This window comes from Coloeus monedula (genome assembly GCF_965178545.1).
Source record: "Coloeus monedula genome assembly, chromosome: 2".
In the NCBI taxonomy this organism is placed as follows: Eukaryota; Metazoa; Chordata; class Aves; order Passeriformes; family Corvidae; genus Coloeus; species Coloeus monedula.
The window spans coordinates 65,902,542-66,190,899 of NC_138782.1; the positions used below are offsets into that span (position 1 = coordinate 65,902,542).

At 41.5% G+C, this 288,358-nt stretch overlaps 3 protein-coding genes across 12 annotated transcripts; 1 reads left to right on the forward strand and 2 right to left on the reverse strand.

Annotated features, from left to right (window-relative positions):
• The first annotated feature begins 48,577 nt into the window (after window positions 1–48,577).
• Window positions 48,578–90,062, forward strand: ECHDC1 (ethylmalonyl-CoA decarboxylase 1). 9 transcript variants are annotated; one of them, XM_082302910.1, is made up of 7 exons: window positions 50,044–50,079; window positions 50,131–50,165; window positions 57,327–57,548; window positions 62,374–62,516; window positions 67,251–67,303; window positions 69,228–69,308; window positions 89,389–90,062. In XM_082302910.1, the coding sequence occupies exons 3-7, from the start codon at window positions 57,329–57,331 to the stop codon at window positions 89,792–89,794; spliced, it is 903 nt and encodes a 300-aa protein (XP_082159036.1). In that variant the 5' UTR covers window positions 50,044–50,079; window positions 50,131–50,165; window positions 57,327–57,328; the 3' UTR covers window positions 89,795–90,062. The 9 variants fall into 9 exon arrangements, with proteins under 9 accessions (XP_082159041.1, XP_082159042.1, XP_082159040.1 ...); XM_082302915.1 differs by lacking the exons at window positions 50,044–50,079; window positions 50,131–50,165 and adding an exon at window positions 48,578–48,652; XM_082302916.1 differs by lacking the exons at window positions 50,044–50,079; window positions 50,131–50,165 and adding an exon at window positions 49,844–49,865.
• Window positions 90,063–94,675: 4,613 nt separating this feature from the next.
• On the reverse strand, window positions 94,676–105,829 carry RNF146 (ring finger protein 146). 2 transcript variants are annotated; one of them, XM_082302906.1, is made up of 3 exons: window positions 105,673–105,829; window positions 99,965–100,121; window positions 94,676–96,449 (listed from the first exon to the last, which is right to left on the reverse strand). In XM_082302906.1, exon 3 carries the CDS (start codon window positions 96,446–96,448, stop codon window positions 95,390–95,392), a length of 1,059 nt encoding a protein of 352 aa, XP_082159032.1. In that variant the 5' UTR covers window position 96,449; window positions 99,965–100,121; window positions 105,673–105,829; the 3' UTR covers window positions 94,676–95,389. The 2 variants fall into 2 exon arrangements, with proteins under 2 accessions (XP_082159032.1, XP_082159033.1); XM_082302907.1 differs by lacking the exon at window positions 99,965–100,121.
• Window positions 105,830–128,331: 22,502 nt separating this feature from the next.
• RSPO3 (R-spondin 3) lies at window positions 128,332–188,777 on the reverse strand (the record flags this gene model as incomplete). Its single annotated transcript, XM_082303053.1, has 5 exons — window positions 128,332–128,662; window positions 150,875–151,072; window positions 153,379–153,525; window positions 155,022–155,213; window positions 188,681–188,777. 5 exons carry the CDS (start codon window positions 188,775–188,777, stop codon window positions 128,469–128,471), a joined length of 828 nt encoding a protein of 275 aa, XP_082159179.1. The 3' UTR covers window positions 128,332–128,468.
• Between the last annotated feature and the right edge of the window lie 99,581 nt (window positions 188,778–288,358).

The following is a 288,358-nucleotide window of genomic DNA, read 5'->3' on the forward strand; positions in this document are numbered from 1 at the left end:
GGGATCCATTAATGTGCACATCTTCTTTTGTGAATGTAAAAAGGATTTCAGAGAGAGTGTAGGCTTTTGTCCTAGTGAATTGTATATGTGGCAATATAGGGAAAATTTAATGTGCTTAATTTGGTAGTGATCTGTTGTTCTACTCCAGTCATGTTGAGAATTCACACCTTTTTCCTACCTTTTAGGACCTTTTATTCTTCTTTCTTCTGCACAACTTTGATTTTGAAGAGAAAGAAAACAGGAGGCCATGTGTTCTGAGCAATAGCCTGTATGGTAGTATTGGTAACAGTTCAGGCTTGCCAATATTGGAGTAGGCAGGCATTAGAGCCATAAAACCCAATTTATCATGCAATTATGGCTGTCTGCTTGGCAAAAAACACACTCAGAGTAATTTGCTCTGTCTAGATTTCTGGTCCTTTCTAGGTCTATCCCACAACACATGAAGACTTCAAGCAAATCAACAATTCATCAGAACTTACTCAGATATTATTGCAAAATTATTGCTGGAAAAGATACAAGGACAGAAAATCTTGAAGAAAATTTATACATTTCAGATAGAGACAAAAATCTGTGTGCTCAAGTGAAAAATCAAGAGTTCTATAAATTTGACTGCTTGCCCTAATTTAGAGATTGTACTCCATTAGCTTCCTCAGAACTAGAAAATTAGACATGATTCATGGTAAATTTGGAACATGGCTTAATATTCTATCTAACTGTAGAAATTAGCAAACCAAAATACCTTGCAAATTGACCTTTTAAATGCCTAAGTAGCTGACCAGCTTTGAATGCCTAATGCTGAGGGAAGGGTAATAGGTGAGAATTGTAAAAAATATGGTTCTTAACTTCAGTCACTGTTGACTTCAAAAACACTTCTTTAAATTACCTTTATGGTGAAGTTAAGCAGTTTTGTTCTGAAAAATTGTGGTGCACTTTTGTTTGAAGTATGTAACTACAAAAGCATTTCCCTTGATTAGTCAGTGAAGGTGTTTCTTTAGTTCCCTTCAGTTTCTTTGGTTGCCTTTAACATAGACCACATTGTTGAATCACAGAGAAAGGATCAAATACCAACAACATTCCCTGATGTATGTAAGTCAAATGAACAGAAGGTTTTTGAAATAAACTAATAGGTCAAGGATGAGTCCATTTTGTCAAGATTTTCTGTGTCCGTCTAATTACAGACATTGGTTCTGATGCCAGTATCAAAAAGTATCAAAACTGGTGACTTTGGTCTGCAGGTGGCTAGTTGGAAATACTAACTTTAGAAAATTGCCACTATCACTGTTTACATATTCTCTTCAACTGCACTTGTAACAGGGCCAGTGGACTGTGGTGATTTTTCTAGTTCCCATAACTGTGGTTATTGAACCATAAATAATGGCTTTATTCACTTATCTGCTGTACAGAAAAAATCTCTGTTGGGCTTTCAGGTTCCCCTGTGTTGTTTCTGACAAGGAAATCTATACATATACACACACCTGTGCAAGAAGCACAAATGATCTAAGCATAATTTGACCTTCCTATTAATCCTAATGTCACTTATGGAAGCAGTAAATTTTGTAAACCTGTTTCTAAAATAGGTTTTAATAATTTTACTCCTCCATAGTCTGTCTCAAGTCTTAATGCACATACACGTTGTTCTTACTTGCACTCTGAATTAGTCTCTATTGCATGTTTATGGTTCTTAGTAATTCCCTGGAGAGACAGAGCCAGCTGCCCATTGAAATGGGGATGCCACTAGGAATCAGCTGGCTGGTAGTTGACAGAAAGCATCATTCTCCCTCATGCTGGGAGATGGAGCCATAATCTTACCACACCCTTTTAAGGAGGAGTGGGGCAGGGTAGACACATATAGAAAAGAATCACTTAGATCTTACCTGCCTATGCAACAGAGCTGGCCACCTGGAGACTAGAAAACTGGCCAGACTCAGACCCTCTGCTGGAGGCAGGAGTAGAGGAAATAAATTCCCTTTAAAACCTCTGGGCGTCATTCCTCAGACTGAGAGTACATTTTTGTTAGGTCTTTTGCCTTTACAGTGTAAGTGACAGACTTAGGAGTCTTTAAAATGTTGCTGAAGGAATGAATTTTTTGTTCTCCAGCAACAACACAATTGCCTTTCACTATTACACACACTGTAAGAGAGTTGGCTGTTATATATAGGAAAGGATTGGCAATCAGCATAATAGGATTCTCCAGAGCATTCAGAATACCAACTTATTTCTCCAGACGTCTATTTAAAAAAATGTGGTTTTAAATAGGGATTTTGTATCCAAATGTCTTCAACAGCATTTTAGCAAAGATCTACAGCAATCCAGAAGGCAGGCCCAAGAACTTATGTAATTCTCACAGTGCTGCTATGCAAAGAATTTAATTGGCTTTGAAATCTGTAATATACAACTCTAGCCATTATACTGCTGATATTCTCTACTGGACTCATTTGTAATGATGTCTTTAGTTGTGTACCTGCTCTTTAAACTGGGATGTGCTCTAAATGCACTAAAAGCCCCTTGTTGCCTCTGGCCTTTCCACCCCTCTTTGATTTGCAGTGTGTACTTTTATGCAGTTTACTGCTGTTGGTCTGTATGTATATGTCATACCATAGGACTTTCTCTCTGTACTGCAGCCAAAATATTTTTTGGACAGGCTGTTCTAAAATGTACTGGTATTACTATTGCCATTCACAAATATATTAGATCTTGATCTATTGTTTTGCATCACTGAAAATGCACTTTCTTCATCCATTGTTAATGGCATACATTACACAAAACTTGTGCTTTTTTTTTTTTGAAATGACAATTCATCTGCTTTTGCAGTTTGGGTCTACCCCTCTCCTTTGGACCTTTTCTGTTGGCAAAGTTCTTGCATCAGCAGAGACGAGTTTCTGATGTGTCCAGTTGATCCAGTTGCTGTGTGGCCATGGTAGCTCATACCTAAGGGTGCCTTGCTAACTGTTACTGTACAAAGAATTGTACCAGAATTTCCATGGGATAAGAGAGATTGAACCGTCAACATGATCAAAGTGAACATGTTGTTAATGCCTTTTCTCTAGTACCTGCTGTCAGCTCTGTTTCTGTTAAAGGGTCTGGAGTTTGATTCCTCCTAGTGGTGCATGTTTGTATGTGTGTATGGCCAAGATTCACTGAAAAATGACACTGTAGGGGAGTCTATATATGTTATATTTTAAAATCAGATTATCTGTGAGCCCAAAATATACTGCTCTATTGCATGAGATAATTTTCCCCTTTACTACAGAGTAGATGCAATCTCAAAATGAATGGTGGGAAGAGAGCAAGCCCTGCACAAGTGTGTCTAATGTATGTAATACGAGTAAGCAAGCTGTGCTGGCTGATATTACTGGGTAAATTAAATCCCTTGACTAGTCAACTCATTAAAGCCAGAGGTTCTTTACTATTAGGTCTCAGTGGATGCATAGACTTCTACTAACCTGCTAATGTGTCACAGGGATTGTAATGCTGAGGAGTCTGATTTTGGTTGCTCCTCCACCTGGAGGGGGGCCACTGCCTGCGGCAGATGTGCCTGCATAATCTTTTGCCAGTGCCCTGAAATTTCCCTAAATGAGTTTACTGCAGCTAGAATAATTTCTAAATCATATTCACAGTAGGAAAGGACTGTCATTGAAGGAAATTGCACTCATATGTGAACTCTGCAAACATGACACTGCCAGCTGGCATGGTGACACAGAAAATCATACTGAATTTTACTTCTGTATCACAAGATATCTGCAGCAGGTCAGCTGTTCTGTACCATATATGATGTAGAGCTGCTTAAGATGTTGTTGGAAGCACACCACAGCCAGATATGTGTGTACCTATGTCCTGCTTGTTTCTTTGCAGGATCTTTCTAGTTTCCACAAAGATATTCTGATTGTTTTGGGAGTTTGGGATTTTTTTCTTCCAAATTCAGCTGAGGACTGTTGACCTACCCATGCTGTTGCTGGTAAGAAGTCTCATAGGAGTTCCTCTGAAGCCAAAATATCTACTTAGAGAAGTAGCTGGCTACCAAAGGAGGTAAGATGGTGAGATGTGAGTTGAACAAGCCAGTTCACAAACTGGTTCATACACTCTTACATCTTTGTGTACACACACACACACACACACACACATCTCTTAGGAACTTTTCCTCCAGGAAGTCTCACAGTGTCCAGTGCAGCTGGTTTTTGCTGTAAGACACTATTTACTGCATATATGAACTCCACAGTCAGACACATGGTACATACAGAAAAATGATGTCTAATATTGTATATAAACAGACTCCTTCCAAAGAATGGTACTGAGTTTTTTTACATAAAAATAGCATGGGACTTAATGGGATCCAGCAGTTTCTGAAAGCCCAATTTCATGTAAGTAAATGCAATCAAATCTTTTAATGAAAGAAATGTGCTTATGCATGTCATCTTTTCCTTCAAACTATTACAAGCCTACCTTACAGCTCTGATCCTGATTTTGCCTCTTGTACTGAGGGGGGAAAAAAGAAAGAAAAGAAGTGAAAATAGCCATAATAAGAAAAATTCTCAAGCTTAGGCACTGAAAAATAGCTGTACTGGTCTCCCTGTACATGGATGAGACTTTGACACCTTAAGATTAAACAGTATTTTCCATACAAAGATCTTCCATTTCTCCTCTCTGTAGTTTTACTCTTTCCTTCCCTCTCCTTCCATCAGAAGGTGACCATTCAACCACCTAAAGAGAAGAGAAATAGGCCTGGTAAAAATAGCTGTGTGGAGGCTTCTTTTCTCTTTCCAGCTTCTCTTCTGCAGCCCTCCAGACCTGCAAAACACATGATGTTTCTACAGATCAGATGTGAGGAAACAGAGAAAGATGCCTTTTGTCATCTTTCTGCAACAGGAACTGCATCAGCCACTTTGGGGCTGAATAATTTTGTGGGTCTTTTTTCCTACTGTAGTGTGGAAAAAGCTTTTTCCTTTGCTGTGCAGAAGTCTGTATTCCTTTTAACCACCTCTTGGATGGATTCTGCAATTTTAATTCATTTTACAGCAAAATTTCACAGCAGTTGGGACAGAAAGTGAAGAATTCCTCATTTACTATTGGAAGTTGGCCAAAAGCTGAACTAGATGTACAGAGGGCCAAGACAAATTTAAAACTGTTTAAAAATCTCCTGCCAAAGTGATCTGCAGTCAGCCCACCAAGGTTTTTAGAAGTGAACTGTCACCTTAAGCTTGGCTCCAACTTCTTTCTCCTGTAGTGAGTGGAAAGTGGATGATGAAAGTAATTTGCAACATTCAGAAATGAAGATAGCAGTGGTCTGGTGATTTAAGTAGCATTACGCTGCTTGCACAGCCTCCTATGAGTTATGAGTTAGATCCTCTGTTTTTCCTAGAATGCCATTTAGTGCCAGCCTGCATATATTGTGGTGTAGACTGCTGTCTCATAGGATGTATACATTTAGATATGTCTAGGAGAACCAGGCTCATGTAATGCTGGAATCATCATCTCTGTCATCATGCATGAAACATTAGAGAAAATCAAAGCTCACTAATTGAGAGTGCCTGCTTTCCTTTTATGTCTCTATACACACAGATATGTACACATCACATGGATATATGCACTGATCAATTTTTTTTTTATGCCTCCTTTTTGTTTTTGCTCTGTATGGAAACAAGATTGGGGCCTATACTTGGTTACAGTCAGTCTTATCTAAAATGGAACAAGCAGGGGTGTTATGCTGGGCTTGGGATCCCAACCAAAATCTGAATGAAAGGAGGTGTTGAGGCATTTTAGGGTAGGAACTTGAACCAAGTAATTTATCATTCCTTTCAGCTAAAGCAGTCCTAATCCTTTCTCATGCTATTTTGCTCAAACATTGTAGGTTTGCATCTGTCTTTACAGGACCAGTGTGAGTATATTCAAATTTTTCCCTACCTGCATTGATTTGGAGAGAGGCTGTAGAAAAAAGGACTTTGATTAACAGTGAAGATTCCCCCCAGTTCGGGAAGACTGGATTCAGTTCATTCACTTGACACACAGGGTTCAAATATAAACTGTGTCTTACAGGAATCTGTTGAAAGTCAGAGAGGAACTGAGTCTTCAAATTCAGACTTTTGGTTTAGTTTAGTTGCTATTTGGACCTCTCTAAAATCCAAAATCAAATCTCAGATTAATCTGCCAGTCCCAATGCTTCCCCCAGAGTCTGACATTGAAATGCCTGAAAAGAGGAACTTCAAATTTTACATGCATGTATAAGTATTATCAGAGTACAGAGACTGTAATGATTCTCACAGCACTTCATGCAACTCAAAATTTCCTGCTAATATTTCACACTGGTGATCATTAGCCTGTAAGACCAACTGTGTAAAAGCTATGAACCCACAGGGGAAACAAAAACACAAAAAATAAAACCCACAGAAAAAAGTCCAAGCTCCAGCCACATGTGGGAGACCTCTACTAAAACAAGGAATCAGATACCAGCTTTGCTGCATAGGCTTCAACGCTGATGACTTATTGCCCTAGATGGATATAAAAAAGGAGTGGTCTCTTCTTCCCGTACAGATGAACTTCTCTGTGTTCATAGCTGGATTCCCAGGTTTGCACTGACTTTCCTGTAAGAGCAACAAGTGTCAGAGTTGAATTGAAATAAGCTCTTGTGCCATAAGTGGATACTGATGTCATTAACTATCATCTTTGCTCCAGAACTGCTTGCTGCTGCTACTAACCAAGAAAGGTAGGAGGAAGAAAGGTCTTTTTGGCACCCACAGCAAGTTTAGGGTCGTTGAAGGGGGACGTTCACAACGTTTCTTGTCCTAAACACTGTGAAAAGCCCAACAGCCACACTTCTCTTTCTGAAATCCTTTGTGTACACACCCACTCACTGCTGACTAAAACTGGTTTTTATGACAATGATATTATCCACCACTGACTTTCCATATTACAGGAAAGGCCAGCTGCCGCAGGCCCGGAGTAAGGAAATGCCACTCTTGGTTTTCTTATTTCTTTGGCAGAGACACAGACAATTTGGTTTTCATTACACACACAGCTTTTATTTTTGAGTTGGATCTAGAGGAGGGGCTATTCACCATCTCCATCACTTCAGACAGGCTTTGATCTGCAACATTCTTTAATGCTATCACATTAGTACTGATCATTACACTTTGTTGGGAGGTAGAATAAGCAGTTGTGATCCAGCTCAGTAATAAATCTGGGGGCTGGGAAGACCACTCTTCTCTCCACAAGCAGCTTACAGCATGAGAGCATGCTAGATAGGAGGTGTTTAAGCATTGCACTGGTACTTGTTTATCTTCTAGTGTTTTCTGCAGTCCTGTGGAGCAAGCATTAACAATCCCGGTTTTGAAGTGCAGGAAAATGAAGCAGAAAAAGAAATAGCAGGGAACTCTTGACTTTCTGGGGGTAAGTGGGAGGAAGGAAGTGAAGCACAAGATTGGAGCAGACACAGCTGTAGCAATGTAAGATGTGCCATGCTCTTTTCTACTGCCCTTTGAAGAAGGAAAGGGTGAAACTTGCACTAACCTTACAAGCCAAACAATCAGACTGATGTCAACCCCCCACAGTGCTCCAGTCCAAAGATGTTACTGTGCCATTAATGTGCCCTTGTTGTGGTGTAGAAGACTTTCTGTTGCCACTGCCCAAGCAAAGTTGGTCAAAACTGATAATGCATCAGTCTGGCCTGACACAGCATATGCAGTGTTCCTGGGCGCCCACTGCAACAGGTTGGTTTGTAACAGCCAAGTGAGGTCAGAAACCAGTCCCCAGTGATCTGTACCAGGCTACCCAAGGGCCAGTGGCAGGTCTTTGGCTCAGGTGCTGAGAAGAAAAGACCTGAGCTTAGCATCCTGCTTCTCCATGTGGGACCTCAGATTCTTAGGCCTCTCTTCTCCCTCCCCAACATGAAATGTTAGGACTACATTGTATTAACCACAGATGTCATTGAAGACTGGGGAGGTACCTTTTGTTCTGCCTAGGCTCATTTCACAGGGAGTAACTTATTGGTTGGGAACAGTCGGTATTTGCTTTCATAGATTAGCGAGGAAAGAATTTTTTTGAGATTTGGTCATTATATCAAGTACTTTGATAACTCTGTCAAGCTTATTCTACATTTCAAACTGTGTAGCAATTGGGCAAATAGTTCTATAAATCTGTATTTGCAATCTTAAGAGGTTTATTTCAAAATGGATGTATTCTCTCCTGAGGTACATCCTTGTACATATATGTCTGGTCTAACCACTGCATGTTACAGTAAGTTTTCTGGCTTAATCCAGAGAACAGAAACAGTATCAAGATGGATCATGGGACTGTGGCTCTGGGGACCTGTGGTCAGTTTCTTGATCTACCAGGACCTGCCTTAGCTGATCTTCCTCAAACCACTGGGTGAGATTCTCAAATAAGGACCTCAAATAAGTCCTTGCTTATTTCTGCTGGAGTGAGTGAGGCGCTTGCATGGTTCTGCAGCCCTCAGCTTGTGTTCCTCTTGTGCAAAATAATGGTTATAAAAATGCCTTCTTTGGCTGACTGTTCTTTTTAGGTTATGTTAGTCACTCTGCAGACACAGCAGAGAGACAACAGCAACTTCTTTTCGTCCCAGAAGGAATAGTAACAAATCCAAAATCCACTGAGATCATTAGAAGCCTTTTCTCTCTTGGATCATGCCCTGTGTGTTTAAGATCAATTTTTTAGCTAGCATCACTAAATTTGTGAGAGTCGAGCCATGAAAGAAGGACCTGAACAAATGCAAAGAGAATTCTTTTCTTTGATTAACAAATATCACCCAATTACATTTTGGCAAAATTTCCTGAGTGTTAGTCCTAGTTCTGGGAAAAAGGAGAGTGTCCCAAAGGCCGGCTGTAACAGCACATGAAAAGAACTGCACTTGCACTGTCATGAAAGGAACTTACTATCAAGCTAGTGCATAGTTATTAAAATATTGCTGAATTTACCATATAAGGCCTATTGGATTCCAAGCTGGACCAGTCTGTGACTGTCAGTATGATTTAACAGATTCCATGCATCAGGTTCCAAATCTGCAATACTTTATTCTCCTGCCCCTGATTAAGGTCTTGGATCCATACAACTCTCACATTTAATTGCACTGTTCTTGGTTAAGAACACATCTTTAATCAAGTGCTGGGCAGCCCCTGTTAGCACAATCAGATGTTCTAATGAAAGAAAGGAATTGTAGGTGTTGCCAGCAGAGCTCACACAGAGAACAGTTAGAAAGGCAGGCAAGCAGAGGGCTGGAAAATTTTCTGTCTCTTCTCTTTAATCAACCCCCCCTCTCCTGCTGACATTTTCTGACTCAGTAGAAGCTGCCAAATTGCAGATGGTTGTGGGGCCTGCATGAATCAGAATAAAACAAGGAAGCTAGTATTTGTAGAAGAGATTGGAACAGTAACAAATAAGACTGACCTGATTATTCGAGCATGGTCGGACATAGTGCCAAACTGCATCTTCTGATATTTGTTGTGTGATTTATATATCAGTACATACTGCAGGACACAGTCAAAAAGTGCTGCATCCCTTTTGTGTCTCCTCTGCTGTGAATCTAGTAGTTTTTTGTGCTCTGAACCTCTTGACTTCTGAATCTTTCTGTACTGGTTATATCAAACACTATTTAGAGTGGGCAGCAATACCAGATCAGATAATGTTTGCTTCTATAGCCATAAGTATAGATATTTTGTTGCTAATGTTTTTAATTGCTAGGCAACCAATACTGCATTTTGATAAAGTTGTGCTATTGCACACTGGGACTTGTCATTTCAGCACTGTATCAGTGTATGGAAGTAAAAGAATCACACATTGTTGACAATAGCTGGTTCTTATATTCACTCTGAGGTCACTTTTGCTACTCTGTCTGATGCTTTGCCAGTGAAGGCCCGTGTTGGAGAAAAAGAACACGTTTGATTACTGAAGTTTAAAGAATACAGGCAAAAGAGAAGAAAGCTGAGCTGCAGGCAAAAGTCATCAAGCAAGCACTGCTTCTGCCCTCCTGACACTCTGGCATCTGACTAAACTCCTCCAGGAGTAGGGCTACAGCTGCAGTACAAGCCCAGCTAGACCTTGGCAGCACTCAGCAACTTCATGTACTTTGTGGGAGGGAGGGGAAAAAACCAAAGGAAAACAACACAACTGAAAAACAAAAATAACCCCTAGAAGTAGGAACATGAGATAATTCATTCTGGAGATAACATTTCCCTGATTCTCAGTCACACGAGTATGTACCTGTGCACATTGATGGGTTGTCTCTTTCACGTGCTCTGTTTGGAGTGCAGTGACATTGTTCCCACTTTGTAGCTGGAGAGCAGAGGCACAGAGAGACCGACATTTTAAAGGCATTGAACTGTGTAATTCCAGAGAATTTGTGTGGGATTCTGGTCTCCAAACCAAGTTTCAGCATCTGAAACTATGCCCAGCTATTGTCTTTCATCCCTCCCTGGCCAAACTCAGATTACATGGTAGAGAAGGAAATTGAACCTACACCTCTCACACCCTCCATTATAGCTACATCCCCAAGACTGGGGTTTGAGCCCTGCACACTTGTTCTGTTACAACTCTGGACAGGACTCTGCTTTAAGCTGTAAATACATTTAACTTGCCTTTCTGCATTAAGGGGAGTCAGCTTTAATGGCAAAATAGGTTAGCCGTGTATGTGGTGAAAATATACATTTTTTTAACCAGCTTTTCTTTCATTTGGGAAAAAAAAAAACAGGTTAAAAACTTCCTTTCAGGAAGCTGCCTTCATTGTCTTCCTGATAGACTTCTCTCTGCATAATTTTATATGTTTTTTGTCTTGTTTCTTTTTATTCAAAATTTTTTATTCCCAAACATTTTATATCCCAGACTTTTCAAGTATCCATTAAGGGGAATTTTGCTTTGCCTCTAACTATGCTTTGGATTTGTCTCCAATTCTGTTCTCTCAAAATCGGATTAAAAATGTGTTTTGCATAAGAAATTCTCCCTGAATTATCAAAATGACACAGAGCATATTTCATACTGTTCTCCATCACCTTCTTTTTGTAATCTGACATAAATCAGCTGTTTTCATCACTGCTGCAGATTGGGCAGAGGGTTTTTTTGTGGTACCCTATGCCAACACCAAGTTAATTCCTAACATGGATTACAGATGCCCTGGGGCACATCCACACAACGAAGTGGAACTGGGGCACTCGCTGACCTGAGAGATGGTAAGACATCCAATGTCACTTTGCAGTTGTCTTTGCGTCACTTTGACACAGCTTAGTAATGGAATTAACACCTGGGTCTCAGTGAGCCCTGCAGGCTAACGTGGTCCCTCTGAAAGATGATTTTCAAGAAGCTCCAGACATTCATTTGTAGGCAGTGAAATTACCATGTTTGCTTGTTACTTATGTGGTTAGAAAACACACATGCAAAAGAATAAACTTTCCTTTTAGAAACTTGTTATTTTGTTTTGCATAGCAGTGGCCAGCACATGCTAATATGAGACCAAACCACAGACTAAATGACATGTTTCTTTCTGCAGACAAATTTAACTTGCATTGAAGTCTATGGGAGTTTTGCCAATGACTAGTGGAAATACTAGCAGTTCCTTAGGGTCAAACAAAGAGCACAACACTATCAGGAAAAAAATAGCTGAAAGCTGCACTTGAAACATATATGTAAAAGTCCTGCTTGTAAGAACTTCACTGGCTGGACTTGCAGAGCTGCTCAGGAGCAGTCTCCAAACTGTTAGGAAATTAGTATGATACAGTTCCATCAAGGTTTCCAGCTTTTCTAGTAAAATATGACCCTCTCTCCCTTTAAAGACAATGATAATTAAAGAATGCAAATGCAGTACACGGAATCTGATTGCTTAGACCTTTATCCTGTTTAGTGCTCCTGATCCCTGGATTTATTTAAGAAGTGTTTAAGTGGATAAAATTGTTTTGGGAAGTGAACTGTTCTCTTAGATTACCAGAGTGTATTTCATATTCTGCCAAGGTAGGGTTCCAAAAAAGATGCCCTCTAAAATAGGGTAGATGAAATAAAGTAGGAGTGTAATCATATGCTGGGTAATTGTTTAAAAACATCAAAATATTAAGAGACATGCATTTTAATGTGAGAAATAAATGTAGTTGAGTACTTTTTGGAGGCATCAGGGGAGATTTGGACTGCATTGTGTCAGACACATATAAACATACATTAATCAGAACTTGTGGTCATGAAAAGTATGCAGCATTAAAGCAATGAGATAGAGCCTATCCATAAGAATGGGTGAGAAAGGGTTTATCCTTGTGCTGAAAGTTTCTATTGCAGTCCGAGTCAGATAGAAACTATCATTGGGATTGTTATAATCAAAATAAGTGTAACTACTGAAGATTCAAATGCTCTAGTGCAATTTATCACACCAAGAGGCATCCTACACCTTACATTTCTTGTGACTGTGCAAATATTAAGAAACTTTTTACTGCTACCTGTGAGCTCATAGGTTCACCAAGTTCAAGGTCAGCAATGACTCATTTCTGCATGCCTAGGTCATAGCAGAGGTACTAAGTATGGTCTGGTATTGGAAGTATCAGGTCTGACCACCTCCTAACATTGCATGTTTACATATTTACCCTGGTGATTCTATTTCCACAGCAGCAGTCATTCTGTCTCTGAGGGTCTCAGTATGGCCTGTGAAACTGGATAGCTTTGTCAGAAATGGAGGAGGAAGATGTGATCAACTGAGCATGAGAATCAAGTACACCTGATGCTATGTAAAATGTTACATCTGCAAAGCTTTGGGCAAGCAGTGATTTGGTAATGTGAATTCACATTTTGTGTCAGAATAATCACTGGGCAATCCACACACAAGTGTAACTTGGTACCTCGTGCTTGCTTGGACTACTTGAGTAATACAAAGCCATTACAAAAGGGAAAAAAACCCAACTTTTGGCAAAATGTACATCCCCATAATGCACAGTTTCCATGGAAATCAGATTTCAGACATTAACAACTTCCCAGCACACAGTCAGAATCCATAATCTCAACAGCCAAGAGGCACAGACAAGAGCAAGCCAAACTCACCTTTCTCAAAGGCAAAGCTATTTTGGGATCCACCCTGACTGGGTCAGGCTGATGGGTATTTCCAGATCCTGTTTTCTGATGTCTGTAACTCACTAAGTGCAGTGTGTTTTCTCCCACCAAAGAATAACTGTGTCCAAGAGATAAATGGGGCTACCTTATATTTTGCTATTGACTGCTACCTATTTCTCTCACTGAATCTCAGTCTATCTCTTGTCATGTTTCTCTGGCAGTTTTTTTAAAAAAAGCAAGCAAGCACAAGCAAGTTTCTTAAAATTTTTGCTTTTGTGAGACAAAAGGAACTTGATACTATTAGTTGCTGTAGGCAACCTCCACATAGATGTGAATGCTCTCCTGGAGCACCAAAGGTGTTCTGCCTCCTGGCTTTTCACCTTTCAAGAAGTTATCCTCACTGGCTGTCAGAAAGCATTAAGTGCTCTGGAGAAACCAGGGATGTAAATGCACTATGAAAAATAGATACATCAAATTATAATAATTACCATTGTACTTACCATATTGCAGCACAAAATTGAATATTTTTGGTTTGGTTTGGTTTTTTGTAAAGCTTTAGTTATGTTTTTTATATCTATTAGGAAACAGAGCTAAAACATCTTTTCTCAGTGTTTCTCATTCCTGAAGAGGAAAAATGGCTGAAAGTTGAAAATATGTGCTTCTCCCAGGTCCAGTTCTCATTAAGTACACGGTATTTGGATTTTATTTCTTCATGTTCTGAGTATCTGAAGTCTGCTGATTGATTTGTGAAGGTTTTCCTCAAGCTCACATGGACATGAGATCTCTGCCACACTACTGAATTGCTGGCTAATTCCCATGTGTCACAAAAGACCTGGGTGTCTCTAGTAATTCTCTATGTACCAGTTGCTAGTATCCTATAGACACAAAGTAATGCAAAACAGCTCAGACCATGGAGAAAACAAAAAATGAAATCCAAGGCCTACAGCCAGACCTAACAATACAGGGCTTAGGGATTTTGGGTTGTTCTCCCCTCTCCACCATTCATCTGCTCTGCAACTTTGGACAGGTCACTTTGTCATCTTTCTTTCTTTCTTCACTTTTATTCTCTCTCTCATTTACTTAGGTTAAAAGAACTTGAAGGATCATATGTACTTGGGATCTTTACACTTTCTCCATACAAAGAATTCATAAGCTTGTTGGGGTTTGCATCCAGCTAGGATATGAACCTTTTTGTTCCTACCGCCTTAGAGAGCACTCTTGTGAAGGACACTTACAGGTAAGTGGTGCAAGTTCAGTGAAGGGATTAAATATTAACCGAAGCAAGAGCAGTCAATGGTGCAGTGCCTGAGGGCAGAAAACAATAGCCATTAGCCTCAAATATTTCTAAGTGAATCTGACTCCTAACAAAACCACTGCTGTGACTCACAGCTGTTATGCCATGTAAATACTTTTCTCAGAGACAATAAAATATAATTGGAGTCAGCTTGTTGTTATTGATTAGAACATAATGCATTAGAGAGCATCCTTTTGCTTGCACTCTATTTATAGGCCCTGCATCATGGAACAGTCATTACAGCTTTTCCATCCTCACTGCATAACCGTGAACAAAGCATTAAACATGTATTCCAAGCCCCCTAACTTGAGCCTGTCAAAAGTGACAGGGGGTAAAGTCAGCCAGACAATATAATATTTAGCATTCCTGTAAGAATCTACACAGATAGAGTGAAATCCGGGGGGAAATGGGTGTAATTTAGCAAGGGATGTTAGCTTTCTCTCTATGGGGTGTGCTACACGTTGAAGACGTGGTATGTATGTTTACACTGCCAAAAACTTTACAGGGCAGATGGCACTATGTCAATATTTTATCCCTGCAAAAGTGGCTCTGTGCCCAGCTCTGCAGCTTTTCTTCCACTCCCTCCAGGAATCTGCAGTCCCAGGAGAGCCTTTCTTAAAGAGGCTTGCAGTGGAAAGCAAGGCTTGTGCTCTGCCAGACCCAATTCACTTTAAATTGTAGCCAACTGAATGAGGTGCAAGCTAACAGGCACATAAGCAGGAAAGTACCTTTAGGCTAACACAATGCAGCTGCACGCACAGCTAGAGAGAAACTACTGTGCTAGCAAAATACTCTTCCTACCCCTTGCTTTGAGTGTCATGGAGGGTTCAACTTTGAGACTGCTGCCTTCAGAGCTGTTTCTGCAGGGTGGTAATAGTGCAGGACCACAGGAAGCCTCTAATTTAAAGTCTGCTTTCTGCAGGGGTGCAGAAAGTGGCCATCTGAAGAACGAGGTTTATACAGGCCAAGACTGATACTGTGACAGCATGAAGCATTCCCTGGAAAAATAGCAGTTGTAGTGCTCTTGAACAAGTCTCTTTGGTCTAAAGTTTGGAGTAACTTCCCACAGCCCCAAGGGTGAGGTTACTGTCATACAAAGCCCTCCTTCCTGACAGGAAGCAGGTAGTTAACAACAAAGGTCCCACCTGGGCAAAGCACATGAGCATATGATTAACTGCGTGAAGTTAAATTCCTGCCCAACTAGTTCACTGAACTGGAGCCAAAGGATGGAAAAGGTGATAGCAAAGGCAACGTTCCACAGAAAATGCGGAAAACAAAAAAAAGAAGCAAGTTACTGGAAACACGACAATCTTTAGGAATTCCTATACTCCAATGGAGTCCTTCTTTTGTCCCTGGTTGCAGCCTAGCACATCCATGGTGTGTTGGAGCAATTCACCCTGGAGGGGTCTCTATTTCAGTGGAAATTATTTTAGGAGTGTCACTTATTCTGATTGCTAGTAGTGATTGCTGGTAGTAATTGTGTAGTTTTCTGGCAGAGAAAGTGAGTAGTACTTAAAAGTGGGTAGCAAACAGCAGTGGAAGACCTACAATAAATGCTGCTGTTTACTAGCTATGAACAAATACAGTTTGCTCCAGACTGTGCATCCTTCTGCTAGAGCAGACCCCAGACCTCTGGGCACCACAAAGCAATGAGGACCTGCTGTGAATAGACACTGAAGGCTGTTTTGAGAGTCTTCTGAAGGTACTAAATGTTTTTTTCAAGACTAGATCTTTCATTTGTCCTTCACAGTATGACACAACAGGAAATTCTATTGCTATAATATATTAACTTGGATATTTTAGTCCTGGCTGTCATTTTGAGCAAAACAGACAGTAAAAGCACCAATCAAGTTGAAACAGAATTTATGTCTACTTCAAGGTGTTTCACATTTGCTGCTGTGGGTAAAAGGTGCCAAAGGCAGATGCATTTCTCAGTGACATGTTTGTCTGCCTGAGTCCCCTGCAGCCTCAATGGTGTCTGGGAGCAGACCATGGAGCAGTGCAGCAGTGCTCCTGCCTCTTCCCTGCAAAACTTTCATCCCACACTTTCAGTGGCAGTGGTCCCCCATGAGCTTCTAGTTGTTAAGGTGTCTCACGTATCTCCAGAGTGTAAGTAAGCAAATTGAATATCTAGAGGAAAGAATGCATATTGTTCCCAATGTACAGGGTAAAGTGCAGGAGGGGGTGAAGGAATGGGCAAAGAATGGTGGATTATCTCATATCAGATTCCTGTGGGCCTCAGGAGAATATGTGGATCCCACTCCTCACCACTACATGTGGTCCTTGAAGTTAAGTTGAGCAGCCAGAAGACCCATCTGAAAGATTAGCATAATCTGTGTCTGCAGGGAATGGTTTGATGCTAGAAGTATCTTGTGAAAATGTAGGCACTGTCCTTTGGACCATGTGGTGTGCGATATGAGTTTGATCTTAAACACTATATTGTATCCATAGGGGGTCTATAGCAGCACAAGATCGTGATGGATAGCACACCCAAATTGCTGTACAGCAAGGGCAGGATCTGTGCAAACCCACAAGCTTTGACAGGGCCACTGGCCAAAGGACATACATTATCTCCAAGGCATGATGAGAGATGCCATTGAGTTTTTATGGGCCAGGGCTGGGTTGTCTTCATGGCTGTTACCTCAGACCAACCAAAGCTGTCAAACCCAGTAGAACCTGCTGCCCCAGTGCTTGGCACAGAGGACATTGTCCAACAAAAGCTGAATTGTTCATAAGGTGCTCCCCAAGAACCTCCTTGTTGTGCCTGAATTCATGTGGAAAGGGAGAACAAAAATCCCTGAGGGATTTCTGTCCTGCTGCTGCTTCCCTGGCACAAGACAGGCTGATGGGCATCAGAGCACGCAGGCATTGAACGAAAGAGGAGATCACCACAAAAGGAAGCCAAAAGATCAGGCGCTGCTCCAGGCATGGCTGCTGATATATAAAATATAATCCAGCTGGCATGCAAAACCTGGTAGCTGCCAAACATATCCCATGAAGAGCTCAGGGTGGTCTCCAGGGCTGGACCATTGAAAGGAAAAAAATGCACTAAAGGCAGCAAGATGGGGAAATGTTGCCAAGTCAGGACAAAAGTCATGTGTGTGCCAGTTTCCATGCTTGTGAGGACAGCTCTGCTGTGCCTGTGAGAAAGGACCTACCCATGGGCATGGGCACACATACACAGGCACATGCTCAGCTCAGGCACACACATCCCAAGGTGCCTCGGACTCACATTGCCCTGCGATGCCACCAGTATCAGATGGTGCTGCTGACTCAGAGTGCAGCCTGTGCTGCTGCCAAAGGGGACTTTACTCCCAGCCGTGCATTCCTAGGGCTAGTGCTTGTGTTCCCTCCTGGCAGGCAGGATCCAGGAAAAGGTGCAGCTGAAAACTGACCCAGAGGAAAAAAAATGACTCATGTTCAGCCTGACTCAGTTTGCCATGGTCTCTACTTCTGCTGGTGACAGTGCAAGGGACGCTTTGGACAAGTGCAGCAGGGCCAGTCTTGTCCCTTTTGGTGACAGTGTGAAATCAGATCTGTGCACATGAAATCCCAGACTGGTTCATACAGGTCAGACTTAGACCAGCATTCAAGGGTTTGTTTCAAGGAGACTGTTTTTCTGGACTGTTCTTTTAGACTGAAATAGAAAGAAGCATTAGTCTTGTGGCCTGCCACGCCAGCGAGCTCTTTGCCCGGTTTCTGTGCCTCCCAGGAAGACCCATGATCCTTTCTCTTTTGTTTTTGCTATCAACATACATTTGTCTTTAGCTCATATGCTCATCCAAAACTTGTAACTCGGCAGACTTCAGCACCACAACATGCTGTGCAGCCTTCACTGGTTGCTCCTCTTGTTTTCATGAGGTTTTGCTAATGGCAGCTGGTGTCTGCTCCCGTTGAGTCAGGAGAAGTGCCCACCACATCTCTGTTTTGCAGTCGTGTCTCTCAAGCAGTCTTGTAGAGACAGTCAAAACTGTCAGGACTTGTGCACTCTTGAAGACAGATCTTCCAGAGGTTGATTTCCTGATGTTTAACCCCTGCATCAGAACCTTGTGGTGGGAGGGGGAGCAGACCTCTCTCCCTCTCATCTAAAAGGCCGCAATTCGTTCTGACACAACAAGCATGTTCGTGATCTACACGAGGCTCAATCCTGCAAGTCTGCTCTGGGCATCCCTGTGGTTAATACTTGTATTTGTATTTGTGTATTTTTCTGCTCTTCAAGTTTTTATATTCTGGTTTTCTTTTTCATTTGTACATGCCTGGTCAAATAATTTTCTCTTTATGCTATGCTTTCTTTCTTTCCATTCTGCTTTTGTCTACCAGGGATGTGTCATTTCATGTTGTTCCCCTCACTATTTCCATGTGCAGCCCTGCATACCCCTCTCCCTGCATGCCCATTCATTTGCTACTGCCTTGGCCCTGACTGGTTGCCCAGTCTCTTGAAACTGTTTTGAACCGGAGCAAAACTGTGTGCACACTTGGAATGTCAGTACGTGCACAGACTTGAGATTGCCAGTAATGGTCAGTCAGAGGCCAGAGAATTTCCCAGAAATTCAAACCAGCTAGAGCCAATAGTTTTTGATAATAAACTATGTCAATAAAGAAAATAATATCGGAAATTTAGAAGCATGTATGTTTACTCTTCCAATATTTTCCATTTACTTTCAATTTTTCCTACTCTCCTCTAGAAAGACATAAATGTATGAATTAATGATCAGCTCTGGCCCTCCAAATACTAGAAATTAACTTCATGGAGTGCATTATCTGAGCAGAGCACTCTGACAGTGTGTGTACACGTGGCTACTCATGTGACAGCCATGTGACAGTGTGGTTTCACCAAAGGTGATAGATACAAGCCTTGCATTTTATCAGATCAGATTTCCTGTAAAAAATGGTTGAGTTCTTGAACACAGAAATATCCTAAATGCAGACATTTGCATTTTCAGGATTTTTCAGTCTTCATGCATCCAAAAATAATAATTAAAAAAGTAATCCCCAAATCGCTGAACCAAAAATACTGCTACAAAAAATGCATTTTTATTTTCTGTGTTTTCCAGTGCCTGCCCAGTGTTCCCCTCTCCTACACTATCAAGCCTCACACCAACCTGCTAGACTATCTTTCTTGTAAAAAAAGTGATATGGGAATGAAGGTGGTGAGTGGCACTGGAAAAACATATTATGCCTGATTGGAATCCTTGTGTGTGACAGAATAATGAAAACATACATCTGTCCTCAGTGTTCTGATAACTCATCAGTTATTTGCATTGCACTCCAAAATTCTGTGGTAGCAGGCAGGGCTCTGTGGTTACCCCTAGCAGTAGTAGCAGGAGTGGTTTTAGCCATGCAAGAGGGACTGCTTTGGTGGCTGAATGCAACACCGTGCCCACTGCCATTGGGCCAAAACCTCAAAAGTTCAAAGGTATTTTGTGGGTCGTGTTACTTTGGCCACTTCTCCCCATATAATATCGAAATCTTGTGTGTTTTTTGGAAGAGGCAGCTTCCCTTAATCCATCAGGATTATTTCCATTACAAACAAACCTCTCATGGTAGATCTGGAGCCTGTGCTGCCTTGTGCCTGTTGGCTCTGACAGCAATTGCCCATGTCAGGGTGGGGGTGGAAAGTGAGTGTCAACACTCCAGCACAGCGACAGCCTCCCTGGAAGCCACTCAGATCTCACAGATCTCACATCCTGTGCCACATTGGTGCCAGCCCCATCAAAGCCTGAGCTAATGCAGGGGGAGAGTGATGGAGCACTGCTGGGTGGGGACCCCAGCTCTGGCAGCAACCAAAGAAGGGACAAGAGAGGGCTGAAGGTGGTGGATGGAGGCAATGGGGAGTGAGAGGGGGAGCTCCACAAGGAAAGGACCCAGGAAGATAAAAGGCCATAGAGTGGGATGTTGGAGGGCAGCTGAGCAGAGGGATGGAGAGCTGGAGGACACGGTAAGGAAGAGGGTAGGAAGGGGAAAAGATGGTTACATGGGAAACCATGGAAAGGGGGACAGAAGAGGGGAAATAAAGAAAGAGGACTATTTCAGACACCCAGAAGGGAAATCAGGTGCTGGGAAAGGTAAGGAATTGTCCGAGGTGACAGAGGTACCTGGGGAGAAGACCAGCAGGAGGGACAGCATGAGGACTGGCAGGAAAGTTGTGGGCAAAAGAGAAAAGGTAATGGGGAGAAGGTAGAGGGAGGCTGGACTTTGCGTAAGAACAATCAGAAGAGGAAAAAGGGAAAGGATACATGCAGGACATTAGAGTAACAGGATAAATAAAGAAGGAAAGTGAAGAAGCAAGGAACTGCCCAGAACTTCTAAAAACTTTGGTTTATGTAGAGCTGTTCCAGCCCAGCTTTTGAGGGTGACTCTCAGGACAGACTCAGGAACCTGTGTTAAACAAACTGATTTTTGGAAACTTCCTTCCAATAGTAATGAAGCAGAATGCTTGAAAACTGGCACATTTCCTATTTCACAGAGATGGAAGGAAAGAAAAAGAATAGTCTTGTCCATAAAGGCAGTAATTACAACCACATGCTCTTAAAGCAGAACTATTTTTAAAAGATCATTCTAATATTTTTTGTTTATTAACTGTCTCTGGGGAGGATAAGTGTAGTAAGTGTAATATGGAATTAAGCAAGCTGTGTTTGTAGTACTGCCTGCTGATGGATGGAGTAGTGCTTGGATGCTGTACATACATGCCTGTGCTGTGCATCACTGGGTAGCAGGTAGGGAGCCAAGATGCAGTTTCTCCAGTGGATTTAGCCAGCCTGGTATTGCAGTGCTGCTGGATGGGCTGCACTCCCAGAGTGAGAGCTAAGGGGAGGAGGAGACTCTCCTGGAACGGGAGCAATGTCTCCCCACCCTGCCTGGGTGACCAGAGGCCCCTGCCAGGCACGGGCCAGCTGGAAAGGAGCTGGTTTCCAGCCACTTCCAGCTGGCTTGGCTTCTCCTGCCTCACAGGCTGAACCAAGGCAAGGGAATTCAGCCCCTAAAGCATCCAATTCTGCGTCCACCAATACTGCCAAATTCACGGAGCAGAGGCTTTATTGCATGCAAGCAGTGCTGTGACAGCAAGGCTGAGACCGGGGCGGGGGGAAGTTTTTCCATCAGCTGTGTTGCTGTCGTGTGTTACCTGACAGTGTGATGCTGCTTTTAATCTCTCATATGCTCCTTAATCTGAGTGTTTGAATTCCATCTATTCAGTTCACAGCTTGCCCCATTCCTCACACAGGGAAGGAAAGGCTGCACACAAAAAGAGATGCACGTGGCAATGCTGGTGGGTTTTTTTGGCTCATTCCTGCAGCTGCTGTCCCTGCAGGCTCTCAGCTGAAGCCCAGAGGGGAGAAGGAGGGTGGCAGGAGGGTGCAGCCATGGTTGCAGTGCAGACGCAAGTCAGCCTGATGGACTGTAGGAGCTCTGCCACTGGCATCAGTCCGTGCCACGTGTGCTTCCCCCCCATACCCTGCAACCCGCCCTCTCCGTGCCCCCACCTCACCGCTGGGGTGTACCAAGGACAGACAGTGAGTGCGGCTGATCACAGGCTGGACAAACCCTTCCCTGTCTGGTCCTGCCGCCTGCGTGGAAAGCCACGCGCCAGCTGTGCCAGTGCCTTTCTGCAACTGCCCATGGGGATGTACATCCCTGACAAAAGCTGCTGTGTTTTAGCACCCCAGAGCAGAGGCTGCTGCTGAACGAGTTCAGCAGATGGCACAGGCTGACACCAGGCGCTGGAGCTCTCCTCCTAAGGAATTTCTCTGTGCTAAAGTGTGTTTAAAGCTTTAAAAATCATTAGCAACCACAGCAGCTAAGTACACTCCCCCTGCATTTTAAATATCCTGTTTACTGCATGCGGCATTGAAAAGCCACATTTTGATGTCATGTTCAAAGAGGTGTGTATGTCGGTGTGCAGCGAGGGTGCGGCCGCCCTGCCGACATACTAGAGGGCTGGTGAAAACCTGCCTGTGGTGCTGCATGAGGAGGCATTTGCCCACAGCAGCGACTCCTTTAAAGACAGCAGGAAAGTAAAATTCTGTAAAAATCAGATGACCCAAGCAGCAAGCTCCTTTGGATATCCATTGGGAAGAAATGGCATTTGTTCCATGAAAATGTCATGAAAATCACTGAACAATGTTTAAACAGAGCATGGATCTAATGAGCTCTATGGAATAAGAGAAAAATTAGTATGAATACCAAGAATAAAAATTCTCAGCATATTTAGCTCTTGAAAATCTCTGCTTACAGATGTGAAAACAGCTTTGTTCATAACTGTCAAGGTTATAATGTCATAAAACAAACTTCTGAGATATTAATCTGGTTTTATAGGTCTTTCCTTACTGATATAAGTGTTCTTGGAAAATGGTCTGGGCTCTGGCATCTCATTAGAAATGGAGATATAGTGACTGAAACAGACTGTAAACAACCCTGTGTACGACCAGGCTGTGTCTTTGCTACGGCCCATGTTGTGATACTCTGATCATGCACATGCTTGTTAGGACCTTGTTTTTCAGAGATGCTGATAACAAGCAATTCCTGCTCACGTCAGGAATGCTTCTGGATGAAGAAAGATTTTAAGAATTAAAAATCAGGTTAAATGCAGTTTTCTGTTTTGCTGTTTCCATTTCAGTATCTCAAGAACACCACGTTGGTATAATGTGGACCAGCATGAACCCGCTCCCTGCTTCCCTGCTCTGTGCTAACATGTTGCTACTCGTTACTATAGTTATATTGATTATTTTTAATAGACTAGGGAATTGCCGTGGAAACTGCCAGTCCATTTCTTCTCCTTCTGCATCCCGGTATCTCCAATTAGCTCATAAATGTAGTCTGAACTAGGTGTCTCTCATGGCAGCATCTGGGGTCAGCTGTGTGCATCATGCTTGAGGGGTTCACAGAAGGAAAAGCAAGCTAAGGAAAGAGAGAAAAAAAGGTCTTCTACCAGTGGGAAATGCCTGGTGCTCTGAACACAAAGTAAGTTGGAAAGCACTGGGCTAGCTCTGCTTCTCTTCAGCAAGGAGTACCTGTGAGTTTACATGCTTCAGCTTTGCCAGAGTGTGCTATAGAGCTGTCATTGTTTCTCTTATTAGCTTGATAGCTTGTATGAGCTATATGGCCATATACAGCTGACATGGACCTTAGCTGTACTTTCTGTGGACTTTTGCTTGTTGGTTAATGCATGACTACCTGCCAAGCCAGGAACTCCCTGGGAACTACAGGCATAAGCAAATGACAACAGAACTATTTGCACATGGAACAGCCTGGGAAATTCCCAGATATTCAGAGGTTTAATAAAAGTAAAATACTATTTGTATGGCACAAGGCCTGAAGCAGAGGACAGCTTCACTCTTCAGGCTAGTTTAATACCAGGAAAAGCTATCTGCATTCCGCAATAGATCATAAAATGATAGGAAATAGAGATGGAAGCAGCTTCAGGAATAATCTCAAATATCAAGGCAAGATCAGCCAGACTTGAACTGCCTCAGGAACCTCCCTTCCCATGCTTCCTTATCACTGATATTGGGAGACTTTTCTCCAAAAGCTAAACAGGACATCTGACATCACATTTGTTTTAAAACACTCCCTTCTTGTCTTACCTGTTATTTCCCTGGAGAATTGTTTTTTCCTTTCTCCCCACAGCTTTTGCTTTCATGTCTCCCTGGCCTTTGCACCAAAGATCCCACTCCAGGGCAGTCCTGTCCATATTGGTTATGCAGAAAATGATGGTCAGAAGGGTCCCTGCTGTAGAAAGGTCCTGCACAAACTTCAGACAAGACCTTTGTTCAGACTTATTTATTGCATTTACGCCATCAATGCTGTCAGAGCCAGAAGGACATAAAAAACTGCCTGCTCAGGATATTCTCTGTGCAAGCACACACACCCCCACACACTGCAGAGCCTCTACCAAGACAACCCATATTTTTGCTGGCTTTTGGATTCTTTGCATAAAAATTGCAAAGTAACTTTCAAGGTCAGGGAAATGGGGAGAGAGCATACAGGACCGGGTAAAGTGGTGGCTTGTTCTCTTGGATTATCATAGAAGGGTGATCTGCAGTATTTTCACTGTGGTAAGTGTATCAGAACATTCAAAACACATGGGAATAGCTAAAAAATTAATTTGATCTCAGCCAGACCAGCTTGCAACACAAATATTTTTTCCTACTGTCAAAATGTGATTGGATGCTTTATTTTATTTGTGAGAAAGGACTGAGTGGGCATCTTGAATGGATTAATTTCCCTTCTTACATAAACTTAAAAAATTGCCCACAGAGATAATCTATATGAAAATTTTCATGTGGTAACAACTTTTTCCCTTAAATTTTATCTTTTTTTTTTTTTTTTAAATTCTAAAAATCCATCTTTACAATAAATCAGAGCTATGGGATTGTGTAATTTTGGTTTTCCTTCTAATTACAAAAGCAGTGTCCCAGGGTTGGCAAAGACTTTTATGCACTCACCTCCATGAACTAGTACAGCACCTGCTTTGACCAGTGCCATTGTATTCAATGTCCTGATCTTTTTTATTTATTTCTTATAGAGGGCACAACAGCTAAATAAAATTTCAGATGTTGCATTGCCAGTGAAAGCCTTTCCATCTCTCTCTGTCCTGCACTGCTTTTCTTCATCACCCATTCTCACCCCCACACCGGCATTGCCAGGCAGGGATGTGGGAAAGTGTGCAGCCCACCAGTGGAGAGAGGCAAGAAGAGAAGGAAGGAGCTGGTGTGTTTTCATGGATAAGGCTGCAAAAAACATGTAAGACTAGGAAAGTCTGGGATTCTAGTACTGGATCAAAAGCTTTCCAGCTTCCTGAAACCAATCTGACAGTAATAAACTCTCCATTTCACATTTATTCAAAGGACATTGACAGGTTCAGCTTTTATCAGTGTTTTAACTTCACACCACATCAGGTACTTCCTGTTCTCCCTCATATGAAGCTCATGTGAAAGCTTCAGGCTGCCAGAAACCACTGCAATGGGCTTGGGCTAATTTGGCAGGAAGGTGATTGTTTGATCTCATTTGTCCTCTTTGGACAGGTTGTCCTCAGGTCTGGTACTAACTATCATGAAACCACAGTCTTGAGAGAAGGCACATGCTGTGACTGGAGAGTTAGAGCACAAGATCAGTGAAAGGGAGAATGAAGGAATGGAAAAAAAGGAGAAGAACAGAAGAGGTAAAGATGCTCAACATTCCCAGGGAATAAGTAAAGCAGTGGACCACTAAATTCTAGATAAAATTCTTTGGGGATAAGTACCCAAAACAGGCATGGGGAGGGGAAAGAATAAGGCCTGATATTTGGATGAACCCTTAAGCTAAAGTACTTCCTACACAAGGATGACTTCAAAAGAGGCAGCATATGAGGTGGGTAAACACTCCTTACCCCATTTTATGGGTGAGGAGGTGAAGATTGGCATAGGTGGGTGGTGGGGTTGTCCAGCACCTTGCAGGAAACCTTGGAAAATTCTAGGCAGCTCTCTCAAGCCCTTGCAGGTGTCCCCTTTCCAGATGGAAGATGAGGAGCCATGGTGACCAGTTTCTGCTTCCTGCAAGATGATGTCCAGCTTGCTGGCATGGCCAGAGGTGGCACAGCTGAGGGCAAAGGGCTGAGGAACCAAAGAATCCACATTTCCATCTCCCTCATGAGCACGACTCCTAGCAAGTCTTCCCAGCTTTCAATATATGCTAGCAAAGACAAAAACTGTGTCAAAGGGTAAACAAGCCATGAACTTTCCAAGATATGATAACCTCATCCAAAATGTGTTCTGACAGGTGGTCTTTTGTCTTTCTTCACATACTTCTGCTCCTGAGGACCTCCTACGGCAGAATCAGAAACAGAAGTGAAAACAAGCTCTTCAATCTCCAAGTACATCACATTGTTCCTTAAAGGAGTTTGTCCCATAGCAACACTTGGCTTAAATTCACATGAAACTACTTTTCAATTTAGCACATCTCTGTCTCAGTGTTTTCTGTCTGAGTTTTGTAGGCAGGACCCAGAAGCTGAGATCCCAGCATGGTATGGGCTAAAGGGAAAAAGAACAGCTGAGCACACCAATACATTAAAAATAGACATGTTAGCTATGCCTGAAAGGGACAGGGCTCTGCAACCATGCTGTCTGGCTCAGCATTCCCCTCAGATCAAAAAACCAGAAGCAGAAGGGAGGAACTCACTCTTTCTACATGGTTTCACTCATATCCTGCTGGGGACAGATCCCATTTCTTTAACAATGCGGATCTGGCTAAAGAGGAGCCAGAACAGTAAATACTGATGGGTACAGAGATCATAAAGCACTGCTCATTTTTGTTTTCTTGAAGTATTATATAGAAGCAATAGTAAATGGGTCGCTTGTCTCTTTTAAATGTCTCCAGGGAAATGTGAGGGTTCCCTGATTTTTTGTTTTAATTGGGTGAAGATGAAGAATGGAAGATGGAATTATTAGTCTGGAACTCAGCATGCTCGAAAAAGAGCATTTCTGGGCTGGGATGTTCTTGAGAGAGTACTTATGGATACCTAGGAGATTTTCATGGCATTCATCTGGAATTTGCCTTTCCTCCCTTAATCTTATCCCCTTTGGGGAGATTTTCACAGAACTGCATGAGCAATTCTTATAGGAGAGCTAAAGTAATTTCTTCCTGCTTCTTTTATGTAACTGGCAGAACATTTAACTGTTTGATTGCTATTGATATCCTTGACTTCGGAATTTAACACACAAGTATTTTTGGGATTTGAGCCAAACCTTTGTGAAGAGATCTCCTTTTTGCATTTATAAAGTTTGTGGTCAGTCTCTGTACAGGTAGGTGCCAAAATCTGCCTTGAATCTGAGTGTTCTCAGTCATACACCCCATATTCCTTTGCCAAGCTTGCAAGGACAAAATCTACCACTCACTGTTAAAGCTGTAGGCTGTACATCCTGATCTTCCTCTGCTCCCATCCAGGTCATAGGGTGAGAGCCACTCCATGTCCTGGCAGCTTAGGCAGGATGTGAAATGGGGATATGTGGGGATGTTCATCAGAGGAAGAAATTTGCTCAGATGTAAGTTAGGTCAAACAGAAGCCTAAGAAATGCAATCCCCAAAGCAAACAAAATGCAGCTGGATGCAATTACTGGAGTGAGCTCTGTCCATTCTCTGGCTGCCTTGGGTTCTTGCACCACCAGTAGTCACTAATGGAGCTTTTTGACATCAGAAAAAGAAACCAGTCACTTCAGCCCTACTTTGGCTGGCTTTAAAGCATGTGCTTTCTTGCACTGTTTCTACAGAATGGATCTTGAAAGATGTTTTGGCTTTGACAGCCCTTTTTGAAAAGCTCAGCTGACCTTTCCTGAGAGCTAAGACAGAAGTGAGCTGCCTGCATCATTTCCCCCTCACTCCTTGACTGCTCCATAAAAATAATAATACTTACAACTGGCATCTGACATTTACATTGCCTGAATAAAATGACCTCAAAGGAGAGAAGCTTTCTGACATACAAAGTTTGTAAAATGACAGTGAACTTGTGTATTCTGCAAAATAAAATATAAAAATAAGTGGGACACAGTGAAGGGGGGATAGCTCAAGTGAAGTTTGACAGTTTTACTCTGTACCTGTGCTGCATCACAACCCAAATTCCTCTTTTCTGCCTTGAATGTCTGGATCAGTTTCCTCACTAGCATTTCTATTATAGCCAGCAGTCAGGATAACAGGGGCACGTTTAAACAGGCTCTGAACTTGCCCCATCTCCTGGCTGCTGGGTTTTACTATCTGCCTGTGAAATCCAGCTTCAGACCCTGGGCTTTCATTAACTTCCTACCCTGTGAAAGTCTTCTTTAAAAAAATGATATCATACTCTGGGTACTCCCATCAAACCAGAGCCAAACCCCTCTAGCACTGCCAAACTTAAAGCAGTGCTGAGACAATAATTGAAGACACAAGCTGGTATCAGAGTGCATGGTAGCCTGTGTTTCTAGAGAATGCCAGCTGCTGCACTGGCAATCATGTTGCCTACATGAAGAAAGACTCTGGTCTCCTTCTGCACCTGTGATTTCCTAGTACTTACATTTCAGCCTTTTTGGGTCCATCATCTCTGTCAGCCCTTTAGTATATATAACAAGGATTTATATTCTTAAGGATTACTATTGCTATTGCAAGATACTAAGGTAATAGGGAGAAAGAACCCTGACAAGATTGTTTAGTAACACACTGAGGATAATGCAGTTTATAGGCTATCTCCCTTATTTTTTTATCTTTTACCTTTCTCCACATGTCTCTTCTCCTTGGCCGTTTAAATGGAAAACCTGTTTAGATTCAACAAATTGCATTTGTGACTTTCACATGGAACATTTTTTTATTGAATCAATATGTGCAAATAAAATCTATAAAAAACTAACTGTTGTGCAGCCTTCTGCCATGCAGAAGTCCCTGACTCACTCAGTCCACAGTGCCTATCTAAGCTATTTCATCAGCCACAGGGAAAAAGACACACCAACAAAAAAAGAATGGTAGATCCATGAGCTAGTCTGTCACAGGGCACAGAGGAACTGAGGGTCTCTAAACATGTGACCACAATGTCCGATATCATGGTGTTTCCAGAGTATAATTTTGGGGCATTGTTGGAAAACACAGGCATTTATGCTGACTGAATATTGAGATTGGGATGGGCTTTTTGAATAATGGTTACTGATACTCCTGCTTACAGGGCTTATTTGTTACTTCAGTGATTCAAAGGAACAATTAGATCTTCAAATCTGCCTTCCTGTAAAACAATAGGCCATTATGCCTCATCCACTATTCCTGTCCTGAGTGCAATCATTCACTTCTGATGCAAAAGTAATGTGTTTACGTCAGGCTTATGGAAGAAAGTAAAGAACGCATAGATGGAGAATTTGTCTTATCATTCAGCGTCTTCTTGATTGTTGGGTTTATATAAGTGTAGGCACATACACACACACATGCACATACATGAAGGCAGGTTATGGGAATATATCTGATTTCTCACATTAATTAGTTTGGCTTCATTTTCCAGCCACTGTTACTGTAGCACTATATCTACATGATTAGAGATAATTCAAACCTTATGTATTTTCTCATGAAGTGTCACCATGAAACCATGCCAACTTTTTTGTCATAGTTGAACTCCTCAGGTAATTTTGTTTGCTTGCTTTTTTGTTTGTTTGTTACCTAGCATAGTACCTAGCTTGTATCTCTTCTTCCTTAATGAGGAACTTTGCAGGTTTGTGTTGAAGCTATTTTCAGTGAATAGTTCCAGTTTACCAAGAGGTCAAGATCATTATGGTCACCAGTCTCAGCCTGTGTTGTAAAGTATTTGAACCTTGATAGTGTGCCCCAGCCAAACCATTTTTAGTTATTTTTACCAGACCCCTCAGACTGGGACCAGGCTGGAATTACCCTCACCAGCTTCACCTGGCCTTTCCACCTTCAGCTACAGCACATCAGCCCCAAGAGGGTGTTTAAGCTCCAGGCTGAAGGTTTGAGGGGGGAGAAGGGGTGGGATAGGTTTATATCTGCTCTCTGTCCTTTGCTGTCTTGTTGTTTGGATTTCCTGGACTAACTTGGCTGCTGATCACTGGATGGGTTTTGTTGCTGTCATCATCTTGATGCTGCTTGCTTGGATCAGGAGCCCCACCTGTTAGAGCCCTCAGGAGTTCATCAAGGACTGAAAGGTAAACTGTGCTAAATTGGGAAAGAAGAAGCTGAAAACCTAAATACCAAGACAGCAAGGAATAGATGGAAAGGGACCGTGCTGCACTAGATTAAAACCAATTATATTATCAGAAAAGTGTGTGTGGAGCTCATGGACAAAATAGAGAGACCAGTCAAGCAATGTGTGATCTCCTGCACAGCAGTTGCAAAATGTATATGTACTGTATTATGGATAAGTTGTAAAATGTATTGGTAGAGTAGTATGTACAAGTAAGTAAAATGTATAAGTACTGTGTTATGTAGAAATTGTAAAAAGTGTAAGTAAGAAAATGTATAAGTAGAGTGATATGTATATGCATAAGTAGTATAAGATAAGCAAGTGAAATGTGCAAGTAGGTAGAATGTATAAGTAAGTAAAGTGTATAAGTAAGGTATTATGTCAAAGTTGTGAGATGTGTGAACACAGGGGTATTTTAAACAATAAGATGCTTCTGCATAATCATATTGATTCATAGATCAGAAGGCATGAATTCCTGCAAGCCTGATCTTCTGTATTTCTTTCATCTTGTCTCATCAAAAGCAGTGTGGCCAGCAGGTCGAGGGAGGTGATTCTCTCCCTCTGCTCTACCCTTGTGAGACTCCACCTGGATTACTGCATGCAGTTCTGGGGCCTCCAACATAAGAAGGAGGCAGACCTGTTGGAACAAGCCCAGAAGAGGGCCACAAAAATAATCAGAGGGCTGGAGCAGTTTGGGTTATTCAGCTTGGAGAAGAGAAGGCTCTGGGGAGACCTTATAGCAGCCTTCCAGTACCTAAAGAGGGCCTACAAGAGAGGTGGAGAGAGACTATTTACGAGGATTATCGCCTGGTGATAGGACAAGAGGGGATGGCTTCAAACTGAGACTAGAGTTAAATTAGATATTAGGAAGAAATTCTTTACTTGGAGGGTAGTGAGGCACTGGCACAGGTTGCCCAGAGAAGTTGTGGATGCCTGATCCTTGGAGGTGTTCAATGCCAGGTTGGATGGAGCTTGGAGCAACCTTGTCTAGCAGGTGGCATCCCTGCTTGTGGGAGGGGGATTGGAACTAGATGATCTTTAAGGTCCCCTCCAAACCATTCCATCATTCTATGTGACACTTAGGGACATAGTTTTGTGGTGGACTAGGCAGTGCTGGGTTAACAGCTGGACTTGATAAACTTAAAGGCTGTTTCTGACCTAATGAGTCCATGGTTCTAGGATTTTGTACGTGCAAGATACTTTTAGTAACTAAACGCTTCAGTGGGTGAAATCAGGGCTGTCTTACAGCAAATATTTTTCATGACTTGGCACCACATGATCTTGACACCAGCCACACATACCACACTGAATATGATATCAGGGTAGATGGCCTATGGTTATTTGCATCTTCTTCTGTGTTCTGTCTAAATACTTCTGGGCTCGAGATTTTCTCAAGTATACCAGGACTTATCAGAGATACTGTCAGAAGGCCATTGGTCTTTTGTGGCTTATTTTTTTCTATGACTCCTGGAGGAAAACCAACAAGATCCAGGCTGTAATACATATTTGGATGTTTTAAAATCCTAGTTGAACCTTTTTAAGAAAAATACATTATGCAGAAAATGATCCAGAAAATAATAAAAATATGTTGATTGCAAAATTGTTGTGCTTTATTTACAGAGCACTGGTTGCAGTATAAAAATAGTCCTTTTAATTAGTTTCCTAAATTGAATTCCGTTATAGTAGCATATTCCAAAGCAGGATTACTAAATCCAAGTCCATGACATCAGAAAAATGTATTTGTGGGCAAATGCTGCTTATTACTGCAACTTGTGACAAGGATTAGCTTTACAAGAAAGCTGCAGCCTAAGGAAACTGTGGGGAAAAGACCCTCTCCCATTTTTAATAGCTTTGCCATGCACATCAATGCACTTAAGTTACACTTACCCTTTAATACAGATAATGCAGTACCTAAATTCAGTACTGTAGGTGAAAACATGTAATCCTTTGGTTGCACTGCCATTAGAAGATGATAAGACTTGTGAAACATTGCATTCTAATTTGTTACAAGGCTTGCACTGCTGGGAAGTCATGGCTCAAATTTGCAGTTGTGCGTTCTTTGAATAAATGCTAGATAGAGGGAAATCTCAGGAATATTTCAGCAATATTCCTTAAGAAATTATTCTGGTTTTATATTTCTTAAAAGAAGAATGTGAAAATGAGATTTAACTGTAACTTCCCTTGTCTTCTTTCTTCTTGACACAATTATTTACTCACAATGTGTGAATAACAGCTAGTGACCAAACTGCCCTGCAAATTTGATTTTTATTTGCTGCAGTACAGGTGAGTTTCTATGACTGTGTTTATTTGCTAAATTTACCCTTGTGCTGGCATTATTAGAGCTAGGTACAGAAGCCATTCTGCCTCACACTTCTTGCTGTGCTTGCTCTCAGGAATGACATGATTGTTTCTGATGGCTGGCTGGCTCCAACTTCATCCTAAAAATCCCACTAGAATTTTGATTATTTTTTTTTCTTGGGAGACATTGACATAAATAGGAATGAAGAACTCCAGAAACTATGAAATCTTTTTATTTTCACTTAAGCAGGCTGTATGTGGGACATTTTTCCAACAGTAAATAGAGCTCTGTCAGATTGATTGGGTGTACAGTTTGTATTTAATTTCCTGTCTTCACCATCACACAGATTTATTGCAATGTCCATATGGAATAAAGAGCAGAACTGAAGATCCAGATCCCTAACATGCCTTCTACTGATAAGGCAACTTCTCCTGTTCAAAGGGGACTCAAGGCATCTTTAATGCCTGTGTGGAGACAAGACACTTAACCAGAAGACTTTCTTGAATGATAAAGAGGAAGGAGATCCAGACTGGAAGATGGAGAAGCCAAATTCTGTAATGTTCCATCTGTTCTGGTTAGTGAGATACTTTCTTGGTTAGATAAGTAAAAATTTTACTCGATAGACACCCTAACGCTAGTCTGGTTCGTGCCAGAGGTTGGTTTGTCTTCTGCATATTTCAGTATGATGCATTGAAGAGAAAGTGCTCCTTGGCAAACCAGAAGACAGCTTCTGAAAAAAAGGCTAAACCTCTGTTGAAAAGGAGAGGAAAGTCTCATCTGCTAATTTTCTAATTGCAAAAATTAGGCTAAATTGTCATTTAGCAATTTATTTTAAGGGCTCATCAGAAAGCCTGTCTACTAGCTTGGAAAGTTAGGCTCCACCAATTTGACTTTCCACAACTGCCACTGAGGGTGAAGTCTGTTTTCTGGAATGTTCCTGTAAGAAAAAATATTTCTTCCTTGAAAAATGAAGCTTCCAGGACCAGGGGAACAGCTGGAGTTCGTTGATTTTTAACTTATGACAAACACCCTTCGTTATGTTTTGCAGTATGAAGTCAGCTTTCGTTACTTCCTGAGGAGAGAAAATGTTATGTTTGCCTTCCTGATTGGGCTGCAACAGTTTATTCATTTCCTAGGAATGCTAGTTCAGTGCTTCCTTTTTTTTCAAACCACTCAGGCAGAAGTTTGGGAACATCCAAGGTTATTTTAAAGCAATTTGCACTCTGTATTTCATTATGCTGTCTCCCTGAACTGCTCAGATATCCAAGAGCATCCAAATGACACTGTCACAGAAGCATGTCTTCATTCTGGCAGCCCATAAGCACAACAGTGCTCACATACCCACACATACATTACTCGCACTTATGGCTTTGTGGGTGTAAAGCCAATGTGCTAATCTGAAGCAGGTTAGCCTCTGCTTCTTTTCTGTAAAAACCTAGCACCACATTGTGATATGGATGTACTCTGGAGCACAGTGTTAGCACAAGGCACAGCTCTGCTGGCAAAGCAAGTGCTGCTGCCTTGAAGTGAACCTGTTATGGGTGACTGGCATTTCCATTTTCCACCAAGGTGCTTAGATGCCATTAGAGTGATGAGGAAAAAAACTTTTTAAACAAGAATTAAACCCAGTGAACCTGAAGGCACTTCAACTAGCTGTGCTGCCATGGCACAATCTTACTGTGGTTGGTTTCAGTGATTTATTATTAAAGCCACAGGAAGTACTGTCAGGTGTAGAGCTGGGCAGTCTGTTAAACCTATTGCTGAACAGATTAGTGGAAAGCTTAGGGAAAAAGAGTTTGCTTAAGAGCCCCTTTTGAAAGGGATTGATTTGGCATGGGCCAGATTTTTTTTTTTTTTTAACCAATACAGTGCAAAACTTCAGTATGCCCCATCTAGATACAAAACTAGAGTTGCTTGACTGAGTTTGCCTCGGATTTTAGGGATTACTTTCACCCTATCCTTTCTCCTCTTTCTTTCCCTGCCTCTCCCAACAAAGGATTTGAAGAGCAATCTCAGTCTTAATTGGACTGAACAAACCAAATGTTTTAAGTAAATGCTGCCCTGCAAATAACCCAATTCTTCCCCCTTGTGGTATTTCTAGCAAGATTCACAATTTGAGTTGTTTATGGTAAACGTTTCACAAAGCTGACAGGCGCAAGTCCTTGTGCTACATTTGTAGCTACAGGCAGGGAGAGAGAGGAGAACAGCAGAGGAATGAAGCAGAATTTGAAGATGGCTTGTGTCACTTTTGACATGAGCTCAGGGCACAGCGGTGCTGCACCTCCAGGTACGGTGGTGCCTGGTGTGTGCCAGCTGCCCTGCAGGGCACGGCCTGGTGGACAGTGTCTGGCTCTGCTGAGAGGCTATTCTGTTTCCAAGGGACTCGTGCTCTGCCAGAGACACCATTTAACTCCATGCTACCCCAGTGATCCCTGAGTCAGCTGAGGGAGCATGTCCCTGCAGAGAAGAGTCACTCCCCAGCAGTGCCTGATAAACAACCTGCTCTTCTTACCCTTGTCCCTCGACATTCATTTAAACAGAACCCACTGAGGACTTCTGGCATTTGATGTGCTGTCAATGCAATGAAGGTTTTTTTCCTCACAGGAGATCATTCATTCCTGTGACTTGGGGCAGCAACAGCAGAGGATGATGCTTTTGATGTGCCATTACAGAGCAGAGAGCAAGTTTCAGAGAAACTGCAAGTGAATTTCAGGATATAATACCATTCATTCATTTTATGAAGTTATCAAAATATAACTTAGGGAAGGGTTTTGCTTGCCACTGCTTTTCCTGTAGGGACTTGGAGCAATAAATCTGTATAGCAAATAGCTCTGCTTCTCCACATTTATCCTCATTGTTTAATGCCAGATCCCTGCCTCAATATACATTTAAGCTTTTTTAGGTGTGTAATGAAAAAGAAACCAGACTTCCTGGAAAGGAGGGAATGCTCTTGGTTCATGTCACAGAAATTCCTGTTTGAAGCTCTGGTTCTTCAGCCCCAGGACATCTTTGAGCCTTGAGAACTGCTGTAAGCTTCTCTTGGAGACTTCACTGTATCAGTGTGTAGCTGTCAGAGTACCTACCAGGTGTTACAAGTGGGGCATCGAGTAGTTTAACAGCAGAAAAGTACTCCTGTCATTAAACTGTCTTTAACTAAGGCAGAGCTCGGTAGCATCTGCACATTTTTTTCTTTTACTACATACTGCAGACAAGGTAGGGGGGCACACATTTCCACTACAATTTTTCCTCCTCAGAAAATCAGAGCCTAAGTCTACTTTTGACATGAAAAATAAAAAAAAAAAAAAAAACAAACCAAAAAACCACACTTTTCAGTCTGTTTCAAAAGCCTGGCCTGGAGAGACCCTACAAATTTGTGCTGCAGTAAACCAGCACTTTTATTTTTCATTCTGAGTCTTGAAATAGCAACAACCTCCTCTTTAATTTCCCTGGTAACTGTATGGAAGAGAGTAGAGTATTCACTGGCATAGATCTGCAGAGCAATAACTGAATTTCATGATGAGCAATTTCAAAACATCCTGTGTCTAGGCCCCTGCAGGATATTTTTTTTTCTGAATTCTCCCAAAAAACCTGCCCATAATCAACTCTTTTTACACTATCCTGTTTGTTCCCACACAGGTTCCCATGTACTTGATTACCACATTGGTCAGATCCATCAGTCTGCTGTTCTGCAGCATCACAGATACACAGTGTCCATAACCCTGAAATGCATTTTGTAGCTGCTGTGAGCTGGTGGAAGTCTCAGGTCATCAACTGAATACAGCTGAGGACACAAAGGAACTGGGAACTAGCCCCAGCATTGCATCTTAAAATGGCAGATACATGTGTTCTGCACAAAAATGTTAGAAAATTGGTTTTCTCTGGTTGAATCACTTAGACAAAATGAGGAGGTGGGTCACTAAGGGGAGAGCCAAGGCTGGGCTGAGGTAGTGCAGTTCAGGGTGGTGGAAGCAGCTGCTCAAACCATGGTCATTTTGGAGATCCTTCATAAAAGTCAACTTTGTCAGCTTTATACACCACCAGTTTCCCTGTGCTACTGATTAAAGTTGGTCACTTTGTCTACATCTTACCTTGCAAAAGCAGTTCACGGACAGCAGACAGCTGATTTCTTCCCACAACTAGAGTGGGAAACAGTCTCCTGTGAGAGAGCTGAAAACACACTTTCTGGAACATGTGTTGGAATATCTCCAGTAAGATGGACACATACCTGCTTTTGTCTGATGACTGTACCCAGTCCTTTTCACAATTATGGTGATATAGCTTCTGTTGCCTTTCTGTGATGGTATGAGCGGAGGCAGGCCAGTCGTAGGGGTGATACTGGATTATTGGATTACAGAGATACAGTTGTCAAGTCCTGTTCTGGCAGCTATGTGTCTACATAGGCTTTGTAGGGCAGTCACAGCTTGCAGTTTGGGACAGCATTAACTGAAGTTTAGGATATAAAAATCACACATCCCTTGCCCACAGTGATATGCTTTAAAATGCTTGGTTTTATCCTTCTCTAACACAGCATACTAAAGAAGGTACTTGGTATTGGATACTGATTTATAAACTCTGAGCTCAGGATAGAGGGAACTACCTCATCTGATCACCTGAAAAAACAGGGCATTGTATTTCACTCACTTATCCCTACACTGTGTAGTTATTTGAGAACTTGATTGGAAGATGTTTGAGTTGAATGTACGTGAAGAGATAAAAGCCCCACTGGTTCTCTTGGCATTTATTCCCATGGTTTATTCCCCACTCCACCCCTGTGCTTAAAAAACAGGTGTCTATATTCTCACCTAAAAACATGAAGGATTTCTCACACGGTATTAACTGGTTCATATTAGCTCACATCATGACTTTTTCTCTGCTGGTACAAAGGGCCATGTAGGAGCTGGTACCTCCTCCTGGTGCAGGCAGGAGGATGACGGAACTGAGCCAAGGCATAGGTGATGCACAAGCCTCAGCCTGGCTTCTGTGTGACTCCCCTGGTGCAGACAACTGCTACTGGCATGGGCTGCCTGCCTCACCTGCTCAGCATCACCTCTCTCTCGGGACCTGCCTGTCAGTGCAACTGCTCCGGCACCTCTGTTGCAGAAAGGATAGCTGCCCCTCACAGGGAGGTGAAGGCAGCAGTAAATGAGGAGCTGAGGTCTCTTCCTATCAAGAAGCTGCAACTCCAGAATCTCCACTCTGAGGCAAGCCTCGGGCACAAAGCTTCATGTTATTTGCTTCTTGAAGTAAAGCCTGTCCTGGGAATACCAAGCCAAACTAAAATCTATATTGATTGATGTGTTGTCTTCCCTGAAGCTGTACCACAAACATCAACACAGTGGCAGCTATGATGTTCTATTGTTGTAAAGTATTTGAACCTTGATAGTGTGCCCCAGCCAAACCATTTTTAGTTATTTTTACCAGACCCCTCAGACTGGGACCAGGCTGGAATTACCCTCACCAGCTTCACCTGGCCTTTCCACCTTCAGCTACAGCACATCAGCCCCAAGAGGGTGTTTAAGCTCCAGGCTGAAGGTTTGAGGGGGGAGAAGGGGTGGGGTAGGTTTTTTATCTGCTCTCTGTCCTTTGCTGTCTTGTTTGGATTTCCTGGACTAACTTGGCTGCTGATCACTGGATGGGTTTTGTTGCTGTCATCATCTTGATGCTGCTTGCTTGGATCAGGAGCCCCACCTGTTAGAGCCCTCAGGAGTTCATCAAGGACTGAAAGGTAAACTGTGCTAAATTGGGAAAGAAGAAGCTGAAAACCTAAATACCAAGACAGCAAGGAATAGATGGAAAGGGACTGTGTTGCACTGGATTAAAATCAATCATATTATCAGAAAAGTGTGTGTGGAGCTCATGGACAAAATAGAGAGACCAGTCAAGCAATGTGTGATCTCCTGCACAGTAGTTGCAAACTGTATATGTACTGTATTATGGATAAGTTGTAAAATGTATTGGTAGAGTAGCATGTGTAAGTAAGATGTATAAGTAGTGTGGTATGTGGAAGTTGTAAGTTATAAAATGTATAAGTGAGCTGTGTAAGTTGTGTATGAGTAGAGTATGTCGAAGTTGTGAGATGTGTGAGTGGAGTGTATTTTAAACAATAAGAAGCCTCTGTGTAATCATACTGATTTGCTGATCAGAAGGCATGAGTTCCTGCATCCTCTGTTCCTCTGCCCTACTGCAAAAATTTGTTTTCCCCATTCATCTGACTCTACAGGGAATTTGAATTGGCTTATTATTAGTAGAAACACTGTTTTTACACTTTGTTTTTCTGATGTATTTATTGCTCAGTTACCTTGCGACTGTATAGAACTACTACTAATGACTAATAACTTTGTTTAATCTGAAAGAAATTTTGAGATGACCAGAAGCTCCTCCATTATTTCTTTGAAAGCAAAAAATTGTCCCAGACCCTTGTCATGGTAGTCCTAGACAACAGCAGGAGCACCAGAGCTTGCAGCTTCTGTTTCTGGCCCTCATGAGCTGTGGGTAGTCAGGCTGGAAGCTCACACCCTGTCTGCCATGGTTGCAGTGGCTCCTGCTGGGAAAGAAATGGGGCAAATGTAGGATGAGCTACGTGTGCTGGGGCAAATAAATGTGCTGGGGCAAATGTAGGATGAGCTACATGGTACACGTTCCTGCGAATCACACTGTTTCTATGACTTTCAAATTCCCGGGACTAAGAACAGCCCCTCATTGCATTTTCTTGTAGAAAATCAGTGCGGCACCTGAATGTGAGGCTAAAGGATGTGCCCGAACAGTAATTCTGTGTCTACTCTCAGCACCCACCCTCAACTCAAGAGAGTCTCAAGCTAAGGTGGTCCTGCTGCTAAATATATCATTCTTGTTTTATGCTGAGGCAAGGCTATGTAGAGTAGATACCTCAAGGTTATGAAATATGCCAACATTTCAAACCATGGTGAGGTCAAACTGGGCCAATATAATTTGTTGGCACACACATTCTCTCTCTCTCTCTATCTATTTATCTATCTATGTTTCTTCTCCAGCTGGGTCACCATGAAGTGTTACATGCTAGAGAAATTAATCTTGGTTTTCTCACCCAAGCTTCAGTAAATGGATTACGACCTCTGTCATACAGCTGTCACAGACAGAATGACACTTGGGCATTGATATATGACACAGACAGCGTTTACCTATCAGCACAAGTCCTGTAGCTGAGAGCACAAAAAGCATGGCTGCAGCAAGGGATCCTTCTGTTTTGTGCCAAAAGTGTTGACCAGACAATATCATCTTTGCAAATAGATGTGATTATCTCCAGTCTTGGTGAGACCAAGGAAGCAATCTGTGCACAACACCTCACCCATCCTCTTCCCCTCATCTTTTTTTTTTTTGTTTCTCTCCTGACACTTCCCTTCTGCCTTTACTGTATAAACTTGCCATTGTTATTAATGCCTTGCTCCTGGTTCCTTCCTGCTTTGACTTAATAAGGCAAGAAGAGAGGAGCAGCCCCCATGAAAGAAATAAATATTATTACTACAAGGGGATGAAAACTACATGGTTCCTGGGTTGTAGGCTACCACATTGTGTTTCTGGGAGAGCCAGAAAAGGCAGGTAAAGTCCTTAAACTACCCATATCACATAAGTTATAATATCCTGGAAAGTGTGCCAAGGAGTCCTGAATATCTTGGCCAGATGAACCTGTTTCAGCATAAATTTCTTTTGTGAGCTCATCCTGCTTGCAAGGTGACAGGGATGCGTGCAGTCCTTTGATGCAGCACAGGCCTTATGTGTGTAAGTATGGTGTCAGAGGACAGCTATATTTACCACAAATGCTGCCTGTGTAGGAAAAAGTGGAGGCTTTCCCTGATGTGAACTGCTGTGAGCTACAAGTCTCTATGTATCAGACTGAGTGCACCTGGAAAGGGATCTCAGAGCACACAGTGCAAATAAAATGTCAAAAAGACTTTGATACACTGGAGAACAGTGAAAGCAGGAAATTATTTTATATACCAGAAACTTTGTCAGTTTAAATTTCCAAACATGAGTCAAATAATTGTGTGAGATTATCCATTTTTAATTTTAAAGTTCAGTTTACTTCTTCAGCACTCTTAAAAATGTGATCCAAATTCTTTGGATTTGAAGAATCCAAATAAAGAAGTACAATCTATGTGTGAACATCCCATTTTTTACTATGATTTTTATCCTGAAAATTATGCTGTCTGCACACCAGTCACTTCCCTGACAGTTTCTGAAACTTTTGTTTTATGTCAGCCAAGTCTGACAGGGGTCTCCAGGTCTCAAAGGTATTCAGATTCCTGATAGTTTCAGAAAAATCAGCTGAGTCGACTCAAATGAATGCCCCTTCCAGGGAAATTTAAGCAAAATAACTACTGCTCTGTCTTTCCAGAAGTGGTCACCCACTGCACCAGGAGCCAGCCAGCATGTATGTTGGGGTTTGCTGCCTCTGCCTTGGGGTGCCCTATGGGGAATGTTGTATTGTTACAAAGGAGTTAGATGAGCCACCAGGCAGGCACAGATCCAGAGGAAATTACTTCTCCTTGCTTTTCTTGCTCACAGGAAAAAACGCCCAGTCAGTCCCAGCAGCGAGTCTCCTGGGCTTGGAGGGGGTAATGAATGTTGGTCTTGCTCTAGTCCATCATCCTCTCCCTCCATACAGCTCTAAATATACACTATGATTTAGTAAATAATGGAATTTTTTGTGCTCTTTGAACTAGTATTGATTCCACTCCAAATGCAATATGAGGCACGGTAGTATGTCAGGGACCTGAAAAGTCCAAGGTTGTTATGTGTTGGCAGGGCACAGTAGGAAGAGGAATAAGCTCACATGGCAGTTAATACAGAAAAAATTTTGGAGAATCACTTCTAGTGTTTTCTACTTCTTATTTTTCATGTTTGACAAAAGAAGAGTCCTGAAAAAAGTCTCTTGAAATAAATGTTCCGAGGCTATTCTATTTTCTAGTGTGGAGGAACTTATTCACATTACCTTGTATTGACAAAGGCTTTACGAGTTACAACAGGACAGATTTTTAGTCACAGCATGGAAAAAGCCTTTATCTCTTCTGAGAAACCTTTGTGAGAAGCAGTGGCTCAGCCAGAAATTAGTCCTGGTTCTGACTGAGTCAGGGCAGTAGCTGGAGCCAGGGGCTACTGCAGGGACCCACGAGTCAGCTGCACTGGAGTCCACCAAGAGATGAGATCAGCCAGCCACCCCTGCATTTTTGGTGGAATTTTTTTTCCACCTTCCTCTCAAAAACCTGTACCACATGCATTTCCGTGGTATTTCAGCCTCTCTTCTACTTGGTAAGGATTTTTTGTTGTAGCTGTTTGACAAGCAGCTGAGGTGCACCAAGAGAGCAATACAGAAAGAGAGTGGAGTGGCATAAATACATGAGTGCTAATGCTACTTATGGGGTACTCTGACCTTGCTGTGATCCAGCAGGTGACAGACAGAGCATGTCTTGTGCACTGTATTCAGACAAATCTCTGGGTTCACATTGCAGTTGAGACGGACGCAACACTCACGAATCACACACACCAACTCTGTTCAGAAGGCAGAAAACTTATCTTTAACCCCACACGGTGTCTTTTATAGTTTCTTAGCTGTTTACACAGTTTTAAAGCACAACAAGCTTAATTCAACCAATCACCAAACACCACTGGGTGAACGCACGATAATCACGCAGCATGCTTTTCTACCTCTAATTCAGCTACGCCTCTTTCCCATGGTCCTTCTCCAGCAGAAGTAACAGGCCCGAGCCATGATTTTACAAAGGCAACAGGGCCTTCATTTTATAAAGTTCTACCTGTATGCAACAGGTTCACTTTTACTCTAGTTGCCTAATCCTTCCTTAATGACACTTGCAGCATGGTAGCTGTTCTGAGACTCCCAAACAGTTGCAGACAGATTGGGTGCCAGGGCCCCAGGCAGGATTTTAACCACCTAGGGCTTGAAGTGAGGCTAATACACCATGCAACACCTTTGCGTCAAGTCTGTAGAAAGATTAATTTCTTCTATTTTTGCTTGCAGTGCTTTTTTTTGTTTGTTTTGGGTTTTGTTTGTTTTGTTTGTTGGTTTGTTGTTGTTTTTTTTTAATATGTGATCATGCTGCTACCGATCTCTTCCTGCTTGGATGAGAAACAGCAAATGGAATACTACACAGCACACCATATGGCCACAAATGTCTGATGACTTTTGACGAACAATAATACCAGTACCTACTGTTAGAAAACACACTATAGAGAATGTCTGTCTAGTCATCCATCCCTCATTCTGCAAAGGGGAAGGGCAGGTAAAAGGAAAGGCAGGAGACTCCCCTTTAACACACACACACACGGGCCAGCTTCCCTCTGAGCTGATTGATGCATCCTGGCTAACAAATGTAAAGAGAAGACGAACAGAAATCCTAAGCACCTCTGGAAATGATGACATGGTACCTCATCACCAGCTTTATAGGAATAGAAAAATAAATTTGTGTGCATTAAATAAATTATTAACTGTGATTCATTCACTTGATTCAGCAGTTAAAAGCTTGTACCCTTTGTTTTCTTGTGTATTGCTGGGAAGTACATGTTGAAGCACCAGAAAGCAGAAAGGAATTCTGCAGGAATTCTGTAGAGATTCAGGCTTTTTTATTCACATGTATCTGAGAGGTGGTAAGAGATATGATAAAACTGGCAAAGTGTTCATTTCTTTATGCTACTCCTTGTCAGAGTAGGCTGGCCATATTTTCAGATGTGCTCCGCAGCAGTCCTGAAATAAAGCTGTCTGACTGTACAACCAGATTATGCACAGCCAATGCAAGCAGGAGCAGCCCTGCTTCAGGGACACAGATCCTATAAATTTACACTTATGCTGACTCCAGACTGCCGTCCCCTGGTTACCTTTGATAGTCCAGGGATTTTGCACCCCTGTTTCTTCAGGCCAGCTGGCAACATACACCTATCTAGATCAAGTTAAATAAAATAAGATTTGACTGCACTGCTAATGAAAACATAGCGTGACCAATAAGGTAACTCAGAGACATCAATAGTCCAGTGTTATTTATGTTAGGTGTTACTTCAGGCTGGATTTATTTATTTTAAAAAACCCCAAACACTTAACTGAGGGGTTTTGTATGCTGTTTGTCCTGTTGCCTTCTGTTGACAGAGGTAAATGGGGCAGGACAGGAAGCATCAGTACATAACAAAAATCCCTAGAGGTTTATTTTGCTTCCAAACTTCTCTGCATTTGCTTTTAGCTTTGAACTAAACCACAAAAGCAGTAAATTTTGAAACTGTTAAAAAGAGAAGTGAGTTAGAACATTACATCTGTACAGGATTATGTTTTCAATGAGGAAAAGCGCAGGGCCTCATTAATGTTTAAAGGTCTTAAGAATAGTAGATATTTTTTTTTTTCTGTAAAAGCAAAGAAATATACAAACCCAGCTTTTTGCAATAGTTAAAAACCACTAACGTAGCTATAAATTAATTTAGTCTAAATTAACTATTTCAGAGACATTATCAGAGCCATCAAACCTTCTTTAATATTATCAAAATATCCAGATTTAATACCACGAAATCTCCAGTGACAGTCATAAGCTTCTCTTTTTAATTACCCCTTTTACCATTACAGTATTTTCACATGCTTTGTGCTTCTATTTAATGTTGGCTACTACATGATAAGCTCTAAGCTGGTCAACTTTCCCATATAAAGTCCAGTAGCTGTGGTGAACCTGGAGTCACAGGATTCAGCAGGCAGCTCTCCCCGACCCAGCTGACAACCTCATTATCCATCTTCTGAAATATTTCAGCTGTGCAAGTGATACACTTATGTAACATGTACTTGAGAAAAATAAAACCATCTCTGCTTTTAAAAAGGAATGATCTGCACTTCCTTCCACCACTTAATTCTCACAATTTCTTCTTTCTCTATAAAGTGCGAACTAGAAAAATATCATGAGTGAAAAGTAGTGATGACCAGGAAAGATCAAATAGGAACAAAATGGCAGATGAGAGCAGGGGATAGTTCTACCTTAAAAAGGAGGTACCTGAAAATATTCCAGTTCTTCTCATTTAGCAACAATCATCACAGCACAGCATTTTCCATTTTACCTGGAACCACTCTCTTCAGGTGAAAAGGGGAACTAGAACAATGTGTTAAACAAAAACAACGTTAATTTAGTGTTTCTGTGACCAGCAACCATAGGAACTGGAGCTGGGAATCTGGTGGTCAGTGTGTCACTCACCCATGCCCCAGTGCCCAAAATGGCTGCAGGACTTGTGCCCCCACCGCCTCATGGTCTCCATGTACAACAGTTGCTTCTCTGGCATGGCAGATACAGGGGTTTCTTTGCAATGGCCAGACTTCAAGAGGTCACTCCTGTATCAAGGGTTTGTCTCCTGGCTGGCTGTCCCCTCAAAACAGGGGGACCCAGTCATGCACCTCTCAGCTTTGCCCTGGGCCGTGTATTTCTAACCCACTTCCTCTCCCCAAATTGGCAAAGCCCTGAGTGCCATTGGGAGAGTCAGAACTAATAACACAACTGAGTCCATTTGATAACTCAGTGCTGCTAAAACAGGATGGTCTTCCTCCTCTAGTTTCCTCCATCTTCTTTCCCCTGCTTTGTGTCCCTCAGGCTCCACCAGCAACTCTGCTATAGCTGCAGAGATGTAGCTGCTGTGATGATGAAGATCTTTCAATGGATGGTGTCTGCAGCAGTGTGCTCAACCACATGTTTTGTGGAAGTGTGGCAGTGCTGCCACGAAAGACTGAAATCTTCAGCCAGATCTCTGCACAGTTTCTCATACATGGACCTCCTGCAGAAGTATCTAGGCACAGAAATGCCAGTGTAGACCATGATTTCATGTTACAGCTACTGATAATAACTGGAACTGCTCTTCCAAAATCTCTAATACACTGGGAGGCAAGAAGGAATGCGCTTTGGCAGGCAGAGTGGGCCTGATTCAACCAACTGCTTATGTGTCACAGAAATCAATGGTGCTATTTAGGGGCTTAATTGCTTTGCTGAATCCAGGCCAAAGTGACAAAAAGCAAGATGGTTAAGCTGCAAGGCTTGGATATATATCTTAACTCTTGAACACTTAGATCCTTGATCAAGACTATGATTCTCCTCAATAATTCCCAGTTGTTCAGAAAAGTTTCAAAGGAAACACATGCCTTACTTTTTGGCCCTGACTTAGCAAACATTTTGGTGTACCATTATTCATGCAGATGGTGCCATTTTCTTAAGAACAGAAAGACACAAGTGAAGTGCCACAAGAAGCTGTTTTTGCAGGTCAGAGCTGTATTTAATATCTACAGCATTTAAGCATTCCTACCAAGGTTATACAACTGCTAGAGACATCTGGACCTAATACTGAAATGTTCCTATTGCAATCTGTGTATGCGTGAATATTCTTGTGCCAAAATATTTATGTAAAACTGTCTTTAAAAGAAAGAACAATAAGTTCAAGGAGTTATAATTTTTTTCACTTGTTTTTCTTTCAATAACAAACACACCTCAGACAAATAAAAATTAACAATTTCAATACCGGTGTTGAAATAATGCTTTTACTCACAGATTAGTTAGAATCCATAAAGAATGGCTGCATTTGCCCTAATTAATGACCCATTTTCAGGAAAGGCTTTAATTAACATCTGACATTTAAGCAGCACTACAATGCGGTGTGCAATTATCACCTGGCCTACTTTGGTGTGATTCAAATGCTCTTGGAGAAAAGGATGCATTTTTTTCCTGAAAGTTTTATGGAACAGAGTAGCAAAAGAGACCTAAGGAAGTGAAGGAAAGAAAGGCAGATCTTCAAAGAGATTTAGGGTGGAGTTTTCCAGTACAATTAGCCTGTCCCAGTGGCTGGCTGTCCCCTCAAAACAGGGGGACCCAGTCATGCACCTCTCAGCTTTGCCCCGGGCCATGTATTTCTAACCCACTTCCTCCCCTCAAATCGGCAAAGCCCTGAGTGCCATTGGGAGAGTCAGAACTGATAATACAACTGAGCCCATTTGATAACTCAGTGCTGCTAAAACAGGATGGTCTTCCTCCTTTGGTTTCCTCCATCTTCTTTCCCCTGCTTTGTGTCCCTCAGGCTCCACCAGCAGCAAGCCAAGCTGGTCCTTAGCCCTGGAATCAAAAGAGAAACTAAAAGTTTCCTGCCAGTTTGTGAGCTCCGCTGGCTCACCCTTGGTTCTCACACCCAGGAAGGAGAAGGAAGAAGTGTGGGACCACCACCTCCCAGCAGAAGTGGGCTGGTATTTTGTCCTGTGAAACTAGATCTTATCCTGTGTAGGATGGTACACCACACACAAGCATATTTTTGTACTGTATATATTTTCTATCAGAAAGTTAGTATCTAATCAAATTACAGTGTTGGTGAAGTGAAAGGTGAGAGCACATGGCAGGGGCCTGATGGCCCTTTTTGGTTGGACTGAGCCCACTCTTCCCATGGTGAGCTGCAACCAGACGGGACTTTGCAGAGCAAGAACACACTTCATCCTACCTGTTCAAGTTGCCCTATATAGCACAGAAACATGGAACAGTGTAGGTTGGAAAAGACCTTCGAGACCATAGAGTCATACACTAACTTAAGTAGCTATTAATGTTTAAATACCTCAGTATTTGCTGAGTCACTGGGAGTGTGAGCAAGCACCAAGCTGTGGCCATGCTGAACCTCTCTCCTGCTCTCTGGCCTGATAAATATTTCATTATGCTATATCAAGAGAAACAGCTTTTGGCACAGGGGCCAGGGCTCCTTTCCCTCAGCTTCCCAAGAATACACCACAGCCTCCTGATCAGAGCACCTCCCCCAGAGAAATGAGCTGGTTTGCTTTGGCAGAAGAGGGCATGGGTGACACTTCCCATGCTGTGCTACAGAGGCAGGTGTTTCTTTTACCTCGTCTTCCAGACATGCCTTGCTGGAGCTCGGATTCAGCTCTGCAGGAGGAGATTCTTAAATAACATGGACAGAGAACATAAAATCACACATGGCGATAGGATGGGTATGGAGGTACCTGGGAAGAGCTGAGCCCTTTGCAGACACATCCAGTGATCGAATATTGTGTGAGAAATAACCCCAGTCTTGCACACTGGCTTTGGTGCATGAACTGGAGGACGAGCTGACATACAAGTACTGATAAGGCTACAGTTCTGAGATACTCACGGTGACTGCCCTGTCTCCAGCCAGCCCCTGCCTAACAAATTCAAACCAAATGTAACGTGGCATGCAGGGCTGCATTTAGAAAGCTGCGGCAGCTCTGGGGTATTTCAGATATCTGCAGTGAGGACAGGAGAGACAGCTGGGGTGGTGGTCTTGTTAGCTAACCTGATATAAATTGTCTCTTCCCATGAATCACAGCTGTCAGGCACCCATGGGATTTGGGAGCCTCTAGGGTTAGGTTGTAAGGAGAAACTAAATACCACTGATTTTGGATCCAGAAATCTAAATTTTAGAAAGATTTCAGAAATTTAGGAATAGAATGCATGTGTCTGCATTTTTCTGTGGGTCTAGTCTTTGGAGTATATGTTACACCATCCTTTAGCCTGCCACACTTCCATACAGAGTTGATGATATTTGCCTCCTAAAAATTACAGTCAAGAGACCCTTTATGAACTGACTGTGGGGTTATGTGTTGGTTAGTATCCAATAATTCCTGAGATCTAAGCCCAGATCTGTCATCTATTTGTTCCATTGCTCTGAAAGGAATTTGTAAAAATAGCACCCAGAAGCTCTGTATCTATTGGAATTCAATATTTCAGTCTGGCAGCCTTGAATTTGAAAGTGAAGCATTGCTCTTTTAGCCAGTACATTGTTGCCAGCTTCTGGGTCAGCGACAGGGAAGGGGCACATTCTCTATAATTCAGGTGGTGACCTGACTCTCCTAGGTCAGTACTGCTTCAGCAATGCAAGGAGGAAGTGTTGTTGAAATCAGTGGAATTATTTGCAAGAATAAGAATAAGCAACTTTTCAGGATTGTACATTTTTTCTCTCTTCTTTCTTTTTCTCTCTTATTGTTTAGTCAAATATGCAGGGACAAGTCACCGTCCTGCTGAAAGTTACAGCCTGTCTGGTCTTTAGTGTTTTCGATGATGATCCCATTCACCTGTTCATTTTCCTACAGTCCTCATTCTTCACTCTGAGTGCATCCTAGTCTTATCATCATGTCCTATATGGCACAAGGCAATTAAACCAAAAATGAGGCAAACTGGTTTATGGATCTGCCGGTCCGGTTTGTGCTACTTCCACCAAGCGCTGCTAGGTGGCAATATGTTACCTGGAAAACCACGAGCTTCCAGCCGCCGTCGCCCTCTGCTTCTGACCCAGCTGGGACGTGCCTGGGCATCGCTCCGCTCCGAAAGAGGACAAGGCCTTGCAGCAGGACCTGGTGAGAGCTGCTTCACTCGTTACTGAGGTTTTTTTTTTTTGAGACACAAATGCAGGGCTGAATCCTACTGGAAAAATTCTTTGTGAACCCAAGAGGAAAATAAGAGGCAAGCCTGCCTGCTGCAATATTTCTGCTTACACTGGAAGTGCTGTAATAAGGAAATGTATCCTTCTATTGTATAAAGATAGCACTGCCTGGGACCTGAATATTTCATATTCTCGATTTTCTGAACAACACAAAGTTGAAAGTATCTATCCAGCTTGCAAAACTTTCGTTTTTCCAAATATATGATTCATTGAAATCCTCTACATATTCAATCATAATTTTTAATCAACTAAGCCAACTTTGGAACATCTGTATTGATAGGTGGGTTGAAAAACAGCTTTAACAGAGGTGGAGAAGATGTATTTCCAGCTACATTTTTCAGCCATGGTACAAATACTTAAAACAGACTCATCTTATGTATGTGTACTAACAAGGACACAGAGAGAAAGACTGGCTCATAGCATATCGCTTGAATATGCAAAGCACTGAGCGATCTTCATTGAAACCATTTATTTCCCTTGATCTGGATGCTGGCATTTGTTTTTCCAAGGAAAGAAACCGAGGGCAGGGCTGTGTGTGACAATGCCACGTTATGCCAGCCTCAAGTTTACACAATTACAGTTTGATGCAAGGGTAGTTCGCTCAGCAAGCACTTTGGCCCAGCTGCCAGAGCTGGGTACAGGTGAGGGGCACCTGGAGCCGGGGAGGCACAGCGGCCAGGAACAGGACAGCGGGAAAGAGTTCCCACTTAGGCTGACAGGTAAAATAGATGGATGTGAAAATGGGGAACCCAAGTCTCTGCTTGTGGGGACGTGGACAGGGAGCTAACATCTCTTCTGCCTGCTGCGCAACACCAGCCAGAGCAAGTGGGGGCCCCGCCGCTGCAGGCTGGATCCTCCCGGCAGCGATTCGGATCCCAACTGAGCGACCTGAGGCGAGACCGTGTCCTGAGACACCCGAGAAACAAGGATCTTTAATTACACTGACTTGGATAGAAACACAGGGCTTGGTTTTTCAGAGATGGAGGCGATCGGTGCAGGAAACAACAATAATGACAACCTGCTTATGTAGCGTTTAGCAACATAGGAGATAACAATCATCGTCTGCGGCAAACGACGCAAATTTAGGCAGAGCTCTCGGTGCTTGGGGTCACCCCTCTATGGATGTGGTATGGAGACCTTTCCTGCCAGCCCCAAGTCAGCTCCCAGGGCTCAATAAGCTTTAAATTCCCTTAGCTCGGCACGGGACTGCCCCGATACCGCTGAGCCCAGGGCGCGGGCAGGCGGCTGCGGGCCCGGCCCGGAGGCCGCAGCAGCGGTTCCCGGCGGGGCCCTTTCCCCGCCGCACCGCCCGCCTCCGCTGCTCCGCCGGCGCCGGGGCCAGGTCAGTGCCGGGGCCCGGTCAGCGCCCGGGCCCGGTCAGCGCCGGGGCCCGGTCAGCGCCCGGGCCCGGTCAGTGCCGGGGCCAGGTCAGTGCCGGGGCCAGGTCAGCGCCCGGCCGCCCGCGGCTCTCTGGGGGAAAGGGGGCCTCTGCGGGGGAACGGGGCTGACGAGGGGTCCGGCGGCGGGGCGCCCTGGTCCCCGCCAGGCCTCGGGGTGCCCGGGGCAGAGGCGAGGTGGTTTCGTCCAGATGGTGCTGGAGAGGTCGCCGGTGCTTCTGCTTAGCCCTGACACCTCGGGTCTCGCTTTGGGAACAGCCGGTCACTGCCCACTTCTGCCTTGCTCGGCGCTGAGCCATGCCTCGACGGTTGAGCTAACATAAGTCATTTTGTTTAATTAAAAAAAAAAAAAAGGTGTTAGAAAAGCTTCCTTAGGTCAGACCAGGTGCAACAGCGCACTGGTCGGGATTTTGGCATCGCACAAGGTCAGCAGCAAGAAGTGTATGCTGGGGATGGGGAAGTAGCTTCCACCCCTCGGTCCCTTGAGTCTTCACATTTTTCCCAGGGTGATACCGTGCAGGGAGGTTGCCACTGCTTTCCGAAATTCAGTGTGTAGAGCCAAGGAAGCAGGTGACAGGCAGTCCTGGTGTAGTGCTGCTAATTCCCAGTGCTGTTACAGGGGGACAGGAGAATCGTGGACAATTCAGGATATGGTTTTGCTGATGTCGGCAGGAGCGTTTGTGGGTGATGGTGGTGGTGGTAAGGAGAGCAATAGCAAAGAACAGTGTATTAAGTGGAATTCAGAACACTTCTTGATTACAAAACTTACCCTTTTCAAGGCAATCATTGGGAAAGCATCAGTATTTGTGGTTACAGCTAGAATTGAATTCATGCTTTTATGATTTAGGATTTGGTGACCAAAAGGCAAATGGTGGGTTGGTTGTGGTTGTTTCCGTTCCTGTGAAGTTGTGCATCTGCTCATCTTATAGGTCTCTAAAACATACCTAGTGGGCAATGTACTTAAAAGAGTTTTCTGTCACTGCTGTAAAAGGTCCTTTGATGACAGGTGTGAAGAGAACCTCTTCAGATCAAAGCATTGAAAAATAAAGGGCCTGAGTGTGTTTTGCAGAAGATAATGTATTCTTGCCCTCTGCTGTGAAACTCAAGATCTTTTACTCACCGTGGGACCAAAATCAAATGTTTCTAGGTAGTGTCATCTGTATTTATGGAAAAGCTTCCTTTGTCAGCTGTTTTGCATCCTTAAATGCCATTATTTTTCTGTGGACTTCAGTACGTTTCTTTACGATTTGTTTACTATTCTTCAAAATAATTAAAATGTGATTAAAAGAGAATGTAATTGTTTAGGGACAGAGAGACAATTCACATCTAAACTAGCCTGCAGGGATCATTAAAAAATACAAAACTAAACAAAGAACAAGTAATTTGGAAAACCATAGCTTGCTATCCCCAGAATTTGGCTGCTCAGAAACAATGAAAATAACAAGAAAAAAAAGAGTGATAAAAGCAGAAATGAGGTGTAAATGGTCAGCCAGCTTAAAACTGAAACCACAGACAAGAGGGGCTTTTACTTACAGTGTTAAAAGATTTTTCTTTCTCTTCGTTTATTTTTATTTCACAGATACATTATTTGATGCATCTCAGTTAGTTAATTTGGACATGTTCTCACTTCTTGTTCTCTCTGCTTCTGGATGGATAAACATTGTTTCTAGTGCTATCATCTAGAAACTAGGAGGCCCAAATAATTTGCTCTCTCAACAGTAATACAGATACTGAAAACTTGTCTTTTATAATACCAGCTACTTTTAAAGCCTGTTTTTAAAGGAGTCAGAGGGCTTTTAAAGTAAATTCTTGCTGAACTGGAGGGAGTGTTGATCCCATCTAATTTGTCTACAGTGCAGGTACCAGTGGCAATACACTAACAATTTGAACAGGGCTCAGCAAGTTTGAGAGCCACAACATTTTGAGAAAGGCATAAGGGATCAGTCCCCTAGTTGGGGAGGCAGAATTTCCTCACCTTCTCAGCTTTGTTTAGTTTCTGTATTTGTAAATCATGTTTCGTCAGTAAGTTTTCTGCTGCTGATCCCTTAGCATGCTTAAGATCTGCTCACTGTTTGCTTTCAGCAGTGGGAAAGCCAGCTAGAGAGGTGATTGCCCTCAGCTTGTTTCATCTGGTAATTATGAGAGTGGGAGAACCTGTTGGACAAGGTGTTTAAGTTAACCTAACCCACGCATTGTGGAAGGAAAGTAGAGAGAGATAGATAAGTGGGTGAGGTAGATGGAGGGCTCTGTAACCTTCAGGTGAGGGGTGGTGACAAGCAAGAGAGTAATCCTGTGTGTGAGTCCTCCCTACTACATGTTTCTTGTGTCTGAAGGCCGGGTCTAGTGACTCCTCTTCACTGTGAGACCAAGCTGGCCTCTTTTTGTTTTTGAATCTCTTCTCTTTGTCCAACGCTAGAATTTTTTTTCCCCCCCATAATCACCACCAGCCCACTGTCCCCAGTTACAGTCAGTTGCTGTTATTTTCACTTATTTTCAACCTACTTTTTTTTTTGTTTTGTTTTTTATACGGATGGACTATTTTTGTGCTTTGTTTCTCCATCACTGTGCTTTTTCATCTGCTTTCATGCTATAGGGTCAGTTGTGCCAGCCCTCAGTAGCAGGGAACCACTTGCTTTCCATTCATTGGCCGCTGCAGGAACATCTGCCAGTCATGGTCACTGCTCCCTAGTACACATGAATGCCTTCTACAGTGACTGGTAAGACACCCACACAGGGTTGTCTTGTGAATCATATCATTATCATCAGTTCACATTTTCTAACCCTGCTTCCCTGTCTTTGCACTTCGGTGCTTGTCGCTGAAATTGCAGCTGCCAAAGGTCTTCATCAAGTCAGGTTTTCTTGTTCTTCCAAGACCAAGTGACCTTGATGCCTTTGGCAGTGTCACAAAAGTGCCTTTCTAATAGTTTTTTTAATGCCATTTAAATATTTTCTCATCCCTGAGATTTCTTTTGTGGATTTTGTCTGTTGAATGCCTTTATTTCTGTTATGCTTAATCTCAGTATGCCTTCATCCAAACCCAGAAATTCAGCTGATGGGGTTTTTTTCCAGTCTCTATATCTGCACATCACACCTGTCACATCCTGCCCCAGATGAAAGGGCATGCTTATTTCCCTGATGTATTGAAAACACATCTCTGCATCTTTTTTCCCCATTTTCTTTTTCCCTGACTTGTGTCAATAATTCAGACACCATTTTTGAACTGGAATTTTCCCTGCTCATGTATTTTAACTTGCTGTTTTAACTTGCTGTGTAGTACAGTGCTTCTTGTTTGAGCATACAGCTCCCAAGATTCAGTTCTCTGGTTTGTCTCAGTTCTTCTACCCATCTAGAAGGTTGCTATCTACAGCCCTTACCCTTTGGTTTGGCAAGATATCTTTATGTTCTGTGACAATTGCAACTGGCAGCATTGCTGGAGGTTGCTGTTTGATGCATCATGTGTTACGAGAAAAATTTGGGTTGCAACAGAGTGGTGGTAAATGGCCAGGGCAAATACCCTTGTTCAAGATTCAGCAATTTCCCAATGAATCTGCTCAGTTAGGGAGTACTGATGTTGGTATTATCCCTATTATTACTATGTTTTATTAACATTGTGAGGTCTGAATTTTAACTAGGCAGTTACCAGAGGCTGTCGGAAGGCCTCTGATACATCTGCATGCATAAAAATACACAGATTGTGAGTGTCTGCATGTAGATACATGTACTGCTCTTGCATAAGGTGTGTCATTAAATCCTTTGTACTGAAATGCTGGCATTAGATGTGTTCATATTAACCCAGTCTGCTACCCCACAGGCAAGGGTGTTACAAAACCACTTGAGTGCCAAATGGGATTTAAACTGTTGTTTGATATAAGAGGTGCAATAACTGTGGAATGAACAACTATTGATGTCCACACTGTTGGCTTCTCTCTTAGGTGACACCAGTGATATGTAAAGCTATAGCACTTAAAACATTTAAAAGATGCTAATTGACCACTGTTATTCCTGTACTGTCAGGTTTTTCTTTTTTTTTTCATTGTAGGAACTGTGCATAAACTATATTTGCTCAGATGTTAATGGGTATAGCATGTTGCCTTTTTAAAATTTGACTAAGACTCCATTTCTGTAAGTATGTATAAATAGATGTGATTATGTTAAACTGAAAATCTGAAAATTTTAGTGTTAATAAATACCTCTTGGCTGGTCCTACAACATTGTAAGTGTTACTGCAACATCTCTTTCTGACTGCTTTCATGCAAAATGCAAAAATAATCAATCTCAGTCATGCAATGGATTGTGGGTGTTCTGTACTGATTGAAATTTTGGATGTTGTTTGTCAGATGTCAGCAGAAATCCCTTTAGACTGAGAGAACTCTAGCTTAAATATCATGCTTTTCCTCAGTGGTTAGCTCAGTCAGACTGAGCTGTTAAAATAATCTTATTTTTATTTTAAAAAAGTACTGGGCACTGACTGGTACTGTAGGAGATGGTTATAAAGAAAATAATTCAAAGATTATACCTTGCATGAGTCATTAATCATGAGTCATGATCAGCAGGCAGTGGTGTCCAATTTGTTTTCTAATCCCGCACTTGCTGCTGTTCTTTATTACCATAGTGATAATATTAAAGAGCTGTTAATGCATATAACCACGCAGTTGAAAATGACAGACTCCTTTTTCATTGGAATAAAATTTCCATATCTTAAGTTTGTTTTGCTCAGTATATTTCTTGTCATGAGAAATTCAGTAGTTATAAAAGTCATGAAAAAAATTTAAGTCAGCAAGGGGTTAAGTTAGCAGAACAGCCTTTTTTTCCCCCCTCCTCTTTGCTTTCAAGCCAGTTGTCAGGGCTTCCTAGAGAATTCCAGCTTGTCTGTTTTCTTATGAGAATTGGGGACACTTTGTATTAATTAAAAATTGGGAGCTGATTGTTCAAGGTGCACTTTGCAAGGAAAGCCTGCACTGTCCATGTATTTAATGTTTGTTCTCTTCTGAGCAAAAACTAGTAGTTGGATGGAAAGTTTTATTGCATTAATATATGCTGAGGAATGACTACTGAGGTTTCAGAGAAAAGGGAAGGCTGTCTCTCTTTTGAGAGCCTGAATATAAAAAGAATCAATTAGTGGAGAAATGAGCTTTAGAAACCCATTTTCACTCTTTAAATAAAAATTTAAAGCTCTGAAAGGTGGTGGCTGAAGTGTTGCAGAATATTAGAATGTGCATAGATGGAGTGTTTGGGTGCAGCAGCAGTTGGGGAATGTTTTTTATGTAGTAATGAATTTTGTGTTCAATGAGATTTTAAACTTGATTAAATTTTGTAATTAGTTTTATTAGTTTTGCACTTCGGAAAAGTTCATCGTGACAGATCAAAGCCTTGTATGTCAATAGATATTAAAAAATCATCTCTCTATGTTTTCCAGTGTAGATGACCTTATAATGCATAGATTTGTGTAGGCCTTACTAGTTTCTTTGTGTTGAGCTTGTGATGAGATCCTGTTGTATTGGTGGGTGCAATTTGGCAGGACGGGTATGAATCTACTGGCATAGATGGCTCTTCACAGTTGCCTGGTATTGCTGCCTATTCCTTCACATCCCATAGTGTGATTGCTCTGCAAACTCCTCCTCCCTTTGAATGAAGACTATACCTGCACCAACAGAGGCATTTTCAAGTTTAGTGTAGGATGGTACGGCCAGTGACAAAATAAGTGTTCACCTGACAGGGCTGCTCACTTTTTTCATTAGGAGCTAATGGTGTGTGGTTTTTAATATGCATTTACTTGATCATGTGTATATAATAAATGTTTTCAAAAATGTTGAGTCTGTAAACTGTAAGATGCCCTGAACAGAGCATACAATATAGCTGTCACCAAATTCTGTCTCAGTGAATGTGTTTGTGTTCTGAGTTCACCTTGGAAAAACTTTCCAACAGCTGCTTGCCAGTTTTGAAGGTATCTTGTTTCTGCCAAATATGATTCAGAAACAAAGAAGGTCTTTTCCCAGTTACCAAAAAAATGATCATATACCTTGTCTTCTGAATGGCCAAGCCCATTAAAAAGGAGGTTGGGGCAAAGGTAGGACTACTGTATCAAATTGCAAAATAACAAGCCTTTTTCCATGTTGTGTGGGGGTTCTTTTGATTCCCACTCTGATTGGTTTCTAAGATGATTTTATTTCCGGATCAGCTGTTTCCAGTTCAGGCTTTACCCAGTTTCTTTTAAGTCACTTGTAAACCACTTTCTCCTGCAGACCCTTTTCCAAAGTCAATAAATTAAGGCAGAGATGCAGATGAAGAGTAATATATGATAAGTACTTTCTTGTTATTTCCTGATCTACAGTCATACACTGCAGAGTGGAAATAGCAGAGGAATAAGCCATGGCTATACTGGTACACAGAAATAATTTACAAGTATTATTACCTGTATAAAAGGCAAGTATGGTGCTTAATGCATAATACTGTTTCAGACTTCTCATTCTTTGGAGTACTACGCAGATTCTGTGCCCAAAACAGATCAACTCAAAGTGCTACTGGGATGACTGGGAAAAGCAGATAGCAATCAGGGGCTAGGCAGACTAATTAGTTTTAAGATGGAGTGTGACAACTGTGTTAATGGAATTAGGTGACGGGGAACAGACTTCAATGTAAGAATGATCTTCAGTTCCTAATTTTTATGTTTCTTAAGTATTTCTCGTGGGAAGGTCTTGCTCTAATACCTGCTTACAGAAAAGCAGGATATCCAGATACTGAAGGCTGTGGGATTTGATAGGATTTTTTCTCCGTTACAGGTGTGGTGTTTGGGGGTCTTGGTATTTTTTTAGAGGGAAGGGAGAAGGAGGGTTTGGAAGGTTAATACAGAGTAAATTGGTCTAGTGGAATACATAAGTGTCTTCCTATAGTTCTTGACCCTTCTGTTTTCTGCACACAAATACTTCTTTGGTAAATTTTACAAGCAAATATTTTAAAAGGTGCTCATATCTGGCTTATCTACTAAAATCACTTCATAAAACTCCTGTTAACTTTGTGGGGGTAGATTGAAACTGAGATTTTTGCAAATATAGTTTGGAGTGATTTTTGTCAACAGTTATGATTGTATCACCTTTATATTAGTTTCTGCTGTCATACTTCCCTCTTTCTCAGAGGACTGGATTACAAAGGAAATTTCCTGATTTTTTTTCTCCTCACCCCCTGTATTTCCAGAAATGGCCCTTCCTCTGTGGAAGAACTTACTTCAGACTACAAAGAAAAGGATACTACAACAGAGATGGTTGTCACTGTATAATGGTGCTCATGGCTATGAGGAAGAATTGGTAAAGAGGAAACTTCAACAGTTTTCTGGTGGATCCGTCAACCTTTCCAAAGAAGACAATGGCGTTGGAATACTTACTTTGAGTAACCCAAAGCTAATGAATGCCTTTACAGGTATTAATTAGTTGATGGGATTGCTGGTTCGTTTCATTTTTTCTCTTGTTCAGTTACCCATTTTGACATGTTGCCTAAAGAAAGTGAAACACTCTGCCTTTCCATGCCTTAGTTAAAAGAATAAATGTGTAAGTTTTATTCAGATATGCAGCAAATGTCCACTGTTCTGTGTAGTAACTTTGCTATAAATGTTGTAAGAATCCATGAAATTCTCAATGACTCAGGGACTGTCTTGCAGAATGTGCTTCTCTCCGTGTTGTTTAAGTGTTAGCACAATTCTGTCGCTGTGCTCTTTCTTGCATCTCCTCTCATTTTGTCGTCTGGAAACATGGATGGCATTTTTGTGGGGATGAGAAGATGCCACCTCTCTTTCATAGGTGATGTAGAAAGAAAGACTGAGTTTACTTCTTGGTTCTTTAGATAAAGCCTTCCCTGTGCCTTAAACTTCCGTAGTTTGGTCTTTTCCACTCACTCAGACTGTGGCTTCCATTTCTTCTTAATTTGCCTTATGTCTTAAATATCAGTGATTGGTTAACTAAAGATCAGATGAGCTGGGTATTCTCAGCTGTTGCAGGTCAGTGATCTATTTAATGTGCTTTTACACTGGAGAATACTGAGCTATCAAAACCAAGTGCCCTATTTCATTAATCTTGTATTATGAGAGGTTTTTGTTCTTCAAGTTGAGTATATTTGCTGTCTTTTAATTTTCTAGATTATTTCAATTTATGTCATTCTCTTCAGATGTGAGTGGCACAGGTTCAGGGTGTGAATCTGCCTGAGCTGGAGCTGTGCATAAGCCTTTACTGTAAGAATGTCTTTATCTGTTAACATTTTGAAGTGGATACATTTGTGTCATCTTGCTAATTTCTTTGTTGCTGTTCTGTCTTCCTGCCCAGTTCTCACTGTTCCTTTGCTGTGAGCAAACATTTTGCAACACACTAGCAAAGTGTGCCCTTTGCATGAAGAATGTCAATCTACACTTCCCGCTAGTGATTGTTAGCTGAAAGGAACCTAAGAGAGCAGCAGAACTGGTGGTAATGCACCTAGATGTGTCTGCATTCTCTTGTTTCCCTTAAAAAACTCAGGTATAAAATCATTACCTAACTTAGGAAGTTGTAGCTAAAAGATGTTAGGGTAGAGATTGTCCTTCTGCATGCCTCCCTGTCAGTGTACTTGCTGTTATACAATCATAGTTACATTGTTGTTTCTCCTTTTTCTACAGATTAGTTTCTGGTTTTGGCTCAAAACAGAACTGTGCAATGTACACCTTGTAGACTGCGTACTCTTGGCTTATTTGTTGTGAAAGTTGAAAGGGGCATGAGAAAGGAGATGTAACAGCAAAAGGAGAGAGCAGACTGGGGTTTTCTGCTCTATGGAGATCAGGAATAATAAAAGTCAAATTGCTTAAACCAAACTTTCATAGAAACTTGCAAGTATGTTTTCTGTTTTCTATGTGCTTGGCAGGAGGGGCTCAGAAGTGATTGGTGGCAGTGCTGAGCAGGTGCAGCTGCCATTTAGGCAACTGATAGCTGTTCTTTGCCTATACAATGTTCTATATAATGTTAATGTGCTGCAATCATATCACACATCTCGAGTTGAGCACCCAAAATTAGCAGGCATTTTCTCTGTGGCTCAGTTAGTTGTCTGTAAAATAATCTCTTCTTGCCTTACAGGACTGCTATGAAAATAACTTATTAGTGTATGTGAATTAGATGCTCTAGTAGAAAAGAGGGGCTACAAAAACCACAGAGGAAATCAATAGCTCTGTCTTTGTTGCAGATCTTCATTAGCATATAATAAATGAGCCATGGGATTAGACAGTTCTGGTTTTACAGCAGTGTATAGAGCCCTGTAGAGAGCTGTACTCCATTTTGCTAGGCAATAGCCACAAAAAATTGCTCTGGAAAATCCTACTCTGTCAGTTCAAGAGATACTGCTTCTTTGTGCTGTACACCTCTGCCAGAGACTTTTGTTTTTTGGGAGGGAGAATAGAAGCAAAATCAGGCTGGCCTCTTTGCCACTGCAGTGAATGGTATGGCATCTTAATTTATACTGATCTTAATTTAATTTTTAGCATTACTTCTGTAAAATGCAGTTGCTGAGAAACTACCAGGAACTTAATCCTTTGCCTTCAGTTGTGTATTAAATAATGCTCTTCAAGGGGCAGGATGGGATGCTTTACCCCTGAATTGCCTCAGCAGAACCTGGTTAATTTCATCAGCCAGAGCCTATAGATACAGCCACCTCCCCATCAAATTCTGTTGATTCTGTGTCTCAGAGCTTCTGAACAGTGGCAGATGTGAATTTATATATCCATGCATGCTCCGTCTAGAAAGCTGCAAAAAATCATTAAACTGTTGAGGGGAATTCTATTTTCCAGGCATTTACTTTACACAGCAGTTTTTTATCTCAAAGGAATTGTGTTTGTTCTAAGCTTGAGCAACTCATGAAACCAAAAACAGAACAAAATTGTTGGCAAATTGCTAAGGGGATATATGGAGATCGTTATGCCTTTTCTTCTACTCTTAATTGGAATCTGATAGCCACCTGTTTGAAATGGTCTCTTTGGACACAAATGCTAATAATGTCAGTTTAAGCCTGGTAGAACCAATTTCAGCAGCCCAACCTTTCACTGAACTAAACTTAAATGTAATTTGAAAGAAAAGAAAGCCAGCCTGTAGGAATTAGAAAATATTGATAATAATTTTTATTTTCTAGAATTTACTTGAAAGCATTTATTCTCAGATTATAATTAAGATGCAAACAAATTATTATTCCAAGCAGATTTAATTTGGTAAAGAGCATGAGCTCAGTGGTACCAAATACTGAAAGTCCAAGACTGGCAGAATGAAGATTTGCTTTAGTGTTGTGCCTTCATCATTATATCAAACATTAGGAGCTATATCTGTTGGTAAAATAATAGTTCAGTGCTGTCAGGAATGGAAAAGATCCTCTTGCAGGAGGATAGGACAGGCTCTGGCCAGTGTCTCTTGTCCCCTGCTATTGCATGTAACAGGCTCATATGGATCCTGCATTTTTTCAGTTAGCTGGATTTTTGGCTTGGAATACTCTGTGGAAAGACTCTTCAATACCTCAGTGCTTTGCTTATTGAAAGAACCACAAACAGTGGTTGTGCCACATTTGACTCTAGCATAGCTTGGATGCCAGCCCAAATACCTTTCTGTTAAGAAGACTTAAGAAGGCAAATACGCAATAAGTGAAATCCACAGGGTTAATACACACCTGTTTGAACAGCAGCACTTGCAGAAAAGTTGTTGAGTGTGCCATCAGGCTGGAAAAGCATTTCAAGTGAAGACCCACAAAAATCTCATGCAGGCCTAGTTCTGCTCAGTATTTTCATTCCTAGCTTGGATGATGAAATAGAAGGTGAACTGCTGAAATTGTCAGATGACCCCGTATTAGGAGAGCTTGCAAGATTGTTTTTTGGAGTAGAGGAGAGGCATTCAAGGTGATCTTGATTAGCTGCTACAAAGAGCTCAAGATCAACAGGGTGAAATTCAGTGAAAGCAAATGTAATGTGCCGCATACAAAAAGCATAACCAGATTATAAATATGGAAGGGAAAGCAACTGGCAAAACTGCTGGGATTTTTGAGAGGATCACAGTATGGACTTGACAGTGGGTAAAAAAACACCCAACCCAGTGTTATTCTGGTATATAATATGTAATGTCCACTTAATAATTGGCCTCCTCAGAAATGTTGTCAAAATGTGCTATTTCAGTGACTGAGACCAAGCCTAAGGGGGACTTAGTGTTCACTCTTGATGTGGTACTAGGAAGCTTACTTTATAACGAACTGTAAGAAGAAAAAAAAGGAAGAAAACATAAATCTCCCATGGACTGGCAGCTAATGGGAAATTTCAGAAGAGGATGAGTCCTGTGCATGGAGGCGTAGAGTTAGAAAAGCAACACTGTTGGCAGAGGAGAGCCCTTGAAAGTATTAACCTAAAGCACATTTCTATCTGCAGAATGTAGGCCTGTCCATCTAAATTCTTGTCAAAGGGTAAAGCTGAGAGTGTCATCAAACTGTATATGCTTTCTGAAATTAGTTTCTGTAAATGTTTTCTCTTAAGTATATAATTGGATAGAGTCATAGGTATTCAGAGAGGAAGAGCTTTAAATTAATGCACGAGGTACACTCCATTGCTGTGGAAGATGCTGCTGTCTAGGATGAGCCCTAGAAACAAGAGTTTGTATTCCATGTCAGGAAGGATACGTAAGCAAATATGATGTTCTGTTCATTATGTTTTATAATGAATATGATATTTAAACAAGAAATAAAAAGCTAGTACTGTATGATGATATACGTAAAGAGAGTCTTTTTAGCAAGGAACCTTTGTTAAAGTTGGCTGGTTGTGCCTTGAGCCTGCCTTGGACGTGACTCTTTTCTGTTCTCTGCCAGTTGTTTGGGTAGGGAGAAATCTCAGTAACTTCAAAATGACTAGTTGGACAGATGTGGATGGGTACGTATAAATTCATGTGTCCTGAATGTATGCAGTTGCAAGCAGAAATAAATTGGTTAGATTTTTTTTGTGTTTGTTTGTTTGTTTTATTTTGGGAGTTTTTTGAGTGTAACACAAATATCCTTCATACAGAGTATCCTTCAGAATTTTGGGAAGTGCACCCTTGAAGAAAAAATGTATGTCAGTGATTATGTGCAGGATTTAAGATGATACTTTCCCTTGTGATTTTAAGCCCATCACTTATTAACTCTAACTTGGTTTTGCTGGTGGAAAATGTAGCAAAAACCATGATGGTGATAATAATTTCCTGTTAAAAATTTTGTTTCCACCCTCTTGTGGCAGGTACTATGATGGTAGAACTCCAGGAGAGGGTAACTGAACTGGAAAACTGGAAGGATGGCAAAGGCCTTATTATCCATGGTGCAGGAAACACCTTTTCCTCAGGATCTGATTTGAATGCTGTCAAAGAAATGTCCAACTCCCAGGCAAGTGTTAATACACATGAAGGTTTTGGAGAAAAATTAGTTTTCTGAGATTATTTTTGAAGGAGGTGTTGCACCACACTTTTGCTGCACTTTTACATTCAAGTCACAGAATGGAGCTTTAATGGTCAAAAAAAAATATGCTGTCAGCCCCTTTAAGCCATGATTTAAGTGTTATTGTAAGTGATTCATAACTCTAAATTCCTACACTACATGTTCTTTTTAGCCTTTTCTTTTAAAAATGTCATTTCAGTTTCTCACAGTGGTATATGGCGAATTTGCACATCAAATAAGCTGTGCTTCTATAGTTTGACCTTTAGAAGCAGATACAAGTAATAATTTCTCATATTCTGAACTAAAAAAAAAGAAATTTAAGTAACATGGCTGCTACTACAGAAGGGTTTCTGTTTTATCAAAACTGTGCTTGGACCTGCAAAAATGGAAGAACAGATGCAATTCTTGTGCTGTACTTGAGTCAGGTGAGTCTTGTGTGTAACTATGAAGTTGAAGAGGTTGGCGTTTGATGGCAATTTTTTGCTTGTGCTACCCATTTGGACAACTTTCACATGTGCTACAGTTCTTTCTGTGGATTAATATGTGGACTTGGCAATGTCTGAAATAGGATTTAGCTGCCAGGGAAGAGGGTCTTCCTGTGCTGCTCTTACGCCTGGTTTGCAGTTGCGGTGAGTGACATCCTGGTGCTTTTTTGTGGCCACTGCAAATTTCAGGGTTTAACCACACAAGCGAACCATTTAATTGGCCCTTCCAGTATGAACATCAACACAAAAACTGGTTGATCTGATATTTGTCTGTAGTGATGATTTTTTTTTCTGTTGATGATACTAAATATCATAAACCCCACAAAGGTTTTATTTCTGGCCTGATAAAGTAAATAGAACAGTCCAGTTTTCAAAGGGTATAGGACGCTTTGTTTCCATTCTGGAACACCATGAGAGAGATGCTTTTCTTAATACAGAAATGTCATGCTTTATAGATATAAATGGATTTGGGGGAAGCTTTCATTTGGATATTTTATAAGCACTGGTAATTTTAAAAATACAGATGCATATGTGATTTTTTCTAAATTGATTTAATCTGCAATTCTCAACTTCTTTGAGCATTATACCAACAAAAAAGGAGCTGAAACCAAGAAAGGCCAGTTCTTTTCTTATCTGCAGTCTAGGCTTTCCTTCAGAGTTCTGCATTCAGTAAATCTCAGTGATTCTGCTTCCATACATTTAGTATTCTCTCTCTATGCTTATACAAATTACTTGGAGCCACTGCAGTGGCAGAGAGGGCTCTTGCAAGGATTAGGTTCGATATACTGGGCAAAATGAAATGTATACGTGTTAGTTATACCTTTTTGAGAATTCTCTGCACAGAATCTAGTTCTCATGCTAGTATTGAAATGAAAGCCTAAGAGTCACCAGTAGTGCTCCAAGAATAGTTCAACATAGTTGCTTTTCTATTTCCTTTGGGGAGTCCAAGCTATTTATCTTTTACTGAGAGTTTCTTTGTAATAGCTCCTAAACCATCTGTTTGATGGGATTTAATAGTCCTTATTAAATAAAGTTTTAATAGAATGTGGAATAGTATTTGCTGTTCTTTAGTCTTACAGAACTCTTCTCTCTAACTTGATGCAGGTGGGAGAGTTTTGTCTGGTTTCAGGTTAAGTTTTCTGTCCACAGGCATCTCTAAGGCAAAAAAAAAAAAAGTGAATATGCCTGACCTGGTATGTCTTTCACAGTATCAGAGAATATTCTGAGTTGGAAGGGACCCACAGGGATGATCGAGTCCAACTTTTAAGTGAATAGATTGAACCCATAGCCTTGTCATCATTAGCACCATGCTCAAACAACTGAGCTTTCCTTTATATTATTTTTTTAAGGCTGATTTAGCCCATACCTTTTAGTAATTGCAGGAAACACTTTTATTTTATCCAACCAGTTGGTCGAGGGAAGACTGTATTTTTCATAATTTTCAGTACAGTTTGCTTTTCCCTGTGGTGCAGAATAGGCAGAATAACGGCCAAGAATGCTGAAGGATTTTCGTGCCCCCTAGTGGCTCTTTGTCCTCCTCTTCCACTTCATTCTTTTCTTCTTTCTTTGTCCTCCTTCTCCCATGTTCAGTTGTTCCTAACTCTGAAGGAAACCTAGGTCCCCTGCCTGTTTTTCTTTTCTGAGTGCTAACATTACATACCCAAATCACAGAAGCCAAATGAATGGTGCAATTTAAGTAAAAAAAAAATTGTTTTCTTTCTATCTTTGTAAGCCTGGTTCCCAGAGCAAGAACTTCATTCTGGAGTAAGACTTGAAAAGCTGGCTAGCTGAAAAGCAAGAATGGCTCTTGAAACAACAGCTCAGAGGAAGAAGCATAAAGGAGAATTTTGCTTCCCTTGGTCCCTGTCTAGCTAGGACAGAGGTTCCCAAGCATAAACGGTGAAGGGAGGACTTTGGAGCAGTTGGAGATGATCTGGAAATATTGTTCTATCTGTAGTGAAAATGGATTTGAAACTCTTGCAGCAATAAGAGCCAGTGTTACAGTTTTCTACTTTATGAAGGTGACTTTCTTCTTCCCTGCCTCTCCTAGGCCCACTGCAAGCTATTAATCCTTTTTTTCCATATGTAGTGCTTTTAACTGCATTTTACCTCCCTTTCTGCTTTTGGGATGTCTTCTTACGTCAAGAACAGTATTAGAGCTGAAAATATAATTATTCCACTAGACTGCAGTGAACACCTCTTAGTCAGAGTATTTAATCTGAATAGTAGCCATATTTTTCTTATCAGGAGGTTTTGAAGGGTTTATTTGCCAGAACCCAAGCAATTGTGATTTTTTGTTTGTTTGTTTTCTGTGCAGGCATTTTTTTCCCTGGGATACACAGTAATCTCTCTACCACCTGAGAGAAGGAAGACTTTTCTTTTTGTCTGCTCAGACATAAATGTGTTTTTCCAATTGGTCTGTTCTGGAATGAATCTTTAATTACCATTTTGGATTTTGTCATGCATTGAGAAGGCCAGTTTGAATGCAAGGATTCTGCTGTGAGGAAGCGAAAAGTTATGTTCTTTGAAGAACTTTTGTGCAGCTTCATCCTGAAAGTTGTAATATGGGAATTGTGCAAGTCTGTGTCTGAGAACTGGTACCTTGTATGTTTGTGTGGGTTTTGAACTTAGCTACTAAGGCAGCTGTCATGAAGGATTTGAATGGTCTTTAATTTGGAATGGAAATATTGCTACTGTTCCTAGGGGATGTAGGAGATGGCTACAGTGATAACTCAAAGCCTCTTTATAAATCAACATGTGCTAAAATTTTCAAGCAGGCCTTTAGTGTAGTAAAACTAAATACACTGGTTCTAGTGTAGCAATTGTCATAGCATTTGCATCTGCCAGAGATCTGTGCCTAAACATCATAATGCTGCTTGGCTTTGGGCAGAGTACCTCTTAGGAATACATGACTAAATGGACAATAAGTCACCTGAAATAGGTCTACTATTATTTCAAGGTCCTATTCCAAAGATGTACTGTAGACTTAATACATATCTTTTCTTTCCCTGAGGTATGAGTCAGAGGCTTTTAATTCAGGCAGATTCTCTAACTTGCCAAGCTCTGTAAAGTTGTGCTTTAGAAATTAGTAAATTCCAGTAAAGAGATGTTGGGTTTGGTCTGCTTGGATTTTTTTTCTTCATTTATTATTTGAAAGATGTGTTGAAATTGTTACCTACTGTTTTTTTATTTCTACAGTGTCCAAACATAATTCTTTTATTTAATCTGGGATAAATAGTGTGTGGTTCAGTTCAGTATGCATATGAACGTGGTTCCTGATTAATGCTAGATGTCTGAGAAAGAGTATAATAACAGGGAAGGCAGATAGATAATGATTTTGCCTCAAAATACTTTCTTAGCCCGCAGCAACTTGTGACTAAGACTTCTAGAGCTAGAGGTGTTGCCTTCTATGTAATAACCTTTTGTTGCTGTTCCTGTTGTGATTTTATGTAGTTGTTCTTGGATTTGTGTAGAGGGTGTAATGCCCTGCTGCCAAGTGTTCCACATTTTAACTACATGTTGTAGGAAGAAATATTTGTTTTGAACATATTTTATTTGGAACCCTTTAGTTCTTGTACTGGATTAGAAGGAAATGATTGTGTCTTTTTCACTATTGATTGCAAAGAGATGTAAAACAGGATGAGAGAGATAAGAAGGATCTTATTTCTGGTTTGGTTTTTTATTTATTTCGGTGTTTTGTGGTTTGGTTTGTTGATTTTTGTAGCTGAAATGCTTTTGGCCCAAACAATAAAAGATTAAATTGGTAAATTGTATCTTGTCTAAAACTTTATGGATTTGGAACAGTAAAAAGTATGCAGCACACTATGACTTTGTACAGAGTTTAAAAACTCAGATTTATGAGTGTTCAACTTGAAGTGAGAAGAGGAAATTAAGAAGAAAGGCTAAAATTTCACAACACAGAAATTCAGTATTGCAATTACTTTAGCAGTGGCTTAATTATAACTGAAATTTATATAAATCAATTGAGTTCTGCTTTTATTTATTTTAACCCGATTTGTGCTAGATTTTCTATTAGTGCATAGTAGGGTTGGGCTAGAATTTGGGCAACATGAACCAAATAGAAAAAAACCCAGCTGAAGTAAATATAAAATATATTTATTCCTGTCTACTCCATCTATGTGTTTAATTGCTTCACATCAGGATCACTTAACGTTTTTTAATTTCCTATTCTTTGTAGGATGGGATGAATATGTGCATGTTTATGCAAAACACCTTAACCAGACTTATGAGGTAATATATTTTATTTACCCTTTTTTATGAAGTAATTATAAGTATCAGAATGTATTTTGGCTAACTTTTTAATGAGATGTTTAAAGTTAAATACATAGTTTTAAGTATGTAATTTTGAATCCCGGACTTTGTATTCACACATGTTAATCAGGTAGGTATTTATGGATTTAAATGAGACCTGAACATTTTGCAACTATTAGACTTTCCAGAGATTGGAACAGGAAAAAAACCCTAGGCTTATATGTGTAGAGCTAGGAGATACCCAGAGTTAAGGAAATCTTGGCCTTCAAATTGTCTGAAACTTGACCTCTCTAACTCAGTGGAAATCGGTAGCTCTTAAATAACAAGCAACAACAGGTTATGCAGCCTACGTAGGTAACATTTATTTGATATATTTATTTAATCTTCCCACTTCACAAGAGGAGTGTAGTCAGTTCTACCATCTGGTACTTCTGAAAAAGACACCCTTTCCTTTAGACTTTGCTTCCCTTAAGAAATCACGTTTCTATTAAATCCATTTGTGGTAGAGTCTGTCTTTTTCTGCTCAGAGCTCTTTGAAGATGAATACTCTTTGTTTTCAAATATTTTTTTTCAAATAATCTATATGAGAAAGTATTATGAATTAACATTTTTTCTGTAAAATTACCCAGAAGATTGGAGACATATTAGTAGTACTGTAAGGAATCCTCAGGATTGGAAGCCATTTGCATAAGCTAGTCTCCATATAATCATATGATAAAAAATGATGGGGCAAAGCTAAGAGGAGGAAGATGTGTGAAGATTAAGTCCCCAACCTCAGGTGTGTTGACTTAGTGTATCTTTAAGCCGTGGTTCAGGGGGAGCACTGAACTGCTGTCTGGGGACATCTGCTGTAGATGGGATTAGTCTCCCTTAGAGCTGAGGCTGACTGTGCTCCTGAAAGAGGTACCTCAAATGGATTAGAGTGTGGATGTAGCCATCTTGGACCCCTATCTTCTGGTTTCTCATAAACAACAGGAAAAATGAGATTGCCCTCTTCCAGTGGGTTCACTTGTGCTAAGTATTGTATGAACTGTGCTGCAGCTTGTAAGTGAACCTGGGCCATAAGAAAGTGTTGGTGCTTCTGTTAAAATAGAACTAAAACCGGACGTGTGGTTATGATTAGGAAGCTGATTTCTGAATGAGGTTTGTAAACTGCTCAAAAAGCTAAATGTCTCTTCATAGTAAAAGATGCAAATTCTGTGACTAACCAGCTGTCTTCATCTCTTAGGGAACTTGCCTTATCCTAAGTCACTGTTCGTTAGTATTCATTTCACATCAGCAGTGGGGAAACATACTCTTCCTTCCCTCTGTCCTTTGAATTACCTTGAACATGATTAAATACCTTGAACATGATTAAATACAACACCAACAAAGGTAACAGATTGCTGCTTTCCTCAAAAGGTTTTGTCTGCAAAAAAAAGTTTTGTTGATGACTGAGATAGTAGCACTCTGTTTGAAGAAGCTGCTGAAGCTGTCATGGTAAATCTCATTAATTTTAGATAAGCCGGCCCTTCAGTTCTTTGTGTCTCTTTCTGGGGTGTGCTGGCTTAGAGTAGAATCTTGTGTTGCTATCCTGTCACTCCTTGCAGGTAGTCTTTTTAGGCATAATCTATAGCAGGTATTTTTCATAGTATGTGTTTTTCAGTATATGATACTTATTTTGATTTTATTTGATATATCTGTCTTGCTGTTTCATTTGGGATTCTGTATCAATTATGCAATAGTAATTTTGAAATAAGTGGAATTGGTATTGTGCTGCTTGCCCACAAAGATGTAGTTATTTGAATAAATTGAAACAGTACATTTTTCTCAACTTTTACTGTAGAGATGGTTTGGTTGAATTGTTTTGTACTTTCTGAAAGGCTAAAAGCATGAATTTTGCTTACTAAAGTCTCTTGTGTAGGTTGCCTTTGATCAGTGTTGCACTAGTTCAAGGAAAAGCTTTTGGAGGAGGAGCAGAACTTACCACAGCCTGTGATTTCAGGTAAGGCTAACAAGTTGTGTAGCTGTTATGTTGGGTCAGCGATTTAATGATTGTCCAAGTGAAATGTGAGAAGCTTGAGGTACCACTTCTACCAGGAGTCATGTTCCTGGGTTCCAAGGAACTAGATTGCAACTAGATTTTGTCATCAGACTTCACAGGAAAAAAAAAAGTTGTGGTTTCTGCCAGGTTGTGTGGTTTGGATCACCATGTGAACCAAGAGCAGTAAGGAACTTTAGCAACTGACTGTGTTACACACCAAGCAGGTTCAACTCACCCGAGTGAGAGGTAGGAGGGCTGTAAAATTGTATATCTCCCTGTGTCTCTTTATGTGAATGTCACAAGTAAAAATAAATAAATAAATATCTTCATTACTCTGGTATTTCTTGTTCTGAGTTTCTTATTTGTAACATCATTTTGTGCTGCACAGTTGTTGAAACAAGAGTTTGAGGTGCAGAGGAAAACAAATGAGGTTTTGTCCCTGGTTGTTTTTTTCTCCATTCAGGTGCATGGATTTGCTAGCATGAAACAACTGGCAAAAAAAAAGGGCTTTAATTAAACTGGCAGAACAGGAATGGGAAGAAACGAAAGTAATAAAATGTCACTTTATATAAACCACTACTAATGTGCAAACAGCCTACAGATGTAACAGGATAAGCACAGTGGACAGCATCTCTGTAAATGAGGAGCTTTTAGTGAAGTTTTTATCTAAGAAAAGGAAATGTGCTCTTGAGGAGGCCTTAATGCCTGAAGTGGGAAAGGAATTGCCCCGCCCAAGCTGAAGGAAGGTACACTCAAAAGTAAAAAAACTAGAATATTACAGTGCTGTTCCAGGTATCAGGAACAGGCTTTGGCTAGAGGAGATGGTATCTGCATTGTCTAAGCCACTTGGAAGCAATCTTTCTTTGCTTTGAAGGTAGATGTGGTTGGATCTTTCTTTATATCTGCTCAGCACACAGTGAGCTGAAACCCCAGCTGTGATGTGAGTCCAGGCTGTGTTACAAATGCCTGGGAAACAGCAGAGAGGCTCCGTGTTTGACAGCTGCAGTGCTGGCAGGAGAATGCACCTGGGAGACTCAGCAGACCTTTCTCTATCTGTGAGCCTGTCGGCAGAAAGTGTTTCTTGTTATCTCTAAATAGGAGTTTAGGGAATGGGAATGTAATGAAATGGAAATCTTTTGGCTTTCTAAAATATGTAGTCTCTACTTACACTCCAGCTATGCTGTTTTGACATGCTGTGTAATTATAGGCATTGTCAAGTAACTCTTATTTGCATGAATTAAGCAGCTGCAGTTCCTTTTATGCATTGCCATAATTTTCATAATAACTACAGCTGTTGATCCATCTTCCATTACTTTCTACACACCCATCCAGTGCAACTAAATAACAGCAATTCAGGAGCAGCAAATGGGACTTAATTAATAACAGCAACAAGACAGAGAAACATACTCTGTGCTGTTATTGCTCTTGAATTTGAGAATTTTAGTACTGTTGGACAAAATCCTGGGGGTTTTTTGAGAACTATAAATAGGTATTAGTGGAACAGGTATTTTGTCCTCAGTCACTAGATGACAAAAGATGAGCTTGAGACAGAAATCAGAGATTTGTTTTCTTCCTTGAATAAACTGTTTGGGCATTTTATTTTTTAAAACAAAATGAGTTTGTTGTGGCTGCTTTTAATTCTAGATTTTCAAATAGAGTTCTGTTAAACAGTCTCTGTTTAAACTACCAAACTGCTTGGTTTTGGCCTGTCCTGGGGTGACTGTATGACTATCATCTGCCCTATGCCAAACATGAATCCTGTGCCTTCCTGCATCTTTAAGCTGTTTCTCAGGAGAGGGGGGAGAGAAGCCAGGCGAATTTTTCAGAGCAGTTTGTGCTCAAGGGCACACACACCCCCCTGCATTGCTGCTGCTGCAGAGCCAAGGAAAGCACCTTCCTGCTTTTTCCCAGCTCTCGGCTCCTTTTCTCGGGAGAGACAGAGAGTTAAAACTCTTTGCTTTGTAGCTAGCCTGCTAGCTGAGGCAAGAACTTTTCTTGGGACTGTTCTGCTCCGGTCTGGAACAGCATCACTGGGAGGCCCCACACCATGGCCCGGAGGTGCCCATGCTGAACCCCAGCTCTGGAGAGGGCAGAGCCACACCCACAGAAAGGACTCTGAAATCTCCCCAGGTTTCTTCTCCAAAGCAAGAGGTTTTATTATTTAACATTATTCATTCCCTTTTCTGTGCCTGCGTGCACTCGGGGTTTTTTCACTTTCCTCCGAGGAATTTCTTTCTGAACCTGCTGGGGGCGGGGCTGCTGAAATCTGCCTTCTAACAGAGGGACGTTAATTTCAGACATTTTCCTCCAAATTTGTCTCAAACCAAGGCATGGCCTGAAATATTTTCATATTTTTATCTCTGCCACTGTGTACTACATTAACTATACTGATATTGTTGAAGCAACTCACTTGAACCAAAATGACCCAGGTACCTCCTCTGAAATGTGCTCTGGCAGCATGATGCACATCTCTACTAAAGTAGAGGTGTGGACAAATCCAATTTTAAAATAGCTGAGGTGGTTTAAGATATTACTGATACATTCTTCCTGTAGCAGTTCTTGTGGCTAATTGTCTCACTCTGTTTTAAGCTGGCTCATTTTAAATTGGATTAGGGAGGGCTTTTGTGAACTTTGGCACACTTATTGCTGACATAAGGACAGTGATGAAAAGTGAAAGCATCTTAGGTCAGTCCACCTTTAATCTGGAGGAAGAGGTCTTCTCAAAACACCTTCTTCAATCTTAGCTGATTTATGTCTTGTTGGAGTATGACTCTCCAGAAGAGCAGCATCCTTATAAAGATCATAAGCATGTTACTGGGGGGAAAAAAAAATCAGTCCAGACAAGAGCAAGGTAATTAATTTCCTTTCAGACTTTTTCTGATTTGAAAATTGGAAAGATAAAGCTTCTGACACTATAATTATTTACTCAATTATTACTGCAAAACTGAGTAATGTACAAGTGTGCAAGTATGAAACTTGTTTAGACAGCTGAGCATTTTAGTACCATTTTCAAGAAATGCTGACTTTTTTCAGTGTGCCACAGGTGAGCCTGTGAAGGTGGCTTGTGGTGTCTGCTGCCAAATGTTAATGTATTTTACAGCTCTGCATGACACTGCAGCCATTTCAGTGAGGTGCAGAAGTGAATGTGATGTTGGATTTAGTGATGCAGTTTTACAATAATTGAAGTACCTGCATTGGGTTCCTATATGCAGAAACTTGAAGTGTGTCTTGTGCTTACACAATGTGTGAAGGTAAGGAGAACAGATTTGGCAGGATTGGTTGAGGAATTTGGACAGGAAAACAGTAATGGTAGTGGATTGTTGGGCAATAAGCTGACAGATATGGGGAAAAGACAGTTGGTAATGAATCCATTTGTGCAATTAGCATGTCACAATAATCTCTGAGTGCAGTCACTGCAGTGCACTACCAACAAATAGCCAGAATAACTAACTTTGAATTCTGAGCTGTTTTGTCTTCTATTTCATGTTGGTGCCTTTGAGAAATCTCTCTGGGGCAATGTCTGCGTAGATCTTTTACATGCATCTACAACTTTGAAAATTTGGTCCTACATCGCTTGGCAAAATTACTTCCATTGTATCTGAGTGCTTCTGAGACACAGAGTCTCTTCCCTGTTACCCTGTTTTTCCTCTCTAATGCTTCTGCAGTCCAAGTAGAGGTGTGTCCCTGCTGTGTCAATCAAATTTAAAAGGTAGTGTTTTGAGGCAGAGGACAAGAGTGCTGAAATACAAAACTGCCTATTTCTCATACCGTTGATCTCAGAATGGGCTCGTATGTAGAGACAGCAGTAATTTCCTTTTCTTCTTTAGAAAATAAATTAATGAACTATAATTTCTTCAGCTGTAGTTGATGTTGCACAGTTAAATTGCAAAGGACCAGTTTCATTACTGTTGTAAGTGCTGAGCTAACTATTAGCTTATGCTAATAATACTGCATTTATCAAATTGGCCTTCCTTCATTTTAGCAGTGTGTTTTCTATATTTTTGTGAAATGTGTAGGCATGCTTAGTATTACATTTTAAGGTGTTAAACATGTTCCACAAAACACTTAATAAGAGATACAATGAAATGAAATGCTATTTAATAACTTCAGGTGTTTGTGTTCCTGTGATAATTTATGTTTATTTCCTTTTACAAGATGTATTTAGCAGTTTATAGGAAATCAAAGGAGCAGAGGATAATCTAACCACTGCACAGATGTAGGTCCACTATGACCAACTTTTCAGTTGTTTCACCTTTCAAAAAGGAGAAGTGGAGGAAGCCATAAAGACTTTAGTATTCTACAGTAAACTTTTTCAAAAATAGATTTCAGAACATCAGAGCATAGCACATGAGCTTCTTTGGAAATATTTCACTCTAAACAAGGATTTTGGCTTTTAATTTTATCAGGAGGAGCATTTAGGTGCACAAGATACAACTGTTTGAAATAAGGGTGCCTCAGTACATAGTAACATTTTTCATTGGACAGAGCCTGATGTGAATTTAGCAGGATGGGGTTCACATTCTCATGAGTTCTTGCAGAGTCCAGGCTCAGAAAGCACTTTTCATTCATGTGACTGTAAAACTGCTACACATCATCACAGAAGAATCAGTAGCCAAATCTGAGAGTGGGTTCTCTGTAGAAGCCTAAAAGATAAAGGACTAAAATGTGTATGTTTCAAACACTGATAGCTGGATAGCCATGGAGCCAGCCAAGGATTGTTGGTAATAACACACTGTGAGAAAGAACAGGATGTGGGTGGAGAAGAGGGCCATATGGAGGTGGAGCAGCACTTTTCTGGGACAAATGTCCTTGTTCTGCTGCCTGGAGATAAGCACAACACAGTACAGGGCAAGTGCAGGAATGAATTTGAGAAGCGGGCATGCGAATTAAGACCATCAAAGACCTGTGAAGCCTCCAACCCACTTCCAGAAAGGTCTAGAAGAAAGGACTGTACGTGATAACTAATTTTCATAGAAAGTGAGAAGCTTACCTCCAGGACAGGATAAACATATGTATAAAAAAGTATCCCCACAAAGGCTGGGCGTGTGTGCACCCCAGGACCCTGGATACTCCAGCTGGATCAATGCTTCAGCCAGGAGTGATCTCCCTTTTATTCTCTTTCTTCCTTTCTTTGTCTCTCTTTAATTCATCTCTCTCTCTCTCTTCCCTTTCACCCTACCGCTTATCCAAAACCCACTGCTGTGTGCTTATACTGGGGGGTCAGGGACTAGAATAACAATGGCCATGCCAAGTGTGTAAATTAGTAATAAAACTCTATAAGCTTTTGTGGATCCTCTGACTTTTGCCATTCCTTTTGACCACGAGCATCTATGAGTCTTGGGTTCTCCCTTTTCCTTAAGGGTGGGACACCACGTTCTCACAGCTTCAAGTGCTTGCTATGTGGCGTAGATCACTTTTTAAAACTATATAGAATTTTAATCTCTTATATATATATGTGTGTGTGTATGTGTGTGTATTTAAAATCTGCAAATCAGTTGGCAGTTTTAGAATTCCAATGCAATCCTACGTCACTTGGCATTTTTAGAGCCCTGAGGGGTTTGTTACTACAGGTTTCTGGTTATGATTTTAAAAATCTCACATTGCCTGCCTTTAAAAAGGCTGTTCTTATTTTTGACATGGTACATTTGACATCTGGTTAAGTAAGCACTGCTAGAAATGGGCTCAAGAGCTTCTGTTATTTGCCTTCTATTTATGGACTGGTGTTGAGGGTTTTTTACCAGTTTTCATTTGGGATTGAATTTTGTGTGTTTACAGTCTTTCAGGCAGAGCATTTTTAGATGTAGTCTACAATTCAAATTACCACTGTTTGATTGTAGTGGAAATTTAAATAATATCAACAAAGCATTAATTTGAGTAGATGTTTTCTTTCCGAAGTTGTCTTCTTGCAGGGATTTACTTCATTCTAGGTTGTTTAGTTTGTTTTGGTTTTCTTTTTTTTCCTTTGGGAGGCCAAACCATCTTATCCTGGGTAAATGAAATTTTTCTTATCAGCATGTGTCTATATTTTAGACCACTTGTACCATGCAATTGTACATCCTTTCTGTTGAACAATCCTGTCTGCAGCTGATAAAATGTGCTGCGTGATAATAATAAACAGAGATAGTCCAGATAATAGAAAACTTAGATAAGGCAAATTTTAGAGGATGCAGGTCTGGGCCCATTCTGATACTTGCTGATACACTGAGCTGTTGGTCCAGTGTAGAGAAGCATTTAAGATTCAAAGAGAATATGAGAAAAGAGTACAAATGCACTGGAATTGTCCACTATGCTGGCATCTGTGAAGTGACTAATTGCAAGTTTACATAAACTGATATTTGAGGTATTTGAGTTTGATGCATCATTGCTGATCTTCACTACTAATTTTTTTTAATATATGTATGTCTTTATTATCAGATAGCTCCACAAATTGGTTAATACGAAGTGTAAGAAACACGTATATATTCCAGTCTGCTGATTTTGAGGTGAGGTTACACTGAGCTGTGGCCTTGTGAGGACAGACTGCCTGAATAGCTTCCTTGGCTATGGGAGGAGGGTGTCCCTGTTGCATAATCCCAGCTCGCTTCTTACCTCTGATTTGCCAAGCAGCAATGAAAATGCCTGTATGAGTCAATTATCTCACTAAAAAGCAACAGAAAACCTGGGTTTTTCCTGTTTTTACAGTTAACTAGAGTGGATTGTAAGGGAATATAATATTGTCTATAGCCAGTGTAAAGAAGGAGCTAAGTCTCTAGGAGATGGCAAAGAACTGTAAGGGGTGAGAATACAATCTACTCCTTTTGGCTCTAGGGAGATGTTACATACCCTTGGTTTCCCCTGAAGCCACAGCTTTCAACTGCTTTACTTTTCACTGGATCAGCTTCCAGGGAATGTCTTCCTGAGTCCCTGTTAGCTGTTTCATTTTTCAGAGCTGTCGTGTGCTATTGAAGGACTATGAAAAGAGCTCTTCCTTCTCTTTATCACTCCAAGTAGCAATATAGTTAACATTGTAGGTGTCTGAAGGGTAATCGTCCGTATCAGGGTTACTGTTCGTTGAAATGACCAGATGTTCCCAAAATGACTCAATTTCCCTGGCTGTAAGCAAGCATTGTGTGGATCTCAGCCTACTTCCACTGTAAGCATTGCCTTCAAAATTGCAACTTCCAGTCTTCCTCTTCAGCCCCCAGTTTTATTTTTGTCTTTGATCCAAAGCAATCCAAGGTCTTAGTGAAGATTTGGAGCCCAGCAGGCTGAACCTGTGTTCCTCTTCCTTCCAGATTTATGCAAAATTGTGTGAAACAAGATGGCAAACTGTTTAATCTTGTTAACCTTGGTGGCTTCAGCTTCCTACTTCCTGGATTCTGTAGTCAGTAAGAAATTAATTACTATGCTGTGACTCAGCAGTCTCAGCAAGAATACATCAAATTGTAAATTCTTATGTTAGATTCCTATTGTGCTTAAACTGTTTTGTGTATAAGGACTTCTGCTGTATCCATGGTCTGTTACTAGGTGTTATCTTCCAGTCCTATTTTGTGTGCTGATGATTCATATTTGTAAACAAAAAGCAAATACATAGACTGAGAAAAGCCCTATAATTTAAATTAGCATGGATTTGTGTGTGTGTGAAAGAGACAAAGATTGTAAATAAAAAGATAGCAGGGGAAATCATACTTTTGGTGATAATTGGTCACACTCCTAGGGATATTTATGGGGCATCTGTTACAGTTGGCTGAAAATGTGCCTGCTTCTTGTCCAGGTAGACTGAACATGACATCAGTGATCTGAAGTTGGTTTGAAATTCCCATCAGTATATAATATTCTATATTAAAAAGTAAAGAGGAGAAGCAGCAGGTTACTACTTCAATGTAGAGTTTTAATGTTAAATTATCTATCCTATTTACACCTTTTTGAGTTATATCATTGTGTTCTTCCCCTCCCCCCCCAAAAAAAAATCTCTGAAGTCGTATATCATATCTGGAAAACTTAGGTCACAGCCACCGTGATGATTTTAAAAAAGCCAAACCACGACTGTCAGTATTTTTTGTTTGAAATTAACATGGTATCCTGACAAAGTGGCAACATTCCATTATAATTGAATCACCAGTGATTTCAACTAAGTATATTATCTCTCTTTGCTTTAGTCAGAAACTGTGTAGGATGTGCAAATGCAGCATTGGTAGCTCCATGTGCAGAGACAGCTGAATTTCAAAGCGTGTCTTGTTACCCTGTGTCTTGTGAAGGGTTGTTAGTGTGACGTTATGTTGTATTTTAAGTTCTTTAGTGCAGTGAGTTGCAGAAACCTGATACATCAAATCTATCATAAAGTATTAGAACAGCTTGAACCTTGCATCTCTCAGGGCTGATGTCAAGAAATGCTGTTCCTTTCCAGTCGGCTGAGTTCAGGCGAGTGAGGTGATCTTTGCGGTTTTGACATTTTAGATGCCAAGCTCTGAGCCACTGTTGGGAAGCCCCTCCTCCCCTTTGTGTATCATCAGTAGAGACGAGCAGAAAATGTGATTGAAATGTTCCTGCCTTAAGAGACTCTTGAATTTGATCTGGGAGAATTTTGTTCTGTTTTCTATGGTTTTGATAAACATACATAATGAAAATAAAGATGTGGGAAGCCAAAGTTATAGACATGGTTTGCATATGCTGCATGAAAGTGTGCACATAATTTAAAAGATACAATATTTCCTCTTTGAAAACAAGCTCCACTGTACTTTTTTTTTATTTCTAGATGAATACTGTCATTTAAATTTGACAAAAAAATTTAATTATCAAGCACCTTTACCTCCAGGTGGTCTTTTCCATCAAAGAATCTAGTAAAATATCCCTGGATCTTTCCTAATGGAATTTTTTACTTTAATCTAAAAGGCATATCTGTTGTTGTAAATGTTTGCTTGAACAGAATCCAAATAGCTCTAGTTTCTTTTTTGGGACGGAAAGACTCATGTAACATTTCAGATTTCCAGCATGAGTAATTTTTTTGTGAGCATTATTTTGGCATTCACTCACTTGTGTATTGAAGCTTTGGCAGCCTGTAAAGAATAGCTAAAACCTGCTTCATGGGTAAGACCCAAGTGCTATGGCAAGATGAGAACTGCTCTGAAAATAATTGTATGGTAACCGAGGTGCCTGGGACCCACTGACACCAGAGTAATACAAATATGGTCATAACTGTGAATTACAAGAAGAGAGTGTTAGTAAGATATTGGTCATTAGCTGGGGAGGAGAAATAGGGTGGTAGCCCATGGATTGCTGTTGTACATCTGCAGGTAATAAGGAGGATCCAGGCACTGCATCTTGAACGATGGGGCATCAGTCCAGCTTTATGGCTCTGGGTGATTCATGCCATTTTCAGAGTTTATATTGCACACTTCAGGGGAATTAGAGCTCCCCAGTGTAACTATCTGCTTTATTCTCTTGGTTCTATGTGTTCTTAAATTGTGATCTGAGCCCTGGGTGTGTTCAATAACCCTTTGTAAAACCATGCTGCTCCTCGCCAGTGTGTGCACAGTAGGTGTTAAACAGGTCCAAGGCAGCACCGTGGACAGGGCAGTCTTTATTGCTATCTGTGTAGTTGTAAAAAGTTTTTCTCTCCTACATAGGAAAGACCTTTTAATTTACTTTTTCTGCTGTTTTCTGAAACTACTCAGCTCACTTGGATGCTTAGGCACAAGATGGAATGAGGGAGCAGTGTGTGGCTCACACAGCTTGTATGTCACATCGCAGCTTGTGAAGGGGCCACCTGATGTGTGTGTGCAGCACATATGACCTGGCGTGGCAGTGGTGAAGGGCTTCATGAGCCCTCTGGCCAGCCCTGTCCCCATCTCCACCAAGGCCTCCTGCATGGTGCTGCCCACCCCCAGCACCATGGTGGGGATGGAACCTTGGGCCTTAGAAACCCCCTGTGGGCATTGCGTGTGAGCCTAAAGAAAGCCTGGAAAGCGGGGCAGATTCACTTTGTGATTTGGCCAAATTATTTTCTTTCCTGTCAGTTTATTGAAAAATGACTGGGAAGGGGAAAGCAAAATAAAAAGGCTCATCTTACTTCTTTTAATACTGCTCGTGGAGTTTTAATCAGTCATGCTTTTTTTGGGCCCTTATTTCTAACCTTGTGATCTGCCATCTAATTCAATTTTTCATTCCTGCTGCAGAAAATGTCTTTCTGCAATTTCCAATATCCAGCTTCATTTATCCCTTTTAGAAGAAATGTAGCTTTTTATAGCATGCTTTTTTCTCTCCACCTTCTGTGAAGCCATGAGTGAGAAAGTGTCAAGCCTGAGGTAAAAAATTAGATTTAAACCCCCTAATCAAGGTCTGCTGTGTGAACCTCCATCTGTACCTGACTTCTGGGAGATTCTGGTCCAGAATGAGATGGAAAGTCTGTGCGGATGGCAGCCAGTATGACAGCAGACATCACCTGCAGGAGACTTTGGGGGGGCCTTACCTACCTTGTCTTCATTGAGACTGCACTACTCCCCTTGCAGGGTATTTCATTGAGACTGCACTACTCCCCTTGCAGCTACCAGCTTCTTTCCCCATGTTTCTTTCTTTTTATTATCCCTCTCTCAAACTAACAATCTCTGGCCCTCTTTTAGCTCATTTTCTTTGATCATGGAAGTGTTTAAGAAATAAATCCTTTTTCACTGCTCTGGTTGTTCTTACGCAGTCATGTCTAGACCAGTTTGAATCTGGGTCTTGCCAGAGGACTCTCCCAGACGGTCTTCTCTGCTGCCTTACTGAGCTCCTTCATGCTACTGATAGAACTTTTCTTGATTTTTTCAGTGCAGACTTTGTTAGTGATGAGATGCTCTTTTTTGGGGGGACATGCAGTTCTCTGTGTCTGTCTATTATAATTTAATTCCTGTTATCCAAGGGATCTTTGTCCAGTAACAATATTATTTTTGTGCTTCCCTGGAATGGCTTCCTTTGGACTTGGTAATCTTGCAGCCTCTTTGAGCTGACTTTATTGATTTTGGAGGCTCCTCTTCCATTGAATATCCCAATATTTGGGCAATAGGTGTTGGTTATCCACACTTTAATTTCCTGTTTATTCCTGGAGGCCACATTCCTCCAAAAATGGCTCATGTCTGTTTAGCAATTTCTGCACTGGTGTCCAGTGTTCCAACTCTTCCTCTAATCCTTGTCATTGCTATATATTCCATTTTTTAGATTCAGGGCTCCACTTTTCAGAATTTTAACATCAACCAAATGTTTTGTACTTCTAGATGAAAGTATGACTTTGTCATTCTTTCTTCTGCATTTTATTTCACTCTGGGTGATGTGAGAAAGCGTGATAGAGTCACATTATAAATTACTATTTTAAGGCCTCCTTTGAAGAATGCAATTCTCATTGTTTAGGTCCCTTTGCTCCCTTCTAGAAAGTGCCCTCAGGTTTCCCAGCCAACTCAGAAGAATGTTAACTCTTATTAAGAAAATACTTCTGTAATTAGGAGTCTATTTACTTGATCTGATTTTTACCCTGACCATAAAATGCATTGGAGAATCTGACTGGAGGACAGCAAAGGTAGGGGGTAAAGGCGATATGTACTAGGGAGACATGAGAGATTTTTCTGGGCTACTTTATGTAAAGTTTGGTTTTTAGCTTTTGTGGTGAGTGGGGAGAAAATGGATGCACTAAGAATGTTTCAAAATAATTTAGTAACTATAAATAAAAGTCCACATAGTCTCTGTAAAGTGATTTGAGAAGAGCTGTGAGAAAAGCAAGCTTTTGTGCTGGTGAAATTTCCTAGGATGGTATCAAGCCTACTCCTTTGACACTGTGATTTAGAGTGTGCCTAGAACACTCTGTGCTTGGGAGGCTTGGTAGGATTATTTTTATTTTGCTTCTTGGGTATCATTTTAATTTATTTAAACCTCAAATAAAGAAGGTTTATTGTTTTGTGATTTTACTTGGTGGAGTGTTTTTAAATCACTGAAAGGATTTGAGAGAGGTAACTTTCTGATGGGCTTGTTAAAATAAAAAAACCTACTTCTTTCCATTGCTTTCTTGTAGAAAAGGTTATGGATTAAAGCTAAAAAACAGGAAAGATTATGAATGTGCACAGTCTTCTTTTAGCCTATTGAAATTTGGGATTGCAGAGCATCTTTTAGCAACTGTATCTAAGATAAGCACATGGCATGCAGTTTCCCCAGACTATCTTTAAACTATTTTGTCTTCATTTTTATGTACTTTAGTAGTTACCATTTATATAGTTACCATTTATTCATCTGTCAAGTGAATATCTGGATTTAAGGATTTTCAGAAAGAGCAAACATTTAGGGGGTTTGCTTTTATGATGCCATGGTGGTCTGCACAGGCCATCACCACAGGCATGTAGCACAAATCCTTACTTTTATCAGTTTTACAGTAGTTTTGCTTTGTAAGTCTCACTAGTGCTGTCGCGGGTCTGAAGTAGTAATTGCTGCAATATCTAATTGCCTTATTATTTCTCTGCCTAGGGCAGAAACATGAGAAGCTCTCAGTGAGGAAGAAGATATGAGAGAGATGCAGAGGGAATTAATACTAGCAAGCTGTGTTGGGAGAGCATGTAACAGTTATGGCTTGCCAATATTCACTGCATTGCTGCAGTTCAAAAACCTGCTAAATAGAATTAGCAAGGAGTTATTGATTAAATGTTTAATCTGGGTCTTTTTGGTCCTTTAAAGCCTATCCAATTAATCAAGTGAGATTGAAAAATAATTGAAATTATGATTAATTCTTCTCAGGATAATTCCACTTGTTAACATTCTCAGAACTTGTTAACATTCTCAGAGAACTAGGGTGGGGTTTTTTGGGGATAGAGGGTGTAGTAAGCTGACTTTCAAAAAAATCTTTAGCCATTTTGTCTAGATAGTCCCCTTACAGAGTATGTAGGTAATTATTTGATGGTGTAGTGATAAATAGACTGCTGAGACACTGCACTAGATAGGCAGAGAGGGATTCATTAGTCCCAGCTTGCTTTTTGGAGGAAACTGTCTTATTCTTAAGGGTCTAATTCTAAAAACATCTGTCATGAAAATTGAAGTAAGGACTGGAAGCTGCTAATCAGCAACTTTGCTGACTGGCTAAATTATTTTAGTATAGTACTGCATATTTCTTCTGCAGAATATTCTTCCCACAGTACCTTGCTGCTTCAAAATTCATTTTTATCGCAAAAATGACTGGTTAATACATTTGTTGTTTTAAGATGAGTTTCTGTAGTAACTATGGAAGGCTTGTGTATTGGAGTATTGAACAAGGCTTACACAAGACAAGTTGTCACTATTAGAACACAATGTTGTCATGTAATTAACTTATTAGTGTTTAGGTTTCCAGGTCAGGTCTCTGCAGGCACAAACCGCAGCCTTACCTTTAGTCTTTTCAGGCTTTCTATGGCTTTGTGAAAATATCAAGGCAGTAGTTCATATTCAGGTTGTGTTTTCAAGGTTGTACTCAGGAATTACTTTTGTTGTTAAACATTCTGGAGAAGGTAGAGATTAGCTTTGCAGCAATTGCCGAGGAGCATTCATATATAGTGCCTGAAGAATTTGTGTCTTATTGCTAAGGAAGTTCTGTATTTTCTTACACATGCTCTAATATCTGTCTTTCCATGGTGGGGAGAATAGATGTAAGATATATTAAATGGGAAGATGCATGATATCTGGTGTATCTTTTCGACTCTGAGATTTGGAATGCAGATACCAGAGGTGGATTGAGTGATAGGTACAAGTTAAACCTTACAGATCCGAATGCCATGCTAAAGAAAATGGGGAGAAGGCAGTGAGCTTGGAGGATTCCAAACCCCTTGGTATGTGCTACATGAACTGTTCAAAATAGTGTGAAGTTCCGCAGTGCTTGACTGCTTAAATGATGATCCTTGCCCAAACCTCAGGCTAACAGCATTTGCAGTTCCAGTTAATTGCTCCTTATGGTCCAGCTTTCAGAGCTGCCACTTGCCTGTGGGATGATCCCTTAGTATCCCTACCTGAGCCAAGGAACTGAAGCTGCAGAATTATCTGGGTGCATTTGCAGCAAAGGTGACACTTTTCTCTTATGGAATTGCTTTCACCTCCAACTACCCTCTTCTGCCTTATCTGAACAGTTATTGCATTTCAGCCATTCATTTTAAAGCTGCTTTTTTTTTTTCCTATTTAAGAAGCTTAGAATGCAGCCTAGGAAAGATTACTTGATTTATGTGGTGCACTGAACCAACCTGAAATAAAGGACTTATTTTTAATCCGAAATCAAGGCTTTTGCTGTACACATAAAGGAACAGGTAGTTTGTTTCTCGCTATGATGCTACAAATTCAGCAGTCGCAACTCTCTCTTGCTTTGTTTTAACGTATTGTAACAGTTTAGTTGACTAAAAACATCCCATCACTTCATGTGTTCAGCAGCACTTTGTGTAAGAGCAGCACTTTATTTTTGTTGGGTTTTGTGTGCCTCAGCAAGAGAAGTGAGATTAGATTACAGATGGTACCTGTGTAACTCTGCTGCCTGAGTCCTTGTCACTCGCTTCAGGAACCTACCATCAATACTGGGATCTGCTGTGTCCTCTGGGATGCTGAGGACAATGGAGTGAGATTGAGGTGCAATTTTCTTGGAAGTGATGGTACAGGGATTGTATTTCTGGTGTTGAGAAGGTGCAGCTGGAAAACAGGGAAGAAGTGGACAATGGACTGACTTTCTTGCTCACTTAAGGTCCAGCATGCACGCGAGAGCTGCTGTTGTTGTGAATTGTCCTGGTAGCTCTCACCAAACAAACTTACAAAATCCTAAACTAGTTACACGTGAGCTTTTATCCACTTGCCAGCAAGATCATTAAATTTTTGTGTCCACCTGGCAAAGAAGTTCATTTACATGATAAACACCATCTGCAGATAATGTCATACCTGACCTCTTAACAAATTATTGAACTTGCACTCCCCAGCGGTGTGTATTTTAAAAAGCTCTTTTGGCCATGTGTCAGCATAACACTGCTGTTATTTAATTTTAAAAGAGTTAATTAAGCTGATGCCGTATTGATGAGTTTGTTAGAAAGGCATACATGTTGGGCAAACTGTATGGCAGCATTGTACATCAACTTTGTTCTTCTGTTCTTTGAACAAGTGTTTGGCTCTTGATAACCTTCCTTCTGTTACCATTTTCCAGGTGGTTTCCTTTTTCCTTTAATATCTTTCTTTTCCTGTACCTGCAATAGTTCCATGTGTGGTTTGGATGGTGTTTTGGGTTTGTATGGCCAGGTTTTGGTAGCAGAGGGGCTACAGAGGTAGCAGTAGGTACAGCTTCTTTGAGAAGTTGCCAGAAGCTTCCCCTGTGTCAGGTAGAGCCAGTGCCAGCTGGCTCCAAGGTGGGTGCACTGCTGGCCCAGGTTGAGCCAATCAGGAATGATAGTAATACCTCTGTGATAACATATTTTAAAAGGAGAAGAAAGTTACTGCACAATTGTAATTTTGGCCAGAGAAGAGCAGGGTGAGAATATGTGAGAGGAACAACTCTGCAGACACCAGGGTCAGTGGAGAAGGAGGGGTTGGAGGGAAGGAGGTACCTGAGGTGCCAGAGCTGAGATTCCCCTGTGGACCATGGTGAGGCAGCTGTGCCCCTGCAGCCCAGGGAGGACCACAGGGAGGCAAAGATCCACCTACAGCCCCTGGAGAAGACCCACACCAGAACAGATGAATGCCCAAGAGTGGGCTGGGAGGCCTGTGCTGGAGCAGGGTCCTGTAGGGACCTGTGGAGAGAGGAGCCCATGCTGGAGCAGGTTTCCTGGTAGGACTCGTGAACCCATGCTGGAGCAGGCTGTTCTTGAAGGATGGCACCCTTTGGAAGAGTGAATCACACTGGAAAAGTTTGCAGAGAACTGTCTCCGTGTGAGGGGCCCCACACAGGAGCAGAGGAAGGACTCCTCTCCCTGAGCAGTGGCAGAAACAACACGTGATGAACTGACCATAACCCCCACTCCCCATCTCCCTGCACCAAAGTGGGTGTGTGGCTGACCATAGACATTGCTTTTCATCTGTCTGGGTGTCCTGCATCTATGTTTTGCAAAATATGTAGTTCTACTTGAAGATTTATTATTATTTCTGTAGCTCTTGCTCTACAGCGTGCTAAAAACGTGGATGTCTTTTAAATGTACCCCAAGGCCTTTGACTCTCGTTTATGGAGAATTTTCTGCTTTGTGTTGGTTCAATCACCTTGCAGATAAGGTATTACTGAAATTTACAGAAGAAGGTAGCAGATTCGGTGAGGGAACTTACTGTGACCCAAAGACGTAAGCTCTGTTTATTATTTATATTAATATTGATGGTTTGAGAGCAGGATGCCAAAGTATTTGTGGGGGAGGTAAAAGTCATCTCCTGCAGTTCTGGCTGCCCTCTCTTGGTACAGCCATAGCTGGGAACCAGGTGCTGCAGCACTGCATGATGCTGGCTGCCTCCCTCCATGGTGTGCCAGTCTCATGCCAACTAAAAGGGGAAGATCAGAAGTCAGGAGCTGTGTCCTTATGTGACACTGGGAGTCAAACAGGGAACGGGAACAAAATCCAGGTTGCTGACAACACATGTATTGTTTTAGGTGTCTTTTTTTCCTATAATGGGTTTCAAAAGCATAGTTGTAGGATCTTTTAAAATGCATTAAATAGAGGGTGGTATCTGTCCCTCCCTAGTAAACTTGATTAGTATCTTTGCCTTGTCAGAATGCTGACTCTAACTCAAACCTTGAAGTCCAGGAAATGATTAGGTAAGGGCCAGCACAGATCTTAATATAATCTTAGTTCTATCAAGGAACTGATTACATCCGTTGGAACAGCTCAGTAACATTAGTATTTATAATAAGCAGGTATGAAAAATTGAGAAAGTATATTTTTATTTGCATTTTCAGCTTTTATTGTATATGCTCTGGCTTCAAGTAGCTGGGAAATACTTTAGCAAAGGAAAGCATAGCTGTTAGCTCACAGAAAGTGCTGCCTTTGGGGAGCGAGTGTACCTTTACTAGGCTGGGATTTGCTAGGCTGCAATGTTAGTAACAAGGTTTCTTCTCACGTGCACTGCTAGTGATGTGATGAGATGCAATGTGACAGTCAGTTGTTTGTGGGTACAATGAGATGTGACAGAATGAAGGAATCCTCAGATCAAAGGGGGAGGATTTGTAACATTTAGTGCAGCTGAGAACATTTTAAAATGTACAGCAGGAACATTTGCTGTAGCTCGTTTGCTTTAGATGACTAACACAAAATTGGATGTGGCCCATGGTGGCTGTGCTTTCTTCGTGGGGGGGCTGTAGTGTTTGTAACATGGAAATAAAATGTTCTCAAAGAAGGTTTCAGCTGCACGTTGAGGCTTGTATTACCTTAACCTCTTATTTCCAATTTAAATTTTGAGGATTTTGCTACCCTTCACATTTCTGAGGGATGTTCCCCTGCTTACTATAAGGTCTTCTGTCACTTTGTACATAAATTACATTGAATATTTTTTTTTTTTCGGTACTGTCATGCAACAGATTTTCTTTATTAGGGCAGGGAAGGCATACATGTAGGAGTCTAGCAATATGACCTTCCCCTGGGATACAGGGGACCCAGATTTTAATTCCTTTGACGTGAAAGACAAGACCGGCATACTGTTCAAATCACAGTTAATTTTGTATTCATCTACTACTCTCTCTCAGGCAGGGCCAGTACTAGGTGAATAAGGTATAAACAGTTTAGGAATAGTACTTTGGTCTTTCCAGCTTTTTGATGTCTGCCTCTTTATGTTAAGTAATGCTTGATGTGCTTTTCTTACAAAAATTCTTTTAATGGGAGATCAGATCTGTCATGTCTCAGAAGGTGGACTCAATTCCTTTCATACAATAAAAAGGGACATATGTATGCAAGGCTGCAGCTGGGAGCATTCAGAGGCTGATCCCAGGCTGGCTTGCCAGCTGCTTCTGCCTCTTCAGACATGAGCTCAGGTCTCCATTGCTTCCTGGGCACGGGGACTGCAAGTGAGTGATAAATCTAACAGAGAGTATGATGGGTGGTTTCTGGAAGAAATGGTGTGACTTCATAGTTGAAAAGTGAAAAACCATAGATACCTTTCTTAAGCCTGAAAGCAGTCCAATACTGCAGTTACACCTTCCACTGACTGCCGCTTAGCTCAGTATTTTCTGTGGGGCTTGTTCAAAGGAGCGTTGTGGGAAGAGGTGAATCCCAGTGAGGTTCTGAAAGCTGCAGCCTCACAGTCTCTCTGTGAGTTAAGTGGTCAGTGGTTTATTTTCCTTTAATTGTATTTGGTTCCATTTTCTCTAAGGGAGGTAAAGACATTGCAGGGAAACAGAGCCCTTCCCACATACTAAACATTGTCTGAAACAATCTCAGATTCAATATACAAGGGCAACATGGCCTCCCTGGCCTGTGGTGGCTGTCCTATGAGACTGCCTACGGGTTGCCTAGCGTCAGATGCCCAGCTGCCTATAACCCTTTCTTTTCTAGTGCCTCACATCACTCAGTACAGCTAGAATTAAACCCGTAATAATGTTTTCATTATTGCTTTTCCAGTAGGACACTGGGTGTGAGCAAATTGCAGAGTAAGCTGAGCCAGTAAAGGAGTTTTGGAATACTTGCAGAGTCATTCTTTTGAGAGAAGAGACCTGAACTCCCTGGGATTTGCTGGGTCTGGGAAGCACTTGATAATGTTAGCTTAAAGCCTTTCCTCCCCTGCAATACTCTGCTTTCTTCTTTTTGTCACACAACCTTCCTCTGCTATCTCTACAAAAAGGCTTTCATGCAATCTGGTCTGTCAGCTGTTGCTTTTGTGCATTGTGCTGGATCTGGGATAAAGCGTAAGCTCTTCAATTCTGATGCTGTACAGTGTGGCATGAATGCTGATGGTGCTCTGGTTAAGAATAAAGCAACCAAGCAAACTTACAATTAACAATAACTAAGCAGATGTGAGAACAGTGAGTTCTTAGAAGTAGTTGCATTTTTAAAGATTTTTCCTTTCCCCTTTCAAAGCTCTTCACCTTGGTATTTTCACTATGGAAAACTGCATTGTTAGGAAACAGACTTGTGTGTAGACCTCAGTATCCCAAGATTCGTCTTCAAAAAGCAATTAGTACTTGAAGTAGAAGTTAATCTACTTCACAAGTGTAATTTCCATCCTTTGCCTTACAATCAGCAGCAAGCAACCACACTGCAGAACATCACCTTGAGAAAGAGCAAGTACTGGTCTGTTTCTGTACATTTTTTCTATGTGTTTCTATTTCTAGTGGTTTTTTCCACTAACCTAACGTGTCAGTGTGACCACTGTGTGAAGACAGAATAATCTGCTGCAGCAGAGCTCCTCCAAGGAGATAGCTTAATGAGCCCTAGGGTGAGTTCTTAAGTAAAGGAGGTAGAAAAGAAGCATAGAAAAGAAAGATGTGAAATCTTTGGAAAGAGGAATGTTACTTATCTTGTAGAGGGGAGCAATTCTATTACACACTGCAAGCATAAATAAAAAGCAATTCTATTGTGCATTGTGAGCCATAAATTGAGCGTCCATCCCGATTTCCCTCACTGTAATGAGCAGTTAGAAATCAAACTCACATGGATCTCTAAAATATGAAATGAAAAAGCCCCACCTGTGCTGTAATCACCACGGTGCTGACAGAACCTCCCCACTTCACATCAGTACTAAGACCACAATCCATCCTCTTGAGAAATGTTTTGCACATTAGTTTGTTTGGGTTTTACCCAACACCCTTTGCAAGGCAGTGTCTCACTGGGAATAAATGTAACATGTCCTCTGTCTGCAGTTCTGTTTTCAACACTTTTAGAACTGACTACAGGTATCAGTATGGGCACTAAGCATCTTTACTTGTAGCAGCCTATGTGTCTAATTTTGAGAAGGGCCAAAAGCTGCAGTTATGGCACCACGTGATGTAAAAATTAAGATACTCCAGCTCTGGCTGTAATGAGCATGCTGTCAAGTTGTATCAGCCTTTGGAAGCAGAAGGGAGGAGAAAATAGAAAATCGAGGACCGTTGAGCTGAAAACGAAAGTCGATACATGGATTGACCTCTGTGTTTGCTCTTCATTGACAGGTTGATGACGCCTGGAAGTGAAATTCGGTTTGTCCACAAGCACATGGGCCTGGTGCCCGGCTGGGGAGGAGCTGCCCGGCTGGTGCGGATCGTGGGCAGCGGGGCAGCCCTGCAGCTGCTGGGCGGGGCTGCCCGGGTGGACCCCGAGAGAGCTCTGCGCCTGGGGCTCTCCGAGGAGACGCTGCCGTCCTCAGACGAAACCACGGCGTTGGCAGAAGCCCGAGCCTGGCTGAATCAGTACATAGAGGGTCCGACCACTGTGATTCGGGCTGTGAAAAAGGTGGTGACAGCAGGAAGAGAGCTCCCACTGGAAGCTGCCCTAAGGACAGAGAAGGACATTTTTGGAACTGTATGGGGTGGGCCTGCCAATTTGCAGGCATTGGTTAGAAGACCAAAACATGAATGATGGTTGATGCGTGAGGAATGGGCTTGACCTTTTTGCAAACAAAGCTTTCAGTAAAGCAGCCATTAAACGGAATCATTTAAGGACTTGTCCATTTAAAATGGCCTTAACATTCCTGCCATTTAGGTCAGGCAGGCGTATTTGGTGTGCAACCACAGAGAAATCCCGGGCAGATTCTCTACTGTCTTAATCACCCACTGAATGGAGATTAGTGAAATTAGTATGTAAAGGTAAATACTATGCTGAAAATATAACTATAATTCATTTGAAACGAGGCTGAAGATTATTTTATTTGGTGTTAATTTTGGTTTTTTAACTGGTATGGATATTAATTACTTGAAAGTTATGAGGTTTATTCATTTGCAGAACAGGTGCATCTAAAGCTGCAAAATAAGAGCTTCCCAACCAGTGCCTTTAAGCAGCTTGGAAAAGATGATAACTAGTGAGAGGATAGCTTTTATTTTTTCATTTCTAGTTCTTCATAAAATTGCTGAGAAAATATCCTTGGATACTTCAATTTTAATGGTGCTTTTACAGGAGAAGCCTTAAGTTAGTGAGAAGCTTCTAGCACTCATTCACTGACACTGATTCAGGTTTTTAAATGTATTTTGGTGTCTTCTCACTGCTCAAGGAATCAACTACCTACACATGCATCTGCACATTCCCATATCCTGTACCTGTGCAAAGCTGCTGGCCTGGTTCTTCACACAGAATCTAGCTGAAATCATGGAAGGCCATGATGTATCATGCCCCAAAAGGGCTTGTCCTTAAGTGACTGGGTGATGTGAGTACTTCAGCATTCTGGTAAGATGTGTGTGGATATGTCTATGTCTTTCTTCAATGCATTTTTGCTGGTAGGGTGTGTTTGGGCTGACTAGAAGATTTGGAACTCAGTCTCCACTTCATGCCAGTGACTATGCAAGTAATTGGATAACTCAGTGGGGAAAGTTTTCCCTTTAGATTTTAGAAACTGACACAGAGTGCCTGCTTTAAAAATAAGCATCTGTGAGAGCAAAACCATACAGACACATCTGTGACTGAGAGTTTCCTGTACTGTTGGTTAGGATGCACTTGTCTCTAAATCCAGCAGGAACTGAGATCTGAGCCAAGGACCGAAGTACCCTGTGGGGGCATGTAAAGAAGGAAGCTCTGGGCTGTGTGCCACTGTCGTGCATTCTTGCTCTGACCAGGCATAACTAGTTCTAGATCATGGAACAAGCTCCCTTAAGAAAAGAAGGCAGTATCTTGGATGGAAATCCATGTTATGATTTCTACAGTGTGGCAGGACTCCTGAGTTTTAGACAGAGAGGTAACTACATGTGTTTGAGGATTTGGGGACAAATCGATGTTGGGAATTAGGCTTGGATTGCCTGTTAAGATTCTGTAGGTTTCGAGCAGATTCTGTGATCTGCTAGGGATGTTTTACTGTATGGTTTTCACAGCAGTGAATATAGCCTGGAGCAACCAAAAGAAATGCTGAACAAAGGGATGTGTTTTGAGTTGGCATTTCAGAGAAGGAACTTGCCTCCACCCTGTTGATCCTGCACCTTTGCCTTTATATCTGAAGCACTAATGGAGGAAGATTTCAAATCTCTCTTCCCCACAAAATAAAGTTCAATTTTTACTTTCAGGTTAGAGAAGAGACAGGAATGAGAACATGAGGAAGAGAGTAGTCTTTTGGTTTGTGCCTTTCCTCCCCCTGCTCCTTTTAATCCAGTAGCTCAGTTGTCACTCCCATGTAGCTAGATTATTTCCCATGCCCTAAAGAACTTCAAACCCGTTACTTCACAAGTGCCTATGTTTTAGTATAGTCAGCCAGCACTTGACTGTTTAGTAGTGAAGCTGTTCTGCTTTTCATGAAGTTTCTCAAGACTCATGAGGGATTCCAGACTGCAGCATCACTGAACCTTCAAGGTACACTCCAGTCCATACTCATGCAGCTTTTTGAAGCAATAGCACATCATGTTGTTACAAGTGAAAAAAATGTGTTTTAAAGGACAGCTGGTTATGTCTTTGCTTTTAGCAAGAATTAATGTGCTATTACTAATACTGTTACTGTTTTTAAAATTGGTGTGAAAATTGCTTAGAACCTGAGCAAGACCCTTGAATCTTTTTTCTTTAGTGTATTAGGCTTGTAAGTGTATTCTGTGTACTGGGTAATAGAAATTTGAAAGGGAGGATATTGTAGGACAAAGGCAGAATCTGGTTTCTTTCACATTTTGAACCAGATTTGTGCTGGCAGTAAGTGAATGGTAACTACACCTATGGGGCATCTCTTCCCATTTTGATTTCTAGACAATGAGCTTCTCATTTCAGCAAATGTATTTCCCCAGCCACCCTCTCTGATTTGTATCAAAGGCCAGTGTTTGCTTCTAAGAAAACAGGACAAATAATTAACTAGTACAGACCAAGACACATTCAGAACAGTTTCACAAACAGTTATGGAAACCCATTTTGTTGGTATCATAAATACACCAAACACAGGTACAGGACATTCTGAAGATCACTACAGGTTAGTAGTCTAATACCATATTCTCTGGTTTATTTTCTTCTAAAAGGAAGGTGAGTCCTTCATACAGAAACCAGCCCAACTAAATTACCATGAATGCTAGGATGAGAGTTCCAGACTGAGATGAAATGGAATCCCATTTTACCCAGTTGAAAACTAAATGCGTTATTTCACAAAATACTTTCTTATCATCTGAAAGTGACAAATACCTTTAACCAGCAGTTGATAAGTGTTTGTATTTTCTTTACAATTATTAAGGATGTCAAGCTTCATCTCAGGGGTTTTTTTTTCCCTTCTGAAATGGCTTAAAGACAAATAAGCACTAAATGAGCAAAATAAATTAGAAACATCCAAAGTGATAGTCCCAGTCTCCTAATTAAATAGCATGCCAGCATTTTTACTTCCTAGGGGCTAGTTTGCCAGCTTCCTCCTCAGCAAACTGTTTCCTATTGCATTGTGAAATGTCTGTCTTGTTTTTCCTGTGTACTGGGACAACCCAAGGGTTTAATAGGGGTGTGGATTCTGTACCAAGCTTGTAAAGGTTGGATACTGGAGATCACTTTTAGCAATACAGATGCTTCTATCTTACTTGCTGCTGATAGAAATATATTTACCAAATGATCAATCTAGATAAGTAAGGTGTTCTTGCAGAAAGCTTGCTTCACTATCTGATTTATATCTTTTGTAGCCATGAAATAGGATTCCTGTATCTGTGGTTATCTGTTCTGGAAATCATGAGATGCTGTAGATTTTATAGTATTTAAATTTCCTTTTTCATTTTCCCTTCTGCTCCACTGTGCATTTCTCTGGCTATGCTGTACAAGTCAAAAATCACATAGTGCATGTAATTACAGCCAACCACATAATGCAGTGTGGCTGTGGCTTTGCTAAAATAGGCAGAGAACACATTTCCTACTGAAAGTAATGGTTTAAATATAAGATGGGAATTATCGGTTACTACTTTTCCCTAGCTTGATCTGGGGAGTGCATTTGCCATGCTGACGACTGGCTATTAAGCTCTCACCAGCTTCACTTTAACTAATTTTAGTGTTTCACAGCTGCAGTCACCCAGCAGAAGCCAAAAGCAGCATCACAGGTGTGGGGCTGAACTCTCTACTTGGGTCAAAAACCCCAAGGATAACCACTGATAGAATTATTTGTGGGTTGTTTGGGCTGCAAATCCTTAAATTAAGTATATAGTGAGTCATGTTCCTCTATTTTGTTTCTTGCTTTTTTTCAACCCATACTCTCACTTAAAGTAAAGTGTGTGCACATAGCTGAAGTGTTCTTTCTTTGTGCTGCAAAAGCCTTCATTAAGTCAGACTTTGGTTAGAGCCACTGGATAATAACTCAAATCAGAGAAATAAGACAGCTAGCAACTAACAGAAAAAAAACATTCCATCCAGTTTCCTTCTGAAGTCCATGTAATTGGCTTATTTCCTTATGGGACTGGAAGATGATAGTGAAAACCTGTGATCAAGAGCATCTCTTCCTAGCTGAGAATGAAGGAAAACTTCCTTATTTCATCCTAATCTTGTCTGCACTTTCCTGACCCACTGATCGCACCTGCAGGCAGAGGAGGGGGCACAGCTTTGTCCAAGATCAGGCATGTCATCCATCATTACAGTCAGAACAATATAAAAGTTTAAATCTACCCTTTTTAAAAATCAGCACTTTTAATTCCCTTCAAATGGTTGTTTGCCTAAAGCAACTTTTGTCTTAAGATCAGTAGTACCTATGTATCAGCTACTGTCCCTTTCTATTCTGGGATACATATACTAAGCACTGGAGTTTAATTAGCTTTATTTTGAAGACTGAGTCTAGAATCAACTAATGCCATTTCTCAATCTGAAAAAATGTCAAACACCTGCCAGGGACAGAAAAGACAAGCTGTGTTTCTTAAGATCTGGCTTCTAATATTCAGAAGTCTGTAGAAATGCAGCTCCTACATTGCTAATACAACAGTACCCTTTCTGTGCTGCCACCAGTTTTGCTATGAACAGATAAACAGCACTATAGTCATTAATGTCCATGTCCTTTGTTATAGGGTCAACTTTGATAACTTACACTCTTTTATTTCAACATTTCTGCTGTTAAAATAAGGCTGTGTGATACTTCTGCCTGCCATCAACAGTGAAGTGAGTTAATCAGCTCTTCAGATGTCTGTGTACTAAAGCTTGCAACTCATGACTTTTCAGTAAAAGATGATAATCCTACTGTGTTGTGTTTGAGAGACAGCCAGTCAGCGATGCAAGAACTTCAGGATGCCACTCAGAACTAGTCCTCCCTTTTGGTAAACACCATAAGTTGTTTTATGAGAATTTTCTTTGAAATTCCTTCAGTGAAGTTCAATTAAACTGGAAACATATCTGAGATTGTTACTGATAAAATGTAGTTTTATTAAATTATAAATTCTGTAACAAAAACGAGACAGATCAAGAAAGATCTCAAAAAACAAAACTACACGGACTAGATGGCAAAGCCAGTGAAAAAGCCATGGAGAGTGTAAAGGTAAGGATTTGCAACACAAGTTAACAGCATTTTTACATTACCATTGAAAAAAGGTAAATGATTGCTCTTGTCTAATAAAAACACATTTTAACTCCAAACTCACATCTATTTTCTCACATTAAATTAAGCATCCTGCTCACACCCAACACCTTGCCTGATTCCACATTGCTTTAGTGTTCTTTTCATACATCAATCCATGCAGAAAGTAGTAAGACACTTAATGCAACAGTCAAGAGAATGAAGACAATTCAAGTTGTACAGCAGATATACATTGGCCAAAAAAGGATAGAGTATCTTCAAGGGGAAAATGCTACAAAATAAACACAAGACATTTTCAAGAAAACTGGGCATTGCTAAACAGCTTTCAAACCATTAACAGGACAACCCAGTTTCCTAGAGTTAAACAGTCTTCCAGCTGAGACATGTTAAGAGACTTAAGTTAAAACAGGCCAAATCTGTTTCCCCCCTTCACCCCACCCTCCCACCAAACACGCTGCTAGGTTTGAGAGCAATGCCAATGTGGACAGAAAATTTACAGAAAATTACAACTGAGTATTTTTTTTCACATGGCTCTAGATTTAAACTTCAGTGACTGTGCACTGTCCATCTGGCCTTCTAGATCTTACACTTGTGTTTGCCACCCCACCCCCTGCCCCTGGTCTATCTGCTCCTGGCTGGCTTGCACTGGCATTCAAGTGTCTCTGCTGACCAGAGGATGGGTGTTGCTGAAGGTGGGCAGACACATCCTCACTGTCGCTGCTGGCATCCGATTCGGTCTCCTCAACAGAGGTGTCGGGGGCTGGCACCCTACCAGAAGATGATGATTCATGGTCTTCTTCTCCCTCTACCCTGTGACTCCTTTCAGCCATACTGTCTCCATTTATTTGCAAGTGGGCAAAAGAGTTCTCTAAAGAATTGCTTGCATCGGGTGATGGCGTTGAAGGACTCACAAGCTGACCATCTAGTGCTGGCAGGGGCCTCACGGAAATGGATGCTAGAGGCTGCACAGCTGCAGCCCCTGGAGTCAGTGTGCTGTCCGCACCGTCAGCGGAGCTCTCTCGTGCCAGGTTGACAGTGTTGCTGTCACAGTCCAGCCTCAGCCCAGCCACTCCCTTCTTTGGTATATCTATTATGTCCCGTTTGATTTTTCTGCGACGTCCATGCTCATTTCTCCTATACTGAACCATATTTTCAAGGTCTGCTACGTATAAAAAACCAGCAATTAGCATTTCAGTGCTCTTTTTACCCTTGGAAAAGGCATCTTCCAGCTCTCTGCTGGTACGTTCATCATACTGCCACCAGCCATTTCTACCTTCATAGTACCAAGCATATTCTCCATTGCCTCTGCTTGCTGCTTTGAGTTCTTCGGGTGACAATAAGGTTGGCTTGTCAAGAAAATCCTCAGGAATCTCTTGCCGGCAGAGCGCACATCGTTTCCCAAGCCAAGAAGCTCCCTTCACACACAGATAGCAGAAAACATGTTTACAGGGCAGACTTACGGGATGGACACATGTTTGCAGACAGATAGCACATTCAGGGACTTGCAGGGAAGGTGCTGCATTGGTACATGACTCATTTGTCTTCCTATTTGTGGGAAGCATGTTGATTGAATGATCTATTTCACCACAGCCAGCCATCCTGCAGAGGATCAAAGAAATTTGAATCAGTTTATTGTGTCAACTTAAACTAGCACCTCGCATTACATTTCACCTCAACATCCATGGAATGAGATGTTTACCTCAAATTAAGGTAAGTTACTCTTTCCTGAGGTGACAGACTAAATCAACTGGGAAAATTTCTTTTGCTAATCACCAATATTTTACCTGTTTAATTTTCAGCATGTTAACATCCCAAGTTAGAAAATAAATTTTGTTATTTCCTCTGTTCATTCTCTGAAGTAGTGTTGATTAATGAACCTTCAGCCAACCAGTTATTTTGGTGCCTCCTCAGGAAATTGAAAGAAACGATGGTTCTTTCCACAAGAGGTGACGTGGCTGTGAATTAAACTTAAACAATCCCTCTTCAGACTACAGGTGATTGTCTGCTTGATTAAGGGACTGCCTGAACAGCATCTCAGACCAGGTTTACACAGTAGAAAATATGCCTGACAGCAGCACCCAGCTGAAGAATTCCCCCACTCTGTTCCTTAGTTCCCATGCACCATGGTACACTATCCCTCAAACTGAGCTCAGAACAACCACAGGGCTGCAGAAATAACCAGATCTGAAAATGGAGGTGGCCTTTTCAAAAGATACCTTGGATTCCTTTTTCTTAAACATTAAGTGAACCCCCTGATATATGCAAGTGCCTCTCGAAAGGAATCACTGCAGACCAGCAGAAGCAGCAGTGTATTGCAGAAGACACACAACTCTGACTTGACTGGCTTGTGAAGTCATTGCCGTTACTTTCTCTGGCCATATCTTATTTCTGTTATTAAAGATGATTTTGTAACTGTGAGGGAATGGGGAATGCAAAACTGCATCACTTTGGCATTGTGTAAGATTTAAGTAGTTGAAAAATTCTAGCCTAAATATGCAAATGCCTTCTCAACTACATTTTTGCCATGGCAATCTTTCACGGTCTCTTTCATGGTAATTTTCCTTTTATTTATTAACAATCAAAACCAAACACCAGATACCAAATGAGGGAGAAGAATGGCTTTGGGGAATGGGACCTGAAAAGGTGCCTTTTTCCAGTTAAAATCCCCAAGGAACTTCAAGACTGATATTCAACAAAACAGCCTTTCAGTGAAAGTAGTCTTTGTTGTACAGACAGCTAGGAATACTTCATGCAAAACTACCACAAGCATGTGGGTCAAAAGGGACCTTTAAAGGTCACCTAGTCCAGTTTCCTGCTCCACATGGCACCAACAATAATACTAGATTAGATCAGCTGTGGCTGATCACTGTCTAGGTGCGTTTTTCTGAAACCTGCAAGGATGGAGATACCACAGGCTGCCTGGACAGCCTGTTCTAATGTTATACACATTTCTAACAAAATTTTCAAGAGAAAATGCCTAGTATTACTGTAAAAGCCTTCACTGCTTTAAAAATCTTATAAATATCTGCTGGGGGAAAAAAAAAAGGTTCAGTATCTGTATTTATCTTTACAAAAAAAGATCATGTGCTGTTTACTTAAAATATTTTTCTCTATGCTGTCTGTTCCCTTCTATCACTACAATTTCCTCTTGACAGACCAATTCCCCTTTAATCCTTTTTTTAATCAAGTAATTCTTTTAAAAGCTCTACAGCTCAAATGCTTTTTCCTGAAGTAATACGTAATTGTATCCACCTATGTTTCAGTTTTGTATCTGAATTTCTTTTTCCTGAGATTAATGACAAATCTGCTAACAGTTCTTAAATCAGCATGCCAGATACAGACACAGCATTACCTACCAGCTGGTAACTGTGTTTTTACTGCACAGCACACATCTGTGAGATCCATTCTAACAATGTTGTGAACAAGTTGCTTTTTGGAAGCCTCACACTTCTGAGGCTGTATTTTGCAACAGATTTTTACAGCAAATGTCACAGTTTACACCAAGAAACTTACTAGAAAAAGGAGAGAATATTTCAGAATACCCACAAACACAACCCAGCCATCACTTCACAACAGAAGAGCTAAAAGAGAAATCCATTTATTGATTAATTTGTGCTAACCATGGCTGAGGTAAAAGATCTTAATTTTCAAGTGCCCCCACATTGAGATACTACAGTGCAAAAAGGCACAGCAGCAGAGATTTCTACTTCCGTGCTACAGTTTTAAAAAAGGATGCTTCTCCCTGAATATCCTTTATAAAGCTATCCTTTTCAGAGTCAAATAAAGGATTAGAACAACCTGTAGGCAAGTAACTTTTATACAAGTCACGTATCATAATTAAGATTTTGGAGGTGATTAAAATGCAATGCAGGGATGAAAAAGGCAATGCACTTTGACAAACTAAATTCTGATACTGTAAGCTAAACTAAAGAGAGTTTACCCTAAGGCAAACTAAAAGAAGAATTAAAAGTTGTTACATGTTTACTGGAAGCAAAAAAATGCTAACATTTGAACTGTGCTCAGTAGGTCGCCCATTTATTTGAGGGATCTGTAATTTCTTACTAGATCAAGATAATAATGCAGGATATGAAAAGGAGTAAATGCCTTTTCTTGAAATTCTTTTTTGAGTTTTAATGACTCTAAGGAAAATGTTATGTATAAAATGAATAGAGCTGGAAGAGCAAACCCTTTTCTCTACAAGTGCTACCCAGGAACATAAAACTCTTCTAAGATAAGCACAACTGCAGTTGCATGTGCTCAGAATGCAGGACAATTATGCACTTGAAGATTTCTATCAACTACACTGACACTGTCTCACTTCTTGTTTTTAAAGCATGATGCTAATTAACCTTTTTAATACCAAATCTAGGTCAGAGTTTGTTTATAAGCTGGTAGGAGGATGTACACGTACGTAGGTTTTTACTGAAGAGGTAATCCTTCAGAACCGAGGACAAACATCTTGGGCTGCTATTCTGCTACGTTATGGCTGTGGAAGCACTTGTACTGCAACTTCATGCTATTAAGAATTAAAAAAAACTGACCACACAGTATTTTTCCTGAAATTAAGGTTCAGTCAAAACAGGCTTTATATCAGAACTGTTATCAAACAGGAAAGCTCTATTTTTTGGAGGATTGGGTTCCCTTTAAGACACTCCTAGCATCATGGAAAATCATATTCTTGACTACTGACTACAAATTAATTAAACTCAAGGAAAAATTCTAAAAATAATTTTATTTGAAGTATTTAGATCCTTAATTCAGGTGTAAATAAGGGAGCAATAAGAACCTGAACTCTGCATTTTAGCATAAACACAGCCTAAAACTCAGAAGGAATTAGTCCAAAATCTTGCCAGATCCCACTTCTTGTGGTTTTCGTTTTTAATATTAAATAATAAGTTTAATTTCTAAGCTATGGGGCCTTCATCAATACATGAAGTATGGAAGAGGTGATGTGTAACAACTACATGGAAAGACCCTGGCCTTCTTGGACTTTAATGGAAGAAAAAGTAAATCCACACAAAATCACTTCAAATTCCAGGTGAAATTCTAACTGCAACTAAGCAGTCCATCAAGGAGCTGACATGTTTAAGTTCATTAACAAAACAACAGCTTACTTTTTCTGAATAATTTCTACTGAAGCATGCCACAAGACTGAAATGTCCTCTCTTCAGATGTCTCCAGCTAGGATGGCAGGTCCTCCTTCCCAAGGCTGGCTCATTCCTGACTTGTCCTGCTCAGTGGTACACTAGAGCGTTTCAGCTTCTCTGCAAACTAACAGAAAGCAAATAATACCACCATTACAATGTCGTCCAGAGGTACGAGCAAGCAAAGTGCAATGCCACGGCTCTGTTACAGAAAGGAAAATACTATGCTTTTATTTACTCAATGCAGGCTATTTTCAATAAAACTACCATTGGACTTCTGCTTCATTTTTTGCAACCATCAATTTTGACCCACAGTTTTTATTTTGATGTCTGGCTTAAACAAATAATCTTTTTTTAAGCATTATAAAAGGCAATTATTTTTGACGATAGTAAGTTAATTGCTCATTTCCATACAGTAACCTCACAGAAGGAGTAACACAAAAGGAGAAACAAGACTGAAGTGGCGAGCATGTTATGTTTATGCAATTTTAACCTCTAATAAATGATCCCTTATATTTAGAAATTTTAAAAAGTCACAATGGCTTCCTAAAGCTGTTTATAAAACTATCTGTATTACACCATTCCAAAGGACTGTCTAGCCATATGTCTTGTCCTGACACGGACTAGTATCAAGACACTTGAGGAAAAAACAGCGCACGTGAATAGCCAATTTCCCCCAGGTCTTCTCTATATTTCAAGTAAAAATCTGCCTCTTTATATTTTGAGGCTCAGAGCCTTGAATCCTTGTCCTTTTTTACAGAGATCATTGCATTCATTAAATGAATGAACCTCAGAACCATTCAGCACTTTCTTCTTTATAAATCCACATATGTACATCCTCATACCAGCTTATAAAGAAACTCTATGACCTACATTTGATACTTAACAAGGTAAACAAACAACAACAAAAATTAATTAGGACCTTCCTCTATTTCTTTAAAATGCTCTGATGGGCTCCAAGGTTCAACAATGGAAAGAGTGCATATGATCTCTAAAAAAGAGGACAAGGATGCAACTCAGCCTCCACACCGCAGAGGCAGTGTTATCAAGCTAGCAGATAATGTCAGTCACAATACATTTGATGAATGCCACCAACCAGAATCTGAGCCAAGTCATTTCACAAATACATAATAATCACTAAGTGCTTAACAAATACATAAAAAGTTCCTACAGTAGGGAAGTAGAATCTGCAAACTCAGAAAGGGAAGGGAGACCATCACTCTTGCACTCTCACACCCTAAACAGGAAGGTCTTGACCTAAGAGAACCTCTGTAAAAAGACTGATGAGCCACAGAGTCACATCCTCCTTCTAGTCTGCAGCTTTCTGGACGATTCTTAAACTTTTTGAACTACAGTTTCCAGTTGCTGCAAAACATTATACATAGGAATGATTTGAAGCAGATCTGAGAATGTCACCTCTTTGATTTCAATATGTTCAAGGAAAGAATCATTTCAGCATAAACACAGTGCAGAGCAGACATGTAAGAGCTGAGTGAAGTCAAGGAGTGATAAGTCCCTGAAAGAATATGCAGCATTACAGTATTCTGTGCTACAGTCCTTCATCAAATGAGCAAACATTTATCATTAATAATATCAGAGTGTTCAGCTGACTTTAGTGCATGAAGCATTATTCAAGTATGTTATTTTCTTTATAGCTAAGCTCCATGTAACATTCCGTGCAGCTATTTTTAGAATGAACTCCAAAAGAAAAATGCAAAAATTAACAAGCCTATCCACACCTTTTCTCTCCTCATAGTTCTAGCAGCTTTCCTTTCTTCACACATCAATCTGAAACCACGAGCTGCAATCGCGTTAGAATTGTGGCTCTACTAATCCAGAGACAAGATACTATGTTTTCTATGATCAAAGAGACAGCTGCAACAAGCTTGATGCTCTGGGTGTGGTGTTCAGTCCTTTATCTTCATAGCTGCTTTCTGTTACTTCAATAGGTATCACCTGAAGTCTTTAATCTACTACCTCTGACAGTCCACTACTAGAAGTAGCACATCATAAAACCAAATGCTATGTGGAGATGGCAGAAAAAGGCTGGGTCAGTTCTGGGAGATTACTTAAGAAATAAAAATGCATGCACATATTCAAGGTATGTAATTATACCTAGAAGAATCCAAGGAAGGCATAATTACAGGATTGTGGTAATGCAAATTTCCAATTTCTCCAAAGCTCTTGAAAAGAACTAGTTCACACACTGACTTCAGGTAACCTCTACGTTTCATGGCATTGTTATTTATTTAATAAGCCAGTCTTGAAAATTCTACTGAACAGACTAACAGACACTTGTGGTTACACAAGCACCAAGCACCCCTTTTTGGATGATGACTCCTCCTTTGAAGTCACCTGGGTAAGAGCTGTTCTATACTTAGCAATTAATTTTCTCTTCTTCCTGTAGTATGAGGAGTTACCCTATCTGCAGCAACCTGCAGGTATCCATCCCTTCCTAAACCCCTGCATCACACATTGATTTTGAAACTTTAAAGGTGGAACAGACAGAAGGACAGTGTTGCTGATCAGGAACAAAGAATTCAAACTGGGCAACATCCAAACTGAGACTCAGCCAGCATAGAACAGTTCTCTTTGTCCCCAAAAGTCTCTCAGGATGCTTACTGGGAGAAGTCATGTCCACTTCTTTCACAATTTAGGATTTTGAAGTCATGGACTTCTTACCAGACCTATCTCCCAAAATGACTTCAGGTTCTCCTTAAGAAAAATGTTAAGCTTTTACTAGGCAAGATTTCTTGTCAGCTCAGTCAACTGTGCTCATTAAACCATGAGACCCAGTAAATTATCACATCCAGCACAATTTTTCCACCCTTACTTCTTTGGGGAAACAACAATTACAAAAAAAACCCAACAAACAAACAAAAAACCCACACAAACCAAAACCAGAAGCAAAAATATTTAGAAAGCCAGCTCCTGTACATTGATGAAGAGTTACCTACAGTTTTAAGCTTCCTCCATAAGTAAAATCTTAGCTTTTTAAAAACAAACAAGCGCAAAACATTGGTGAATTCAACTCACACCAGCCAAAGACTATTATCTGAATCCTACTTCAAATGATAAAATCTCATGAATTCTACAACTCCATACATATTATTCTAAAATAGCTATCACAAATTCATCATTTATCCCCTTGAAAACTCAGCAGTTACAGTATTAATTCACAAGAATAAATGCTCTTCTGTAATTAAATATTTGGGGGTTTTTTCCATCAAGCTCCCTTATTTGTAACTCAACTGGGGAGGGGGGGGAAGAGGAGGGGAAAAAGATCCCCCAAATTCTGCCCTTCCCCACAAGTCGCCATGAGCCAGACAGTGGGGGAAGAAAGAAGGCAGCTGTTTTATTTAACAGGAAAAATCACTCTCCTGTCTGATGGTCTGCTATTGTCAATACACTACCAGCTCAAGGTACTGAGTCTTATCAGGTATATTTAAAACTGTCCCTGGCACTGGATAGCACAACAGATAAATAACCTGTTTCCTGTGCTTGCCTACTTTTTTGTATCTGTTTCTTAAACTTAGAATATTCTCAGGAATTGCTGATTGTGATGAGACTTCAAGTTGCCTGTCATTCCTTATCGTTGGCTATTTCACATTAATAAACACCCAACATTTATGTGTACATTTGGAACTGAATCATAGAAGAGTCAAGATCAGAACAGTCAGCCATTTCAGTATTAAAATGCTACATCTATTGAAAATGAGGTTGTTCCCTATGCTACAATTGGAGTACTAACCTTGAATTTTGAGCATATATCCTATTTCAATCTATTTAACAAAGAAAAATGTTAATTTCTCTCTCAAATCAAAAGTGTGCAAAGAATGAAGTTTGGTTCATCTTAAGTTACCAGTGCTTCAGAAACTGCAATAAGTACAGGGACATCTTCATGTGTGTGTATATATATATATATATATATATATATATACACATACATACACACACACACTTGATTAACATGCACAGAAGAGAGGAAAAAAAAATCAATTTCAATACGAAGGCTTTTCCAGGGGCCCACTATTCAATAGACTATGAAAATACTGCAGTTCCAGCTCTTTAAATAAATGACAACTCAGTTACATCTACATTGATACAATGTATTTTGAAGGAAACAAGAACAAACTTTTTCTTTCACTCACTACAGATTTTGCATTATAGCAATTTAAACAACTGGCACTTCAATACACTTGGACAGAAACTACAGTATTAACCACACAAGACTATATAGCAAGTTCTTGCAAAAACAATTAAGACTTATTCAAAATTACCAAACGAAGATTCAGATTTCACCATGTCTTCAATACTATTACACACTGTAATTTTTGGTACCACATTTTTAGAGATGCTTCAGAATCTATTTTTAAGTAGCCCACCGTCCAGAGGCAGCAGCTAACAAAAAGAGAAGGATTGGATTTTTAGTATTACAAACCTGACAGAAGCGAAACATTTTAAAGCTCTGCTCCCTACCCCTCCTTGTAATTGTTAATATGTAGCTGCATATTACACACCAGTAACAAAACCTACAGCATTTCTCAGGCATATCACTGAAAAGCTGCACTAAGATTAAACCTCCCACAATTTCAGTTTAACTATTTTACCATTCCAATCGTCTTGTTCGTACAAAAACCGCATATTTAGTTAATATTTTACAACAATTTTTCAGTGGAGGCAACATGTACCGCACCAACAGCGGGACCCGTTTTCACATTTCACGTCCCCTTTTAACATTCAGAAAGGATGCAGTGCAAACACTTGAGCCGAGGCCGTCAAGCACAGAGAAACAAAAGCACTTCCACTGGGAACACTTAGTTGCTTCTATCTGGGTGCTCCGCGCTGCGCTGCCGTGACCGCCCGTGCGGCTCCGCTCAGGTCGCCGGCGGCAGTGCCCGAGGCCGGCTGGGCACGGCGCTGACATCCGCAGGGGCGAAGCCACACACTGAAGCGCTGCACATCGCCCTGGGAATTAGAGCGCTGCGCCGGCTCGGCCAGGGGATTCCGCCACGCGCGGAACGCGGGACGCCGCCACGGCTAATGCTCCTGACCTATTTTACTGCCCAGCACAACGAAACCCCCGACTCACAGAAACGACCAGGTTGGGAAAGACCTTCGGGATCATCGAGTCCAGCCTAAGTCCGGGTCCGCACCGGCGCGGGGCGCCGCCTCCTGCAGGGACACGGCTCCGCGGTGCCCGGCAGCGGGGCCCGGCAGGAAGGGCCGGGAAGCTTTGCCAGCCGTCCCGGCTCCCCCTCTCCGTGCGGGGCCTGGGGAAGGGCTCCCGGGCAGGGCTCCACCGCCGCGGCCCCGACACTCAGCACGTGACCCCGCGGGCGGGGCGGCGGCGGGCGACACCCTCCACCCTCCGCTCCGCCAAAACAATACCGGGCAGGGCTCTGGCCGCCCGGCGGCCGCCCCTCGTTCGGTTCAGCCCAGCTCGGCCGGCCTTTTGTTCAGAGCCCTCACCCGCGCGGGGAGGCCACGGCGCCCGCTCCAGCTCCCTCCGCGGCCCGCCGGCGGCGGAGGGGCGAGGGGAGGCAGCGCCGCCCCGGCCCCGGGCGGCCGCGTAGGGGGCGCTGTCGGAGAGGCCTTTGGTGGCCGAGGCCACCGCTGCCACCGCCTCTCCCCGACCGCTCCGGCTCGTGCCCACCCGCGGCGGCGCGGGGACTCACCCGCCGGGCCGCTCCGCTCGGCTCAGCTCCGCTCGGCCCCGCTCCGCCCGCCGCCACCTGCCGCTCCCTCCGGCCCCGCCGCCGGGACCGCGGGACGCGCCGACGTCACGCGCGGGCCGGGACGGCCGAACGCGCCACTGTGACGCCACCGCGGCGGGGCCGGGGCGGGCCCAGCTCGCCGCGGGGGCGGGGCCGCGCGCGTGATGCCGGCGGGCGGCCCCGCCCCGCTCCCCCGGCGCTGTCACGGCGCTGTCACGGCGCTGTCGCGGCGGCCCCGCGCGGCTCGGGCGGCCCCCGGGGGGAAGGGGCAGTGCCCGGCGGGTGCCCTGCGGGGGAACCTGCCAGGCGCTCGGGAGGGCCCCGCCTCTCGGCTGAGGCCCCCTGCCCGCCCCCTCGGAGCCCCTGCCCAAGTCGTGCCTCCTTGTGGCGGGCTGACCCTGGCTAGACTCCAGGTGCCCTCTAAAGCCGCCCTGGCACTGCCCTCCGCAGCTTGGCAGGGGAGGGGGAGTATAACGAAAGGCTCGTGGGTCGACATCAGGACAGGACGAGATCACTCACCGATTGCCGTCATGGGCAAAAGAATCTTGACGTGGGGAAATTAATTTAGTACCAATCAAATCAGAGTAGGATCATGACAAATAAACCCAAATATTAAACCACCATCCTTGCCTTCCCTTTTTTCCAGGCAGATTTTTGGCTTTCCACTTCTGAGTTTTGGGCCGCAGTCCTTCAGGAACAGCCTGCGGGTGTCCCCCACAGGGTCACAAGTCCTGCCAGCAAACCTGCTCTGGTGTGGGCTCCTCTCTCCACGGGTCCACAGATCCTGCCAGGAGCCCGTTCCAGCGCAGGCTTCCCTCCTATGGGCACCCACCTGCTCTGCCGTGGGTCCTCCAGGGGCTGCAGGTGGGTCTCTGCTCCCCCATGGACCTCCATGGGCTGCAGGAGCACAGCTGCCTCACCATGCTCTGCACCAGGGCCTGCAGGGGAATCTCAGCTCTGGTGCATGGAGCACCTCCTCCTCCCTCTTTGCTGACCTTGGTGTCTGCAGAGTTGCTCTCACTTACATTCCACTCTTCAGCTGAAGTTGTTGTTGTGCAGACATTTCCCCCTTCTTAAATCTTTATCCCAGAGGCACTACCACTGTCACCGACAGGCTGAGCCTTGGCCAGCAGTGGGTCCATCTTGGAGCTGTCTGGCATTGGCTATGTCAGACACAGGGCAGCCTTCTGGGAGCTTCTCACTGTAGCCCCCTCCCCAAGCCCCTGCCACTACGAAAACCTTGCAATACAAGCCAAATGTACCAGGAATGAAAGGTCTGGAAGTGGTGGGAGCCTCAGTGTATGTATTCCCTGGAGCTTTCTGACCAGAAAAAGTAGACAGGCATGCTTCCTTGGGATTCATTCTTCAAGTGCCTGGTGGCAGTGCTGGGGGAGATGAATTATCACAGCTCTGTCATGCTTGATAAATGTGAAGGCAGGTTGCAGTTGCCCCTGTTCCCCACAGTGACACCCGACAGTGGATTCAGCAAGAGGCATGAACAGTTGTTGGCCTTTCCAGGAGCACATTCTGCAGCTCAGGGAAACTGCAGCTCATTTTTTGCCTGAAAATTTAGGTGGCTTGACAGTCAGGCCTGTGCCTCATGCTGCTGGGCATTGCCCGGCTGTGTTTGCGTGGCTGAGGAGGTTTGGCTGCTTTGGTGGTCACCCACAGGCAGAGATGGACCTCGGCAAGACCCAGATGTAACTGCAGGGGGTCAGACTGTCCCAAAGCTGAGCTGCTCCCATAGATGAGGTGCAGGGAGGAGACCTTTGCCACCTGCTGTTGTCAATTGAGAAGCCTGCTGTATTTATTTTTTAATAAACTAGGATGGGAAACAATAATCCACACATCATTTAGGCTGGAATGGTATTCATTTAGATGGGGAGAGAGGGGCTGTGTGTCCAGGTACTCATTGCACTTAAATGGAAAACTGAATATTTCAACATGACTAAAGTGCAAAATGTCTAGCTAAGGGCTTGTTAGAACTACAGCTACTGTCTGGCTGCTCTTTTTGATTTTTAAACCCCTGGAAATCACAAGCTTCAGAAAACATAAGAGATGAAAGCTCTAAAAATACTAAATTTGAAGTGTAATCAGGAATACTAAAAGAAATGCATTTGGTTAAATCGCTTATTATTTTCTAAAAGTCTAGAAAAGCCAACCCAAAATTAGGACTGGTTTTAATAAATGTGTCATGTTTGCATCCAAAGACAAGCATCTACATGGTAATCTATGTTCTATTTAGATAATTCTGTGTGAGGCTGAGTCAAAGAATAGAGGTTAGGGTAAAGGAAAGGTCTCTTACTGGCAGTGTGTACTCAGCAACAATAGCCTTAATCCTTTACTGAACCAGACCTTGATCCTGTGGAAGATATTGAGGCCAAGTTCCTGTCGGTTTCTGTTAGAATCTGACCTAAAAAAAGAAAGCAGGCTTGTGCTCTTAAGGGATCTAAAGAGTTCAAGCAAAGCTACTCTGACTTCATGCAGCTTTGTAAGAAAGGCAACACCTTGGAAGACTGTACTTAGTAAAAAAGAAGTCTGTGGCGGTGTATGGATAGGCTTGTAAGTTTCACTGCAGCTGCAGATGGACTGAGAAAATGTGCTTGTGAATGAGAGATTTTATTTTACACTCCATGAGCTATGGAGCAAGCATGGCAATCAAAGGAATATCAGACAGTGCCAAAGATAGTAACAAAGAATTAAATGCATTGCACCTTACTAGACTAAGGGAATAAGAATCATGTAGGTATCTAGTTGAATGGATTGCAATAAGGGGACCAGTTCTAATAATATACCTTCTGAAATGTTGCCTACATGGTTATCAATCCTTATTACCAACTCTTATTTCAGTCAGAACGGGTATTGTTTAAACATCTTTTTTTGTGTTTCTGTTTTTGGCATGGACACAACCTATCCATTCCACTGATGGCTTTCTTTAGGGCTGTTACTTTGTACCTGTCTGTTATAACTGAAGCCACCTCAATTGTTTCTTTTCTACATCTATTTGCTTTACATTTCTGTTGTCTGCTATGTTTCTCCTTGTGTATTTTTATTGTTGTCTACAGTGTCATCACTGTGAAATTTGTCTTTTGATCACCACCAAATTATTAATTTAGTGGTTTGAAAAGTAAAGATTTGTCAGACTAAGTCTTAAAAGACACCACTTCCTCTGCTAAGAGTCTATAGTCCCACCATTAATATTTTGCTGATGCTGTGATGGTGGAGAACTATTAATCCATATGTCAGTGTTTCTATTTATAAAGCATTTTTTTCTGCTTCTTCAAATCTGTGTGATACTATGCAAACCTTTGCAGATGTGCCAATGTCTTATATTCATCAAGAGCTCAATCCCTGCTGCACTTGGTGTAGCTGAGGTGAGAGGGAAGAAAAGCAGTTTCCTTCTGCTGTGGTTTTGAGTCAGTTTATATTGAAGCAATTTGAGAAGTTGGTGTGGAGAACCTCAGAGCAGCTGCAAGGTAAACTATCAGCAAAGGAGTGGATGATGTGTGGTATCATGCCCATTCCACATGTAAAGACCAGAGATGGTGTAAAGTTGGCAGTGCACTGCACTTGTTTCTTCCATGCAGGGAGCCAGAGAGGGGCTGAGAATTGAGTTACAATGTGTAAATGTACTAAAGACAAATCTTGATTTTGCTTGAGTGGCACATTCTTTTCATGAATCCCCTGTTGCTTATCAAGCCCTGAATTCCTTTTCCTCTAAGCTGTCCTAAAGCAGGAGATCCCCATGTTGCAGTGCCATTTTCATTGAAGTAATAAATGTCTTACAGTCATCAAAGACTAAGATACACAAATTTTCCAGGATTATTTCTTTTTACAAATGATATTTATAGTTTTTTACAGTCCAAGATACAAGCTTATCCCTTGTGCTACAGGTGTTTTAAGATGGTGTCAGTAAGACAAAATGACATTCACTTGAACTCTCTTGAAGTGCAATTGCAGTTGTGCCAATGGTGTATGAAATGTAAGTTGATCGATGGAAGTCTGAAGCCCCTTTGGGTTTGCAAGTGTTTCTTCATTTTGACCATCTAGAAACTGCCGAGGTTTATGTCTGTTTCAGCAATCTGCATTTACAGTCCTGCTGCACTGTAGCTAAACTGATTTCCAGTCTCTATTTGTAGATTCAGAACAAAGTGTCATTTAAAGGCCGAATTGGTGTATGGAAATGCAACTACTGTACCTCATGGAATATCTGTATTTTGCTTACATAATCTAGATATGTAGTAACTTCTGCCAAAAATGCTGTTATTTAACAGCTTTGGAAGGATTGTGTTGGTTAGTCATGAGAACAATCCCATTTTGCTTTAAAAACAGGAAGCTGAATGCTGCTGAGGAGGAGGAGTGGGAGAAGAGGAGCTCAGGGCGAGTTCTTTTTCTCAGTTCTCTCAATCTGTTACTTTTGCTGTATCTGTACCCATTCTGTCTGTGAGTTCCCAAGGAGAGATCCTGATTCTTTTGTTTTCATTTAGTGGCATTAAAAAATTCCACACAGCATACAAAACAAATTTATTTTATTGGCCCAGTTGGCAGGCAAGGTAACATTTTCTCTGCCAATAAGTAAACATTGACTTTTTCCATTATCCCAGCTGTCAAAATCATATCACAGTATATGTTGCTGTGGAATTGAAGTCATCCATATGGTGATGCAGACAAGCAGAAAAATCCCACCACAAAACAGCTATTGCATTACAATACAGTATGTTTAAATCTTTTAGTTTTCCAGGCAGAGAGTTTGCAGGATTAAAGCCTTCTTTTGCCCAAAGCAAATCTTGTGCCTTAGTCTCATCATCACTAGAATCTCTTTCTATTTGACATCTTCCCCATCAACCAGGGGTGCAACTAAACTCATTAAAAAAAATATTTTGGGATCTTCAAAATCATGATGATTACAAAAATTACGAGGTTAGATTTTGGGTTTCTTTTAAATTTGGCCCCAAGCTTTCCATCTGTAGGACTTAACAGTAACTTACAACTACACATAAAATGTTGGTCTCTAGCTATAAGGCAGGCTTTATTTTAACTTTATAGAAGCTGAAATTCTTTTGTAATCATACATCTTCAGAAGTGAAATCTTGAAAACTAGCTAGAGTCACAAGATTCTTGATATACGAAAAGGCTGTTAATCACAGGGAGGAGGTAGTGCACTCATACTATATTTATATTTATTTTTAGTGAAAGAAAAGCAAACGATAAAAAAATATGTTGTCATCTTCATCTTTCATTTTAAAAAATAGTGAATGAGAAATTGCAATTTCCTTCTGTATCACTAGATGGTATCTGGTAACTGTGGGGAAGCTGAGCTCTTATAAAAAATATTTGATAGACTATAGGTCCTGCTGTCTCTCCTGATCCAGCTGTTGCACTGACCAGACTCCTGGCTTACAGTAGGAATGCCTGCAAAGTTGTTCCTGACACCTAAAACTGCTACTTGTTTTACCACACCCCTGGTCCTATTGCAGGCAGTGGCAAAACTTACTGAGTGGTTCTGTGCTCATGTTTTCTGGGAAACTGCACAGTACGTAGGCCTCGAACTCAGGATTACATTTTCGAAAAGGAGAACTCTGTATTAAAATGCTTGAAAACGCCCAGACTTTATTGGAAAGTTAGCAAAGTCTTCAAACAACGTGGATCAGACCCTCTGAGCTACCTGCTGGTGAGTGCTCAGTAGGTGTAAAAGTTCTTATGGAGACAGAACCAATGGAAGTTTAGGTTTGTAATTCCAGTTATAACAATATGAACTACCATGTAGTTTCCATGCAAGGACGTACTTTTACACTAGAGGGCATCTTTTTATTTTGTCAGGTAGTAGTTTTGAATGCTACATTGACATAATCAAAACAGCACCTCCTGCAGCAATTATATATATTTTTTAAAATATGCTAGTATAAGATGCTTGCTATTATTTTATAAAAGAACTGACAACATTTTATGCTGTTCCATTTGGATTAACAGTTCAGCAACTCAAATGGAGCTATTTCCATGTAGTTTCTATAGTAGTCCATGACACTTTAGTTTGCAAATTATAAGTTTATAAAAACTTCCTTGGATGACTCTGTCCCCTAGGCTTTACTCGTGTGAAAAGGGTGTCATAAGCAAAATTTATAGACACGATTCCATGGTTTAATCTTATTTCTCCTGTTCCATGGGACCTCAAAATTTCTTAGTGCTTTTTGGAAAAAAAAAGTGTCCAGTTTTCAGGGGCTACTTTGCTGTTTGTTGGTTTGTGCTTTTTGCATTCCCTTTTTCTCTCATATGCTTAGACTCTGTGGCTTTCTGGGTGAGAGACCCGTTATGATGGGCAGTATCATCTGAAGCTTCCATAACCGTTTCTCACGGTGTCACCAGTTTCCACAGCAGCAGGAAATGTTGTGGAGAAGGGACTCAGAGTGCAGGGCCCTGTTCTGCACAGCCTGACCCTGCTGGGCCTTTGCTCCCCTTAGTTTTCTCCCTAGTGTGTGGCAGGTTCCTCAGGAGGGAAGGGAGTGAGGAACAGAGCCTTGCTGTGTGGTGGGTAATCCCCGAGCACTGCACCAAGGCAGCAAACGAGGAGAGAGTCTCTTTCTATAGCTTCACCAGACTTTTCTGCATAAGGAAGAAAAAGAAGATGGAGTTGTTATGGTAAAATCTTAGAAGGAAGTTAATTTCAACCCGTGCTTAAATAATTATTCTAATTGCAGTTTCGATGACTGTCACCTCTAAGAGCCACACAGAGTGAGACAGTTAATCCAAAGTTGATGTTGCAGATGGAAGAAACACTATCACTTGCTTTTGCATCTGTCTAATAAAGTGTTCTGAGACAGTATGACAGCATAGCACAGAAATATCTTCGTGGCATGAAACTTTGAGCTGACAGCAGTTCATTGAGGTTTGATGCATGCATTAGTCAGTAATGCTGTACTGCCTGTTATATCTTAGAGTTTAATTAACAAATTGAGCATCCATAAGCTGATAAAGGGACATTCAGCATAGCTTGCAAAATAAATAATACAGTCAAAATTAAATAATTGTGATTACCCACATAGCCCCCAGGCCAGTACTTACTCACAACCTTACATTTTGCAAGTAGGTTCATTAGATCCATCAGGATAGACTATCCAAGTGAATATCTGTGTATGTTTAACTGCCTGCTACCTGCAACCTGCTTGGGTTGGCTCAGGGAACATGTGGAAAATTTTATGCCTTCTCCTATAAAAGGGGGTGGTTTGAAAACATCACAGTGCAATTAACCCCTCTGTACATCTTCTCTGAGGGGCTGAGAGTGACAAATTTACATCCTGGTTTAATTTGCTGCCAGACTGGTTTAGAAATGGCATGAGCAGGCTGCCCTGATAGCACCATTTATCAAGAAGAGGTGCTCCAAGAGAAGATAAATGACTTGTAATCTCAAAAGAGAAGGGGTGCATTTTCTGCAGCCTAGAGTGCAATGCCCTTTCCTTCTGTATGCTTAATCCCTTGACTTCAGCTGTTTCCTGCTCATTCGGTTAGCTCTAATCGTCCTAGTTGCTCTGATTGAGTTCATATCAGTTCTGTGGGTTTCATAGGATGACAGAAATTAGCTGCAGCAATACTATATTCCCTCTCTGGACCCAAATGAAGAGAGCAGGCAAAGGAAAATGGAAGGCAGGAAAGGAAAGTTCCCAAAAGGATCACAGTATCTTTTGGATTGCAAATTTGCCAGATCAGTGGTCACTTTAACTAGCTGTGAAATGAACTATAATACTGACCTGTTTCACAGGGGTCTTATCAGGATTCATTAGATACAGTCCTTTGAAGATGGAAACTACAAAGTGGTAGTATTCTGCTGACGCCATAATCCTCTCCAGGTTCCTAAGTGCCAGTAGGGAATGCTCTGGGGAAAGCAGTTGTATTCAAACTGCAGTTACTTACCATTTATTGTGCATACAATAAATTATTTTATCTATTATGTATGCTTGAGTTTATATCTGCTTGGATTTTCTTCACCGCATTTTTTTCTTCTCTTTAGTTTGGTTATAGGATCTCAAGATTAAATTAATTTCTTCAGTTCATCGTGAGGCTACCCTGGGGATGACTCACCTGAGCCTTTGTGTGCACCAGTGCATAATTACTGGTCTCACTGGAATTTAAAAGTGCTATTCCAGGGCTTCTTGTTGTGTAAATTAGGTCTCTTGGTACATCTGTAATGTTAGCTTGGAGTTTGTGGTTTAGGTCTGGTTTATAATCCTGAAAAGCTTCTGATGTATTAATGCATCATTAATTTTCAAGAGTGTGTATTCTGTTAAAGGGTTAAGGTAAATAGATCAGGCATTTTGTTATTTCATTTGAAGTCTTCACATGAGCTGCATTTCTAGAAGTGTTCTAATTATGTGGAGCATTGAAAGCTGGGGGGAAAAGCGATGGAGTAAGATGTTCTTGCTTCTTGGCTTCCAGCAGTGCTGATAAAAGCCCATGAGGGGTTCATATTGGGAACAGATGAGGAGTCTCAGTTCACCACTCTTCCTGGTTTTGGGTAGGATGTCACTTTGGGCTTAATTCTGGCAGTTTTTCTTGCTGGGTAGAACTTATGTCTAGAATTAGTTTCACTGATTTCAGTTAAGTCATTCAATTGTATGATGATCACTTCTTTCACTGCTGTCTTCTCTCCAGGGAATTTGTGTTAGGCTTTTTAAAATTCAGGTAAAGGAAATGGCTACACTATTTCCAGTAACTTTGAAACAAGCTCTGAAAAATCTCCCTTTTTTATGTCTCCATTTTGTGGTACCACTGAGCACCACTGCCTTTAGCTGTGTATTGCCTAATGCCACAGGGGCACGCTCACAGCCAGCAGAGCTCAGTGCCATTCCATGGAGTTTAGCAGACTTTCAGCTGTCACATCAGCAATAAGTAATGTGTAGCCTTTCAAGTACACAAATATGTGATCAGCAAGATGAGTAGGTTGTATCTGCCAATCGTATAAACTCCTGGATTTGGATGAGGACTGAATTTATGGCATCTATTTACCTGGGGCCTCAAGGCTGCCCCCATTGCTCATTTTGAGCAGGATGCTGGAACTATGTTATTCCACTGATCCTGGATTAAATTCACTGCTGTTGTAAGAGCATATAACTAACTCCTTGAGTTCCAGGGAAGTGACACTTGGTTATATCATCCACAGTTTCATTTGTATGATTTCTTCCAAGATTCCAGCACAACTGGATAGTGAAACAAAGTCGAAGCAGAATGTAATGGCTTAAAGAGTGAGCAGTAAGGCTAGAAAAGGTGACCAGATATATATGAATGAATGAACTTAATTCTGATTCATATTAAAGACTCTGCAAGGCTATAGATTTCAAAGATGAGGCAGTATATGTTTGTGCACTTGGTTTGAGAGGAGATGATGAATCAATCTGTACTTCCATTTGCATTTCCATGGTGTGAAAGGTATCTATGGCTTTTTAGTGAATGTGTGCAGTTGTATACATCCTCACATATACAGCTGAGGATACATCGTGCTTTGTGTTGTGTGGCAAATTTCTGTGATGCTCAGTCCCAGCAAAGTAGATATTCTGTGTAGGTTCAGGTAAATTAGTGCTGGTGGTTTTGGTTCAGCTTGACGTGACATCAACTAATTTTGTTGATGGAGCAATTATTTGCACCATCTAGCTTACTACACCTCATTACTCCCACCTCAGTTTCTAGTTTGCTGTAAAATGGCAGCAGGAGTGATAAACTGCAGAACTCTGCAGGAGAAGTAGAAAGCTCTGCAACATTTGCAGAGGAATATTTGGGACTCAGGGTATATGGACAGGTGTGGTGGACAGTTAGGGATTGCTGGGTAAGTGCAGAAGCTGGATGTTTCTGCTGAAAAAGCTAGCAGTGGTAGGATATTCATTCTATAGTTCTAGTCTCTGATATTATCAGGCTTTATTCTTCAGTGAGTTGCATAATATCTATCATCATTCCTCTTCGATTAGCTGAAGAGATGCTGAATCTTCTTTTGGAGCCCAGATTCTATGGCATTGTTTTTTTGTTATCTCCAACAATGGGATAGAAAGCTCTTGTAACTAAGACTGGGAGAAAACCTGCAGCTTTACACAGAATAAGAACTTATAAAGGAACGTTCTTTGACTAATCACCCAGCTAAAATGCAGTAGCAGTCAAGATCTCTCAGGAAAAAAAGAAAGCCCATATTGGAGAGGTGCCTGGGGTGATAGTAGACTGAAAAGGGCAAAGAAGGGAGGACTCGTATTTTAAACTCATTGAAGATTGTTAACTTTGTTTAGAGTATACAAATGGTCCAGTTATGACAGCTTAAGAGCTGATGCTCTTAGTTGAGTGCCTGTAACTGTCTTTGTATAAACTTTTAAACCAAAAGGAACAGGTCAAAGCTAGGTCACACTGAGACATTCGATATGAGTATTAAATACACTTCAGCCTCTCTATTTAAGTGTCTATAGATATACCACCCATTTAAATTTGTGAAAATGTAGGTAGGCTTCAGGCGTCTATGTACATGTGTCTTGGGCCTCTTGAGATGCTGTAGGGTTTCTGAGACACCCACTGGGAGCTGGTACATCTAACACAGAGCCTTTGGGATACCCATGTCTGCAGTGGTAACTGAACTCCAGGCAGGCTGTCCCAGGGCATCTTGGACAGCAATCCACGAGATGTTCAGGAAGCTGCACTGAGCTCCTGGGCGGTACAGTCAGAAGAGCTGCTGGATCAGCTCCGTTTGTCCCAAAGTGATTCAGAAGGCAGGTGGCAACCATGCACTGTTTCAGATATGACACAAGCCTTACTGGAGACGTGCCCTTTTTGACATTCTGTTTGGAAGTCAGCAAGGCGTGATAGGGAACGTAAAATGGCCCTGGGCACCTACCTTTGGACAACTGCATTACCCTCCAGCCTCCACTGCTGTATTCATCCATTTTACTGTTGACAAAAACAGGATTTTAGACACCTAATCTGTGCACACACCTCCACCTAAACAGTAAAACTTGGGCATGGTTATCTCAGTTTAAACCTGGTCCTTTGCCTCAGCCCTGGAACAGAGGTCATGCACAGAGGCTGATTTAGCCAATGAGTTATGCTCCAGCAGGTCACTGACTCCTGCACTTGAAGCTGCTCTTTCTTGCTGGGGATTGCTCTTGCCTGTGCCCAAGCATCCATGTGTTGGTAGAAGCCAAAGGTTTTAAGGGCAGCTGTGAGCAAAAGAGAGGCTGTTGCACTGGTCAAGGCTGCAAAGGCTTTTGTGTCCTGATGGCAGATGCTGAAGAATTGAATCCCATGAGCTTGCACTTGGTTACTTTTTAAAATATGAGATATACATAGAAATTCCCACTGTGTGATGGCAGCAAAGAGACAACATACTCAAGGGGCACCCAAAGTTTTCATCTTTCCACTGTCCATCTGTGAGTAATAAGGTGGAGTAATGCCATAATAGAATAATTACCACAATATTCTTTAACAATGGGAGTCTCACTGATAGCTGAGCATATTTAAATTAGGGTATGTCATTTCTCATGAGGCAGTGAAAGACAATACTGTTGTCTGCCAGTATCCATAACTTTACAGGTAATTGCAGCTATATATGAGCCATGCTCTTGTTTGATTAGATTGTTTACCCAATAATTGAAGTCTTTTTGTAGTATAATTGTAATTGTAGTATACTGTGTTATTTCTGAACAATGGAAAAGTAAAGGCTAAAGGGTATCCAGTGGAACAAACTACCTCCTGCATGCAAATAAATTGTCCAGTTGCTGTTATAAAAAAGAAGCATTGTGTTCTGCCAGACTTGCAACAAAGAAATCATTATGTCTGGCCTGTGTGTTGAAGAACAATGATCTCTATTTCCAAAATTAAAACCATAATTAACCTATTATTATGAGTCCACAACACAAGAATGAAGAAAATGATAGTGTTAGGCCCCTCTGAGTCTCAGATCCCCAATTAGCAACCCCTGAATCAGTGGTTCAGATTTTTCCTGTATGAAGATTGCTTCATGCCTGACTCTCTGTCGGTTATGGAGGCATCACCCCATGGTCTGAGTCATTGAAATGCTTCTCTCGTTACCTACCTGCTATGCAGGACATTGCCAAGAAAGGCAAAGTGTCATAGGGATGTACCTCAAAAACCTAGGGAAGCAACTTAGGCTCTGTTAGTTACTGGAAACCAGAAAATTATACAGGAGCCCTCTCACCAGTAAACTGTGGTCACAGAATTTTTTTTTTAGCTAATAAAAATAGTCTGAAATCACTTCTCATGCCCTTCCTCAGGGCTGCATTTCACTTTCCTTTGGATATTGCTGGGAGTCTTGGCCTTGATCATTGTGTCTTAATATAATTGCAAAAAATAGAGTAAAAAAAGACAAAGGTGGCATTTCAAGATTTCCACCACAAAGCAAACTCTTTAAATTACAACTGACAACACACTGATGTGTGTGTATGTAAGTATTTGTTCACATCCCTATTACTGTCAGATGTTAAGGCCAAGATCTTCATAAGTCTTATGTTTCATATGTATTATTAATGCATCATTGAATTTAAAATGAAGACATTGTTCAGGTCATCTGGACACAGTGATAAATAATAAAAGTCAGCAAAAGTCTCTGGGTAGATCTTCAGTATCGCCTAAGCTTCTGTAGAGAATGAGTGAGAACACTGCAGCTAAAGAATTTGCTACGTTATTTAAACTGGCTGACAGTGCAAAAGCAACTTCAAATTTTGAAATACAAAACTGCAGTGAGTCAGAAAATAAAGAGAACAATTTTAATGTGACTCACCCACTTACATCCTATCTCCAGGTTTAAGGCTGTAACAGACTGTGCAGTCTGAAATACCGTGCGTGGGTAGGGCCAAAACAAAAGCCAGATGACTAGGTATTTTCTTTTTGTAATGAAAACTTTGAGGAAAAAAACATGATCCAGAGCAAGAAATAAAGAAGTTCCAGGTAAAATATGGTTTACTGACATAATATTATGACCAAAATTCCTATCCCATCAGTTGTTCATGTAGCTTCATTCTTCCTCTGCACTTCTGTTTTTCTGCCTCCTGTAGTGCCTTTGAAGGGACTCCTTTAACCATTGCCTTCCTCGAACGGCTCCTTCCCTGTGCTCAGATCAGTTCAGCAGCCACATCACTTTCTGCCCTGCACACCCGTGTTTTGCTGGTGAGCAGATGTAATGCTGCTCAGCCACTGAGGCTGGTGTCAAAGGGATCTCAAAACAGGTTTTCTTTCAGTAGATGTTCCTTTGCTTTCTGGCCATGTGATCCTAGTTGCCTTAGTGTGCATGGTCTAAATTGGATCAGTCACACAGTAAGAACTCTGCTCTGTTCTGATGTCTGCTCCAAATTGGGACACTCAGCTGTGAGCCCAGCTGTCTACCAGTCCAGTGAAATGTCACTGTCCTGGATCCTGGTGTTTGGAGTACAGAACTCTCCCTGTTGCTTTGCATGTGTTTGTTTTACTTCCAGGTCACAGCAGATGCATGAAGTAAATCACTTGCTTGGGTAGACATAGATATTGATGCACACACCTGGAGATTCAGTCCAAGAATTCACTTTTTAGTTCTGACTACATTAGATAGCTCTTTCCTCTGCTTTCTGAGGATCCCTGTATGGGATCCTTGTTTTCAGGATACACTTGGAGTGGGAGGATTATTTCAATATTGGAAGTCTACGCATGCTGACTGGCATATCGGGATCTGTCTGTTGAATGCCTGCTTTGTACACACTTAAATTTCCCCTCCTCCCCCCCAAATTAGGGTGAAACTGGCTGTCAAGGTGGAAATTTGCTAGGACAGCTCACTACCAGTTTTCCAGCATGATAGCACAAGTTTTGTTCCTTTTAGAAAGATGATAACGTTTATGTTTTGCATTTTTCTTCCAAATTAGGAGGCTCCACTGTTTCTTTGGATCACTGGGAAACAAGGGGAGTAAATTTTATTTTGGAAAAGAGTAGGAAAGGTGTTATTCTTTTCTAAATGAATGAATGAGGGAGCTAGGAATACAAACATGCACATCCTGAGAAAGGGTAAAATGAGAAACTGGCTACAGATGGGATGGAAGGGATATGTTAGTTTTAGTGCTGGGGCTTCTGTGTTTTGTTTTTTCTTTTGCTAAATGTCCTGAGTTATATTGTTTGGTATATCCAGAAAAAGGAGAAATTTGTACAGATAAAGAATTATTTGTGTTTCCTTCAGCTGATTCCCATTTGTGGTCATATCCCTTTCATCCTTGGCAGTGTTGCTGTATGGCTATTATTTGCTTCATAGGTACGTAGGTGTGGGAACATTTTTCTGCAACTTATTTTTTTAAAGCTTTGATCATTCTCAGTGCTTTTGCCTGAACAGTTTCTAGTTATACCACTTCTTTCTTGAACTGTGGTACCTTAAAGGGACATTGTACTTCAGCTGATCCTTCTGGCAGTACTGAATAGAACAGAAGAATTGTTTCATGTATATTACGGACTGTATTTCTGCATGTGTGTCCCAGTATGATGTTTGCTTTCTTTGTGACATGACACTGTTTACACTGAGCTGTGAATTACCACTGCTGCCTAAGGGGCCTTTTCTTCTTACTCCCTGAATTTGTATGCTTCTGCCTTCATGTGGTGCTCTGCATTTTCCCTTTTGATTTTCATCTTGCTGCTTTACAGAAGCCCACAGGAACCTTCTCAGCCTTTGGCCACAGCCTTCTCAGAGATTTGTTCTTATGCTTAGCTGAGGAAAGAGATGGTGGGAGCTTCAGACCAGCTTCAGCAGAGCTTGTGCAAGGGAACACGTGTTTATACCAATGGCTTTATACAGAATTTTAAGTTCCTGTTACTGCTTGCAGAAAAAATCATGTGCAAAGACACCTTGACTACAGATCTGTGACACTGTATTAAAAAATCAGGGTAAAAGCTGTTTAAGACAATACACAGTGCTGTCAATGCATTCTTTAAGTAATCCACTGAATGCTTTGCATTGCCTTTTGCCTTATAGCAAGCACAGAATGTCCACTTTTCAAATTAATATAGAAATTCCTTATGATACTGTCAACTGTTCTTCAAAACATGGCAGTTACTGCTCTCCCACAGGGGGAGATGGCTAAAGGATGAGAAGGATGATTCTGCAGCTTTCCCTTGTAGCAATAAATAATACAATGCATGGTGCTGCTACTATGATTTTTATGAAGTAATTTTTCAGTAAAACTGGTTACAAAACCTGCTAAGTATGATTTATGGGCCTGAAATTATGACTATCCAGCATTCCTGAGTGATGGATTATTTATTCTTGTAGTCAGAAGACAAAGCTTTCTATATTGAAAAATAGCTGATACCTCTTTAATTACAGCCTAGGTACAATGTGCACATTGTGCTTTTTAACCACCCACTGACAGACACTAAAGTGCAGTGGACCTGCATTTCCTAATGTATGAAACTGCTCCTAGGATCCTGCAGGACCCATGAGAAAATTGCAAAGAATTCTTACTTATCCCTGAGCAAGTCTGTCTCGGCTGAATAAAACTTCTAAGTCTTTCTAAAAGCTTCATTCTTAAGATCTTATATTGAGATGGCCCCCTAATGGTGCACCAGAATTTCAGCTTAAGGTGCCCAGCTGACTTTCAAATACTTACTTTTAATTATCATTCTTTTCTTTCCCCTGGGATTAATTTTGAAAATGTAAGTCTCTTGGTATATGTGCTTAAGAAATTGTCTTGTGTTGACATTTCTCTCTTGTATAAAAAAGGAAAACAAACCAAAACAAAAATTTGATATCTCAAGCAAGATTTCTACTGCCATGAGAATACTTGTTTTTCTTTTTCTTTCCCTCCAAGCAGCAAGCACAATATGTCTAGACTTCAGTAAATCATTTGGCACAGCAAATGTAAGGTTGTAGGAAACAGGCTGTGAAAAGAAACCACAGATGAGAGATGCTAATTACATCATTTGATGCACTACTGGAGCTCAGATAATGCCAACAAGGTAAAAGGATTCATAAGGAGTAGAATATGTGCTCTTGCACAAGATTATCTGGGAAGCTATCACCAAAAGGTACTCCAAAGAGGATTTGTCAGGATGGAGAGTAGCAGGTGGCTCAGCCCTCACTATTCATTAACTATAATGTAAACAACTTCATTAATATTCAAGAAGACTGTTCATTTATTACAAATCCCATTAGGAAGTGAGCAGAGCATCTGTAGAGAGGAGAATAATACAGAAATAGCACAATATATTGCAAAGGTGTAGAAATGGGCCAAATCTGTAGCCCACGAGGTCAGGCTCTACCCTTGGGATTCATTTCAAAGATGACTACAAGAGACTTAAATGTGTGAGTGATCTCCCACAGGCTTTCAAGGTGTTTTAAACTATAATTTTGGCTCATCTAATATCCTCCCTCTTTTAGAGGGGTTTGATCCAAAATGCAGTCTCCACCAGTCTTTCCATCCCTGACTCCAGTCACACACACAAGCATGTGAAACATCCAAATCACACAATCTTGTTCTCAGCAGAACTGAGTTAGTTATCCTACATGAGGCACTTCTATGCAACAGAAGGCAGGGGCTGGTGGGTAGAAAAGTGTTTTAGGAAGAAGTAAGTAGAATCTGGAAAAAATAGAAGTTAATCACACTCTGTGAATGGTCAGTCACTCTTTAATGGAAGTGACACACTAGAAGAGCAGTAATATCTCAGATATTATTGCTGAATAGAGTGACAGCAGGACATAAGCATCTGACATGGGAGACATCATCACCAAACATGACAGAATTGTGCTCTTCAGCCACTGTTCAAGAAATGTCCTGGTTTAAAAAGAGACTGATACCTCCTTGCTCATTATTTGGTCTCTGGCTTGCAAAACCAGATGCTTTTTTATCAGCTAGTTTAGGAGTAACAGTGGGAGGAAAGGGTTGATAAAAGGATGGCCATGAATTTATTATTTTGGACATTACTTTTCCAATAACTAGCAGGGATATGCTGTTATCCATCAGTGTCTTGTGGACATAGTTCACCCATTTTTAGTCCTCTCCTGCTGTCTGAAACTGTAAATCCTGTTTCCAGAGAACAGAATTATTAGACTAGCTATAGGAGAGATTCTGTTGTAATTTACTCACTGAAGGTTTCTTTTATGAACGAAACATCACTGTGAAAAATAACCTCCTTTACCATTTGTAATTGTGCTTTTGCTGTAAGATGTTTTTTCAGTTTCTATCATTGTTCAACTTTGACAGCAGACTAAACCAATACATAATTTCTTTTAAAAAAGGAACACAGCCCTGAGCAGATTATGCTGATTGCCATAAGAAATATTATCCACATTTTCCTTTTTCATGGCAGCTTCCTTTATGAACTGCTAGGTATTTGAACAGTACATGGATGATATAGTAAGGATTGAGCCATTTGCAGTTCCTTAATATCATGCTCTGGGAAAACACCAGAGTTTTACTAGGGCATGGTGTTGGTTGCTGTACTGGCTCCACCTGGATAATCTCTGTGTGAACATATGTAGAACTTTAATAATCTGTTTAGACACAGGTGTACTGGGATAGACCATAAGTGAGTAGAGATTACTTCATGCATCAATTAAATAATAGTGACAGCATGTTTTTCAGCTTCTTGCTTATCTGCAGCCAGCCAGCACTCTGTTCCCTTTTCGGCATTAATTTGTCTCATCTCTGGTTTCCTTCTATATGCACATCAAGAACTAAATTAATTGAATCCCATTGGTTTAATTCTGGGATCATTTATCCTAGTGCTTTATCCCCTCTATACAAGAAAATGTGGTTGCTGTTACTAGTTTAATTTTGTTCACATCACCCTCTTAAATGTGGCAGACCAGCTGACAACTTTTTTCTCTCCTGTCCTTGCTATATTGCCTCATATTTTTGTGCTACCTGCAGAATTTGTTCTGCCTCCACAGTAGTGACGACAGAAGAAGTTGTGCTGCCAATTTTATCCAAGAGAGACTGCTTCCCCTACCCTCTTTTTGCCAGGCTGAGGTTCCATGATTACAGGTGAGTCTGCTAGTAAGACTGTTTGATTTCACTTTATTTTATATGGACATTGTTAGTACTCTGAAACACTGTATAGAACACTATCAACAAGAATTCAGGAAAACACAGAAATGTCTTGTGTCAAACCAATCAATGGGTACTCTTGCTTTTTAAATGCAATTAGCATTTCAGATCTGAAAAGGCAGGCCTAAACCCACTAGGAGTATCACAGCAAAGTTAGGAGAGGAAGATGTAAGGGGAAGATGGTTTATTAAAATCGTGAACAAACATGCTGACTTAACTTCTCTTTAAATTATGCCAAATTATTGCAAAATACTAGGAAAAACCTAACCCCCCATTAACAAGAGGCCACATGGGAAAATTATTTGAGGATGTGTAACTACAGAGTGAGCGTGCTTGTAAGAGTGCAAGGTCTTTAATGAGTAAGCTTTGTGCTAAATAGCAGCAGTGAAGTAGCAGATCTGAGCCTGAAAATGTGACCAAGCCCTTGCTGATGGACTTGGGAAAGACTGAAGCTGCAGCTGATGCTTGCAGAATGTCACTTTGAAGAGTAGCTCCCATGATCAGCTGTTATGTCATCCTATGCAGAGGTTTTTGTTTGAATTTGTGCAACTTCATGTGAACCATGCGAACTAAACCCAGTGCTGTCTCTGCAAATAACAATGCATAGCAATTAAGTACAAGTGTCATGGTAAATTCATGCTGCATCAGAAAGTTAAGCCTTCAATGAGTTTCAGAGCCTAAAACCACAGAAACAAAAAATAATTATAGTTACTCATGAGGGCTATAGAGGAATTCTTCTGAATTAATAACAGTATTCATGTGTTGCTGTCCCGTCAGCACATCAACCACAAGTACCCAGAGGCTGTTGGTAGAGACACAAGACCTTCATTGTGGGGGATGACTGGTGATGATGATGGTCCCATTCTTCTGATGGGTTCTTCTGCTGCCACTTTGCTAAAGGGTACAGCAAAACCTGTCACTTATTTAGTGCATTGGTCAGCCTGACAACTCTGCTGTGGTAGCTCAGAATAAAGCTGCTGGGAAAAATTCAGTGAAGGCTTCAGCAGTTCAGCACTTAAACTCTTTAACACTGGATTCCCTTATTCAGATTTTCAGTTGAGAGAACAAGCTACAGCTTGGTCAGACAGGTCTGGAGCCTGGGACATAACAGTTGTTTGCATTTTTCTGTCTCTTTGTTACTGATGACAATTCCTTGAACAGCCTGTCAGAAATAGCACTCAATTTGTGTTTTATCTATTGGCCTTAAATAATAGTTGGAATTTATTTCAGATATATTCTTTAATAATGAGCACACTATGAATTTGGCTTATAATTCGTGTCCGTTCAATTTAGGTCCCATTTTAAGAAAAGCTGTTCATAATCCTCTGGGAATCACTTAAAATTGACTCTTAAGATTTTGAGGTATTTTTTAACTAGGAAACAATTGTCAGGGAAGAAGTTTCACACAGATTTAGTCACAACTACTCCTACTACTTAATCAGATCTTCTCCAGTAAGGTCCTAAGAGTTCTGACTAGCTCTCACTAGCATGCAAGATCATTGACTCCTGATTTTATACATTTATTACTGAGTGGGCAAAAGATGCCATTGGAACATACTTGGCCTACAAAGGTCCATATTCTCCTTCAGTTTCTTGGGAGTCCCCATAGACTACCAGCAGGGTAGTCTACATTCTGTGCCAGGACTTCAGAAAATTTTAGTTGCCCAGGTGAGTTGGATGTACTTTTTAGTGCTTCACCATGGTTATACGCAATATTATCAAGCATTTTTCTGTATGGGAAGAAGCAACATGGGAGACAGCAACTTCCTTGTTCATTTCCAGGAAAGAGGTAACATGTTTTTTCAGGTACCAGTGACATACATTATTACTGTTGGGCCACATTCTGTTTAGATTTTAATTCCTTGCTGAAAGTGACAGTATTGCAATCCTGCTCTTGGTGAGACAGACTTGTCATTGCCTCTTGTGTAAGCAGGGAATTTGTAATAAAGGATTTTTGGCTGCATAAGAGAGCTCACATTTGTATCCTAAATTATCTTCTCTTCCTTTCTCCCTCTTTCTTTCCCTCAGTCTGTAGCTCTTGAACTACTTGATACTGTTTTTCCAGTCTTCTGTTTATCTTTGCCAGATAAATGGCATTCCTTTGACTCCTCCAAGTATTGTAGTAGAGAATAACTGAGATCAGGGACGTTCTGAGTATAGCATTTAGTTTTGCTTTTTCCTTTTTTTAAAAAATTCCTCTCTGAACACTCTTGTTCATTTTTATAGATTTTGTTTGTGCTTCTATCAAAAGCCATTCTTCCATACCAAACCTCCTTGTCATTTAGCTCCTATATTTAGTCAAGGCAGGGAAAAGACACAGTCCTACTGGTTAGTTTTAAGAGTTGCAGACAAATCTTCCCTGAGTTCAACTATTCATGTCATCCAGCTGCTGACCTAGTTTGCTGCATCCAAGTAGGGATGCTACATGTGGCCAAAAACCTATCCTTGGAGAAAGTAAATTGAACACTAAATTCTTCCTGAGCAGCTGAACATCCCTGTCTGCCCACCAGCATTGCAGACAGATGAGTGACTGCAGCTGCAGGAGAGGGTTTCAAGCACTGGGTTCCCCTTTCTGTTGTGATGCCAACACCTCTCAGCCCAGAACTGCTACTTGTACCTCATCTTTTGGTGCCAGCTTCTGAGTCTGACAGCATGAGGATTTCTCCTTTCCTCTCTCTACATCCCTTCAGCATCACCCAGAGCCTCAGTGCTGCACACAGGTTCTGCACCCTCCACTACACCAAGACCAGCTCCTCCTCAGCTGCTGCTGCCGACAAGGTGGGGAGATGTTGGTGGAGGAATTTGACTGCTGCTGCTTGGATCAGTAGTGGGAGACTGAGACCAGACCACTCTGGAGGAGGGTGTAGACAAGTTATGAGATGGAGCTGGGAGCTCACAAATAGTGACCCCTGCTCCAGTCTCCCACTGCTAGGTGGCCCTCACAGGCACTCAGCACACTCTGCTTTGCTTGTTCACCCATTCAGACTCCATTGTGTATGAGGAGTCTTACATGTGTATGATGCTCATCTCTGTAAAATTCAGCCTTTTGGTCTTCTCAGCAGAAAAAATAAAATAAATGCATAAAATCAGGGACTGTTTACAGAAAGTTTTAATTAATTCTCATGAAGATTGGAAGCAAACTGTGGGATCCTTAAACATCATGTGGTTAGACTACTGCATCTATAGATATCATTAGAGACAAAGCTCTTACAAAGCAAACTATAGGAGACCATCCTACGTTGCTGTCTGGATGATTAGGATATTCCTTGGAAAGTCACTGAGGCCTGTCACTCAGGTGTCCTCAGCCTGAGACAGGCTTCAGTGTGTCTTTTTTAAGGTCAAACTCACTGTGAAAAACAGAAATAGTGAACAGGGAGGGGAACTGACTCCTGCCACCTGTTCTAGTCCACGCAGTGGGTGGGCTGCTATCCCCAGGACAGCTGTCATTGGGCAAAACATGGCAACAGAACACATACCATGAGGTGTGTTGGTTCCTCAAAATGTTTCTGTAAAGGGTAAGTCCATTTCTGAGCAGCAAGTCGGTGTGTAGCATAACCCGTGTTTCACTGATGCGCCATTCTAACCTCTGACATACCCAGAACAATACCACTGGATTTGGTTTGTCCTCTGAGCAGTGGAGATTTTCCCCTCTGCTGAGTCAGAGAAAAGAACCAGAATAGGAATTTAAGTAAAATTGGACAGAAGTTTGTAATTTCTGTACTTCTATAAATTTATTGTTGTGGATACCCTTTTGCTACATTCACAGTGTGGGTGTAAGTTGTGTCCTCTTCTGTCTGTGAAGCTATGAAATTATTCCCTTCCCCAGTAGAAAAAGTGACACCATCACTGTGAAAAACACATACTTAGATGATCTATTTTTCTGGTTTTTATTAATTCAACGTTGTCTCCTACAAATACGATTTGTCATTCACCAGAAGATTTGAAATGTAGACTTAAGTTACACATAGGTATAAAAAGCATAAAACAGCACACACGGTACCACTGTTTAGACCAGAAAACATTGTGTTGTCCACAGATAAGAGCATTATTCAAGCTCAGCCTAGTTGCCTTCTTCCTCAGGGATTCAGTCTTCAAAGTTGCAGATGCTTCTTCTTCTTATCCCTCAGCAGCTGAAGCCTTGCTGGCTTTTTCCTGATGTGTCTCGCCCATGTCCAGAGCATGGACTGGGAAAACACAGGGCAACCCCATCCTGCTCCACCAGAGGTTGTAAAACACTGGGCTCCTCCTGGCTCTTCAGAAATGTTTTCCTCCTTCTCTTAATTATGTACAGTATATGAAGGGATACGATTTTCGTCTTTGATTTAGACATATCTCTTGCCTCATACTTAAACAATAACTTGAAAAATATTTTACAAAGAAAAAGAACATTGTTCATCTGAATGTCATTCATTATTATATTGCTATATTTTATACCCTATAATTAATATATACAAAATTTCTTAATTGCCTTTTACAGATGCATGGAAGCATATAATATAACAGTTTTAAAGTATCCCATCTTTAGATTTCTATTTCCTTGGCTCATGTCAATCTCTTTAATAAACTATGGTTGCTTGGAGAATATAGGAAGTATTTGGAATGTTGTTTAAAGTTTAATAATAACTGGTAGCATTGTCCATTTGCGGCCTGAATGGTTGGAACACCTGTCAGGGCGATCTGGTAGAGATAGCAGCATCATAAGACTTAAACAATCAGGGAGGGCCATTAATGTGCAGTATCAACGGGTGCCAGGTCCTGTTCTTTGTTTGGGGCTTTCCTTTTCTTCGGCTGCGTTTTGTTGTTGTTTTCCCTCTGTTCTCGGTTTTGTCTTCGGGCTGCTCGCCCTTTGCTTTCCTGTCTTGTCTCCTTGCTTTCATCTTTGTTGGACTTTTTTCTTTTCTCCTCCCTATTTTTTTTCCCTGAAAAAAAAATGATGGCACATTAGAAGATTTGCTCAGGCTATTGCAATTCCTGAGTCCCTCACTTTGCCATAACCCGTGAAACCAGCCTTGGATTAGTTGGTAATGTGGTTATATGTTTAACTTGGTTAGTCCCTTGCCCCCATTCCCAGTTGGTATACCCTGAACTCCAGCTGCTTCCCCAGTGTTCCCTATACGGTTGTTCTCCTCCCCTTGTTCCAGTCGGTTCTCCATCAATCACCCAGACTCCTCCCGTTATTCCCGAAAGTTCGGTGTCCATCACCTAAGCCCTCCCTGATTATCCTTATAATGGTCCTCATCAATCCCCTGAGATCCTGCCCCTTCTGATACCTCCCCTCTGGAAATCCCTGAAACCTCGATGCCCCATTGGGGCATGTGATCGCTTTCCCTCCACCCCTTAAGACTATCGATCTGCGTGAATGTCTATCCCTGTCCATATCCCTCCCCCAAAGACCCCTATTGGTCCCCTGTCAGGCCATCCCCGTTGTAACGCCTCCCTTTACAAGTTGTTGCACAGATCTGATCTGTGCTTGCACTCCTTGGACTCCCTTCGGGCAGTAAACCTGGAGCTGTATCCAAAGGCAAGCCTCCCTGCAACCTTTTATCCTCTCCCTCCTCGGGGCTGCTGACAGCCACATCACCTGGAGCTTCAGCTCCCCTGGGCAGAGCTGAACTCCAGAGGAGCAGCTTATTTAAAGCCTCGAGCCTTGGCCTGCTCCCCACTCCTGCCGCACACCGCGGGTGCCAGCCGGGCTGAAGAGAGCGGTCACTGCAACAGATTAGCACCTCCCATTAGGAGCTGGACACCAGTATCAGTGTCTGGAAATGTCCAATCACCACACCTGCATCCCAGGGCATTCTTGATATAGCAACATGAATCCCATGGCAAAGTGTCTGCTCCAGCACAGGTATGTGGTGGTCTTCAGACTAAAATGTGGTGTCTCAAGTCAAACTTTAGACAATTGTAACAAAATTAAGTATTCAAGTACTTTATTGCTTTAAATAAGGTAAGATGTTGAGGATTTTGCTGCTGCTGCAGACCTCTCCAATAAAGCATCCTGTCCCCTTAAGAACATTAAAACTTTGTAGATTGGCTGTGGAGATGATGTAATGGAGTGCATTTATGCTTGCACATAAGGAAGAAAATCTTCATGCTGAGTGTGGTGTGGCACTGGAACTGGTTGCTCATAGAAGCTGTGGATACCTCATCACTGGAAGTGTTCAGGGTCAGGCCGGATGGGGTTCTGAGCAACCTGATCTACTGAAAGATGTCATTACCCATGGCAGAGATGATCCTCAAAGATCCCTTCCAACCAAAACATTTCTGTGATTCTATTTCTTCTCTTTGCTTTACAAGTCAGTGCAGGAATGACATTAACTTGAACTTGTAAGTACACACAAGCCTAAAACAGATTAGATTTTTTGTCTATGTGGAACTACTGAGCTATGCAGCTGAAATTCACCTGTGGTTAGAAGAATCCCAATGATATCTTCAAAGGCAACCTCTCTGGAGGCTTTCCTGATAGAATGTCATACTAACTCATATGCCTTCTTACATGGAGAAATTTCTGGACAAGTATTGAAAAAAATCTCTTTCATGATATCCCAGTAGTGATACTAGTGAAAGTAATCTGTCCTTCTTTGTTACAGAAAGAATATTTTTTGGTTTTAAATTTTAACAGAGAGAATCCAGGCTTTCCTACACCAGTGAAGGGGGAGTTACACAAACCTGGCAATAGCTCTTGTTGTTGAGGGTGCTGAATGCAAGGAATTTTGCCCATTTCTGCCTCAAAATCAAAGATGGGGATCTTTGACGCCTCACTGAGCTCTATGGGAGTATGTCACAGTGAGGTGGTAGGTGCAGGGGAAGTGGCTTTGTTCTGAGAACAGATAACCATCCAAGGAGGTGCCGGTCAGACAAAGGAAGAGATATTCAGAGGAGGTGAAGAGTATGCAGAAAGCAAGGGTCAAGACCAAGATGTGAGAATATGCTGTATCTTCTTGTTGCGTAGCTCTATGGGAGTGTTTTACAGCTTCTCCATTCTTTACCACCAGTGCCTGGGATCGGAGAGCAAGGGAAGGTTTAGATACACACATTAAGTCAAGTAGTGACCAGCATCTGCCTTTATCATTTGTTGTTTCTGAAAGAGTAAAACTTTAAATGTAAAATGGCACCTTAAATTTCAGGGAACCAGTCAGAGATTACCTGAATATGCACCCACATACCTGCAGAATCCCTCTCTGAATTTGTCAATGCCATCTGAGATGCACAGAGGTGAGCAGGGGAGACCTACAGAACTGGCATGGAAGGCTCTGCAAGAACTATCACCACTGGGAGAGCTCCATGCAGAAGTAAGGCTGCATCTTACCCAGCTGCAATGCTGTCTCTTACTAATGGATAAATGACAGTATGGGATTTCATTCCAGTGGTTTGTAAATACTGTTGGCCCAAGATGAAATGTTATTTGAATGGAAACTGTCCAGACGTTCAGTGTTTGACATTACTCACTTGGTGATTAGCCAAAATCATTCAGCTGTGACTTCCCAGCCACAGTTCTTTAAGTATGTTGGAATGACATGTAATGGTTTCCCATTCAGCCATGGAGCAGGATGTATGTATTTATATGTGTGTGGATATACTAAGAATAAGATATCTTTGTCTAGCTAGAGGCTTATCTAGGCATGGCTTTACTGTTTCTGTTTTAATCAGAGTGGTGTCTTTACAAATGACAAGGAAAACTGATCTCTGGAATATACTTAAAAATCAGTCCTAATTCTCTTCTACTCTGAAGATAGCTAGTTTGGAGTCCTCTGTGCAGTTTTGTACAAGGCTTAATGCTACCACCTCCATTCTCTTGCCATTTGGGAAAAGATCTGCCCTCTAGACCTGTGCTGTTATGGTAAAGCGATATAACATGGAAGGGTCGTCTTTGCTGATTCTTTAGTTCCTTTCACTACTATATTTAAAAATGGGAATTTTTATATGACAGTGTAATGTTATTCCCAGTCAGTCCTTGTTTCAGTTTAGACCCAAGAGAAGATTCTACCAGCAGTTGTCTGCTAGCATTGGGATATAGCTGAAGCCCCATTCTTGAGCACATCACCCTCTCTGTTCATATCCCTTCTCTCTTTTTCCCAGAGATTTGTTCCCAGCAGCACACTGAACGGGGCACCAGATATTGTGGAAATTCATTGGAAATTTGGGCATTTGGCTATCTGTGAAATGAAAAGTGCAAAAATTACATGGGCCATTATGTTTACAAGTTCATCTCTGAATAAGAGATGGCCTTTCAGTACTTAAAGAGAGCTTATAAAAAAGATGAAGAACATTCTTTATATGGACAGATAGGACAAGGGGCAGAGGTTTTAAACTAAAAGAGAAGAGATTTAGATTAGGTGTTAGGAGGAAACTCTTTATTGTGACGGTGATGAGCCACTGAAACGAGTTGCCCAGAGAAGCTGCGGATGCCCTATCCTTGGAAGTGTTCATGGCCAGTTTGGATGGGGCTTTGAGCAACCTGCTCTTGTAGAAGGTGTTCCTGGCCATGGCAGGGGTGCTGGAACTAGATGACCTTTAAGGCCTCTTCCAACCCAAACCATTCTATATTTCTGTGACCTACTTTGCGTTTGAAGAAGATGGCAAGGCCCTTATTAAAACTGAAACTCAGCGAAGAAGTAAACGAGGCAATAACGTGACTTGGAGAAAAAATATTCTCCTGGAGTTCCAATTTCCTTTACGAGGAGTGTTCTTGTCGGGAAGCTCTCCCGGGTTGAGGCGCTCAGCACTCCACGCTGCGCGCGTCTCTGAGCTCCCCGGGCTGTGCCGCAGTGCCGGTGCTGCCCGCGCGGGGGCGCCGCGGCTCCGCGCCAGGCGGGGCGCGGCGCGGGGGCGGCTCCCGCAGCCGCAGGTTCCCTTCTCCGTCCCCTCCGGCCGTGCCCTCGGGCTCCCGCCCTCGTACCGCCTCTCTTTGCTTTATTTTGCCTGCGGGTGAACTTTCCCGGTGGGTCACGGTATTCTTACTGTGATGCACTAACCTTACTGACGTTTATTTCTTCTAATAGATTCAATAAAACTGTTCAAATTTAAAAAAAAAAAAAAAAATAGGATAACTGTTCAAATTAAAAAAATATATATATAGGATAAGTATTTTTAGACGGGAGATAATGAAACATTTTCCAATAGAGTGTTTTGCCCATGAAGAGACTATATATAATATCAGAGAAGTATTAGAATCTCACTAATACTTATATTGTATATTACAACTGTTGTATTAGAAATGTAAAATACTTGCAATATATATTAAAATAAAGTAATTGTTTGGTGTTAAAATAGCTTTTATGTCGGAACCAAAGCTTTGTACAGACAATTGTACTGGAAGAATTGATCTGCAGGCACTGTGAGTTTTCTGGTACACAGGGGACCGTTTGCTGCTTCTAATAATAGCAAATTCCTATGTTGAGGAAAATCTAGAGACTTGCTATAATTTTGAGAAGTGCAGTAGTTCAAATTAAATGCAGACATGAAATTAGTTTGGATAACAGTATAATTATATGTCTAATCAGATACAAGGTGCTGAGTTCTTGTTAATATATTTTATAGCCCCAGGTCAAAGAAATTCCTCTGTCTATATTTATGCAATCCATGTCTGAATACATCTATAAGTACACGAGCCAGGGTATTTCAGAGAAGCCTTTTCATAATCTCATCAGATGTGGTATTTCCACTAGATCTGCAGCTGCATTTTATGGATTACGGGGAGGAAGCATTGGCCATGACTTGGGAGGCCTTGGTACTCAAGAACACTGTGAGACAGTTACTTAGAAAATCATGGCTGACATGGATTAACTACCACAGGTGACAGGTTTCATCTGCTTTAAGCATTGTCACTTAGTCCCACCTACTATAATCAGCTGTAATTATTACGGGGGACTTGGGTGCTGAAATGCCAAAACACCATGGGAAGACATAAAATCTGATTATGCAAACTGCCTCACTTTGATTGGGGGGGTAGGGGGGAGGTGTTACAGGGTAGGCCTCATGGAAATCCCAGAGGGATAAGAATCTGGCATCAGACATTTGTGATGACTGCATTTCTTTCATCACTCCCATGAAGAAATTTACTGTGGGAGAGCAAAATGAGCAAGAGGAGTCATGGAACTGCTCCTGTCGGGATTTCAGGCACTGATGTAATAGGCCCCTCTCTGGAAGGGTCCCGCTGCTTCTACTGTGCCTGTCACCACGGACCACAAATCCTCCCCACTACACTGTAATAAGCTGAAGAGCTGTAATAAAAGACCACAAGCCACAGCTGTAACGTGCCACAGTGTTCTTTCACACCCCTCACAGCCTTGTCTGACCTCTTGGTGCTTTCCTGGCTTCTGGAGCACTATTAGCACTGGTGCAGCAGTACCAGTGCCCCAATACCTTTGTACCCCACGAGGTACAGGGACAAAACTTGAGGGTTAAGTGCCACCATACTGTGTTGCTCTCCTTCCCACCTGTCCACACCCTTCCCAGAGGCATTTTTAGTCCTCTTAGACAAAAAGTCTGTCACACTTTCCTCGTGATGTGACCTGGACAACAACAGCATGACAAAAAGAAACCATGCTGAGCAAAGAAACCAGGAAGAGGAGCATGCCCCAGGCTCTAAACTCCCTTGCTATAGCTCTCTCAACAATACAGTCATGCCATATTATGCAAATGAGCAGATCATTCTCATTTTCAAGAAAAGTGACACATTTTTTTTCTGGAACATAGCCTGTAGCATGTACTCACACTACTTGCCAACAATCCTCCAAACCCCTGGCTACCCACTCATGCAATGGACTTTCTCCTTTCTTTCCCAAGCCACAAGTGGCTGATTCATCTGGTATGTCTTTTTGAAGTCTAAACAGCATAACTGCATAACTTATTTCACAGCAATCTTTTTTTTTCCTTTGCTGTTGTGGCCCTATTTTATAATCACTAGATTTCCGGATAACCAGAGTGTGAGGGTCAACAACTTCAGAACAATCTAGATGCTACATGACTTAGTGCATTTCCTGGCCTGCCTTTACTACTGAAGATGTTCCAACTGCTGAAGAGAATATGGGTAAAAATTTTAACAGAACTAAGGTCCAAAGACATTCAAGGAGCAACTAACTTGGCTGAACCTATGTTCTCCTGCTGTTGAGATGTATGATGACAGCCTACCTGGTTTCCCATACCAGTCCAGATGGATACAGATCTTAAGGCACGTGTCATATCCATAGTTCTGTGTGGTGATCTTAGATAATACAAGATAACTGCACAAGCTCAAGAAGTGGGCCCATGGGAATCTCATGAGGTTTAACAAGACCAAGTACAAGGTGCTGCACCTGTGTCAAGACAACTCGCAGTATCAGTACAGGCTGGGGGGTGAACAGATGGAGAGCAGCCCTGACGAGAAGGACTTGGGGGTGCTGCTGGATGAGGCTGGACACGACCCAGCAATGTGCTCCTGCAGCCCAGAAAACCAGTGCTGTCCTGGGCTGCATCCAAAGCAGCATGGCCAGCAGGGCGAGGGAGGGGATTCTGCCCCTCCACTCTTGTAAGACCCCGCCTGGAATACTGCATTCAGCTCTGGGGTTGCAGGCACAGGAAGGACACTGGCTTGTTGAAGCAAGTCCAGGGGAGGGCCACCAGGATGATTAGAGGGATGGAGCCCTTGTCCTATGAAGAAAGACTCATAGGATTGGGATTGTTCAGCCTGGAAAAGAGACAGCTTTGGTGTGACCTAATTGCAGCCTTCCAATACCTGAAGTGAGCCTACAAGAAAAATGGAAAGGGGCTTCTGACAAAGGTAGGTAGTGACAGGACAAGGGAGAATGTCTTTAAAATGAAAGACAGTAGGCTTAGGTTAAATCTTAGGAAGAAATTCTAGAACGGGTTGCCGAGAAAAGCTATTGCTGCCCCATCCCTGGAAGTGTTCAAGGCCATGCTGGATGGAGCTTCGAAAACTCGGTCTAGTAGAAGGTGTTCCTGCCCATGTCAGGGGGTTGGAATTAGATGATCTTTAAGGTCCATTCTAATCCAAACCATCCTGTGATTCTATGATGATGCTATACCTCAAACGCTATCGATACTTATGGTTGAGCAACTGTATTATGGGATTTAGTGACTAACTTGTACTTATGTGTCCTATTTCCTCTTAAAAATGGAAATACTTCTCTAGATGTAGACTTTAGATGTCTTTGTATGAGGATCCTTGAGGTTCATTTGCCTCTGAAAATAGGATCTGGACTACTAGATTGCATTCACTTGAAAAATGTTCTTATTTACATTGTGTGTGCTAGCTTGTCCTTGCAAGAACAGTGCTGAAAGAGGCACATTAGCAGGAATGAGAATGTTGTTTCCAAATACAGAAATAGCACAGGCCTGCACCACAGCCATTTGCATAAAGCAGGCAGAGAGGAATGGGAGGAGGCTGACCAGATTAGCTACGCCAAGACAGGAGATGTTTGCTGCTCTAGGAGATAAGGAGAAAATTGTATCCTGTTAGGTGTATGGGAAGTCAGAAGATATCATTTCTTCTGTGGATGGTTGGGAAATGACACTTCTACACTCATGAGCTCATAAGCAAGGCTTATGGAAAGTCCCTGGCTTGTGATGACCTCTTGCAATAGAAACGGGTTGGATGTGCCTTTCCTGTGCCATGGAAAAGACATTGCCAGCGCCTGAAAATAGAATGTCCTCCATTCAAAGAAGCAGCCAGAGGAGGAGGATTCCTATAATGAGTTCTGTCTGCTGTTTGTGGAGACATTTACTGCTGCCTCTTCAAACAAGCGCTTGTGGGGATTTATTTCCTGCATGCTTGTCTGTTGGGACTAGGGGAATTTGTTAGCAGCCTTGTTTTAATCAAGACTAATGTGCTAACAACACCAATTTTGTAATTACATAACAGTTTTCATCTTATAAGAACCCGCAGCTTATAAAGTCTGAACACAGCTTCCAAAGACAGGAAAGTAATGGCAATTTAGCAGAGCAGAAAATCACTCCCCATTGCTGAGGACAGGAAGTGACATAGACCATGCTGGTATTTAGGAAACTGGCATTTTTTTCTTTTGAGACTTTTAATGATGACTTCTGAATGGGACTGGGTTTTTACAGCTCTCCTAAAAGAGGCAAAATGGTCCATGAGTGTCCAAATACACTTGATAGGCCTCTTTTAAGACTAAGGGAATCAGGAACCAGTACAAAGATTGGGAATAATAGTGATTGGTATCAAAAGCCCTTACCCTGTTAGAGCATCAGGATATTGGGAGAAACCTCTAATAGCTGTTTTCCTTTTAGTCACCAATAATCCAAGCCCTCCTGTTAGCTTGGATTGAGGTCATAAATACAATCTTTTTTAGAGAATTATTTCAGCTGGTGCAGACTTTTGAACAAACCAGAAATGAAAATGTGATGCTGCATTATGTCAGAACTGCATGTTTAGTCTGCCACTCTAGAAATAATCAAGAAAAGTTATACATGATAAGAGACAGATGCTAGCCTCAGCAGACATTTAAACTCTTTCTAGTACAATAGTAAAATAGAGAAAATACACAAAGGAACTTGTTTCTTTAGTACTCAAATTTGTGCTTGGTGTGCTCTGAAGGAAGGGTAAGAAAAGATGTGTTCCTTGGCTTTACTTAAACTGATTGCCTCAATGGAACCTGCTAATTCAGATGATGCTTATATGACCCCAATGTCTGGAGGTATCCCTAGGAATGCCTTTTTCCATTAGCAACCATGGCTCAGAACTCAGCTGTACTGGTGAATGAGCACAGATCCTGGAGGCATTCATAAGTGCCAACTCCAACACTTGGATCAGGCCAGCAGTTCCTCCCCTGGTACTACACACCAGGACCAGGAAGCCTGGGCATCTTCCACTGTTTCATTTGCTGGTACAGGTGCAGCTATATGCTCCCCCTGGAGCCACCTCCTTACACTTCCTTAAGTTTTCTGATATGCCAGGGAGGTAAAGGAAGATGAGTCAACAGGATGCACCTCTGGCCCCTCTCGGCACGGTTCACTTGTCCCTTCCACTCTGAGCATCGTTTGTTTGCATTTCTGCCTGGGGTGACACCTGTGCTGACAGGTAGACTGGAGTCCCTGTGCACCCCAGCCCAGCCAGACAGGATCAGCCTGTCAGCAGCAGGTAACATGCAGTGGGACAGCAGCTCCTGATGGATCCTCTCAGCAAAACCATCAGCACAGAGGCAGGCTGTTATTACTTAAATTCACTGGAGCCCCGATTCTGACCTCTGTGTTGTACTTGCTCAAACACATGGAGGTCACCAAAATTGCTGTTTGGTGTAAATGAAGGGAGAATTTGCTTTCAAGGATACTTTTCAAATCAAGGTGTTGAAAATTGACTGTCTCTTTCTGTTTTGTGTCTCCAGTGTGTGTGTGTACTATTTCAGCTGGCCAAAGCATTGATCCTCTCCCCTCTCTAAGTAGTGCCAATAGTTCCAAATATTTTCATGTTGATTAAAATGACAGGTCAGGCTTCTAAATTTCTTATGGATCAGAGACTCCAAAGGTTCCCTCTCAAAAAGAGTGACATGAGATTTCACTTTGGCCATCTCCATATGTTTCTGAAGAATTTTTCTCACCTACTGAGAGAATACCTGGCAGTTTACTGGGTGGAGAGAAGCTTATGGAAAAGGACACTGGGATCACCAAGACTCTTGGGCTGCCTCTGAAAAAGGCCCAGGAATTTATATACTGAAAGGATTCAGAATTTAGCCCGAGGAAGCTTGGGAATCTTTGGACCAAGTTGCCAGAGGGATCTCAGATTTTCAGGCTGTTGAGTCTTTGTCAGCCTGCCAGGTGGGTTGCCGGAGGCAAACCCAGTGGACAAACTGGAAGGATACTAGGCAGAAACCTAACACAAAGGCAAGGTTATTTCAAAAACCTGCCTACTTTCCACTGGGACTTCATTGAAATCAGCAAGTTTCTGGGAAATACAATGACTTTGGTAATCTGATATTTTCCATTTTTTTGGAAAATTATGGCCTAAAAGATATTAAAAAAAATATTTCCAAGTAGGATTCATAGTCGATATGCATGAAAAGAACTTGAATGCAAATATTTTAGCATTTCCCGTAAGTCTTCAATTTAACATGAATCACAGATAGGAATTGTCCATGTGAATTTTATCCAGGCTGTCTTGCCTTCTTTTTCTTTTTCTTTTTTTTTTTTTCCCCCAAGAATGTGATAAGTTTATTCTTTTTAAATCCCTCTGAGGATGAACTGTGCATTTAGAGCTTTTTGTAGTAACACAGCTTTGCACACTGAAGCAAGCAGCCAGCTTTATGAGTAGCTGGAAGTGGAATGCAAAGAATGATTATGCCATGTGACAGTGCATCACTGGAGCCCACTTCACTGAGGATACTTCACAGACTGACTGCCATGCTGTTGAGATCGGATGTGGGTGAGGCCACGTGGCCCAAAGGCTGGAGGAGACTCAGCCCCCACTGAGATGAGGACACAGCCTCTCATGACAGAGCACCACAAGTGCTGAGGAAGGTCTGTAACCCTTGTTCACCTCCACCAGGAGATATCTGCCCTGTGTCCTGTCTCACACAGATCCTGCCAGCGGTGCACAATGACCATTCAGCACAACTTGCATGTTTTATTTTTCTACTTGGCTGGTGCCTTAAGAGTGTTACAGCAGTGCTGGTAAGTTGGTAACAGCCCTAGGTGCTCCTGTGGTGCGTGTGCAGCCCATACAGCAGGGCTGGTTACAGGAGCTGATCTGTTGGAATGCAAGAAAGGTTCTAAGGAACCTGAAGCAAAAGTTCAGCGAATGATATTTTCAGTACAAGAATGTACTGCAACAAGTCAGCATCCTCTCCAGCCTCTATGGGAAAAATTGGGACTGTGGGGATCAGCAGCCTCTCTGTCCAGCTGCCTCCTGCCTACAGGTGAAGAAGCCCACCGTCCACTAGTCACCACATATGTTCATGTTTCTCTTCCAAACTGAGTAACTAATCACTTTCCTGCCTACTCCAAGAACTTTTGCTTTGGCCAAAAGAAGAAACTGCTCATTGTTTCTACAGATTTGAGAACCACCTGCTTTTGTTAGCAGCTCCTTTGGCACTCTTTTATAAGATCTGAGACCAATCCTGTAGCCACTAAACCAAATAATATTTTGCAAGGGTCTGGAATGGTATACCCAGTTTACAGACAGTGTAGTACAGAACTGTAGAAATTCCAGGGGCAAGAAAACAGCAAATAGTTGGTGCATACATCTGTAACAAGATACTATAAGGAGCAGGATGCTTTGTCAAAGGAACTCAGAACAAATAAGACTCTTACTCCAACCTCAACCAGAAACTCTAAGAAGTTACTGAAAATTGTTCTTGCACTTTTGAAAACATTACCCAAGATGTCTCTATGTCCAGGAAGTTAATTTATGTGCTGTGAAAGACTGAGTTGCTTTCAGATAGAAACCAGAGGTTCCATCAGCCTTAAGTATTCAGAGGTATTCACAGAGACTCTTCCATGTCCATGTTACATCCTCCACTGTGTCACATTTAAACTTGAGAGATTTATGCATCATAGCTTTAGTTTTAATATAAGACCACTGTGGAAAAAAAAAAAAAAAACCAGCAAGAAAAAATATACTGTGTCTGGGAATGTGATCCTTTGTCTCCATAACAAGGACTTTTTTCTTTATAATACCATGACTTCCTCAGGTTCCACAAGTGTAAAACAGAGATAAGAGCTCCTTAATTTTGGTGCTTTAGAATCTATGGATAAAACCCACTACTGCTGCAAATCAGAGCTGCTGAAGTGTGCAGAGAGTGCTCCTTACTTCAGTTAATGTTTTGAAGGAGCAAATATTGTACTTCAAATAGAGGTCTCAGGATCCTTCTTTACAGAATTATTGTTTCCATGCTCATGCTTAAAGGTAGTTGGGGCTGGATCACCCACTGGCATTCCCCACCACCACCCACATCCGTACAAGAAATAAAGTCAGTTCCTCTGGATTTAAACTAAATCCTTCTGGTTTAGCAATGCACATTTCTACTTAGGCAATAAACATCTGTCATCTGCCATTCATTAATATTAATTATAAATGGTCACTAGCTCATGGGATCCAAGTCCACCAGCTGAGATTTTTCCAACTTTGACCTTGTTAGGGTTTGTATAAAAAGTGTTCAGAAGGGTTCTTCGAAGCTCGAAGCCAGCAATAAGTGCAATTTGCAGAGTACAGCATTTAGATTATGCACTTAGAACAAGGGCAGTCAGAAGGGGTGATGGGGAGTGGGGGAGGGAGGGGACGAAAGAAGGCAGAGCCCGAAACAGAGCTCCTTTAAATGCTTAAGAGTTTTAGACCTTTCTGCAGGCTAATGACAGGGAGAGGCATTGTCCATAATGAAACCAGCCCATCCATTAAACATTACTGTAAATGAAAGGTTACGTGAATTAAAGGTTGTTCATCTCATGTTTCAGGAATGTAGCTGTGTTTCATGTCTGAAGCCTGTTTTCCTTTTAAACGGAGTTCTTCAGATGACAAATGAGAGAGAATTTCAGAAAGCAAATGGGCAGAAGTAAATACATGCTCAAGAACAAAGCAGAGACATAACTGTAGCTGTAAATCTTTACACTGGGGCTACTGTTTGCTGTTGATATTGGGGAGGAGTAGACTAGAATTGAGAAATTTCATTACTGGGTCATTTTGCTTGTAAAACAAAATAACAATAGAAAAACCCAACAGATAGTTGTCAAATTCTGACCTTAATGTCAGCTGTGTATGTTTAACTCATGGAATGCAAGTTAATTCTTTTGCTACCATTTTGAATTTCAAGGAACTAAAAATAGAAAATTTAGAAAAATCTTGCATGGCCACCACATTTTTAAATGATGAATGTTGGGGTTTTTCTTCCAATTAACTTTTTGTCACTGCAAAATTACTTCAACAAAAATTACTGGAAAATAATATTTGTTTGCATCTGTGCTTATTTAATTTTTTTTCAGGCCTAATCATGTAGTAATATGACCCTCATGGATAACATCTTCATCTGCTCTTAAAATAGACACATTTTCATTAGCAGAGTTGCTCCCTTGTATCTCTGGTAAATTAGCAAGAAAATCCAGCCCTGTACTCTTCCTGCACCAATTATTCAAAGCTGGTGAATGCTAAGAGAAACATGAACAGATATCTCTGCAATGCAAATTACTAAACTGGACAAAATGAAAGAAAAGTTGATTTCAGTTCTTTGGCTCAGGCCCAAATAAAAGTCTGAGCTTGGTAAATGACAGCAGGAGGCCTTATACTGATGTCAGTGGACAGAGATACCTGGATTCGTGCTCTGTAAATGGGCAGTATGCTGTCTCTGTGGGAGTTTTGCAGAAGGCAACAGGCAAGAAAAAGTTTTGTGGAAATTTTGTAGCCATTTCATAAATGCTTATCAAAGCATTATCTAGTCCCTTACTAGTCTATGAAGCTGAACTACGATACTTAGGCTGTCTTTGATGATTGCTTGCCTAACCTCCTTAAAAATCTTCCATAGAGATTCCCACAACCTCTCTCCCGATCTTTACAATCTCTGAGAATAACCTTGGATGTTATCATCTCATTGGGAATGTTCTGAAGCTTCCCTGGACCTTTATAACATAAGGTTATGGCAGCAAGTGGTTAACTTCATAACTTAACTTCCTACCCTTTTCAAAGTGATGAAGGTGAAAGAGAGCTGGGAGGTGGCAGCCGTAGCAGACCAAAGGCTACATCAGGTGTCAGAACTGGCAGGGAGAGTGAGCTGAGAAGAGACAATGAGACTGGAGATGCAGAGACCTGGGTGGGGAAAAACAAATACAGCTGCCTGGGTGGGGAAGAACAGGCCAATATCCAGAGAGATGAGGAGAAATAGCAGCCAAAAAAGTGCTCCTTTGTTTTCACTTTGTTACAAAGGAATGCTGAAAATCCCTGCTTCATGGTAAGATCCACAGTACTCTGAAGTCAATGGGATTTCAGTGGGTCTTGGATCAGGCCCTTTAAAATAAGGGCAGCTGTAACACAATAATGAATGAGTGCCATGCTGCCCATGGCTGCAGTGTTATAACAGCATTGCTATACATGGAAGTGTTCCACAGCCCAGGATTTAGCTGATTAAACAGTGCTGGACGTGTCGCCATTAGACTTGAAACATCCACAGCCTGATTTACTCTGTAGCTCACATACCCCAGATGTTTCGCATTCTTGGACTAAATTTGATAGATGCACTATCAAACTTCTCTCTTGCATTTGTTCCTCTTTCCAGGACACTCAGGTCAAAATAGTGAGGAGTTTAGATTTCCAGGTGGTGAGAACCAGGTGGGCCCCGCTCCCAGCAGCCACCTCCCTTCACATTTACTTTGTAGCATTATTGTCCAAAGGTGAGAAAACAGTTTGATGTGGGGTCTGCTGAAGCGTCAACAGAAAGAAGTTGTCAAGGTATCCCACTGTGGCACACATCCTGGAAGAGCCTCATTTCTTCCTCCAGCAGTGACAAACATGTCCCTTCCTCAGAAAGAGCTCCTTACATCACTAGGAGTTCAGGGAAGGACTTTAGAATCATTAACTGTGAGTTGTGATAGAAGACCAGTGTGGGAAGAAAGATGGGTATGCGAGGATGTTCTGGCAGAGGAAGGAAGGGATGAGGCATAAGAGAGAACTTGACGCTGCTCTTCTGCACATGGTCTCTGTCCTGTGGTACTGAGAGGGGAGAGCAGCCACAGTTTCCTGCGTGCCTCTCCCTGAAACAATGGGAAATTGCTGAAGGTGAAGGTGCCAGAGCTGTTCCCAGCTGTGCCAGGGAGGAACTAGATCAGGAACTAGGCAGAACCCTGCCTGTCTGCACAGCATAACTGGGAGGTTGTTTAAGGACTCTGTTTGACCTGCCCTCTTCCCCAGTCAAATCTGCTATGGAGGGAATAGCCCAGCTGGTTTGGTGGCAAGCCAGAAGGTGGACCTGGCTTTTGTGGGCAAGGAGCAGACCTCTGTCTGCTTTTCTTTCACAGAATAGACACAGATGCAAATTTCACCTTCTAAAGCTGGAGCTTTCAATCCCAAACATTTTTATTCAAGAGGGAAGAGTTTAGGCCTGTGCTGGGAATTTAGTGCTGAATTAATACCTGATGGATATCTTGGAAGGGGGAGGAAGAAGGGTTCTTGAGAGGCTTGTATTCCCTTCAGCTTTTCCTACGAAGCTCAGGCATCTAAAACATAGTCAGCCAGCCAATTCTGAAGCACAAGGAGGCACAAAAAGGGAAGATCAGAAGAGAAAAAGAGCTGATTTCTATCCCTTATTTGGTTTAGTGATCTGAGGAGGACAGTTCTCACATTGTTCACGTTTTAATAAAAGAATGCAATCAGCTTTTTTCTGATTCACTTCCCTTACAAGAACAATTGACCACATACTTCTGTTTCAGCCTTGACACTATCCCTGTTAATATGAAATTGATGGTTTTTATCATCAGTGTGCCCAGCACATTTTTTTATAGCATGGTCCAGTGGACCTCAGGGCATCTGAGTCACCTCTCCACTGCTCCCACGCTCCCCAGGACAGGGAGGAGGCAGAAGGTGGCAAGTGAAGAGATAGCAGCAGGAAAAGGAGAACATCTTCCAAGGAGCATAGAGACAATGTCAGCACAGCACCCTGCAGGCCTTAAACTAATTTTGGTATCTGAGGACACAACCATTTTCGCCTGAGTATTCATCAAGATGCCTGTTATTCAGACAGCACAACCTCGACATGGTGCACATGTACAGAGGGTGTGCATGCATGTGTAGTACCATATGTGCAGAGGCACACAGCATGGATGTTCTACCTGCTTGTGTGTTCACATGCTTCTGTCAGAACTGGGAGGCTTGATGAGAATTTAGTGTTCACAGTAGCACAAACTAAATAAACATACTTGTAGTGAAATGGAACACTGTTAGCAATTAGTTCAGATTTTAATGTCTCTGTTCGCAGGTAGTACCTTAGTAAAACTTCCAAAACTGCCTATGATTAAATCTTGAAAATGCTACAAGGTTAAAAATAGCTTTTCCAATCTTTCAGTGCTTGATTTCTAGTCAGTACATCCTCTACTATTAGCTGTTTTGGATTCACAGATCATTTTGACTCTTATTTTTCCTCTTATTTTTCCCTCTGAAGCCTATTCACCCAGCTCTCTTCTCATGTGCCCATGTCTGCTGGCCAGTGGCAGTGGCAGCCAGGTGCTGACTGTGCCCTGCCTCGCCTGGGGTATCCCCAGGATGCCATTTCCCTTCGTGTCGCAACTAGTGGATTCCCGGTCTCAGCAGCCCTACTATTGGAGGCTGGAAATGTGTTAAAGTTAAAGAGTCAAAACCCTCGCAAGGAAAGGAAATGAGAAGACCTCTTGGCAGCAACAAACGGAAAATAAACAACCAAACTCTTCACAAGAAAGATTCCTCAATTATAGTAACTCAGGCTTGCAAAGGCCAGAGTTAGGACCCACTGGCGTATGCAATATGTAAACATGGGGATGCAGTAATTAGCTGCATGTTCATTTTGAGGTTTCAGAAGTCCTGTGACCCGCCATGGAGTAAGGTCATTAACCATAACCACACTAGTGACCTTCACACAGGACACTCCATCTCTCACAGTTACACGAGCGAACCGTGTACTGGGATGTCTCCCCAGCTCACATGCTCCAGCCCTCTTGTTTTAAATGCCACTGAGCTATATATGAGTGAGAGGATGTGACTTTTGGAATGGGCTGTGATAGGAATATCTTACTTTCCCACATTAGGACTTAAATGTGATTAAGTAAAAGTAGTCAATACTAGAAATATCTAGAATTTTTGTCCATTTTTTTTTTAATCAGAAAAAAATTGTTTCAAAATAGTACACTGAGGAGTTACTGAAGTGGTGTGGGCCTCCATTGCCTTGGAAAGACACTTTTATCTTCGGAGTGTGGAGTGTATAGAGACAGACTTCATTTGAATAAGCAGATGTACAGCCATTACTAGAGGTTTATCAACACAACGAAATGCTGCTCTAACCCTGATTTTGCCAAGACTAGGTAAAATTAGTATTGGACATGAGTATTTTTTAAAGCCAGTTTTTGTTTTACTGTGGCTGACCTGTGGATCCCCTGAAATACACTTGTTCTGCCCACAGAGTCCCTCCTCACACCATAGCCAGCTGAAGACTTTTTCAGACATGATCTGATTAATATGCTTGGAAGCATTATATGGACATACAGCAATAAGAGATGGAGGAACTAGTACAAAAAACAACAGTCTCGGTTCTCTAAGCTATTCAATGAAACCTGCAGTTTTATATTCACATGTATGCTGCACAGTATAGAACCTATTATTTTAATTTATTTACCCAAAATTTATTCACTTCCTCATTAAATCTGCTTAGCAACAAATCCTGTTCCCCTGGTTCCCTTCAGTTCACCAGTCTGCATCTAGGATTCAGCTCCTCACCTCAAAGGCATTGCTATCTCTCTTATTCCTGCTGTAAATGTAAAAAAAAAAAAAAAAATCATAGCATAATGTCTCTATTCTCCTTACAGCTCAAACCATTAACTAACAAGATACTTTGCCTCCAGGGGGTTGTAGTCTTTTGAATTTTGACTAAAATTATACCCCTCGTCCTCTCATAACAGCATCCTGCTTTCTGACAGTATAAGGTGACAATTCCTACACTCCACAGGGAAAAAGAAACATGCTATTCCACATTCATCCCCCCATGTCTTCATGCCTAATGCTTGAATTTTTGCCTGTCAGGAACAGGAGCTTTCTTTGGTCTGTATTTGCACAGAATGGGAAACAGTTAACATTGCTTCTGTCTTCTCAACATCTAAAAACCACCGGCGTGCAAAAATTCAACATAAGAATGAGAAACAATTGGAATGTGTTTATTTGCTTACAACAGTACAACTGTGTAACCAATGTAATCTATTGGCTTGCATAATACCCAGATTTCTAAGGTGTTTTCCTTGTTCATAACTAATACTAGTTTTGGTGAGTGCTTTAATTCTCTTCAAACTGATCAAAATGTGTCCTCTGAAAGTACTTGAAATTGTCTGATTTCTGGGGGGGTTTAGTTGGGATTCAACAGAAAGTCATATGGTGAATATTCTCTTCTTGGCAGAATTACTCATGAAAACATGCAATTCTTTCCCCACAAATACTTTTGTATGCAGAATATTGGAATTTCAGAATATTTGTCTTTCGTCCAGTAAAAGTCAATCTCACACATTTGCAGACAGCAGTCCAAAGGGACTTGTGTTAGGCCAGAGAACATTGATGGAGGCAAAGAAATAATATTGATGGATAATTTGCAGTGTTTGAAGATCTCTGAAAGTTATGCTTTTCCAGTACATCTATTTGCCATTTGCCATTAATGGACATGGCTACAGGAAACATGAGACTCAATTTTTATCTGTCGGTGAAGGGTAGGAGTCAAGAAGGTGTTAAGTGTGGGAAGGTAGAAGTTACAGTGCACTGGGGGAGTAAAACAAAAAGTGTGAGGGAAAGAAAGGAAGAAGAAAAAACTGGAACTTAATATCATATAATCATGCAGACTAAAGAGAACGCACCATCATGGGATTAAAAGAGGAGAATGATTAAATAAATTACAGTGAGGTTTGGATGGGACTGAACTACAAAAGGAGCCTGAATGTGGAACACATGGGAATTACCCTGTTAGATTACACTGGGATCACTAATTTAGTGCTAAAATAAGTAAAAAGAACCTTTTAGGCTAATTGGACTATTTGTATCCTCATCATTCCTATTTGTTTGCATCCATTCCTAAAATATTAGGATCTTCTCACAGTAAAACATCATTGTATAGCCAGTGAGGGAAAAAAAATGGTTGCAAGACATCTCATCAGCTTCAATGACACACCAGCAGATGGAAACAAACAAAGGAAAAAAGCCCTCTTCATCTGCTTTATCTCGTTTTGTGTAGTTGTTCCAGAGACATGTCCTTGCTGCTGTGCGATAGCAGTGCCTTCACTGAGTAACATCCTGTCGCTGACCTCAACGTCTCGAGCAAAGTCATTGAGGCCTCTGTGACGAGCACACCCCGTCATCATGTGGTCTTTGCCCTAAATCCCTCAGCCACAGACATCTATCCAACACTGAAATGGCCGAGAGTGACCGAGCTGACCCTCTCTTGATGGCCATGGAGAAAAGATTAGCAGCACTGCTGGTCACTGCTGGGTCTGCTGCTACACTTCAAAAGCCAGTGCCATGGAAGCTCAACTCTAAAGCAATGCCACGGGGAGTTGTACAATACAAAAGAGCCTTTTCAATATTTCTCAACACTAAATACAAACTTATTGACTTTCCCTTTCCTTTCAAGTGTTTCTGTTGTCACCTCCTTCTGCACTCACTGACAGGGCACAGCTAGCCTTGAGAACAGAGCCTGGCTTGGTTTCTTGGGCAGTTATTCTATTGTTCAAAGGGGAATCAAAGTTTCTCTTTGTGTAATATGGGACAGTAGCAGTAGGGAAGATATGTTGCCTGGAGATTAAGTTGGAAAGCTTTGTTTCTCCATTCCAGTAGGAACAGAAGGAAAACTTACAGCTTAATTCTTACCTTCCTAGCTTGTCACCATAATTCATCCCCTGAAGCTCTTTTAACCTGATGTTTTATATGTGATATTACTCAGTGTTATTAAGAATTATCTTTCTTTAAAAAGAAATAAAATAAGTTCATCTCCCTGAAAAGATGAATGTGAATGGGAAAGATTTTTGTGAATACTGAGAAGATGAATGTCAGAACAAAAAAGAAGTGGCTCTCAGACATAGGCACACAAATCTCAAGGGCACAGATAGAGGTGGAACATAGATTTCTCTTTTGAAGGAATTGTCTACTGAGCATAAAACAGGATAGAATATAGACTGTGACTTGCTCAAAAGAAAGAAAAAAACCCCACCTTTATGCATATTGCAAAAAAGAAGGAAAGAAAAAGATTCGTGATTGTGAACGAATTCTTGTGGTGCACAGTATTGTTCAAGTATGGTTTGGCTCAAATCCCATAAAATAAGAATGGATAGCAAAATACGTGAGTAGTTTCTTCTAAAGTTCTTATTACACAGGAACAGCAGGCATTTCTCAAAGAGAAATGTCTTGTCCAATCTGAAGTGTTTGCCAAATTGCTATAAGCAAATACACAATATCATCGCCTCAAAAAGACCCAGTTTCGTAGTCTAAAATTACAGTTTAGTCCTATATTTTAATCTCTGTCAAGATTAGGCTTGGGTAGGGAAAAAAAATGGACTTTTTCCCCAGTTACAGTGGGCTGATGAGAGGCTGTTTCAAGTTGTGCCACTGGGTAGGAACAGAATAAAACAAGGACATTTTGAATATAGGAATCTGTAGGATTTCTAAAGGGAATCTGTAAATAGGTTGTCTTGGCTGCTGCCTTGACACAGGTACACCTCTTTACCTCTTCAGGACACTGCCTGACACAAGGAGGAGGAAGAGACATCTACGCCCTATAGGTTCCCAGTTCTTGGGTGAGGGGGGTGTCAGCTGTAGCTATCTGGTCCATAAGGTCCTCCTTTTAACGACAGAATCACAGAATCAGAGAATATGCTGAGTTTGGAAGGGACACTGAAGGATCATCAAGTCCAACACCTGGCCTTGAGCAGGATACCCCAAGAGTCACATCATGTGCCTGAGAGCATTGTCCAAGCACTTCTTGAACTCTGTCAGGCTTGTGTTATAACCACTTCCCTGGGGAGCCTGTTCAGTTCCCAACCACAAGCTTTCCCAGCTCTGGGTGAAAACTGTTTTCCTGATATCCAACCTAAACCTCCCCAGACACAGCTTCAGGCCATTCCCTTGGGTCATGTCACTGGTCACCAGAGAAGAGAGATCACTGCCTGCCCCTTCTCTTCCCCTCACAAGGAAGTTGTAACTGCAATGAGGTCTCCCCTCAGTCTCCTCTTCTTCAGGCTGAACAGACCAAGTGTCCTCAACTGCTCCTCATAAGGATTCCCCTCAAGGCCCTTCACCATCTTTGCGGCCCTCCTTTAGACTCTCTCTAATAATATTATTGCCCTTCTCATGAGGTACCTCCCCAGGGAATGAGCCAACCTTCGAAAGGGTTACACGATCCAAACCCCCTGAGTATTCCATAAGTAATGTGCAGCAACCCTGGCCATCATTTAACAGTGGAACAGTTGGTTATTACTTGGTACCAGCAGCTACTGCTGCCTCACAGATGTTCACATGGAGGGGCAGCTGCTCCAGTCCTTCCACTCACCCTCAGAAGGGGTGGGAGGAAAGAGAGAAATATGTGAGATGGGGAAATGGGAGGGACAGAGGAAATGGGAGGAATGGAGAAAAGGAAATATTCCATAGTTCCTCCTGTGTCAACCAGAGTAACTACACTGAGGACAGATCAAGTAACTTCCCCTTTGCAAGGAGGGGAGAAAAATCAAACAACAGTATCTATTGGGAAGAATTTGTCTAAATTATTTCGTAGACTTCTTAAGCATCTCCTAGTCTTAACATGCCATTCACTCGCTGCCATGCTGGGGAGTGAGCCCAACAAGCTGCCTTGCATGGAGGGACAGTTCTGCTGGTAGTCTTGCTTCTTGGGTGAAACCAAGGGGAGTTTCCCTTGTCTGCCAAGCAACACTGGGATCTTTCTCCCATGCTGGGACTCCACAACCCAGATGCAGATGGCAGGATCAGGCTGTGTTATTCATCCAGAGTTAGTGGAAAGAGTTCAGGCTGGGAGAGAAGCCACAGGACTGCATTTGCAAGAGTTAAAGTCTTACTTGTAGGGAACCATGAAATAGGAGTTGGTTTGGAGGAATCCTACTGTTGAAGCATGAAACTTGGCTGCCTGATACCCAACAAACAACACCCACCACGACATGTTTTATGATGAATCTTTTTGTTCTGAGCACTACATGCAACTTTTCATCTTGGCAACTCTTTCAGCAGACAGAATTGAGAGACAAAGTGCCTTCCCATCCAGCCCACCCTGTCCTCTCTAGATCACACAAAGCTCATTTTTTGAGCAGTGTCAGGATTTTATTTACTGCAGGCAAAGGCACAGTTCTCTCCAGCCCAAAAAACACCACATCAATGGCAGCTTTGGTGAAACCTGAAATTGAGGCCTAAGGATTCAGGTGTGAATTATTAAACAAACACAATGCAAACTCGTATTATGATGATGATAATTTGGTACCTTTTCCTTCCTTCTGACATCTCTTTCTTTGTACAATACATTTTCTGCTCTCGCTTGTAGCTGGGCAAGGATTGCCCCTTGCTGACGGATGCTGTACGATCTCTCTGACCCTTACTTCATTTCCTCTTTTGAAACCACATGTTTTTCCTTTCTTCATGCAAGGGCTCCATGGACTCCACTCACTAGTTTCACAGTGCACTGCAATAAACACAGAACAAACTGAGCCTGACCGATATATTTTTGTATACCCAATACATATGGTACATTATTTTCATTCTGCATCATCCAAAAGGTGGCCAAAACTAATGGAATTAATCAGCAGTGAATTGCAGCAATGAATTGACAGAAATTGGACTGTTAAGGATATACAACACAAAATAATGTCAAATAATTATGTCAGTTACTATTTTCTACTTGCTGTTTTGTAATTGCATTCCTGAAACAAGGCAGCAACACAACTGGTCTCAATGAAATCAGCATTTGTTCTGAGTTTGCTTTGTTTTGATGGAGATGTAAATCCTTTCAGCTTCGGTGGAATAAACTTTGGTGATGCCTGTGTGAAAGGTGAGTGAAGTCTCAAAGGTATTGAATTTCAAAATCAATAGTTATAAAGGACCAACTGATATCAAAAGATGTTACATTAGAAGTCAAGTGTCTTTGGTCATCTAAAGAAACATCATCTGTAGCACACACAAGCTGGAAACAGGCAAAGCGGAGGAGAATTTGGGTCAGTGTGAGGTTTCAAGCTTTTCAGAACAGTGCAGGTTACCCTTTCTAAACCAGTGATGTGTATGTTCATCCTGTACTGTTTGGAAATCAGAAGGTGTGTCATTTCACTCTCATCCAAACAGTGTAAACAAAAAATGGGAGTAACCTTGGAAGCTTAACAATATGCTTTTAATAGCTGTCCTACTCTTGTGTCATCTCACTATCTTCGTCTTTAAAAAAGATAGTAAATATATATATTTACTCTCAGTCCAACTGCATGCTTAAGATTATAAATCACCACTGAAGAAGGAAAGACTTCAGCCCCTCTATAAGGAGGAATTAGTAAGTCAACATTTTCCCAGATCCAGAATTTACTTCTGAATTTTCTGAGACCTAGAAATATAACAGACTTCAGGCAATCTCTGAGCCTTCCTCCAATGGATCATCATGTGGATAATTTTTTTCATGTTACACTGGAGCTCTTCTGTAAAAATAACTGCCTTTCACGTGCACAAAAAGGTCCTGCTTTTATTCCATAGCTTTAAATGGCTTTTCCTATTTGAGATTGACTCATTGTTAAAGCAGCTGAGTCTACACCACTTGGAAACAGCCATCAAGAAACAAAAATGATCCCTTGAATTTCTTTCAAAGATGAAAGTCTTTGCTTGAAAATAAAACCGTAAAAGCCTACACTACCACCTGAACTAATATATATTTGAGAAGGAAAGCACCAAACTACTGCAGATTATTTTTATTCCTGCATTACTTCCCCTTCAAAACACTCGATGCCAGAGAGAGCTATGTGCATGATACTCTGGGGGAGGAGATTTCCATTATGGCCAGACTGTGCCTAAGTGCTCCCTGGTTGCTGGTGGCTGAAGAGGTCACTGCTGGCACTGCAGCTCACAGCCCTCAGCCACCACAATGCACAGCACACGTACTAAACTAAGCTGAACCCTGCCACAGCTTCGGCGTGCCCGTGGCGGGGGATGCTAACTGCAGCAGTTCACAGGCAAACATATCACTTGTTCTTCCTTCATTTGGAGGGGTGGCAGAGGGCTGGAGCAGACAGTTAGGTGTGGTGACCTCCAAAATTGTCCTTGTGTGAATAATCGGAGCTTTTGAGTCAGAGGCTGAAGATACAAAAGCAGGTCTCTTCTCCACAGCCAATGAGTCACAATGACATCAATCTCACTCCTTCAGTGTCAGTGACACCCTATTTGGTGTTTTATTTTAATCCTCATTTTCTGAAGTCAGGTGTTTATGCACATACACCATTTTGGAGATTGGGGTTTTTTTGGGGGGTGTTTCCTTAATGTATTAGTTTCTAGACTTCACCTTTGAAAAGGTAAGCTTCAAAATGTTATTGTATGCATGCTTTAAAGGCTCAGGTAGTACAAGGGAGCTAAATCAAAGCCATTAATGTTTTAATCCTTCTTAAACTACATGTGGGATCAGGGTTTTTGGAACTTTGATGTTAGTAGTGCTGCACTGTAACAGAGCAAGTAAGAGATGTATGTCGTTCTGCCTCAGAGCAGACCAAACAGGCCATACTCCCTATGGCAGAACTGCCCTTAGCACCAAGGCTATGTTTGTGGGAAACAACCAAGTTTGTGCCTCTCGTGAAGTGGTAGACTTGGGAAATATCTTCAGTTTTTTGTGCTGGGGAATACATCCTGTTATGAAGAACATTTTCATTTTAAGTTGCACTTCTCTGGTGCTGTAACTGATTATGCCTTCCTTAGATCCCACATCTCCTCTGAGAAAATCAGGTAGGACATGGGGACCAGACTTACCAATGCTAGTGCACTCCATTGTGTGATTGTTGGCTTCCAGCCCATCAGGGCACTTTTCAAGGCACTTTCCACTGTATAAGTAAAACCCACTTTTACACTTTGTGCAGAAGTTTCTGGTGAAGCAGGTATCACAGTCAGCTTTACATTCTGAAATGCAAACAGTAAAGAACAGTGTTGTTGCTCTTTGCCATGAACTGCCATGGGTTCTCTCACATATACCAGAATCACACAATTCTAGGAATGTCAGACAATCCTCAAAGGAAGCAAATTATATTAGGTCTTCTTCCTGGCCTGTACACATGGTGAGGCCAGCCACAAGTGACCCTGGCATGGGTGAGAATTTAGAAAGGATGGCCTGATGCTGAACAGCCTCACACTGCTAATCTTCTTGGAGACCTGTGCAAATGGCAGACAGAACACAGCACATGAGAATAACCCTGTGCTGCTTCTGCCCTACGCTGACACTGCTTAGGTACTAATTAACTCTGTGGGGCACAAGTGGTGGGCTGGCTCCACACTACCTATCTCCATTCATCCAGGAGACATAAAAATGTGCCAGAATTTAGAATCTGCTTAGGAGTGGTTTGGATCAACATATCTTTCTTTTTCTGTAAATGGTTCCCTGATGTTCAATCAGATGTTCTGTAGTATTTCATGTATTCTCTGTATGGCTACCCAAATTGGCATTGTTGATATATTTCCTATTCTCAGAAATTTTTAAGACAAATGCATTAAACCTTATGTATGGCACAGCTCATGTCTGATATGCAAGGCCACACACTGCTAAAAAGTGAGCAAATACTCTACAGTGTCAAGTTACTCTGTAAGACTTTACTCTGGGGTCCAGTCATTAAATAACTTTTATTACCAGGTAAAAACTGGGAGAGTTTCTTGGCCGTCGCTCTTATGTTTTTATATCACCTGTGGGATTAAAAACAGTGAATTCAACAAAAAAAAAAAGAGGAGTGGGGAGGACATTGTGATCTTTTGCAGTTCATTTATGGTTCAAAAATCCATAGTGGGCTCAAAATGTTGCCTGAGCAGTAAAGAATAGAGTTGGCTTCTCTGTCCCCCAGCCCAGAGACAACACGAATTGGTAAATTCCCCCAAATCAGGCTGAAGCCTGGCCAGCTTCTACAGGCATTCAGAGGAAAACAGTGAGCGTGAGACAAGCTGTAAAGAGACCAGGGCAAACCACATCTCCAAAGAATGCCACCTGCCATTCTCTCTCCTTGCCACAGGGGTCAGGCAGGTAAGGGCAGAGGGTTAAACAGCTCCAGCCACCAAGATTCATCATTCCTCGGTCCCCGCTCTCTCTTCAGAGCTGCTGGCGTTCTCTTGCTGCTGGAGGGCAGTGCCTGGTGCCCACCGGCACTTCCTCTTCACACGGGGATGTAGAGGAGGAGGCCATCACCTGGGTTCTAGGCAGGTCATTCATGCAGAGCCAGGATCCCTGGGCTTTAGGCCATTTTGTGGTCTTTAACTTCTTGCTCAGGTTAATATTTACTGCACTACTACAAAGAACTGAACAAATAAGGACACAGCCTGTCCATCTCCTTCTCTGTTGACTTGACTCCTAAGAAGACAGAGAATTCAAGAGAGAACAAACAAATCCATGCGCTTCCCCTTTCCCCAGCACTTACTTGCACACTTATTAATGTCGGGATACCGTGTCCCATAGTATCCGCTTGGACACGAGGAAAGACATACTCCAATCTGTTTCATGCCAATCCTCTCCAGAACAAAAAAGAGCCTGGGCTTACATGACAGGCATCCGTTGTAGTCAGAGCAGGTAGCACACCCTCCTTGGCAACCCTGGCTCACGTTAGGATGCACTGAGAAGAAAAGAATTTAAAAAAACAAACTGTGAGAGAACAATACAATAAACAAGACCATGAAATAATGGTTCCTCTGCACGTGGAAGGATGGACCATCCAATTCTCTGTCAGCTCTTAAAGATTGCTTCATTTTTTCCTGTGTCTCTTATGACCTGACTTGTCATTTCAGAAATTATTTCATCTGCATAAAAATGAGAAGCCCAGCTGACATCTTCACATCTTGCAGAAATAGCCAACAGCAAATGATCTTTAAAATAGATTGTATGGAACAGTAGCATTCTAGAGAACATTTATTTTTCTTTTCCCTATTTTCAGGGGCTTTTCTGCCTTGTGTGCACTTGGCTCAGCAAATAATTTAATGTTCTGTTATCCTTGCTTTTCCTACTTGGATGATTAAAAATCAGTCTAGTGTATAATTTCTTTCACTGATTAAATGCCATTTGATTTGAGTTCTGCTGTGCAGAAATATGCCCTTGTAAGATCTGATGATACTTTGTCTTAAAAAAAAGACACAGGAGAGCCATCCTTCTCACCCTCCTTCTTTCCCTGGAATGTTCTCTCTGGCATGTTTTTAATCTCTAACAATTACAACCTGATGTTTAGACTTAACTGTGGCATTTACCCTGCTCCAGTCTCGGCATGTAGCATAGGTAGGATTACATTTGCCTTTCAATTGAATTGTTCTAATTCTTCAGACAAGGAAAGGGAATTTTATTATACTCATTGCCTATCTTCTTCAGGGGCTTAGGGATAGCAGGAAGGAGGAAGCTGTTGCAGGCTATCTTTTCAGTAGCAGACATTAATCTGCTGTGTGATTTACTGAAGTGTATTACTTCTCAGTGGTAGAGAATAGCTTTGCATCCTCCTATACTTTAGAAGTTGTTACCTACTTTTAATTCCTTCTTGCTTGCTTTCTTAAATAAATTGGAACTAAAAAAATAATGAAGCATCAAGTAGCTCCAGATCCCGTGTCCCCTCTTTCTTTGGCCTTGTCTTGCATTAAAAAAAACAGGCATTTTTCTAAGTGCAAGCTTTCATCTCTCAGCCTGAGACATCTAGCTATATTTCATATCTAGGAGAAATATAGTCCTCATTTACATTTGTAACTTTTATTTGTAAATACTATTGGCTTCCTGTTCTGCCTTCTCCTCAGGCCAGTGATAATTTTATAAATATGCACATGCCATGATGGTGTGATTGCCTATTTTAGTGCTTTGATTTTATTTTGATCTGCAGACACTGCTAAATAGCTTGCACACACAATAAACTTGCTTTTTTAAACTCCTTTCTGTGCAGCCCTTGAAGGCAGACCAGGAGTCCATATGAATTCATGGCTTACATATTGAGAGCCACCACTGCCTGCTGCCCAGGGGAGGGTTGCCTGGCAGGGAACTTCAGGAACACCTCTGTACTTTGTTCACTTACACACTTGGCAGAAAAGACATGTCTCATGAATGGGAAAAGCAATTTTCTGTGCTCTGAGGTTTCAGTGACACGTCCTGCAATCTGAAGAACCTCAAAGGGAATTTGAGTTCACTCTTCCACTTTCATTACTAAAATGAGGAATGAGGGTTATTTCTCTCTGTAGGGCTGGACACATATGAGATGTACAAACTTTGGCTGTGCTGTGCACAAACAATTTCAGTAAGAATACAAGAACTCAATTCTCTGTGCACACTGAGGCACTCATTTCATAGCACAAAGTAGACGAAAGTGTGCTTACAATGAGGACAAGACACCACTATGAGAATAAATAACATTCAGCATAGTGAGAAGTTGCAACCCCAATTCAGTTATCATACTTGCTTTCACCAGACTCTCAAAATACTGAGTACTTAATAAATATAACGTATTTTTTTCTGGAAATATCCCAAAGGTACAGAGCTTATTGATTTTGAAATTAAGAGCCTGGAAATTTTTTGTTTTTAAAGTTGAGTAAATGAAAACGTCCTTGTCTCTTTCTCCTCTGTCTTGTGGCTCTTGTATGAAACTACTTTCAAAGGCAGGCACAGTAATGTGATCTAAGAAGCTGACATTATTTAAAAACTATCTGTGACTTTCCTTCATTAAGTCTGACAGTTGGATGAAAAAGCAGCTGAAGAACAAAATATTTGTCATCAAAGCTGCTATATAAAATATGGATGATCACTTTTGACGGGAAACATATTATGTGTGAGCACCTGTGACACATCATTATGAATAGATTCTCTTGACAGAGAAAACATTATGTGCAACTGCTCTGAGGTCAAGCTGTGTGTGTCAGCCGAGACAGGCAATACTTTACTATTGAAATACGATAATTCTCTATAGCTAAGATCCATTACATGGCCAATTTCCATCTCCCCTTTAACTCCAGAAGTACTAAGTATAAAATAAAATGTACTCCTAGTCACTTTCACAATTTCTGCCTCTTTTCATGCATTCCAGATACATCTCATACAAATAGCACAGCAAAAAAGGAAAGCCTGCAGTTCCAAATGGAGAATGTTATTTCTAGTGTTATGGAGCAAGAAATAGGATAAAATATGCAAGTCAAGGTCCACTGATTTCATGTCATGTTATAACTAAATGTATGAAGCAAAATAAGCTCCAGTTCTTGGAAATTCTTAAACAAAAATTACCACTGAAAAGTCAGAATTAACATTTAAATGAACCATGGGGTTTTTCTCTTAAAAACTATTAAAGAGATGCTTTTTTTTGGGTTGTCTCCTCCTGGGTCCGGCATTTCTTTGAGTCTTGTATCTGTGTAATAAAACAGTTTCTCATTGCACTTGCAATAACGGTAGACCCTTATTCTGGCTCAGGCAAGAATCAAACCTGGGAGGGACAAGCCGTATGCTCCAGAAACCGGCATTCTTTGAAAGCACTGGGTTTTGTCATTGAACCTGGGAGAAAACAAATTGTGGAGCAAAAATATTTGTGCCTAGAGAATGAGATAGCGTGTTTGAAATTAGGCATCTCCAAGCTCCAGCTGAAGATCTCATTCTTGTTACCTCTCAGCCTCCTCCCTCTCTGGTGCAGATCCAGATGCTTGCCAGATCCTTGCGCTATAGGGGCTCGTCCCTCCCCTGCTACAAAGGCTGAGTGGGATTGAAGGGATTCAAGAAGGAAACACAGCAAACTCAGGCTGTAAAACATATTTCTGTCACAGGGAGGGAACTTATTACTTTTGGGTCCAGAACTGGCCCTTATTATTCCTCTCCCATTGCAGCGAAGTGTTACTACCTGCAGATCCCAAGTGCTTCAGCAATGGCACACCATAACCCCAAGGAAGCAAGCAGAAGTTTTACCTCTCTTTTTTCCCTGTATCAGACATTGAGCTCAGTGCTTAAGTGATGTGCCACAAGAACCTGGAAACATAAACCCTATCTGGTGAAATCCAGTCACGGTACACCCGGTGTAAGCATTGCTTCAAATGTCTATACTTAGGTCAACAGTGGAAATGGGTAAGTAATATATACCCACTTTAAGAAATGCTTTGAAGTGAAAAAGCAGGTGAAAAAGCACTAGGAGAGCACAGACCAATCCTGTTAGCCACAGATTATAGATGTGGTAAGAGGGACGAAAAGAGGCTCAGTGCCTTGGCAGAGGGTCAGGCACTGTGGCCTTGTGGGATAGAGACTGGCTGCAGAACCAGGAGGTATGGACTATAGCATTGCAAATAGGTCCAAGAAATGCTCTTGATAGATACTCTTGCTTGAAACCACTTGGTCTTTGGTGCAACCTCCTCCATTGCAAAGACATATAAAAAATTCTCATCAGTGTTCAGAACTGACTCAATGAAGATTAAATATTCTATGCATGACCCTATTAACCATTGAGTGCTCTTCCCTCTTGTATCCAAACACTTTTTGAGCACAGTGAAATCACAGAATCTCAGGGATGGAAAATACAGCATAGCAATGGTCAAAGCAAATGGTGGGAGCACAGAGACCCACAGACAAGTTCTTTCTCATCTCTTACACTAGCATCAGCCAGAAGTGGTACAAACAATGCATGTACAGACTCATGACTGGCTGTAGGTCCAAAATCTATCCCTCTTTTTTCTTTTTGGAAAACCTAAATACTGAAGATTAGAGAAGACCCTTAATTAATATTGAACTATTCACTTCTCGTGTCTGGCTTTAAGCCCTTTTTTTCCCAGAGACCTCTTTTTGTGCAAGCCGTTTGTCCAGATATTAGTTTTAAGTCTTATTAGCAAATGAAATCTCAGAATATTTTCCAAAGCCCTACTCTGGAAACAATGAATCATGGCCTCTGTTAAAAATAGAAAGTTAAGGATAAGGAGCTGAGTTTGAATCCGAACTTTCAGGGATGAGAAGCTAGATATTGACCGTATGCAGCAAATAAATTCTAGACTTTCACAATGACATTTTTCAATCAGTTTTACTCCATATAGATTAAAACTTTTGGAATCAAAAAGACACGGAAATAAGAAAATGCAGGAGGAATCCAGTTGGCCACACATTCTGACAGGGTAGAAGAATATTCTTTGCCTGTTTGCCACAGCTAAGGTGCACTGTCTCATCACCTCTCTCCAAAAACAAGGCGTCCATTTAGAGGTTTGCTCTTGAAATGGATGTGCTAGGCCAATGAAACCCATCCCTGCTGCTGCTCCTGGTTTCTCAGGCTTGCACATTCTCACAGGAAATATTTTCACAGCAGAGCTGCTCTGGAATTCAGCCTTCCCAGCTGGGCTGCCCCTTGCCATGAGAGCCAGACCCCACCTCAGCTTTACCAACCACGCAGCACCCGGGCGGACATTAGCCCTTGTGGTGGTGGGCATTTGGGATGGGAAATCCCATGGGTTCCCATGTCATTCGATTGCTCTGTGTGCTCCCTCGCATTCCTTTCTGTTTCCCTTGCCTAGTGAGAAGCAGCTGCCTGTGGTGATGGCCTGAAAACAATGCTTCATGTAAAACAGAGCTACTCTCAATCATGCAGACCGTTCTTTAGGCAAGCACAAACAGCATTTGGCAGTCAGCTCTTCTAATGAGAAAGTCATTAAGGAATTCAGTTTGCAAACCACAGTGTATTTCCTCAGACTCTTTCCTGGACGGTGTTTCTTTGTGTGGAAATGCTTTAGAGGTGGGACACACAACGGTGGGGCAAGAATGATGAACTGTTGTGTAGGCAAAAGGCAGTGCAGAGCAAGGACAAAGCCCAGGAGTGGTGGGACAGCGCCAGGAGAGCCAGTGTGCATGGGCTTGATAAATTTGTATTATCAGTGCTAAATAGATTGCCAGCCTGGGCCGAGGGGAAGCCTGAGTTCAGTCTTGCAGGCTAAGCTCTGCTTGATCACTAGGTCTTAAATCACCTGCAGGGAGGCAAGGGACTGGGTGTACTGTGATGGGGGAGCAGCTGGGGAAGATAGACCCCTACATGGCAATTACTACATTGGATTGGCCGTAACTTTTCTGGGATGCAACTGAATCAGTGGTGATAGCTGAGGAATGTGGACTCTCTGTTCAGCCTCCTCTGGATCTACAGAAATCTGAGGCACCAGAAAAAGAGGCAAAGAGGAAAAATCAGCCTAAAAGTCAACTGTTAAAGGCTTAATGTCTTCTTCTCTTTGTGATTTGTTCTTCCCAAATACTTTAGGATTTCTTTCTAAGAGGGTGGTAACTCCTCCAGAGATTTGCCTGACTTCTATTTTACTTCAGAGTATTGCTGCCTTCTGATACAAAACATGTAGCAAAGAGGATTCCCAAGTGTCTTCCTATGTTTTGAAGGAAAAAGGTCCTATACAAACCAAAAAAATTTTCTCCAAACATCTGCCTGGCTTGACAATATTTTTCTCAAGAGGCACTTCACATCTGAGGGAAAAGAAATCAACCTATTTTATTCACCAAATGTCAACAGTTTTAAAAAGCAACAGAAACATGAGTATGGGACTGTTCCACAATCTCAGGGAGTATCCATAACTGTTTTGTAGTGGTGTCTACAAGCAAGGAGGCCCTTGGCCCAAATGGCCAAGACCTCACTGGGGATTGCCTCATCATTATTAAACACATGTCTGGCAGAGTGATCCTGAAAATTAAGTATACTGGCAGCCAGAACACATTTCCCCTGAATTCAGTTAGAAAGAGCATCAACAGGCTGAAAAATCTCACCAGGGGTGCAGAGTTTTATGCAGTCTCCTAGCATCTTCAGCACAACAGAAATCAGCCACAGCAACCACAAATGGCTCCTTGTCATTCCAGAGAGTTTTGTAAATAAACTGAAAAATTCTTTTCATGGATAGAGAAGGGAAATTCACTTTTTTTTTTTTTCCACATACTATGGATCACCACCAACATTTGAGGATCCAGAAAGTTTAAGCAGTATAGGAGCCAAAGATGATCCCCGAGAAAATTGCCTTAAACACCCTGATAGTGATGGTGAAGGTAGGACCAGGTAATGCAATACCTTCTCACATAAAGTTCTAAATCCTATAAGCAGCTACAGATATTACTTTTAGAGTCAGCTGTAGTTGTTTCCACATACCCAGCCTTCAAGACTATACATTATGAATTTCTTCAAAAATGTAAAACTCAATTACATAATCTCCCTCTTATTGTCCAAATAAAAAAAGCTGTTATAGAAGGGTAAGCATGTGATCTATTAAAAGTAGTAACTTAGTAATTGTAGTAACCTAATAATTGTATAACTAGCATGTTATGACAGTTGTCAGATTCAGCTACTTGCAAGTAAAGCATCTGTGCTCAGATAAAAAAGGAGGTGTGACTTTTGGAAAGAGGCTATGTTTGATGCACATATAGATAGTATTTTAATACTCTAATCCTGTGAATTGCTGTCATGAAGATCTCCAGCTGATTTTATACTGTTTGTATGGACACAGAACTCTAGAAACAAAGTTGTCAACATCTCTGTGACTCCCTTGACTCTCCATTCTCTTCCATACAAAACATGAATCCTTCTACTGAGTAAAGAAGCAAAAATGTATATTCTACATGCTCGTTCTTTGAAAAATGCTTGACTTTCTTCTTGATGGTAGTGTTCCATCTACCGTTTTTGTGCTTCTAACAAAGCTTAGGCTATCCTGGTGGCAGCAGAGCCTGTACCCCCCACACCCCATTTGCTTCTCCTGTTTTGTTCTCCTAACATACTGGAGACTTTTATTGTTGCATATTACACAGATGCTTGTGTATTTCCAATCTGTATAAGGATCACTCAGCTCATACTGTCAACATTACACAACTACAGTAGCATTTGCAAGTTTCTCATTTCCCACAGGGTCTTTTGAGACCAGAGTTTTTCTCTCAAAGTTTTGTTTCAGAAACCACAGAAAGAGCAGCAGGATGTAACAGATTTTACTTTCCATGCTGGGGACTAGGGAGAAGGGTTTAGACAGCAAAAGCCTGTAATCCCATGTTGAAACTATGATTTTCTACTACCATGTTTACAGCGTTAAAAAATTAATAAGCCAGACAGCAAGCCAGCCCACTGCCTTGGCGGTTCTCAGATGTGCCTTTGGTCAATTACTTAATATCCTCTCAATTTAATATATTTTCCTAAGTGGAACTGATCAAAAGTTTGTACTGAATGAAATTATTTCTTTCTGAGTAACGATTAAATTCATACCATACTGAAGCTAACTGGAAGCCCCAAGTATGTTGCTCGCAGTGGAATGGTTCTGGACTGACGCCTTGCAAACATTGAAATGGAACCTGTCTCTTTAAATTCAAGACTTACATCAAGATTTCAAGTCATAGTGTAGGTACTAAGGAATATCACAGTGCTGGAAGATCTCTAAAAATTGTGTTCTATAATTTGCAGCAAGGAAAAACTCTGATCTCAAATTTTCATGAAGGAAAAGGGCTAACTTCTCCAGGCTGACTGGGCCATCTATCTGCCAGTGACACAAAAAACTGTCCAAAATTCCAAGTTGAAATTAATGATTAAAATACCAGGCCTAGTGACTGCTTCTCTGCTTCAGTGCTGTGTAGCAGTGCATGTGCTATCAACACTCAGCAAGTGATGATGCAACTGTTTTCACCTTTCCCTCATGTCACTGCGACTCATGCTAGTCTAGAAGAGGAAGAAGTGAAAAGTTTCTGAGTACAAAATGTGAGCAGTATGATATGAAATCAAATTCAACTCCAGTGGAAAACAGACAAGAGACATTATCACCAGTCAGCTTGGACTCACTGACAAGAGTTCTGGGCCACTAAAGTCAATAGTAAAACTCCTGTGAAGAAAAAGGGGTGAGGATTTCACTAATGTGTTAATCAATATTGGGGTAGTGCATGGTTTGGAGGACAATTATCTGATTTTTCGAGGGCAGTGTGACTGGATGGCCTGTTTGAATTTGGACTAAATAATAGGATGGGTGAGATTTAAGTAGGCATCAGCTTCCTGAGAAACTGACTCAGTTCAACAGCTCTGTGTGCCTGGATTTTCTAGTGAAGTAACTATGAATGGCACGTAGTTAGGGCTTGCTTCATCACCCCTTCTGCGTGCTGCCCTCCCTTTGAAGTCTGAGCCTTTCCCTCCCAACCAGCTTCACTGCCTCACAAGCTCACCCACATGAAAGAAATTTAGCGCTCACACGGAGCATCATTCACTTCCCCAAAACCGTCATACATCTGACATCACTGCAGTGACACACAGCAGGCAGTTCACTGTTGAGCTACAGCTGTGCTACAAAGTATTTGAGCTGAATTATTGGGGTGCTGGTGACGAAATCAAGGCTATCATCCATTTTGTGCTGAGGCAGAGAAACAGTGCATTTTCTTTGTGGTGGTACACCACCACTTCCCTGAGGATTTGCACACCAATCAGCTAAACTGATTGGAAGAGAAAATGAATTAAAACTTCTGTTTGGTTTTTGGTTTGTTTTTTTTTTTTTTAAATTAATGTAACATCTGTAATAGTATGTTTGTTACCCCAAATCCAATTAACAGTATAATGCCGACACATCAAACTTTCCAGATAGTTAAATTAATTGAAAGCTTATGCACAGGCTGTATTTGAAAAGAGAAGCTGCAGACTGCATAGGGCTGTAGGTAAATGTAGCAGCCAGTGGCTACATAGACCAAGTGCCCTGTTGTCCCTTTGCTGCCACCTCCAGAGTAGAAAACACCCCCTGCAGCTGCTGGGTCAATGCAGGATGGAGACAGGTCCCTTGTACACACCTTCATCCACATTCTTCCCGGTAAGGGGAGCCCCATTGCCACCACCTCCCTTGCTATCTAAGACTAAAAGCTTCCAGACTGCTCCAGCATCTTGAGGATGCCCTGGAGAGGATGTGCAGAAACCAGGAAATCAGTTTAATTGATTAAAAGTCTTTATGAATCTTTTGCTCTGCTTCAGTGTCTGCCCATAAGGATCACATCTACAGAGGATGAGAGGAATGTGATTGTACGTGGATTTTTGAAAGTGGGATTCATTGAAAACTACCATACAATGCAAAAAATTAAACATGCTACAAGAATAAAAAGAAAATCTGATTCACTTAGTTTGGAATACATGCTTTCAGTTGTTTGAAAATAAATTTTGACAAAATTTTGTCAAAATATTTGATAAAATATTTCTATTTTTAAAGAGTAATATCTTCTAATGGAATTTTATTCCATTAATGATTGTCTGAGGCTTTAACTTAAAATAGCAATAGCAACATTGGAAAAGTGATAAGGAATTATAGGATACAGAATTTCAATTTAAAAGAAAAAAGAAATTCTACAATAAAAAAAAATAAACTGAGGCCACCTATTGACAATATTAGGCAAAGAAAAACAAAACCCTGCAGCCCAATAATTATATATAAAATCAATAATTAAATATTTAGGAAACTTTGGGTTCGTGTTATTAGTCTTATTAAACCTTTTATAGTAAGAGCTGCAAAGTCAATCGTTTTGAAGCCATTTTAATGTTTCTGTACAACAGCAAAAAATATGAAAAAAACCCTCTAATTTGTCTTTAAAATTTGTCTTTAGCCTAAACTGAAAAAAAACCCCCACATTTGGAAAGATTAATGGGCAAACTATGAACTATAAATTTTAAGGATGACTTTTTTATTTGTCTAATACATTATTTAATATCGCTGATGCACATCCAAAGGGACATCTGACACTTTTTATACACAATGGAAGAAGTGGTCATAAAAATATGCTTTTGTTGAAGTATTTAACTGGTAACAATGGTAGGCATCACATAATTTAGGCTGGATCAGAGCAGCATCCTGAAGGTGCGTGTTTAACCTTGCTCTGCACATGCAAGTACAAATTTGCAAGATATCTCTTCCTATCCAAGCTCTTGCACAAGAAAATGATCCATTTGCTGTTTTTTAGCCTAAGAGAGATGCTTTTTCAGGTGTTGGATGCCTTAGCCAGCTTGCAAAATATCCTTAGCATTTTGCAACATGCTCTGTTGAAGAACATACTTCCAATAACTCTGGTAATGAGGAAGAAAGGACTGTTCCGTTCTGTTTTGTCACACTGTAACTTAATTAAAGTTAAGCTGATGCAGAATGAATGATAGAAAAAGAACCCATTACTACAAATAGAACTGTTTAGCATAAGTTATACCAACAATTAGTTAGGCTTCAGTGAAAACCACACATCCCCTAGATATTAGAAAAACATGAAATCACAGCCGTTATTTTTAAAGCATCCAATATGATGACTATTTGGCAGCTCAGCTGGTGGCTAGTGGCTTGCCACCACGTTGGGCTGCCATGAGACAGGGCTTGGATGTGAGATGACCGCAACAACACCACTCAAAATGCCGGGCTGCTGCAGAAAAATTGTGCTAAAAAATGGTACAAGCAGATGCCAAAATGGACTAAGTGAAAGGAAAGACTGAACTGTGCCCTAGAATGAAAACATCCTCTTTAACTTGCTCCTTGACCTCCTGGACTTGCATGAAGCAAGTCCCACCATTTGTCTCACAGAGGTAGCAAACTGCTACCCTGAGTACCCAACAAACACATGCTCCTGGTGGCAGCAATCAAAATCATACATGAAGGGATCCACTCCTGGGGTAGAACGATGGACCCAGTTATCAACTTGTAATCTGTAGACCACCAGAGAGAGCTCTGCATAATGTTAGAAATTGGGAAAAATTATTGTGATGGTGTCAATTCCCTGCCTCCAAAGGAAAAATATATGCAGTCCAGCACACATGAAAAAGAAACTATGCGGAAGAAAATAAAAGGTTAACTTTCAGCATCTAGTTACTTTGTCTTTCCCTAACAATACCACTGAGTTACGTGTCTTTGAAGAAAGCTAGGGGTTTTAGGTTTGAAGGTTGATAAAGTTGGCTGGTTATGGTCCCTTTCTAGCATTGTAAAGCACTATAATCTACATTTTCAAACCTAGGACCTCCAGTGACACAACTATCTCCTGCTTCATTCCTATGTATATACCCTCCTTTTCAGAATGTCTGTGGAAGATGCAGGTGGTCAGAGGTCTGAAAATGCAGCTATTTATTCAGGAGTCCAGTCAAAGAATTGTTACTTCACTTCTAGAGCCAAACTTTGAAGCTCATAGATGACAAAGCCAAAACTTCTATTTTTTCATCTGCAAAGGAGAAACAATACCTATCTCTTAGGATTGTGAGGTGTTTAATTCATGGATATTTATGATATGTCCTCAGCTTTGGCTGACATTTCTGGCTTCTTTGCACAGCAAGCCTTCATGAGAGAGTCTGTTCCTGGCACCACATTAAACTTTGCTTTATAGAGGGTTCTCTCATATACATCAGATTGTTATGGGCACAGCTATTGAGTCATGGGTGCAAGTGTGGTAACAATTTATTGTAGTTATTCGCACAACATTTCCATGCACAGATTTCAAAGGCAGACTGAGACAAGTTGAGAAGCCAGTTCTTTTAACTTTCTGATTTCTGCTCTGCAACTGAAGAGATTAGATTATTGGAAAACATACTATTAGCACTGGCTTGCAGCCAAAGGGTCTGCTATGGATTCTGCAAGGGGTGCTGTACTCACTGTAAATTAAGGAAAAGAGCTGGGTAAGTTACTCCGGCGAGGAATGTTCCCTTTGGGAATTGTCCACAGCAAATGAGAGCTGTGGTTGGTGAGCAAAGAGCAACAGGGAGAAGAAAAATAACAAAAAAGGTCAGAAATTTCAGGGAAATAAAAGGCTCCTTTTCTCCTCTACACTGAGCACTAAGTTAACAAGCTTCAATGTTTCTTGATCCCTTTTATGCTACTTTCTGCCTACCCAGACCAAATTGGAAAAAAACCCCCACACAATTACCATGTAAGCCCATGATTAAATTCCTCCCCATTCGAAAAAGCACATCAGCATATGGTTACATACACACGTGTTAGAGACCCCTTGACTTCAATTAGACTTAAATACCTGATTAAAATTAAGGACTCTTTCTTGAATGAAGGCTCTTGTGCCTGGAGCAGACACTTATCTTCCTAAAGCAGGCAAAAGCCTAACTCCTAACATACTAACTTTGAAAATAATGACTTGAACTTCTCAGTCATTAACTAATTCAAAGTTTAAACATTTCTATTTTTTACCTTCTCAGTAGTTTTAGTTGATTTTGTATTGGGGAAAATAAAATATCAAATATTTTCAACATAATGACCATGTTTTCATGGTGTTCCACAGAGCAGAACCATTATTCTTTTCTTCTTCTTTTTAGAAGATTGGAAAAAAATTCTCTTCCCTAATACTGCAGAGAAAAGCATAGCTGTGTGAATTCAAAAGACTTATGAAAGGCTTCTAGCACTACTTTATTAACTTTTTTAAATTAATGTTCATGCATTTTAAATCATTGCCACTATATTTGGGAGTAAGATTCCTACAGTGCTTGGAGTCAGCAGCCCTGTTCCTTTGTGTCTCAGTGAGGGACTCAACAATGATAATTTCAGTGCTTTTTTAGTATAAAGGTGTTCAACTCAGTCAGATTACTAAATACTTTTATAAAGGGCTGCTAAACTATATCCTCACAGGAAGGCAAACAGATTGCTTTGATTTCAGTAAGAATCAAACCAGTGTCCTATAAAAGGAGAGACTCAAAGCTGTTCATTAATCTCTAAAGTACCTTTTTCAGCTTAAATCTGCTGTTTGCTGTGTAATACTTTCTATACCAACATCATATGTAACACTCCATATGGAAAAAAGCCAGTACCAAAAGGGTGTTCTCACAGAAAATTAGAAAGAGGTGTTCAAAGGCAAGCTAAATAAAAAGGAGGCCAAATGATCGGAAAAACATTTACAAAGTTTATCATGGACATGGGAAAAAGAGAGTAAGTATAATTATTGCAAACTATTGTGATTTCAACCATGCTTAAAACCCCTGAGAAAATTATATAATCACATAGCAACAGCAGCAGTAAGACTCCAAATATATGTGCAATTCTGTAGGACATTTCACCCTGTGGTCCTCAAAGCACTTTATAACAATCAAATGAGATGCAGCTCCATGATGTAAGTAAAGGCTTTAGGGGCCATTTTACGTTTAACAACACATGTTTGGAGAAGAATGGGAAATGCACTGCCTGTCTGATGGCTGCTATAACCAGTCTGGATTGAGACATTTGGGGAACCTCTCGGGTTGAAGCTGTTACTCTTGCCAGCAAATCCAGATAGGTTGCTATTGGCCTTATTCTGCTTTGTATTGCAAGGAGGCACAGCCATCCCAATGCCCATGCCACAGCAATCGTTCAGTACCAGGGATTAAGATCTTTAAGCTCTGAAGAGTCTTGTTGCTTCATAGTGCTTGAGAGCTGCTGGTGGCAGGCAGGGCACAGCAATGAGGGAAATTAGGATGTCCTCATCACTTCCAGCAGGAACACAGTTTCTTGGTCACTACATGGGGACAGCACTGTGTTAGATCCTGCCCCAATTCTCCTGTAACCACTTTCTAAGCAAAGAACAGGTACATGAACATTTATCAGCAAAAGCCTTTCACTGGCATAGAGCAGGGCTGAGCTCAGCTATGCTGAGGTCTCAGTCATGCCTGTTCTTAGAGATAAAAAAGCATAGTAAAATCTGCAACTAGCTTAGGGGACTGCTTTCTCAAAAACCAGCCTTGTCTGAGGCACACTTCACAACAGCAGCTCTTTCTCTAGGCAGGAAAAAAAATAAAAGGCAGTTGGTAACAAAGCATTGCCCCTGAAATATCTATGCTGTAAAGATATCTGCTACTGGTAGTAAAGATAGAATGGATCAGTAGTTGGAAATAGGTATCAGTGAGATTGAACTGCATTAATTAAGACAAAATTCAGAAAGCCTTGGTAGATAAAATCATTGCAGCAGTCTCAGGGAGGCTGTATAATCTCAGTCACGTGTACGTTTCAAATCAGAGGTGAGATATCTTTTTAAAAGCATGCTGTTGCTTAACCATAAATTGTTGTGCCTGGGAAAGGAACGATTGAGTGGATCCAACAGTTTATGCTGGGCATTTTCAGACATTGCTTGCTGCTGTACCCCTTCTAGGGGCACCTGCTGGCAAGCCAGCCTTTTGTTAGCATTTTGCCTTAAGATAGCAGCAGCAATGTCACTGTTTTCTAACTCCCAGTGGGTTGTGTTATGCTTATCAATCGAATTCTAATGATATTAAAAAAAAAAAGAGAGAATTAAATAATTGTGGATAAAAGCAAATAAAAGTGCCGCATTTCTGATATTAGGTGATGATCCAATATTTTCTTTGTGATTTGAGAACTACTTGTTTTACGGGAGATTTCAGAAATAAAATAAACATTAATTTCCTTATAAGAAACTCCACATTGTTGTCTTGTGAAGAAAATTGGATTTTTATGTCTAGTAAGGCTTCAGTGTAGCATATCTGCTGAATGAGGCATCAGTGTAAGCAAACAGGTGGTAGCAGACTTGTTGATTTTACCATTATATATTTGTACACAATGGAGAGTGGGAGAATATCAAGAAAGTATCCTTTTAATGTCACATAATTTTCTCTTGTTGTGTCTTAGCCACTTGTCTAATCCAGTTTAACATACATATGAAATTACTGACAAAACAAAATAAACAATACCTTTTCATTTCTTTAAAGCCTAAACATGTATCTAAATTTCTTCAACTGTATCCTCTCTTGCTCATTTTTTTTATTCTTTATATCAAAGAAAATTTTTTAAAAGCGCTAGTAAGTTAGTATTTTAAAGAGGATGTGAAGATAGAATGTTGTTTTATATAAAAAAAGGAGTGAAATAATGCAGTACTCCTCCTCTTTCAAAAAACTGAAGGAAAAACCAGCCAAGTTGTTCACTGGTACTGTCTTTTATGAACTATGGCATATATTCCACTTTCTTTCTTCAAATTAGCATCTGCAGGAGTGTTAATAGTGCTGTCCTATACAGAACTTAGAGACACCATTACCCTAAACAGCATATTCCCTCAGCCAGTATGGCTGGAAACAAAAGAAGAAAAATTACCTTTATAATTATAGCCTCCCTTTTTATACTTTTCTTTCATCCCCATTACAGTGTGACTCCTGCTCTAAAGGTGCAACCTGTCCTCACTGAAAGAGATCCCCACTCCCACTGTCCCCAGTGTGTGCATTCACATTTCAGCTACATGGCTGTAATGTATTTCTATTTTCAGTCAGCAGTTTCATACTCAAATTGCATGTGCTTAAGCTGTAACTTAACACTGAACAGCAAATTTTGAGAAACAATTGTTTTCATTCTGGCCATTAAGTTGTAAAATAGGTGAGAATGGCCCACAGCATGACAAACTTGAGGCATAATGATACCCCAGCAATCCCCCTAAAATGATGCATAGTTAAAATCTCTGCTGCCCTTGAACATTCAAGCACGGCTCCAGAGTAGGAGTTAAGAGCTCTGGAGGTTTGGTTGCCTTTTATCTACAATTTAGGACCTCTGAAAGTTTTCTGTTCAGTTTTAAAAATTAAGGTGCCTGCACTTAAGGACCCATGCTGGAATTTGTTTTCCCTTGTAGGTACAGCAGATTTGGACATCCATGGCTGAGCCAGCTGTCCAGGCTCCTAAAGAGTCAACATCTGTCTTGAGAAGTTTAATTCTTCTGTGGATGAAGAGGGGGAGATCCTCTGGGCTTGGGGACAGCAGACTTTGTAAACATTGGAGGCAAATAAACACTTGTAGGGCTCAATCCATCTGAACTATTTTAGACCTCTGCCTTGGGATGAGGTAGCCTAGGCATTGCCATTTCATGTCCAGTGGCTAGCTCGGTTGTTGATGTTCATACTTTCAGTATCTGCAGTCAAGGGATGCGGTGAAATTATTTATTTATTTGAGCCAAATGTCACTGTCCTCTAAATATCAACAGATCTCTGCCAAATTATCCAGTGAAAGATCCTTGAGATTCATTGAGATAAAGAGGTCTGATCACCCAGACTTTAGCAAGATTTGCAAGTGGTCTGTGTCTCTTAAAATGAGATCACTGTTGTTGGCTAGTCTTAGAAGATAACTTATCTGCCTCTTCTACAATTTTTGAAAACTCAGGAAAATGTCCTCTTGTAAAAAGAGGATTAATATGTAAAAATGAACTGATATTTGTACAGTTTTTGAAAAGTCTGGTGCATTCTTGTGTCTGCATCTTGCTGTTATTATTTTAAGGTGAATAATCATTTAGGGGAGTTTTGTGCCAAGCAACTTCAGTTGGTCTCAGCTATCCAAGCCCACTAGCTTACTAATGTTTCTCTTTCTTGAAGAGACCACTGAGTGTGCCCCGCTACAGCTTTTCTAGAGCATGAGTATCTCTTCTGCTTGGCCTTCTGAAGCTCCTATATATGCACACACGGAAGTACAGTAGAAGATAAATTGCCTTACCTCCTACCTTCTTCCCTGCTATGACACGGAAGCCACCAACTCTGTAAGTCACCATGGTCAGAGGTGGGAATATGCACCAAGTCAGCACATTCCTGCTCAGTAGCTCATACCCAACCCTCCCAGCTGTCCAGGTTGCTTTTAGCTATTTCTCCAGTAAAGATCTAAACTCATGTATGGAAAATGGTGACTAATTTTGAAAGGTTGGATATGACTATGAAACTGACTGGAAAGGATGAGCACAGATTGATGTCTAGAATAACTGAGCACTACCCAGACATTTTATTTAAGGTAAGGGGACAAGAAGTGAGAAGGAGACTGCTAGCTTTAAAAATTAGATGTGATGCTAAGAGGTCTGCCTTACATGCATTATTTGTGAGTACCAGACACTACCACCTTGGGAAAGCATGCTAAGTGGTCTGGATAAGCTCCGGGCCTTCTTCTTGCAGGACCTTATCTGTTCAAGGTGGACACTGGAGTTAAATGCTGTGATCCAATTTTTACCCCTTCTGCATTAGAACCAGCACACTCTACTTACTGACAATAAATAAAGTAATTAAAATTTTAAAAATCTGTATCACCAATCTCTGTTATGATAGAAAAGTCTGCTATGGTATGCACATGCATAGACATATATCTGTTGGTCACTGTGTTCCTAGAACATCATCTGTTTTTTAAGCAAAGAAATTGGCTTACATGTAGATGTGTTTATACATCTTTGTTTATCTCAGTTTGTTGTAAATGCAGCATTTTTTATTCCCAAAATTATGTCCACTGGACAGAGACTTCTGCTAGAATTACTTCTTAAGTATTTCATAATGACCTCCAGAACAGTGTTAGTGTTCATCCCTTCTCTGCTACTAATATCCTACTGCACAGGGAACATTTAAGATTCTGTATGAACAGTAAAATTTTGGAATACAGTAAGAGTTAAAAAATCCACCCGACCAGTGCTTGTCTTTTCCCCTGTAACACATGACCATTCTTAATACATTTTGAGGTGGAAGGGGACTTGGTGGTTTGGGTTTGGTTTTTTTTTGGGAGGGGGAGGTTATATTTTTGGGGCAGACCAGAGAAAAGCAAAGATGTCTTAACAGGGACTCCAAGTACTTTCGTGGCTTTATACAGATCATGTAAAATACATTGGTCAGGGTAACGCACTCTACCCATTGCTGTCTGGAACATTTGCAAGCATGGTACACACACTACAGAATGCTGTCTCTGTGCTGATATTTGTAATGATAACATGCTGATGCTCAAATTACACTGTGTTCTTGTTGCTGCCTTCTGTCTTGCCCTTTCTTACAAGCAGCCTAGAGGTAGGACGTCCATATGCATTTGTAAAGCATCTATAGCTGCAAACATTAATAAGACTTATCACTTAGGAGCAGTTACTTACACTTTGTTTAATCTCTAATGGATTCTTCTAAATATTTACAGTAGAACAGTTGTCAGAACAAATGCTGGACATTACTGACAACTTCCCAGCAGCCAAAAAGGAGAGAAAAAAGAGGGAAGAGAGAAGAGAGAAGTGGGAAGAGGGAAGAGAGAAGAACCTACTTGTTGCATTCTTCTGTGGGGTTTTTGTGAGACAGGTTCTGCATTATGTAACTTGGTGGCACAGAGCAGGAACGGTCCAGAGGATTGTGCACACCCCACAGTCCTGTTGTGCTTTGGTCATGTAAAACTGTCTCTACACTTGTTTATCTTGAGGGAAATGACTGACTGTTTGCTTTGCAGACACTGAAGTAAATAAACTGTATGAAAGGCCCGTGGCTGCTACAAGAGGTGGAAGAGCTCCAAATTGTTTGGGGATGCCAGCATAGCACCCACTGTGCTCTTGGACAATCTCTTGGCTGGTGGATCTGGAACCTGCAGTATTTCCCTGTTGTTGTGGGTCCCTGGCACAGGCTGATATGGACTTTAAAATAAATAAAGCCAGTCCTGTGAGGCTGAAAGACCTTGGTGGGCTTCATCTCCTCAGCCTCTGAAGATACCTTGGCTCTGATGAGAATAGGGTGTGAGAAGAAGGTGTGGAGGAAGAACAAGAGGATGGGCAGCAGTAGGAGCCTGTGGCTACTGTGAGGGACCTACGTGCCAGCAGCAGTTGGCTAGCAGATCACCCACCAGGCTGTCCAGCTGTGTCCAGCAAGTGGGATCTTGGGCAGGCAGGAGGAGGGGATGGTGGCTGCATTGCTGCTTTACAGCTGGCAGAAGTGCTGGTACATGGGAGGGGGACCTGAGACACGAGGCACTTGTGTGCCTCGCTATACCCCACTGTGACACAGCAGGTATGTACTTACACAAAAAGGCACCAAGGATTGTTGTCTTTCTTTGGAAAAATTTCTATTGACTTGAAAATGAGAGCCTTAAGAATCTATAAATTTACCAGATATGTAAGTTTTCTGTAGCATTTGCTATTTTAAGGGCCTGTCCTAATTTTGAGATGTGTGTGTGTGTGTCTCTGTGTGTGTGTGTGAATGCATGTGTGAGAGGGAGAGAACTCTCACTGCCTACAACTGTTCTGCCAAGATAAACTTTGGAGCATTTTATAAATTAACTCTGCTCTATGTGTTTATTTTTCTTTTGGAGATTCTAAAAAGAGACTGTTCAACCCATCTTATTAGGGGCAGCACATTTTTTTAAAGAGAAAAATAAGTTCCTACTCTGCACTGGAAAGTATTTGCTATTTTCAGCGAAAAGTATTCTTTCCTTCTGACCTGGCATATTAGATAAGATTTATATTTCTGACCTGACATTAGGTAGTTAAGATTTATTCTTCTATATTAACTTTACTGAGCTTGCAAACTATTCATTTACAGCATAGGGAATATATTTATGGCAGAAGCAAAGAAAGTTCACTACAAAGTAGTAAAATATGTTATTAGGAGTGTCCCATAGACTGATGAAAATTGTGAGTACCCTTGCAGCTGGCTCCCTTCTGACTCTTTTTTCCTTCTTTGTTATTTCAACTTTAAAACTTGAATTTGAAGTCAGTTTCAATGGCAAATAACTTAAAAGAGTCCAGATGATTCTAATATATCCACGTATATGTACATACATTTATGCTGTGATTGAGAGGTGCAGGGAAGGGGATAACAAGTGACTTGAATTCTCTCTGTGTTCTTCTGGCAATGACCCAGGCATAAGTAACATTGGACATCACTCTCCTGCCAATATAAATCAGGAGGAACTCCGCCGGGGTATAAAGCTGGTGTGTGAGTGAGCGCTGAATCAGATCTGGAGCTTTTCTCTATCCAAAGGTGTGGACCCAGGCAATCTGTTAATGTCCAATTGACTTAAAGAGGGGAACCGCAGACTATGATGGAAACCTGGAAGCACTTCAAGCCTCTATAGGCAGAAGGTTGGAAAGTTAGAGGCCTCCTATTGAAATCAGTGGCAAAACCTCCCATTAACTTCAATAGGAAAAGAATCAGGTCCTAGAAATGTCTGGAAGCCAGAGAACTGCATGGCTCAAGAAAAAGGTAATAGGAGCTGATGACTTTCACCAATAAATCACCAATGCAAACCTGGCCACGCTTGGTTTAGACTCAAAACTGCTTTCATCTGATGTTTGTTTGAAACTTTTTCATTGTAAAACCTTCAAGAAGAACTGGCAGTTGTGAGAGCTGTCTCAACACGAGGCCGACGGCTGGATGGGGTGCAGTACCTCCTCTGACCCCGCGTCATCGGACGGAGTCCATCTTAAAGAAAAGCAAGAAGCACTGGCCAGACTGTAGAGACAGCAGTGCTTGCACTCTGCCGTGAACCAGAGGATTTTTATTTCAGAAATTGTTAGACTAACTCTGTAAATCCACTTAGACTGAATATATTGGGGGAGGGGGGTTATGGCTCCACAGCAAGCCAAGAGGAGGAGTAGATATTTCCATTTGTGGACATTATTCAACTCCTGTCACAAGAGAGAATAGAGATGTGCAGAGCTTTATTGAGGAATTAAATGTGTTGGAGAAAGGGCTTGGCATAGGGAAAGTTAGGACCATTAGACATTACAAAAGCTGGGAATTGCTTATACAGTGCAGTGAGCAAAGCTGCACATTGCAGTTCAGCTGAGGAACTCTGCTGCCCATCCTGTCTGCAGCTAAGGAGGATGATTTTGTAAGCTGTACTCAGTTGATGCCAGTTGCCCTGCTACACATCTTGACAATCCCTGATAAAGTGGTGGGGAAAATCACAACATTATGGAGGGGGCTTTCCTCCCCTCACAGTATTTTTACAAACAGTACATTTTTTCTGCTGGTCCCTGAAGGGGAGAGCAGTAGACAAACTGGGTGAATAATTTGGTATCTGTGCTTGGTCAAACAGCCGTAGACTTGTTTCCTGCCAGCTGACGCCTTCAGAATATTTCACCACTTTACAAACTCCACACTTGACATTCTTGTATTTGATAGACCTCAGGGCTACATTCTCTATTATTCTATCCAAACCTTCCCATCCTTCCTTACGTCTGACATAGGCTCCAAGGATTCACATCTTTCTGTATATGCAGAGATTCATGGCTTGTTTTTACAATTTGTCTTTGTAAATCAAAGAAGTTGTTCACTGCTTCTTTTCTCTCACCAAGAAACCCACTGCTATCATCAAGTCATCACACCACAGCTCAAGGGCGTTCTTTCTCTTTCCACCATTTCTCCCCAAAACCCTGGTCTCAGAACAATAAGTTGCAAAAATCTGTGGCTTGGCATCGAAAGGGAAAAGTATGCCGAGGAAGAAACTTGCTTGTAGGTACAAACAGGGGGGTGAGGGTGAGGGAACACTAAAGACATGTTTCTTTGGGGTTACACTAAGGAAGAACAGAACTTGCTAAGACTATGAGAAAATAAATATTTAAAAAATTGATTTGACAAAAGGCACATTATTATACACCCTTTATGTTTGGTACATGATCACATGTGAATTCTGGCATGTCTGTTCTGGTTCAATGCATTCACTTGCTAGTCCTTACTTCCAGTAGGCTTGGGTTGGATTCAGGTGTTGCATGGATTGTGAGGAGGACATGGATCATGCCTGTATTAAATCTGGCAGGCTAATGGATCTGATCTAGACTTATTACTTCTTCTACCACTTGCCACTTCAGAAAATGCATCATTTTGGGTCTATTCCTGTGCTCACTTATTTAGCTAGTCTGGTCTGGTGCATGTTCTCACTCTGTGAATTACGTCAGGCACTACTTCGAGAATTAGTGCTCAAGTTCAATATCTGTAGGAAGAGAGGGAAGGCAGGGAAGGAAAATACTCAGGAATACACAGTGTTGGGCAGGGTGAATAAGTACAGCATGGGGAAAGCCGTAAAAGTATCCCTCCTACAATTTTAAGTGGCAAATTGCAGCTGTTCTCTGACAAGACAGTGGAATACCTTCATGTCCTGTACCAGCAACTCACAAAGAGAATTGCAGACTGCATTTCTGCTCCTCTCCTGGTGATTTGCAACAAAAAACTCCCACTTATCATGTTTTTTTTAGTAGCCTGTATAAACATTTAGGCTGGATTCTGTGCACATACAAATTTTACGCTGGCAGGGCTCTGTGAGATATTTGCTTCCCAACATGAGTTGTAACTAGAAGCAGAATCAGTCCCTTAGCCTTTATGACATGTTTATTCTGCCTAAACCATCTCCCATTACAAGCAATGCAGAGACTTTAATTGAAAACCTTGGGTTAGTATGGCATGTGTCTTATGATTGGGACATTTCTGTCTGCTGATAAATAGAGGAATATTGTCTTTCCTTGCACATGCAGAGATGCAGTTACAGAAATGCACCCATATGCCTGGTCAAACCCCAGGAACATTAGCAGCAGTGCTGCTGCCTTGTCACAGCAGCAAGGAAGGACTCTTTTTCACTGGCACCACCAATTTTCCCTACCCAGAGCACAACCTATGGAGCAATGCCTTCCTTCCAAGTGGCTAAGTAAAATTCCCAGCCTAGTGATACAGGTCATTTGAAAAGCAAGGAAAGTTTCAGAACCAAAAAGGGAAGGGTCCATATAACTTTCTGGTACAGTTTTAAACACGCTGAGCTCATCAGAAAGAAAAGAGGGTCCCCTACCAGGCTTCTCAGGCAATTTTTTTTGTTATTTTTTAATTCAGCATTTGGTTTGACCTGCATAAAAATAATTGTTTTGTTTTCCATGACCAAACAGATTATAAGAACAGCGGGAGAAGAGATGGAGTTTTCAAACAAACCAAAGGACTCCACGTGGAGTCAACTTCTATCTGAGGTTATCAGCATGCATTTCACCTATATTTTAAGACAATTTCAAAGTGAAAATAATTTAATTCTTGCTTGTGTTGATGTGAATTTTTGTGTATGTGTGTGAATGTGTATATACAGACATAGATATTAATGTGTAGGGGAGAAGGAAAAAATCACAATGCATGAGCATGAGTTTTTCCAATTCTAGGACAACAGCTGTAGGGTCAGGAGGTTCCAAGGAATTAACTATATAACCCAGAGAAAGTTTATGTAGGAGTCAAGGAATATGAGATGGAAGATTCTACTTCTGAATAAACTCTCTTATATGCAGTACTGCAATTTCTGTGACTGATCTCTTTTGAACAAGATGTGTCCAAGGTCTCTGCATACTTCCAGATGAAAAACACAGGCCCTTTTTCCTTTTCCCAGAAGTAACCACAGCCAGTCATGGAACCAGACTAGAAGGCTCAAACAGCAAGTTCCATAGATGAATAACTTACTTTTCAAGAAATTATGCAAGGTTTCAGAAAGGAATATGGATTGACTTTCATAATGGTTGGTGTTCTTTTAGTGGTAGCTATGGTTAGAATCCTCCTCTCTCACATAATCAAGGAAGCATGGAAATACAAGAGAAGGCTGCTCTTTTGATTAATCTATTTTATCTGGATTCAGATGTGATTTATCCTGAGGGAGAAATGAACTTCTCTGCTCACTGAGTAGCTGGAAATGATATGATTTCACAAAGAGGCTATTAGCACCCTGTCCTTATCTTGAAAGGGTACAGTTCACAGTTTCCTTTGTGGCCAGCCAGATCCTGGCAACGAGTAGTAAGATCCCCCCACGCTGGTCACTCCCCACCCAGTGCTTCTAATCTCCATAAAGCTTGGGAAGACTTGTGGTTATCAGAGTATCCAGGTACAATATGTAGATACCTTATAAATGAAAGCCTATTTGAAACTTCCTCCATGATTTTTACCTTTTATAGAGAGATTGAGACCACACAGCCATAATATATGTCACCACTTGTTAGATTATTTGCTCAGATATACTTAACTCGGAGGTAGTAATGTGACAGCTTGCTTGTTCTAAGACATATTTTAGAAAGAAGCTGGGGCTTTAGAGCAGGAGTAGTATCTTAGTTAATCACTCAGATGAAAGAACATGGTATCCAGTCATGGAAGAGAATAAGCACTTTCAAATCATGTTGATTTTGTAGGTTTTTAGCAGAAACAAATTATGCAAATGGAGAAAAAACCCAACAATTTTATCCATAATCTGTCTAGGGGAACTTGTTTTTATGTTTACCTGTTCCTCAAAATGACTTTGGTCTATTCTTCAGAAATAATGTATGACCTAAGCAGCCATGAAGATGTCCTTTTGCTGACATTCACTCGAAATTGAATCCCACTGACAGATTTTCACACCTCTGAAACTTCCCCTCAATTAGTAGCTTAAAAAGCACATTTAAATAGTTTCATTCCTGAAGTCGGGGCCTTGGTCTGAAAAATACTTGTCTAGGACATAGCACAAGTTATAAATTCTACACGCTCATACAGAATTCTACTTTCCCTTTTAATACTCCCTCAACTCTGAAACTTGTCAATTGCCTAACTCTTCATAAAACATAAACACAAGAGACAAATGTGTGATTTCATTTTGGACTGCAAAACAGAAACTGTTGTGGGTTGGTTTTTTTGGGTTTTTTTGCAAAACACAAAATCATGTCATTATTTGCCTTCCAGGCCTTCAGGATCTTGTCTGTTAGACATCTGCGGCCAGCGTGCCCAGCTCAAGGAGGTCTCATCTCAGCTGATTATTTTTAGTTCTGTGTTATACTAAAACTTTCTGGAATCTTCATCCATCCCCATGTGTTGGCGAAATATTTGCACTTAACATCTTCTGACTCCCATGTTGAATCAATAGCCTTTGCTCCCACTTTTGTATTTTGGAGGGCTAGTTCTTCACTCGGCAGTAACATCAAGTAAAATAACACCAGCAACTCATTATTCAGTGGCATAGAAAAAAGTGAAATTAATTATGAATATTCTAGGAAAAGGAAATAAGTTTATGAAACACTTGCTGATTACACTGGTTTGTGTAATCTTCATGAATAAGCAATGCAATAATGCTGGGCAAGTGTGCGTGGGAGGCACACTCTGGAGAAACTGGCTGTTTTCCTCTCTCTGACCAGTTAAGCTGTTATGATAAAAAGTGTCGTTGCTAAAGAAACCTGGAATAAATCCTGTTGGGAGTATTGCATGTGCTGATAACATACATCAACTCTGTAAACATATTAAAGTGTCAGGCTTTAGTAGCTCTGGTTCATGTGGATGTTCATAAAAGTTTTTCAAAAAATGCAATGGAAATCTCGTTCCACCAGCTGGTTGCTCCTACGATCCTGGTTCACGTGAGAACCTTGTCTTCCTTCCCCTTGAAACAGAGCCTTACTCTGTAGGGAAGCTGAGTTAAAATATCTCAAGCCCTACCTCTGCTGTAACTATCACCAGGGAAGCCGTGTAGGCAGGGAGTTATTTGGGAAGAAGTGGGGTGGATGAGCTGGTGCTTGATAAAGGATTTCTGATGTTCGGAACATCCCTGCTTTGTGTCATGATGTCCTCCATTGACACCTCCATCAAAGAACAGCTGGCAGCTCTCAGCAAGATATTTCAGTTGCCTTTTAATAGGTGAGAAGAGTTGGGTGCCTACAAAAGGGACAAAACCCAGTCCCCACGCTGAACAAAGGAGTCTCAACCTAGTCTGAAGAGATGAGGTCAGAAACTATCAAGTCCTGGATGTCCAAGGCATTTAGGTGCCCTGGCACTACTACACAGCACTGCAAACCAGTATGTTCTTCAACAAAAGAAAGGAGAACTCGCTCTTTTCTTTCGAAACACACCAAGAAGGGAGCGGCAGCCTTGTTGCCTCTTAATGTATCCAAAAACTTAGCTGCTAAAATATTTGGCCAGGAACTGAAAAATTAAGCTAAATTAATTCTTCCATATAGCACGACTCTAGCCTATCTGTGTTGATATGCTCTAATAAACTGAGGTTTCTTCACCTGGATTTGCATGTAATCTCGGGTGGTTGCTCCCAGCAATTTTAGTTTGCACAGGAAAGGCAAGGGCTTGAGGGCTGGGTACGGTGCAGGAACGCATGTGACTGTATTCCAATGTCAGTAAGCAATCATCTGCAATATTGTGTGCTCCGTGTGGAGGAACTTTGCATTGATATACTTATTATTTGTCACAATTTATTCATTGCATTTTTTTTACACAGGGTTTCTTCAAGAGAGAATCTCAGTCTCTGCATGGAGGGACCTGAGCTCAGATAGATGCTCAATGCCAGTAAGATGAAACATCATGTTAGAAATGACAAAGTATCTGAGAAATGTCCATGTGTCAAGGGTGAGGTGGAAATTAAGCATCATTGAAGGTGAGGGACTCATATTTAAATCCTGTCCCAGACACACCTTAGGCACCTCATGTCCTGTTCTTGGAAGTGAGCCTGTGTTTGCCCTTGCACTTTACAGGAAGCCACAGGAATCACACATCGTTACTATCCCAACATCTATCAATGACCTCCTGTTTCATTTTACAGTGCCCCAAAATCTTCTTTACCCTGCAGAAAATATCAAAAGTCTGAAATCCCATCTAGGACCTTGCAATTTTAAACACAAAACCTGTCAGGATGTAAAATTGAAGCTTGAAAGGATAAAGTTTATAGCAGCACTACCAGAACTTGGTGTAAACCTGTGGTTTGGGGTTTTACTTTTATTTAGAAGTATTACTATAAGCATTCCTTTATGTTGCTCCCCCTAATTATTCTGGTGTGTGGAGCCAAAATACCAGTGCAAGGCTGGGGTGCTGCTTGGAGCTGGCAGGAGCTCGGTGCCCCTGCCACAACCAAAGGCTCTCTGAGTTCAGCTCTGGTCCCCATAGATGAGTTCTTGCCTAGGAGCACTGGAGCAAGATGTGTTTTGTGGCTCCTTTGCTTCAGTGGCTGCTATGTTTGATCGCAGGAGTAACTAACACTAACATTTTAAAATGCAAGGTCGATAGCTCATAATCGAGAAATTGAAACACACAAAAAAGTTTATTAGTCAGCTGTCGTACAACTGTAGTACAATCGTTCCTTCTCAAGTAGCATTGCTCATCGCACTGCTCGGAACTAGCAACAAAAACAAGGTTAAAGTACTCATTAATAAAATCTGTTAGATTTTATTATGACAAAGCATCTAATTGTAATCATTCTGCTGTCACCAAAAACTCAGTTATTCAATTATTTATAAAAAAGTTGTAGCTCTCGTCTTTTTTTTTTTTTTTTTTTTTTGACAGCCATAGCAGGTTTTGCATGAATAAATGTTCTCTGAGTACTTTTTTCTGAAGCATTGTTTGTGGTAATAGCAGACAGACAGACTTTTGTATAAAAATGTACATGGTTTCAGCTGCCTTTTGTCATCTGATAAGATTGCTTTGTTCAGAATTATTTTGGCAAAAAAATTAGCAAAGTGATTTTGAGTAGTTCAGACTCCAAAATTAGAAGTGAGACAAAAATATTATTTTTTATTAGCTTTTATATCTCCTCCACCAAGCTTTCACAACTTTTAATTTAATTTCAAGCAACAGGGACAATCTACTGCAGGGGAAAAATCATTCTTAAGAACATTCATAGTTTTAATGGAGAAGTGTAGCTAGTAGTGACTGTCTGTAAATGATTGGCTATGAAATGACAGACAGCTTGTTAATGTTAGCGATAAAGTGCAGTGCTCAAGCCAGCACACTTGCTTTGCAGACCAGAAAGTAAAATGAGCATGCTAAGCAAGAGAAACAATGAGCAAGTCTGATTTTTGAGTTCTAGCTCAGATTTTATCAGATATAACTTCCATTGTCTCCAGTGAAAAATTTATTGCAAGAAGAAACAGCAGAATGGGGATTGGCAAAGGCTTGATACACTAAGGGCAAAGCTCAAAAGAAGAAATTAGTCTCGGTTAACTTGTTTGGCTTCAGTAGGCTCAATAGGTGGAAGTAGTAAAGTAGTTGTACTTTTCATATGATTAAGAAAGAGATTGCCTCCCAAGCAGGTAATATATCATAGTTTTGAAAGGTACAAGGCATTGTTTTATCCTCTTTAGGGGCTGTACATATTTGAATCATGCAATTTTACAAGTATTTTAATGCAGCATTTCTTCCAAACTCAAAAAGCTCACTCCAGCTCCAGCCAAGTCCATAGTACCTTCTCCACTGAAAGCAAAGTAGGCAGGTTCAAGCTCTAAAACCATCTCACTAATAATAGTAGTATTTTATTCTGTCTGCAGAGACAAATAGGACTTTTAATGTATTTTCAGGTGTACCATCCTACATCAATGTCTTTGAGAAGTTGTGGTAATACATGTTTTTAAAGTCTAACATGAATTTTATATAGTATAAGAAATGTCTTCAGTAGGTGATAGAAAAAGAAATTGAAATTATCACCCTTTCAGATGTCAGGTATGAAATGGGAACTGGTCAGTAAAGCCCTTTAGTCTCCTGGGATAACAACACTTACCATTCCACATATGCTGGTATGATCAGGTACAGATTTACATACACATAGAGTTATTTAAAAAAATAACAACACAAGCAGTCTATCCCTATCACGCTTCTAAATCTTTCAGCGATGGGTAATGATTTTCTGATATTTAATTTTTTAGATATCACTACAATGAGACATGTTCACAGCTTACGACAACACGATGGAACAGCTTCTGCTTCTGAGGACTACAATAGGAATTTTACTGTCTATTTTTAAATGAACAGATTCTCACCCAAAAATGAGAGATACAGCGTCATTGCAAAAAAAAAGACCCTCTTGTCACCAGCTAAATATTTACCCACAACAATGCTAATATGAAGACATCACAGAAAAAAATTATCAGCAGCATTCAAACACTTTGAAAGAGAACTAACAGTAATTCAGTCCTGCCCAAGGGGGGGCTGCTTGATGGCTGCTTGCTTGGCTAACTTCTGCTTTAAACTGTTGCACTGAGATACAAAATTATTTATATTTTTAGAAATTGGTAACAACATCTATATTACGTACCAACTCTGTAGTACTGCCATCTGTGACATGCCAACCCTAAACATACATATATATATATATATATATATATATATATATAGGTGGTGAACTGTTAAAAGTATTGCTTCTAAAATGAAGTGTTATTTTAACTAATAATGTAATTCTTCTTTTCTTGCTGACATTCTACCTCAATGTGAATTACACCCTGAACAAGAGTATAAAAAGACTGAAGATATAATTTCACCAGTTGGTGTTTTGTCAGTATTTTCCTGATTTGTTTTAATTTATGTAGCTATGTTTACAAATGGGCTGTTACACACCTCCCTAATTTTGAGTTTGTAAGTAGCTGAATGCAAACCAGGTCAGAAATGCAGAGTGTTTGCAGACTGGAGCCCTCCACTACTAATTGTGACCAGAATCACATTCTGGAAGACCTGTAGTCCCGCATCAGCAGAGGACTGGACAGAAGAGCAATGGAAGGGAGACAGGAAGGGAAGGGAAGGAAGGAAGGAAAGGAAGGAAAGGAGGAAGGGAAGGAAGGGAAGGAAGGGAAGGAAGGGAAGGAAGGGAAGGAAGGGAAGGAAGGGAAGGAAGGGAAGGAAGGGAAGGAAGGGAAGGAAGGGAAGGAAAGGAAGGAAGGAAGGAAGGAAGGAAGGAAGGAAGGAAGGAAGGAAGGAAGGAAGGAAGGAAGGAAGGAAGGAAGGAAGGAAGGAAGGAAGGAAGGAAGGAAGGAAGGAAGGAAGGAAGGAAGGAAGGAAGGAAGGAAGGAAGGAAGGAAGGAAGGAAGGAAGGAAGGAATTCGGAAGGAAGGAATTCGGAAGGAAGGAAGGAAGGAAGGAAGGAAGGAAGGCCGGGTAGCCTGAACAGGAGAAAATTTGAAAATTTTATGGGCTACCAATAATCATGGGAGCTCTACATCCAAACTGCACTTCCACAAAGTCATACAGGTTATTTTTGTCACAAATGTAGGAGTGAAGTAGAAATACAGAATTTTCTATCACCTTGCTTATTCTAGATTTCCAAATTTAGTCCATGGCTCGCTGCTAGTCCACAGGGTCATGGCAAATGGTATGCCAGGCATCTACAGAACCCCAGCAAATAATATTTCATTTCTGTCCATTAGAAGGTCAGTAAGAGATGTACATAACTGTCAGTACTAAGTTTTGGGAGTTGGTAGTGGCCTGCAGAGCCAAAATATTTTGGAACTATTGACTTAATCCTCTTTTTTTCTAAGCAAACTGCAATCACTGGCCAATACATAGAAATTCTTACTTATTGGTATGATAGTCTATATTCAGCTGCATATTACTCTGTCTTGTAAGACTCAAACAAGCAACTTCGTTAATCTTAATTGCTCTTATCAGAATAAAACCCCAAATTTCTCTGCTAACAGTATGTTTGCCTTCAAACTTTTATTGATTGTGTTCCGTGTCTAATTCTGGACCCGAACATCAGTCTGCACTTTGTTGTTGACTTCAGAGGAGTTTTATCTCTCCACAGCCAACTATATCTTTACTACTGATCATGGGACAGAAATTTAGGATTCTTCAACTAAAAACTTCAGTAGGAGTTTGGAGAGCAAAAGGATTGCAAACTAAATGATCCTCATAGAAAAGATTACTTTGGCAATTGGTACAAAATAAGTAATGCTTCAGGACCATATCCTTCTGATGGGGTAATTTAACAAGCGAACTTCAATTTATACCAGCTGAGAGTCTGGCATGGCATATTCTGAATTAGTCAATTCAGATTATGTAGTCTCTTTATGTTTAAATATGTAAGTCTACAATATAATACATGGAATGGAGGACTCTGACAGTAAACAAAATGAAGTAACATGGACTCACTGACTTCTTGATGGGAAGTTATTTGTACTATATTTAAAAATAAGCAGTTTAAAGAGAAATTTAAAAACACTTCCCTAGAAATGTGCCTATGATTTATGATTAAAGGAGACTATCTGAGCAAAAGAAACAGAAATCCAGGGAAAGTCTTGCACATAGTAGATGAATTTGACAGGTGTCTTCTTTATCTGCACACTGTAATTTATTTCAAGATGCACTCTTTACTAACAGCGATTCATAGGTTTTTAAAGCCAAAGTGATTAGTGCAAGTGACCGTAACCACTTTTATAATAACTTTCATAAACACTCACTCTCTAATTTTTTGCTTCAAGCCAAGTAACCACTGTTTATGCCAAATCATGTTTTACAACCAGCTGGATTTGAAGACCTCGGCCAGTAGACGATGTATAGCACGTCCAGGTGAGGTGTTCTGAAAGGCTTTTTGACTTCACTGCCAAAATAACAAGCCAGATTTCCATTCTGACTCTCTAGCTGTGATTTTCCACACACTTGTTCTGCTGTGAATTTATCTTAACTCTTGCATTTTAACCATAAAACTTTGAGCAAGTGCTCGATACCTTCTCCACGGTGTACCAACCAGCTAAATATTCGCGGCCAACACTTCCGCCTCTATTTCCCGAAAGTTACCCTGCTCTGCCGGTTGTCTGAGGACGACCGAGGTGGGACGGCCTTCGCCTGGAGAGTACACCGCGTCTGTCCCGACGCTTCCAGCGCTGAGCGGCCGGGGGCAGGAGGCAGACCTGCCTTCTCCCGCCCAAAGTGGGGCAGCTCCCGGGCCGGGCCGGGCCGAGCCGAGCCGAGCCGTGCGACGCGAGCTGAGCACCTGCAGCCGCGGGCTGCCCGCCGCGGCACGGGACAGCAGAGGTCGCCGCCGGCCCGGCGCTGGCCCGGCGCGCCGCGCACCAGGTGCCGGAGCAAGTCCGGGCGGAGGGGGCCCCGCTCCGCGACCCTCGCCCCGCGGGCGTTCCTGCCCCCCGAGCCCTGCCGTGCCCCCAGCCCGGGGCTGAACCTCTGCCGCGCCCGTCGGGGCACCGCTAGGGCTGGGGGTGGGGGGCGGCCGCAGCTTGCGGGCCCGCGGTTGCCAGGGGTTAAAGGAGCGGGTGGGAAGTGATGGAGGCTGCGGAGCCCTCCCTTGCCAAGGATAATAAATCGGATGCCCTGACATGTTTTACTTAGCCCTTAGTGCTCCCTCGCTGCGAGGCCGTGGGGATCGGAGGGCTGGAGCCCCGGTCTCTCTCGTCCTCAGCTCCGCTTTAGGGGCACTTTAGGTGAATCGAACCTTGTTTGCAGGAGGCAAACCATACAAAGGAGGCTTTCAAGGGCCAGCAGTGCCAAGCAGGGCAAGGGAGCGAAGGCTGAGCAGGAGAAAATTAAAATAATACTACCTCCCCTCCCTGAGGAAGTAACTCAGTTACTTCTTGCTGATTAAACGCAGGCTGCTGTGTTTTATGACATTTCCTCGGTGTCTGCAGCTGTCAGGGAGAGCGGACAGGCACGAGCAGCCCCTCCGCGGTAGGTGCGCAGAAAATGCCTCCTCCTCAGAAACAGCGGCGGGTCCGATGCAGGCGGGGTGGCGAGGCCGGGTCGGGGGCGCGTCCCGGCGGCCCCTGCTGCCTCATCCCGCCTCATCCACGGCTCCCTGCGGCAGGGTCACGGCAGAGCTCCGACCGGCGGCACTGCCGGGGGTGTCACCGCGGATTCGAGCCCACGCCGCACCCTGACGCCGGAGCAAGAGCCCGCCTGCCCGTGGCAGCGCCCCACGACCTGGACAGCGACTTTCCAAGGGGGCGACTCGCTGCTGCTTCCCTGTTCTTTCCTTCCCGATAACGGGGGGCTCTCTCTTCCTCTGGGCGACAGCTCCCAGGGAGCTTCTGCCAGCACCCTGGGTACTGCCCCTCGCACCCAGGCCCCCGCCTGCCTCCTGCCTCTGCCCCGAATCCAGGCGGAGATGGACAGGGGCCGGTTAAATCAGAAGGGAAGAACTCGCATCATCCCATGGGATTAAAATTTTAAAAATTTAAAAATTCAGGAGCCACAGTCCCAGGACAGTGGTGATGGGTGACTAGTGGCGAGCGGAGGCTAAAAGCCAACGGGCCAGACAGAGCCGCGACACCCCAGCCTCCCTCCGCATCGCCGGGCGCCAGGCTTAACCTAGAGCGATAATCTGTACTGCCCGTTCTTGGGAAGGGGGCTCCTTGACCGGGATGAAGAAAAGCATTTAGGGCATACCCGCAAAAAGTTACCTGTCGTGTCTTCTCCCTTTCCCTTCAGAAAGAGGAAAGACCTAAGAAAGGACGTTCCCTTTTACCAGACATTAAAATGTAAAGCACCAGACGCAGGTCTTCTCAGAGCCCGCGCTGCTCATCCCGGTGAGGTGAGAAAGAAGAGCAGAGATAGGTCAAAAATCGCCTTCATCCCTCCAACTGAATGAAACTGCCTGCAAATCTGCTCAGCCGCGCCGCTGACGCGGGATTTAGTTCCCAGCGCACTCGCCTGGGCACCGGGGACACGGAACCCCCCGGACAGGTGAACAGCACAACGAGAGGAAGCAGAAGTTACCAAAGTATAAATCTCTTCGCACTTACTTCTTCCCTGTCGCCGTACCCTGGAGGCGTGCTGGCTGCCAATGTATTCCATAAAGTTCAAAGTGATGAAAAACCAAGAAATCAGTCGCAATTGCATAGTAACCCTTTGAGAGTTCGACTTCTCCTTTTCGTCCTTTTTTTCTTTCCTTAAAAAAAGAAATAATAAACCGGGGTGGTAGGCGGCAAGGGATGAACACAGCAGCAGAAATACCTGCACTGAGATCCAAAGCTGGGCTTGGCCGGCTTGATGGCTTTTGCCTTTTTTTTCCTTTTTTTTTTTTCCTTCCTTTTTTTTTTTTTTTTTTTTTTTCCCTTCCCCTTCGCTTTTCCTATTGCACTTTCCAGCAGTCTGCCCCGCTACCTGCCGCAAACCTCAGAGGGGAGTCAGCAGCGGAGAGGAGCCGAGCAGCCGCCGCCGGGGTCCATGCCGGGCCGGTGGCCGGCAGCATGTTGTGAGGGTGCCGGGGTGCGTGCGGCTGTGCGCGCCCGTGTGTGCGCCGGGCGGGCGAGGTGCCGACAGGACGGATGGATGGATGGCGGTGGGAGAGGAGTGTGCGAGGGCGGGAGCGGCGGGGGGGCAGAGGGAGGACCCAGCCCCGCCGCCGCCGCTCCGGAGCAGCCGCGCTCTGCGCCGCGGGCACCGCCAGCCGCCGGGCGCAGGTGGGCCGGGCCCCCCCGGTTCTCCCGCCCGCCGACCAGGAGCCCCCGGGCTTCATGCGGGAGCTGCTCCTGAGCGGTGCCCCGGGGGAGAGGCCCCGGGGCGGGGCGGGCCGGGAGGAGGCGAGCCCCAGCGCCCCGGCACGGCGGGGGGAGGCTCCCCGCGCCCGGCCGAGCCCCCTCGGGGCATCGACGCCCGAGCATCCTCCGGCAGCGGGGCCCGAGGGCGGCGGGGCTCTGCAGCCTCGCTGGCAGCCCCCCACCCCCGCCCCCGAAAGTCTCCGCTCGCCTCCCCTCCGCCGCCGGCCTTCCCGGGGTCTCCGCGGAGCTGCCGCTGCCCCCGGCACCCCGGCCCCTCCGTGGGGAGGGACGCCCCCCACTCGCCGGGGGGACGGGGCGGGGTGCTCAGCCCCTTCCCTGCGGAGGGGAACGCAGCGCGGGGCTCTCTCTTCTCCGAATTTGCCCCTTACATCCTGGCTCGTAGTGGACATGGGGAGATGCGAGTGGGGCTGTGAGGGGTCTCCAGCCTCTCGGGATTTTCTCCCCTGTGACCTTTCACCACTGGACAGGGGTTTTTCGGGATGGCTTCTCCGGCGGGACGGGACAGAGCAAACTCTCGTGTCCTGCCGGGGCCGGAGACCGTACCCACAGCCGGCTGGCGGCAGGCGAGACACGGGGCTGGCTCCGGGCTGGGGTCGAGCGGAGCCGTGAGCCCGGGGGTGAGCACAGCAGCCTCTCGCCCGTGCCGCCGGGACCCTCAGCAGAGCGCCGGCAGCAAGGGCACAGCTCTGCTGCACCTCGGCAAAGCGAGGCCGCCTGTTTGACAGAAGGGTATCACGTTTCTTTTCTTCGGCAAGGGTTTCCTTTTGGGGTGAAGGGGAAGGCTACAAAGGGAGTGGTGAGGTTGATTCGAGGTAAAACTGGGGAATTCACTGAGCCCTTTCTTGCTTGCCTTCTTATCTCAGTGCCTATCGCAGGGATGAGAGAGCGAGCCGTGTAAACCGGCGCTGATCGCATCAAGAACCTCAATGGTGTGAGGCGAGGCCACTCTTATTTGTAACTGTTTTCCCCACTCTCTCCCCCCTCTGTCCCTCTCAGAGCTGTTAAATATCGGTACCATAAAATGTGGGGGATTTAAAGGTCTGTGGGAGGCTCCTTTTGAAAAGGACTCTGGGGAAAGTCTTTCTAATCCAGGATACTTGAGCCGGACGGGGTGGGATTGCCAGAGAGGCATAAAATAAAAATCATTCAGCAGACAAAACTAGGGGCTACCCTGACATGTAGAAAGTGCATTTGTCTCGATGTTTTATTTTGTTGGAGATTGAAACTTCTTGTGTGCTAGTGTGTGTGTATAAATATCTGAGCAAGCCAGGCGAGTGGCATAAATAAACAAGGCTGTGGAGAAAGGATGGGACATGTATGTGAGCCAACCTGCAGCTAGCCAGCCAACTCACTTGAGCAGCATAAGCACCAGTGGGCAGAGAAAGCATGTCAAAAAATAAACGCTCCGCGAGAAACATAAGGAAAACATTAAACAAATGGGGAGTGCACTCCCTCTCCTTGCCCTGACAAAGCACGACCGAGAATCTCTGCTCACTGTCTCTCCAGCCTCTTCACTTCCCTGTGTCCCTGCTACAGCAGAGGCGCGTGGGGCAGATGTGTTGGGAGACAGTCCTGGAGGCTGCACGGGTCACCCAAGAGCCTCAGCAAAACCGACTTGTGGAGTGTGCGCCAACCGAGGGCCAAGCAGTAAGGGCAGGGTATGCATGAGTGACCAGCAGCGGGGGGGAGAGGTGGTTTATTTGCTGTGGAAGAGGGGCAGAGACATAGACTGAGGAGAAAACAAAAGCTGTGCCTTGACTCAAGACGGGATCCAAAAAGCAGCAGGGTGAGAGGATGCCAGGAGCCTGGTTGCCCCCACAAACCAGCCCCATTAGGGGGGAAGGAAACCACCCAACAACAATAACAAACTGAACCCATAAACAGTTACTGCCATTCTGCGATAAAAGGGGAAGATTTATGTTGTTGAAATGTGTGGAAGGAGCTTGTTCCAGAGCAAAACTCTGGCGTGCAATTCTCTGTTTATGTCGCTCATCCCGATGGATGAGATATCAGTGGCAAAGTTCAGGCTGACATCAGCCCTGGGGAGGCAGAGCCAGTGACCGAGCTGGGCTGTGCAGGGCTGCACAACTGTGCCTGGGCCTGTGGTCGGTGGACAATCGGTTTTGGGGGGATCCAGCGTGCAAAAAGCCTCCCCTCACCAGGCCGGGAGACGTGAGGAGCCAGCAGCAGCACACACTGTGGAGGGAGTTGGACGTAGTGTTTCGTTGCAAGCGAAACAGATGAATCGGAAACAGTTCCCAGGGTGGTTTTATGCCCCTCTCTGTTTTGGGGTTTATTAAAGAGGGTGGGGAGGGAAAGAATGGCTGATGGTATGTGTGTTGCCAGAAAGTCAAATATGTCTGTTTTACTGAGCTGCAATGAAGCCAGCAACAGGAGTCTGTAAAATCAGCTAGGTATTGTTTTGCTGGGGGGGGGGGGGGGGGGGGGTGGTGTTTGGCTTTTTTCTGTTTCTTTTTTTTTTTTTTTTAAGGAGAGTAATCCTTTAGTCAAAGAGTAATAGTGTGTGGTGTTTTCACTATTGCAATTCCTGCCCAGCAGTTTCTCTGTGCAAACTCCCACAGCCAGAAAATGTTGATTTCAGTTTTCCAAGTAGCTAATACATTGTATTAGAAAAGAAGCTGGCCTCAGGATCCTCAGATTATATCCCAAATAAAATATTAATATTCGATTAATAGCTGATATTGTGCTTGCTTAAAATGGCACTCTAGTCATAAAAACTAGCCATGTGAACAGGACAGCTGAATGCTCACCCTTTGTCATTCTTCTCTAGACTGGAAATAGTTTGTGTAAGTGAACAAAAGAGTCACTAATTTGCCTTTTCAACTTGGGAAACACAGTAAAGGAAAAAAGGCCTTGGATTACTTCTGATATATAACTTGAAAACGAAGCATACCGTGTCCGAGACATATCCTTATTTTTCAGGTACTGATCAGGGTGTAGATGGCATAGGTCAGAGGTAACCACCAGGGAGTCATCCCTGGTAGCTTTCCCACAGATCTGGGTCAGTAATGTCTGAGAAGGGAGAAGGGTTGGAGGCCTGGAGCAGGAGTCCTGAGTAATGGTTGCACAACCTGACACATCTACTGTTTGTTAAACATCCACAATATTCTTGGCACTACACAGGACCCCAAATCATGACAGTCTTTGCTCCAGATTTCTCTTTTCCTGTACAAACTAAGGGCAAGCACAGTTGGCAAGTCACATGGAAAGATATCAATATATAAGAAATTACCCAGACAACACACACACACACATGCACACGCACACATCTATATATGTAAGTATTTGTGTGTCTCTGTGTGTGTATTACTATTCTTTTCCATATTTCCCAATCTGACAGTTGTTACATTTCTCTGTGTTTCCTAACATAACTCATTTGTTCTTTAGCCATGTTCAATTTAGGAGGTTAATCTCCTGTAACATCACGAGTATTTTCCAAAGCTGTTAATATCACAAACAGAAGATTATCTTTGAATAGTCTAAGTATACTGAAAAAAGTGAGTGATGAAAAATACTTTACTCACAACAAGTTGAACCCAAGTATACTTTTTAAAAAATAAACTGATTCCTGAAATCCAGTCCCAGTATCCTTAATAATGTCTTTATGTTTCAGATATTTAAAATATCTAATGGCAGAACATTAACAACATGTGCAGCAGAGAACAATCCTACACTGGCAACAAATAGACTAGATGACCTAATTGATTTTTCCCATCTCCAACTTGTGCAATTCTGTCATTGTAATAAAATCCCAGTGTAATCAAAGTTTACAGGATCAGGTCCTAAATTAGCATGTCGATCTGGACTACCCCTCTGTTTGGGTCAGGTCCAAAGCCTGCTGCTGTCAGCTTGACCTTTTATCAGTCCGAGAGAGGTTTGGATCTGGTCTTCTGGATCACGCTGGAGGAGGGATGAATTGTTGTTTTATTGTATGCAGAAAAAAAAGGCGTATTTGTGGGAAAAACACACAAACAAATTTTGCAGCACAAACCTTCCAGATGCAGCTCAGTTAAGAAAGCCCAACAGGAAGGCCTCAAAATGAGAAGTTTTTGGCACAGAGGAAGTTTTAGCAGTTAATATGAGGATGATCAAACCGTGCTAAGTCATTGTTTCCCTGTATTCATCTATCAGTTGGTCCCCTCTTGGACTTGCCATCCGATTGTAAAACTCTTGGGATGCAGACCAACTTTTCTTCTGTGCTTGCAGGATCTGTGCCTAGAGCAACTGTGTCTACAAGAAAAAACCTCAGCATTGCCATGGAAGTATCTGAGTGTTTTGGGTGTAAATGCTCATTCTAGAACAGACGCAATTAACATAAATGCTTTTCTAATGTATGCTAAATTGAAGAAAAAAAAAAAACTTTTGACGCAAGCTAACTTTAACCACCCAGAAGGCAATACCAGAATAACTGTACTGGCTTAAATTCATGCATCAGTTTGCCCAAGTATGCTTCTCCTGTGGTGACAGCCCATAGGGTGGAACTACAACTGGGTAAAGTTGGAGGATGTGAGTAACCAGCAACAAAGGTTCACAGACGTCTGACACATCCATTTGTCTAGGCATTGATTTCTCTATGATTTCAGTATTTGGGAGGAGCTGTTTTCTCACTTTGGCAGTGTTTCCTGTGAATTTCTTTGCTGTTAATGTCCATCTAAGTAGATTCCACACTTGCCCAAGTGACTTGCTCATTCCCACTTCCTGGGCTCTGTTGGTCCAAGAGTTTGGGAAATATTAGGCTGAAAAATTAAATGCAAAAAGGTTTTTGTTTTTCAGCATATTCAGTTTCCTGATCTGGTACACCATGAGGAAATGAAAAACCTAACATGTAAAACAGTAAGGGCAGGGAGTGTCTCAAGTAGGTCAGTGAAGCAATCTCACTACCGAAGGTGAAATTAAAGATGTAGGGTTCCTTGGAAAGGCAGGGACAAGGGAACAAGCCCATTCCTTTATGTGCGTGCTCACACTGCACGCAACGTGGGTGGTGGGCAGGTTGTCTAGTGTGCATACAGGAACAGGTAGGCATAAAGAAGGGTGATGGTGCATAGTGTAGGTAGAGCTCATGTGCTGCAGTTCCAGCTGTCCTCCACAATGCCATCTTGTTGCCAGGATTTACTGAAGCAGTTCAGCGCCAGTGGCCTGAAGTCAGAAGAGGTATTACAGCATTGTAGGAGCTGTAGCTGAGGAACTGGGCACCCATGTCACAAGTGCATGAGGCACAGAGCATGCAGCCATGGGTTACCCTGCCCTGTCCTTCTCTAAACATTGTCATGTGTCATTGATACTTATTCTATGACATGTTTCAGTATTGGGCAGTTAGTGTTGAGCAGTCTGGAACACTTCTATACTCAAATGCTCTTGCTGCTTGTTTCAAGGTGTAAAGTGAAATTCTGGAAGACTGAAAAATGGTGAAGTCCTGAAGAATATTATTGTCTGCTTGACTCTGGTGTACTGGTGGCATGGAACTCTTGACAAGGACTTTTAAGCACAAGCTGATGTCTGTCACTATGCCTGGAGAGCTTGAAGCAATTGGATATGTTTCATCAGTTCATATTTTGCATTCAGTTCATCAGAACTGAAAAAAGCCCTTGTACTTTTCTGAAGAGACAGAGGTTCCCTAGTCAGAGCCTTACCCTTTTTGTGTACCTTCCAGCATATTTCTGACCACTGTTCATGAGTGGAAAGAATCACACCGTGTTTTACTTCTGAACTTAGTTCTCTTTTCGCATGAGGCTGATGACTGGTAGTTGAATAACAAGGATTTAGTGATGTGGAGCTTCTGCTAAGCTAATTATCTACATCTACTACATTGAACAAATTACAAATCAGGCATCAGACAGCTACAACCTGAAAGCCAACATCTTATGAAATATGGAAGCATCTTCAATTTAGGAGTAGCAAATCCTACCTTGTAGGCACATGACTTTGCAAGTGACATCCAACAGTCAATACTTAGATGTCTAAACTCTCCAAATAAACTGTGGCAATAGGTGTACCTTCCAAACTGCTACCAGAACAAACATTCATCCTGAAATGAGAGCAAGCAGGAGCTAGCAATAATGAAATACTCAGCCCAGCTAGGATTTTCTGCCCAGCTAAATATCTATTTCTGCCTGGGTCAGCCAGCCTCCTCCATCAGGGGAGAAATTAAGATCCTTTCTTTCAGAAAAATAGTCAGTTGTGTCTTTTTCTAGAGTTGCCTTTAGCACAATGGGGATAAAACTTGGCCAGTATGTGGACCCATGTTCCACGTGTACCTTCCATGGGAGTGTGATTCAGGGTGCAATTGCACCCCACACCCTGAGCTCAGTTATGTGATTCTTTGGCCGAGGTTGCTTCACAGGCTGTTTTGCTGCATCTGTGCCACCATAAACATTCTTGGTGTCAGATGATAAGAAGGAATTGATTTTAAGGCACATGAAGGGAAATCTTATTTTCTGTCTCTTTTTTGAAAGAATGCTTGCACATTTCACATTAAATGGAAATTTATGAACAGAAACTGGTATCTTCTGGCTGCATACACCCTAACCACTAAGCAAAGTCACTATTACTACCATTTCTATTTTTCTGTCCCTGTTTTGTAAACAAGCCTTTACACACTGCTTGCTGAGAGGGGCCTGTTTCCACCGGTGGCTGGGTCTAGATCCTCAATGAATTTAGCTCTGTTTGGCCCACAATCTGCTCACGCAAGAGTCCTGCCTGCGCTGGCTCAGGGTCTCTGCAGGAGCTGTACTCTGAGGAACATTCACCCCAAACAAGGAAGGACATTGTGAATTTAATTAGGTGCTTCCAGCCTCAGCTGCTGCTGAAGATGATTCTTAAATCACAGCTTTCTGCACAGCTATCAAAATCCCTTTTGGATCAATCCTCTTGTACCAACCCGCTTTGATGTGCCTGCAGAATTTAAGTACGCTGGTAACTGACAACATTCAGAGCATTGCAAGGAAGACTTTCATTGTTCTCACTTGACGTTGTCCCACCAGCCTTCCATCTAAAAGCGAAATAATATCTCTAACTGCTTAATCTGTTAGTTACTTATTTTTAATAGTTAACTGTTTTAGAGTTAACCCACAGACTCACAGAGAGGCATCTAGGGTAGCACTTTGCAGCAGGACTTATTAAGACATTATTAAGGTTTATTAAGGACATTATTAAGACTTTTTAAGGACATTGGTAAGAAATTGTATATTCCTGGATAAAACATTTATTTATAACTTGTGGAGTTACAAAGGGTTTTTATCTGCAACAGTAGCTTCTACAACTGGTACTGGCAGGCTGTTTAGCAGAAGCCAGGCTATTTAACCATGGGGTATGGATATAAGGAGCACATGTATATGTCTTTCAGGAACTAGAAAGCTAATTTTGTAGCATGGAGTCAAGCAGGGCATATGGTAGATAACAGTCCCCTTTCACATTCTAACACAGGATTGAGATTTCTTAACAAAGGCAATAGAGTTGCAAAACAGCATGACTTTGTTGCAGTTAGTAATTAATGAGGTGCTAAAAGTGCCTAAACAGAGGATCGCAGACAGAGAATGCATGACTCAAGAGGATAAGAAGCCCCCATCATTTCAAACAACAGTGTCATTTAAATAAACAAGCAGCAAGTCGCTGGGTGTGTGAGGTGGGAAGGGAGCAGCAAGCAGCAGCAACATGCTCTGTCAGCCATCGCTTTTCTGCCTGTGAGAAACCAGTTGTGCTTTCCCACGTGCACCCAGAGTCTTTAGGTGTGAAACATTTGTTTAATCCATTATTGGGGCACGGGGGAACCACACACTCATCAGTGCTGCCACTTTTCTGGTGGCATGTTAGTCGATTCGATTTATAATCAAAGAGCAGTAATTGCCCTAAAGGCTGTTACCAGCAACATACTGTGCAGGATGAAGTCTACCTGGCAGGCTGCTTTTTGGTTTTTTTCCCCCTCAAAACAGACATAATTTTCTGTGTTCTTAGATGAGATATAAACCACTTGGTTTATGCTTTTTATTCTGTTTTCTTTTCTTTTCCATTTTTATTTTAACAAGCTTGGGAGATTTTGTGTCATTCTGCAGAGCACTCCAGGATTATTATTTATTTTAAGCAAAACCTATTCCAGTTCAAGTATTATGTGAAAATAGCAAACGTTTATAAAGTGTTTGTCCTGTAATGTTTACTTTCTTTCCAACCAAACATTTATAAATAGATTGAGAGAAATGTGGCAAAGCACCAAAGTCATCCACTGAGCTATTTCATAAGAAACTATAATGTAAAAGTGGAATAAAGGAGCACTTTTGGAAGTGGTGTTTGTTAGTGAATTCTTTTTGTGTAGGGGATATGATGCAATATGTCATGTTGACCCTTTGGAGTCTATGGCATAGTGATCCAAATTTATTCCTAGAGGTACTGCCATGCATTACGTGTGTTGTAGTCAGACTGAATTTATCTATACATTTATGCAGCTATAGAGATGGTAAACTTTGGGTTTCTTCTTCTCTTTCTTTTGTGGCTTTAAACATAGCAACTGAGAATCCATCACATGCTGGGAAGTGATGGACCTATTTTGTCTATTTTCACATCCAGGCAGCTCAGTAAATTCACAATTTTGTTTTTTTCCTTACTCAGGTATTTTTTCATCTTACTTTCTGGCAAAGAGAGAAGGAAAATTGTGCCTGTCCTGTATTGCCTCCTCATTATTACATATGAAACGTGTGGAATGTATTTGATATTCTACTTGCTTTTCATTAGAAACGTAGATATAAATGCTTTGAGAGACTCTGTGTCTTGCTTCCACTGGGCTCTTTCTTGAAAATTCAGTTTTTTATTCTGTGCTACCTTTTCTTCTGCTCAGTATCTCACTACCACCTGTAAACAAACCTGTGCAGCTCACCAGAGTGGCAGTGGGAGCATTAGCAGACACAGACAGAGGATACATTGGTGTTTCTTGTGTTCTGCACAACAGGACTGAGGGAGTTTCACCAAAAGGCTTGTAATGACCTCAGTGACTACATTGGCTCTGCTCATTTTGAAATGGGTAATTGATCCTCATTTTAGGAAAAAAAAAAGACATTTGGGGTCTGCAGATGTTACAACACTGTGTTGAGTTTGAATCCCCAGGGACCAAACTGAATGAGGGTCCTGTTCTACAACAGGTCCCCACAGACACGGGTCTACTCTGACTCATCTTTACAGACCAAACAACAGCTCTCTTACTGCCTTTAGTTGATGAAGACAGGAAGGTTTTGGTCTCCTTTTTGGAAAGTGTAGGCATGTACAATTACAGCTCTTTCACCTCATTGAAAAAGAAGATATAACTTTGTTTTCTGGTGTCAGTGAGGCACTGGCCTGAGCGCTGCAGGGGCTTGGCTGTAACTGGCAGAGAGCTCTGCTGAAGAGAGGCTGCTGGGCAGAGGGATTCTTGCACTTGGAGAGAACTTCGGTGGACTACTGTGAGTTTCTGCAACAAAAAAGGAATCTCTTGATTCAAGCTTTTCCTTAAATATACTCTAGAGGGAGTCAAATCTAAAAGTTTATTTATCTTTAAAGTATTTCAATTGCAGTTCCTTCTTTTTAAAGGTTCTGTTTGTTTCCTGTTTATTTTAGGCTTGTCTATTAATACAGCAATTTTGGTTGAATGTTTGTACATTTTCAGATCAGATAGGTGCTAATAGTACTTAAGAGGCAGTACTCAGAGTGATATGTCACTGTCATGGCAATAAATAGCCCTTGAAACCAGCAATCAGTTTTATCTTTGAAGGAAGCAGAGTCCTAGAAGACAAAGGAGTAGAAAAGAAAGTGAGAGTTTTATATTCCAAAGAAATTGAGCTATTGTTTGTATCAAAGTCAGTTTTCTACAGTACTTCGTATGACTTCAGTGTCTGGTGACACCAAGTCTATACCATGGAAACTTCATACTAGAAACATAACTCTGAAACAGATATCCCATCAATTGCACACCAGTATCTTGGAGGAAGGCTGTAGCCATATTCTATTTAAAAAATAAGTCCTATTTTTAAATTAATATATAGCTTGAATATGCAACTATCCTTAGTTTACAGTGATCACTGGACTGTGTTTTGTGGAATTAAACATATATCAAAGGTGGAGGGGAGGGAAGACTGTGCCCCTTCAAGAATTATTCTGGGTGACAGTGTCTCCTGGAGCAGATCTACCTCTCTTTAACGTCACTTTGCATACTTAACCAGTGTAGCAGCAGACAGGAAATTTTCTACTTTTATTTAGCTTCCACTGTTACAGCTGCTAAACGTCTCCTGGCTTTCTGACAACAGCAGAAAACATTCGTCAGAAAACCATGAGTTCAATTTCTTTCCTTAGAGGAGAGAGCGAGCAGTGCTCATAAGGTCCCTCTCTAGAGATTCCTCCACAATCATTGAAGGAATGACGCCCACTGCCTCACAGAAAAGACTATCTGGTATGTGGAAACCCAGAAACTCCACAAATTCCCTGAGATCTAAACACCCAGCAGAGATAATGAGTGGGAGGCTAGAGCTAGCAGTTGAATTTCAACCTGGTTTCACTCATCAATGAACACAACCTGGTGTAACTCTGCAAGCCGAGCCCTGCTCATGCTGAGCTCTGTGCTGTGAGGGGATCTGTATTTTTTCATGGGGGAAATGAGAAGGACATGGGGAGTATAGTCATGGGGTTAAAATTGATCTGACCACATATTGTCTTCTCAACTGCTTTTGTAGTCAGTGGAAAGACACAGGTATTTTATAACTGATTTATTTGTCTTGTGATAGATGTCTAAAAGAGCTGACCTGAATAGTGTCCTAAAATATGTAAATGCCTGAAGTTAGATGAAATAACTTCCCGTCTGCACTATTGTGTATAGACAAAAGAATGCGTAGAGGGAAGGTCAGGCAACTGATAGAGTATGAGAAAATAAGCCCAAGCTCATTGACATTTCTGATTTCCAAAATCATTCTTGTCAGCTTTGTTTCACCCAGGCTTGAGGCATTTTGCATAAACCCCTGGAAAGCACCGGTCCCTCCCCCCTCTTGTGTCTGTGCCTCCTAGGGTGATGAGGGAGCTTGTCTGTCCTGTGGGAAATCCATGCTCATGTCCCTCTTTGCCATTACATTTGCTATGGACTCTGCAGCACGAAATTGAAAGGCACATCTTACCTAATGGTGTGCATCCCATAGGCACAGGCTTTTCCAGCCCATCCTCTGCAGCTTACTGTCCGTGCTCTTCCCAGCTCTCCAGGTCCAGGGTAGCACATTGCCCAGGTCGCTCTCACTGACCAGTTCTCTGCTGAGCAGCTGAGCATCCCTGTCACTGCAAGCTGAAGGATGTCCCTTCCTCTGTGGCAGTCTCCCTGCTGGAAAAGTCCTAACTGATTTTGGAAAAAGGAAATAATTGATCAGAAATCACTGGTTACATCAGGGGAGAGCCACCTTGATACCTGTGTTTGGAGAGAGGAGGAGCAAGGGTTTGATTTCCAGATCTCCATATCCTACAAGGTGCCTTACCCTACCTAACCCAATCCAATCAAATGCAGTCTAGTGCCATCCAATTGTTTATGTTTGGCCCTGGCTGGAAATACTCCAATCTTTCCTGATAGCATCAATGAACACACCATGATTTTCATAAGAAATTTTACCTTCAGTGCATCCTCTTTTCTTACAAAGCTGCTAGATTGAAAGATTTGGTTAAATTCCTCAACAATATTTTTCCTTTAGTTCTTTCTAACCATAGCATTGAGTCTCCCTTAGGAGCAATGTGGGCCATTGGACCAGTGGATTAACTATGGCTGTGTTTTTCAAAGAAATCAGATGTATGAAGAGGAAACCAGGGTTAATATGAAACATTGCCCTACACCTCACATTGCCTCAAAGAACATATTTTCCTTCTCTGCCTCTTTCTTTCTCTCTTTCTCACTCTTCCTTATTTTTCTTCTCATTATTGAATGAGATGGATCGGGTTTTCCAAAGTTCATGAAGAGGAAGTGCAGATTCTGGTCACTGTTTATGTACAGAGATTGACTGCTGCCCATCAAATTCAAAAAACAGCATCACTAGAACATTATAAAAGGATATTTTATTCAAGTTAGATGACTGGCTGCTGCTTTGGCCTCACTATGCTTTTATAACTAAGTGGAATATTTCACACTTTTCACGTTCAAAGCCCTTTATAAGTGTTTACTCATTAGTCTTCACAGTCACGTCAAGAAATATATATTTTTTAATCATGTCTATGAAGAAAGTGGAGACAGAGAGGACCTGATGAAAATCTCATTTTTCTTATGAGTTGCTCCCCAGAAAAACTTCCTGCTGATACTGATGGTGGGAGATCTGGTGTGGACAAAGCAGCAGCAGCCACCAACATGCAAACACTGCAATCTGCCCTGGGCCATAAATAGAAGATATGGTTGTTGAATTAACAGTGATCAGTCACAGCAGTGTTACAATTATTCCTACCTGGTGGAACTGTAGCAGTGGGAATGTTCTTTGGACTAAAATCAGTACAGACACAGCAAAAGAGATTTGCCCACAACTGAGCCTATTAGATATTGCAACACAATTCCTCTGTAAATACTCCCATTAAGTTCAGCTGGAATTATGAACTTTTAACTCAGGATGCACTGGAAGTCATGGCTAGGTTGTGGAGAGGTGAAAATAGTAGTGCCAGTAATTCAGTTTAAATGGCTTTTCCTGATTGTTTTTATTTTTTTTCCTCAAAGCAATTGCTGATCTTGAAAGCAGATGCATCCAAGCCTGTCTTCTTCCTCCTGTAGAGGAGTGTGTTGCAAATATGCTTACATGGCAATGGGGTCTGCTTCCCACGGTGCCTTGGGGGGCTGAAAAGGCAGAGGACATGGCAAAAATTGTGGCTGTTGAGCAGTTTTTGAAGGACAGTGAGTTGCATTAGCTCCATGAGATGCTAATTAGTGATAGAAATGCAATGCTGTCATCAGGAGTACTGTGGCCCAGATTCGTACTCTCAGGTGATCCAGACTGCAGAGCTGTCTGCCTCAAGACAAGAATTTCCACATATATATAAAACCATATATAAAAACCTTTAGGGAGAGATAATTAACTTTAAATTAATAAGCGCTCGTCATACAGATTATTTTTCAGTAATCATCAGTTCCCAACATTCTGCATTCATCCAGTTTAGTTAAAGAGGTGAAGTCAAACCCATCCAAGCCCTGCATAAATATTATTTCATTTCTTAATACCAGCTCATTTTAATTCACTTAACAGCTCTTCTTGACAATGAAAAAAGCATTTTAAAAGAGGTGGAACTACCTCACTAGTTGGGATTTATGCCAGCTACTAAAACCACAGAGAATGTTGTACTGGGGCAGATTATGTTGCATCTGCCCTCCTGGGGATTCTTGTTCCTGCCTCTGCAGTGCCTTTTCCAAATTATTGCCAAACACTGCAATATTCACAGATTCAGGGTTGTTATGTCTCTGATGCATCAAGAGTTCCCTGGTTCAACTAAACCACTTACACACAGAACCTTAAGAAGATCCTGTCTTCTACTAAGGATTAAAGAGTAAAGTTCTTAGTTTTTTTGTCCTTGCTTTCCTGGCTCATTACCAAAACCACTGAGGAGCTCTCCTTCTGTCCTTTGCAAAATCTCACACAAGCAATATGTTCCCTGGCAGTCAGTGCCTGTGTGAAAGGGAGAGGCACAAAGACACAGAACTAAACTAAACTCAACTTTCTCCAAGTTGAAGCTGAAGGAAAAACCCTAAAGAAACAGAAAGAAAAAAAAGCTTAACAGACTGAGCTCTTTTGCAAACGTCATTCTTACTTGTGGCATTAACTGTTTGTGGTGGATTTTGGTAGAACTAGGTCCTGAATGAGTATAAGATAGGTATTCGATGGGATTCTGCAATCTCACCTGGTGTTGCTCAGCATTAACACCTGCACAGTTTTGGATAGCGGTGTGTAGTTTATGGGGAGGGCAGGGTAGCTGCACCATGATTGGAGACACTGTGACAAAGGCTTGTCACTCAGGGATAATCTTATGGAAATAGGGCTGTACTACTTCCAGTGCCTGCTGGGGTCCAGAAGCCAGGTAGCTGCCTTGCTTGAGGATGACCCCTAAGCTAGGAAGCTCTGCTGGACCTGGGATGGTCCTGCAGGGAGGTCGCTTGGAGAGCCTTGTTCTGAGCCAGGATGCCAGATGATGCAGTGCTTCGGGCACAAGGTCACATGAAGGCAGATGCTTAGCTGAGCCTGGCCCTGTGCAAAAGCTCTCATCTCCTCACAGATGCCCAGGTACTTAAGGGGAAAGTGTGTGCAGAGGTGCTCTGTTTTGGGATGGCTGGCACTGCCCTACAGGGCCTGAGCTGCCTCTGTGCTCCACATACCCTTGCTCATCTCTGCCTTCCCATGTTATCTGACCTTCACTGAGGATCCCTGCTCTCATCCTCCACTCCAGACAACACAGGGTTAACCAAATTTGTTGGAATGACTGAGCCTAAATCTTAGTTTTCTCCTGCAAAAACAGGCTGCAGGAAAGCTTTGGTAGAGATTGGTCTGACTGTGGAAAGATGTGTCCATCTGAAGACTAAGAATAAAAGTGCCACCCTAAAATGAAAACCCCAGAAAAGACCAAGAAAACAGGAGAAATACATCCTCTTAATGATGCCCCAGACTGTCTAGGTGGCAGCCTGCTGGGGCAAGCGCCCTGGATTAATGGAATAACCTCTCACCCCTGGAAACTAGTTTAAATCTTGCCTCAGGGTAATAAAGGAAAATTGCATCTGATGGTGTCAAATTAGTCCCTAGTGGACTTTTCTGCACATCACAAATTCACCACAAATTTCACAGAGTTTATCATGATTGGCAGAATCTGCTGGGGAGAAGTTTAGGATGAGAATAGCTCAGGTTTTTTAGGCTGGAAGTCAGGAGTCTTTTTGCAAATGGCTTTAACACTATCGGCCCTTCACTGTCAGAACAAATCCTAGGATTCATCCCCACTCCTCAAAGCAAGGGAAACAAACAGAGGAACTGCCATCTCATGACAGAATTAAACCATTATTCTCTCTTGGCTCTAGAGCCAAAGTTGTTTTTCGGAGACAGATCTAGCCTATCCCAGATCGACATCAGTGTCTCATTTGTGAAGATATTTGAGGCTTCCATTGGTCTATAAGAGATAAAAATAATATAATCGCATGCTGGGGATTAAAATAACCAAACCATTTAAAAGACAGTGTACTTGCCATACATGAACAGCAGATTCTCTTGAAATGCAACCATTTCACACATACTATATCCTGTGAAGTACTAGTTGGGAGACTCTCTGTCTAAGTCTGCAGGTGTACATCTGCTTCAGGCACTGGCACATATCTGCGTCTCACACCTGCTCTGTACACACAGAATTTGAGGATAAACTACTCAAAAAGCATATCCTGTGTGTTAGAATTTCCAACAAATTATTTCTAAAGAAATAAAAAGACCCTTTTTAAGGGCTTCAAAGAAAATTTACAAGGGCGGCGGAACAAATAGGAAAAAAAACGAATGCAAAACAGCAGCAGAAAGAAGGGGTCTGGATTCATTCTCATAACTGATGGGATGTCAGGTCTCTTTTCTCTTGGTTCTGGTTCCTGCGCAAAACCACCTTTGATGGAGCTGCTGAACAGTGAACTGGAGAATTAAGTGAAAATTAAAGTCTCTTCATTCGACAGTGTAATTTGAGAAAAAAAGACCTTTTCTCTGGCTGCTGGGAGAAAGAGACAGTGTGCTGGCCCACATGATGTTGGAGTAATAACACTATCTACTGATGCAGTCTGGTGTTACCATACACTGCTTTGAAAATATCACAGACCCTGTTTGTGTTATTACTGGATGTCCTTACTGCCATTCGTAGCGCTTGTCAAAGAGCTGCGTTCCAGATCTTTTGACTTTGCTCATATCCTGTTGAAAATCCTTAATATTGGTGTTGAATTGGATATAAACATTTGCTTAATGTCTTTGAACATGAAACTTAAGCACTTTGCAAAGATTAGCTGATATAAGTGGCAGTGACGTGTGAGCATTCTTTCAAACAACAGGCGGAAGCACTACACCTGTTTTTATGAACAGTCTCACTTGACAAAACAGACTTTAGAAACATTGAGCTACCCTGTCCTGCTGGTCATTTTGGTTGACCCTGCCCAGGATGGAGATGGCAGTGCCCTGCTGGAAGTCTGGTGCTTCCCTGTGCCTATGATGGGGATGTGCAGAGGCAGGAGGATGGCTGCCAGTGAGCCTGCAAGTGGAAACAGGCTAGAAGCCATTGCTCTGGAAGTTAGGGTCATATCTGGGGGTGTGGGAGCACCAAATCCAGCCCTTGGCCTGTTGTGTGCCCCACAGGAGTGCAGTTTCATGTACACCTCTGACGGTGTGGCCAGCTCAGGGAGGTCAGTTTTGCTGCCTTTTGTGCCCACCCTTCTTCCCCAGCCTGCCAGGATGCCCTGCCGTGGCATTTGTGGAGACCTCTCAGCACAGTGCCTGTCCCTGCTGCAGGGGGTCTGTCCCTGCAGGGCCACTGCATAGTGCAAATGAATGGCATAGTGGAAAACATAAATTAAAACTTTTTTCCAACATATGTATGCATATTATATTAGTTTTCTACATAACTAAAATAAGAAACAGGCAAATAAGATAAACCTTAGAAGTTCTGTCTGAACAAAAAGAATTTGAGTGTCCATTCCTACCTGTTCTCACCTTTAGCATCTCCCTTTGAACAATTAATATCAAAATTTTGCATAAAGCTTTCCTTTTGTGTAGTCTGTTGTACTGTAGATCCCTATCTAGCTCTCTAATATGAGCAAGTGCTAACATTTAAATCTATTTTCTGGTGGAAGCAAGTAGCTGGATCAAGCTTTGAATGAAGTGAACTTTTGTAGCTCTAAAGGCCATCTACAAAGCTGAGTTAAGAAGGGCATTAAGATGAAGTACTCGGGCACAAGTCATAGAATCACAGAATAACTTGGGTTGGAAGGGACCTTTAAAGGTTATCTAGACTAACCCCTCTGCAATTGGCATGGACACCTGCAACTAGATCAGTTTGCTCAGGACCCCATCACTGGCCTTGGAAGTTTCCAGGGATGAGGCATCTGCCACCTCTATGAATCACAGAATCAATTAGGTTGGAAGAGACCTCTAAGATCATTGAGTTCAACTTTGACTGATCACCACCTTGTCAACTAGACCACGGTACTAACTGCTATGTCCAGTCATTTCTTGAACAACTCCAGGGATGGTGACTTCACTACCTCCCTGGGCATTGTAAACATTCCAATGTTTACAATCCATTCTGTGAAGAAATTCTTCTTGATGTCCAACCCGAACCTCCTCCGGTGACTTCTGAGCAACCTGAGCCTCCTCTTCTCCTCTGGGCAACCTGTGCTAATGTTTCACCACTCACATAATAAAAAATGTCATCTTTATATCTTCTCTAAATATACCCATTTTTTAGTTTAAAACCATTGCCCCTTGTCCTATTGCAACAGGGTCTGCTAAGAAGTTTGTCTCCATCTTTCTTATTTCAAATACTAAAGGGTTGGAATCTTCTTTTCTCCAGGCTGAATAATCCCAACTCTGTCACCCTGTCTTCATAGGAGAGGTGCTCCAGCCCTCTGATCATCTTCATGGCTCTCCTTTGGATCTGTTCCAAGAGGTGCATGTCTTTCCTGTGCTGAGGGTTCCAAAGCTGGACAAAGTACTCCAGGTGGGCTCTCACCAGAGCAGAGAGGCTGAATCACTTCCCTTGACCTGCTGGCCACGCTGCTTTGGATGCAGCCCAGGATACAGCTGGGCTTTCTGCGCTGCAAGCTCACATTGCCAGGTCACGTCCAGCTTTTTGTTCATCAGTATTCCCAAGTCTTTCTTAGCAGGGTTGCTTTCAATTCATTCTATGCCCGGTCTGTATTTCTGTTTGGGATTGCTTTAAACCAGGTGCAGCGCATGGAACTTGGCTTAGTAGATCCCCAAGTAGTTGCCAGGTGCCCACTCTTTGAGCTTCTCCAGGTCCCTCTGGATGGCATTCTGTCCTTCAGACATGTCAATCACATCACTCAGCTTGATGTAGTCTCAAACTTGGTGAGGGTTCACTCAGTCCCATTGTCCCATTGATGAAGATATTAAACAGTACTGGTCCCATTATGACTCCCTGAGAGACACCATCTGCAACTGGACATAGGAGCAAAACGTTGGTTTGTACCTCAGCCTTCTCCTTGACAATTGTTACCATTTTGTCAGTCTTGTCCATCTTGGGGATACACTTTCTCTGACCTTCCTTTTCTGGTTAACACATCTATAGAAGCCCTTGTTGTTCCTCGCGTCCCTTTCCAAGCTCAGCCTCAGCTGCACCTAGGCCTCCCTGACTCCATCCCTGCACAACCAAGCAGTACCCCTGTACTTATCCCCAGGGTGCCTGTCCCTGCTTCCCCCGCCTGTGCACTTGTTTCTTCCTCTTTATTTTGGCCAGCAGGTCTCTTCTCAGCCATGCCAGTCCCTTGCTATTCTTGCCCAATTTGTTGTGCATGGGGATTGAGAGCTCTTGCCCTCTTGCCCTGCAGTAGGCACAAGGTTTCCTTTGTTGCCTTGATCTCTGTGTCTTTCCCGTAAGCTTTCAGCCTGCTGTTCTTCAGAGGCAGCTCTTCACAGTCTATCCATTTCTGGATGGGGAGGGCAACCCATTCGCCCCTCCTTCCTCTCTTGTCCTTCCTGAACATCCTGTAGCTATCAAAAGCCACATCCTGGTCATGGGCTTCATCCCACCTGGTTTCAGTTATGACAGTCAGGCCATCACTTTCTAGCTGCACAGTGGCTTTCAACTTCTCCTGTTTGTTCTAACTTGGTACTGGGAAGGTGAGAAAAGGAAAGAGTGGACTAAGAGCTGAAATATATTAAAATTGTTTTAAAATTAGCCTCTTTTCTAAAGTACTCTCAGTTCCTTTTTTTTTTAAAAACTAAAATAATCCCCAGAGTGCTCTGAATCAAAGCCTTCTATACCATTTGCCACTACTTAGGAGTAAAGTTAACCTGGAATTCAACTTCAGTTCAATTTTGTCTTCCATATAAGAAAAAGAGCGAATAATTCTCAGCATGTGCAGAGATGAATAGAGACATGTTTGTTCCCTGTCACACATAACCTGCCCCAACCTCTTCAAATAATACTTTCATCAAAAAATACTGATAGAGCAAAAGGTCACAGGATGTGATGTACAATGGGTAACTGAGGACAACCAGAGATGATGTCATGGGCAAGATCTGACAGCATCTACACTTTCATTAGTCACAGTTTCTGTACAAATCCATGCAGAATTTTTTTCCTTCAAAAAAATATATCCCTTAATTATTTTAATCTAAAACAGCACTGTTAGCTAGTAAAAACAGTGAGGTCTCATCTTTTTGCTGGCTACTCGCTAACAGCTTAAATTAGACTTAGAAAATTCTTTCTTCTGTGGATGTCTGAGGCATAAATAACACCATATGTTCAGCAGCAGTTCAAATAAAATATCATTCTTACCTTGACAATGACATTGCAATTTAGGAGCCATGGCTGCAATCACAAGGTGAACACTGAAGCTCTCTGCCTAATCTTTATAAAATACTACATTACATTTTTGCTGCCTTAAAACTGCACTACAAATATGGCATTATATTTGAGAAGGGAAAACCCCATCATCTTCTAGCTTTGTGCTGTCAATATATAAAAATCAGAAAATTTAAATGTCATGAGGAATGACCCACAGAGTGAAAAACTTGTTCCTAAGAACATATGGACCTCACTGGCCTCAGGAAATGTTTGAAGAGTGAACACACATTTCATCAAGATTTTTGAAATCCCAGGGGTGAGGAAGGAATGAAAACATGACAGAGTAATTTAAAATGGCAGGTATTGCGCTTTTCCTGTTCAACATTGGAAATCAGATACCTAATATTAAAAGAAGTAATTATTTTTATTACTCCTATTAAAGAGGCTAAGACCTGCCATCTCCCAGATTTCTGAGAGGGGTTTAATTTTTCCCCTCTGCAGACGTGGTTATATTGCCCTGCCTGGGGGCAAATGCCATTACTTTACAGAGTGACATCTATTTTATCTTCCCAGGAGACTGTACCTGGAAGAGTCTGTTCTGCGCAGAGGGAGAAGTAAATTCTCACTGCTGGACCAGAAGCAAAGGCATCAGCCTCTGAACCCAGCAGGGCCAGACCTTTTGTCTGGGAAGGATGGGAGGCAGCTGCCCTGCTGCCTGTTCATCCCAAGGATGACATTCCCTGCTGCAGCCTGGCTGCTGGAGTTGATGGAGGTCAGGATGCTCAACACTGCACCATGGGGATCTGCCTTCCCCTTAACTCTTCTGCTATCCCACAGCTTGACTTTGGGAAAGTCATTCACCTCCAATGTTTCCCTCTGTCCTTTGTGGGGGTTATTTAGATGGCAAAGGATGAACTCCTTTTCCTATTCATGGCTGAACAGTTTTTAAATCCATTTCCATAATTAAAAGTGGACACAAAATTGATGACAGGCAGTTGAATTCCCCCTTTCCCTGAGTACATTTCACTGCCTGCTTCAGCCACTTGCCTGCTCATAGGACCCATTTTACTTTCAAAGTTCTGGAACAACACTTTAGACATTTCATTCTTGCAACTGAAGTGTCATTTTCAATGCTAGATATAACCACCTCTCTTTTTTTTCCCCCACTCTGGTAAAGCAGAGTTTATATATAGAGATCAGCTTTTTAACCTTCTGTATATATGCAAAAGTGATTTGGGTAGTCTGACATAAAGTCTGATTCCAGGGAATTTTTGCAGTTGCTGCAGTTGTTGTAGTCTCTCAGCACAAGCAGGTAGGCACATATGATGGTGATGAGAAATTTTCTACCAACCCTAAACCACAGGATTTTCAAAGACATTGCACATGCTTTTCAGGCTACTGCATGAAACATTCCCTCGAGAGCACAGAGGGCTTGGATTTACTGCTGCTGGCACAGGGTATGTGTTGCACTCTAACTAGATGAGTTTTGCCTATAAATCACATGCAAGTTACCTACTTTTGCCTTTGCAGCAGAGGAATGAGAAGCCTGTCCCTGGTGATGTATGGTTGATGCTTTCTAGTAGCATGTAGCTGAAATATTTCAAAGTCGGAACATTCTACAGAGATTAGTTTGCTGCACTGACATTCAGTGCAGCAAAACACTGTCACTACTTCCGAATTTCTCAGAGGTTTTCACAAGGTTGTTTTTTTCTCAGGTTCAAGGCCACATAAGTCATCTTACTGTCATCAGGGGGAAGAAAGCTTTGGTGACAGAGTCCTTCTCAAGACTACTCCTTCATCTGGGCTTCTTGTGTGGTCACTGATTTCCTCAGAGAGCCAGTAAACCAGTGAGGCTCTCACACAAGTGATGTTCTAAGTATATTCCTTCAGCTTTGAGGCCTTTACTGCTGCCAAATCCCACTAAGAGGCGTGTTAAATGGTACAATGGCACTGAGCATCACTGGGCACAGATGCATTTTCAGCGGTTGTGGAGAAAAAGAATCTGCCTTGGTAAAAATGAATGTGTGCTGTGAAAACTGGGGAGATAAGAAATATGAGCTGCTAAGATACACCAGGCTGGTACCAGTTGTCAGTGATCATATTGGTGGCTGGTGCTGTGTCTAGAAGCAGATCAAACAACCAGCCTTCCAATCTCCATGAACAAATGACAGTAGTGTCTCTTGCAGGTGGCTTTCTGACTGTATGAGAAGATCTGGCCTGCACATGCTGGAAGAAGGAGGAAGAGGTGGAGAAGAAATATGACAGAAAATAACAGACAAGAAACTTCACTGTGTGCACCAAACTCCAGATTCAGAGACGTGTGCCCAACTTCAGCCCTTCTACTGGCACCTATGGTTAACCCTCCCTAGTTTTCAGCTGACACATAAGTAGTAAAGGAAATTAGAAATATGGACTGATAATTACCTTTCATAAATAACAGTTAATACAGATCTGAGATTCGGTGCCAGATATCTGGGCTGGCATTGGATGAGTTTTCTCCAGGAACTGAGAGAGTGTCACCACATTGGTATGGCACAGGACCCAAGCAAATGAGTCTGGGAGAAGTGGCTCAGAGCCATGCTGCACTCTGCAGCCTATCTTGTTTCTGGTGTTGTCACTCATGGTGCTGCATGGTGCCACGAGGCACTGAGAGTGTGCTCTGAGGTAATGTAAGGACATATGGTCTGGCTGGATGGTAGTTGCCATTCCCAGGGCAGAACCGTAGAGGAAACAGCCCTCATTGCTGCCAATGCAAAATCAGTGGGGGACTTTAAACAATCTTTACTGTGGGATGTAGAGGGATTTGTTTCAACCACCAAATCTTAGTATGTTTTTGTCTTTCCACACTGCTCTATCTTATGGAATTGGGATGCTAGAGGCTTGCAGGCAGCATCTGGCCTGTAGGTTTGATCTCTCCTTCCAGAAGAATGTAGGCAAATCCAACACAGCATGTACCAAAAAAATCCTCTCCTTTCTTTTAGGAAAGACATGTCTGGAAAGGAAGTATGGGCTGCCTGGCTGGCTTTTCCCTCTCAGTCTGTTTCTCCAGGATGCCAAAGACATTGCACTGTGCTCCACAATCCTGCACTAGAAATGCACGAAACTGGAGAAGGGAGAGGAATTATCAAGAAACTGATGAATAGGAAGGTAGAGATAGCAGATAATCGAAGTGGGTACCACGTCACCAGCCTTTATCTGTACATGGTTTATCTAGACTTTTAATTAGCCATGCCATGGGTGCAGAAACCCCAGAGCAGACCCATGCATCACTACTTTCAATCTAGCAGTGTTTATGAAGTCAGACTTTGTGATGAGTCACTATGCTGCTGAAAGACTACTCAGCCACTTTTCAATGTCATCCAGGCTAATAAATCTTGACAAGCTAATTCTGATTCCCTGAAGGGACAAAATGAAGGTCTCTGTTTTGCACTCCTGGCATATTGGGGTCCAGAGGGTTTATTAATGACCTGAGCACTGCAGTAATTTGCTTGAGGATGGCGTTCACCAATACATCAACTCCATCTTCAAGTCTCTTCCTACCAGATCAAGAGGTATCAGAAAAGCATAATGCAAAATACTGGTTAACCTTACTAGTGAATAAACTCATTTTGCTAGTATCAATTTGTTGAGTTGGTTGTGTTGGCTTATCTTCCCATCAGTTAGGTTTATGTGGCTCTGGCATTGTCCATCCTGTGGTTGCTACCTTGAAAGGATAACACTAAAAAACTTTAAATAATATGTTCATGTGTTGGAAGAAGGGTTACACACATTTTATTCAGAAAAAAGGTTCATATCTAGATGACCTGAGAGGGCTCAGATCTGGTGTTGTCATTGTGGACCCATAGCCAGGCACAGGAGGAGCTTGGAAGGGAGCGGAGGAACAGGAACTGGCTCCAATTCCGGGCAGACATTGTGGTCAATGTCTCAGTGCCTTGAGAGGCATGATCACTATGATGATCCTCTGCCTCATTTTGTCAGGGCTTTTACATTATCTGGGAAAATTCCAGCCTCACAATCATCCTGTGACACCCCTTGGGAAAAGAAAAATGACACCAAAGCATAATAAAAATAGCTGCTATTGTGTTTCATGGTAGTTCTCCCACAATTAAAACCCACTACCCAGATTTTGGATTCCTCATGGAACAGTAACAGTCCTCAACAACAGAGAAATAGTTATGTAGGTGGGAAGAAAACTCCAGAGATATAAAGCTATTTATATCAAAGAACACTTCCCTCATGAACCAAGGCTTTTTGCTGGCTCGGAAATCCAGTCCAAAAACTTCCAAAGCCTTTGATTGTTTTCTCTGCATGTTCTGCTGTAGCATGTTTAAATTCTGCTTTATGATAGCACTGGTCAGCAGACACATGATGTTATGAGGTGGCTGGCAAGAACACCCAGTGAAGATGCACTGTTTCTGTACAGGTGATAGAGCACTGGGGTGATGACAGTGCTGGATTTTCTTTCTGATGGTTTAAAATTTATTTCACATATGTTTTGCTTTCTGCTTTAACCAGATGATGATTTCATTGATTTGATTGCTATCTTATGGACCTCATAACATCTTATATTATCATGAATTCTCTCATATCATCTGCCTGCAATGACAGAGCCCTCCCATTGAGAAACAATCCTCTAGGTCAACCTGGATGCATACTGGTGATAGTGATAAGTTCCTTACTGACAAAGAGCAGAAGAGGATAAAACAGTGTCAGTAGAAAAGAAGTTTTAGAGTAACAAAAGGTATTTCCAAGGGTCACGTAATCATATTTCAAAAGTACCAGAGCTTATTTTGATAGGTAGAATTTACTGTTGTAACTCAAACCCCAATTTTTTCAAAGTTTTGCAGTCACAGATCTATGGTCTACATGTATTGCTTGGCAAAAGGTAAAATCAGCTGAGATTAGACCTTCATATTATACACGTGCTTGCAAACTAACAACTCTTGTTCTTTATTTGAGAATTTTGTATTTAATGCATGTGCAGCTTTCTATTCTTGTGTGATTTTAAACCAGATCTTTTCAGTCTTCAAAAAAGTATGTCTTCCAGCCAAGCCTTTGCAACACAGAACTCTTGGTCTAGTAAAATACCACTGATACCATTACATGCTTTCACCCACAAGGTGAGATTTGCTTTTATTCTGTAGATCTGCAGCAGTGGGTTTGAAGCAGCCCATGGTGATTTGCTCATATCACCGTGCTACATTTCAGAATAGATATGTCTTTCATTTCCATGACCAATTAGTGTTAATGTCTGCAGGAAAACTTGGATGACTGGAGCCAGCCCCCAGGGCACCATGTTCCCACTTCAGCTGGTTAAGGTAGCGCAGTGGACTCTTTCCTTATTAAGCTACTCTTCCTGAAACAAGGGCACACCAGGGAGCAATAACAAGGTGAAAGAAGTTGATATTTTGGCAGGTGCCCCTGACCTATTTACTCTGGAATAGCCTTGGAAATAGTACCTGCCCAAATTAGGGTAGGTAGGAATAAATTCTGCTTTTTACTTAGCCAGACTGTGTTACTGAACTTGGTGGGAACAATGCACTCCCAGGAAAAGGGATTTTTTCCAAAAGCCCCATCATTTCCTTTGTCTGGCCAAAGTGAGCAAAGCTGACACGAACAAGTGGCTTCATTAAGCACAGCTTTTGCTGGAAAACCCCAGTTCACAGCTGTGAAGTATGCAGCTGGCTTTCAGAGAGCTCCAGTCAGGCCATGGACAAGGGGTAGGTGTGTGCCATGAGGCAGTGCCACCCCGGCAGAAGCAGGGATTCAAGGCTGCTTGAAGTTGCACAGTGCTGTGGCTCCACAAAACTTGCCACTGGGAGGGATAAAAAATAAAGATAGCTAGTGCAGGAACACGCTGTCAGGGAGAAATCCTTGTCAGCACTTGCCCATCAACAAAATGGCTCTGTTCCTACCAGCCCTGATATCCTGCTTCCTCTTCCCATGATACACAGGGGAGACCAGAGAGCTTCAGTTCCTTCATCCTCTCGCTGGCTGAAGTTTCTGACCCACATTTGCAATTCCTCATTGCTGGCAGGCAGCACAGCTTTGTGTTTCTGAAGCTGTAAGAAAGGAGTTGATTCAGCAATAAGCATAGGCTGTGCTGATTTGGCTTTTCTAGTGGCTGTCAGCCATGAGTATTACTCATGCCATACCTTCAGGATCATTTGAATCTGGTATGAATCCAATCTGCTGCTGAAAGTGGTGGTCTCATGCTGTCCTGTGGGCTCAGTCTTTCACTCCCACAGCCCTCCCTAGTGCTGTTACTAGCACTTATGTGGGCCTGTGGTGAGCTGGATCAAAGAGGGCACCCCACAGTGAACCAAACTCCCTCACCCACTCCTTTGCCCATGGAAAACTCCACACTGATATAAGCAAGTGCTACCTCAGAAGTGCTCGATCTGACTCTGTGAGGAGCTTGCTTCCCATAAACAGGATGCCAAAGGAGGAAATTAAAATGGCAGGAAAGAACTCCTTGCTCCCCAGCAGTTGTGGCATGTTATGCTTGTTTTCAGATTATTTCCAAATGTCAAAAATGGGGCAAGACAGATCCAATTCAAAATACTTGTGACTTCACAACACCTCTGTGTACAGACCAGGAAAGCTGCACCTGCTTAGTCCACCCTACATGCTATTTCATGTAGCGTTTCAATGGTCCCTGCTGTTTGAGAAAACTATACTGGAAGTGTCAGGAAACCTTGATTGAAACTATACATAATAAACTTCCCAGGGCAGTTTGTAAAAAAGACAGTGTTGTTCAAGTAGCATCACACGTTTAAAATTGCAAAAGACACTTTGAAACCATGTGTTGTGTAATGATCAGGGTGCTAAATCATGTGTCAGAGCTGAGGGATCTGGTTTCTCTGAAAAGTGCTAATATTTTTTGATGCTGAATAGAAGCTGTGTTTAAAAGAAATGATCAGAAAGCAGAAGTCAGTTTATGAGAGCATTAGTGCTTCAGATGTGGTTTGTCTACTTAGCAGCAAAGCCAGCCTGTAGCAAACATATTTTGGACATAAGAAATGAATCATCTTATCTGTGCCCAAACCTCACATAACCATTTGCCTTGACAGTAAAAGTAACTAGTGACTAAATTCCTGAAGTTGGTAAAAAGTGATGGGTCAGAGAGGGCTCACTGTTTAACGGTTGGTGCCCTTCTGTTGAAAACTAAGGCTTACTGCTGCTTCTTGGCCAAATCTGAAATGCATTAGTCATTTCAGTGATTTGAACTTCATCCAAGACTTCCTCAGAACTGTTCTTAATAATCTGTCTGCGCTGTCTTGCACTTGGAATTGCCCCAGAATGTCCCTGCAAATCTGTTGCACCTGACATACTTGGTGTCCATAAGCCAACCAGTATTTTGATCTGGTAGCTCACTAAGAACCTGTCTATACTATGATGAGCTGGACCAATTGCTCACCATTTCCATAAGAAGAAAGTCCATTTCCATTCTGAAAAATGGGAGCTGCTGAAACTCAGCTAGAGACAGAAAGACAAGTAGAGCTGGAACAGCAATTAGCAGCACTGGTACAGAGGGAATTAAGCAGATTTCAGTCAAGAAAACCCCAAACTGGGATACTCTGACCCTTGTATGGATAAGAAGGAAGACCAGACTGGAGAGGTCAACACAGAAAGCCATACACAAAGTAATCTAGAGACCACTGTCCTTACTCTTATTGTGGGCCCATTAACAGCTCCAGATCTTTCCTAGTACTGACAAATCACTTATTGAAGTGTAAAATATTCCCTGAGCTAAACGGAGATTTTCTACACAAAGTTTTAGTTGAGGGTAGGACCTCTATTTTCTTTTTTTCACTTTTGGTCCCGAAAAAGTGGGACTCAGAGCAGCCTCTAAGTAGAGAACCGCATCATCAAACACATTAAAAAATAGTTTACAGTATCAAACGGAGTACAATGCAGGCATTAGTGATAGAAATCCCACAATTCTTGCAAGCAAAATTGCAGGATGCACTAGTATAAGTATATTGACCCATAAGTTTTTGGGGGGTTTTAACTTTCTTGAGATTTCAGAGGAAATGTGTTGAAAGCCCAGTGTGTAACTTCAGTCTACTGGCTGACCTGAGAACACTTTAAGTCCCATGCACTTACAAAGTGCACATATCTCAACGCAGCTTGAAATGAACAGGTTTCCTGCAACCTGACTTAGCATCCTGTTCCCATTAGCCCAAACTTCAATGCCTGCTGGCACAGTGGTGCCAGGCAACTTCTTTTGTAGAAGAAATTTCAAGGCACTGTGTTGGAGAATGAACTCCTAGCATTTTTTTTGTCACACACATATTTCCTCAGTTTTCATTGTACTCTGTCACCAAAGCTTAAAAGACATCCACAAACAGGCAGATATGCTTCTACCTAAGGCCTTCTCTGAGCTAAGTTCAGCTCTTCCAGTGCCACTTCAGCCTCAAAGTATGTCAGCACTATGGTCTAGTAAGAGATTGTTAGTCCATTGTCTCTTTTCTCTTACAACATCCAGCTCAACAAACCACATGGAAGTCCTGAAATTTGAATTGTTTGAGGATTTCAGGAATTTTGAAAGTCTTCAACTGTACCAATACCACAGCAATAACTTACCTGTCATTACAGTCCTTGCAACTGGCAGCACTAAACTGTTACAAACCACAAAGCTTTGGCCATCTGAAGGTCAGTTTATAGGGAGAGGTCTAAAAACAACCACTCATTTCTAGCTTAATGGGTTTTTTTCTGATTTGTGCATCCTTATCTGGGTTGGAGCATGCCCCTCATGCAACTGCTTAAAGCCTACCCCAGAAAGCATGGCAAGGCAGTCCTGGCACTCTGTTCCAATACTGACATTCAGCATGAGGAAATGCTGTGATTATTAAAGCCTGCTGTATCCACTTGTAATCTGTGTGATCTTCTTAACAAAGCCAAGCTGCCTTCTTCAGATGCCAGTTGTCCTACACCTCACGTCTCAAAATATGCTCTGAGGCTCTGAAATGAAAGCTGGATTAATGTCAACAGCTAGAACAGGTCTGTAGAGTCTGTGTCTTACCATCTGTTAGAAAAAAAATCCCAGACAGAAATATGGAACATAACAAATAGGAAGGAAATGTTGCAAAGTTGGTGGGCTGTGAGCACTTCAGCATAGGCATCTGGAAAGGAACAGGGTCCTTCCCAACACATAATGAAAACAATTCAGAGTAGTGCCACTTTATACTGCCCTGCAAACCGCAGGATGTGTCCTTAGGAGTCCTAGCACCTCATGTGAGAGGTGTGCACATCTGGTTGCAGTAATGAAAGGATGGCTTTCTGCGGTAGCTGTTCAAATCCACACTCAGCTAACCCAGATACCAGGGAACACCTGCACTAAATTCACTAGGGGTGGCCCATCCTGATACACTCTGCGAAGACAGGAGACTCTTAAGATTTACTCTCCACACTTGAAAAACCTATCACATGACCTTTGTTTAAGCAATAGGACACACACAGTCCAAATCAGTGTTTAGTATGAGGATCTGGGTTCAGGGACCAAAACAAAGTCAGTAGCCAAAAGTCAAGCTGAAGGTCAGGGGAAGGGCTAGCAACAACAGGTTTCAGTTGTCAGCCAGCCCAGGAGCGACTGCAAGTTCTGGCTGATCTTTCCAGCCAGTAACTGGGGTTACTTTAGCATGACCCAAAACGGTTGCTTATTCAGTCATTCCTGCCAGGCCTCACTGGCAGGGAGGTCTGGTCCAAACCTAGGACCCAGAAACATGCTCTCAGTTTTCATTTGAGAAAATAAACAGAGATAGGGTTTCAAACTGTGGGTGTTAAACGCCCATGAAGAACTTGCACGGTACAGGTCATCCTCCCTTCTCGGCTTGAAATATTCCACATGAAAATCTGGCAGACCATATCTAAGCAACAAACACATTTGTCCCACTGTGGGATCTATTTTGAGGCAATACTTAACCAAAGAAGGGCTCAGCCTGAGGAAAACATTTTTTCCCAATCACTAGTAACTTGCGGAAGCAATTTCCAAACATGCCTAATGTTGAACAAAATCTGCTATTAAAGTGAATGTCTAAATTCGTGGGCATCAACAGAAGCCAATTAAGAGCAGACAGAAAACACATTTGACAGTCTCATCCATATAATTCCCTGTGTTGGAAGCAGCATAGAAAGATTAATATCCAATGAAGTTAATATGAAGAAATACAGAAAGCTATCATCCTTTCAGCTTCTTGAATTTTGTAATTCTCTTCTTGCAAACAGTAATCCTGTCAAATGTCATGTCAGTTTTGTAATTTTTTTTTAATGACAGGATACTTTAACAGCCATTACTAATATATCTTGGTATGCAAAGCATGACCACAATACAATGAAGGAAAACTTCATAATTCAGAGAGCAAAATGATTACACGAAAGCCTCAAAAACCTTTTCCACTTGTGTATAGATTTGTATGAATGAATTTCTTTAGAAGAAAGAGGCTTGCAGATTGTGGACAGTATTAATATGCTCCTCTTGAGTGGAAATTGAGTGATCATTATCAATTACATCACAGTGCAACATCTTTAGGAAGCTAATTTGATTGACTTAAATTGGAGTCAGTCGATATTTGTATTAATATATCTGAGAACAGAACTCAGTACCTGTCTTTCCTTTAATCAGGGAGTCTCACTGAAGCTGATGAAATATCTATCTGTTGTGTGTGGCACACCTGATTTGTAAGGTTTGCACAAATTAAAGATGCCTCTGAGGTTTGTCATGTACTAAACCCCAAGTTTTAGTAAATGTTTCAAAAATTTTTGCACTTCTCATACGATATTTTGACACATTGACAGAATAAGCATCTTGACATTTTATAATATTGCAGTTCATAGGAAATTAGGAAACAAATTTGTTGCAATTCTAAGTTAAAGCTAGTAGCATGAATTCTACATTTATTATAAAGGATAAGTAGACCTTTTTTTTCAGCTTTATTCATTAGAGCAAGAATGGATTAATTTAGAATAGGTGATCCTATGTTTTAGAGAAGGTTGTGCATGAATTTACTTGTAGCTCTGGAAATCCCCAATAGAATGGAACTGCAAACAACAATACAAAATCCAGCTTCTTCAGCAAATGTGTAGTTAGAATACCATATTTTCTCAGGACAATTGCATGAGCAAAACTTTTGGTGGTGAAGACATGCATTCTTTGCTTTCCTTCCCCACACTCATTACCTCACTGCACTTTGTCATCCTGCTCTGAAGCTCATGACTCTCCCAGGTAGGCCAGGGAAAGCTGCTTCTGAATCTGTACTACAAATCAAGCTACTCTGATATTATCCTAATTAAAAAAAAAAAAAAAAAAAAAAAAAAAAAACAAAAACAGAAGTTACTTAACAAGCAAAGAAAACCCCAAAATTTCCATAGACTTGTGGTCACTTTCACAGAATTAGAGAATATTCTGAACTGAAAGGGACCCACAAAGAACATCAGCTCTTAAGTGTGGGGATGGAACCCACAAACATTGTCGTTATTAGCACCATGTTCTAACCAGCTGAGCTAATCTCAGGGTCTTTCATCCATAAATTTCTTTTTAAAGAACACACTGGGAATTCTAGCTAATGTTCCAATTTACCCTTTCCTTTTAATTTAATTTCATTAAACTGTTTCGTGTTTAGCTCTTTCCTCCTCTTTTTGCTAGACCTGATCAAGAGATTAAGCAGGCCCTCATATTTATGCTGAGATTGAAACACAATCATGTGATAAGAACACAGTTTTTATCCATTGGGATTCCTGGTTCCTTTGTTGCAGAATATGACAAGTTTGTAGTGAAAAAGGGGATCTCAAGGGGGGGACAACCTCCCAGACAATCTTGATTCCACCACTGCACTCTTTCCTGTAGAGAGATTGGCAAAACTTATCCATATCATAATTCATTGCAACAAAGATGGCACATTAGCTTGTAAAATATACATTCTTTGGGATTTCTTATAGGTATGGAGTCCAAATGCTAATACACGGACTAGGCAAATCTAAGCCTTTCATAAATATCTCTCCATATTTTGTCTGGGTTTTTTGGGAAGTATAGTGAGATTTTACTTCCTGGAAGCTTTTTTCCATGTCTATAGTTTGGAAGCATTCAGAAAACCACAGTCTAGCTGACAAGTACACTGTACATTTCCAATGTATTCTCTGCTGTTTGGCTACTAAACCCACCATAGAGAATGTAATTCTGCTTAGTTGTGTGACTCTAGTTCTGTCTGATAAATGTGAGTCCATTCAGCACAGGCAGGGTTCCTTTCTCATTTCAAAGATTTTCTAGGCAATTTTCTGAGGTACTGAGATATTCAGAGTAGAGGAAAAACTCTTACTTTTTCATTTGAGTGTCAGGACATTTTCCAGCATCCAAATATAAACATGTGATTTATTTATTTTTTTGTGTTAATGAAAGTTAATGTGTTAGTTTCTACTTTCTTGTCTTTTTTTGCATAAACTATAATTCTTTAGCTCTCCCTTCTTGCTAGAAATCAGTCTGTTATATATGGCAAAATGCTGCCCTGGCAGTTCTGCTTTCTCTTACATCCAGAGATCATTTTGGTTCTTGCTGAATTTTCTGGTAAAAAAAATTTCTTCTGTCACATGCAATTTTACTGTTAGTTTCCCAAAAACTCACTTTCAGGGTATTCAGTCTGTAAGCATTTGTGGGGAAGAGCTATTTGCTTCCATGAATTTTTTTCTTTGCTCTTTTAAGCGCACACAAGTAATTTCTTATTCTTAGAATATGGGAAGAACTAATGCCAAGGAATTTCCCCAGAGAAGAGAACTTTTTCTTGTGTGGCCAGATTTTGCAGCACACCCAAATTGATATAAGTCCATTCAAAACAATGAATGACATATTGATAATTTGTATGGTGATAATCCAATGCATTTTAGTTTAATTATTTTACAACATAGGGAAGGTTGGTGTGTTTGTATCATTTTGATCAGTTAATATATCTCATGTTAAATACCTAAGGAAGAGGGATCCAGGAATAAATTTAGAGGCATCAAAGACCCATGGCCTTACATTTGTTTATCTTGGGAAATGTAGGTGAAGGCTGGTTACCATACAAGATTCTTTTCTGCACAACAGCATTTCTTCTGCCTCACGTCAAAAGGTTTATGCTTTGCTTTATGGTTGGTAGATACAATCCTTGTCTAAAGGTTTTTTAGGAGGCCTCAATGTTTGAAAAAAAACAGGTAATAATGATAATCTATATAAAGTGGAAAACTAAAGGGAAACAACTCCCAACACTTTGACAGAAAGATTATTAATGGTATTCATATAATCTGATGTTCATATTGCTGTGTGCATGTTTTTAATCAAACCTGGGGTTTTATCTCACTATTTCACATATAAGATGACAAAATTTGACATTTTTCACTAAATTGACATTTGCAGGACAGAACTAGGATTTCCTGAAGTTAGCCTTGCTCTTTTCAGATCTTGTTCTCCAATTCTGTCAATAAAGAAAGAAACCTCAACAGACTTGAACACAACTTTACAATCTATCTGCTGTGGGCTGTGCCAGCATGACGACTTTTATGCTTCTGTTAAGGAACATAGATTCACTAAAAGCAATTATAACCACATGGAAACATTCAAGGCAGGCAAAGAGGAGAATGAATTAAAAATGAAAGAACAGGGAAAAGTGTCTTGCACAAAGATCAACAGCAAAAGCAACTAGTGTTTTGTAGGAATGAAACTGTGCAGATATTAACCACATCAGATAGTGATGAAAGGACAGTAAGTGACATTGCCATACAGATGATGTGGAAAGGAGTCCAGCCAAATGATGTTTTCTGGATGAAGCCAGCAGCAAACACAATTGTGTTGTGCTGTGCTGTGCTGTGACATCCTGTCACCCTTGTTGCACATTTATTTTTTGTTCTCTTTAATTGCAAACTAGGATGACTCAGCACACCCAAACTTTTTGATTTGCTTTTGGCATTTGGTACTTGGGAGCTGAGCTTGACTATATGCCCAAGACTACCCAAGGAGCATGGGTGAAAGTGGAAATCTGGACACAGATGAGGAAACCTGGTGAGGAAACACAGGCCTTTCCTACCTTTTGAGACTGATGATGGTCCATGCAACACTGCGTCCTTCCAGATGTGGAAGTTTGAACATTCCATCATCAGAGGATGGACTGGCAATACTCCGGTGCCTGCTGCAATCATGAAAAGGGAAACACTGTGAGAAGGGTATGTATCCTAAGAAAATCAGAAAGTCCAGAAAGCCCAAGTAACTTATGGTCTAAGAGGTTATGGGATCCTCAGGCTGGATATTGCTTTGCCTTCTTCACCCAAAGGTGAGAAAATGCCTATGTGAACCAGGTCTGTGCAAAGCAGTGTCTGTAGCCATTCCCCCTCATGACAACTGGCAGTGGTAAGGGTCCTTCTCACTGTCTCCAGAGAATGTGCTGTGTGTGATGGTATGCAAGAAGTATGAGCATCACTGAATATTCTCCTGCCCCTGAGAAGGTTCTCACTCTCCTTTCTATTATCAAGGGAAAGGCTCTAAAGTGCACAGGTGCACCCACAGTAGTTCCGTCTTTCCCTGTTCATGAATATTTAGTTACTAAACAAAAACCGTAAACTGTCACCAGCTAAATGTTGAATTCTCCTCATTAGTTCTCCCCCCACCCACAAAAAAAAAAAAAAAAAAAATTGTAGGAACATGACAGAAGTGGTGCCATTTTTTTTTTTTCAGGTAGGGAAAGAAATGAGACCCAGAAGGACACCTGTGCCACAGTGGTGCTGGGAAGGGAGCTTAGCATGGAGATGGAACATTTAAAGTATTCTCCTGCTTTCCACATTTCATAGCAGTTGCAGTGGACACATCTGTGCAGAACAAATGAGCTTCTCTAAATTCCCTGCAAATCTCCCTTGCTCCCTTCGTAGCTGTAGACCAGTGGAGCAGACCAGTGGAGCCTGGAAGCTTCACTTCAGGCTGTCAGCTATGAGTAGCAGGAAATACAACATAAAAAACCCTGACAGGCAGCATACAGACCAAATAGACTTGAAGACTCAATCTTTGATTTCATTAAGGTTCACTTACCCATCTGTAAGATGACTAGTTTTTAAATCTCAGGCTGATTAGTGGAAATATCTCTTGTTAAAGACAATGAGAAACAGGAAGACTTATGGAAATACTTATATTTGTGCAGATCTCTTTGGAAATGGAAAAGTGCTTGCAGTACTAGGAAGACAACAATAGCTTTTATGGCAGCTGGAAATTCCTCAAATAGCACTTAGGACTTTTAAAATTAGTAAAAAGTTCCCCTTAGACACTACACATAAACCCTAGCTCCTGGAATTCAGTGGGAGTTTCATCATCAGTTTTAGTGGAGTCTATATTTCAACTCACAAGTATGAAGTCATAGAGATGGAAAAAGCTGTTTAATCATTCAGACCAGACCCAAAAGCATGGGGATTTTTTACCTTTTTATTTTTATCCTCATAGACTTGTTCGGCTTCTGAGAACATTTTGTAGACTTTTTTTCTTCTGGGACTTTCCTTCCTTCCTTCCTTCCTTCCTTCCTTCCTTCCTTCCTTCCTTCCTTCCTTCCTTCCTTCCTTCCTTCCTTCCTTCCTTCCTTCCTTCCTTCCTTCCTTCCTTCCTTCCTTCCTTCCTTCCTTCCTTCCTTCCTTCCTTCCGAATTCCTTCCTTCCTTCCGAATTCCTTCCTTCCTTCCTTCCGAATTCCTTCCTTCCGAATTCCTTCCTTCCTTCCTTCCGAATTCCTTCCTTCCTTCCGAATTCCTTCCTTCCGAATTCCTTCCGAATTCCTTCCGAATTCCTTCCTTCCAAATTCCTTCCTTCCTTCCTTCCTTCCTTCCTTCCTTCCTTCCTTCCTTCCTTCCTTCCTTCCTTCCTTCCTTCCTTCCTTCCTTCCTTCCTTCCTTCCTTCCTTCCTTCCTTCCTTCCTTCCTTCCTTCCTTCCTTCCTTCCGAATTCCTTCCTTCCGAATTCCTTCCTTCCTTCCTTCCGAATTCCTTCCTTCCTTCCGAATTCCTTCCGAATTCCTTCCGAATTCCTTCCTTCCAAATTCCTTCCTTCCTTCCTTCCTTCCTTCCTTCCTTCCTTCCTTCCTTCCTTCCTTCCTTCCTTCCTTCCTTCCTTCCTTCCGAATTCCTTCCTTCCTTCCTTCCTTCCTTCCTTCCTTCCTTCCTTCCTTCCTTCCTTCCTTCCTTCCTTCCTTCCTTCCTTCCTTCCTTCCTTCCTTCCTTCCTTCCTTCCTTCCTTCCTTCCGAATTCCTTCCGAATTCCTTCCTTCCTTCCTTCCTTCCTTCCTTCCTTCCTTCCTTCCTTCCTTCCTTCCTTCCTTCCTTCCTTCCTTCCTTCCTTCCTTCCTTCCTTCCTTCCTTCCGAATTCCTTCCGAATTCCTTCCTTCCTTCCTTCCTTCCTTCCTTCCTTCCTTCCTTCCTTCCTTCCTTCCTTCCTTCCTTCCTTCCTTCCTTCCTTCCTTCCGAATTCCTTCCTTCCTTCCTTCCTTCCTTCCTTCCTTCCTTCCTTCCTTCCTTCCTTCCTTCCTTCCGAATTCCTTCCTTCCGAATTCCTTCCGAATTCTTCCTTCCTTCCTTCCTTCCTTCCTTCCTTCCTTCCTTCCTTCCTTCCTTCCTTCCTTCCTTCCTTCCTTCCTTCCTTCCTTCCTTCCTTCCTTCCTTCCTTCCTTCCTTCCGAATTCCTTCCTTCCGAATTCCTTCCTTCCGAATTCCTTCCTTCCTTCCTTCCTTCCTATCTCAAACCCCTTGTGTATCTGGGGGACTGAAGGGTAGGGCAAACAGCTCAGGACTCCTGATGTTCCTAATTGATGAATCCCTTTCTCCCTCCCTTGCCAGCACCAATACCCTCTCATGGTCCCTGAAGGATGGGAAAGAGCTTCTGTCCCCCCACTCCACCTCTAGGATGCTTTCCAGTGGTAATGTACACAAGAAAATCCCTGCCAGCTGACAACACACAGCAGCCTCCAGTAGCCCAGGTTTGGCAGCCATGACTTTAATCTGTCCTGTGCAGGTTCAGCATCATACCCTACAATGGACCTTCTCTATCTTTTTCAGGCTTTATGCAACTAATTTTTCACATGGTCTAAAATAAACTCTGTTAAAATATACCCCCCAACCTTAACAGTCAGGGTGCATAAGGAAAACCAAAATGTTCTCCAGTTGGGAGGAGGATGATGCCTACTCATAAAATATTGTTTGAAAGCTTAGCAGGTTTGATCTACATAATTTAAACTGATATCTACAATCAGTGAGGTTTCCTAAAAAGGGCGCATACTGCCAACACATTAAATAAAAAAAAACCCCAACCAAATAAACAAAAAAGACTTTTTTTGGGGTGTAGTTAACAGACCTACTTTAAAATTCCACTTCAGGAAGAAATGAGAAGTGCTTTCTAGGAGCCTCTTCCTCTAACTGTCTGAAAGAAGAATTGGATGACCAACTCAGATGTACACATCTACACTGCTGACACACATGAGGCAAGAGGAAGCCCAACTAGGTATCTATTAAGACATCTATATACCCAGAAAACATTTTCATTTGGAGGTGCTGATATCAAGACTTACAAGCCTGAAGTGACCTAAAAGTTTAGAAATTGATTCATTTGTTCATTTTTTCTTGTTGTGAAAATTGCACCTTTCAAGATTGCAGTGAAGAAGTGCATTAATCTTCTCACCATATTTTAACTTCTCTAAGACATAATCCTATAGTTTTATCCCTATAGGGCTACATCCTATATCTACAGATCAAGACCTAAGGATCTGGTTGTCTGGAAATCGGTAAAATCTTAGATAAGGTCTAGAAGATGCAAACCATATGTTTGTCTTGCCCGTCAGATCCTGGAATTAAATTCATCTGTAGACCTGTGTTTTATCCACTGCCATATGGGAGGGGTATATTGTAGAAAATATAGAAGAAAATACAAGTCTAGGTGGAGATGAAAAGTGCCTGGTAAGAGCACTTTGCCTTGGAGAAGGAATGCATTCATGAACATATCACTCGCTCTCTACAGTGGATATGTGCATTTTGCATACACTTATCTGAGGGCCTGAACTGCAGCCTAACATCAACAATTTCCCAGTTTTCCTCTCTTCTTATGAACAGGTGTGTTCTATGGAGCTTTACAGTTTAATGTCTGCTTGTTGGAGAGGCAGATCTCATTCTCCAAAGCTTCCTGCATGTGAAAGAATGGCATAGCACTTAATGTAAAATACTACTTGTCAAGAACTGCATAGCAAATCACACATGATCTCTCCCTTTCCCAATTAAAAACCTACCTTTAAGAAATGTGGCAATAAGCAGAGGCACATGGGCTGTTTGGCAGTCTGCCTGAAAATCCCTGCAGCTAATGAATAATGATTACACTACAGAGCATCTGCTATCCAGAAATAGACTGTACTGTCTCCTGAACCTGCTATTGTGTCTTTGGACACTACATGGTGGAGGTGAATGTATTTTTTCTCCTGGTCACAGTGAGGAGCCAGATTTTCATTTAAATTAAAGACATGATTAAACAAAGTCCAATAATACATAATGTTAGCAAAATATTAAAATATATCAACTGTTTTGCTTCACATTTTTCTATATGAAAATGAAGTATTCTGCTATAAAACTAGAACAGTTCTAACAGAAAACTGCTTTCCAGAGGTCTCCTATAAAAAATTCAACATTGATTGAGATTGATGGCTGATATCCTAAAACAAATATTTCAGGGAAGTTAATAAACACAGAGAGTTTTCAGGGCAGGCCAAGCCTTTGCAGACACTCCTCCTCCATCACAACAGAAAAAGTATTTTCATTCTCATCAGGGATTTAACTGATAAATCAAGAGCCTCTCTTTACAGGCAGAGAAGAGACATCCAGAAAAAAGTGCTGAAGGGTCATGAGGAACAAAAATGCCTCCAGAAAGTTGGCTGGAAAGCCCAAGCCATAAGGAGTTGGGACAGCTATGAATTGGATAGAATGAAGAAAATAACTGCTTTCCTGCTTTTTGTTTGTTTGTTTGTTTGTATGTTTGTATGTTTTGAAGCCATGGTGCATCTCTCTTAGAAATGAATAGGCACTCAGCACCTTGATATTGGTACCACTCTTTCAACAAAACAGATCTGCTTGTATTGTCTAACATTTATGGTACATGGACAGTGGTACTTCTTTTTCTCCTCTGTGTTTCACAGCGACTTGAGTCTCAGCCACAGAGATTTTCTTTGTCTACTGAGCAAGGGAAATAAGAAAGGATCCACAATTCTTAGGACTTCCAAAAGAATATGATATTGTCAACTGAACGGGAATTTAGGAATTTTACCTATGTATGGCTTATTCTTATCTTTATCTGGGTTTTGGCAACCAAGTAGAATTTAAGAAGCAAAAGACTGCACATTAGGAACTTGCTAGTAGTGGAGCAGCAATAATGGAAATGCCTCTCAAGTCTCCCCTATGTTAAGAGGCTCAATTTAAAACTTGTGGGTATAGGATATAAACCTGAACATAACACATGTCAAAATAAATGGCTAAACTAGGAAAAAGTTTCAGAAATTTTAGAACTGGTGGATTCAGCTTTACTCAGAAATCCTAAGGAGAAAAAAAATGTATTCTGAGCAAGGCTTCATTTTTGTTTGCTTCGCAATGCCTTAGGAAGTGTGTTAATTTTAGTCAGGCTATCACAACTTGAAAAGATGTATGAAGGTGAAAAACATGATCTCTGTTGTGTTGTGATAATGATTAGGATATGAATCTGCAGTTGGTTATGCATTAGCTGCATCTTTTTCACTGACAACACGAAGGTCAGAATATGTAAAATTATGCATAGATGTAGACATTGGCTGGATCAAAGTCACATAGTAAGCAGACAGCTCTGGAATCAGGGATCCAAACTCCACTTGGATAGTTTACAACCATATTAACTTTGTGGTTTTTATAAACAGAAAAAGTTCACCTGATCTTTCAGGGTTGGACATGTAGCCCTCAAGAAATTGTTTTTTTATGTCAATAAAGAGAGTTACTTATTTCTTCATTTGTTACAAATATTGAAGAAGCTGAAACGATAGTCCTAACTTTTATACATGAAGCCAAATTTATCCTCTGACATACCAGCTAAGGCTAAAGTAAAAAAGCATGTAAAATGGTAGAAGTGGTTATAGTTTTCTGATTCTTTTCCTTATGAGGAAAGTTACTTATTGCAATTGTTTTCTCTCAACATCATTCTCTTATTATATATCAGCCTTGGTTCAGGCATTTTGACACTATTGTCCCACATCAAACTAAACATTACTTGGCAACAGGCAAGGACAAACAGATAGGCTTACAATTTGTTTTTATAATTAGCTACTGTGTCAGTGTGAAAGCTAGGATACATGTCCAAGGTATATGATCATGAAGTGCCATGCAAGGCTACCTGCTAGGCTCATTCTCAGCATTGACCATCAGGAGCAAATGGGTACATAGCAGTGAGTAATCTTGGGCTGGGCAAGGGCAATTTCAATGATTAAAATGTCTCATTACTGAAGCTGCTTGTAGACATTTAAGTGGAGATGGACCATGACAGGTCATCACAAAAAGTTAGAACCATCCCACCCATTTCAGGTCATTGGCAGTGTTGCTTAAATTATGGGCAGAGACTTGCTAAATTTCTTTTTCTGTCTGGAGAAAGTTCACTGCCATATGCAGATATCTAAAGTTAGGGGGGATAAGTGAAAGCACAACTGTTTCCAGGCATAGGCAAGGTGGCATGTATTGCCTTCACATTTTTCCACATGTATTTCCATAGAAGGGTAGTTCACATAAGGTGTAATTGAGCTGGTGCTACTACAATTCATATTCCCCCCTCCCTTCCCACTCACAATGAATGGATGCTACCCATGATACAAAAAATTCAAAATTTACGGGTTATATGTGGACCATCTCCTTAAAGCACTTCCCTTTGTAGACTGAAAATTGTGCTAGAGTGCTCTTCATGCATGGTGAAAGGAATTGTCTGGGCAAAGAGGAGACATGACAGTGCTGGGCACAGATATGATGGGAGCAAATAAGCTGGGCAGTGGCATAGCTGCTGCTCTGTGAAACACCACTCAGGGTTCTGGTACAAGAGGAAGTTTAGGACCTTCTTAGGTCCCCACCAGCCCAACCAGGAAATCCAGATGTATTATTATTCACTAAATAATACATCTGCTTAAGCTGTGTGAAGCTACACTGCAGTTTTCAAATATGTCACATTCTATTTGATAGGGGAATGTGCTGTGTTGGGCTATTTGATTGCATTGATTTCTTATGCTTTCCAAGAGCTTAGGAAGCAATGAAGACACATTTAGACAGTATATGTATAGATGAGTGTGTACATACATATAATGCAAAAACTGTATTCTGGACTTGATAATTTCTGTGGGTGGAATTTCTGTTCTCATCTGACAGAGGTTTTGTACTGTCTTAAGCTGTGTGATTGATACAACAGGACACACCAGAAAACCAGAACCACATTGTTCAACTTCACCTCTAGGAAAATTAGAGATTAGTTTTGTATTTTGGAGGCACTTTGACCAAGTGATCATGTAGATGTTTTACTCTAAACACATTCTTCAAAATGTTTAAATACCTATCCTTGTCAGGGTCTTGTTTATATTTATGGTTTGTTCTTCGCCATGAATGCATCCAGTCAATATTTTCCTGATGGCAGAACCTCTCTGTGTAATGTGTGCATTTGTTTTCTTGAAAATGCAATGAATTTGAGAAGCTTTCAGTAAAACAAAGAAGTGTTCTGCAAATTCTCTTAATTCTTGACAGCTCTGGCCCAAGGACAGGACCATTGGGCTCCCAAGCTTGGGCAATTGTTTTTGTCTGAGAACAGTGAACCATCAGAAACTCCTGTTAGTACTCAGGAAATGTGTTGATTTCTATAAAAAAACTGCAGGATAGAGAAAGATTATTTGGGCTTAACCATTATTTGGCCCAGTATTGATCAAACACTAAAGGAAATCTTGTGCCATTCCCCTCATCTTGTTTTCCCACAAAGCAGTAAAACTGTTTCCTTATTGACTCTATCTGCAAATTTATTTTTTAATAACTCTGGACTATTGGCTTAAAGTTTCAGAACATTCACTCAGTCATTTTGAGTCACAGCATGATAGAGATAAGAGGTAAGATGTTTAAATACTTCAGTGATAACAGGAGGGTTGCAGAGAATCCAGATCTAATTCACTGGGCTCAACAGAAAGCAGAACATTTTCCTGGAGCTTAGAAAAGATCGATACATACTGTGCTATTGTGTGTCAAAGCAGACATGTCTGCATTGCAAGCTGATTCAGGTTACTCAGCTATTTCTCTAACCAGACACTTGTAGCTCCCTATCTTTTATTTCTCTGATCTAAAGCAGCCGTAGCTTGCACGCTTGGATTTATCACAGAGGTGAGAGGAGACAGCCTTAGCTCTCTGAGCCATCAGTCAGGGCACTATGTGCCCCTGCATTACATCAAGCAGCTGCGGCCAGTTGTGCAGCCTGTCCATTCCGATCAGAGCTTCAGCTACTTCTGTCTTAAAAGCATTTCCCTTCCAGGACCCTCACCCCAGCTGCCTCTGTGGGTAAAATTTGAAAAATAAAATGAAGACAACTTCCAGCTAGTTTCTGTATACTCTTGTCCCTCCTTGCAGAAGGGATTTGGGCAATTTTAAAGAGTATCACAAAAAAAAAGTAAAGGTAAACGTTTTTCTTTTCCTCCTAAATGGCTGTAAAGGGAAGCAAAAATGGGCAGCTCAGGGACTGACACATGCTGTGTCAATGACTAGAGTTTTATGACCTTACGAAACTTGGAATATTTATGACAGCACATACTGGCCTGAAAATCAGGGTTACTGTTAGGATGATGTGAATTGGCTGAATTTTTAGTATTGAAAATTTGGCCTCAAAAATGTGGGGGCCAGTTGCTGTAAAGAAATACACCTCTTCCAAAGCAAGCATTGACACTATTCCTACAGTATAGAATCACCACAGGCAGGCATCGTTGTGTCTATGCTTAATGTGTGCTAGAGGGGAAAATGACAAAATTCCTAGTAACGCCTGAAGAACCAAGGATATAGGCAGGCACACTTTTGTTCAACTATCTAGGATAGTTATCAGTTTGCTGCCCTGTCAATATGTTACCACAAGCCCACCAGACCTTATTGCCACATCCCCCTCCCTGGAATGACATGAGTATTAAGCAGAAATAAAGTCAGTCCAGAATATATTTTGAAAGCAGACTTTGCAATGCCTGGGATAAATTTATCCTCTGGTGTTCTTTTTTACTTCATTAACTTCACCGTAATCATGGCAAATGGGACAAGGCAACAGAGAAGTGCCAAAATAGATGGGACTTCTACAAAATAAGATGCTGCCTTGTACCTCTGTTTGAATAGAACTGGTCCATAATGCCAGCTTGGCAGCCTTGGGATATTCCAAAGTATCTAGACTTTCTTATTAAAGATATTCAATTTTCTGGCTTTTGCCAAGATTAATAAAAATATCAACACTTGCATAAAATGACAAATGGATGCAGTAGAGGGGGGAAACTAAAAACAAACTCTGTACCCAAACCCCAACAATTTACATCAGTGCTGAGCAAAATAATTGAAATTCTTAAGAACAGATGTTACTTCAAATTCACAAGCACAGATCAATATTTCAAAGAGTAAGGAAGTTTATCATTTAAAGATTGTGTTGGAATTCAGGAGCCGAGCAACTACAAGCAGAAGAGATGCTATGTTAAGATTTGGTGAGGCAATATGCCTGCATTCATAGATGGCAGCTCCTATGTACCCATTAAATGTTCTTTAAAATGTTACAGGCTGCACAGGACATTCAGAGTCACTTTCTGTGGTCATAGGCAAATAGCACATCTAGGTTGCTGGCACTTCAGATTTTCTGCATCTTGTTTTAAATTCTTTAGATTCACTGTACGATATAAAAATGTGATAGTTTGCATATAGGGAGTTGTGGTTTTGTTCAGATCTGTGGTTTTTGCATCCTGGAAGTCTTGTTTTGAGACCAAATCTGGTCATTCCAAATTGATTACACAAAAGCTATAGAGTAGGTTATAATTTCCATGGTGTGTGTAATATGTGGTGTAGCTGATTGGGTACTCAGAAATTGTGGTAGACCCTCCAGCTTGCTAACTTCCTAACTCAGCAGATCACAAGCTTTTATATATATGTATGTCCCGTAACAAGGATGGTGATGTTATTACTGTAGGTCTAATTAGATATCCTCTAATGTTGCTTTCACTCAAAAATCTTGGAGATGCATTTCATCTGGATTTGGTTCTTTTCCAGATTTTTTAAAAAGGAAATAATTATTCCATATCTCCACCACAATTTAAAAAATAACACTAAATACTTGCAGGACGTTGCAGACTGAAGGTAATTAAAATAAAACCTCACCAGGAAAAGGAAACTTACACCAACTTACAAAAAACAGAACTAAAACCCTGCATGAGTAATTGGATCCCAAAATGTAATGAAGTGTTGGCTGAACATTGTGCTGCATACCAAATATGCTCTTTAACAAGATGAAATCTGAAAACAGTGGAAACAGATCAGAGTTTCTGCTCAGAAATGATAGTGTAAGAACAAGGAACTGTATTTGAAATACGCTTCCCATTCATAAATATTTTTATGTTAAACATATTTTTGGAGAGACCTCTTTTTCATGAGCAACTAGAGTCAGAATGGAATGAAAACCTCAAATAAAATCTACTAAGGGCTTAAAGGAAGTGGCACATCACGTTAGTAGAATATCATTTTTCCTCCCAAGACAGTATTGGCACTTGGTAAAAATTAAGAGGAGAAAGAGGAGATAGAAAATGTTATTTATACTCTGGTGATAAATTTGAGTTAGACAATTTTTGATTGAAATATAGTCTCTTACAAAAATAAAATAAAATAATAGATAAATTTGTTTGTAATCACTGTATCTATTGATAACAGATACTCATTTTGTCATAGCTCTGGAAAAAAAGTCAAAGATGGGACTCTGCATGAATGCACTTGAAAGAGATTTCCCTCTCCTTTTCCTCTCTCCAGCTCTGGAGTCCCCCATGCTGTGTAGGACAAGGATGGATTAGGCAGAAAGTGAAGCTGGACAAGACTGCTGCAGCCCGGGCATCCCAAGGTATCAGCAGAAAAGCCACCAAGAGTTTAACACAGCACAAATGTTACTTGACTAACCCTGACACAAGAGTGGGATGCTAAAAAGCAAGGTTTTAGGTCTCAGCTCTGTAAGTGAGGAGCAGTTGCAGGAGTGAAGGAGGAGGAGGACTGTCCTGTGCTTTCTGCTCAGGAATCACTTCCACAACTATATTCCAGAGTACAGAGTAACACACCAGTACCATGGGATTCCACTGTCCTCTCTGTAAACAGGAATTTCAGTACCTTATGGCAGTGCCTGGAGAGAGAACCAGACACAAACTTGGGGAGAAATACCTGCTTTAGGTCCAGGTTTACTTTACAAGGTCCTAAAATTCACTGAGGTCTGAAACTTCACTGTATTAACAGGCTGTTATTTAAAGCTTGAACTGCATTTTCAAAATTGAGACAAACACCAAGTCAGAAGAATTTGAGTTTCTCCTCATTGTTTATTCTTGTGACAAGTCCAGTGATATTTGATTCTTTGATTCTGTGCAGTTGCAACCATCCCAGGAAGAGGAATCTTGCCATGCCCTTTGATTAAGTGTGGCACATTAAAATCTTCCCACTAAAGTGGGAATTCCTCTGAATTTTATTGGCTGGCTATGTGGCAGCAATTCTTCTTTACCACAAAGAATAAAAGTAAGTGAACTTCCTGTACACTACAGGCCTTATTTCTTTATCAGAAATTGCCCTTGGTTTGATAATTTTGATTTTAAACTTGTTATGATCAGGAGAGGTCAGATGTATAGGCGGTGCCAGACATCCAGGGCTCAATTTTCCTAAACATACGAGAGCATCCCCCCTTTTCCCCTGCCCTTATCATAAAGATATTCATGCTGTGGTCCAGAAGTGTCTGATTCTCTTAATGGTCCTATTCTTATCTGCCAGTCCTCGGTAGCAGATATATTCTCTCAGACATGGTGAGGTGTCTGGAGTGACACTAAGTATCTGCGTATGAGCAACAGAATTAAACACATTAAGACATTTATCACAGGATTTTCAAAAGTGTTTTGTCACTCGTCTCCTACTAAAAGGCACTGGAGACTGATTTGGATCATTATCATCATTAGCAACCTAAATAACTGGTCTGAATAACCTGTCACCATAGAGCAATTGAGGATCTTGCAGAATGGCTGGCACATGTCCACTAGATAGTTTCCCAGCCACCACAAAAGGTGTAGAAGAAGTATCTATGGACAGGATAAACCACAGGACTTGAAAATCAGCACACAGCTGACTATGTTTAGAATACATTGTTTTATTGCCATATAAAAGCATTATAAATACCCATTAGTGATATCAGCCTGTAATTGCAGAAATAAAGAATTATATATAAACTTGACTGCATTCCAATTAACAAACTTGAAAGTTTTAAACATATTTTTAGTATATTCTCACTGGCTACCAAGGCTGTAGCTCTGCAGAGCTTCTTCCCCACCATTTCTCACTGATGCAAGTTTCCCTTGTGTAGGATGGGATGATGCCTTGAAGGCATAGGCATCTCTTGAAGAGGCTGAATGAAGAAACTATGTTCCTGAGTACTGTCCCTGATTTGTGCCACCCTGACCTGCCTGCCTTGGCCCAGGGATATCAAACAGGCTGGGAGCACCAACCAGGCTTCAGTCCCCTTAGAAATGTGTAAGAACTGTTATAGAAAGAAGGGAACAAATAACAGTCCACAAAACTACAGTAGAATCCCTTCTCTTTTGTACTTGCAAGATATTTTTACCTTGGAAAATGGAACCATTTACACCACAGGAGTAATATAAAGCCAGCAGGGTCTATCACTTGAACAGACAGAACCCTGCATGAGTGAGAGACATGCCTTGTTTCTTCACCTTGTCCCTTTAAGTCAGATTTTACCCCACATTGTGGCTGATAGGTTGAGTGGTACATTGGAAACTAAGGGCCAGCCTGTGTAGCAGTATTTCCTACCATCACTGCTGCTAAATCTGTTTCCCTCAGATGAGGATGCCTGGACAGAAGATGGAAGCTCCGTGAGTTTTCTCTCTGGAATAGGCAGAGCACTTTCTCTCTCCAAGGAGACCAGTTTCCCAGCCGGCATAAAATCAGTGACTTCGCTGGAGCTCACCCAATGTAACACAGACGAAGAGCTGGTCCAAAATAGAGTCACAAACATCCAGATGAATAAATACTTTAAAAAGTTTATACTTAAGGGAGAGAAACTGAGGAGAGAGAGGATTAGCTGTGCTCCAGACGTTGAATGTGTGGATAAGTGAGAGTCACTATCAGGCATCCATCCGTACCTTTCAGGCTGTGAATAGGGTGTCCCTCACCTCTGGGTTTTCTTCTCTCTTTTCTCCTCCCCCCACCACTACATGTTTGGCATTTGGAAGTTTTGAAGTAATTTCCTCCTTTGGCCTCACCTGGGATCTTTGCTGTCCCAGAACCTCCTCCTGACCTCAGTGTTGTGTTTTCATTTAAAGTCGGGGATGTCTATAAATGTCAGCAGTACAGGGCAATTAGAACTTTGAAAAGGGCTGTAACATAAACCAGCATTATAGTGAAATGGATACCGCCTTAAGCTGCCTGAAATTCACTTGCTGTTGGAAAGACAATATCCTGCCATTCTTCCATGGTGGCCTTCAATTGAACACATTTGGCTGAGGGTTGACCCGTTATTAGGATAAGTCTGTGCATGGCTTGAAACAATGAAGAAACAGAGGGAGAGAGAAGCCAGCAAATTGGGCTGGTAGTTAGCCAGCACTAAGCAGAAATGTGACACTGGATTAGGCCTTAATAGCTGTCTGTGGTGCTATCTGTGAAATCCAATGCTCTCCTTGTTTCCCTGCATTGCAGGCAGAAGCATGTGGTTAGACGTTGAACGAAATTCCCCCTTTCTTTTCTTTTTTTTTTTTGACTAATAGCCTCTAAAACATACCTTTTGTAACTCTAAAAATAAACATTCATTGCAATAGCAATTTGGTTCCTTAGAAAGGTGCCTTTTTTCATATGTCATTGCACGATGTTAATTTATGATGCTTCTGGGTATCTGTCCTTGTCCCTCCAGTGCACATGTGCTGCTTTCCCTGGCTGCTCCAAGTTGCTATATATAAACTTTAATTCTGCCTTAACACTATGTCCATTAAGGCTGTTCAAACACCCTCAAAACTCAACATGTTCTCTCACCATGAAGGGGAAGGAGAAGAATTTTATGCACAAAATATATTCTGAATTCATCAAAACTAAGTTTCCTTTTTTTCATGATGCAAACTAATGTAAAAGCAATATGGTAATGCTCTCTGAGTAACGGGGAGTACGTGTTCAAGTCCAGCAGGACAAAAAGAAAAATACTAAAGCTCCAAAGGGATCTATTAAATGGATTTCTGAGCAAATATCTATATTTCTACAGAGACATTTCATGGAACCTGTCTCTCTTCTCCTAAGGCAACATCTCATGTTATTGCACTTTGTTATACACAAAAAGTCCATACAGGCAGAATTTTGCCAATTTTCTGACAGGGAATTTTGAAAAGAGATTTCTCTGAATTATAAATATTTGGATTCATACACTGCATTTTTTCCTCCTTAAAACTAGTATGGAAACACAGAGCCATGAAACATGCCTGTGAATATAATCATGCTTTACAGCAACTCCTTGGAATTCAGTCAGTTCACTGATCCTGCCTACTACCTAATAGATAGGAATGTTCTTTTATGGTACCTTGACTTTTCTCAAAGGTCCCATACTGCACATTCACCTATACACATTTAATCACAATCAGAGGTGTTTTGATGCAGACTTTGGGTCAGGTTGTGAAGGTTTTTGAAAGGATGCTCTTAGCAAAATGGTAGGATTTCAGCAGAGCCACCACACCCAACAGGGACTGTCTTGTGCTGGTTGCTGAGCATTGTGCTGTGCTGTCCCATGAGTGTCCCTGGCCTCATGCTGCAAGGATGTGCACACTGAAAAAAGCAGGTACATAGATAAGTTGTAAAGGCTGATTTCAGAGCACGTGTCTAAACTTCCTAGTCAGTATGACGCCATTTTAACATCTGTAATAAAACTAGGCCTCTACATGAGGTACACAAACAGGTCACGGCCTGTGAAATTATCAGAAGTGTCAAGGGAAAACCAAAGTATGAGGCTGACACTGGAAAGAAAGTGTAATTTACTACACAATGGTCAGTGCAAGTTCTTTTTCCAAGAAGAACTAACTCCCTAGAAGCAAATCTTTGTGGCTCCATAGGGTATAATATGGCTGTTCCAGCACATTTCTAGTCACCCTGAGATGTTTTGCAAACAGCATGGTGTGCAAGCTTTATCTCTGACCCTAGCAGTCTTGTGATGAAACTTAAAGCATGCATGGTCTCAAGTAAATATGTTGCTTACACAGAAAGCATGCCTGCACAGCAAGCAGTATAGTGCTGTGTACCTCATCTCCACAAGGGTCAAGTCCACCTTTGGGAAACAGGCAGGAATGCAGAAGGACTATTAAATTTGTCTAAAAATCGATGTTGTCGGCTGAAGAGAGAGAGAGGTATATGACATCTGGAACAGGAAGAGCTTAAAACAGGGGAATGGATACCTTATATATACATATATATATAATTTTTTTCCTGATATAAAGTAAAAGTAAGACTTGAGATATTTTTAATATACTCTTGAAAGTTGTATAACCTACCCACTCCAATCTCTAGCCTCCACAATACCTGAGTTACATTCCACTACAGAAGATATAACTCCTGGGTTACGTCTCTCACTAACAGTTTTTAGTGATGCGGGGACACAGGAACCATGCTATTATTGACTGCAAACTCTTTTTCAGCTGTTGATGCACAGCCATCCAAAAGTCCCATCTGTGGCTCTATAAAGATCCACATCTCCCAAACTATACAGACATTTATGGTTCACAGGTCTTTGTCAATGAGTTTCAGAGGCTGGATACTGAAAGCTGAATGACCCTCATGCTGTGAGTCATGCTCTGCAGGAAACACGACGTTGCCAAAACCCTACCCTGATGCTAGTATTAGATGCAATTTTTTTTCTGAACACACTCAGTAGGATACCTTGAGAGAAAGATAGCTTCTATGCACAACAAAAGTAAAAGCATAGAGGAATAACTTCTTTCTTATACGGGCTCGGGAGAACCTGATCCCAGCTGTGCATCAAAACATGGGCCCACGGAGCCTGGGTGTTCAGTTTAGTATAGCTCCCAACTTCTACACAGCAGTGTAAGAGCTGCCAAATATCCCACATGTCCTAGGGTTTTCCCTACTGTACGGTCAAGTACTATGCCCAACACAAAACCAAAAAAGACATTGGTTTCACCACGCTTTTGCAGCAACACTTTCCCAGGTGCCCAGAAGATGGGATCTTGGAAAGAGATTACAGAGCATACACAGACTTTCTAAAGGGGACAAGTAATGCCATACTGAACTTACCATGAAGCTAACCAAATCACTCCCAGTTGCAGGCAGGAAGCAGAACTGGTCCATGCCACTGCCCTGCCCGCAGCCTCCAGGGTCTTCCTCTGATCCTGCCATACTTGCAGACCTGGCTGCCTCCCACAGGCATGCAGTCCCTTTGACCTTCAGTGCTCAGTCCAGGTTTCTGTTGCTCTGGAGCACAGGTAGAAGCTCCTCAAAGGTCTTCACTATGAGCATTTCAATCTCAGGGGTATTAGCTTGAAAGTCAGCATGTTTTACCTGCTTTACTGCCTTTGGCCAGTGTAGGAAAAGGATCAAAACTATGACTTAATATGAAGGACAGTTTTAACCAATAGAAATTAGTGCATCTCTGAGGAATACTCATTTACCACTTTTCTCTGACTATATTTAGTTTCTTCATTGGGACAAAGACATTCAACCACTGGGATAAATTCTGCACTCAGTTATCACAGTGTAAAACTCGATTACTCCTTCAGCAAAAAGTAGTCATTTGAGCCTTACAAGGCGATGGCTGAGAAGGGGATTTGACCACAATTTACAGTATTTCTCACAATACCAGCTGTACATTAGCCACAAAAACATCTCAGAGATGCTTGGATTTGTTTCAGTGGTAAATGAAAACAGGTAATCCCTTCTTTAGAGATGATTGTGTGGGACAGTTTATTCCCCTTCCATGAGAAACCTTCCACAGGGCTCTAAACCATCTTCTGACTTGAGACTCTAGTTCTAATCCTTCCTACATGACTTTAGACCACACTGAGTACAAGCCAAGCCCAAATCTGTATATAGCAAGCCACAAGATTGTACAGCATAACACCACCAGTTTTCAGGCCAAACACAGAACAAAATGTGGGATGCCCATAGACCACCTGATTGCCTTCTGGAATGCCCAACATGACAGGCAACAGAAGGGGCTGCAACTCAAGGGACCATGTCAAGGAAGATACTGAGACTACTTCTGCCATCTCAGGGGAATATTTACAAATGGTCCTAAGGAAAGTGTGCTGAATTTCCCAGGAGACCAGCCTGGAGAAGAGAAGGTTCCAGGGAGACCTTATAGCAGCCTGCTTGTTTCAGGGGTGTTGGTCTAGACCTTTAAAAGCCCTTGCCAACCCAAACTAGTCTGTGATTCTGTGATTCTATGATATATCAGCATAAAATGTTACTCATCCTACCAAAAAATGTATACAGGCCTATTGTTATCTTGTGGGTAAAAATCACACAAACAGAGAAAATCACATCCATTTCAGTTATGATCTCATTTCTGTACATGCTGCGTGGCCACTTCCAAATACCCTGTTCATAGCTGCTGACTCAAAACACATGAAACGGAAGAACTGTCACCAAGTTTACAATCATATTTGTCACACAGATAAATTACCTGGTAGATCTACATTTGTATTACTGAACCAGAGTACAAAAGACATGGTTCAATGTGTTTGTGGAAAAGTGTGCAAACAGTGGCATAAACCACTGATACTTTTATTTGAAGAAACTGAAATGTTATATTTGAATATATTATGCAGAAACCAAATAAATACTTCAAATAAATTCTTCTTGGTTTCTGCATTCTTAAACTGAAGAGTTCACCTTAAACAAATCATAGATATTGCCTCTGGTACACTTTTAAAAGACAAATAATGGATGGAGGTAATATACATACCTTAATCTTTTCTCTCCTAAGCCTGGCTGCTAATGCTCAAGAATGCAAGATAAAATGAATGAAAGCCTACCTTGGGAGCCTTGAGAAAATTCCTTGCGCACCACACTGGCACTGTATTGAATAATTAAATTTATTGCAAAGGTACTTTATCTTCATTACACATGACAACTTTGCCATTTTTTTGCCCTGCAATCTTCTGTTTGTCTTTAAATTTAGATATTCTTGCTTCTCCAGACTTACATGCACACACAGTTGAACAAATTACAGAAATAATTTATCTGGGAAGAGTCAGAGTATATTTTTTACTTACACCTTGTCCGGAGTTGTCAGATAGGCACAGTTAATGCAGTGTGTAGCAGTCTGGCCCACAACTTACCTGTGTGAATACTAAACACCCCGTGTGCTGTACTGCTTCTCTCTGTGTGGTTACATGACACCACTGACTGCAACACCATGAAACAAAATAGTTGCAATATACTAGTACCAAAAAGTCTTTAGCTATCACATACCAAGACAAACAGCACTGACTTGGAGAGCTGAACAGTGATTTCTCTTGGAAATCACACTGTTCAATGGCACCCAAACTTGAGTCCTGGCTGATAAAGTGCAGCAGAAGCTGTAGGTCAGCTACTCTCGGTGAGTGAGGAACTTAAACCAGGGGCAGAGGACTATAAGAAATCACAGAAGGAAGTCAGCCTCTAGAATCCTGTTTGTGTCTTTAATGGAATGCCTGGAGAGGCTGAAAGAGAACCAGAAGCCAGAAGGTGGAAGACATGAGAGTACCTGGAAGAAGGGCAGGTGGAAGGAGGCTGCAGACAAGGAGTAGCCCAAGGCAGTGCTGCATGGAGGATAAAGTACAGGGGCATATCCCACATAGGAGAGACCATGCCCATTATGGCTGTCCTGAGGACAGGAGGGGAAAGGGATACAAATGGGCAGAGAGGGGGATACAGGTACTCAAGGAACATGATCAAGGAAGACAGCAGCATAAAGCCATAGCCATTCTCTGAGATCTTTTTGGAGTGGACCTAGGAATTGCAGATGTCAGCTGAAGGGAGGAATCCAAATTCAGAGCAGAGCAGGAGAGGCAAAACAACTGAAGAGTGGGTGTGAGGGGTGGAAAGGACAGAAGAGAAAGGAACTGGCATCTGTGTTTGGAGGAGATGAGAAAGGAGCCCGTGGAATAAGGTCCGTAATTGTGCTGGGGAAAGGAAAGGAGATTTGATGGAATCAGCCTAATGGCATCGTGGTGATGAGCTGTGGGGAATGGTGATGGCAGAAGTGGACAAAGGGCTCACAAAAGTAGTAAATGGGAAGTGTTTCTGGAAAAAGCTGAACCTGAAAAGTCAATGAGTTTTTGCAGAAAAACCTCATCATGTTATGCCATCTGTGAGGAAGGTTGCTTATGTCCAACACAGGAAAAATGTGGAAGAACAGTATCTCTCCTCTTTCTTGTCACAGCTGTTCCATGCTAACCCACCAAAGTTTTCTTATTTCACTGTTTTTCATCATGTAGGATATGTAAGGTTATACACTAACCTGACTTTCTCTGACAAAGGTTCCAAATTTGAGCTTCAATAAATAGGTATGGCAGAGCTCACAACCAGTTATTTTTTCCCCATGCTTTTTAATAAGTTTGCCTGGGGTCTTGTAGCCAAAGAAAAGACATATTCCAGGGTCTGGTTACCTAATCATCTAGGTGGGATTTGCATGGGAGTTCTGGTTTCAGGACAGTCATTCCTCCAAACCATCACACCACATTTTTCACAGTCCACAGTTCTGGACCAGATTTGAAGTCTGACTCTTAGTGGTGAGTATATCAGTTTGAACCAGACCTGGGACATTTTTGGATCTGTCTGACAGATTGTTCTGTTCCTCTCTTTTGTCAAAAGCAGAAGAGTGGACCACAGGGATCAGGAGTACTGTTTGCACTGAAACACAGCCCTCTGACTGCATAATTCCAGCTTGCTGAAATACTAAGGGCAGTTGCAGATGGTTCAAGAAGAAAGGGACCCCTGAACTGCTTGCATCCCACTTGTTGACCATGTTGCCAGTGCTTGTGCTCTGGGACGAGAGATGGGTCACAGGCTGTGAAAATAAAAAAATAAAGAGTGAAAATTGCTTGGACTGGATTCTTCTGCCCCGTTCATGTTTCTTTCTGTCACATGGGGTTTGTGGGGGTTGTGGTAGCAATGGGGATTGTGGCAGAGAGCAGGAATATTGCATTCCTTCTTCCACTGACCTTAAAACGTGCTAAAATACATTAATGATTTATACCATGGTCTCTGTGGTAAGATTAAAAATCACTGTATATTTAGAGCTGTTATACCTGAGATGCTAATGGTTTCTATTTCAAAGCACATTAAAACCTACAGCAGTGATGTTTGTGGCAGCCTGGACCTCAGTAAGCTCATATTACATTTATAACTCCAGCCTTTCTTTTGTTTCCTTTTTTGTATAGCATATGCATGACATTTTATTTTTATGTTACAGTTCAGGAAGTCTTTTAGGGAAGCCTCATGGCTAATTTTGGAGGACTGAAGACATCCAAACGTTACGTACCCAGCCACGCCAGCCACCTGCTACATTTACATGGCAGAAGCAGGGAGGTGATATCAGCCTGGATTTGATACTTGCCTTTTGTAACCAGAGTGTGAGAATCTGAAGGAACACCCACACGGCTCATGTGTGCATGACATGTCAGCAGCCTCTCCTGGGCACAAATGTCAGCTCTGTTTACCATTGTAGGTTCAAATGTTGGTTATAATAGCACGGTTGGTATTGCTACCTCAGAGATGAACTCTGATCAAACCTTTTGTGGTTTCCAGTTGCAGCTGGTTTGTGTTTCCCTTCTCTTTCTCAAAGTCCTGGGAGGGGACAGGTGTGGGATATTCTACAATACTCACCAGTTATAATAACGTTTATATGAGAGGGAAGACATTTCTTAAAGTGCTACCACTGCAGCAGCACATATGTAAACAGAAACCCCAGCATGCCAGGAGCTGCATGAGTAGGTGTCTGACAACAATGCCTGTCCCTAGGGAGCTCTCAGCCCAGCCATGCAAGCAGAAACTGGAGGAGAGACCTATGAAAAGTCCCTTTGTAGGTTACTGGGAAAGATTAGATCTGGGGAAGGCAAATCCAGTCTCTCAGACCTTGAGTCACAGCACAAGTTTACTGTCACTGGCCAAAGCAAACCAGCCCCTCAATAACTCAAAGAAATGATTCTGTCTGGACACAAAAGAATCCCACTCTGCTTTAAGGCAATTAAACTCCTAAACTCTTTTAATTAACATCATAGCCCAACTTCAAAATAAAATTGGTATCCTGAAATGACAAATTAAACTAGCTTATCTTACAGCTACTGAAACAAAACTTTCAGACTTTAGAAATGGCTACATCTTCCCTTCATCTTTTTTGAGTGGAGCAAGTCTATCAGTTCATAGTTGCATTATGAAGCAGATAGATTTTACATTTGTCAAAAATGCATTCATTCAGGTCTACACATAGTCTTTCAGCTTCTGGATTGAAATAAATGAAATGAAACATTATCATAGAATGAATCATAGAATGGTTTGAGTTGGAAGGGACCTTGAAGATCATCTGGTTCCAACGCCCCTGCTGTAGGAAAGGACACCTTGCACTAGACCTGGTTTCTCAGACCCCCATTCAACCTGGCCTAGAACATTTTCAGGGATGGGGCAACCTTCTGTGGGCAGCCTGTTCCAGTGTCTCACTGCCCTCACAGCAATGAATTTCTTCCTAATATCCAAAGTAAATCTACCTTCTTTCAGTTCAAAGCCATTCTCCATTGTCCTATCACTATGTGCCTTCCCTCTCCAGTTCTCTTGTAGGTCCCTAAAGGTACTGGAAGTCTGCTACAAGGTCTCCCTGGAGCCTTCTCCTCCACTGGCTGAACAACCTCAACTCTCTCAGCCTGTTTTCATAAGAGAGGTGCTCCATCCTGCTGATCATCTTCATGGTCCTGCTCTGGACATGCTCCAACAGGTCCACATTCTTATGTCTGCATCTCCAGAGCTGGATGCAGCACTCCAGGTGGAGTATCACAAGATATCACAGAGACTGAGAATGACGTTCCTCAAACTGCTGGTCACAAGTCCTTTGATGCAGCCCAGGACAGCAACTTTTCAAATGTTGGTGTTTTTTTCTAGAGGTGAACTAATTCACATTAAGTTACTGGAAATCAGCAGCAACAAGAATGTCAAAGCCCAGGAGGATAGAAAACAGTCAGTCAAGTCCATTTTGTGGTAATTACCTTTTAATAATTTAACAGTTTTAGGTCTTTAGGTCATTTTATTTGTGTAAGAGCAGAATGATGCAATAGGTAACATTTTCCTTGGGGAAGAAGCCCATGTGTAACTGCGTGGAAATGAGAACCCTGGTTTGGGAAGATACAGCAAGGCAGATAAACCACCCCAAACCCTTCCAATTGGATATATAGCATCCTGCTCTATAAATAGGGACCAAGTTATTTCAGGTAAAAAGCAAATAGGGAAGCATATGAAGAATAGGAGCTGCCAGATTTTCAGTAGGTCAGGAAATGACTGGGCTTTCAGCACACCTGTACAGGTCTAAGGCAGTGTCTGAAGAGACCCAGGGATTTAGGAGAGGAGAGGTTAGAATGTGAGGTGTGACTGGCTCATGCGGAGTTAGAGGGAAACTCCCAAAGATCAAACGAAACTTTCAGTACAACTGGGTTATCTTAAGTCTGCTGGGATTCCTGAATCCTTTAGCAAGGGTGAAAAATACCTTGTCACAGGGGTTAAAACTGACATAGTTTGGTTTGGGAGCCAGCTCGCCATCTAGCTATATAGTGAAGCAATGTTATCCCTTTCTATGTTCATAATATCATACATTATGTCTTGCCAGTGAGCTGTTCTTCAAGCTTTCCCTTCTCATGGGTTCCAGAAACAGCTGGTAGTTCTTACATATCTTAGTTAGAGGTAGATTTGGGAATGTAAGTGGTGAAGACCAGTTTTAGACAGTCCCCTTTGCAATATGCTCTGCGAGGGCCAATGCCCACATGCAGTTCTGCAGCTGTCCTGCTCCCATGCTATGGATTAGTGGGGTGAAGTGGGCAATGGCTCCGGGGAAGAGCAGGGATGAGCACTGAGGTACTCACACTCTGTATCATTGAGTGGGCTCCTGTGGGCCATGGTGCTGTTCTGGGACCTGACTGTGTATGGCTGTGTGGGTTTGGGTGTGGTGCTGAGTACCAGTTTCAAACCCAAGGCTTCGTCTTATTCACTTATTCACACAAGAAGTATCATCCTTCTTCATACCACAGGCTCTCAACTGCCAAAAGTAACCCCAAATACTGCTGCTCACCCTCTCCCACTGGATAATGTTGATAATCCTCAAGTCAACCTTTTCCAGAAATGACTGTATCATCAGCCAGATGAAGCTTTCACCCAGGCTATCTGGCCAGGAGGCAGCCTGCTCTGGGAGCAGTGTAGCTCCTGCAGTGCATGGGCTCAGGGTTTCACTGTGTGAGCTGTTCATCTGGATCCTGTTCATCTTCCCTGCAAATAAGGGAATCTGAGGAGTTTGTCTCCGATTTCTCCAGTGACACCAAGTTATGTAAACACTCTTGCTGCCATTAACAGCTCGCCATTTTTGCTGTTTGAAACATAATCAGTTTGTATAACAATATGGACTGATTTGGGTATCCAGTCCAACACGCCCTGATTGCCTGCTGTCTAAACATTTTATTGCTGTAAATTTATGGGGACTCTGTTGGCCTCTTCGAAAGACCTCTCAGAATCACAGCAGTTTATAATGATACCACAATGCAATTCAGCATTTCCAAGAATTACTTTTGTTTTCTTTAGAATGGAAAGGGCTTTTTTTTAAGCGTGGGTTTTTTTCTGTTTCTGACCAAACAGAAATATTTCTAGTTGTTGTACTTTAAAATAATCACTCCTTTTTTTTTTTGTTTTGTTTTGGTTTCCCTAAGTGTTGGCCTGAGCCTCTGACTTCAGCAGGAGCCTGGGAAGGGTGTCTCAGTACCTTGTTGAAAAGACTGCAAGCATCCTGCTCAGAGCTACATGAGTGCCTATCCAGGTTCTGCCACCGTGCCTCAGAACCCAGCCACAGACACTGGGGAATGTATGCCTTGGCAAACCTGAGCACAGAGGAAACTATCAAACATTCAGAGCAATTGTTGACAATTTCCAGTCACCACTAATTGCTTGGGACTTTCTTGGACGCCTGCCACATCTATACCTTTGTGTCCTTAATCACTACGCACCCTTTGGATATTATGTCACACCTGGGACATAAGATAATTTATCACTTGCAGACGGATTAGCATCACAGCTCGCTTAGATAAATTTTACTTTAGCCTCAGTCCCAGAGGCCCTTCTTTTATAGCACAGTTTTATCCATTAAAATTATGACTTCCAAAATTCTGTTGTATTTTATGGCTTCCATGAGATATTTATGACTGTTACTGTTTAAGTGGACATTTCTAGAGATTTACTGCATAAATAATTCAGGCAAATAGCTCAGAAGAGGTACTGCCAATAGCTTGCAGTTTAGGTTTGGTGTTGTTTAAAGACATGCTGTTTTCAGTGTGCATGTAAGTATGGAGTCTTAATGCATAATACTGAAATGCCACTGAATATGTATTCAAAAAGCCCTCTCCATATGGACTAGTTCTAGACAAAATCCAAACACTGACTTTTAATCTTCCAAACTCCTTCCTTCCCCAAAGCTGTTTATATTCTTTGCTTTTCTGCAAAGTGTGAGAGATGAAAGCAAAGGCCAGTGAAAAAGAACTTGTAGAGTCAGGCACTTCCACTGGCTCTGTGAGGGGGGGATATATGAGAGGTGTTTCTCTTTTCCTGGTTGCTTAGTTTGGTCCTAATTGGGGTAATGCTATGGGTGGCCGGGGGCCCGAAGGACAGAGCTCAGGTTGCAGTTTGACAGAGCCAGTGAAGGCTTAACTTGCTGCAAGGGGAAAGTTGATCTCTGCCCCTTTGATCCTTTTAGGACTAGAACTGGTCCTCTAAATCATACTATAGAAAGTCTGAGGGTTAGAAGAGTAGCCTCCATGGCCTACAGCTCGTCTCTGTGAGAAGTGACTGATGCTGCCAGGCAACTCAGCAATACACCTCTAGCCTTTTTCTCCTTGAGGTGAGTGTGAAGTCTTTTACAGCATTGCAGCACAGGAGCAGCAAGCACTCTTGTTATCATGCCAGCTTCCACGCTTCCAGAGTGCTCCTATTTTATAACCTTCAGCACCCTGATGCCTTGGTGGAACTGCTCTGTTGGGCAGCTGAGGGGAACCCCACAGAAGGTCTCCAGGTACCTTGCTGGTAATGACACACCGGGTGACACAAGTGCTGGGTTCAATGACCACGCACAGCAAGAGATATTTCACAAAGTGCCCACACTCCCATGGATTTTAGGTAAAAATAACACTTATCCAACTAGGCTTGCAACGCATACTTTGAATTAGAAACCAGATTCCTAAATACTTCTGAAATTTGACAAAAATTACTCTTCAAAACATGCATCATCAATAATTTTCACTAGTTAAGTTCATGTAATTCAAGACAAAAGACCAAATCCCTTCCTGCAGCATTGCAATATTTCCCCCATGAGTCAACTTGTAAGTGTGAGAGGCATGAATATGGCCCTCACAAATGCTTAAAGTAACTGATTCCAAGAGGATTTATCTGTTTGCAGGAACAAATTCATAAGAGGTGACAGGAGGAAAACAGCCAAGTTTAACTGTCAGTTAAAGGTAACCTGTCTTCATCTGTCTGGAAGAGAGATAAGTGTACCTGTGGGAAGATATCCTGACTGCAGATAACATCAGCTGCAGCTTACTAATGGCTCACTTTGGTCCTAGCATCCCTGGCTCTGTCAAGGAACTGCAGAGTTGCTGCAGAAAGAGAAGGGGTTTAAATTAAAATAATGTGATTTAAGACTGACATGGGTCTTGGACTGACCTTTACACATGGCAAATTTCATCCTTCGAGTTTCTTTCCTACCCTTTCCTCCCCTCTCTGCCCCCAAATATGTTCTTTTTCCCTTCACTGCTCTCCCCTGCTGAACTCACTCTATAGAGTTTTGTAACAGAACTGAAAAAACAAGAAACAGACACACTATTGTATGCTCAAACTCATGCAGGACTCTAAAACTAATCTTTGTTCTGGCAAATCTCATGGAGCATTGACTGTTTTGCTGGCTACTTCATTCATCATATGGAAAATGCATTTTAGTGACTACCAATTACAAGAGCCAAACAGTGGCTTTGTCAGTATTACATGGTAACCATTACCTTTGTAATTGCATAGTGACTGATGTTCAGTATGATGTAATGACAGGTTAAATAAATGCATACTAATTTGTCCTGCTAAAAGAAAGGAATGCCAACACGTTAACACAATTGCAAGCTGTTTTATATGATTATACATGAAGTAAAGGTATACATTTATCATAAAAATCGTGTGTAGCTGCTATGTTTCAACTTCTAAAAATTATTTTTCACCTTTAGAATGTTTAGAGATGTATAATCTCTCTGCATCCTTATTAATAGTGTTTGCAGAAGAAACATTTCAAAATGTGTGGTGTTGGAGTTGTTATGGACTTCAAATGGGTTCTTTCTTTCTTTGGTAAAATGTTATCTTAGAATTTTTCCTTTATTTATTGAAAACTCAGTTACGAAATATAGTTTTATAACTACTTAAAGCAATGCAGGCCTAAATTTTGGTTAGTACATATTGCCATGTATTAAAGAAAAAAATATTAGAAAATTAGTGTAAGGTCAGTTATTTACAAAAATATACCTCATAAATTTAAAGAAAAATTTCTGACAGGACATTTTGATGTGAAAAATGTCAGTGAAACATAATTGGGAGGCTGGAAATGAATCGAAGTGAAGTTTCATGTATGGAGAAATAGAAGTAAAATTAATGGTACCAAACTGAAAATAATAATTACCACAGCTCTGGAGATTTTTAGTTCTGTGCAGAGAGCACTAACTCAGGAACCCAAATGAAGAGCATGAGAGTGATGTTACCCTGAGCCAGAAAGACCAAGCAGTCACAAAACAGATTCCCTCTGTATCCATATTTCAGTTTGGGTATTTGGGTTAGTTTCCCTCTTAGGTCGTCGAAAGCCCAGATTTCCCAGCTCGCAACATGTAATCCTGTGACTGCCTCTACCACAGCACCAAAATGGCAGGAAAAGTCAGGGTTACTGTTGTCTTTCTTTGGATTTGGCAGGTCCAGAGGAAAAGAAGAAAATTGAGCAATTTGCAAACTTTTGTGCCAGGAAAATGCTTGCCTGAAATCTTTTAGATCCTTTCCCCAAACAATCTTTTACCTCTTTCCTGCATTTTAAATTCACCTTCCAAATCTTCCTCTTCTCTCTAAAATTGATTTGTCTCTCCTCCTGGTCTCCAGATTATGTCTTTCCTAAGTGTTTTAACATTTCATGCTCTTACTATAGGATGTCTTCTATTTCTTTGATATAGCCTGGTCTTGCTTTGCAATTCACAGACCTTTCATGTTACCAACAAGTTCTGGGGCAGGTAAAAGTTTATACAGGGAAAAGATTACTTTTCGCTATGTGAGGCAATTCACAGTCATCTAGAGCTGTAATTTGGCTTTTAAATGTTCAATATGTAAATCTTCTGTGGAAATGTTCTTCCAGACAAATGCAGTGATATCTGGGAGCGTTTCTGCTGTTTGTGATAATAATTCCAATACCAATTTTGTAATGCAGAGGAAAAGGAAAGGGAGAGACAAGATGCTTTCAAAACCTGTATGATACCCTTGAAGATAAGGTTTTGACTAAATACAATTCCTATACACACAGATGGAGAATGACTCAGGCCTTGAGAATAGTTGGAAGACTTTCCCCTCTGGGTGGAAGTCAGCAATATTCCCATTTTGTTGGAAGGGCTGCCCAAATTGAGAAGTTATATTCCTGTTGTAGCCTTATCTTCTTAGAAGTTACAGAGGTTGGCTTTATCATTTCAGGCTGGATGTGTAAAAGTGAGGAGGCTAAATGTGATTTTATGCCAATTAAGGAACAGAAGTCATATAAAAAAATGCAAAAGCATTCTGGCTCTGTTTCTTGTCTGCATGGCAAGAGGCCAAACACAATGAAGCTAAATGCTTTGGAAGATGCCAAAATGCTCCTGTTGCACAGAAGTGCTTGTGGCGTGTGCCATCCAAGTATATCTGCAGGATAAGCTGTGTGAAAGGTGCATCCATCAGGCTGGTCTGTGAAGGGGTAGTTCCAGTGGGATCAGTCTTCTGGTACCACCTCTGCTGCTACTGTGATCCAGAAAAACTGGCTTCACACAGAAGCATAAGTAGCAGTGACCATGATAGAAATGTCACAGAGGGGGTAAGGGGACAGAGCCCAGGAGGCAGAGGACCAAGGAGGACAAGCTGCTCATGTAAAAAAGTGGGTATCACACCATCATCCTGTGGTTTCTATTCCTAACTTCTTACACTAATTTCTTAAAATTAGAAAATTAGAAAATTATTCTGCCCTGTCATACTGGGTACAGAAATACTGTTTTGCACATCTTTATGAAGACTCATGGACTTCGGGAATTTTGTCAATTATATACATTCTCTCAGGTATCTTGGACTAAAACACAAAGGAAGCAGTAAAATGTAATGACATCTGGAGCATGTAGCCTTTTTCTGATTCATAATGCACAGGAAGATTATATTCTTATGCAGAAGGAATCTGCTCCTTCCTTCCAAATATACACTAGATGTTAGAAGCTGTGAGTAACTTAGACAATCTAGGTTTCAGCTACAGAACAGCAGTATCATATGGGCAATCTTAATTTGTCTTGTCTGCTAAGACTTCAGAACTGACTGCACAGTACCTTCCATACATGGATGTAGTCATTATTAAGGTATCATTACAGCATATGTATATGATTGATCTGTCCTCCAAGCTGGGAGTCTAATTTAGTGAAATTATACTGTTACCAGGGAGGAGCAATTGCTAGATTGACATGTGATCTTAAGAAATTCTACTAGCTCTGTAAGGTTGCATAATTGTATCCAGTTATTCAGCAATACTTTTTTCTCTAACTTCAGGTTACTGTCATGCAATTATGATATAATTACACGGTTATTTCACCTTATAAAACAAAGTAAACCACAAAGATTCTGAGCTTGCTTCAAGGGCCCTGTTTAGCTTTAAGCAGAAGAATAACACAATAATAATAACAAAGTCACTGTGGCTTTCCTTGCACTTGATGCTAAACAGGACTGGGGCAAAATGATGTGCAACGTGCCAAATTTCTAAATTGCCTTTGAGTCTAAACACAGAAATTCAGTCTCACTGTGGAGTTTTAGCTTATTTAAATGCACTGATCTCCATATACAGATGTGAGCATTATTTGGTCCTTTTCCAATTAGAAAAAACAGGGGGACAAGAGATGAGAAAAGATCAACAGTAGAAAGTGCATACTTTCAACTATTCGTGGGTGCATTTCTAAATTTAACTGGATTTCTATTTAAATTCCTTCATCTTTGAAATCAATTTTGTTTAAATTACAGAGGGAAAGCATCCCCAAACTTGCTACTGGCTCTGTGACTGCTGCAAGTGCCATTTTCCAGGAAGTGCACAATGCCTGAAGCTGCACAAAGACCACGCATGCCTCTGGTGCTGCAAGGTGTTTTGGGCTTCACTAATGGGTGTGTTGGGCTCCAGAGTTCCTTTGAAACACTTTTACTTTGTCTGCAAGGAATTGAAGCAAGTGGGTTTTATCATGTATGGGCTGGCGTAACAGTAGAATTTGGGGCCCCCTCTCTGTCCCTGGAGTAGAGAAGGCACAGGAGGCTGCATGCCAAGCTATCTCTCACTGTCTACCAGTGATGGGAGGGCTTTCCCTCTGCAGGGCTGGGAGGTAATTCTACCTCCATGCTAGATCAGGCCTGGGCAGCACGTTGTGTTAAATTACACTTGTATTGTTTTTGTTATACAGTATGAACTACTGCTTGGGGAGACTGGAGTGAAAGCACTGGCAGTCTTTGCTCTGGTGTATTGGTGTGGGTGGGGGCTGGAGATGTTTTTGGCCAAAAAAGCAGAACGTTATCTCTCAGGTCTCATCCCTCTTCCTGTTGCCTCTTCCATTTGCAGCAGTCACAGAAACAGAGAGCTGGAGGCCCATGCACTCTTCCAACACAATAAAATCTCCACAGGCAGTGGTTGCCCTTGCTACATCAACTTCACCCTCTTGTGTTGGAAGAGCTAGAGCTGTCAAAGGTAATTTTTCAAATGCTGAAATGTCCAGAACATACCAAAACATTTTAGACCTGGCACATGGGTTCTGCAGGACTCCAGACCACTAATTGCTTGTGACCAAAGTAAGGATTAATTGGTAAGCAAATAAGTAAGTAAACACTGAATGGGGTACAAGAATGCAAAGAAAGGCTGTCCCAGCTGTATGTGTGGGGAAGTAGTGCAAACACCTGAGAAGTATGAAATAATAACAAAAAAGACATTTTTTCACATCTGTGTGATGAGTGACGAGATTTTGTCTATATATTAGCTTTTACAGCAGCACTCAGTTGCTCTATTTCAAAGAAAGTGGCAGCCTCTTTATTTTTCTTTAAATCATGTATGTGCATATTTTGAATCACTATAATTTGTAAAGGATTGAAAGTTTAAATGCCTTTATCAAACATTAAGGCAGCCGAGCTGGCTTTTAAACTCTTTGTATTTTCAGGAAATCACATTTGAAAATGGTGTTTATGGTGTATAGTACTTTAAAAAAATGAATGCTTTTAAAACAAACATTTGGAAAAGCATTGCCTACTCAATTCACTGTCCTGTCATTTTAAAAGTCATAAACTTACCAGTTGATCTCAATCTTCAGCCAGCCCTGCAGCTCTTTTTGGCAACATCTGAAATAAATAGAAGGGGTCTTATTTTGTCTTCAGGTATGTCTATGCAACTCCTCTTGATTGCAAGAGACTTGTATATGCATGTTGTTGGTTTTTATCATGTGAATGAAATCTTTTGTATGAAATATCTTCACAAGACAGATTTCCCTCTTTTCTCTTCAATGTTACAACTTGGTTTTGGATTTGAAATATGATAATAGTAGAAAGTATAGAAGCAGAAAGCACAGTCCCATGTCAAAATAGGCCCAACCTCATAAATGTATCGGTAATGCAACATTGTTATTTAAAAATATCTGGTTGAACCAAATTCTCACAAGTAAGTTACATCTATTTAGAGTAAAGAATTGAGAAGCAGGCAAAGGCCAAGAGTAGGAAGAGCAGAGTAGAATAAGAAGACACTTGAAGGGTATCCCAGGTAAGATATTGTCATGATCTGAACAACAGATGAACCCTGTCCTTCCTGTCATTGAAGGAAACAAGTCCTTTCTTAGCTGCACATAGTGTTCACAAATTTTGCCATTGGGCAGCGTCCTATAATCCTTCAAGATACTTATCACAGAACCATAGAAACATTAGTGTTGGAAAAGACCTTTGAGACCAAGTCCAGCCATCAACACTGCCAGGTCCACCACTAAGCACCACATTTACACATCTCTTTCTTTGAGGTGACAATCCATTGCCTTTGCTTTCTTGGGCAGCCCATAGGTATAGACACCTCCCTTTGGAACCATGAGTATCAAAACAAGTGGGAATGTCAAACTGGCTTGAGGGAATTCTGCTCCCTGGCATTTTATTATTTTTATATCATTAATGTTATATTTCATTGAGATTTGACTTTTGAAATCAGGAAATATGAATCTATTAATGATGCCCAGTACAACAACACTCAGATTTGAGGCTCTTGTTAAAATGGGGGTTTGCCTTTTGGATTCCCAAGAGACCTGAAAAAGTCTGTTAGGAACAAGAAACAAGATGGAAGTAATGACTTTTGCTTTTATTTTCTGAGCTCTGCAGATTTGGAAATAAAATGTTATTTATCATAAAAAATTATTCTCAAGATAATTGTGGTTCACAGGAGGAATTTAAATTTGCAGTCTGTACACTGTTGTCTTGATACAGTCTCCAGAGGCTGAATGTGTGGGCAGATGCAAGTATAGCAAGTGACCAAAAGAAACTGTCTCCCAGCTGCTCTGGAGAAACAACTTCTGACAGGCCAAAACCAGTCCATGGCATTTTAAGCCATCACAGAGTGGGGCTTTATGCTTCTTGTTCATGACATTTCTGTGCCAGTGGTCCCAACTGGAAGATTTGAAACAAAAAATAAGGGGTGCTCCTTCCCAGCATGCTCAGGTGAGCTTTCCTTGCTACAGGACATCATGGATGGTAACAGCTTAGCAGTCCAGGGACAAAGCTATGGAAAAGAAATTCCACAATGACTCAGTGTCATGAAAAGCAAGTAGATTATTCCTATATTCTCTCAGGAAGTCCCTAAGACGCAAGTTACTGAAGGCCCTGAGAACACTCCAGGGAAGTATTTCCGGAGCCTTGTGCCATTACATTCTACCATCATTCTTGGTGACAGCGCACTGGTTTTGACTCAGTATGGCCATTAGGTTCTTATGTCCTTGTACTCACCATCAGTTCTTCCAGAGAGTCCTTGGTGGGGTTTGTTAAAACTAGTAACAATTTTGAAAAAACTATTAATACAACCCCACCTTGCATCTAGTTTAGACTTGAAAGAACTGGACACGTTCAGGAAAAATTCTGAAATACCAGTTTGAATGGGATATATAAGTGAGATTTCCTGACTCAGTTTTAAAAATTAAATGTATATGCTGTTAAGGTGTCCCTTAGAAATTCATTTTGTTTCACAGATTTCAGCAGATAGGGCTATTCAACACAGAAAACTGTTGGGAAAGAAAGCACCAAAACAGTCTAGAAAGACCAAAAGTGGCTTGTGGCCTTTAATAAATACAGCCCTTCTCTCCCAAGGGAACATGTCACTCTGGTCTTTCTTGCTTGAGAAAACCTCAAAAAAAAAAAAAAAATAAAGCAGTATTTTATATGTTAGGGCAGTATTTCAAAGCAACCTATCTTTTCTCCTGGCATTCTGAACTTTAAAATAAATGGTAATTCATGACCTTTTTTTTCTAGCAACAGCAGCTGATGTGAATAGTTTAGGATGGCATTGAAGACTTCCACCAAAACTGGTGGAAGAGAAGAGCAAAGAACATGCAGAGATCAGTACGTTCTGTTGGTTTTAACTGACTGGTTAGAGCTGAATGGGATGATAAAGAAAAGTAATTTTATTAGATGTCATGATTCTGCTGTGATCCTCACTTCAGACTGAAATCAGTCTGTTCAATCCCAAAGTGATGGTGTCTCTTCTTAACTACACATTATTGTCAATAGGAAGAATGAAGTTCTCTGTTATTTCTTCTGTATCTTAGAGAGAAATTATTCCCACCTTTTGTGTTTGTCTTTCACAGACTGATTTTTTCACTTCTTTTCTCAGATTTTTCTCAGTCGTTGAAAGTGAATGGCTTCTCCACCACCATCACCCCTCTGCTCCTGCCTCCTGCTACATTAAATTAAAGTGCATCAAACAGTACAGCAATTTTCTCCCAGGTCTGTGATCTTCAGTGTTTCCCCAAAGTGGAGATGAGTGAGGATGATGGCTGGAAGGAGAAAGCATGAGGTGGGATAAAGTTGAATGCCACATTGGAGCCTAAAAGGAACTGTAAAATTGTGGTCATTTAAAAGTGCAAATCTGGTTTACTTTTCAAGTATTAAAAACAGACATTGCCTTTGGCAGCAGTTTGGAGAAATGTGTCTTAGCAAATTTCCTGACTGAACCAAAGAATTATTCAATGTTACTTAAAGACTTGAAGCTATGGCTTAAATTGTAATTAGCATACTTGTTATTGGCATTGATGCTTTCCTCTGCAGAAAGCAGATGTAACAGTAAACACAAAAGTGATAATTTTTTTTCTTTTCATCAGTCTTGAAAGTTATTTGGGGATTTTTTTTTTTACCATCATGTCATTTGCCTTTCAAAGCTCTATTAACATTACTTGTCCAAATGCAGAAGAATAAAACTAGCCAGAGATGCAGGAGTATTGCAGCACAGTTGGCATGGCAGAAAGCCATTGTGATCAAATGGTGATCCATAAAGGATGTTCTGTAATCCCAAGGAGAAATGCACTGGTGGAAGCAATGAACCACACGTATGTTTTTAGTGATGGCAGTGGCTGACATTCAGAGCATTTAGCATTTGGCAGTGATGAGCACCCAGCCCAGGCAGAAGAGAAATTTGGAACCATCTGAGATGTCTTCAGAGCTAAAAATTCACTTCTGTTCCTTTGTTATGAAGTTAACAATCTGGAATTCATGGCTTGCCTGGTGATCAGCTGCCCTAAAGAAGGGAAATTAATCAGCCTTTTTCTATGATTCAGTGTTTTCTTACATTATATGTGGTCTATCCTGTGGCGCTTTATTTCAGACAGTGCTTTGGCCTGACATTCATCTTCTCAAATCCATACCATAACTCAGACAGAAGTCTCAGGAGCCTTATCCTGAAACTCTGGGGGTAAAAAAAACCCAAACCAAACCAAACCAAACCAAACCAAACCAAAAACCGAAACAAAAAACTACAACAACAGCAAAAACCAAAACAAAACAGAAACCAAAACAAAGAAAGAGGAAAAAGTCGATTTGTGGAGGAATCCTCCAAACCTTAGAATTCTCCACTTGAGAAGCCTAAAATAAGCAAATCATATATGATTCCAGTTTAAAGAAATAAAAATCTTAAACATTCTCACAGCAAGGATTTAGTAATTAATGAAATTCATTATGAAAAGAAGGTCTGAAGAGCTAAACAGTGCTCAGATTTGTGAAAAGCAGTCAACAGAAGTGGTGGCCAGAGTATGCTGGCCATTCCTTTGAAGGTTTCTGAAGATATTTCCCTCTTATATAGAATGAATACTAAATCTTCTGGAAAGTGAGATACATCAAAACAGTGAAAGAAATATCCTGGAAAGTGATCTGTAGCAAACATTTGCTTTCAGGGCAAAAACATTTATTGATCTAACTGATTTGATGTGCAAAAGATTCAGGTCTTTCCGATGCCTGATTTAGAGTAGATTTTTCAGGTGAAATCATCTCAGCACAGACAGGTAATGATGTCTTTCCATCCTAGTATCTAAAACACTGAAAACAAGTAGTGAGGGAGAGAGAGAGACAGTGGAATTCACTTAATCTGTTTTAGATACCTAAAAGATAAATGTCTTTATGTGAACTAATGTCTCCCTTTATAATCAGACCTGGGTTTAGGCAGAAATTGTGCGCCTCTGGGGTGCAATGAGCTTGTCATAACTGTGCCTCTATGTCAGAATGTTTGCCTTAGGATCCATGTCCAGTCTTCAAAAGTGATCTGGCACCAAGACTCCAGTGTTAATGCTCAATATGTAGTTACATGCCTGAAACCTGGATTTATTTCAAGTCCTCGATTAACCTAGTTTATGCGCAAAAAATTCTAGATTCTGAAATCTTTCTCGTTCCCCATCAGGCAGAGAAAAATTCAACACTTTAATTTTGTTGCATCTTCATCAATTTGAGAAAGTGCATAAATAATTAATTCATATGGAGGCATCTGCTATGCAAACATCTAAACCGAAACCAGGCATTTAAGGTCTAAAATACCTCCTTCAAACCTCTATATGAAAAAAATTGCCTTTCACGAGCACTTTACTGAAGCCAGTATTGCTCAAAAAAAGGCACCAATGAAAGACCAAGATTTCGTCAAAGCTTCAGCTTTGTAAACATTTTCCAACAAGACTGCTTTAAAAAGATGTAATTCTATGAGTTGAAAAAATTCAGCTGTGTCCTTACCCTCAAAAAACCAGAAGTTGCTATCCATTGAAATACAGCATAAAGCAGCATATTCCATCACTGGGGGAAGCATAACATGTGGACGCAGAGCGGGGAAGGCAGATGTGCTGTTCCCTCTGTGGCATTTTTCCCATCCACATGGAAACACCTTTATGAGGGCTGCCTGTCTCCTGTGCTGCAAAAGGAGAACAGGCCAGTGCAAAGACTGTTCAAAATAAATGTACCACACGGTCCTGCAGAAAGTGTCTTCTTTGCTAATGCTTACCTACTTCTTCAGTCATGAAGAAAGTAAGAGACAAAACATATTACACCCTTTATTGCCTTTGCAAGTGATATTTTTCTGTTTGGTAAAAATGTGTGTTATTGTTTATTTTTAAATTCCTCTGCCAGGCTGACATCATGCTCTGCACATTATGAGAAAAAATACTGCAGGGATTTTTCTTTTTTTCTTACTTTCCAGAGAATGTAGTGTTGCAACTACTGGCAAGTTTCATAGACAAACAGTGAACGGATGTACCACATTTAACTCCTCATTGGACCATTTATCTTCACAAAGCAGAATTTTTTTTTCTTAAAAGATACCGTTTGTCAAAGGTACCAGGCAGCCACCAATGTGACCTCCACTTGAAATATCAGCTCCTAGAATACTGTCTTTTCATGTTTATACTATCAAGCCCCCACATTTCTCCAATTCAGCCTCAGGGAATAAATAAAATTTGTAGTTTTTAGCTCATACCTAATTCTCCTACCTAAGTACTTCCTTCATTTGCCCTGGCCCCTCCCTCTATTCCAGGTACTTTGTCTTGACCCTGGCTTCCCACAGTCCTGACTTGTTTTTTCTCTTGCCCCTCAGTGCGCCTTTTCAGCTTTTCTCTAATTCCAAAAGTTGACACTAAAGTTACTATGTTGGGGGGTGTGTCCTCATTTTAATGTGGACTTGAAATCAGTCTGACTCTTACTCTGAATGGCTTTTGTTCATACAAAGGAATGTGAAGGAATGAGGAATGAAAGACTTCTTTTCTCAGTAATTTGTAGTAATGTAGTTTCTGATCACAACAAATTCTTTGGGTTGGTCCTCATGGCTTACTTAGAAAGGGTAGTGTTTTCCACTTTAGATGCCGGCATTCTCCCTGTTGGATTACCTGGGCCAACCCATAATCTGCTGTGGCTATTTCAAATATAATAAAGTCCTTAGGAGTCTGTGCTCCACTTCATGAGAGCTCACTTCAAGAAGGTTTTTCTTTCATGATGCACTAAAGTGTAAATAAAAGACAAATCCCCAAAGCACTTGAAAGGAAAAAGAGGTGGGGACAGGGCCAGCAACAAAAACAACATCTCAGACTTGATCTCATCCTACCTTGTTGGGATGTTGTCCTGGCTCTTGACAGGACAGGATTAACTTTTGCGGTAGCCAGGAGTGTTTCATGGCCAAGACCTGGAGGTTTTTCTATACCACATCATGTAATTTTCTGGGAATAGGGGAGTGGGTCCCTTGTGGTGGTGTAAGCCTAGTGTGAAGCGAGCAGTCAGGTAGTGCTGCTTCCCTCTGTTACCGATATTGTAGCTGCTATGGTTTGTTTTTCTTGTTTCATGGAAGTTTCTGGTAAATTGTTTTTATCTCAGCCTGTGATCTTCACCTTTCCTGCCTCAAATTCTCCTCTCTATCCTGCCACATGGGGAGGCAGCAGTGAGAGAGCAGCACCTGGTTTGGAGTGCTTCAGTGGGAGCACTAAATTGGGGAATACCATTCCTAGACCACAACAGATGTTTTCAATGTTGAGAAAACAGGAAGCAAAAAACCTGAGGCTTCTATAAAAATTTAATAATATACCTCCTCTACCCTGCCCACTCTGACATCAGTTGTCCTCTACTGTTTTTCAAAGAAGTGACTGCAATAGACACAGCAGAGCAAGGGAGAAAAAAATTGCTCCTCCTAGTTTCAATGTCTCCATTTATCCCTTTAAGGAAGGCTTTAGAAAGAAACTTACCAAGTTGGAACAAGCAACCCGATCTTGCAATCAGCTCCATAGTCAGTGAGACTCTGCACAGGCCCAAGAGGCTGGGGAGGGAACCTCTAATGACCTGGCTGTAGACCAAGATCAAAAGACATTTACCTTTTATTTCATGAGACATCAAGCTAATGCGATGTTGTAGAGGTGGTGTTGAACCAAAACACTGTCTCTGAGCCCCATTTGAGAATACAAAGAGTCAGAACTTAAAGTCAGAATTAAGCTCTGAAATTTATGGCCGTTTTTATTGGTGTCCTGGAGTGAACAAAATCCCAGCTCATTGAATGTTGGAAGAGAGTTATCTCCCAGATCAAGACCTTAACTCTTCATCTTGCATGTAGATTAAAGTTTGCTTGTTCACTTCCCATGAGAGTCATCTTGGCTCTGTCTGTACTGGTAAATTAAAGGTGATTGGAATAGTTCTCTGGCACTGAGGCCAACCCACAAGTGAGAACTTGTGTCCACATCGTTAACTGCTCTTGCCCTCCAGAATGGGATGACTGCATCCCAAACCGTCTGGTTGAAATGATCCTTGGCCCACTTTGGGGGTGATAGTGCAGCCCACCCTTGGAAAAGGGCCTGGATAACCCCACCTACTAAGATAAGAATGTGGCTGTAAACAGCATGTCTGGATGGAATACACAAAACCACCCCAAAACTCAAAGTGTTGAAGAGGTAGATGACCATAAACCAGAGTAAATAGCGATGAAGGAATTACAGAGACTTTTGAAGCAAAGAAGGAACAAGCTTGAAAGGAAATATAAAAGAAGGACCTCAATTTGTAATGGAGATGGAGATCACAGTGTGGAAACAGCAGCACTCAATACCTAATGTGCCCCCTGCAGAGACACCCTGCAGCACCCTGACCTCTGACAGGCACAGCAGAGCCAGCTCCCCATGGAGCAGCCAGCACCTGGAGAACAGGCAGGAGGCTTGGGAGCCCACCCCAGTGACAAGCCCCGACCTGTGGAGGCATCAGTGGGCTGCAGGGAGCAGCAGGGGTAAGTGGACAGCTGGAGATCCCCCATGACTGAGTGTGTGCATGTTTGCATGTGCATGTGAGTTTAAAGTGTCTTGGGATTTGGCCTGGAAGAGTGTTGAGAGGTTTGTAGGTGTTTATTAACATGTTAGAAATGTGATTCCTCTGTTGTATTACTGATATTTTTCTCATGAGAGGGCCAGCATCCTATCTGCAACATGTACTTCAGCTGCTCCTTTGGAGATGTTCTCCCACTAAATGCCAGGAAATAAGCAGTGTCTATAAGAGTAATGTAAGAACTGGTACAAATATAAGAAAACCTGGATCCCCCCTTTTTTAAGTGAAATGCAGCAAATGTGGAAAATGGCACATCATCAACTGGTGAGCAGTTTGACAGAATTATGTACAATAATCCTTTACCTTTCTGACTTCACCAGGTCTTTAATCATTTTTATTTACATATTTTTACATTAAAATGTCAAGTTTCAGTTTGGACCCTGCACTGGTATGATGGTGGCTAGAAGGTCACATCTATAACTGCACAAGATTTTGGAGTCAGTCCCTGCACAATCTGTGCATGGGGATTCAATCTGACAGTGGTGACACACACACAGAGCCCCTGTAGCACGGGTAAGAGCAATTTTCATGCAAGTTATTCATGGGGAGAGACAGCTCACCTTGCTTTGGCACCTAATTCAGTGTTTAGTGAGATGATGGTAGAAAAGAAATCTCTTGACTCTGCTAATGATGGAGGAGGCAGCATCTTGGAGAGCCCTCAGAAGAAGATAAGGTGCTCTGGGTGTTGGTGCAGGCAGGCAGCCTCTTCCCCTAGAGACCCTTGAAAATATTTTCTCTCCACTGGAGTGGAGTGGTGCATGAGGAACTGCCTGAAACCTTGGTATGCATTTGTTGCTGGCTGACTGGATCTCAGCTGGTAAGTCCTTTGGGCCTGATCTAACACCTAGTAAAGAAATGGAAATTATCCCATTTGTTCCACTGAGTTTCACAGGCTTTTTATACATCTGCTTGTCTCCCTCTCTTCTCTCTTGTGATTAATATAGATTGCACAAGAGGAGTAAATATTTAAATACAAACATTCTCACATGAAGACCCTTTTTTTTTGTTTGTTTGTTTTTGGGGTTTTTTTTTTTGAAGTGGGGCGAAGACAGCAAGGTGCCTTTTCAGACTACTTCAGTGTCAATTGTTCACTCTTCACCCACATCTGTGGAATGCAGAAATCCCCAGACAACTTTGAAGGAAATATTTGGACTAATGAAGGACTAATATTTGTGGTTGCTTTAATTGCATATGATTTAGAGTAACAGTCATAAAGTGTAGAACAACAGTCATAAAGTGTAGCACTATTTTAAATTTGGGTATTCTCAGCAGGGACTCAATGAAGTCTGGGAAAGGCAGGTAGAATAAAAAACATGTCTTGCATATACTTTATTGCTCTTCTATGGCATGTAAGACTTCAGTAAGATTTGTCTTTTGTTCAGGAAGCAAAAAAAAATTAGGTTCTCAACATTCTGACATATTAACTAATGTTAAAAACATTAGTGCTGAGGTGAAATTGCTCCACATATTATCAGTGATTTTATTGTTAGGTCTGCTCTGGTCCTAAATTTAGTTTCTGCCTGACCTAAATTCTTTCTACTCACTCTGTTTATAAATTTAAGACTAGCTCTACAAGGGAATTTAGGCATGACTTCACTGCACCTAACTTGCTGTCTGCATCCAGATCCTCGAAATAGCTACACACCGAATGGCCACTGAGGAGTACAGCGCCCATTTAAATTAACGAGGGTTAGGCTCCTAAATAGGTTTCTAAGGCACACTTTTAGGTGCCATTGGTGAGCCTGCTGTAACTTGCAGGGAAGGAGTGCAAGTTAGACAATATGGCTTGACGATAAAGTTGCAGCAACTAATTCTTGAAGTGATAGCCTCAAAGAATAATAGCTAACAAATGTTTTGGACTGTATCTGGAAAGGATTTGAACATTTCCTCACATGGCAAATGTGGCAGCTGGTATTCACAACCAGCCACTAACTGAATGGGGACATGCCTACATCATTCATTTGGGAATGCTGGCATCTCCCTTATTCAGCAGGCCAGACACTCATCTTTAGCCTGTGTGGGACTGAATTTAATAACCCAAGTCGTCTTTTTAAACCAACGTATCAAAATCACCTCATTTAGCAATATGTGGTTGTCTCACTCTTTTTGTTTAAATTATGGCCAGCAGTGGTGGCACTCAGATTTCATGTTATACATTAGTTTACACAACAATGTGCTCTCTGGACTATTCCTGTATTTTAGCAAATGACCATATACTGAAAAATGCATCAGAAGTCTGGACCGCAGTGACCATGATTGATAGTAAACACATGACGCAATGGGTGAGCCACTGGCTCATGGGTTGGGCACAGAGGGTTACAGTGAATGGGGTGACATCAGGCTGGCCACTGGTCACTCATGGGGTTCCACAGGGCTCTGTCTTAGGCCTTGTGCTTTTCAACCTTTTCAGAAATCACTTGGAAGCACAACTTGAAGGGATACTAAGCAAGTTTGCAGATGATACAAAATGCGGAGGAGCTGTTGACCTCCTGGAAGGCAGAGGGACCTGGCAGAGAGACCTTGACAGGTTAGAGAGATGGACAATCAACAAGCAAAGGAAGTTTAACAAGTGCAGATGATGAATTCTGTATCTGGAACGGAACAATCCGGGTTGTGTGTGTAGACTGAGGAATGAAAGGCTGGAGGGAAATGCTGTGGAAAGGGACTTGGGGGTCCTGGTCAATGGCAAGCTGAACATGAGTCAGCAGTGCCCTGGCAGCCAGGAGGGCCCAGTGTGTCCTGGCGTGCATCAGGCACAGCATCGCCAGCTGGGCAAGGGAGGGGATTGTCCCGCTCTGCTCTGCACTGGGGCGGCCTCATCTGAGTAAAGTTTTGGGCACCACAACATAAAAAAGATGTTGAACTATTAGAAAACATCCAAAGGAGGGCCACAAAGATGGTAAAGGATCTGGAGGAGAAGCCATATGAGGAGTGGCTGAGTCACTTGGTCTGTTCAGCCTGGAGAAGAGGAGACTGAGGGGAATCCTCGTTGCAGTCTACAATTCCTTCACAAGGGGAAGTGAAGGGTCAAGAAGGAAGTATCAATCATTTCTCTTCTGTGACGAGTGATAGGACTCAAGGAAATGGCATTAAGCTGAATAAGGGGAGGATTAGGTTGGATGTCAGGAAAAGGTTTTTCATCCAGAGGGTGGTTGGGCACTGGGACTGGCTTCCCAGGGAAGTTGTCATTGCACTAAGCCTGACAGAGTTCAAGAAGCGTTTGGACAACTTGCCTCTCTGGACCATGATTCCCATATTCTTACTTGTCATGGCAGTTCAGCTGTAGTAATAGGGCAGTACTGCCTTAAAAATGGGGTATGCATTACATGGGTTCAGTCTCAGAAATCTCTGGAGAGACTAGAGTCCAGGTTTCCCCTTTACTGGGGAGTGGTGCAACCAGTAGACTCATAAGTGAAAGTTTTCTTTGCCCGTTTCTTTTTGATAAGGTTGGTAGGGGCGATTTACTTTCACAAAAGAGACTCATCTAGCACTGATGTGAACAGAAAGGCTTTGGAGAAGGGTTTGTGCCTGGACTTGACTTTAGGCAGCACTTAAACTTTCTGGATCGTTTTCTTCCCCTAGATTTTACAACCTTTTATAAACTAGTTTGGAGTCTTGTATGCATAAACTGGTATTACTGGGATCATATACCCATCTTCAAGTCCTAGTTTGGCACTTACATATCTTGCCTTAAATTGCACAGGAAGGTCTGTATAAGAGCCAGGAGCAGAATATGAAGTCTACATGTCCTGCAGTTACCTAAAACTGACCTGTTTTGGCTTCCTCCTCAGCTCTACAACAATATTTATTACAATTTAAAATTCTGTAGCACTGACTTTCCTGGATTTCTGGGTTTGTGGGTTGGATGTACAGTAAGCATTTGTGAGCATTCATTCATCCTTTACTTTCAGAAAAATAGCTGACTGTAGGTGCCTGGAAAATTTTATCAGATTTGACTGCAGAGATCTATCTCCTAGATATTTAGCTTGGCAAAGTTTAGCAAGGACTGTCATCATCATCTCCAGCTTAGAACCAGAGGTCCCCTCAAGACCTTGGAAAGCTGTATGGTACAATCCCATCAACACAGGACTTTTTCTACCTCCTCCCCCAACTCATGATTCTCCTTCTAGGAGTTCAGCTGCCTGTGATCCCTGGCTTAGTTTTGATACAGCCCAGCTGTGCAACCTTAGCTCAAACTTTAAGGAAAATATTGAGTTATGAGAAAGAGCTGTGAGAAAGTACGTAGACTAGAATCAGCCAAATTATCAGGTAGAATTGAAGGCAGAGGTAAGATCACTGGCATGGGTCACAAATGAGAGATTCAAGGAGAAAAACACTGACAAGGAAAGTTATAAAGTCTCACAGGAAAAGAGATGGAAGATGGCAACTCAGTGACACCAAGAACTAGCTTGCTCCCAGAAGCAGCAGCAAAAGCTGACACTTTCCACCTGACAGATGCTGTCCTGGCGAGCAATGTCCTGCAGGGTGTTTACTGGGGCCGGGGGGGAGCATGCTGATGCTTAGCCTCATACCTAAAGTTAATGCTTTCCACCTCACTTCCCAGTTATCTGTTATGTGCCCTATCCAATACATAACTGTCCTGTGGGGTTTTTTATTGGTTATACCCTATTTTGTGAGTCTGTCCCTTCATACATGGTAAGAGTTGCCTGAATCTTAAAGAGAGTTGGGGGACAGAAAAATAACCTGTAAAAACATGGCTCTGTACTGCTGTACCTTAACACAGAGCACTATAGTATTGTACAGGGTACAGTTAAATCGTTAGAGATATTTTTATATTGCATGTTTTCTTCCCAGGAACTATTACACTTAAGACGTGCTAGTTCTAGTGGGTTAGAAATCTACAGCTGCCTGACTGGAGACACATACCAGTCTAACCTTGTAATACAAAGAATGGGAAATATCCCAGAGGAGCTCAGTGTTTGAAAAGAAAAATATCAAGACCAACACAGCTCTCCATATGCCAGCTTAACAAAGGGAAGAGATTATTGAGATACATTCTCACTTTACTTTTGCTAGCACAAGTAGTGGAGAACAGAAGGCTAAGAAATAACACTGGTGGCACAGTGTGTGACTGTAAATACCCACAACACTGGCAATTAAAATATTTCTTGCCATGCTTAAAGACCACATTTACACTTCCACATTTCCATCTGTAGAAGGCTGATGGTACCTAAAGTCTGCATGAGATGTCTCAGCTCTTCTCAGGTTTGGGCATACAACCTAGGAGGTAAAAATTCTGATATATCAAGAATTGTTGACAGAAGAACAGCAAACTTTTCAAACTTAGGGGTGCCTAAAATTAGGAATCATACTTTTTTCATTATTGTGAAATCTTACTTCATTTTGCTGTAGTGGTTAACAAACAGAACGAGGCGATTTTAGTAGCCTGAATGTTGAAAAAGGGAACTTGTGATTATTGGCATGAATAAAGTTGTCAAAATGTTCCCTCTCTTGATGTAGTGTCAGGAGCTTTCGGATCTTTGTTAATATTCTGCCTTTCTCAGTTGTTTATTCCTGTATTTATTCGATAGTACTTCCTTTGAGTGTAACTCTGCTTATCTAAAGTAGAAGATGGTGAAGTAGAACACTCTGGAAACTGCATATTAATGTATCATGCCTTTTATTTATAAACTCCAGGCTTCTTCAGATTTTTCTTTTATTCCTGTAAAAATGTGAACTTTTCAACTTGGATAGTCTTGTAAAGCATAAAAAAAAAGTACAAAAACTGCCAGTAGAAACATATATCTTAAAGTAATTCATATTTTGGCATATCAAGTCCTCAGTTATTTTATAATGGTTACTTTATATTGTTCCCTTTATTAGATTTCTTTCTTCTTTTTTTTTCCCTACATTCAACTGATTATGTCCATGGAAACTAGCCCTAATTGTAGCTTTACAGGCAGGCCATGTTTTCCATCATTGGCACATATTGATGTAAATCACTGGGGAGTAGCACAGGACAGAGCTGCTGTTTTCTGTTATGCTGCAAATCGGAACAAAATTGGCATTTCTGATTAATCATTTTTGCAAGTGGCCTACCAATTCCCAGCCAGATTATCATGTGATAAATAAGAGCATCACCAAGGATATTAGGCTCAGCACTGATCAAAAAAAAGGATAATCTTTCAAGGTACATGTTTCTAAGTTTGCACTTACTAAAGTGGCCTTCACAACCTAAGTTCATTTTACCCATAAAAAGCCTAAATGTTCTTCCTGTAGGTACAGAGATGTACATATCATCTCTTTCTTCACTCTTGATGCAGGATGCATGCAGCCTGTGGTACCTCTATCCAGGCTGCTGCAGGGATGCACAGACCATACCATTAGTGCAAGAATACCTCCAAACCCTGCTTTGCTAAATGGCTCTGTGATGATTGTGAGACTTGGGAAAGCTGGGACACTGCTAAACACAGAGGGAGCCTTGGAAAAAGCCTTTTTTGCCATCAAGACACCACTGAGACTTCCAGAGTTGTGGGGAATGCGCCAGCAGAAACTCGGCAGAGGGTCAGCAGCAACCAAGGGCTGGGGAGAACTTCTTTTGCACTGCTGGGGGGCTATGGTGGGCAGCCTGCTCACATGTCTATCACCCCAGCTCAGGGCAGAGAAAGGGCTCTGAGTGAGCTTCTCCTCTCCTGGGCAGCCAGGCCACAGAGACCTGCCACAGAGAGGGATGCTTTGGGCCAGGGAAGGTGAGCCAGAATGCCTGCTTGGGACCTGGCACTTGCTCCCCAGCTGCTGCTGTGCTCAGTGGGAGGATGGGGGAGGTTTTGTCCACCAGTGCTGTCCAACAGTGGGCTCTTGGTGCGCTGGGGTGTGGGCAAGAGGGTGGCAGTCAGCCTTGGCAGACTTCAAAAACGCCACAGAGACGACAATGCTGGGCAGATACTGAGGCCAGTCTCTTAACAAATGCTGCTACTCCTTTGCAATTTAGCCCTGTTTTGGCAGTTGCTCGGACAAATCACTATCCGTTTCTTTAAAGCCAAAGGTCCTTGGCAGAAGACAATACATGTCTCTTAGGGGCCATCCCCGGCCTTTTTGGTTCCCTGTAGCATGAGGATTTCAGATAGCACACTGATGAGTGTGCTCTGCCCAGGTAGATAAGGAGAGCCTTCTGTCAATATGGTTTTGATCTCTGGCTTTTTCCAACCCACTGTCTTTGGGAGGGCTAAACTCAAATTTCAAGCTCCTGTTGTGAAACTCTCCATTGTACTTTTCTGTATGCTCTTCATAATATGAAATAGAGATATAATTTTAGTTATAACTGTTGCTTCTTCTGTGTTAATCCAACACTTGTCTTTGACTGAAGGCTTTGGTGACTTTATGAAAAATTTGCTTTAAAACACCTGAGAGTTAAAAAAAATAATTTTTTTCCACTTTCAGCCTCTGAGATTTTGAGTCTGCTCTATGTATTCTACAAAACCTCATGAATTACAAGTACTGAAATGTACAAAGGTGTACTAAAATGTTTTTGCATTTATGATTTTTTTCATTCTCCAGCATTGGATAATGTTAATCTGACAGAAAAGCTAGAAATATAATGTCACAACAGAAGCACTGGAGTTTAGCTGTTAGAATCTCTGAGCTCAGGCACATATGCTCTCCTAACAACACTGCTCATTCAATCACATTCTAGCAGCCTCCCGTCAGGAAGCGCTGATTTGTTTAACTCTATTAAGCTTAGATAAGAAAGGTAAATAATATGTCACCCAATATAAGACAACCACTCCAAAATAAGTTTGACATTGGCCAATAATCACTCTAACATTTTTGTGGCTTTAGCAGCTTTGGAGGCTGTTGAATGGCACAATGGAGAAAAAAAAGAGAGCAGGAGAGCGAACGCCCGCTTGTTGCTTTAGCCTGTTCGAGATGAATTATTAGGAAGGACAGCCAACACTCAGGCTAAACGCTAACAGATGTGGCGCCGAATGTGCCATTGAGACGCTGGTGGTTTGCCGTGCAGCGGTAGGAAGTGGCCGCAGTGGGTGGCAATGGGAGTCGGTGTCCGGCCGGTGAGTGGGGGGGCTGGGGGGGGCACAGCCCCAGCTTCCCGGAGAAATCCCACCCATTAGTGAGTCTGACACTGCAGTGTTCGTGTCAGTACAGTGTTCGGTTTTTTTACCTGATTTCTGCCAGGAAACGTCTTGCTACTAGGCATGTCTGTGACAGCAACTTTGAGCATGAGGCAGGAGAAAGGACTCAGGTCTATTTGGGGTTCTGGGCAGCTCTAAAACTGCTCGTTGGATAGGAGCTATACAGACCAGCCACCAACACTACAAGGCCTGAAGAGAGAGGTCTCCCTCAGCTCACTGGACTCATTCACTCAGGTTGTGATGAAGAAATAACTTTGCCGTTGATATGTTTAGGAAGAGTTTTCACAAAGTCACTATTGGCTTTTGGTGTAAGATGGGGCTGGTATCCATTAAGAGCCAGTCTGGGGTGTACTGGGCAGCCGTGTGGTGTGACAGAAATGGACTGATTGCTCCACCTTGCAGACATCTGCCAGTTGTTTTCCAACAGAACTGTTTTTGCAGCTTCTTGGCATGTAAATTACAGTGGCATAGCTGTGTGTCGAAACCTGACAAAGTCGCAGTAAACTGGCTGAATGCCTTGTGGTGTTCAAGGACTCAGTGAGATGGACAAAAAGGTTTTCAGCACAAAAAATAATATTGCATAGTGATGTGGGAGGTCAGTCAAGGAGCACCAAAAACAATAGCAAAGACCCACACAGGGAGATACAATTAACTTGTGAGCAGACTAAATCCTGAAGTTTGCCCAGAAAAAGCCATCACTGGATATTCAATGAAGGCATTCTTATCACAAGCTGGTTTCAGAAAAGAGCAGAAGATGGTTTGCTGGCCAAGATATACTCTATCCCCTCCCACCTTCCTGATTCACAAAGGATAAGAAAAGGGGACAGCCAATGAAGTTTTTTTCAGACCCATGCTCAAGATGCAAGTAATTTCTGCCACTGATGGTCACTGATTTTTTTTTAATGGACGACTCAGTTTGACACAGCAAAAAATGTCACTGAAGCGAAGATTGTCATGACTTCCTCCTAGTCTCAGCCCTTTTTTAGGTTTGACTATATCCTGCTCTGCACTCTTCCTGGGATGTATAGGAAATAATTTAATATTAAATGTCTGTTCCTTATCCACTGTGTCTTCAGACCTTCGTTTGTGGGGACTGGAAAAAATAGACCCTTGTTTGTTTTTTCCCTTTCCCTGCTTGAACAGGTCAAATCCATGTTCCCCAGGTCAAAGAGTTAATCACTGGAAGTTGGATTTCTTATCCATCACTCTGGTTTCTTGCCTGCCAGATGAGACAGGACAGTACTGTATTCAAAAGGCTCCTAAAGCCAAAGCAGCAGCATTTTAAAATTGTTTCTCCCAGTTTGATAAATTTCGTAGCTCTTAGGAAAGTAAGCTGTGGACCATTCACCAGCAGCAATCTGTAGATGTAAGTTTGGTGGACATCTGTCAGGAATGACACAGGCAATGTTACCTCTGCATTTGGGGTTGCCTGGAGACCTTCTGCAGTTCCCAGCCATCTCTGTGGATGGAGTCCACCCAGTGGAGGATCAGGGCCTGCCTCATCCCTCAGTGTAGAGGCTGCATGCCACTATGGCAATATCTCACAAGCCTGATCCTTCACTTATGTGGAGGTGAGATTGTGAACTTTTTATATTGTGAAAATCTTAACAGCACTGTAGAGCAGAATTTTGGCTTCTTCTTACAGTGTGACAGATTTTGCTGGAGACCACAAGAATTGGATAGGTAGCCTGTATTCCAAGTCCAAGTTTAAACTGCTCTGAAAATATCTGTTTTAGTTGACTCTTGTAGGTGGGAATATCATTCCTAGTACTTTCATGAAACTGCTGACATTGAGTTTGAAATAATTTTGATGTAAGGAACACAAATAAACAACTCATAGACTTGAATGCCCTATAAACCACTCTGGTGCCTCCTATGCAGGTCAGTCTGGCAAATACATAATTATCAGAGCCATTACCAGACTGAATTTAATCACGGGGCAAAATACAGCTGCAAACTTTGCAGGGACAAAAGCATCAAAATTACAAAACCCTGTCATTATGCAGCAATAAAGACATCAGGGTCCAAAAGCTATTTTCCAAATCTCTTCCAGGGTCCTCTGCTCTTGATATTGTTGTGTTCACCAAAGCAGCTGGTTTTTAAGGGTGTTTGCCCTTTCTTTAGGTCATAGTTTCCCATGACCTGGCCAGATTTGAATGTGCGTTTCAGTGACTAAGAAAAAAAAAAATGATGCCTTTCTGGCTCACCACCCAGGCATGGATTTATCCAGGTATGTGAAGGAGAACTGGCAGGGATGGAGAGAACTGTGAAACCTTCTCATCCCATTGCTGCCTGAGTAGAAAGCACATATTGTTTGATATGACTAATCTCAGCCACTTGCACAGGCTTTTCCAACAGTCCTGTGTTTTTCAAACGCCAGTGGATTTTGGATTTCTTATTTAGATCTTTTGCTTTCTTTGCCCAGATTTCCTTGAGCAAGCTGGAATATATTTGTTATATTATCACTTGCATTACCTGTAGTTGTAAAATACTGGTTAACCACTTTCTGGAAAGGCCACAAGAGAATATTCTTTAGAATTACAAATGAGTTGCAGTGGGATGAGCTTAACATTTAACTGTTTTGTCTCACTTCCTCACTTTGTGAAGTTGCTAGAAAGGAGCTTGAGTTGCAAAGCTGGCTCCAGACAACGTCTCCAAAATTCAGCTAGCTGGAATCTGTGCTTTTGCCTCAGTTTTTGAACAGCTGATATAAAGCAGTAGACATCCACTGATTTCAAAACTTCTGCTGTTGGATTATGCCAGCTGAACTCTGGCCCACTTTGCATCTCGCCGTGCCTCACCGCAGTAAGCGGTGAGTGCAGAAAGCACACACTTCTCCATTGCAGCCACCCCCAAAAATGGGCCCAGACCCTAAGGTAGTTGTGTGAATATAGGAAATGTTTTTTGAATGGGAATTCATTTGAGAGAGGGAAATAATTCAACGGAAAGGGTGGGTGCACAGAAAAAACTTCTCTGTTTGTGAGCAAGGTCCCTGTGAGCACATCTCAGTCTAGCAGCCAGGGCTATGACACTTATTTCATAAAGATGCCTAGATATTTTTGAGTTCTGCTCAACATTGTTACACTAAGGCTTTTGAAAAAGTAAAGAGATCTTTTAGTTCTTGTTTCCAAATGATACAGAAGAGAGAACTACATTTTCTGGCAAAGACAGAAGACTGGGTAAATGTGTTTCCTTCTTTCCAGTGATTTGAAGAGTATAAATCACTACAGTCACGTACTCAGCAAGGATTCCCTGTTAGTTGAAAATATCTGCTGCGTTTTCAGTTTTCTACACTTCTGAACAATAGATTAATGAAATGTCTTTTTCTTTTCTGATCAGAGAGATTGCCTTGCAACTTGCACTGTTACTTCTGAGTAAAGCAACTGGACTTTGAACATAGCTTGAACAGTTCCCTGCAAAATCTCTCATATGATGTAACTTTCAGTTACAACAAGGTCTCATTTTAACTGTAAGAGATAATATAGGAAATTAGTCAAAGAACACAGTACTGAATGCATCATTATTTCATAAATTTATCTAGGAAAGAGATTTCTTGTACTGCTAAGTTATATGATTCTGCAGGCTATATTTCCATCCTCAATCAGAAAGAAAAGGCAAGTATTTTTGTCTATGAAGTTCCCAATACACACTCTGAGTAGAGTAAAATCATTACTTTTAGTATAAATTCACCCTTCAAAGTGAAAAGTTGTCAGAGTACAGTAAATAAACTTCTACTTAGGGAAACATCAAAACAAAACTGTTGAAAAAATGTGAATAATTAAAAAATGTAGTTTTAAGATTCATAAATGTCTATGTTTTCCTATTGGCAGCTTTGGTTTTAATTGCCAGGCTTTTAATTATTGGCTAAAAGTTTCTTACAAAACCTATACTTGATCCTAGTCTTACATCTGTGATCTTTCCCCCTGTTCCCAGAATTATTCAGTCTTATGTTTCATTTACACTGCAACTCTTTTTTCCCCCAGTTCTTTAGCATTATAAGCCCTCTTTCCACAGCAGTGTGTTGGACGCCCTAGCCATGCAACTCACGTGCTGTTTGCACAAAGCATGGCTGTGCAGGAACTCTCAAAAATCAGTACTCACCGGTCTAATCAAAATAAAATCAAATCTGATGGAGGTTTTCACATTAGAAGTCAAATTTAACTTTGCTTCCTGCAGAACACGCATAGCCAAACCTAGTCAGGCTTTCTGGAAGCCTCAGTGTCTCTGCTGGATCCATGCAGTGGAGTCAGTGCAGGGACTGACTGATCATTGTTTGGTTTAGGATTATCTATATTATCAGAATCAAATTACTTCTTGTTGATTTATTGCCTAATTGAATCAATGGTTTTGCTTGCCTCCCTGAAGTAAGGTATTTCAGTTTGAGTAACCTTAATGAACTTCATCCTAGAATACTTAAAGAATTGGCTGCAGCAATCTCAGAACCATTAGCAGTTAGAGTTAAGAAAAAGTGGAGGACACACAAGGTAGAGGAAAGATAAAAAATGTTGTATTTATTTTTTTTTTTAAAAAGAGGGGAAAGGACAGATTATTCACTTTAAGTATCCAGGAAATGCTGGAAATAGTGAGCAGACGTTTTCCAGTATGAACTGAGTAACAAATATTACAGATTCATCAGGGAAGAACAATTTAACTTTAGTACACACAACAGTAATAAACTTTTAAGACTGTGTAGTAACAGTAGATACAGAAACACACATTTTGACTGAACAAGTGGGTAGGAAAGCGTAGCCTGGAGAGTCTGTGGAAGATGCTGAGATAAATTTTCCAAGAGGCTCATAATTTTTCACACTTCCATGGGAAGAATGAATAAAGAAATGTTGCACTGGACTGTGTCCTGGCCAGGTGCCATTCAGTGCTGTTGTAAGTAAGCTGAATGGTTGATAAAATGGTGTTACTGCATTTTTAGAGGACATAATAATTAGAAAGAGCATTCATATGCTGGAGGCAGGAATAAAACAACTTTAAAAATAGAGGAACTGGAGAAATGCTCTAATACAGTAATTATTACAGAATTACAGTAATTCTACATGAAGACAATAAGCAGAGGTACCAATTTCTAAATTTTGGTGGAAAAACATGGTTACATTGGGGAAAAATTGACTAGACAGCAGATCTACAGGAAGAAAAAAGAAAGAAGAATAGGAAGATGAACATGCTTGCTGAAAATTGTGACTGTCATCCTGGGGGTTGTTAACTTATGTAGAGCCTTACAGCAATGTGATATGATCCTTCAATTCCCTTCTGGTTTGAAAGACCTTTGCTGGAATCCAGTCTACAGTTGTACTCTATGGAGGACATGGACCTGCAGGAGAGGGTTTAGAAAACAGCAGTTTGAATGTCCTGAAAGGAACTGGTCTTTTTTTACTTCCTGAATGGAAGAAGGTGCTTTCAAAATAAATATTCATGCCAAGGACATTAAGTGCTGGGAGGCTCCAGAGCCTCTTTAATTTGAGGTCTTCAGACATATAGCTGCCAGAAATGAAATACATAGTTTGTATAGTTTGTTTCTGAAATGAAGTAGAAGAGTACAATCTTTTGAGATCTCTTGAGGAGGACCTTGATATTTTACATGGATATTGTGATTAACCTTATGGACTTATGGAAGTTCATCACTTCCAGAAACAACCAACAAAGGCAGTTGCATTTGGAAAGCTGTTTGTGAAGATTTTACAAACCCATCCAACAGAACCTAGAGTTTAAAGGTATGTGTTTGCTGTTCAGGATACATGAAGAGACACAGACTGTATGTGACTGGAGGGAGACACTGAGGGGAATGCACACAGAAGGGATTCTTTACAGTCACCTCCTCAACAACACTAGGCAGGACCATTAGAAGAAATAGGCTATCCTTCTATTTTGTGTGTGTTGGAGTTTTTTTAACCTGTTAACCCTGAATAAAATACAACAACATGCTTGACTGGAAAAATAGTATTTATTTAAAGATATTAGGAAATGGAAAATCCACCACTTCTTTTGTAATTTTCTTTAATGCTTTAACATTCCTTTCCCTTGGGAAGGGGAAAAACCCAACTCATTCCAAACCAAACCAAATCAAACCAAACCGAAACAACCAAATAACACCTCCCTTCCCCCCGTCTGCGTTATTTCCAGTCTGAATTTTTGTGGATTTAATTTTCAGCTCTTCTTTATTTTCTCAGTAGATTAAAAAGCCCTTGAGTGACTGATCTTCTTTCTTTTAATTTTCTTTTTTTTTTTTTTTCCAAAATGTGGATAAAACTTTCTGTTGGTCTATTTGAGCAGTAAAGTCGCAGTCTTTCTGGTGCCTCTTTTTTTGTATTCTCTCCAAGTTCCTGACACCCTCTAAAAACTACAGTTACCAGAAGTGGATATGATGCTGTACTATCTTTCTGCCAGTGCTGAATACAAAAGTTAATTTACCTCTCAACTCCTACTCACTGATCTGTTTATTCAGCTACGAACTGCAGAAAGATGAAATGACCTCTTGCATCATGGGTCTGGTTCCCTGCTATTTGAATTGCCCAACCAGTTATAAGAACTGGAACTGCTACACTGGGTCCAGCCAAAAGTCCATGAAGGCCACTACAATTTCTCTGCCAGTAGCAAGTCACAGAGACTTAAGGAAAACCAGAACAAGTTTACAGTGATCTTTTCCCAGTATATTTCACAGTTTTCATCAGTTTGCAGTTTAATGACCTCTTAAATAAAAAGCTGCACCTTTGCACTTAATAATCCTTGATAGATTTTTTCCCATTAATTTATGTAACCTGACACTTGCTAGTCCTTGTACTGTGAAAAACAGTAAATAATCCTTCACTGTTCATCTTCCCTATACAGTTCATGACATTTTATTTCTTTGTCGTATATACCTTTACATTTCTCTTTTCCAAGATGGGTACTCTTAGTCTAGCTCACACTATAGAAGTCAATGCCTAATTTTGAACACTGCTGTCATTTCTGACATATTTTTCTCTTTCTACTCTTTTATTTTGAAAATGAAGACAAAGAACTGCACATAGCATTCAAGATGCAAGTTCTATTTTTGATTTGTTTCTCCTGGTAAGAGAGCTCTGCAAAAGGACTCAGTACCAATACTCAGTTACCTAAATTAGTTATTTAAACAGACTGGCCAGATTTCCAGGACTATTGAGTACCCACTGCCTTCCACTGAGGTAGTGGAAACTGTGGTTTTTGCTCTTCTGAATATCTGAACCCTGCTGTGGACATTGAGCACATTGGAACTAGCCTTTATAATACAAATATATCTTGTAAATAGCCTGTTTGCCTGAACAGCAACAGAATGAAAAAATTCCTCTAACTCTTTCACATTTTTTAATGCTGAGGTTAAATATGCAATCATGGGCAGGCAGGAAGAGGGTGTGCAAACTCTCTGCAACTGTATCATTTCATCATTTTTATGAGCAGTGAGGATTAGCTTTTTGCAAAGATCACTATGCATTATAAAAACATCTGATTTTTGAAACACATTTCCTGGCATCTTAGACTTCAGCAATATTTCTCCTTTTCTTCTTGTATTTTAACTTTTTTTTAGAGTTTATGCTTTTTCTTCCCCACCCACCACCCCCCCTTCCCCACAATTTCTTGGAGAAAATATGACTAATTATATCTAACTTAGGTTACATTTATATTGCCCTACGGAAAAAAGTGCTTATCTTTTACAACAGCAGTGGGAATGTTGAACTGCTTTACTAGTCTTATGCATTCCCTTGTAACAGATAGGGGCAAAGCTTTAATTCTTTTTAAACAGAAGGCTTTTTATTGGCACAACCTTTATTCTTTGCCACGGATTGTAACTTCACTGAAAAGCCCAAGTGAAAAAAAAAGGAAAAAAATAACGAAGCAAAACTCATGAATTTGAGTACACCTGTCTCTTGTACTGGAAAAGTCCCATGGAAAAGTAGTAGTATTGTTCTCCTCTATCAAGCTGTCTCCTTTCATAGGAATTGCACATTTTTTTTCTTCACGTAATTAAAAAAGGAGAGTTAGCATCCTGGGAATTTGTATGCTTCATTTACTAGCACCTGGTATACCTCTTCCTCTCTCTTGCTTTGTTTCCCAGCAAACATTAATTAGAGTAGATTATATAGCACAGAAAAGACAGGAAAGTCCACAGGACTGCTTCCTTCTGGAAGAACATAGCAGTATGGTTTTATTGCATTATGAAATGCATCTCTCCTTTGTCCTTCATTTATTTCAAACATGAAATAAACATTTGGTATTGAAGTAAATGGAAATGTTGACATTTTTTTGCTTACAAATGGTAACTAGGAACCTGCATTGCAAGGATTTCAAATACTGAAGAAGTAGAGGAAGGTAGAATTTGCTGACAGTGTTTGGATTAATTAATACCAAGTCTCTTTGGTGAGCTCCACCTGAGTTTTCTTGTAACAAGAAAATTCTTCACCCCCAGAATGACAAATGAAAGATTATCACCCTTTCCAGGACTGCAGGTTCTACCTTCTTTAGTTTCTGGAGTTGAAATCATTGCCAATGTTAGCAGTGCTCTATTGGCCAAAGGGACTTCACCAAAGAGAATCTTCCTCAATATTTTGCTACTTAAATTATGCCTATGCCAGGATTCATTATCAGAAGCAGAGCATTGCACAGAGATAGTTGAAGATGTTTCTCATCTAATTGCATTTTAATGCCTACAGCACTGCAAAGATAAAGCCTATATTATGTGATGGACATGTTAAAATTGCACTCTGTACCCAGTACAATAAAATATCTGAGTGAAGGTCCTGTTTATTAAACAATCATCTAATTCTGAGAATTGTGCTTTGAATTTTCCTTCATAAGCAATAATGTTCACATGAAAAAGAGAGTTTTTCTTTTAGAACACAAGACACAGTGTCATAGGTGCTGCCTAGAAAAATGAATGGTGTCATGGGAATCTAGAGGCATGAGTTATGACCTCAGCCATGATTTTGTGCCACTCACAAAACCTGGAAAAGTGATCTCACTGCCTTATTTTTTTCCAAAAGATTGCTGATCTCTAGACGTGCAAATCAGGATCCATCTTAATGTTCACCTTTTCACACTCTTCACACTCTCCTTCTCCTTTAGCTCCAGCAATGCTGGAGATGTTTGTGGTCTCAGACCCAATAACATTTGCCTGGCATCACCTCAGAGCATGTTGATGCCATGCATGCTTTTCATCCTATACCTGCTGTGACTTTGCTTGCATCCTTGGTCAACTACTTCAAAATCTAGCATGGCAAGTACTGTAGAACAGGTAGGTCTATTTTAGCTGTATGTTTGCAGCACCTTTGTTGTAGAAGATATCTGAACACTAGCTCTCAAAGCAAGTGCCGAAGATACTTTTGGGAAAAGCCTGTACACAAGAGCAGCTGCTCCCTCCAAAGCTGCTGGCATAGCTCCTGGGAGCCCAGCTGATCCAGAGTGGCCAGAAGCCTGCTGGGAGCCAGATGAGGGCAGGGGAGGGATCCCTGGGCCTTGGATCAGCCCCAGGCAAAGACATTACTGACTTTAATTTTGTCAAGCCTGGAGAAAAGTGAGAGTTGGCACCGAGAATTTGTTGGGAAAAGGAAACAAGATTCACACATCCTCAGGCAGGCTGAACTAGGGCAGTAACATACAGGTGCATCTGCAACCCTCAGGTCTGTACTCTTTTGTTGTGCTGGGGGAGAAGAGAGGGTGAAAATTGTCTGCCTGTGGATTTGCCTTACAAAATCTCAGCACTCTTTTCACCATAGATACTGTTGACTGGGATGGTGTGGGATGGGATGAGATGAGATGGAGATGAAGCAGAAAAACAGTGTCCTACTTACATGAAGTTCAGTATTCTGTGTTGATTAAGAAGAAATTATTCGATTCACAGTTTCACTTTACCTGAGTCCTAAGAGACCAGCTTTGTGTCCTACCTCGCTTAGTGTCCCTTTCTCAAAATAATATTGAAATCTTCCTGCACAATCAAAATGAAGCTGAACTGAAGAAATCTGCAGAAGATGCAGACTGAGAAGTAGACCCCAATCATTCAGCAAAACTAGAGGATGTACTGTTTTTCTTGCTGCGTTGGCACTTTGCAGCTTGCCTTCTGATGTGAACTTTTTAACTGCTATAGCAAAATTATAACGCTTTTTATCCGAATATGATTTAGTTACAATATTGATTTTTGTGGGAAAAAAAACCAATTAACTAAATTACAAACAAACAAAAGAACCCAAACACCAAAGCCCCCAAATAAACCAAACCAACCAACCAAAAAGAATCCCACAGAAAACAAACAAAACACTAAAAAACCCCAGCTAATTGATTTCCCCAAATATCCTACCTTACTGAAGTCAAAGGAAATTTTATCCTGGCCCTCACCAATGCTGCACATCCACTCTGATCCTTCTTAGACCAGGAAAATGAGACCTGGGCTCACAATGAAGCACTTGCATGGCTGTGACATTACAACAACATTACTATGACCCACTTGCACCCGGCAAGGGTGATGTCTGAGCAAGCACCACATTGCAGTTGTGGAAGTTGTGACAGTGAAGAGGCACACACACACACAATATCAGCGTAGAGGCACAGAATTACATCATCCGTAAAAGGTTCCCAATCCTTTTTGAGGCCCCTGGGGTGAATATGCCACCAAATCTGGGCAAAATCCAGAGTTCTCTCTGCAGCTGTTGATCCCAGCACTGGATATTTTTCACAGCAAACACCTCAGCAAGTCCTGGCTATGATGAGAATGGCCCCTTGTTCCTGTGAGCAGAGATAGTCCTATTGTTTCATGTAACAGAAATGTCACATTTATTTTGCTTCACAGAGTCTAACTTTGCATAGCACCAATAAATGGGCAATAAATTCACAAATTATGTGAATGTAGTGCAATGCACTTTACATTCAGTGTTGCAAAACAGCCTGGCTGGGCTGTGACCTTTTGCTTTGTCAACCTCCTGACTCAAGGAGAAATGGAAACAAGCTTACAGATTACTTAGTAATGAATAATACTCCAGATGTTTTTAACCCTGTCTTCTGTTGGACATCAACAGAGGCAGTTGATGGGTGCAGCTATAATATATCTTTACTCTCAAAGAAAAAGAAAAAGCTGGCTCTTGTTCAAAAAGGAAAATAACCACAGTCACATGAGTGACTTTACTAAAAGAGGCTCATGAAATGTACCTCCTTCAAATTAATCTTACTGAAATCTTAAAAATCAGAGGGGTGCCACAGGGTGTTAGGTTAGCAAGCCAGAAGCATTTGCTATGACCTTCAACTCCTCTCACCACAACTCAGGCCAAAAAGCATCTCCAAGCAAGCAGATTTGTATTCTTAAGAGGTTTATAACATGGGTGAAATTGCTATGTGTAAATTTTTTCTATGGAACAAAAAAAAGGAAGAAAGAAAAGATTGCAGCTGCAATCAACTCAGGGAAACTGAAGCAACAAAAGGGAGTGAGAGTTTGAGGAGAGGAGTTCTGTCAAAGCCTGAATGTGCTGCTGAAAAACACCCAGTGAAGATGCCCACATTCCTCTGCAGAGAAGGAAAGGATGATGGTTAAGACTGGCAACCCACACGAGCCAAGTGGCTGGTCATATTTTAAATGGCTATTATTTATTCATTAAATAAACCAATTAAATGTCTCATCTCACTGAACAGCCATAAGAAAGATTTAATTTATCATAATGGCATGATAGTTAACAATACAAACACCAGCCAACACGGGCATGCTATCCAAGGAGGAGAAAGAGACAAAGAAATATCTCTGTTTTCTTTCCAGCTGCCTGGGAAATTTGGTAGCCTTTATCAGCATTCCAAGCAAACTCAAAAGTCAGATACATCAAAAAGGTTCCATCAGCAGTTCCTTTGTTTTTCTCTTCCTGAAAGTCTGGGGCAGAGAGTGGCAGAGAATGGAAGGCACAAAAAAAAAAAAAGTAAGGATCTTCATAACAATTCTTAAATTGGAAAATTATTATATTGAAGGCAAAAATCCCATGCAGTTGTAGTGGAAATAAGGTGCATGAAAAATGTCAAACTTATTGGACCACCCAGCAAGTACCAAACTCAATAGTTTCCTTCAAATGCTTCCTGGCTTCATTCCTGGACAGACATGCCACAGGCAGCAGGCTGAGACTCTCACAAAACCCTCTCCACCCTTCCTTCATGGTCAGCAGCTGATAACCAGCCAGACCTGATCTGACTCACATTGCAGCAGAGGGTGACATTAAAGGGTAACATTAAAGAGCTGCTTCACCTAGGAAAGCACAGTTACTCGAGTATGCAGAGCTTTTTGTTACCTCTGCTGTGTAGCCACAGGGAAGCATCTCTCATCCTGCCGTGCAGTTTCCAGCAGAAGGAACATCTTTAGCACCAGGAGACAAATGTGTATTTATTCCATCATGCCTGGAAGCAGAAGTTCAGATATAACAGTTCCTCTCTCCTTTTCTGCTGGGGGCTCAGCAGCTGCCAGGTGTATATCTGTGTATCCCATGCCTGGCTTTGAGGCAGATATTCTGGCCCTCCAAACCTGAGCCAATGGCATCCAAAGGCTGGATTTTTCCAGAGCAGTAAGTCTTGGCTGGGTTCTTATTTCTACTGAGGCCACTAGCATAATTTTCCACCATCTCAGGAAAGCTGGACAAAATGATAGAAGCATCTATACACCTGATTTAGAATAATCCCATTTACAGATCATTACAAACGTTGAATCTATATCTGTATTTGAGACAAGTATGTTTGTCTTCTCTTCCTCATATTCTCTTTTCTATCAACCATTGACTACATTAAGTGTAAGAAAGAAAAAATATTTTCAAATCATGAATTCCTCTCCCCCTTGTACATTGATTCAAACTCTAGGAAACAGGTTTATGAATTTGATTCAAAGAACAGAGATCAATACCATGGCTGCCTATATTATACATATGTGACAGGGTATTATAGTGGCATAGCACAGTATATGCTATGTGGTGCATTACTGCATTGAGTTCAGGTAGTATATGATATAAGCTGTAACCGACTGTGTGTATTTATGCAGCACATATAGAAAGTACATATGCATTATCTGTGTACTTGCTCATACCTATATAATGTATATTTTTATATAAAATACAAGAGTGCCTATTATATAGAATACATTAGAGAGTATGTAGACTTCAAACATGGCTTTTATGTGTCACAGTATTCAAGTGCAAATTGCTCTGTGATGAACCATTGATGAGGCCATATGCGTTTATCAGGTATGTCTGTCTGTGCACTTTCACTGCAATAACCTGAGATTGCCTATGACTTCAAACTGCTGCAATATATGCAGTTTTCTTCCATGCCACCTATTTTCCCATGCCTCTCTGTCTACTGGATTTTGGTTAAAGAAGCTGAAGTATGAGCTGTATCAGTTCCAATGCTGACTGGCCAGTCCATGCCTGTGTCCCGACTGGCCAGCTGGCAGACCAAACCAAGTAGATAATTACTACTCTTACACTGTAGCTTTTTGTTTAGTCCTTGAACTGGGCTAACCTCCATTACCAAGCCACTGACTCCACAAAGTTTGCAGAAATGTAATTTTGTTTGAAACTTCGGTTGTTCTGTCAAATTTGCTTGGAGTTAACCAATGGGCAGCAGGAGAAACGACAGACACATATAGAAACAAATAGAGAGAGGCACTGAATGTGTATGACCCAGTTTCTTAGGAAACAATGAAGGGATTAATGTTCTTAGGCACTTCAAAGTTGTATGTCTAGTCTAAATTACTTGTCTTGGTCACTTCCACCCTCAGTGAAGAAGACAGGCATATCCAGCAGGCATTTGACCCAGTTAAGGATATGTAGAGGAGCATTTCTTGGAAGAAAAAAAATGTGTAGTACTCTATGGCATATGGGCAGCTATTGATTGGGAACGCCTGTCCGTTGGTTTGTCACACCCATTAGCTGAAGCAGAAGCTGTGCTCTTTGCTGACCCCAGCAATCAGCCTGGGAAGCTGTACACTCCTGAAGAGGAACCAAGCACAGATCAATCTGTCATTGTGCAGTTACACCCAGACCTGTGTTTCTATAGACACATCCGCTTCTTATAGTCCAAAATTTATTCGGAAGAAAATGTCGACAATGTTGGACAAAATTTTTCATCCCTGGCAAAATTACCAGTGATTAGATGTGCTGCTGGGTATGCAAAACACAAGAGGGCTTTCTGCATACAGAGAAAACTTTCAATGGGTCCAGTGCAGGCTGGATGTGTCAGTCTTATTGCACAGGCTCAGATGAATGACCTGGGCAGAGCTGCTCACCTGCCCATGGCAGATTCACTGCACTTATTGGTAGAGGGCAAACATGACTGGTCTGATGCAGCCTGGGCACATCAGGTTTTCTGTGTGTGCATCACACACTCCTCTGCCTAGGGAATTCCAAGGGAAACCCTTATTATAGTTGGAAGTGTTACTGGAAAATGTTAACAAGAATACTGTTCAAATAGTAGTTTTAAAATGTACAAAGTCTCACTGGAATAGGACAACATAGAATGGCATAGGTGTGGAGCATGAAAGAATTACTGGGCTTGTAGATATATGACAAAGCATAGGCTTATTAGGAGAGTGCTGAAGGATTCAGCAGGAAAGGGTAGAATTTACAGACACACTCAGATCACATGAGAATTGCCATTTTCTCTGCCAAAATCATGACCAGTCATACCTATGACTGGTGTGTCTATGAATGTAAAGAGAGGTTCTGGAAACAATAGTTCTGATGTAATTTGCTTTTACATCTTGAAATAGTGTGTTTATGTTCCTTAAACTGGAGTAGTGCAAAATTTGGAAATGTTCTAGAGCACTTATGAAGGTGATGTAAAATATCCATATTCTCAATAGAGAGAAATGCAAACTTTTTATTGGGAAGCAAACCAGCTGTAATCCCTACAGATAAAATTAGCCCAGCTGTAGTTTTAGGAGGCCTCCCTCCCAAGTGAAGAGAGACAAAGAATTTCCTTGAGACCGTGGTTCATATATTCATTCTTGTTTTCAGTTGCCATCTAAACTCCTTGTAGACTAATGACTATTTCTACCCCCTGGGGTTATATCACCCCACAAATTCCTAGAGCTGTTCTTTGCCACTAGTAAAAAGTACAAGCATGTCCACTGTCTTAATCAGTGATAGACTCTCCACAAAAACCCAATGCACTCCTTCAACTTCCTCAAACCTTCACTTTTTGTGATGATGCCTGCAGAGGACTGCAAAGATCTGTAGTTGTTATATTGACCACAGCTATTTTGTTGTCCCCTTATAATCTTCCCAGATTTATATTGTATTTTTCTGTGGCCACTGCTTGCAGACTCTGAGGTCATCATAGCAGGAACAACCTTTACTGTTCTGTAGTTATGTGTCCTGCAGTTAGTGTTATGGTTTTATTGTGCTGCAATCCTTGACTGTAGCTACAAGAAAATGCCTCAAAATGCAGATCTAGCTCTAGGCAGAAGCTCAGTTTGCCTAAGGAGGCTCAGGAAAGATAAGCAATCTGTAGCCAAGCCTAGTTACCCATGACAAGGCCTTACAAGCAGGTTAGCAGCTGCTGCACAAGAGGGGCAGCATTGTGTGTGGTGGCAGCCTCTCCTGGCAGTCATGTCCTCTGCTTCCATCAGATGTGGTCTCCCCATTTACCAGAAGCAGCAAGCTCAGCTCTTGAGGAGTCATTTCTGGTTCTTCACCACACTGGTCTTTTCTCCATACCTCACTTTATTTTCCCTGGCAGAAGTTTCCTCGGCCTTAGCCTTGGCAAAGAGAAACTGTGTTCTTGATGTGCTGCCTGAGGAGCCTTGAACCGGCACCATCTTCATACATAGAAACATCTATGAATAAGTAGCCGATTTTGAAGCTTGGTCAGTTCCTGTTCAGTCATTAGACATTGAACTTCAATGTATTTTAGTTCATTTTAGGTAGGAGATGAGTATTCAGCAAAGGTAGTAGCTAAATGCCAGTCTTTCTCAATTCCCTGCAAAGCACACATGGAATAAGATTGCAGCCTTATATAATGCTCTGTTTGTTAGAGGTAGAAAAATAGGAGGGTATCTGTACAACCATGTCTAATACTTTGGTCAAGCTGTATTAATTATATACACTATTATTTTTCTATGCATGAATCAAAACAGAGGATTTTTTTCCTTGCTATCAATAAAGGAAAATGCCTTGTTTATGCAGGTGCAAAGTGCTCTGTGTGTGTGTATACTCTGGGCTAGGTGAATGCAGACGCTTGCTTGGAAGCCATTTGAAAAATACCACTGATTTGTTTGGGTTTTTTTGCCAGCAAGGATTGGTCACAGGGTCAACATATGGGACTGATTTAGGGCATTATTCAAATGAGTACCCTGTGCCACTACTTTCTTGCTCTCTCCCAAACCAGCAGCAAACTGTTTCAGCCATCAAAACAGCAGTAGAATATACATCCTAATCCACAGTCTGTGAGTTATACCTTAATGATTTATCCAGGCTAGCTGCTTCTCTATTCCCTGAAATCTTCCCCATGTTGTTATTTAGAAAGTATGAAAATATATATAACATACAAAAATGTAAGCATTCGTCTACTTGTATTTGTATGTTTGTGCCGGTGGTGGAAAGTTTAGCATTATGGATGACCTCATGTTGCAAAAATCATCTCTGCATATATATTTTACTAATGCTCTGGAGTGTTCTGATCAGTGTTCTGGCAAGGTCAGTGGCTGGGATTAAAATGTTCTAAATTGTTAAAATGGATGTGATTTAAAAATGCCTCCTCCCTTCTCACAGTTTGTAAAATATTCCCCAAATGCTGGAGAAAAAGCAGAAGCAGGAATGTAAATTTTCAGTGATTAAATAACCTGTTGTTCACTACAGCCACAGTAAGTTCACCTCCTGAATACCAAGCCCTTCAGCAGAAATTTTGTCTGGGAGGAGATCTCATACTGCTTTTTGCTTACAGCAGAGGAATAAATGATTTGACAAATTGCAGGTCATAGCAAAATCAATGGAACAATGTATTTAATACTTAATTTAGGTACTTTCCACCAAAAAAACCTGATAGTTAAGTAGTAGCAACATCTTGGAAAGTGGGGATGAGTAGCAGTGAGACACCCAAGGAAAAATTGAAATCTGCCACTGTCCACCTGGGGGGTGAAACCTGGACAAACTTCAGCAGAAAACTAGGGCAGCTGGACTTGTGTATGGCCACAGGAGACTGGTATCAGAAATCTACCTGTGTGTTGGGGTTCCCTCATGTGCATGCACACACACACAAGCACGTACAGAAACATGCACACCATGTGCATACTGTGAACAACAAAAAAAAGTCTACTGAAGAAGTGAATAATCCAGACAACTGTCACTGCAGTACCCCACTTTCAGACAGTGCAGGTTAGAAGAGATAAATCCCACCAAAAATTACTTTATTTTTATCAATACCCTTCTCTGATCTATTGTGCTGGTGTTCATAATTTATAAACTGTGTTCTGTGCTTCTGTAGGGGATGTGTTTCTATATTTTTCTTTGTTTTTCACTATAAGAAGACTTTAAATGGTAGCCTTCAGGAATACGTCTGCAGGGAGAAGATGTAAGGTACAAAAAGTACTGGAATTCACCAGGATCAGAATTCAGTCTATCACCAAGGAAGACAGCAAACTGGGAGCCTCACTGTGTCAGTCATTCCACCACAATCTAACATTGCAAAGAGTCCAGTATGTTAATTTATCAGATGCTTGGTTTTGGGTAATACTACAAGCCTGGGTGTTGATACAGCCAATGTTGCTGCTTCACAGAACAGCCTCAGTTTCCCCTTGGGAATGTGGTGGCACATGCCAGGGCAAGTACTCACATGAGGACATGTCCAAGAGCTCCCGGCCATCATCTGCTTCCTATAATGCCATTCTCATCTCCTTCAGGTGCTGTTCATCTCCCCAGAACACAAAGCAGAGGATCTCTGAGAATTGCCTGTAGTGAATTGCCTGATCCAGTTCACAGGCCTCTTGTCAAGTCATATACTTAACAAGTAGAGGAAATGTTTCCACAGCTTTACAGATGCATAAAAAGAGATCTTCAAATCTTAGAGGAAAGTGAGAAGCTGCATGTTTTTTCCCCAGCTTCCCCCACAGAAAAGGAATGATGTGCACAGAAAAAAACCCCAACACGTTGCTTAGTTCACAGACTTCCACAATGGGATGGGGCAGCTTTGGGCATGCACTTAAGTTTAT

What these genes read in the sequence shown, in the direction of transcription:
- ECHDC1 (XM_082302908.1), top strand. An exon ending in ACCTTAACCAGACTTATGAG is followed by an intron (nt 67,304 to 69,227) that starts GTAATATATTTT and finishes TCTCTTGTGTAG; the next exon opens with GTTGCCTTTGATCAGTGTTG. An exon ending in ACCACAGCCTGTGATTTCAG is followed by an intron (nt 69,309 to 89,388) that starts GTAAGGCTAACA and finishes CTTCATTGACAG; the next exon opens with GTTGATGACGCCTGGAAGTG.
- RNF146 (XM_082302907.1), bottom strand. Translation starts at nt 96,448, where the DNA reads ATGGCTGGCTGTGGTGAAATAGATCATTCAATCAACATGCTTCCCACA.